The sequence below is a fragment of the Aplidium turbinatum genome, chromosome 3, assembly GCF_918807975.1.
Source record: "Aplidium turbinatum chromosome 3, kaAplTurb1.1, whole genome shotgun sequence".
Lineage (NCBI taxonomy): Eukaryota > Metazoa > Chordata > Ascidiacea > Aplousobranchia > Polyclinidae > Aplidium > Aplidium turbinatum.
Window position 1 is genome coordinate 9483709 of NC_137474.1, and position 288358 is coordinate 9772066.

Sequence of the window (288358 nt, forward strand, 5' to 3'; positions counted from 1 at the left end):
TGTAATCTTTTTTTATTAGAAAGATATTTTCATACTCTTGTTAAGCATGTAATAACTTGGTGGTATTGTTGTGTGTATTAAAATTACAATAGATGATTTTGTGAGTGCTGTTTTAATTCCAAAATGTGTCTGAACACCACTGTGATTCTGGAAGAATAATTCGGCATGATTGGAAATGTACTGCTGGGAGCAATGCAATCACAACGAAAGGAGACCGCAAAACTATGTATGTGTGACACAATTGCCAGGGGGTAAAGCATTCTTAAAAATCCCTTTCAATTCCATTGCAAGACAAGAGAGTGTGCTTTACGCTTACGGTGTTGCACAGATTACATATACATAGATTACAGACTTCTAGCGAAACAAGAGTGGTTGATGCCAGAGAAAGCTTACGAGAGCTACATCTACCATCTGTGCTTGCTAACATTACTTACACATACAACTATTCCATTCAAATCAGTAATTTGCTACAAGTGACTCTGCACCAAACAATTTATGAAAAAAACATTGACTGAACCATACTTCTAACAACACTAAGTGAAAACAATATTAGTGAAAATTGAGAACAAAGAACATGTATTATATGCTATAACTAATTACAACAAACGAAACAAATACTAGTACTACAGAAAAACCTACTAAGAAAATTGAAAGTAAAAACATGCATGCTAAAACCTAAAACTAACTACCAATATTGTACCAAACCACCAACATTGAATGAAGAGCTGAAAGACAATTGACTGGAAAAACATTGAATAACAACCACACTCCTAAATGAAAAGCATACCGGTACTAAAGAATAGCCTACCAGAGAAAACTAAAAAATATATATTCTAAAACTAACTACCGGTAGGCTACTATAGAACTAACATTGTACCAAACCACAAACATTAAATGAAGAGCTAAAAGACCATTGACTGACAACCACATCCACACTCCTAACATCACCGATCGAAAAAAATCCTTGATAAAACTGAGAGCGAAGAACATCATACTAAAACTAACTATGATAGGAATCTAATCTTTTTAAGGGAAAAATTTTGAAATGTTTGCAGCAACCCCACTCAGCGACTTCGGCTTTGTTGTATTTTTTTCTTGATCTTTTCAGGAGACGAAATAGGTTGCACCCCTAACACTGCGTTATCTGTGCCAATTGCTAACATTACCAACACATGACCGCTCCATTTAAATCAGTAGCCTACCGTAGTTTACTACAAGTGACTCTGTACCAAGCAATTTATGAAAAAACATTGACCAACCACACTCCTATCAGAATGAAAGTTGAAAACAGTATGTACGGTAAACATGTTGCTACCGAATCATAATTAAATATGTTATCGGTGGTCCTCCTGAGATAATGGGCCCAGGCCAGGGAGATTCCTTTGGCTTCCCTCCTCCCTTGACACAACACTGGCTGTATGGTACTGTACTCTAGGTGTCATGTAAATTAAACATTTATAAAAATCCTTTCAAAACATCATCCACTTTTTTTAATAAATTACTATTTTTGTCAACAACTGTTTTTACATGTTTGAGCAAATCCTCACTGGGGGAAAAAACTGTCATTGAGACTATAAACAGAACGTACCGGTAAGCCATAGCATAAATAGAAGAACTGAACTGACAAGGGTTTGTAGCCTACAGTACTAAATTTCAGTAGAAAATCAACTTGAGTTATCTTATCTCTGTGGGTTGTCTGTGTCCCTCTGTTTATCCTCTCTGTGTCCCTTGTTTTAAATACAATGACAATCTATGACTCATAAATTGTGTCATAAATTATGAAATAAATTTCGTTTTAGAAACAGCTAGATTATACGGGCAGGGAAACTCTTATTTCATTTTCATCTCTCAAAGGAACTCAAATCCTTTACTATTTTTCAGTTTTTGACAATCATCTTTAGCGCCCTCAAGGAACTGGTTAAGTCGCCTTTTTATGCAGAATAGGGTTCACACAGTAATGCAAAATCAATGCCTCATTTCACCCGAAGCAAGATGGAGCTGAGTCACGCTACTGCATCAAAAGTAGCCAGCTGCTGATAAAAGTATTTACGAATTGCGATCCAATAACGCTTTAATAGTAATTCAGTATTTTTGCCGATGATTCTCCAGCTGAGTGGTTTATTTTACTATTCTGTCTGATGCCTTTTCAAGATGTCAGACCTTTACTTTTGTCCTATATTTTTCAAAACTTTATTTTTACGTAAAAGTCACTTAAAAAAATTTGTTATGAAAGCTGACAAAAGTGGCAAAACATCCCAATCCAGGAAAAATTTAATTTGGTTTTTCTAAATTGTCAGCAATCAGCATGAACAACTGGTGCGAAGAGAACAAAGGTTTTCTGATCAACGAAGCATAGCAACAATTTGTCATACTGCACTGCAAGGCTTGCTGACGTGCTAGCTTTGGCTAGTTACCGTAACATACTAGGAGTAGGAAACTAGACATCAGAAAACTGGTCAGGTTAGAAATTAGTAGGCTGTAATACAGTAATCCAAGTCTAACATGGGAACACTGCTGGTACAGTAGCAAAAACAGTCAGACAAAAAAGTAGCCTGAATTTTTGGGATAGGTTGTTGAATCCACACACCCAGGGCTGTGGAGTCGGGTGAAAAATATACGACTCTAACTACAGACATGCCAAAATCCCTCTGACTTCGCAGTCATGCACATTGCACACAGCATGATCATGTCAACCGTCTTGGTACGTCAGAAACAGACTGCAGACCACATCATTAACGATTGTGCCATCTTCAACCCACTTTACTGAGTAAAAGATCTGTTCGTCTTGGATGATGAAACCAAGGACTGGATGCTCCAGTATCCTTTAAGTGTAGTCCAGGAACATCGTGAATCTGAGGTGGTAAAAGAATAGATTCTCTGCCCATGAGGCTCACACAACAAAGTAGAGATGTACCGGTACCGATACGGTACCAATATTTTGGCCGATACCGATATCACTTTTTTAGGCTGATACTGATACCGATATTTTGGCCGATGCTTTGGTGTTACAAAAAGAAGCAATTTTGGTATTTGCAAGGAATTATATCAAATGCTAAGTTTTACCTTATTTGCATAACAACTATTAAAAAAAGATTTTAATTGGCATAATTTATTAAAGATTCAAGAATCTAATCTCAACCGCATTGTTGTGTCATAATAGTACCATAGGTTTCAGTAATGAAAGCCCACCGTAATTGAGGATTGGGGTTTAAGGGAAGAAACATTACATCATAATTGGGGTTTCTGAAAAATTAATAAAGTGTTTGCGCAAACTCTCCAAATAGGCTATCATAATTAATAATAAGATGTAAAATGTAAACCAAGTGATTTGTGTAGTCGTACAAAAACTATTCGACAAGTAATGTGCAACTTAAGGGCGCTTGTCGTTTGGTTGAAAAGCTTTTGCCAGGCCAAGACTACCCAGGTAGGCTCAAAATGAAAGCAATGAGACTACGAATCCTCACTAAACTAATCAATAAATGGTCTTGTTGCGCCTAAGATGACAACCTCATTGTGAAGAAAGGTATGTCCTTCCCGGCTATCAGCACAAGGCTGAGCACTCACTAGTACAACGAGCTGTTGCGATTTTCTAACCATAACGGTGTAGCTTCCACGCTAGCCATTTAGACCATCCAATCCACTATAATTATGTTTCTCGGCAGCCGTTTTGTAGCAAGAATTGACATCGACAAGAATTGAAAGGTAAAAACGATGCAAAATTATACATTTTTGCTACCTGGGTAGTGGGTAGTCTTGGTCTGGTTTTATCTTCTGCTGAGAGTAAAAAAGAAACACAAATGATAAATATTGGAGAAATTGAGCCTCCTTCACAACTTAAGAATCGAACAACGCAAAACTGCTGAAACAAAACGTTTTGTTTGAGTGAAAGAATCACTGTAAGCAAACAATGTCAAAAGGTGCGTGCATGAAGTCATGGGAGTGTGAGGTATCAAAAATTTGAACAGGTTGTTATTTTTCTACTTCAATGTGATGTTAGTTACTACTTTAAAAAATTTATATCTTTGCTTCTGCAGAAAATCCGCAGCAAACGCCTTTTTTTACATGTTTAGTATCGGCCAAATTTTGCCGATACTCAAAAAATGGCCGATATCACCGATACCGATATACCAGTACATCTCTAAGTAGAAGCATGTCTTCAGTTTACTTTTCAGTCTGACAACGCTGGTTCAGGCCTTTTCAACCTTTACTGACTCCGTACAATGACTGAAAATATTATTTAAAGGTTATTTGAGACAGCCTCATTAGCATGGCCTTCAATTGCAAGTAGGTTTGCCAGTAATGCAGTTGGGCGACAGGCCCAGTAGCTCACTACAACAAAAGACAAAAATAGTGAATGAAGCTAACAGTAGCCTACAGATTTTGCCATGTTCCTTATCCCATTAATTATAATATATCAAAACAGTGTGAGAAAGAAATACTGTAATCAGCCTCGTTCATGCATTTAGAAATAGTTAAAACATCATAAAATTTACTGTGGTTTATACAAAGCTTAAAAATGACTAGCGATTTTGGAAATCCGCTAAGAAAATTCAAACTTGTATTTCTAGGAGAGCAAAGTGGTGAGTTGAGATTTACCCATCCAGCAAAATTTGTCTTCACATCTTAATGTTGCAAGACAATATAACAAAAATCACAACTTTTAGTGTTCTGGGTGCATTATTTGTAGTTATTCTGATGTGCGCGCCATACCTGGAATAGATTTAACTTCTCAAAATTGACTTGTAGTCATGAAGTTATGAACCAGCATATTTATACTTTTGATGTTAAAGATTGTAGCATTTAGTTATATTGTTTCATTATTTATTTTGATTGCTGTGTTAACTTGTTTCTTTTTACAGTTGGAAAGACATCCCTAATCACAAGATTTATGTATGACAGCTTTGACAATACATATCAGGTGTGTTCAGATTTGTAAGGGGTTCATCTTCATTTAAACTATTGTTATGCAAAATAATTTGAATAGGTAATCTTCTATTTAATTATGCTGAATTGTAAATGCAGTTATATATAAGCTTTTTACAATATTTCTAGATTGGGTTGTACACTGTAGTGTTTAATTCCTTGTTTAAGGAGTACAGTAGTAAAAGTTACTATAGCTGAACTACATTTGTGTGTCTTTATTTGTTTTAAATAAAATAACCAATTGTAAATTTTGGCACAGAACTGTGTTATCGTCAGGACAAATATTGACCCTCATGTGAAGAATGTCACACCTTTGTTACAAAGGCACAATACAGTGCCAAAAACATTAATGTAAATTTTTTATACCAGTGCAGAAAATGTTTTTATTTTACGCAAAAAGTATCTTTTCAGTTTTCATGCAAAATCTAATTGCTATTTTGAACTGAGTAGTTGTGAATTTTCTTTTTGTTTGTCCATCGAATCACTACTGTATATATTTCTTAAAAATGGTTATTACTTTAACAGTCTATGTGGCCTTGTGCTCAAAACTGCCAGTAAAGTTATAACTTGGCAGCAATACTCCAGATACAAATAAATTTATAAACAAGACACTGATTTTATTTTTCTGCTTCATTTGGGTTTCCTTACTGCTCAGTCCAAGGTACAATGTTTTATGTGAAGTTGTTTTTGTTTGTGATGTGCCAGTTTGTGAATGTGGTGAATTTCGTGTTGCACTGTGTATTCTCAATTGAATTTTACAGCAGTTTTGAGCATTTGATCACATTGCAAAGTCAAAAATTGCTTCATAGACATAAGGTTTCCCAAGCATTTTTTTAAATTATCAGGCAATTTTTGTACCATTGCTGCTGTTACAATATCCAATTTAACTTAGTTATGGAAACACTTTTGGCAGAACTAACTTAATAACTTATTGAAATACTGTTGCCTTTCACTTGAAGTCATTCCAAATTGAGATTTCTTGGCAAGTTTTTGTAGCGTTTCGTACTTGACAACTGAACTTTAAATAATCTCCTTGTCATATTACTTTCATATTGTGTTCACAAAATATTTTTATACTCAATTTTATTCTCAACTTCTTTTTATTTTTAGGCAACTATTGGAATAGATTTTTTGTCAAAAACCATGTATTTGGAAGACAGAACGGTAAGTATGCACTATGCAAGCTATTTCTTCTTCTTTCATTGTCGTACTTGATTTCAAACATTGACTGCCTCTTGTATGAAAGTTTCCAAGATTCTTGGTTTTTTGCTGTGTGTATTAGGTGATGATGGTTTTTTCAGTTTATTGGTTTAGGCTAGGGCTAAGTAAGTTAATCTTTGTCTGCCTTGGCCATGTTTCCCTCCAATTTTTTTGTGAGAGAGAGATGTTCTAATTTTCATTTTTGCAGCACGTATCCTAGAAACTGGAATTATTTTTCCTTGATATTTTTCAGTAGACTCTTTGTTTGATTAACTTGAATTAAAACACTTTGGTTGTTTTTTTTGACAGTTTTGGAAATCCTCTGCATTTTTGCCCACATTTTAAACTCGTTAGTCATTCTTTTGTTGATTGTCCAGGTTTTAGAATTATTATTTATTTAAAAATTGGATACATGTAACACTTTAATACTACGTATCCAGTTGAGAAAGATATGTAAAATTGTAATGTTATAAAATTGTAATTGTATTCCGCATAATATTGGTTTTATTTACTGAAAAGTGCCTTTTGCTTGAGCAGAATGTATACCGGTATTAAACTCCTTATCATCTTTTGCATCCCAGTTTGTCGTTGTCCCAAGATATCGAAAACTTTTTACTTGTTTTATAATTATTCCATTCATTGTAAAAATTTACAGCTATTCACAACAATGCAAACAATTATCTTATTAAACTAATTATAAAAAGTGGTTATTTCAAATCCACACTGAGAACAAACGAAACTTGTGCATTTTATGAGCCTGAGCCGCCAGTAACTTCACCTTGGTTTGGATCTTTGCTTTGTGGTTTGATTTCTTATGGTTTCTACAATTCAAGCTGATGTTATAGATTTATTTTCATATTTGATTAATGTTATTGATTTTTTAAAAGGTTGGACGGAGTTTTCCTTATCCTTCGTGATCAAACAAAAACCTATTTTTATGGACTTTAATAAAGTAACTGCTATCGTATTTCATAGGCTAGAGTTTTTATTGGCTGCAAAGAGAAACAAGATATGTTTTGCGATAACGCTTCAGCGTTTGGCAGTATTTTTTGTGGTTAAAGTCGTAAAAATTGATAAAGCGCAAAATCACAAGAAAGGGGGTGTCATTACAAGATCTCCCATGTCGTGTGCAGTCTGGATTCATGCGACATCACTTGCCGATACGTTTTTATAATTTTCCTCGTTGATTTAAGGTACGCTTGCAACTATGGGACACGGCTGGCCAAGAAAGATTTCGAAGTTTAATTCCTAGCTACATCCGGGACTCTACAGTTGCGGTCGTGGTCTACGACATCACAAGTAATGTTGAAAGCCTTGTGTGACAATGCTCTGTTCAACTGTTAGGATGTTTCCTTTAACACCAACGTTTTGTCGATGTTTGTCCATGATGTTTGATAGCCTTCAATGGGACAACTTTGGTAATTTAGGATGATCTCCGAATTCTTGCTGGCAAGTAGAATGTCTCAGCCCGCAAACATTTTCGTTTTTACATCGTTTTAACGTTGCCGGAAGTGTGTAACCGTATAAAAAAAACTTTTTTCTGGCTGAGGTGTGTCACTACTTCGCCTTATTTTGTTTCGTGTGACTTATATTTAAAAGCAGCGTTGAAAGAAGTCATGTTTCACGAATTTGCGAAATACTGTGTTTGAATCTTGTTGGTCACGTGCTGTTAGTTGCAGTGTAAGAATGTGTGAAACACTTTCTTCGCAAGGAACAAGTTTGGTCTTGGCTTTATTTCGTCAAGAGATGTTGTCATAGCGGTTTTCAATGGTGATTCAGTTACAAAATACAGAACTTTTTGCTCAGTTTGGAAGAACTTGTGATATGTTGTTTTTGTGTAGCAGCAACTTTGCTGCCCCAGTTTACAAAGACATCTGGCGACGTTGCAACGATGTAAAAAAATTGAACCAATAATAAGGTGCCTTTAAGTTAAAACACAAGATACGTTTCAAAATATTGATTTTTCGCCTGCTTTCAAATCACTCGTCGTAAATGCAGTCATGGCAATGCGTATAATTTTCAAACGTGCTTACGTCTTGCGGCACGCAGACGTCAATTCATTTCAGCAAACGTCAAAGTGGATCGACGACGTGAGAACGGAACGTGGCAGTGACGTCATCATCATGCTCGTCGGCAACAAGACGGATTTGTCAGATAAAAGGTACGTGGGAATATGTAATTATTTTGCTCGTCGTTTGACAACTGCAATTGTTTGACACACTCAACTGAGCTGGGTTCAACGAAAAAATGTCTTAGTCTTTTTTCGATTTTGTCAATAAGTGAAAGTCTTACAGCCTTCATTCAAAATTACAAATCGGCATAAAATGTTGTTGTTTTTTATTTAACGTGAGAAATTTTTTGACCATTCAAAGCTTGTTTCTAATCCATCTACCTGTGCGCGGTAGTACCTTACACCAGTGCTACTCAAACTTTTTTATGCCGTGTACCGGCTGAGCACCTTCCATCACTTGGCGTCCCGGTCAATTTGCGAAAAAAATACAAGTGCAAAGTCTTTATTACTTTTATAACAAATAAACCTAAAAAAAAACAAGTAAAAACACTTTTATTAATGGTCTTTCGAATTTTGATGCGAAGTGTGCGCTTGCTTATTTGCAACCAGCTTATCCAATTGCGATTCAATGGAAGACAATGCTACTCGAAGAGGAGCATGGATATCCAACGCGTTTCTGTGTTTTTCCTTTAAACAGCTCATGATAGAAAAGCCGACTTCACATAGATATGTAGAAGGGAATGGAAGCAGTGTTTTAATAGCCATGGTACACAGTCTCGGATATTCTGCTTTTATTTTGACCCAGAAGCTTGCAAGGGAGTTTGATTCAAAAGATTTTCGCAAACCTTCATCAGCAGATAGATCCAATAATTTATCTTTTAAATCGACACTTATATTTAACTTTTCTACGTTTACAGTTGGTGCAAATGGGTTTCGAATGGATCCATTCATTTCCTCTTCGTGGATCTTATTGTTCCGGAAAATAATGTTGAATACGTTCCACCAAATTTGGCTAATGTTCTGTGGCAGTATCTTGAACACATTTTGCGTCCAAATTGTCTCCAGCATCGTCAATAACAGTAGCTTACTTAGGAAACATGTCGTAACAATTGTTCGAGACTCGAATCTTCCATGCTTTCAGCTTTCGTTGCATGCCGTCAATTTTATCTGCTGTTGCAAAAAGTGAAGCATTTTTTCCTTGCATTGAAGCGTTAAGGCCATTCATAATAACGAAAATGTCAGTTATGTAAGCTAGCAAAGCAAGCCATTGTTCATCTAGAAATAGCTTCGCCCAATCTGGCTTTCTGTCACGCAAAAATACTGCCAGTTTGTTTGGGAGATCATATACGCGTGATAAAACTTTTCCCCTCGACAGCCAACGCACACTAGAATGAAATAATAATTGCCTGTGATCTGCTTGCATATCGTCGCATAAAAGGGCAAATTGTCTTGAATTAACTGCACTTCCTAACTGACCGCGTACCAGCAGCCAAGTGCTCGCGTACCGGTACCGGTACGCGTACCGGCGTTTGAGTAGCACTGCCTTACACAACTGTATCGGATGCATTGACATAGTATTTCCGGTGCTTAATTTAAAAAGCCGTTGTATTCCCTATTGAAACTCACAACAGACGACCATGTTACCATTTAATTCTTCATTCTCCTCTGCTGGTTCACATTAATGTGACATTTAAGTGCAGAATTCTCAGCAACAATCTTTGATCTCTTCTTGACAAGAGTTCATGTCTTACTGGGCTGTGATTTTGTTATTCCCCCGTTAGTTTTGGGCGTTGTTCATCATAGTAGCCTAAGAAAGTGGCTGACGATGAAAAGTGTTCATGTTCAGGCAAGTATCAATCGAGGAAGGCGAAAGAAAAGCCAAGGAATTGAACGTGATGTTTATCGAAACGAGTGCCAAAACCGGATATAATGTTAAACAGGTGTGTCTATACGTCTTTCTACGTACTCGTAGTTGACTGGGCCTGTACAATGTACAGTAGGCTATTCCTTATTGCGTATGGAATTGTTGTTATGTTGTTTTCTACAAATTAACTTTTTGACCAAGTTTATTGACCTCGAGATTCGACTGCGTAGTCGAGGGATAAAAGCTCTGGCTCCATGCTCGAAAGGGTGCTGGTTCGACACCGCTCAAGAGCATGGAACTGTTTTTGTTTGAACACTGTGAATGGCATACCTGAAGGTGGATACGAAGATTGGCTTCCTTGCCGTGCACAGTGCACTTAGTTTTAATTTTTGACCGTTGGGTGTGAACCAAGATATGACTAAAAACGACAAGGAGACATTTTAGATTGAAAAGTTTACTTTAAATGTTCTGTATGTACAGGAAATATAGACTAATTAAGTCTATTCTCAACACAAAATTGGTATTATTTATGAGCGAAAACTCTACTACACGTCGCTTGATTTATGATGAGCTTAATGATTTTACATTGTAGAGTTGCATTGGCATGATTGTATGTAATGTAATATTATATTTTATTCCAGTTGTTCCGTAGAGTGGCGGCGGCTCTACCTGGGATGGAAAACTCTCCTGACAAAGACAAGAATGTCAGTATCCTTCAAACATGTTTTGATATAAAAAGAAGGTTTTTGACCCTGATTTGTGATATATTGAAGATGAACTTTTAAGAGTACCTGGTGTAGCTTATTTTTGATTATCAATGTTTGTGGCATGTTAGTCGCTTTCATACTTGATATTTACTCAAGTTTTTCCAGTTATCATGTCCGTAGTGTTCTTTCTAGCAATGCATGGTCTTCAGGACAGTATTTTAATAATAAGTAAAGTCTAGAACACTGTGTTTGTTTACCCTGGATAAAGCTTTCTATTTCAACTTGTCTTAACGTAAAAAAGAACCCGATACCATACAATGATCGTCAGTAGAGTCACTTTTGCTAGCTCACCTCAATCATTGAACTTCTTCGTGTGAAATTTCTTCGCCACTCCTGGGGATCTGCCTTTTACCACCCTTGGGCAGCGGCGGCGACTCGGTCTTGCTAGACGCACACTGCGCTCATCATTTGGCGTAACATGGTAAATGGCGCAGTTGCAGATGGTGTGGTCTGCGGTTTGTTCCTCCTTGCCACATTCACAGATCGCGGATGGAGCCATTTTCCATTTGTACATGTTGGACCGGAATAGTCCGACCCCAGTACGCAGGCGGTTGAGCCGTATCCAGGCCTTCCTTGGCAAAAGCATTTCGGTTGGATGGGGGCTGGTGTAGGAGATGAAACTTTGGAGTCTTAAGGAGCTCATCTTCCATTCCGAGCTCCATTGTTGGTCCGCCCAGGTAGCCGCACTGATGGATTGGTCTTCAGCGGTTTTGATCAAGAGTTATGCGGCCTGTACAAATTGGTGTCTCGATTTCAGTCGCGGGGTTGCTCGCATACAGACTCGTATAGACTGGAATGGAGCAAGTGGTTGGGGTTCATAGCGCGGCGAGAAAGAGGCAGGATGGCTTCTTCGCGACAAAGCTCAGCTGGTTGGATGCCTGCACGGACAGGGAGATTGTCCGATGGTGTATGTCGCAGGCATCCAGTCACAATGCGTAAGACGTCATTTATGACAGTGGACACAGTAGACTCTAGACAGGTGCACAGTATTTTGCTGGAGCGTAAACTAGCGCAATGGTGACAATGCGCAAACTGATTTGATTGAATGAAAAACTCAAAGAAGCATGTGTGCGATGCTAGATGAAGACTTTCTTTATCAATTTCGAGGTTTTGTGGAATTTCAGCTTCAGCTTTCCTATTCCCTGTTAAGTATTCTTTCTTTGTAAGATCTAAAGTTATTGTACTACTGTAGATATATATTAAGATGTGAAACCTTTGTAGCTTAGATTTACGTTTGCTTTGGTTTCTCAGGTTTTTTTTACTTAGTTTATATGCTACAAATATACCTCATACGTTTAGCTCTCTACTGTATATACCTAAAAATGCCTACACTACGAATTCGAGACTTTTCTTAACTAGCAATATCATCAACACCAGTGGATGAAGTGATACTCGAACGAAAACCAGCTGCTGAGCAAGCTAATTCATCGGAGAGCATGTGCGGCTGCTGAGACTTGTTTCTGAGCGTTTGTTATCGAAGAGTCCCATACTGATTTTCTGTAACAACCTAGCTAAGAAACACGGCAGACTTAAGCAGCAGTTGGTTCAGTAAATCTCGAACCAACAGGCTGTTTTTTTTCTTCTGAAGTTTGCTTGATTTTTAAGACATTTGGAATTATTTAAGAATGTTTGAAAAATTTTTATTTGAAGAAATCATTTCTTCTGTGTGGAATGTTGAGTATCTGCAGTGCTACCCCTGATTCGGTACAACACATCGTGTTTAGACTTTTGCTGTTTGGCTCACCGAACGGGCAATGCCATTCTAATACAGGGGTGTGCAAATGTTTATCGAGGCTGGCCACTGTAGAAAGTTTTAACGATATGGCGGACGTGAAAATCCAATGTCGTGCAATTGAATTCAATAATACAGTACTGACTCACGGAAAAGCTCTGACAAATTAGACGCAAATGCGTTTTTGCTCCGTGTTTTGCTTATCCTTGTTCACATGATGTCACTAAAGTCTTTTGCAAAAGATAACTCTTAAGTATATCTGGATCGTTTTTCAAATAACCACTCAACTAATTTGCAACCTATTGCTAAAAAACAAACCTATGCCCTTCTAATTTGCTGTCGAGTTATCTTTTGCTGCATTGCTCTGCATACTCAAGTGATATCTGTCATTCCTAAACACCCTGTAGTAATGTGTATTGCGTTTTAACGTCTTAAGACGAAGAAGCAGATAAATGTATAAAACCATTTTCTTCCCAGGCAACAAAATCCACTAACGACTGCAGATGTTGAAACAATGTAAAAAACGGATTTTGCTGTCTGGGTTGTGTGCCATGTGAAAATAGCAGAAATTTTATTTTCACCATAAGTACGACATCTAAGAAAAGCACGTCATATTTTGCTTAATTTTGTGATCAGACTCTGCTATGTAAAGTGATTTGACGGACATTTTCACTTTTTGCATTTATTGACTGTATTTCAACATACTACACAGTAACTTGTACATGCATGAACTTATCTTTGTGAAAAGTGTTCATTGTTGATAGATTAACGTCACAGATATCTGTCTGTTGGGTTGAACATGTCTTTGCTTCAATAGCACTCCACTATTTCTGTCTTGCATCGCAAAGCGAACGTGATTTGCAACGCAAGACGGTTGGAGACGATATCGTTGTATACACGATAGAGCATTAAATCGTCACCTGCCGCTTGCTTCTGCAGTTTTGAGTTTTCTTCGTTCAAAAAAAAATTGTTTCTACCATAGGCTGCATCATCGCCTCTGTATCTTGAATTGAAAAGCAAAGCTTTGACGACATTTCTGTAAATTGTTGACACGATAAATTTATGTTGCTGTTTACACCATATTGTTTCTGTCAAAACCGTTGTATATTTTGTCAACAATTTTGTAAAAATTACACCAAAATATGGCTTCAACCGTACTGTCTTGACTCACAACCTGGGAGTTATTGTAGACAGGAGTTATTGTAGACTCAGACTCCCTTTAAAAAACGCTAAAGAAACTATGGCATAAGGAAATGCGCATGAACCAAACCTGCCTGTGAAAGATGCCTCGTGGTCTTGTTGTCACGCAATTATGTAGTGTTCTTTGTGCCGTGGATTAGTTTCGTCTGACTTCTTAGTTGTAAGTGACATATACCTGATATTGTGGCAATGAGTTGTTAAAGAGGACACTATATGTTTTGGTGCTGTCATATATTTTGGTGTTCGCTAATTGTGAACTTTTTATGATTTTTCTTTTACAGTTTTCCGTTGTTTTTATTTTGGCGCGTTTATCACCAAACTGCAGCAGGACTAATCCACCAAAGAACGAAAAAATTGACAAAAACTTCAAAGTTGCGTTTTTCATGTTGGGAATGACCTTCTGCTGCGAAGAGAATCTTGTGTAATTGTTTTATTTTGAAGAAGGGCTTACTTTGAGATTGTGGTTTTACCCTCCGTTGTATTGTGTGTAGACACTTTTTTATGCTTTTGATCTCAGGAAAAGGATAACGAAGCAAAATTAAAAGAAACTGTAAATATGGAAAGTCACGATAAAGTAACATGGGGCCGTTGAAAAGGAACAAGTCTTGTTCGTTCCACCAGACTCATTAAACATGGAAATCGGTATCTCATTTAATGGTTTGTGCATTTTTTACAGCCCTTTTTTAAGGTTACTTATTTTGTAAATACTGCACACTGAGTTTCAGATGCAATTGTGAAAATGTGTTGATTTTTTTTTTTGCTGTTTTGCTGTCTCGAACCTAGTACCTAAAACCCGCCTTTTTTACATAGCTTCAACGTCTGCAGACGTTAAATCATTGTAAAAAGGGTGGACTTCACAAGTTGGGAACCCTTCGCTTTCTTGAGCTACATGCCAACACAGTATTTGTAACGATGAAGTCATTTTACTACAGTGTGACAACAGAAATTTGCCTGAACTTATCCCGACGTGGCAGGTCCTTTACGCGTTTCGATCATATTGCTTTGAATAATTCAAGAACTTCTTGCGGCCCAGGAGCTACTTTAAACACAGTTTTTTTTTCTTTTTTTTTTTCTCTAGACTTGTTCTCTCAGACCATAAATTATTCAACCTCTGGCTAGAGGAATTGATCGTAGATCCATGCTTGAATTATTTTCTCGATTACATCATCTCGGAAAATAGACCTTTACGACAATAGCAATTATAATTAGAGGCCTCAGTTAAACAAATATATGGCCTTAGTCAAAACGCAAGATTTACTGCTAAAGTTTTGCAAAGTTGAAGCGATGCAAAAGAGCAGCTTTGTCATTGGGACTTTCTTGTCCTGCTCAAACCATGTCGAGGTTTGGGCGAATGTAGTCTATGAACGGGTTTATCTCAGCCACCAATCAGTCCTGTTTACATTGCTTCAACGTCCACAAACATTGACTGAAGTCAATCATAAAAAAGTTGATTTGCTGGTTGGAATCAAAATCCTAATTAGATTCGAAGGGAGTCACTGTATAAGTGCATGTTATAGAAGTCAAATTAACTCGGTTTATTAATTTTTGAAAGTTATTCTGCATGTCTTCTTTTGTGTTCAGCAAAGCTCACATTTGTCAATTTTCACTGTCTGGTGTTAAATTGAGCTGAGGTAGAGATTTAAAGTACAGCGACTTGGATCAAGATTACCTTCAACTCTGTTTCGTACTTTGCGTTGTTTCATTGCTAGCTATCGTAGAATTGATAAAAATATGATTTTATCTGCTTGCTAGGTACGTACAGTAAGTGTAAAAGAAATTGTAATAAATCTTATATCTCATAAGCGTTTATGGCTCATGGAAGCTTCTCATTGTTGCTGTTTTTGTGAGTATTGAAAAGAATACACGACATAAAGCGTAAAAGTCCAACCTGAAAATCAGTGTTATGTCTGCATTGATGTAAGTGGTAAGTTTCTGTGACCGTAGAATTGAAATCTAAAGCAGGATGGATGGACTTCTATTGATTTGCAGGTCGGCCATGCCCACCACAGCAGTGGGGATCAAACCGAAATTAAAAGACGACCATACAAGCTGATTGCGCACGCCGCTTCTTAGCCAATTGCGAATACCGATAGGCAGGTTACAAGCACTTAGAAATGTTGTATGAATACTTTGTTAACTTGACTCGACACAGAAGTGTAGTCATCTGAATATTGTTTCTCGGAATGTGAACAGCTGGCTTTTTAGCACGATGGCAGTAACCCACTTATCCGAGGTCAAAAATTGGACAACGTCATCTATCGGGATTTGACCAGAGAAGTTGTTGACACACAACAACACTCAAAGACAGTGTTGTTCAAGCCCACACGCAAAGTTCAACCATCGTAATGCCAATATGCTTGTTTATTAGGGTGTCCTACTTTTAGGCGACTTTTCAGGAAAATTAGGTTCGGGTCAAATTCTGACTGGATTTTAGTAACTGATTTCAAAAATAACGTTTTTTTTTCATTAAGACGTCATCTTGATGTGCCAGCCAGCGGATTTTTACTTTTTTGGCCTTACCACGAATAGCCTATGGAAAGAGCTAGAGCAGGGCTACTCAACTGGCGGTCCGAATCCGGACATTCTGTGTGTTGAAGGCAGTGTTGGGCGCGATAACTCATTTTTTAGTTAATCGATAAACGAAAAATGCCTAAAGCGATAACGATAAATCAAAAAAAAGTTAAACGATAAAATTATCGCCGATAACGATAATTTTTTTTTCTTGATTAGCGCTGCCCCATCCCATGCAGCACGAACTGTTTTCATCAACATGACGAAAAATTGAACACAATATAGGCTATTGTAAAGGGACAAAACTTTTTGTAAGTTATGCATGAATAGAATCGCAACAGCGGCAGTGGGTATCGAATCTTCAACCTTTTGATCCAGAATCAAACCAATGAGGTAGGCGCCGTGCTTATAATTATACTTTTAGATAGGCTACCTACCAGTTGGATGCTTTTATCAATTGAATTACACTGCCGCTTACGTGCAGTAGGCAAAATAATTAAATCAAATGAAAATACCTTAAAAAAATTCCAAACTTTGTATTTTGCTTTCTGCTTCAAGGGCTGTTTAGTCAGCAATAATTGAAAAAAATCCAAAAAACGCAAAATCAAACGAAATTTATATCGGAACAACAATATCGGATTTTTTAATGTTAAAATTAGCCATTTAATGCCAAAAACTCCCTGAGCTTCCGATCCTCGGATTCCACTGAGTGATAGTTTGCAGCGCTTCTCCAGTTCTCTGGCTAAATTTTAAATGATTTTTCATTCAAATTCACTAGGCCATTAATTATTTGTTACGTTTTTTGTCTCTGAGGCCTCTCCTTATAAACCGATTTCTAATTTTGTTGATTAGTTATTTGTTAACTTTGATTTGCAAAATTACCATTCCGCATTCATAATATTGTTGCCCCACGAAAACTTATGGCGTTTATTATGTGACCGGCTTTTTTATGACTTGTTCATTAGGTTAACATTTTGGTGCTCTCTCACTTTGGGCAGGTGCCCCCTTCCCTACTTTTTTCGCTCCGGCGAGAGCACTAAACTATAGGCCTACTGTAGCCTATTGTTTTTGCATCTTTTCTCGACGGTCATATATAGCCCAGCCTATCTACTTCATGCTTACTGCATGGCTAATTTTCTTTAACTTTAAACAGGAACAACTTTTAACTTGCTACGCCCCTAATCTAAGCCTATGCAATAAAATCCTACTCTCCAGAGTCTTGATCTTGAAAAGTGCGGTAAAATGCACGATGCTGCAATCAGAGTTGCGCTTACATTTTAATTGTAAAATTCACTCACGATTGCCGATTGCAGCAAAACAACAAGAGAATTGTTGCATGCATTTCATTGCATTGCAATTCGCAACTCTAAAAATTATTGTGTTGTCAAGGCCGTTGCTGCAGGGGGGGCGTGCCCCCTCCCCTGACAACGACCTGTGCACACACACTTCAGGCACTGAAGAAGAACTGGTTTCAATTTTTGTTTCATTAACTAGGTGGGTAGTAAAAATATTAGCCTACTTTTCATGGTTTGTCCACTTGTGTGTTGATCCGAAATAAAATTTATCGGCGATAATCAAATAGTGCCTTTAGCGATAACGATAAACGATAACTGAAAAAATAATTTAACGATAAGCGATAAAAATTTATCGCCGATAATGCCCATCACTGGTTGAAGGTGGACCTCGGGCTTCTGGAAGAATAACTTTATTGCCACATTTTAGGGCCTCTTTAAACAGATTTCCAATAGGGAAAAGCAATTTTTTGTGATTATCCAAGAAGCTGAAGGCTTCGCCCGGGGATATAAAGTGAGTTCGCCCCCAGACCCCTTAACGCTTTGCTGTCTTCTCTGATGTGCGATCTACAACACAGCTACACTACAAAGAAACACAATAGGCTACATTTTTTGTTTCTTTGTGTCAGACAAAAATCCAAGTCGTGTTACATAGGCTACTACCTGAAAAGTGTTTCGGTTCGGTGCTCGTAGGCTACCGTAGCCTACTGGTTGTTTAATTTTCGTGGTTGCATAATTATGAAATATTCAACTTGTAAAAATGGACCTTTGCTAACGATTAGCCCTGAGCTAGAGAGTTGGTACTTGCGCCAAAATACACCATGAATAAAGTTACTTTTTTGTGTTTTATGGGATGGGGTGATCGCCCCATTCGCTCTCCCCCTTAAATCCGGTACTGGTTCTAGAGAGAAATATGTAGGCTGCTAAATAGGATAGCTCAACTGGTTACCGCGTGACTTTCACTTTGTGAACGAAGAAGCGATCACACACCGCTGTTTCGATTCTCGGGGTGTGTTTTTGAGCAATGCACAATTAAGGACTGCTTTCTATTCAGCGCCACTTAACGGAATAATTCTCCTCAACAACACTTTAACAACCAGAAACTTCATTCTGTCAATCTCGGTAACTGGTCCTGCTTCAAATTAAAGCTTCTACAAGTAGGCCTATGCGAAACTACCAGGAATAACCTATCAAGGAGCGAGAAAGAGACAAACCTTATATTTCATCTGTGGTGAGTGAGAATAGTAGGCCTATAGCCTACAGTAGGCTACAAATATAAGACATCAGTCCGAAGATAAATTCAAAACCAACCAAGGATTTTGGCACGGTGGCAACACCTTGTGAGAGGTCAGTAGTAACTGCAAACAAAAATCAGTTCATATTTCATACTTTTGTTTCATAAGCAAATGCATACTTGAAATTTCACCATTTGGATGTTTTAGGTTTAATGATTAGCTTGCTTTTTTTACATAAATCTTCTCTGAGATGACATCGAAAGTAGTTGAACTTGTGCGCCGTAATAAATAGAGACAATTTGCTGAGGTGACTTTGCTACAGAAGTGTTAAGCTACCTATAATCTTCCACTAATCGATGCAAGATGCCTATTTATTGACTGGGAACTGTGTTTCACCAACAGTTATACTTTTGGGCACAGCTGTTCGCTTGTCGATATTTTGATATGGTTTGGTTGATTTCCTTGTGTACAGTGCCATTCATTTTGCAAAAGCAGAGGTTTCATCAGAACCTTTTGCTGAGTAGTGAGCACTGAGCAGTGAGCACTCGTCGCCATTAAATACAGTGACGTTGTTCCGCCGGCTAAGATATGTTGATTGAGAACACGTAATTTATGAATCGCCATTGCGTACGTGATCACGGACGGCTGGCTGGCTCTGGCTGCATTGTTCCAGCCAAAAGACAGCATTCATGGAAAAGACGCGACTGACCTTGGAAGGCGGCATGGTGTCGGCGAAAGTCATTGAGTGAATTATTCTTAGAGGGCAGCTAGATGATGCTAGAGTTGCAGACTAGATTTGACAACCAAAAGGTGCACGATGGAAACTTGCCGTAGACTGTCTACTTCTAAAAGGCTGTAACTTTTAATCACTAAATTTTTCTAATGACATGAATTTCACAACTCCAAGGCCATCTGCTCGATTTTCACTATGTATTGTCGTTATATCTTGAGAAAAAATAAACCAGTGATTTGATGTTGCTGAAAGGTATTTTAGGCCTGCATTGACTCGCTGAATTGTCTGCAAATTACTGTATTACTGCAAACTTGTCTTGGGTTGAGGTAAAATTATTTGTTTTGTACAAATTCAAGGACAGTAATGTACCACAAAAAGTTATAGCCTATTAGTCAATCTGATTTCATAACTTTTTAGGTCTAAACTCTTGTGTTGGCTTGTGAAAGAAGACATAGCAACATCTAGAAATCTTGGTTTAACTGTTTGTTCAGGTCAGCAGCACACTTCTTGGACAGCTTTCCACTCAAAAGGACTTACGTCAAATAGTTTTCAGGCTACCATACCCTAACCTATGTTATTTTAACTAACTTGAAACATAAGTAATATTATTGAAACATAAGTTTTGAATTGCCCTCTGTAGTAACCAGACTGCCAACAACTCAAAATTACAAGTGTTGACTAATAGCCTAGATTCTTTCCAAACTTACCAATGATTGTACGGTATCTTAAATTCTGTATTTGTTCTACTGTTTTCAGATTATACAACTTTGGAATAGTCAAATATTGGAAATTAATTGTTTTTATCATCTTTTGATATAATACAACCTACAATGCCTGGCTCTATTCTTAAAATTCATGCTCGGCAAATTTATGACAGCAGAGGAAATCCTACTGTAGAAGTGGACCTCACAACTAAAAACGGACTGTTTCGCGCAGCTGTTCCAAGTGGCGCTTCAACTGGTATTTATGAAGCTCTTGAATTAAGAGATAAAGATCCTAAAGCATTTTTAGGGAAAGGTAATTTACTTTGTTATTTACATTAGATTCAACCTATTTCGTCCCCCGAAATAGGTTGAATCCTTATTAAGGGTTCAGGTTATAAATAGAAACATTTCTAACCCTAACCAATAGGTTGAATCCTTATTAAGGTTATAGAAACATTTCTAATCCTAACCCTTAATAAGGATGCAACCTATTTCGTCCCCTGAAAAGATTGAGAGAAATTTTGAAATGTTTGCGGCAACTCGGATCAGCGACTTGGGCTTTGTTGTATTTTTTTCTCGATCTTTTCAGGGAACGAAATCAGGGATGAAGTGGTCAGGGGACAAAATAGATTGCACCCATTTACATCAGGCTCAGGCATGAAGCAAGTGGTTTCATGTGAAAGTCTCTGCAATATTTGTGTGTAAACTTAAGTTGAACTAATTTTGGATCTTTTTTTAAATCAGAAAAAAATCATGAAATGTTGTGGCTATATAATACAATACATAATATGCGTATGCATTTTTTTAGGTGTTTCAAAGGCCATTGCAAATGTTAACAGCAAGATTGCTCCTGCTTTAGTTGGAAAAGACCTTGACTTAACAAATCAAGCTGCAGTTGATAAAATTATGATTGATTTGGATAACACAGATAACAAAGGTAAGTGGTATGATTAAAAGTTGGTAGGCTAATAGTTATAATTCATTTAATTAAATAAGTAGCCTATAATACAGTGTTATTTCCAAGGTCAATCAAAGCCATTTGCTAGTCTTGACAAAGTCGTAATGACAGGTGCAATCATTATGAAGCTTGAAATTGTGCCTTCACACTCTTGCTACTTTACTTACAACTATTTAAACACTAGGCTAGTTATGCTTAGGTGGTTTATTTATTTGCTGATGCATTAACAGTGTGTCACAGCCAAGTGATTTTTTTCTTTGTTGGAAGCTTCACCATTGGTGAACCACCAATGTTCTGGTAATTTTTTAAGTAAAAACATTGCTGAAAGTTTAAGCTCATTTCACAAAGCCTACATTTTTTCTTTCACTCACAGCTTCCCTTGGTGCAAATGCCATACTTGGAGTTTCGCTTGCTGTAGCCAAAGCAGCAGCAGCACAAAAGGGTGTTCCTCTGTACCGTCACTTGGCTGACCTTGCTGGGAATAAAGAAGTTCTTCTGCCAGTTCCTGTATGTTCAAATTAAGATACTATTTGTATTGATAGTTGAAACAATTCTAAAGTATAATGTAAAGTTAATGAGACAATTTTGTTTAATTTTCTTAGTACGGTACATTTATGCAAAGATAACCAACTTTGCAATTTTTTAATGAATTTTAGCAATGGTAAAATTTCCCGATTTTAACTCCACAGCCTGGTGATTAGCAGAACTGAACTAATTATTTCATTCTTTTGTTTTAATTCAATTGTGTGATATGCTTTTTATATTAAACACTGCCTAAACTTGTGGGTTTTATACCAGGGAGCATGTCTGGAGGCCTTCAGTAACTTCAACAACAGGTGCCAATAACAAGATGCTTATCCTCCTTTGATCAAGTGATACTGTCTCCTGAAATCCAGTGGAAAAATAAAATTAGAGAAAGATTCTACAAAACATCGTTTTTGTTTCAGTCATTTAATGTGATAAATGGCGGAAGCCACGCTGGGAACAAACTGGCCATGCAGGAGTTCATGATCTTCCCATCTGGAGCTTCCTCCTTCAGTGAAGCAATGAGGATGGGTTCCGAAACTTACCAAAATTTGAAGTCGGTCATCAAGAAGAAGTATGGTCAAGATGCCACCAACGTTGGAGATGAAGGAGGATTTGCTCCTAACATTATGAGCAACAAGGAGGCATTGGAATTGATCAAGGTTTGCTTTATTTGTGCTATCTTTGGAATTACTATTACTTTGATGCTTTCATGATTGATAAAGACTAGAACCAGAATAGAGTGGGATGCTTTTCGAGATCACTAAATCTATGTAATCTAGAGTACCTGGTTTTAATGGTTCCAGTAATCTCTAAAAATCTATGTACATAAGTACGTTACCACGTGTTACAGCTTTTGACTTGAATTTAAACTCATGTTTGCTTCTGGTTATTTTTAATGGTAAATCCCCGATCATTCTTTCACCAAAGGTATGTGTTTTTATTGATTTGTCAAACAGGAGGCAATTGAAAAAGCAGGATACACTGGAAAGATTAACATATGCATGGACACTGCCGCTTCGGAGTTTTGGGATTCAAAATTGGGAAAATATGACTTGGATTTCAAGAATACCCAAAAAGGCGACCCTGCAGACAAAGAAAGATTTGTACGTGTTTGAAAGTCATGTGAATCAAACACAAGTTAACATGAATCAAACACAAGTTAACATCCAGTACGAACGATAGGTCCATCAGGAGTTTTTAACATGTTATTCTGCCTTAGAAAACTCCCGCCGAGCTTGGAGATGTGTATCGGAGCTTCATGAAGGAGTATCCCATTGTCTCCATGGAGGATCCATTTGATCAAGACGATTGGGAAGGTTACACCGCTTTCACTGCTTCGGTGAAAGAGCAAGTGGTTGGGTACGTCACCGGGTTGATTTTCTAGTTTCTAGTGTACTTCTATATCTTTTGTTCCTTGTTTGAAATTGTAGTTGATCCACACAGGCAAAAAGTCAACACAAAATTGAAACTTTAATTGAAGAACTACTTTAAATCACAATTTGAAAATGTTTAGTTTCATAATCAAAACGTCTTCCCGTGTGCAAGTTTAATTTAAAGACGGATTGATTTTGTCCACCTAACCAGCTCAATACCCGGTTTGCTATAGCTTTTGCAAAACTTTAACCTCCTGTTTATCACTGATGAACATGATGATTAAATCATCAGTCTTGCATTGCAAAAAAGTGGATTTAGTAGTAATTAGTATGTTAAATATTTGATAAAGATGCGGCAGCTAAGCAATGTAAGCATTTTAACGTTTTGTTACGTCGAACTTATTTGTCTGTGATTCCTGTGTTACAGTGACGATCTCTTGGTGACCAACCCCACAAGAATTCGAACTGCCCTGGAAAAGAAAGCCTGCAATGCTCTTCTGCTCAAAGTCAACCAAATCGGCTCTCTGACTGAGGCAATCAATGCGTGAGTTCTTTGAGAGATTGAACACAATTACAAAATTAAACGTTCCCCTAAAAGTGTGTGACGTCACAGTAGCCACGTGGAACATTGGAGCTTTATTGTTTTGCTTAAAAGAACCTAAAATCACAATTTAGGTTAAGACTATGCTGTACTTTCCCTGACATTTTTACGTATTCTCAAAATTCCAATACTTTCAGGTGCAAACTCGCTCAAGAAAACAAATGGGGCGTGATGGTGTCTCACAGATCCGGAGAGACGGAGGACAGCTTCATTGCGGATCTTGTCGTCGGCCTTTGCACTGGCCAGATAAAAACCGGCGCTCCTTGCAGGTCGGAACGTCTTGCCAAGTACAATCAACTTCTCAGGTAACTTTTTATATTGTTTATCTGCAGTTTACTTACGGTAACGTTAACTTACCGATTTATATGCATCGAAGCGTTCGTGTTTTGTCGCGCTGCTGAAATCACCAAAGCAACATCACATAAGAGCGCAACGCTAAGCACACCACCGCGGGAAGCGATTTTTGCTAATCATGCTTGTACTGACTACTGAGTACTGTGCAAGAGTTGTAGCGTATCATTTTGCATGCATTTATTTTCCAGAATCGAGGAAGAGCTTGGCGCCGGGGCCAAATTCGCTGGAGCAAAATGGCGCACTCCACTTTGTTAGAATTTTCACAGCAGTTTCAAATCAACACTGTCTTTAATAATTATAGTTATGCTTAAATTAACTCTGAAGTTGTTGTCACAGTTGCATGTTGTAGCTAGACCAGAATGTCGTTTCTTGATCTATATTTTCGCTTGGAAAGCGATTCGTGTTCTGCATTCGCGTGATATTATACAGGATTTGTTGCCAATTGTATTCTATATCCCACCCAATCTTTATCAATAAAGCTTGTTGCACAATAAATGCTTCATGAACTATTTATTAGACGGTTGCTTTGTAGCTAGGAATAGTCAGCTTACCCGTCCAATTAGGTCAGGGTAATTTCTTTCGAAGCTTGACTAAAATACAATTTTGGTAGAGAGGTGACTTTCTTTGACCATATACAGATAAAACCAAGCAACCACACGGCATTTAACATCATACAATTAGAGTGAACATAAAACTATTAAACTACGAACGTTTTCGGCCATACTCAAGTTAGCCCTTCTCAAGCAACGGAAATAACTGATTTTACAATAACATCTACATTGACCACCGTCTCCTCTGCTTTGCAGTTTCATTCTTGTGCGTTTCTTTTTTCAATGCATTGTGTAGATCAGTTATTTTCAATGTAGGTGTTAGGCTACTGTAAAATCAGTTATTTCCGTTACGGTACTTGAGAAGGGCTAACCTGAGTATGGCCGAAAACGTTTATAGTTTTATGTTCACTCTAATTGTATAATGTTAAATGCCGTGTGGTTGCTTGGTTTTATCTGTCTATGACTACTAAAAAGCATATAAAAAAGTCGTGAAATAATGCAACACTTTCGGCTTTCATAAATTTATGTTCAGCAATCAAAATACCGCACGCTGATGACCAGGGCTGTGGAGCAGACGTAAATGTTAAGTTGTTCCAGCTCTGGAGCTCTCTTATCATAAATTAGCTCCTGCTAGGCTGCTCCGGACCTTATTGATACCAGGCTCCGAAAAGTGCTTTCATTAAAATAATGACGACACATCATATTAATTTCTAAAGCTTAAACTTGCCTGCAGTCAACATGCGGAACTGCGTTTTAAAACATATTCGTTGATTCGACGTCCGATTACACAAATAATTTCTTAATTTTGTGAAGAGTTGCTGTTAAATTATGTGAATTCAGCCAATAGTAGTAGCATCTTATGAAATGCATCGGAGCCGGAGCTATTTTTCAAACAACTGGCTCCAGCTCAACTTGAATTTCGCATAGAGCTACAGCTCCTGCTCCGTTGAAAATGCACGGCCCCTGGGCTCTGGCTCCAAAGCCTTGCTGATGACAACCAAGAAGTTTTTTGTTTACGCAAGAAAAAAAACAGGGGAAGTGCGTGACCAATCCGACAAAATGTAATTTACTTCATTTTTTCGCAAAATCTTTCCGCTCTGCGGAATTGGGGCTTTCTTTCGCTGAAAAATTTATCGCTTGGGAATGCTGCGCTATTTGCATTGAATTTCACTGGTTTGCGCTAGCAGCAAAAATAAAATTGAATTTGATTTAGTTAGTAACGACTTTCATGAGATAATACCAGAGCCACTATATACATATATATAGTGGCTCTGATAATACAGTGCTGTTTTTACTTGAAAATATATGGCAACACTAAGAATGTTTTTGAATTGATTGAATTGAATGATGATTGATTGATTGATGATGATTGATTGAATCTTTATCCTCGGACTGGGAAAGCTTCTTGAAGAGCTTAATCCTGGTAGTTTCGCATAGCCTACTTGTAGAGGCTTTGAATCACTGACACAGGCCCGGTCACCGAGATTGACAGAGTGAAGTTTCCGATTGTTGAAGTCTTTGTTTGCCATGGAACTATTCCATCCATTAGATGCCGCTGAATGGAGAGCAGTCCTTAACCTGCGTTGCTCAAGCGCACACCCCGAGAGTCGAACTAGCACCGCTTGATCTTGAAGCTTCTTCGTTCCAGAAGTCATGCGCTATCGTTAACCAACTGAGATCAGGATGCTGACGCTGTAATAGACTATAGGACCACCGTCATTCTGGCAGAATAATTCTGCGCGATCCGCCTAAAAAAATGATCCGTAAAAATTTGCGCGATAAACAATGCGATGAAAGTAGCAACACTCGGAAGCTGATAAAATCACTTCTCGTTACCACATCAAAGCAAATCTTATATTTTTTCCATAGCCAAATGAACAGTGAACACAGAAATTTAAATAAAAAACTCGACTTGTCAAAGATAAAGCAACTGCAATTGCGAAAAGTTAGACAAAAAATCGTATCTATTAAGACTGCTATATGTGATATGGCAAGAAAAGTAAGCATCACAAAAACGACTATAAAAATACTTTCCCGATATATTTTTCGGAATTTTATTTTTGAATCGTGTTCAGAATTAAATTTCCTTTCCAGGGATGGCAAGCTCGTGGTGGGGCAGACGAAGGAAACGCGAGCAGAATGGTTTAAAAATGGAAAAAATGTCTTGCGTATTTAAAAACAAATAGAGATTTTAACGTTGATAAACGCCTTCAATTAAGCGTCTATAAAAATATTTTCCCGATATATTTTTCCGAATTTTATTTTTGAATCGTGTTCAGAATTAAATTTCCTTTCCAGGGGTGGCAAGCTCGTGGTGGGGCAGACGAAGGAAACGCGAGCAGAATGGTTTAAAAATGGGGGAAATGTCTTACGTATTTAAAAATAGAGATTTTAACGTTTATAGACGCCTTCAATCAAGCGCCTATAAAAATATTTTCCCGAAATATTTTTCGGAATTTTATTTTTGAATCGTGTTCAGAATTAAATTTCCTTTCCAGGGGTGGCAAGCTCGTGGTGGGGCAGACGAAGGAAACGCGAGCAGAATGGTTTAAAAATGGGGGAAATGTCTTATGTATTTAAAAATAAATAGAGTTTTTAACGTATATAGACGCCTTCAATTAGGCGCCTATAAAAATATTTTCCCGAAATATTTTTCGGAATTTTATTTTTGAATCGTGTTCAGAATTAAATTTCCTTTCCAGGGGTGGCAAGCTCGTGGTGGGGCAGACAAAGGAAACGCGAGCAGAATGGTTTAAAAATGGGGGAAATGTCTTACGTATTTAAAAATAAATAGAGATTTTAACGTTTATAGACGCCTTCAATCAAGCGCCTATAAAAATATTTTCCCGAAATATTTTTCGGAATTTTATTTTTGAATCGTGTTCAGAATTAAATTTCCTTTCCAGGGATGGCAAGCTCGTGGTAGGGCAGACGAAGGAAACGCGAGCAGAATGGTTTAAAAATGGGGGAAATGTCTTACGTATTTAAAAATAAATAGAGATTTTTACGTTTATAGACGCCTTCAATTAGGCGCCTATAAAAATATTTTCCCGAAATATTTTTCGGAATTTTATTTTTGAATCGTGTTCAGAATTAAATTTCCTTTTCAGGGGTGGCAAGCTCGTGGTGGGGCAAACAAAGGAAACGCGAGCAGAATGGTTTAAAAATGGGGGAAATGTCTTACGTATTTAAAAATAAATAGAGATTTTAACGTTTATAGACGCCTTCAATCAAGCGCCTATAAAAATATTTTCCCGAAATATTTTTCGGAATTTTATTTTTGAATCGTGTTCAGAATTAAATTTCCTTTCCAGGGATGGCAAGCTCGTGGTGGGGCAGACGAAGGAAACGCGAGCAGAATGGTTTAAAAATGGGGGAAATGTCTTACGTATTTAAAAATAAATAGAGTTTTTAACGTATATGCACGCCTTCAATTAAGCGTCTATAAAAATATTTTCCCGATATATTTTTCCGAATTTTATTTTTGAATCGTGTTCAGAATTAAATTTCCTTTCCAGGGGTGGCAAGCTCGTGGTGGGGCAGACGAAGGAAACGCGAGCAGAATGGTTTAAAAATGGGGGAAATGTCTTACGTATTTAAAAATAGAGATTTTAACGTTTATAGACGCCTTCAATCAAGCGCCTATAAAAATATTTTCCCGAAATATTTTTCGGAATTTTATTTTTGAATCGTGTTCAGAATTAAATTTCCTTTCCAGGGGTGGCAAGCTCGTGGTGGGGCAGACGAAGGAAACGCGAGCAGAATGGTTTAAAAATGGGGGAAATGTCTTACGTATTTAAAAATAAATAGAGTTTTTAACGTATATGCACGCCTTCAATTAAGCGTCTATAAAAATATTTTCCCGATATATTTTTCGAAATTTTATTTTTGACTCGTGTTCAGAATTAAATTTCCTTTCCAGGGGTGGCAAGCTCGTGGTGGGGCAGACGAAGGAAACGCGAGCAGAATGGTTTAAAAATGGGGGAAATGTCTTACGAATTTAAAAATAAATAGAGATTTTAACGTATATAGACGCCTTCAATTGACCGTCTATAAAAATATTTTCCCGAAATATTTTTCGGAATTTTATTTTTGAATCGTGTTCAGAATTAAATTTGCTTTCCAGGGATGGCAAGCTCGTGGTGGGGCAGACGAAGGAAACGCAAGCAGAATGGTTTAAAAATGGGGGAAATGTCTTACGTATTTAAAAATAAATAGAGATTTTAACGTTGATAAACGCCTTCAATTAGGCGCCTATAAAAATATTTTCCCGAAATATTTTTCGGAATTTTATTTTTGAATCGTGTTCAGAATTAAATTTCCTTTCCAGGGGTGGCAAGCTCGTGGTGGGGCAGACGAAGGAAACGCGAGCAGAATGGTTTAAAAATGGGAGAAATGTCTTACGTATTTAAGAATAGAGATTTTAACGTTTATAGACGCCTTCAATCAAGCGCCTATAAAAATCTTTTCCCGATATATTTTTCGGAATTTTATTTTTGAATCGTGTTCAGAATTAAATTTCCTTTCCAGGGGTGGCAAGCTCGTGGTGGGGCAGACGAAGGAAACGCGAGCAGAATGGTTTAAAAATGGGGGAAATGTCTTACGTATTTAAAAATAAATAGAGTTTTTAACGTATATGCACGCCTTCAATTAAGCGTCTATAAAAATATTTTCCCGATATATTTTTCGGAATTTTATTTTTGAATCGTGTTTAGAATTAAATTTCCTTTCCAGGGGTGGCAAGCTCGTGGTGGGGCAGACGAAGGAAACGCAAGCAGAATGGTTTAAAAATGGAAGAAATGTCTTACGTATTTAATAATAAATAGAGATTTTAACGTTTATAGACGCCTTCAATTGACCGTCTATAAAAATATTTTCCCGAAATATTTTTCGGAATTTTATTTTTGAATCGTGTTTAGAATTAAATTTCCTTTCCAGGGGTGGCAAGCTCGTGGTGGGGCAGACGAAGGAAACGCGAGCAGAATAGTTTAAAAATGGAAGAAATGTCTTGCGTATTTAAAAATAAATAGAGATTTTAACGTTTATAGACGCCTTCAATTGACCGTCTATAAAAATATTTTCCCGAAATATTTTTCGGAATTTTATTTTTGAATCGTGTTCAGAATTAAATTTCCTTTCCAGGGGTGGCAAGCTCGTGGTGGGGCAGACGAAGGAAACGCGAGCAGAATGATTTAAAATTGGTGGAAATATTATGCGTATTTAAAATTAAATAAGGATTTTGACGTTTTGGCAAGCCTTCAATTGAGCGTTTATAAAAGATAGTTGAAAAATTGGAAATTACAGAAAATAATGGAAAAGACCTGTACAAAAATAAATTCCTTGTGTTACATTTGTTCATTAAGTTCTGTATTGTTGTAAGGTTTTCCCACCGCACCTTTGAGGCAACCTTATACGGTCGTTAGGCTTTTTGTTAACGCAGGACCTGTCGCCAGTAGCCATATTACACCTGCTTATACAGCACATCTTGAGTAGTGCAAAAAAATTGTACAGAATAGGTAATGCTTTATCAATATTGAACTTTTCAGAATTTGACAAAATGATGTGTAAATTGAAGAGATCCTAATTTGAAAACTTAAATTTCTCTAGAAAGCGATTATAGGCTATACATTTCGAATGGGTATTTTTTTAAGTTTTAATAGATTACAGCATCTACAATGATTTGATTTAGAAATCACTAGGTTTGTTTGTCGTATCCAGACTTACACCTGGTGGTTGAAGATTTGGATTAAGTGGACACGAAAGCAATGAAGCCAATCTTCGTGTCCACTTTCAGGCATGCCTTTAAGTGTCCTGCCAAAGACACACCCGCATGCTCTTGAACGGTGTCGAACCCGGTGCTCTTTCGATTGCCTTTCCAAGTTCTCACCACTCGGCTATGCAGCCGACCTCACCACTCGGCTATGTAGTAGGTATCAGTTAATGAAGAATAATTTGTATTCTCTGAGCACAACATAAACTTCTAAACATTTGTTCAGCAAATCGAGTAGGATGCTGCGGATTCTTTTGCTGTATTCAGTCTTTAGCTTTTACGTAGAAAAACAAGTATCCGCGATCCTGTATTACCTTTGTCATTTCGCAGAACGAAATACATCGAACTTTTTTGTCATTAAATTCCCAAACTACATTGGCTCCTTCTAGACAATAACAAATGTAATGGCCGTTTTCCTTCCCTTCACCAAAATGTGCAATGGCACTTACGAATTTGTAATTACATTCAACGCCATTTGCATCCTCAAGAGTAAAAGTTTCATCTGCTGTGACACATCTTTTGGATTTGATTACACCAGTATTTCTACCTAAAGACAGAACCAAAATTTTGGGGAAACTAAATATTTGTTTACTCGTAGTGCAGTTCACACTTGTACATTTACAACATGGTGACATTTCGTTGTCAACGAGCAAGTTCTTTAGATATAAGGATAAAAGATTATTTTCCGAAATCCAGTGGTACATTGGTAGAAATAATACTTTTTCGTTATTTCTATGAAGCTCACTTTTTGAACCGCATTCAATAGGCTACACTGGTGATACGTGACGTATTCCAGTGCCAATGTTATATCAGACCGCTCTAATAACAATGGCAATGACGATTCGCTAAAAAATTCGGCAGGGTCATGTTGCAAATCCAGTGGAAATTTACTTCTTATATCATTCAACGTGTTTTTAAGTAGTTTTTCTTCTACGTTTCTGTTAACAATAAGATTATGCATTATAAGAAATAAATTTCTGTCTAGTTTTGCAATACCTTTGTCGTTTTCCAGCCACGATATTGGCACATCACATGTTATAATTACAAATTTAAGCGCTTGCAATGCAACGTTCAACCAACAGGAGTTACCTACATTTACTAAGCCAGGAGGAAGATTGCTATTAGGAGTTCCAGATAGAATCATTAAATCAGGATGAGCTTTGATAGCGTTTGTAACGATGTAATATATCATCCAATGTCGATAGGTTGTGAAAAAATCAACATCCAAATTTCTTTGGTTAAGCTTTTCATTGCTGTTGTTGCAAAGAATATCCGCTGTCATGCAAACGGCCACTCCACAAGTATTGTTGTCTGGTTGCATCAAGATGTGTTTAGTGTCTACGGCACAATCGTCCTTACATAGCCCGTAATCAACCAAGACATTTAATAAACAATCTACGCCGTCACGAAAGAACTTTGAAACATCACTGGACATGCCATTGTTTAATGAATCATAGCAATGTAACAACTCCTTTTGGATGGAAAAATGTAACAAACGAAAATGACCATTGCACAAGAAAGGCAGAAGAACGACGGGTCGCAGTTTGTCCTCGTTTTCTATCATGGCCGTTTTGAAAAATTTTATTGACTTTACGGGTGTTCCTTGAAGAAGCTTGCTTGTGGAATCGCAGTCTAAAGCTCCTATGGCGTTAATGTTGCTCGGTTCATTGACTTTTAGCAAAATGTAAGCGTCTACCAGACGTTTGCTTAGCCAACCAACGGCCGTTGGATTTGTATAGTGCTTTTCCAATTCGCTCTTGATTTTCCTACAGGGGTTATTACACGCCGTAAGTAAATCTAGCCAAGACACTTCGTGGTTTTTGTCTATTACGAGAGCGGCATCAGATAAACAGTTACGATTTATTGCCAAACCGTGCCACACCTTTGTTGAAAATTCTTTCATGTACTCGAAATCTTTTTTTACAGCAGTCCAAAAGTCATTTATCCGTTTGTCATCACACATAGAGGTTGCAAAAGCAGTGTTTTTATAAACAGCCGATGTGGACATGGAGTCACTTATGACATTGCCGTATCGAATATGCTTTTTTGATTCATTGTTAGTGTAAAACCCAGATGAACGACGTTTTTTTGGTTTTCTAAATTTAGAAACTACCAGACTAGTGCAATGGTTTGACTGATCTTTTAATGTTTGGTCGCTTTTGTTTTTGGAAGAAATGTGAGGTTTTCTGTAACCTTGGTGTATATAATGTGCAGAGTATATTTTTTCACTAGTTCTGATTTCATTTTCATATTGTTCCACAAAATTATCGATACTTGCAACTCGCTTTCCTTTTAAATAAATTTGTTTCAAATCCCAAAAATGCTGCTCAATGATTCCTTGAGTTAAGTTATCCTGAGAAATATTTCTTAATTCGGAAGAAATAACATTTTTAAACCAAGAGGAATACCGAAAGTAGAGTTGATCATTTGGGCATTGATGATGAGACGAATGCCGGGATAAGTCTCCCAGAATTAGCTGCGAAGTTGTACTAATTCGACTTAAAACAATTCGAATGAGTTGGGAACAAAAGGTTTTGTCCATATAAACATTTTCGTGCTTTAGCTTTGAATTGCAATGGTTAAGGTGATACGAAAAGTTATTAGAATCTAAAAAAGCGACAAGTCGGTTATGGTAGCGTAAGTAAAATGGAGATTTCAATTCTTGTTTTTGATCCTCACGCATGCTGGTATGAAAATTGTCAGTCAGGTCGTTTACATCGGTTTCTTCAATTTCATTTGTTACTTTTGATTTAGTTTCGTAAGGTTTAACGCCTTGATGCAGTCTGTTAAAATGATAGTCCACTTGAAAAGACGTTCGTTCGCAATTGGTTACCCAAATAATGCTTTCCATTATTTCGTCCAGTTCACGCAGGGTTGTACATGCAAATAACAACGAAATCCAATGCATTGCAGTCAATCTGTGTTGTTTATGTTTGTAATGTTTTTTTGCCATAACTTTAGCTGCACGCATGGCATGACTCAAGCAATTGTGAACGAACGTTTTTTCTAAGTCGTACGTTATTGCCTCGCCTGTAACTACTCTCCAGCATCTGTTGTAATAATCTAACCTTGTCTCATTGCACATAGCACTTAATACAGCATTCCACATAGCCATGGAACCGTCAATCATCATCAATGCCGGCTTTTTTACTTTCCCGCAAATTTTTACAGTGTCCATTAAAAATTTTCCCAGAAAACTCCGTATACTCTCAGAATTATGAGTTGTTGCGATGTTTGTTGCCACCGGGAGCGCTGGACCCCCGGCGTATGGGCTTCTCACTAAAAGCGAATAAATTTGAAAGTCTTTTTCACCTTCTTGTTTTCTGACTATACTTCCAGTTGCGTCGAAATAAACTACATCAATGGGGCATAAATCCCGATAAAGTTTCACTTGTGCATTTGAATACATTATAACGCCTGGTGGATGTGTAGTTATTTGTCTTATAAAGGTTCGATTTTTCTTTTCAAACTCGTATCTCAGGCGATTGATGTTATACATCCAATTTTTTGAGTATCTATTGCAAAGCTTACCTTCACTTTTTATATTTCTCAAAACAGACGAGGCAGGAGCAAAGTTATACACTCCGTAAAATAGTTCATCTTCAGTTAAGTCATCTACCAACTTTCGGCCAACTTCGCTAGGATGTTTACATTGTAATTGTTCCATAAGTAATTTACGTTGTTCTCCTGCGACCGGCCTTCGTTTAACGCAATGCGATTCATGGCTACGCTTCCCCTTCACACTTGCGACTATTTCAACTTTATCAACGTACGAAAATATACGAATGGTCCCCTTTACTGAGCATTCACAACAACGCGAGTACTTGCAATACATGTTAGCATGGCCATTGTAAAATTTTGTATCGCCGCTACTTAGAGATTCAACTGCTGCTGGTTCTACCAAATAATGATTTCTGAAACAAAAAACACATCTGTCATAAATTTTTCTAACTTTTTTGCATATAATATCGCGATATAAACCAGATGAAAATCTATGCGCAGTGCGACTGGGAGTCATTTCTTTCCATTCATCTAACGTGAGGAATAACGACTTACTATCTATGTTAACCAATTCACAACGTCGTTCACGCTTTTGCGATACTGGCTCTTTAAAATCCCCTAACTCCTTCAATGTTTCATCAGAAATCCAAGGTTTCTGATTTTGGGAGTATCCAAAAATGCTACCTTCATTATCATTTACTCCGTTTGGGTCATTATTTTTGTTTTTTACATCAGTAAATATTTTTTGGCGATCAACTTTTAGGCCTACATCATCTTCAGCTTTGCCATCAGGTTTTAGATTATCTATTTCATTTAAGGTTTCATCAACTTTGACTTTTACATCAATAAATTTTTTTTTATTATTATTAACTTTTGCTTTTAGATCATCAATTTCGATTATTTTGTCAGTTTCGGTTTTTAGGTGATTAGTTTCGGTCTTTACGAAATTGTTGTCGCAGTTAGATAGAAGTAAGTTTGATCTATTATCAGACAATTGTAAATCATCAGAATTAGTTGGAGAGGCAGATTTACTAACGTTACAAAGCAAATCAGATTTCTGCTGGAAAACTGGAGGTAAGACATTTAAATGTTGAATGGGTTTGTTGCTTACACCAACAAGTTTATGACAAAACACGGAATTTGAAGAATGCAACACTATCTGTTCACCTTCGCATACAAGATGACTATTAGCACAATTCCATTGTTTTTCTGTTATAGCTAATGCCGGACTATTTGGTGAGAATATGCAGCGAGGGTGAAACCATTTCAAGCAAGTTCCGCAGCACACATATAGGGATCCGTCATTAGGCTTGTTACATATGCAGTAGAGAGGATTGTCTTCATGATTTTGTAAAGAAATGTCACTTCGATAGGCAACAGAAACAATTGTTTCGTTTTGATCTGGGTTATTCTGTTGACCAACATCGCAAAACTTTTGCGCACCTAGCGTTGAGGAGATATGTTGAGATGTCACGCCTTTCGCTATATCTTTTTGTTTAGAAGAAACATATAGTAGTTTTACCGATTCCCTAAAAGAAGAATCACGACGCCATCTAGATTTAATTGTTCTCACTTCAGAGCGAAAAAAGGAAGCAGGCCAATGATTTTCCTTTAGCATTGCTGCGACACATGAACCAGGAAGGTAGTCATCGCGAGGGAAGTCGTCCATATGCTTGCTGATGGAATTTGCTAATTCAATATCTAACTGAGAGGGCACAGTTTGTGATACCGAAGCGGAATTTGTTTTGAAATGATCTATTAAGTTTTTATTTTTTCGACAAAACGTCAACAAATATTTCTCTCGTTTAGAAGCAGCACACTTTGCACGAAAACTCGAAGACGTTAAAAACTCTACACGGTTTGATTTGTTGCTCAGGGAATGCAAATTATTTTTCGCTAAATACCTACCAATTTCATTTGCTGTTTGACTTACTAAGTCATCAGAAGCACCTCCAAAGTTCATTGTCAACACTTTGCTGTTACGTTTCGGAAAGGTGCTCTCTTGGCAAAGTTCATCAAAATGAAATAACGTTTCAAGTGGAGAAAACCGATTTTGCGAAACAAAGCTTCGAGTAGGATTACAACTGGCATCACGCGTCCCTGTAGCAGACCTCACACCAAGACCGGCACTATTCATGCTTTTAGCAGACCTCACAACAACAGGACCAGCACCACTCGTACGTGTGTCAGACTTCAAAACAGCACCAGAATAGGCACCACTCGTACCGGAAGCTGACATCACAGCACCAGGACCGACATCACTCGTCTTGGTAGCAGACCTCACACCAACAGGACCGGCACCACTCGAGCCTGTATTAGACTTAATAGCACCAGAGCAGGCACCACTCGTACCGGAAGCAGACATCACAGCACCAGAACAGGCACTACTCGACCCTGTACCAGTACTCACAACAACAGGACCAGCACCACTCGAGCCTGTATTAGACTTCATAACACCAGAGCAGGCACCACTCGTACCGGAAGCAGACATCACAGCACCAGAACAGGCACCACTCAATCCTGTACCAGACCTCACAACAACAGGACCGGCACTACTCGTCCTTTTAGCAGACCTCACAACAACAGGACCGGCACCACTCGTACATGTGTCAGATTTCATACCACCAGAACAGGCACCACTCATCCTTGTACCAGACCTCACAACAACAGGACCGGCACTACTCGTCCTTTTAGCAGACCTCACAACAACAGGACCAGCATCACTCGTACATGTGTCAGATTTCATACCACCAGAACAGGCACCACTTGTCCCTGTACCAGACCTCACAACAACAGGACCGGCACTACTCGTCCTTTTAGCAGAACTCACAACAACAGGACCAGCACCACTCGTACATGTGTCAGATTTCATACCACCAGAACAGGCACCACTTGTCCCTGTACCAGACCTCACAACAACAGAACCGGCACTACTCGTCCTTTTAGCAGACCTCACAACAACAGGACCAGCACCACTCGACCCTGTATTAGACTTCATACCACCAGAACAGGCACCACTCGTACCGGAAGCAGACATCACAGCACCAGAACAGGCACCACTCGACCCTGTACCAGACCTCACAACAACAGGACCGGCACTACTCGTCCTTTTAGCAGACCTCACAACAACAGGACCAGCACCACTCGTACATGTGTCAGATTTCATAGCACCAGAACAGGCACCACTCGTTCCTGTACCAGACCTCACAGCACCAGTCCTGACACTGGTCACGCGCTGACCGCAAAGTGCACTACTGACCGAGCCCCATACAAGATAAGAAAGCTTTCTTTTACCAACATGTTTGTTTCCACGTTGATGACTCTCCGCAGTGGGCACGTTGCTGACTTGTCGCGGTGGTGTAAGTACAATCGCACCTTCGGTAACCACATCTGCATACGTTCTTCCTTGTAGTGAAGGTCTCGGTGAGCCTGCATTTCGCTCGTGTTGATAAAAGATCAAATTTTTTGCTCACTTTAAATGTGGAGTGCTCTTTTCGTGGAAGAATAAAGAGATAGATAGCTCCGTGTTCTGCGACCCCAAAAACCCCTTATTCGACATAGGCCTATTATATGATCACATTACGCTAGTTTAAGGCTGTAGATTTTCATGATAGTTTTGAAGAGTCTATTCGAAATCAAACTCATTTAAGCACAGTTTTTGCGGGAAAATTCTGAAACTCTACAAAAATACTTTTTAGTAAAAGTGGAAACCCGTAATACATAACCGCACTAATTTCTAAAAACTTTTTGAAAAATGGTACACCCTAATGGATAGGCGTAGGCTTTCAATCGCAAGGTGTTACTTACGGGGATTTCCAAGAGTTGGAAATAGAGACGCTGTCAATGTTGGTCCCTCCAAGAATGTTCTCACGCCATCTTCCAAACGGCACATGTACTGCGCAAGACCAACATCCGACAAATGGATATCGTCATGCCAACAGGCATCGTCATCATCGATTTCCATTGATAGGTAATGAGAACGAGATAAATTGCGAGATACATGATCTAAGATGGAGTTGGCAATGGGAACTCGCAAAGAAGAGTCACCCCACTGCGGTAAAATGCTGCAAACTATCACCTGCAGTAACAAGTTTGGATTTAATTTGCTAAGTAATCGTTCAGTTCAGTTGTTTTTATTTCTGATCATCATATCAAAACAATACACGTCAACATAGCAAAGGTAGAGAATTGGGTAGAAGCGACAAAGCGCGAACGTTAAAACGTGCTTGTGACCAAAGTAAGTTATTGAGTAGAAAGAAATTTGGCACGGTTGAACACCTTTGAGCTACACTCTAAATGTTAAAATCTCTATTTTTAAATACGTAAGACATTTCTTCCATTTTTAAACCATTCTGCTCGCGTTTCCTTCGTCTGCCCCACCACGAGCTTGCCACCCCTGGAAAGGAAATTTAATTCTGAACACGATTCAAAAATAAAATTCCGAAAAATATTTCGGGAAAGTATTTTTATAGACGCCTAATTGAAGGCGTCTTTTAACGTTGAAATCTCTATTTATTTTTAAATACGCAAGACATTTCTTCCATTTTTAAACCATTCTGCTCGCGTTTCCTTCGTCTGCCCCACCACAAGCTTGCCACCCCTGGAAAGGAAATTTAATTCTGAACACGATTCAAAAATAAAATTCGGAAAAATATATCGGGAAAATATTTTTATAGGCGCCTAATTGAAGGCGTTTATCAACGTTAAAATCTCTATTTATTTTTAAATACGTAAGACATTTCCCCCATTTTTAAACCATTCTGCTTGCGTTTCCTTCGTCTGCCCCACCACGAGCTTGCCATCCCTGGAAAGGAAATTTAATTCTGAACACGATTCAAAAATAAAATTCCGAAAAATATTTCGGGAAAATATTTTTATAGACGGTCAATTGAAGGCGTCTATAAACGTTAAAATCTCTATTTATTTTTAAATACGTAAGACAATTCTTCCATTTTTAAACCATTCTGCTCGCGTTTCCTTCGTCTGCCCCACCACGAGCTTGCCACCCCTGGAAAGGAAATTTAATTCTGAACACGATTCAAAAATAAAATTCCGAAAAATATTTCGGGAAAATATTTTTATAGACGGTCAATTGAAGGCGTCTATAAACGTTAAAATCTCTATTTATTTTTAAATACGTAAGACATTTCTTCCATTTTTAAACCATTCTGCTCGCGTTTCCTTCGTCTGCCCCACCACGAGCTTGCCACCCCTGGAAAGGAAATTTAATTCTGAACACGATTCAAAAATAAAATTCGGAAAAATATATCGGGAAAATATTTTTATAGACGCTTAATTGAAGGCGTGCATATACGTTAAAAACTCTATTTATTTTTAAATACGTAAAACATTTCTTCCATTTTTAAACCATTCTGCTCGCGTTTCCTTCGTCTGCCCCACCACGAGCTTGCCACCCCTGGAAAGCAAATTTAATTCTGAACACGATTCAAAAATAAAATTCCGAAAAATATTTCGGGAAAATATTTTTATAGGCGCCTAATTGAAGGCGTTTATCAACGTTAAAATCTCTATTTATTTTTAAATACGTAAGACATTTCTTCCATTTTTAAACCATTCTGCTCGTGTTTCCTTCGTCTGCCCCACCACGAGCTTGCCATCCCTGGAAAGGAAATTTAATTCTGAACACGATTCAAAAATAAAATTCCGAAAAATATTTCGGGAAAATATTTTTATAGACGGTCAATTGAAGGCGTCTATAAACGTTAAAATCTCTATTTATTTTTAAATACGTAAGACATTTCCCCCATTTTTAAACCATTCTGCTCGCGTTTCCTTCGTCTGCCCCACCACGAGCTTGCCATCCCTGGAAAGGAAATTTAATTCTGAACACGATTCAAAAATAAAATTCGGAAAAATATTTCGGGAAAATATTTTTATAGACGGTCAATTGAAGGCGTCTATAAACGTTAAAATCTCTATTTATTTTTAAATACGTAAGACATTTCTTCCATTTTTAAACCATTCTGCTCGCGTTTCCTTCGTCTGCCCCACCACGAGCTTGCCACCCCTGGAAAGGAAATTTAATTTTGAACACGATTCAAAAATAAAATTCCGAAAAATATTTTTATAGGCGCCTAATTGAAGGCGTCTATAAACGTTAAAATCTCTATTTATTTTTAAATACGTAAGACATTTCCCCCATTTTTAAACCATTCTGCTCGCGTTTCCTTCGTCTGCCCCACCACGAGCTTGCCACCCCTGGAAAGGAAATTTAATTCTGAACACGATTCAAAAATAAAATTTCGAAAAATATATCGGGAAAATATTTTTATAGGCGCCTAATTGAAGGCGTCTATATACGTTAAAAACTCTATTTACTTTTAAATACATAAGACATTTACCCCATTTTTAAACCATTCTGCTCGCGTTTCCTTCGTCTGCCCCACCACGAGCTTGCCATCCCTGGAAAGGAAATTTAATTCTAAACACGATTCAAAAATAAAATTCCGAAAAATATTTCGGGAAAATATTTTTATAGATGCCTAATTGAAGGCGTCTTTTAACGTTGAAATCTCTATTTGTTTTTAAATACGTAAGACATTTACCACATTTTTAAACCATTCTGCTCGCGTTTCCTTCGTCTGCCCCACCACGAGCTTGCCACCCCTGGAAAGGAAATTTAATTCTGAACACGATTCAAAAATAAAATTTCGAAAAATATATCGGAAAAATATTTTTATAGACGCCTAATTGAAGGCGTTTATCAACGTTAAAATCTCTATTTGTTTTTAAATACGCAAGACATTTTTTCCATTTTTAAACCATTCTGCTCGCGTTTCCTTCGTCTGCCCCACTACGAGCTTGCCATCCCTGGAAAGCAAATTTAATTCTGAACACGATTCAAAAATAAAATTCCGAAAAATATTTCGGGAAAATATTTTTATAGACGGTCAATTGAAGGCGTCTATAAACGTTAAAATCTCTGTTTATTTTTAAATACGTAAGACATTTCTTCCATTTTTAAACCATTCTGCTCGCGTTTCCTTCGTCTGCCCCACCACGAGCTTGCCACCCCTGGAAAGGAAATTTAATTCTGAACACGATTCAAAAATAAAATTCCGAAAAATATATCGGGAAAATATTTTTATAGACGCTTAATTGAAGGCGTGCATATACGTTAAAAACTCTATTTATTTTTAAATACGTAAGACATTTCCCCCATTTTTAAACCATTCTGCTCGCGTTTCCTTCGTCTGCCCCACCACGAGCTTGCCACCCCTGGAAAGGAAATTTAATTCTGAACACGATTCAAAAATAAAATTCGGAAAAATATATCGGGAAAATATTTTTATAGACGCTTAATTGAAGGCGTGCATATACGTTAAAAATTCTATTTATTTTTAAATACGTAAGACATTTCCCCCATTTTTAAACCATTCTGCTCGCGTTTCCTTCGTCTGCCCCACCACAAGTTTGCCATCCCTGGAAAGCAAATTTAATTCTGAACACGATTCAAAAATAAAATTCCGAAAAATATTTCGGGAAAATATTTTTATAGGCGCTTGATTGAAGGCGTCTATAAACGTTAAAATCTCTATTTATTTTTAAATACGTAAGACATTTCCCCCATTTTTAAACCATTCTGCTTGCGTTTCCTTCGTCTGCCCCACCACGAGCTTGCCATCCCTGGAAAGGAAATTTAATTCTGAACACGATTCAAAAATAAAATTCCGAAAAATATTTCGGGAAAATATTTTTATAGGCGCCTAATTGAAGGCGTCTATAAACGTTAAAATCTCTATTTATTTTTAAATACATAAGACATTTCCCCCATTTTTAAACCATTCTGCTCGCGTTTCCTTCGTCTGCCCCACCACGAGCTTGCCACCCCTGGAAAGGAAATTTAATTCTGAACACGATTCAAAAATAAAATTTCGAAAAATATATCGGGAAAATATTTTTATAGGCGCCTAATTGAAGGCGTCTATATACGTTAAAAACTCTATTTATTTTTAAATATATAAGACATTTACCCCATTTTTAAACCATTCTGCTCGCGTTTCCTTCGTCTGCCCCACCACGAGCTTGCCATCCCTGGAAAGGAAATTTAATTCTGAACACGATTCAAAAATAAAATTCCGAAAAATATTTCGGAAAAGTATTTTTATAGATGCCTAATTGAAGGCGTCTTTTAACGTTGAAATCTCTATTTGTTTTTAAATACGTAAGACATTTACCACATTTTTAAACCATTCTGCTCGCGTTTCCTTCGTCTGCCCCACCACGAGCTTGCCATCCCTGGAAAGGAAATTTAATTCTGAACACGATTCAAAAATAAAATTCCGAAAAATATATCGGGAAAATATTTTTATAGACGCCTAATTGAAGGCGTTTATCAACGTTAAAATCTCTATTTGTTTTTAAATACGCAAGACATTTTTTCCATTTTTAAACCATTCTGCTTGCGTTTCCTTCGTCTGCCCCACCACGAGCTTGCCATCCCTGGAAAGGAAATTTAATTCTGAACACGATTCAAAAATAAAATTCCGAAAAATATTTCGGGAAAGTATTTTTATAGTCGTTTTTGTGATGCTTACTTTTCTTGCCATATCACATATAGCAGTCTTAATAGATACGATTTTTTGTCTAACTTTTCGCAATTGCAGTTGCTTTATCTTTGACAAGTCGAGTTTTTTATTTAAATTTCTGTGTTCACTGTTCATTTGGCTATGGAAAAAATATAAGATTTGCTTTGATGTGGTAACGAGAAGTGATTTTATAAGCTTCCGAGTGTTGCTACTTTCATCGCATTGTTTATCGCGCAAATTTTTACGGATCATTTTTTTAGGCGGATCGCGCAGAATTATTCTGGCAGAATGACGGTGGTGACTATAGGGTGGTCTGCAGTTTAGTTTTTTCGAAGTGGCTATTTTTACCCACTTGTTGCCATGGTTACAATCAGGTGTTGCCAGAGGTAGGATTAAAGTTAGTAAGGGCTAACGTTAGAAATAAGGTTAGGGTTTTGATCTTTGCTCAGGACTAAAAAAAATTTCCAAAATACATAGGCTACCGGTACCTACCGTACAAGTTTTGTTTTCAACAGCTTTATACTTTTCTCCACCCCAATGACAGGCCCGTAATTATACATTTTAGCTTGGGGGGGGCTCAAAAGCTGTTGCGAAGTAAAAGGCTATGCACCAGTGGCGGCTCGTGACTTTTGGCCGTGGGGGTGCTGTAAATGGTGATGTTAAATATGACGTCATAAAGTGGCAGGAACGGACGAGCGCCGAAGGCGCTAGCCTCCTAGGGGGGTCTGGGGGCATGCCCCCCCAGAAAATTTTGCACTTTTATATGCTCTAAAATGCCATTCCTGGTGTTTTCAGAACAAAAAATAAAAATTTTAAGCAGTTGAAAATGTGGAATTTTAGAACTTTGAAACAAAGAGCACGAGGGATCAGTATCGAGCACGAGGGATCAGAAAGAGAAAGCGAAAAATTAATGAATGTCATCACGGAGGTTGAAAATACTTTATTTCAAGAGCTCTGTGCCCCTGAAAAGAGCGATGTTGGTGCAGTGGACCTCACTAAAAGATTTAGGCTATGCTAAACCATCACAGCACGCTTAGAATAGTGATACCTTTCAGAGTAAACGTTTTCAAGGCATGTTTTTGAAGGTGGCCGGTCGATTGGTCGAAAGACATTTGGTCGACAGTCAATTGGTCGACAGACATTTGGTCGACAGGACGTTTGGTCGACAGACAATTGGTCGACAGACATTTGGTCGACAGGACATTTGGTCGACAAGACATTTGGTCGACAAGACATTTGGTCGACAGACATTTGGTCGACAAGACATTTGGTCGACAGACATTTGGTCGACAAGACATTTGGTCGACAAGACATTTGGTCGACAGGACATTTGGGTTAGGGTTAGGGTTAAGGTTAGGTTAGGGTATTAGTTAACCCTAAAATGAATCGTTCTTTCAACCAAATGTCCTGTCGACCAAATGTCTTGTCGACCAAATGTCTTGTCGACCAAATGTCTTGTCGACCAAATGTCTGTCGACCAAACGTTCTGTCGACCAAATGTCTGTCGACCAAATGTCCTGTCGACCAAATGTCTGTCGACCAAATGTCCTGTCGACCAAATGTCTTGTCGACCAATTGTCTGTCGACCAAACGTCCTGTCGACCAAATGTCTGTCGACCAAATGACTGTCGACCAAATGTCTTTCGACCAATTGACCGGGTACCGTTTTTGAAATACAATTACACACCAATACCATCTAGCGCGGCTGTGGAACGCATGTTTTCGCTTGGAAAGGACATTGTGCGTCCCAAACGCAGCAGATTGTCAGACAAACGTTTTAAAATGCTTATGTTTCTACAAGGAAATAACTAAAAGCTTTGAGCTTGGGGGGGCATTGCCCCCCCAAGCCCCCCCGGCAATTACGGGCCTGCCCAATGACTCAGTTGGTTAGCGCCAGTGGTGCCACTCCTAGTGTTTTTCCACTAGATCTAGTGTTTTTGGGTTGTATCTAGTGTTCTAGTGTTTTTTTTTTGCTATCTAGTGTTTTTATAGCGATTTTGCGCTATGTTGGTGTGCATAAGTTTGGACAATGTTCAAAGTAGCCCCACCTATTTTTTGTTTAGCTGCATCAATGTGTTTGTAGTGCTTTTCAAAGTGGACAGCGAGTTTTTTGTCTAGTTACACCCAATGATGACCAAATTTGAGATATTTATACACACAAATTTAAAATACACACAAATGAATGTGAAAAGTCTTCAAAGTATCTAGACTAAAGTAGGTAGCGTAGCCTACCATATGGTACTGGAGGCTTACATTTCGTCGCTTACATTTGATGAGTGTGGAGTTCTTAGACTACACTACCTCAGAGATGATTGTGAGTTATATTGCGTTTTTGACAATATGTTTGCAAAGGCTAAATTTGGGAAAAATTTTGTTCGCCCCCAAAACGTTTTACTCTCCTACGCCTATGACTTCAGGGCTCTCACTTTCAAGGAAATTCAGTTCTACTTTGAAATTTTAAGGACTTTTAACACTAACGCCATTGGCTGTCATTTTTGTACATTATGCATGTAAATGACCGTGTATTTATGATGCTAGTGTTTTTTTGTGAATCTAGTGTTTTTTTTAGTCAAATCTTGTACTTTTCCATGACAAGAGAGTGGCAACAGTGGTTAGCGCGTGACTTCTGGAACAAAGAAGCTTCAAGATCAAGCGGCACTGGTTTGACTCTCAGGGTGTGCATTTGAGCAACGGAAGGACTGCTCTCCATTCAGCGACATCTAATGAATGGAATAATTCCCCGGCAACAAGGCTTCAACAATCGGAAATTTCACTCTGTCAATCTCGGTGGTCGGCCTGCGTCAGTGATTCAAAGCCTCTACAAGTATGGGAAACTGCCAGGATTGAGCTCTACAAGAAGCTTTCCCATTCCGAGGATAAAGATTTAATCAGTCAATCAATTAGGGCAGAATTCTTTATCTGGCAACGCAGATTTTCTCAAGATTTTACAATAATACACCACTGCAGTACCAGTATTTTACTGTTTTTACCGTACATGCTGTGCATCAGTGATGCCACGGCTTGTGTTTTAGCACAAGATCTTGTGTTTTTACTTTTGATCTTGTGCTCTTGTGCTTTTTGATCGATTTTTGACTAAATCTTGTGTTTTTTAATCAAAGTCAAATTAACCGTTGCTACCATGGTTTGAGTTTGGTAGAGAATTAAGGACTGGCACAAAAAGGTTTTAGTAACTAGGTTTCTAGTACCGTACTTAGGCATATTGACCAATTTTACACATTAAGTTATCAAGCCTGACAAGATGAGCTAAAAATTTGATCTGAAGAGAGTACGATATGTGCTCGTCGCCAGACTCAGAGATTGTGTTGCTAGATAACAAGAGCAAAGAGTAGGCTACATCAGCATTCAGCATCAAATAATGACAATCATTCACTAAGTCCCAAAACAAAAAAGTGGTATAAACAGCCTTTTATTCGTCAATGGTTGAATGATCCTGATTTTAAAAGTTAGATACAAGAAGACAAAACTGATCGATATGTAGCCTTTTGTAAGATTTATGATATTAAATTAAAGACCATGAATGGAAATCTTGAGACAGACAGACAGTGATTAAGTAAGCATGTATCTTCTCTAAACTGTTGATTTCAGAGTCATGTTATTCTTCAAAACGGGTCGCGAATGTTCAATTTCGCAATCTTGTGCTTTTGTATCCAAATCTTGTGCTTTTTTTCTTAAATCTTGTGCTTTTTCCAAATTTGCTGTGGCAGCATTGCTGAGCATGAGAGGGGAAGGAAGCAAAAGAACTGACCGAGACAGCTTCCGCTCCATAATAAGTACGATTCAGATGTTATCATATCAATTGCAATAAAATCACATTCAACAGAAATGATAACTAGTTAAAGTAGGTCTGATATTGTTTTTTGAAAAAAAACAAGGAAACAACACTTGTCAAGTAAAACTAAACCACGCTGCAATGGCGCTGGGAGTTTTTATGTTGACAGAGATAGAAGATTATGATACATTAATATTCATTGTTTTTTAGGCATGATACTTCTGCCTTACGGTATTTATATGTTACCTCAACCCATGGTACACAGCAGAAAATACTTAGCCTTTGTATTTAAGCCCTTTTAAGCTAGTATATATATGGTACATCAGCTAAACATTAATCGTAAAAATTGGATATGGAGGGAAATTCAAGAGGACCAACAATAAAGAAATCATCTCCAACATACATAATTGTTTGTTTGTACTTTTTATTAAGTGGTGTGGAATATGGTAAGATATATTTATATAAGTGCTATTGTTTTCATAACCTCCTGATTGTAGACTACAATGATAGTTTTTACTATTCCTTGTTAGGACTTTATATGGCATTTGAACAGCTTTTTATTGAACATATTGGTTGTAAAAATACAGAAATATGTTAATGATAGATAAGACCAGAAACAGCCTCTACAAGTACGGTACATGCCAAACTACCAGGAATAACCTATCAAGGCTTTGTCAGTCCGAGGATAAAGATTCAAAACCAGCAACATAGGTTGAACTTTGGGCTAAACGGAAAGTGCAGTTGAAACAAGACCACTGGTCAATGGTCATATTCACAATGTAATTTCGTATTTTAATAATGCTATAGTAAATATCGTATATACAACTATGTATCTAATTTGCATATTTTGTCAAGAAGACTGTTTCTCAGCTATACTTTTAAATTAAGCCTGTGGCTATATTTACATTATATAGTGTAATAATAACCTCAATAGTGTTGCCAGATAAGGAATTCTGCCCTAATTTGAGAAAAGTTTGAAGCTGTTGAAACAAAAACTTGTATTTTGGAATTTTTTTTTAGTCTCAGGTAGGGATGCACAATACAGAATATCGAATCTTAGAGATTCGAATCTCAATGTATTCAAATCGCATTTGCAGTTTTTTTTCGGATATCAGGATTCGAAAATAAATCTGTTAAATGAACAGTGTGCAACGTTGAACAAATGTAAAGTTGATATTTTCCGTCTTGCGCGCCAACTTTTTTCTTCATGGAGTGTTTGTTCCAAGCGCCTTTTTTCTTCCTTCATAGGGTTCACACAGTTATCAGAATTGCAGACATGCATTGCGTTCCCGTAGGAGTGAATAATTTGTGTGTGCGGCCACACGTGTGCTGTACAGTGCATTCGCGCGCGCATTGATTCACTCACCACGCGCTTGAGATTCGTGAAAATGAAAAAAGAAAATGTTCACTGTAAACTATTTTGCTAATAGTGATAGTGAACATGTTCATTATTCTGCTATTCTTAACAATTCTGTCAATATATTTAAGCCAAATTTATTTTGGATTAACCACATATTTCATACACTTCTGCTGCTTAGAGACTAAAAGCACATGAGTCTGGTGCTTTGGGGAAAAACCCTTACTATGCTACCCCAGTGTAATTTCGCCAAAGCCAGGCTTGGCCAGCACGATTTATGATTAATATTAGATTTATGATTTAAGAAATCTGATGAGCTATATTACTATGTAATTTGATTCAATAGAGCAGCAACACTTGTATCCAGTTGGGATTAGTTAGTATGAATGGATTGTTTATCAGAGTTGTATTTGCAAACTTTTCTTGCCATTTTAGCATCAGTAGGTTTATATTGTGTGTACTGCAATCTTTTTACTATGACTGTGGGATGTTTATTTTACTATAGGCCTAAGCAGTATGATGACCAAGTTTTCGTAGTAGTTAGAGGGTGCGGTCACTCGCTTTCAAAATGTTCACTATTTTGAGAAAAAAATCTGGCAACCCTCATCGTATGATGCTTGATTTATCATATGTTGTACTCTGTTTGACATGTGATACCAATACAATTCAAAATAATGTACCTACAAATATTTTTGCTTTTTGTTCGATATCATTTGGAAAAAATTGGCGCGTAATTTCAGAATAGATTCGAAATTCTGGATTCGAAATTAAGTATTCTAGAATAGCCAGGTATTCTGTATTGTGCATCCCTAGTCTCAGGCCAAGAGCAAAACCCTAATCTTATTCCTAACTCTAACTCTTACCTAGAGCTCGACCGATATCACTGTTTCAGGCCGATACCAATATTTATAAAAATTTTAGGCCGATACTGATATATATCGGCCGATATATATGCTACGAAAAATTTGTTACCAACAAAGTTATTAAGCAACAAACCAGTTCAAGAAAGTTTATGCATTAGTTGCTGTAATGGAAAAATCATTCTTAACACTAATCACAAAAAAACACCAAACAAAGGAAATAACCCAGGCCTCAAAATTCGTTTTTGCTGACGGCGGACAAACGTTTCTGGTCTGAATTCTTCGTCATTTAAGAGCTATGGCTACGGTTTGGAAGGCTTTTATCAGACGTGTAGTTGCAAAACGCTGCATAACTGATTAACTTCCACCGAACGAGGTCGTGTGGCTTCTTGCGTCACAATGCTCTGGGCACGGGCCGGAAAACTTCTACAATGACGCTACTATTTTCTTCTGTGCAAAGTTTCACTAGACTTTTTTTTTGGGGTTTATTTTTGTATGTTATGTGAGCGCAGGGTTGATCGGTTTAAACCGCCCGGTAAAAACCGGTTAAAACCTGGTTTAAACCGGGCAGTTTTGACCACCTATTGCTGGTCAAAACTGGTCAAAACCCCTTTAGTGTATGAATCAAGTTGCTTTTCAATTGAATTAAAAGTATTACCCTCCATGTTATTAGTAATGATGTTCAACTATATATGATATATTTTGTTTTGATCAACATAACCTAAATGTTGGGTTTGGAACAAAAAGTATTCAACTTCTCTGTTTGCTTTTGATATTTCAAATCAGTTGGTTATTTTAATTACTGAGAAAATTCAAATTCTAAAAATAAGTTTCTGATGAACCAAAAAATGCTTGGTAGAACGATGAACAATTTGCACAGCCAACTGAAGTACAAGAATTTATTCCAACAATTTTTTTTTATGAAAAACATTTGCAATCAAATTTTATCCAGTTAAAATAAAACAATGCGAATGCATATTTTAAGATGCTTTAAAAATTAAAGACCGGATAGTTTATGATTCGTTTTTTGAAGCAAAGTACACGTCAAGCCAAGAAAGGATTATCGGAAAAGGAACAAGTTGTGATGCCTTATGTCTATCTACTTTATGTAGAACACCTCAATTGAACAATTGGAATTAACAAGTCTCTCCAGTATATTCAAATGCTTCATTCACCAGTCAATTTCATCTTTTCTTTCTTCCTCACCTTCTCCCTAATCCCTCACCTTCTACCATCTCCCTCACATTTTCAGTGATTTTCTGGCGAACACGATCAAGCAACTCATTACAGGGTTTCGACCAGTCAGGTCAGGGTTTTGACCGGTTTAAACCTAGTTTTGACCGGTTAAAACCAGGTTTAAACCGCTTAGTGGTCAAAACCCAGTTTTGACCACTTAGAGATCAACCCTGTGTAAGCGAAACTTAATTTTCCCTGGGCCTTTTCTTTCTTACTGTAATACCAAAACTTGACAAATTTTGCTGCATCTTGCTGTGATAGCCTACTCGTATAATCTAATTTTGTAACGAATCTTGCCTTATCAATATCACTCGGAGATCAAAGCCAGACATTGTGACGTAAGACTAGAAATAAGTTGCACGTGGTTAGTGTAGAAGTACACCGGTACTCTCATCGATTCTTAGCAAAAAATTCACCTTTGTTACACTGATTCAATGTCATCAATCGTTGAACCAACGTAAAACTCGAAAGTTTTCCTGCATGAATGGAAGCTAAAGGAGACAGTATTAACATTTTCTAGATGCGCGCACTAGAATGGGCGGGAAATTATATTCTCGCAACAATTGTTTCTGCTATAGAAGCACGTTTGAGCAACTTGTGTTTCTTGTAAAGGCATGTATGGCTGGTTTTGAGTGTGTTTTGCTGGCCGATGTTTATCGGCAAAAAATAGCCGATACAATATATCGGCTACACCTGATATCGGCCGATACATATCGGTTGACCGATATATCGGTCGAGCTCTACCCTTACCTTAACCCTTCCTAACTTTAATCCTAACTCTGGCAACACCTGATTGTAACCATGGCATTATGTGTGGAAAAATAGCCACTTCCTTAAATTAAACCGCATGAAAACTGTTATTTTGTACTTTTAACTCCTGTGTACTAAAACAGAAAGTTGGGAATCAGAGGTAACTCTAACTTCGAATACAGTATATGCGTCACAACATTTGGTGTCATTATTCTTTCAATTTAAGTTTTACTCCTATACAAACCTAAGTTACTTTTATTGTGTTTTAAATTCTACTTGCATTTGTTATGCCAATTTTTTGAAAAAATGCAACAATATTTTTTTTGCATTTTTAGCTGTAATTTTGCCCACATTGAACATGTTCCTTCTCAGTCTGAATGCGCAAACATACTTCATTGGGTTGGTGATGTCATCATTCAGCTTAACCGGCCTGCTGTCTGCTCCAATCTATGGCCGTGTAACAGATCTAACTGGATCAACTAAAGCTGCCCTGGTGTTTAGTAATGTTTTTGAAATTGGAGGTATGACTTTTCGTTGGATTTTCATAGTTTGTAGTAGTTGATATGATATACAACACTAGCACTAGGCTACTTATTTTTTTTTAAATTTGTGGAAATTATATTAGGCTATAGTTTTGTATTGAAGCGTGAAGTTTTTTCATTGTATTTATATTTTTAGTTTGCTTCTAGCCTACTTGTTGAAGATTTAAAACCATTGGTAAAAGCTTCATGTACAAATTGAAGTGTCTATACGGTTTACACTACTTTGTTAATTATATCGAATGGACAGCTGTCTTTTTAGTCCACCGCTCAACTCCATGATCATATTTCTTTGTTTGCAAAGTCAAATTTTATAAGTTTGGTTTTCATTCAAGATTTACTATCCACTCAAACATGTCTATTCCAGGAAACTTCATGTATTTCTCTGCATTCAATCCTTATATGGTATTGGGAAGTAGATTACTTGCTGGTCTTGGATCAGGATCGGGATCATCAATTTTTGGAATGATCAGTCGCAGCACAAGTAAAGAAGAAAGGACAGCTGCCTTTTCCCACTTGATGGCATTGCGACAAATTGGCCTTATCATTGGCCCTGCATTCAATTTGTTTTTGCAAAAACTCCACTTTGATATTGGCCCATTTTCAGTAAACTCTTTTACAGCACCAGGTTTATTTATGGCACTACTTTGGGCTATTCACACTTTACTGGTTGTATCCCTTTACAAAGAGCTTATCCCAAGAGACAGAGCTAAAACTTTAAGTAGCGAATCTATTTGTGCAGAACAAGACAGTGTTTGTGAAGTTGTGGGTGTTCCTGTTAAAGATGTTTCGGAAATTTCAGAATTTCCTCGATATTGTCCGTCACCAAAACCAAACCAAAAAGACATAACCTCAATGGGATTTTTCTCCTATGTATATAATGGTATGTCCAAGCTTTAGCTTCATAACAGAAAAAAGATCATATTTCAGAAGTCTTGACTGATGGGTATTTAGTATGGTATGTGTAGTATATCCATTATCCTTCCATATGTTACACTTTGGTACAGTATATACATACTATTTATTAGTGGTTTTGGAAATAAAATGCACATTATAAAAAAATAACGTAAAATTAAACAGTTTTGGAAGTACGGTACCGTAACTTTAAAGCCGTGAATGTTAGTACAGTAATTTTCTCTTTAACTAAAAAACATATTATTGAGCTTTTTATCGTACTGTACCAATTTCGGGAACCACAACAGTTTTGTTGCAATTAATCTGATTTTTTGTAGACTTACTTCGAGAAGAGGTCGTTGTATGCCTTGCTGTTACCTTTACCTTAATGTTTGTGCAAACCGGGATGGAAACCATGCTTACACCTCTAACTTTGGAATTATTTCATTGGGGCGAATTCCTAAACAGTATCTTTTTCTTTGCAGCTGGAATTTTTGTGAGTAATGACAAAAATATATGGACTTGATACTGTGTTGCTTAGCTTTACCTGTTCAATTACGCTGCTAGTAGTCACATAATTACAGAAAAACATTGTTTCATTTTTTTCCATATCTTTTCCTTGTTTGGCCCATTTATTAGAACAAATTGTAAGATCGTATAGCGGTGCGGGTTGTCTGATGTTAAACACCCGATCTACACTGAGATGATTCCACTTGAATTGTCTGCTCACATATCACCACTAAGCTAAATGAGTTGTTCTATGTTGAAAAAACGCGCAATTGTCTCGGCGAAGCACTTAATATTGTCTCTCAAGTCGCGTTTTTTTTTCTGTGGAAAATAATCAGGACTTTATGAATAGGAAAACATAAATTAAAACAGTTACACTAAAGTGTAGACATCATAGTATCATACATCACGGTAAGCTGTACTAAATTTTACGTGAAATGCACGGCTGGTTAACAAATTAGACAAGCTATGATTAAAAATGAAAATCATATTTACCGGTTGTTGACAACCCTCTTTTCCAGAATTCATTTGCAAGGTGGTATGCCTATAAGCAATATATCACGATTAAATAGAAAGAATTATAATTAATAAATAATCCAAAAAGATCTTACATAACCTTTCTTAAATCACAGTACGATCAAAAGTCCTTTGGAGAGCTCATTTAACAAATGCGAAGTTTGTGAACGGCTAAGCAATTCTATCCATTAACGCGTAAAGCTGACGCAAAGAAACGTTTGCACATAGTTGAGCTATTCATGCAGAATTAACATTAATAATGCGATGTTCCACTATTTAAAGTTAGAAATAAGAAAACGGTCTATTCCTGATACTGAAATAAAATGTTAAAGTTACATCAGTAAGTCGTTCGTTGACGTAGATGCAAAGTAATCCATAGCGCAACAAATCTGGCACAAAAAGTACATTCACAAGCAAGCAAAACCCATTTAGCATCAAAACAACGTTATGCCAATGTGTACATGGCATTTGTAATCCATCAATTTGAAAGAAATCGATAATTCAGGTTATTTTTGATGCCTTGGAAGTTAAAAATAGTACAATTCTACGAATACTGACACCTTCTTGCTACTTTTGACTGCCGAAAAACGCATGTTAATAGACTTGTTTTTTTCCTGGCATTGCAGACAAATAAAAAATACATTATAAATGATTTTTTGGGATGCAACAGACCACCAAACTTCCAAATCGAAAAGTTTTGGTTTCACTTGCTCAATTTTATATTCACAAAGCGATATTTTCTGTAGAGTTAAGTGATAAGGGGATGCTGAAAAAGTCTCAAACCTCATTGCTGAGATGGAGTTCTTTTCTTGAGTTAAGTAGTTTCGCCTTTTTCTTTTAAACACAAAAGTTTTAGTAGTTTAAATAGTTTTAAATTATTTTCAAGTAACAATGGTTCACAATGATCATTATGAAGAAATGTAAAAACGAAAGCAAAACTGAAAGACGATGGCTTCTGATTAGCCTGTTATAAATTAGATTAGTTTCATTTTCGTTTCGTGAATCATATTATTTTTTATTTTTTAATACAGCTTCGGTAGAGAGTTTGTCTCAAGTGTTGAACCATAGGCATACGAAGCCGAGCAGCGTTATCAAGTTTAACATATTTAAAGATTATTATATTTACAAATTAACACAAAACTACGCAACAATTAAATATCGAACGTTTTCGACATCACAAGATGTCCTGTTCAGGAATAATATACTGTACATACAACTTAACTACATCTGAATAAAATACAATGGTTAACTAAATCTATAAACACTAAACAGGAAAAAACAAAAACTGCACAGTACTTCTGACTAGCTCAAACTCAACGATAGGCTCCACGAGAATCAAAGTTAACTGCATCAAAAGGTGTTAAAGTGATTTCATCTAAATTCTAAAGTGATTTTTTAATAAAAAAAGACGACTCAAATCTCTGACCATACCTGCTTGTTTTTTAGATTGTAATCAGCTTCGTTGTACTGGGTGCACTAAGCAAGAAATTTCCCGACCGTATTTTGTTGTTGGTTGGATTAATTGTCATGTGGGCTGCTTATATTCTCTTTGTTTCAGTCATAACTCCTGCTTTGAACGCTCCAGTTGGTGAGTGATCAATATTGACAGGCACTCCTTGCTTCAGACCATGCCTAATAAGGATTTCAAGAACTTACAGTATTTAAACACTGAGATAACACATGAAAACACATACATTTATGATTGTATCCGATTCGTCCATATAGATTTTCAGGCAATGTTTAGGCCACCTTTTTGTGTTATACTGAATGTTCTCTAGCATTTCGTATCTAGTATTAAACAAGATTCTTTTACAGGTTTAATAAGGGCTAGAGCTAGATGCATAGTTGAAAACATTTGATTTTTTTGTTTTTAACAAGTTAAATTCCATGTTGTTGCTAAATTTTCTCTGTTTAAGATTGTTAGTTGGAGAAGATTTTTGTTCTGAAAAAAGAATAAAAATAGCTTGAATTATGAAAATTTTACGTTGACAAACTTTAAGTGCCTGATGCTCAGTCTCCGTCTTATAAGTTTTTTTAATCCTTTAACTATCAACCTTTCAGGTACAACATGGGTGGTGGTTGTGTTTTGCATGTATAGTGCCATTTTGGTGCTCGCTATTCCCTTTGCTTGGGTTCCTCAGGCTTCTCTGTTCTCTAAAACAACAAGCGAGAAAACTCAAGGTTTGTTTATGAAAAAAGAGTTATGTGCAGAATGTTCGAGACAAGACCGCTTGCTAGATTGTTGCAATGCCAAAAGAAATTGTGCTGTAATTAAGTTTTCAATAAAAACTAACTATTTTGATTCACATACAGGCTTCAATCAGGGAGTACGATTGCTCGTTATGGGAATAGCTCAGATATTGGGTCCTTTGTGGGCAGGGTTTTTGCTCAATCGCTTGGTCATCATAGGAGCAGTTAATGTGGCCCTTATTGCTTTGGTTTTGGTAAGAACGTTTGCTTTTTTTATCACCAAGTACTTTTATCGTTTTGCAAATACAGTAGTTCCCGCTTATTAAGCCCATGATGAACAGGCCCACGCTCTTATTAAGCCCGATTTGGTCCGGTCCTAAATCACTCCCGTCTCCCATGCATAGAAATGGCAGGGATTCGTTCCGCTTAACAGGCCCACCCCCTTAATAAGCCCAAAATAATAAGCCGGTCCCGAGGTGGGTTAGGGTTAGCGGACACTACTGTAACATGATTTTGTAGTGGCCTTAAGTTTTAAAAAGCTACCGTATCTCTTTAACCTCAAACAATGTAACGGAGAAAGCAATTTTCGAGTGGTTTGGACGTCATTGCCCAAACCATTGTGACCAAGGCAAGATGAATAAATATTAAATTAATTTTCTCCCAGGCACACATGAGGAAACAGCAAAAATTCAATGTCGATAAAACTAATCTTGGTGGCCAGTGACTTGTCAAATTGGTATGACAGCAATTAGAAATGAAATTTCAATACAAATTAACTAACCCAACCTTTGATAGTCACATGACATTTTGTTGATCAACACTAAAGTTGGAAAGCATGCTACAATTTTATCACATTTTTTTCTTGTTTAGGTGATGGTAATAGCTTCGTATAAGCGTTTGTATGTGCCTGAGGACTCGTCGTCCTTAGAGCCTAGTTCAACCGATGCAGGGCCGTCAGAAAGGACACCATTGTTGTCTGGCGGAGAGCATGCATTGCGAGCTTGATGCCGTATGTTTGTAGTCTAATTTTCATGATAGCATGTTTTGTTTCTGAAGTCGTACAATGTTTCAAAAACAACTCTTAATTATTTTCTGCTGAAGAGTAAAGCACTTCGTATATGTCGTTGCATTATATTGTTTAGCACTTACACCTTAAATCCGCCATTAATATTACATATGCGTGCGACGTGCCGGATAGGCCACAAGATCAATACAGTGTGATTGAGCAAACGAGAAGATTTTGCAAAATCCGAAAAACATTTTATGTTTTTCTTGGTTTTGGGGAGGAAAGATGCGTGACCAAATGCCCCCTCTTGGATTCGTTATACTAACAATAACAAAATCTGTGTAAATGTCAACGAACTTCTCTTGTAGCAGTCGATTTTTTAACTTGAGAATATAAATTGTTGACTTGTTTTCAAGTTCAATGTCTATTTTTAATGTTCACTGTGACATCAGATTCGCTATATACACTAGATGAATTTTTGTATGGGCAATGTTTTGCATTGCTTTGCAGACACCATTTTTCTTGCATACCTGCTGCATACGTTGGGGAAATTTTCGTTGTTTATAAACTGCATTAATGTTTCTTCTTCTCATTAGGTGTCTACGTTGCATTTGCATGAACTTTTTTTAAGAGTAGGTTGGACAGGCGTATTTAAATTTATGTTATTTTTTTACAAAGTCCACAATTTATCTTTCTGTCTTACCTGTTTGGATGGTCGTCGTTGTATTGCTACGGTACCAGAGACAGCCTTATCTTTAAAGTATTTAACTCGTTTGTTTAGTCATTGACCTCAGCTTCCTGTTTATGTTCGGTAAGCTACTGTGTTCTGAGGGAAAAAGAAAAACTTTTGCAGCTACCGTTTGACAGCGGTGATAGCAGGGGCGGATCCAGGGGGGCGATCGCTCCCCTAAAACACAGAAAAATAACTTTATTTACTGTGTATTTGCAAGGTCAGATTATTATAAATCTACACATCATTGTGTTTTGTTGGAATTGCCCCCACCTAAGGTTACTTACTGGATCCGCCCCTGGTTGATAGGCTAAAAAAAAATTATAACATCGTGACGTGGGAGTGAGTGGTGAAACGATAAAACCTCGGTTCCTGAGGCTTAATCGGACGACTGCCACAACAACTTCGAGACATTTGTTTAGCAATTATTGCAAAGTTAGCACAGATTGAAAGTACACATTTTTGCAAGGCACTAAACAAGTAGTGTTTTGCTCGTTATTAAGCAGAAACATTGTTCTTTTCCATATCACCTACAATCGTTCACCTGTATATTGCATTTATCTGTAACTGCCAGTATTGCTTTGCACAATGTTATTTTATGAATGCACGCGAAACACGACACAATTGAACCACATCTGTGCCTTGATTTGTACTGTACAAGATGATGTGTTCCGTACAGGTTTATGCAGAATTGTATCAAAAAAAATTAATGAAGAAATGCTAAAATCATACAAATTAGAACGCTGTTCTACGACGTAAATTTGGCAGACAACTATATTTCAGACAATAGCCTACGGTAACTACACAGTAGAATTCGCCTTCATCGACACTTCAAGGTGATGGAGAAAAAGTGTCAGAAAGAGACATAGGCGAAGTGTCAAAACAGACGAATCATTATAATTTGTTCCCAATTCCATCTTCCTAAAGATGAGATAGTGACTCCAGGCTAACTGTAAACAAAATTTCGCTTTAAAAATACAAAATAATGATCCGAAGTTACGGATAAACCTAGCTACTAACTTAGTTGCTGCTGGTGAATCTTAAGTTAGCTGCATCAGGGTTTCAAAAATGGTTTTTGGTTAGTGGCATACGCAGAGGGGGGTATAAACTCCATAGCCCTTTGCATTGTTATGGAGTCCCAACAGATTGTGGAGTCAGTTTAATGTTTTTGATCGGAATTCACAACGTATGGTTTGAAAAACATTTTAGGTAGCCTACCTTTTCTAAAAAGTAGAGGCCCACTAGTGAATTTTGTAAATGGGGGAGGGCGAAATGGTGCTCACATGGCCCTGTAGGGTAGGCCTTCTTTTCGTCTATGTATGTCCAGAGAGCGATATTTTTTGTTTAGTTTCGTAATAAATTGCATTCGATATTTAAACATTCATAGAGAGGTTCGATTCATGCTTCAATCTGAAACCATTGTCTGTTAATCGAACTAATTTATTACTGTTTTTACTGATCCGTTTTAGGCTTACTAACATGCATTGCTTTTTATATTTAGGCTTAATAAAAAAAAATGTCAAATTACATCGAACGCTCCCCTTCTCCAGAAAGAAAATCCTGCGTTTGCCACTGAACGTAGGCTACCCTATGTTGTGCAGCCATTAAACTTGAACTACTATAGGTCACCGGCAAGATTGACAGAGTAAAGTTTTCGTTTGTTTTTTATAAACTAATTCTCAATCCACGTTGTGCCAGTCCAGCTGAATAGGAAGCTTTCCTTTTCATACGTTGCTCAAACGCACATCTCGATTGTAGCTGTGCTGGAGTGGAGAAAAACATTTCTTGCTCTTGCCCTTTCTTCGTTCACAAAGTCTGAGCTTACAATATCCAGTTAGTGGGCGACATGTATCTGGAAGGTAACATGACTTGTCTGAGAGCTCATTAAATTTTCGATAAAAACGCAACCGCGTTTCCTTTTTCAATATCTTTGTTTTGAATAATGGACAGCCTGTATCTAAAGTCAGGCCTTCCCAAACTTTTTTCTTTTTACAACCCATTTTAATCTTTTAAAAGTTTCCCGCCACCCCTCGGCCCTCACGGTTTAAATCATAAGAGTGCGAAATATAGGCTATAGATTTTCAATTTCGCTTAAAGGCCTTTATTTAAACAAAAAGTAAAAACAAGCTACCGGTAGCCTACTAGTTCACACCAGTAGCGTAGCCAGGAATTTTGAAAGGGGGGGGTTTTGACCACCCAGCGGCGGGGGGTCTGGGGGACCTCCCCCAGACAAATTTTGAAAAATTACTTTGAATTTGGTGCATTCTGAGAGCATTTTCAACAAAAATGTGGGTACAAATATTCCTGTAAAATGGTGCTGTCCGGTAGCATAGCAAAAGGATAAGATCAAGTTTTCTTCGGCATTTTTCGGAAATAAAGCTTAGTCTCTGTGTTTTCTTGTTGCTAATTCCTGGCTGAGATGTTTGGTATTGGCAAAACTCGCTTTTTTAATGCAATTTTGTTTAAAATTAGGCAATTTTTTTTAGACTGAAAGCATTATTCTCAATATCGTGACGTCATACGCATGCCAAAGGGGGGGTTGAAACCCCCCCTCTTGGCTACGCCACTGGTTCACACGTAACATAGCCTACTGGAAACAAAACAAAAATTCAAACACTTGATGGGTGCGAATGCTTTCTGCCACAAAGCAAATCTAGCCGAGGCTCAATGTTTGTTTATGTTGGTCTCAAGGCGGTTTCAATGTTGCTTAGGTTGGAACGGTATTTTGTTTGATTGCCGTCAACGCTGAAAGCACTGACTCGCAGAGATACTTGGAGAGTATGGAGACAATGGCAGGAGTGCAGTTATTGCTGAGTCAGATGATGGTGAATATTCCACTTTAACATTGAACAAAAAAGTGTGAAGCTTTTTTGCAAAAAATTCAAGCCGCACCTTCGAGTCAAAAAATAGATCAGCAAGTTCTTGCTGAAATTTGAGAGAGAGGTGCTTGGTAGGCCTATACCCCACTATGTTTTTGCAATGCAAATAGGCTAGGTTATGGTTTTGTATATAAACTAATTTGGTATTGTCCAATTTTGGAAGAAAATGCTTTTAAAACTGTTTCAACAGATTCGACAAATGGTCGATAACCAGAGACCTAATAACGTTTGACTTCACATCATTGTTAACCAAAAACTTTTCTGAAAATAAGGACATTTCAAATAAATTAGTTTCAACCTTTTAATTTTTTGATGAATGCTTCAATCTTAGATTTCAAAGTAAAAAAATTGGTGTTTTCTCGTGATAAGGATAAATTAAGTTTGTTTAGTTTTTCAAGCAAATCTGACAAATACCATAATTTCAAAAGCGAGATTGTCATTGCAAAAATGGTTGACTAAGTCTGAAATTTTTTTCGATTAAAAAATCACTTTATTTTTCAACATTAATAGCCTATTAAAGTTTTGGCTTTTGAAAGCCACCTTACTTCGCAATTCAGTAAAAGAGTTTTGAACTCCGATTCCATTTCACCCCAAAAATTTGGAAAATTACGGGTGTTGACTCTTGTTGAATGCACGACTCTTGAGACTCTCACTCTCAAACACTTTTTTGCAAATCAAACGAGTGTATGGCAATCATTGTTTTCCGATGTGAAAGTGAAACTTTCAACATCAAGCAAACAAAAAACTTTCGTTATAGGCTACGTCCTCTTTTTGGTATGACCAGCCTCGTTTTGCTCATTGTAATGCTGCTGCCAGGCGCGGATTTCGGGGGGGGCCCAGGGGGCCCGGGCCCCCCCCGAAATTTTGTGAAAAATTGTATGTTTCCGCATCAAATGGTTTGATATGCTTCTAAACAGCTGATATTAGTCCCTCGGCATCACAATTGATGAAAATGGTTGTTTTAATGTCTATTTTCTAGCATATCGTATATGTCGTAGTATCATTGTTCATATCTGTTTAGCTTTTTCTTTCTTTTTAATTGATTTTCAAATTTTCTGGCCCCCCCCGAAAAAAACTCTTAGATTCGCGCCTGGCTGCTGCAATATCATTTGCAGTAGACATAGTTTTTACCGTTGTTGTTAGATTTTTTTAACCAGACGTCATCAAACCGGAGTGACGAAACAAAAAGTTTCGCATCCAGCTGTGCCAAGTGATTCGAATTTACCCACTATTCGAAGTCCCACTCTGAAGGCTAGGCCATAGACTGCTTCATAGAGACTGAAGCAGTCTATGGCCAGGCCTACTTGTGTAGAATCTATAGCTCAGTTAAGAATAATGTTTTGCACAATTGCACCAGTTTTAACAACTGCGTTTTGAATTAAATGTCTGAAAAGTGCAACAGTATAATAATAATGTAGTAAAAAAGGTAAAGGTGGTCCCATACTTGATTCAAGTGTCGGTATGCGAAGATAAGGTTTTTATTGTACTAAGCCTTCGGCACTAAGGAGATAGGGTGGCCAGTTCCTTTCTCTCGGCTGTCTTTCCTATAGCAATTATGCCCACCCAATTTATTACACCCTAGGTAGAGGTGAGCGGTGTTAACAACCAGCTTGAGCCGGGAGTCGATTAAGGTTTGCATAATTGGAAATCCAACGCCTTATCCGTTGCGCCATCCCACCGCAAAATGCAGTAGCCTACTTTGTGTAAAATTGGTAGGCTCTCTGCGACCCCTGAAGTTTGATACGCTACTCCAAGTTTAGGAAGCCCTGTCTTTAAGCAACCTGACGCAAGGCAGATAGTTTTACCCCCGCTTTTTGCTTCTGAAATTTTTGGTTTTTGTTTCCGTTTCGATTGAAGGACAAATATTTTCTATTTGAGTAAGATACTGAAGAAGCCGCCTTTGCGGTGGCGAAAGCTTTATTAATGAATTATATAAGCTTTCGAACCTGGCTGATTTTATTTGCTTAAAATGTTTTTTTTAATTCTGAAAGAAACTCGTCACTAAGAAGTTTTATTCCCATTGCGGACTATGTAGGTAATTTACAACGACATGACGTATTTGGGCAATAAATGTTATGTAGAGCGAAAGCAGAGAGAATTGGAATGTGATAGCAGCAGCAAGCGTTCCTCAAACGAGCTGTTTGTTTAGAATCCCAGCAGCAGTTGAGTAGCGTAGCCGCTTTAGGCCATTCATTTAAGTTCTATTGTTCCATCACTTAGCGCTTAGAAACCGAGATCTGAGAAGTAGTAAATGTGTTGTCGCCTGTAGCCGCAATTTACTGGTGCTACCATTGATTTACCTTGTTTTATTTTAAGCTTTAACAATTTCTAGGCGTCAGGTTTAGCTAACACTTTTGTAAATCATTTTTAGCTTATAAATGGTCTTAAAGCTTTGATGCACTACTTCAGTTCTAAGAAGAAAGATGGCGATTTGATAGCTTGCTAATGATTTAAGTTAGCCTAATCTATAAAATGTGCTTGTGGATATTTTTGCCTGCAATAGGAGAGGGTCCGGGAAGTCCAGACCAGGACAGACTGCCTCCACCGTTTACATTCAACTCTGCCTATCCAAGGACATATTCAGCAATTTTAAAAGTCGTCCAAACAGTGAGTTACCCAACCCGTAAATCAGTCATTTTTACGTTGATTTTTTGTTTGCAGACAGTAAATCTATGTAGAAATGGCTGATTTGCTGCCTGAAAAGTTGCTTTCCATCCGCCAGCAAAAACTGCTCAACGTCGCATACCGTTGAAACAATGTAAAAACGAGAACTATTGCTGACTGGCTGGGGCGCTTCCATTTTTACTTTTAATTACCGCACTCTGCAAGTTGAGTAATGGGTAAAATTTCCCCCAGTAAATATCCCAGCGGAAACATCCACCTTAATGTCCATCCGAAGAATTGCAGATATACTAATGCAATTTTCACTGTGCAATAGATTAATGACATCATATGTAATTTTTGTTGAGCTGTGCACGTTGTGATGATGGTTACCATATTCATCACGAAAACAAGTAAATGTTTTGCCTGTGCAATAAAAACGCTTCTGCATCTTTCAGTCAACTGATACACGAGTAGCGTAGATTAAACCAGTTAGCAATATTTTTTACATCGATTCAACACCTATAGACCTTGATTCAATGAAAAAAGGTCTGATTTGCTGGCTGGGTAATGACTTGCCAGCTCATAGCCAGAATGTCTGATAAATAAACTTCAGATAAACAGGCCTACTTGATAGGAGCCAGTTCAAGTTTGATCTCTATTAACTTTGGTCACGTTTACGTTTAGCGATATCCGACATAAGTAATCTGACGACTCTTATAGCTTTATGAGTGATCCGGTTTTAAAGCACCAAAGATTGTAAAATGGAGAGAGCGCGGTCAAATTTTTACCACAGCACATGTTGCCCAGTAACAACTGAATATAACACATGGAAAATGACATGCTTTACAACAGAGTAGGAGTTAGAGCATCATGTCAAACCATTTTACTACGTAAATACTTGGAGCGGACGAAAATCCACTTGTTTGTCTTTTATGAGCCGAACAGCCGTTTGATCCACTCTTGGCATAAAACCCTTCCGATTACATTCAACTCAAACATCGCTAAACAAATCAAGCGTGACGAGACATGATGACGAATGGCAAACAAACAGGTTATTCAAAACAGTCGTTTTCACGTAAAGGTTTGTTGATTAATTGTAGCCTGTGGTAAGCTTAAATTTCAATCTACCAATTGATGAACGGCAACCGTTGACTGATAGCATTCCAATAAGTGTCTTTTTGGTTCAGTTATCTGGGAAAGCGATTTATTGATGGCACAAAAGAACGTGACGTTTTTATTCTCACTTTCAACGCTTGATTTGAAACAGAGACGTAGATCAAAGGAAAAGAAAATTTTAAGGAGCAAAAGTAACTATTGGGGAGGCAAAAATTTTATTATTTGAAATAAAGACTTTGTTTAAAAATATAGCCACTGAATGCAGCCAAACATTTATGAAACGTCATTCAACATGTAATATAATATCCTTAAAACGTTGCAGATGCATCAAAAACCCAGTTTTATGGAAAACAATGTAAAATTTTCGAAGGCAATTGTTCCCACAAGTCTCCCTCTTCCGTGGGTACGTCCTTGCTTTGAAACAGGTTGTTCTTTTGATACCGAATGATGGTTGACAAAGGTCAATGTTGTTGCATGAAACTCTGATGCAGAAAATGAAATTTTGTGTTAATGCATTAGTTTTACGTCACTTGCATTTGACAAGGTTTTTCAAAGCTTGTGAATGTCTCGCAGGACTGAAATGACACACTAAAAAAAGCATCGATATCACTGTACTCCACAATCTACTGTACATTTTAGACATGTTTGCAAGTTTCAATTTTAGATTTCGACCAAATTTCACATACAGTAGGCCTATATTCCTCACAGTTGACTAACTTCGCAATATTTTCAGTCCAATTTATTATTCGCATGTTTCACTTGCTATTTTTTCGGGAGTGCATTGCATATCTTTGTCAGGCTATCGCTTTGTAATTATTATCATTGTTTATTTGGGTCAGACAAAGCTGTCCATATCCAAAACATCGAAATAATACACAAACTGCAAAAGCATTCTGATCACAAGAACCACTTTTGATGTCGTCAGTTTGAGAGCTCACTGAACATCTAAGTTACTGTTAAAAATTCAAATACAGTACAATGAGCGTTGGTAGTAAGTACTCAGAAGAATAAAAACAAGCGGATGACATCGGGTCTTCTATAAAGCAATCTGAATTTATGAAGATAAATTGCTGCTTTGCAGCCTTAATAGCCACAGCTCGTAATTACTGTACATCGCTTTTTTTATGACGGACTAGGGTTCTTTACGATATAGAAGGTTGTTTTTCATGCAAATTACAGTAATTTTCATCACTCAACAATGCAGTATAATAGAATTACATCATAATCAAAAGGGTTGTTTTTGAAAGGGTGATGGTGGACACTGGACAGTGGTGATGTAAAAGTGAACATGTTTCAAGGATATTTTGACAAGGCCCGGGCTACTAATCTGAGTGATCTCACAGCTGAGTGATCTTGCCGCCATTCGTTTTGTTTTGTTTAAAATAGCCTTTCGTTAATAAGGTGTTGCAACTTGCAACCGTGCCATATTTTAAACTGATTGTCCTGCTTTGGTATCATGCACATTAGAACGTCCCGTTTTGTCGCTTCTACCTTTTTCTAGAGCTCTGTTATGTTTGGCATATATGTATATTCTACTATATTGTTATTCGTTGTGATGGTCAGAAATAAAAACAAACTGAAACTGAACCCGCCCTGCCAGAAGTAACACAAAAATCAGTTTTCAAACTATCTGTCAATGTCAAAATTATTAACGTCTCTGATTTCAAACTGAGTCTTGTTAAAATTTTGTATTGTCCGTATATTTTTTTGCTTAAGTAATAAAAAAGGAAAAAAATATGCTAAATATATTGACGTAATACAGTTACAATATTTTGAAAAAAGATTACAAACAAAAAAACGCGTGTTGCTTCTTGTTTGTATCAAGCCGGTGTAACGGTCCAGAAGTTATTGCGTTCGAGACGCTATGGCTATCGTAACCTTCAGACCGCGTATATGCAGTCCAGAAGTTACTGTCAGACCAGAATTATCTTGTTGCTCTCAAACTAATGCATATTTTTTTAGTTTAATTTAATCAATGCTTAAAATTGGCCATTTTTTTCAACGACTTCAACTCTGGACACGCGAAAATCCCTCCAACTCCAGACTCCACAGTCCTGGTTAAAATCACGTATAAGGTTGTACTTGTATGTATTGCGCAGTAGTAGTAGCGTTTACAGGAAGGTTCAGGTGGTAGCCTACGTTTAGACCAGGGCCCGGGATGATTTTAGGGACCGTAACTATTCCAAGGGGCCTGGGAATTGAACAAACCACCCTGCATTCGTTGGATATGGTGCGTTTTTTTTAGGAGTGTCTTGGTTTGAGGTCGGATGATCTTATTGGTACCGAGTCCAAACTATCTTCTCAACGGCTGTGTAATGCTATGAGTTGCTTCTGTATCCATTGCTCATGGCATGAAATTTCAGAAAAAGCTTAAAAACGGAAAATAGCTTAGCCTGCAACGTAGGTTCAAAGACTTGAAGTATTGACCGTTCCGGAAAAGAAGTTTGCTAAAAATAGTTTCTACTGCTACGTACCTACAGAAGGCGTGCTGATAACAGAGTTACTTGTATACTATAGGCTACTCTTCTCTCGGTAAACAACAGAAGCTGTGCTTTTTGCGAGTTGTTTGACGAGATACTAAAACGTTAGCCTGTTTTTTGTTTCAGATTTTTTGCTTGGTGGCGTTTATATGCGCGGTATCAGCCCCTTGGTGGACGGCAAATTCTTTTCATGGATATCAGTTTTTTACAGCGATTTCTCAGTTGTGCATGTGGACAGTTGTGATTTTGTATCTTCTAATTATCCTAAACGTACATCACTACTGCAGGAGATGGGCATTGGGGGTAAGCATAATCTGCTAACACGCTGCACCTTTATTAAAACAGCCACTATCTTTTCTATTGACCAATGAATAAGCACTCTGCCATTTATCATACTAATTATGACATGTGCACCCTAAAAGCATTCTTTTCTAGTTTGTCAATGAATTGCAATACCTGCAGTTTTCAGGCTGCAGTGGATACAATATTATTATGAAACCTTTCCAAAACCTAGAACCTAATTGGGATGTTTTTCTTCGCAGTAAGTAAGACCATGTGAAATCGAGATTCAAATAAATTGCTTTTGTTGTTCGATTGTCAAGGGTAGCCTTGAAAATTTCTCTATGTATGAGCAGAAATTATTTTGTAATAGGCCTACTGTAGGCTACTTTCTTTTATACTGAGAAGTAACAAAGTTATTTATAACAAGTCTTTCAAAACTAAATGTACTGCAGTAGGCTAATTGTTAGGTATTTCACTTTGGAAACTATCCTCACCAGAAACTGAAAAACTAATTCTGAGATATTGGAAGGCGTATAATTGTTTACAAATGGTCAAACCTGTATTTTATCTAATGGTGTTTTTAAGGAGTTTATCTTCTACGCCCTAGCAACATTTCTCCTTTTGGTAGCGTCCATCACTGCTGCTGCTCTGGCAATGAATCCACCTATGATAGCTTCTGGGGTAAATATACAAACATTTTTTTCAAAATTATATTAGCCTATCTCATGATTTGGTAGGCTTTAATTAATCTTTGGTGTGTCATGGTCATATTTACGATAAAATGCGGTGTTTCATATAAAAGAACCAACACTTACCTATTTGTGCAAAGGAAGCTGAAATTGTAACTCTTTCGCGATCACGGACGTGTGTATACGCTTTTCGATTTTTGCAATAACAACCAAGAGCGTGCCCAATGCCCATACGTTCAAGGTAAAACGGTATTTCAAGCAAAAGTTTTCAGTCACCATTCACATTTTTGACCGTATTGTCTTGAACGTATCGGCACGCCCTTGGCCGTCAATGTAAACATCCGAAGACATCTACCATGTCCGATTGTCCGTGGTCGTGAGAGTTTAAAACTTGCCTGAATACATTCTATTTTTGTGAAGATTATGACTGAAAGTAGGCTACCATATTGTTTTATCACCATCGTCAAATAGGCTACATCGCCTAGAAGCATAGTGTTTCCTGTTGGTGTGGTGCTATATAAATGTTGTTATTATTATTAACTTACAGTACAAACAGCGCTTTTCATGACCACTTTATTTCGTGTTGGTCTGTAATCAAGGTTGCCATTTCGTGTTTTTATCATTTCAGCGCAAAAAAGATATATGTTTGACATACATCCTTTTTGCGCTGAAATGATAAAAAAATTGTCTGACATGTATCCTTACTGCAAGCAACAGATTACAACAATTGAACATATAACCTGCAAACCCTAGCTTATTCAAGCAAAGCATTCTCGAAATGATTTGTTTTTTATTGGAAACACTATCTCGTGCTTAATGAAGTGTTGCAAGCAGCTCATCTTTCAGCAATCCGGAATCGTTTTTATAAGTTTTGACCTACAAGCAATGCCTCTCCCAAAAATATCTACATCTGTTGCATTTTATTTGAGACAACTTTGGATGTATAACTTTGGAGTTTATTTGATCCGAAAAAATGATGATTCGAGTAATGTGGAAGAAAACGGATTCATGCACTCTTGGGTAGAGAAGAAGGAGGCAGAGGGTCGAACGAGATCATCTCATCTCTCTATGCTTTTATGTTAGAAGCTGAGGTACACGGTGACACGCTAATAGCGTGGTCGGATTCCTGTGGAAGTCAGAACAAATAACGAGGAGATTCGAAAAAGTTTTTCATAAACTTCCGGTTGTTGGGCATAGCTATATGGACTGCGACAAAGACTTTGGTCTCATTGAGAAGCAGCTAAGAAAATATCAGCACATGTACTTGCCAGAGCATTATAGAACTGCCATACGGGACACAAAACATCAAAACAAATTCCGTGTCTATGACATGGCAAACAGTTTTTATGACTTTAAACTGCTGCCTGAACAACTGGGACTACTTAAAAGGAGCAAGAATACCTGTAAGGAAGAATTCTCCATTCAAAAATTTAATGTGATGTTTATCAAGGAATTCGGCACAACTTACTATAAAAACGATTTTGAGGATGAAGAATGGAAAGCTTTGGATATTAAGCATAAAAAAAATTGTTGATTTCAACATTGATTCCCTTAGGTTGCACCAAAACTATTCACGTGGAACTTCCAGCAAAAAATTTGCAGATATCCAGAAGCAAATGCCTTTTGTTCCTCACCAATATCACTGGTTTTACCAGCGTCTCGTACAACGTGATGCAGAAAAACTTGAAGAATAGGATGGCCGTACAAGATCCAAACAACTTAAACAAACTTTTTTAAAACAGCTTAAGCAAGAAATAAATTGTCTCTTTGCTTTGTTCTTGAAATCCTGATCTTGAGTGTGACATATCTCCTTTCATTTGAATAAATTGTTGTGCAAAAAGGTGGTATGTCATTTCTTGCGCAAAGTAAAGACACGCAGCTTATTTTCAAACAACAAAGAACTGTACTGGCACCCTTCAACAACCATTAGGAACTGACACATAACCGTGAAATTTGGTATAATGCCAAGAAAAGAGCAGGGTACAACGATATACTTTAACCTTCATTTTCTCAAAAGTGCGATTTTTGACATATCTCGTTTTTGCTCTAAGTAAGCCCTTCAACTATTCTTGAAGTGCCTGTTTATCACATTGAAATTCTCTGTACTGCTGGCGCAATTATTAGCCTGCCCGGCTAACAAAAGCTGTCCTTTTAACATTGATTCAACGTCTGTAAAATGTAAGGATGGATTTTCTATCTGAAAACGGAGGACGCATGACAATATGATGAAGACAGATTGAGTCTTGCAAAATGCAAACCCACAAAGATTTGCATGAACGCATGGGACAAAGAATTGTACATTCATATCACGCTGCAGTACGATTGACAAATTTATGTGTTGGTCTCAAATAGTTGTTCCCAAATTTTTTCTGCCGTGTCTCAAATATTTTTTAAAAATTGTTTGTGACTCATTCAGTAATGCGAATTTTTACTAATCTTTTATATTCACTATATCTTTAAGGGTGGCAAGGCTTCTCCACTTTTTGAAAAATAACAAGATGAAACAATTTAGGCTACATAGACTACGTAGGCTAGTTAAAATTCATTCATTCTTTTGACACTGTGAATTCGGTGGCGTGGTCATTACGAAGTAAAATTGAAACATTTCCTGACAACTTTGGTAAAGTCTTTTTTTTTAGTGTTCCCATTGTGTGTCTCTCGATCAGTTCAGTGGAGCTATTCACTAGTTCTGTTTTTAGTCATGGCTTTCAGTTTTTAGCCACGTGTTTTTGTAAACTCGCCTCTGCTAAAGAATGGTAAAATATTGCATTTTCCCATCCGGCAACATCTGCCTCTTTTAGATCGTTTAAACTTTTCAGGTGCTTAGGTAAGATCTCAACCAGCAGATGGCAACTCTGTATATGGCAAATTTTCCTTGGCGTCCACTTGCACATTGACATGCAAGCTAATATCTGCTGCATTTACATTAGCTTAACTGTGTTTTCCTATGTTTAGGTATTTGGATTTTTGACTTTTATCTCGTTTGCTGTTGGTGTATACGTTAGCTACAAAGAATGGAAAACTCCATCTTCTTCTGCATTACAAGGAAGCGTTTAAACGTGAGATGACAATGCAAATCAAGCTACGAGCTCAATGTGAAGCATTCCAAAAGATATTTAAGCTATACGTTTGCAAAATTGTGCCGTTCAAAAGCCCCAGTTTTGTGATATCCTTTCCTAGCATGCCATCTCACTATTTGAAAAAGCATTGTGTTTCAACTTGCAACACTACAACAATATTTGCAAAGTATTAAATACAGTACCGTATATTAAGGCATCAAGGTAGCTACGAAGGTGTTTAGAAAGTGTTTAACCTACTATCCTACTCTTTACTATTGCAACTGATGTACGCTATGGTTATTGGTTAAGTGTAACATAGCCTAAATAATGTATCATCTCTTATCTTTTTGTTGATTGTCGGACATTTGTAGTGGTTTTCTGAAAAAATGACAATGTCTGGACTGTTTTAAGAATTATTGTATACGAAATTACAATTGTTTTGAAAATCATATTGTTGTTATCATGTGTTTTCGTTCACATGAACACAATCAACTTGAAGCAATTAATCGCAGTTACATAGTTCAAGTCATTCTCTCCAAGAAAAAAAAAAATGTATGTGGTGGTAACTTATCTAACAAACTTTTCGGATATGGTGTTGTTCGGTTGTTTTACAAAATTTTGATTTTTTTTTCTTTATATAGCCTACAGAAATAGTTTGTAATCATTTTATTGTGATTAAACTCAAGACATCAAAACCGTGAAAAGTTGTGTTTCTCACTCAGTTTTAAATTGTCTTGTTGCTTGGCGTAGCTTGGTCTACTTTTTAAAGAACGATTTAGATAGAAAATGCTTGGGCTACGGGTGCAATAATCGCTAACAACTGTGTAGATAAGGTCTTATAACCATCAACTGAGCGGTGTACAGTGTACACTCAGAGGTGGGCACCCGCTACTTTTGAAGTAGCGCGCTACCGCTGCCAATTTACAAAAGTAGCGCGCTACCCGCTACCGCTACTCGGACCAAAGTATCGCGCGCTACCGCTACTTCTTCCGCTACTTTTGTCTAAAATGACACTAGGAAGCACTCTTCAAGTCCCTAGTGACGCAAAAATGACCTTGAAAGCGAATGTTATCATTTGTTTACACTGTCATTTTAACGTCGTTATAGAAAACACATTCCAAGGGAAATTTATTGTTACGTATCTTTCAAAAAACGAGCATTTCAAAACGTGAGTCACCAAGTCCTGCCCGCTTTGGCTTAAGCACATCTTTTCCAACAGAGAAAAGTCTCTCCACCGCAGCGCTGGAATGGAAGGAATTGGGGTGTTACATTTAATGAACAGATGTTTTAACTCGGTATTTCGGTACCACACCAACAAAAAAAAAACTCAAGGACTTGCTCTTGTCCAAAAAGGCGTCCACAACTGTTGTTTCCTTCTACACCGACGTTTCACGGGATGGCGCCAATCACCAAAACATTCATCGGCGGAGTCGTGACTGGTGTTGGTGTCAGTCTTCACTCTTCTCGGTATCAACCTGGCATTCATACCTTGATCGCAAGATCGCAGCTTCACACCAGAAAACGAGATTCCCAAAAACCCTACGTCTTTGCAACCAAACCGATTATATAGCTGCTTGACCACGCCAATGTTGCCAAAAAAAACGAGTATTTTTTCACTTTAAATTATAAAGTAGCGGGAGTGCGACTGCAAAAAAGTAGCGTCTCTCCCGCTACCGCTACTTTGGAAAAAAATAGCGCCGCTTCTGCAGCCGCTACTTCAACTAAAAAGTAGCGCCGCTACCACTACTTTTACCAAAAAAGTAGCGCCGCTACAAAAGTAGCGCGCTACTGCCCACCTCTGTGTACACTGTACATAAAACAACACACATTTAGGCTAACTGATAGTGACAGTAATCATGGCACAGATCTATCATTTCACAGCTATAGGCTACCTTTGCTCGGAATGAAAGTCTAAAGCAGTCGGCTACGATGAGCATGTTGTTAAGTGCGAAAGTATATTATCTGTGAGCTCCATGAGACGGGGGCTCATTGACACGGCACTACACTTAGGCCTATGATATGACAGACTGGCAGCGCAAGGCAATGTTTTTCAAGGGTCTTTGACGAAACACCAGTTTTTCGCAGAAGACCCTAACGTGCTCCCCAAAGATTTCTAATTCTACCACTGCTATTACGCTTAGCGTCCAGCATTTAACAACGGTAGACCTATCAAAAAATACACACCAGACACCACACCATGTTTACTGGTTCAATCTCAATGTCTTATAGGTGTAGCCAACGCTATGAGGACTAATGTGCCCACGATCTTGCCAAATTATCCACTTGTAACATGTAGGCCTACCATGTTTTTAACCAACAAATTCATATTTTAAGAACATTTAACCGGATCTTATCAGAATTGCAAAATGCATTTCAACGTTGCAAATTCAAAACCTAAATTCCGCTCTCACGGAATCTAGGTCACTCGTCCCTACACATGCCACTCTCACGATAGGCTATTACGTCGTCCGGTAATAATAATAATAATCATGTTCTTATTTGCGCCCATTGCGATTACAGATGCGATACAACAGACGACAGGAAGCAGCGAAGTGACATAGTCTTCGAGTCAGCTGCTTCCCTTATTTTGGCTTGCATTTAAGTGTCTTTCGCCGTACCGGTACTCATAAAAAGGCATAATTATAAAATAAGCGGGGAAATGAAAAATGCACACACTCTGGAGAATGTCGCTCTTCTGACACCGGTCGATGAAACTAAATTGGTTAGAGACAGAATAAGTAAGTTTCTTTTCAATTTCCCGAATAGCAAATTTGTAACTTTGATGAATAATAAATATATTTAATAGCTTATTAGTTATTACATTTAACTTGTTTAATTTTTGTAGGTAGCCTAGACAGACTAAATTATCCTTATAATAACAAAAGACAGCTTCAGATAGCCAAAACCCAACACACTCATGTTAGGCCGTTCGGCAGGACAGCTACACCCAGGGGCGCCGGAACGATTTTTGATTGGGGGGGGCAAGATTTCGAAAAAAGGGCACTTTTGTTTACTAAAGGGCCATTTTTTTTCAAGTTTTAAGATAATCCATAGCGACAATGCTAATCTATTAGCTCACTATGTATTGAGTAATGATAGCCTACAAGTGTCCGGTATACAAAGAAGGGCATCATGCTATGTTATAATGATGTAACCTACTGTCAAGCAAAAACAGAGAGAGACTGTTCACCAGGCATTTTATAATAAAAGTAATTTGCGTTCTTCTGGTGACTATTTACTAGGTTACCTCCTGATGTTAAAGATGATAACTAGCTTTTGTATTTCCGACGTTTCGTCAGTCAGCACGACTGACTTTATCAAGGTGGCTAAAACAGGTTAACACAACCTGTTCAGCAACGATGGCACAACACAAAAGCGTTTTTGTGTTGTGCCATCGTTGCTGAACAGGTTGTGTTAACCTGTTTTAGCCACCTTGATAAAGTCAGTCGTGCTGACTGACGAAACGTCGGAAATACAAAAGCTAGTTATCATCTTTAACATCAGGAGGTAACCTAGTAAATAGTCACCAGAAGAACGCAAATTACTTTTACTACTGTCAAGCCTTAAAGCAGCTTGCGGCCATGGCCGCTAAGTAGTGCTTGAATGACCGCCGGTGTTACCTCCTCAACCGGCCAAGTTAGGCCGCCGGTTTCTTCTAGCTAATTATTTAATTTCGCAATAGAATGATCGTGGATTAACTGTCGAAAATATGTAATATCAAAGAGTGACGCAAAATTAGGTCAGCGCGTCATAATCGCCACTGTTGCATTGTGCAGGAATATTTGTTATTGATAGAATATATCCATCTGCGATCACCAGAGCTGTAAGTCTTGTTTGTAATTCCCGATGTTTATTTTAACAAAATCTTAATCCGAAGTGCTAATTTACATCGGCTGGCAATATTGTCGTTTTTATGTGGATTCGATGTTGTCGGACATTGAATCGTTGTTAAAAAGGAGAATTAGATTAGTTGACATCTAAGGGGAAAACATTTTTTGATCATATTTTGCAAAAATTATGCTTCTTTTAGTAATGTCCTTCACATCATTGAAATAAACTTACTTATTTTTTTATCTTGCCGTCATCGTCAACACATGTCGAACGTTATTTTTCGTTGCTAAACAGTATTGTAGAGGAGTGGCGAACTTCTATAAAATCAGCCACATTGGAGACACTCGTGCGAGTGTCGTTAGATAGTCCCGCAGTATTGGATTACTATCCCGATAAAGCAGTTATTGCGTGGTGCAACGATTTTATTGTAGGACGTCGCCCAGGCCCAGACCTCAACAACGCTAAGTGATCATTTTAGCATTATTGCAAGTTTAATTCTATTTACTTGTGCTATCGTTTTTATTTTGTATTTTGGCCTCGGTGGGACAGCGCAGCGGGTAAGGCGCTCGCTTTCCAATTATGCAATCCTGGTTCGACTCCCGGCTTATGTTGGTTGTTGACAAACACCGCTCACCTCTACCTAGGGTGTAATAAATTGGTTGGGCGTAGTTGCCGAAGTAAAGGCGGCCGAGAGAAAGGAACTGGCCACCCTACCCTCGTTAGTGCCGATGGCTTAGTATAACGAGAACCTTATCTTCTCATCCCCCCATGCTTGGATTCAAGTATGAGACTTAACTTACCTTATTTTGGCCACCAAGCACGCAGATTTGGCCGCCGAGAAGAAGCTCTCGGTAGGCCACGATGGCTGCCCCCCCCAAAAAATAGAGTTTTAAGGCCTGTACTGTGTTGCAAAATTTTGTTCCGTATAGGCTATATTATATCGAGGCAAAAATGAAAGCCTATAATTAGGCTAAAAGCGAATAGCAGAAATTGCTACATTGCAAAATGTGCAGTAGCTTACATGACTTTAAAAGGGCACCATTGCCCCCTCTGCCCCACCATCTGCAGAAAAATTGAGGGCAGGGGGGCATCCGCCCCCCCTGCCCCCCCGCTTCCGGCGCCCCTGACTACACCCCTGAATTGGTGTGGCGAGAGCCGGTTGATCAGAGCACGGCGCTTTATTGCGATCTTGGACAACGACTGCAGCAATATATAGCCTACAGTTATGAACTCGATAACAGTTTGCACCCAAAAACCCCCATCCAGCAGAGAATTATTTTCGACGATGAAATTTAAATCGTCTCATTTATTCTTGACAAAGAAAAACACTGCCAAAATTGGTAACAGAAAACATTACCGCCAGTGGCGTAGCTAGGGAATGTGCCGCCCGGGGTGGATTCAGATTTTGCCGCCCCTTCAAGAAAAAGCATGTGAGAATGAAATTTTTTTAATTGACTTAAAGTGGGATTATTGTCAGTTTTGAACCAGTAGCGTAGCCAGTAATTTTGAAAGGGGGGGTTTTAAGGGCCGGCGGACGAAGCCCGACGGCGCTCTCGCCAAAGACGACACCCAGCGGCGGGGGTCTGGGGGGCCTCCCCCAGAAAATTTTGAAAAATTACTTTGGATTTGGTGCATTCTGAGAGCATTTTCAACAAAAATGTGGGTATAAATCCCCTAGTATAAATATTCCTGTAAAATGGTGCTGTCCGGTGGCATAGCAAAAGGATAAGATCAAGTCAAGTCAATTTATTTTGTTTTAACAGCGCCATATATTAACATATAATCAGAGTAAAATGTAATTGTCAAAACAATGCATTGTACAACTGTTGGTTAGATTATGGCGCAATCAGGATGGTAGCGAAAGACCATAAGCAGTCATCTAGTCAGCCACCACCCCATCACAGTAAATCTAACTACACATTCATACACACTAGTGTGCAGAGGCAGGCACACTACTTCATTGAATAAAAAGGGTTCGCCACTGAGATTGAAAAACAACTACTGTTGGTTTGAAACTGCATTCTCAGACTGAGTAAGCCGAGGATGAAGATTCAAACCAACGACCAAGAATTGACCAACCACCAATAATTAGTGATTGTGTGCTATAATAGGCTACAGCACTTGCGAAAGTTTTCCTGAAATAACGAGGAAAAACGTGGATACCACCACCGAATTGCAACAATTTTTATGTGAAGCATACAAAAACAGTGATCATGTTTTCTTGGGAATTTTTCGGTAACTTAATAAAGCTAAGTTTCTATGTTTTCTTGTTGTTAATTCCTGGCTGAGATATTTGAATGTTTGGTATTGGCAAAACTCGCTCTTTTAATGGAGTTTCGTTTAAAATTAGGCAAACTTTGTTTTAGAGACATAGAAACTGAAAGCATCATTCTCAATATCGTGACGTCACATGCGTGCCAAAGGGGGGTTGTAACCCCCAAACCTCTCCTCCCCCTTGGCTACGCCACTGTTTTGAACGTTGCCATTCTGTTTGCTTTTATTTTCCGTGTACTTTTGCATTATCAACAAAAAAACAAAACGTCCCGTCTGAAAGTGCCGCCCCCCAGACGTGCCGCCCGGGGCGGTCCGCCCCCTCCGCCCCCCCTAGCTACGCCACTGGTAATTTGATATACGATAGCAATCGGACCTCATCAGGGAGGCAACAATAGAGTTAGATGACTATAATGTCGTAAATAAATCTCATTCTTAAAATAAACGTAATTTATGGACCGCAAAAATTGTTTTAACAATTTTGAATTGTCAAAATGCGTGCTCGATATTAATTGGTATTGGTTGCAAATTATTGGGCTTGTTTATGTGTTGATTTGCCTGTTGCGTTTTTTCAGATTTATTTATACTTTTCAAAAAATAACTTGGCCTCACTGGGGTCAGGTAATCAGCTGTGCAAGGTGCATGTATCTGCATTTGCCATTTACTGCAAGGCTCTTTGTCACAGCATCAGCGATCTTGGCAGTGTATAGGTCTCGGTCTCGCCATGCTATCTGTTTTAAAGAAGGTCTTGGGCTGGGGCATCGGTGCAGTTGCAAATAATCTTGACAGGCCTAAAGACGGGACATCTTTTCAAGGTACGAACTGTTCATGGTACGAATTAGGTTGCAAAAGACAGAAATTTAGCTTGGTAACAAGAACGCAGGAGGATTCTGGCATGTAACAGAACTAGTACGGTAGTAACCCAGTTGTTTTGAACTAGTGAGTAATTTGGGTTTGGAGTGTACCATGTAGATTGTAGATAGCTTTTATGCTACACCAGCATTGCTTCATACTACAGCTTTTGATGACCATTTATAAGAAACCCCTACGGTAGTTCATACATGCATCAATTTGGCTAGTTGCTGTGTATGGTAGCTATAGTCTTCGAGACTATGGTTCCCTCATCATTTCAGCATAAAGCTTGCCTTTTTCTTCAACAAAAAAAAAAAATTAATTAGCATATAATTCTTCACTTTCTCTGCTGAGTTACGGTATATGGTGCACAACTGCACATGTAGGCCTAGTGCTTGTGTGAAGATTTATGAGATGTTGGGCCTCTACAAGTATGCGAAACTGCCAGAAATAACTTATCAAGGCTTTGTCAGGTCGACGATAATGATTTAAAACCAACTAGCTTGAAAGTATTTTTTTGGCAAACTTCATTCAAATTCAAAGTACCGTACCGGTAATTCAATCAAGGCTAAGTTAATTCATTTGGTAATTATGTTTTTGGGCTGTGGCTATATTTACACTATATAGTGTAATAATAGCCTCAATAGTGTTGCCAGATAAGGAATTCTGCCCTAATTTGAGAAAAGTTTAAAGCTGTTGAAAACAAAAACTAGTATTTTGGAAATTTTTTTTTAGTCCTGGGAAGATTAAAACCCTAATCTTATTCCTAACTCTAACCCTTACCTTAACCCTTCCTAACTTTAATCCTAACTCTGGCAACACCTGATTGTGGAAAAATAGCCACTTCCTTGTTTTTGCTGCTTTTAGCCAACTTTTGCTTGAATTTCACATTGGGTAATGCAAGCCTTAAAGCAGCCGGCGGCCATGGCCGCTAATAGTGCTTGAATGACCGCCTGTGCTACCTCCTCCGTCGGCCAAGTTTGGCCGCTGGTTTCTTCTAGCCAATTATTTAATTTCGCATTAGAATGATCGTGGATTTAATGTCGAAAATATGTACTGTAGTATCAAAGAGTGACGCAGAATTAGGTCAGCGCATCATAGTCACTACTGTTGTATTGAATATATCCAGCTGCGATCACCAGCGCTGTAAGTCTTGTTTGCAATTCCCGATGTTTATTTTAACGAAGTGTTAATCCGAAGTGCTAATTTACATCGGCTGGCAATATTGTCGTTTTTATATCGATTCAATGTTGTCGGACATTCAATGTTGTCGGACATTCATTCTATCGATTCAATGTCGTTAAAAAGGAGAACTAGGTTAGTTGACATCCGTGGGTAAAACACGTGTCTTCATAGTTGAGAACGCTGTGGGTTAGTGACTTCACACCCTCAATGGTGACATCATAACGGCATAAATGGTCAGGTTTTATGAAAGGCGGTATGCAGTTGAAACAATTAACTGAGCTGCGAGCAGTGAAAACAATTTAGGGTCGTTAGATGGTCCCGCAATACCGGATTACAATCCCGATAAAGCATTTAATGCGTGGTACAACGATTCTATTGCAAGATGTCGCCCAGACTTCAACAACGCTTAGTGATCATTTTAACATTGTTGCAAGTTTAATGCTATTTACTTGTGCTATCGTTATTGTATTTTGGCCTCCAAGCACGCAGATTTGGCCGCCGAGAAGGAGCTTTCGGTAGGCCACGATGGCTGCTGGAAAAAAAAACACGAGTTTTAAGGCCTGTAATGGGTACCAACTAAAAGTATTATTGTTTTAGACTGGCTAGGTTTACAAAACTAGTTTGATTTGATTGATTGATTGATTTTATTTTGTTGTAGGTAAATATAATACAATAAATACAGCAATAAAAAAGGAATTTCCAGCAACGGGAATCTGCGAAGAGACCATGGGTCTTCGAGTCAAACAGATACCCCAGATTCTAATAGAAGTTCTAAAATTACGATAAGAATAGTTCAAAAGAGGAAAGTGTTGCAAAAGAGGAAAGGGCCACATTTGGCAAACGAAATTGCATACCGTACCATCTTTACCAGATAGTTGACTAGTGGTTTGCTACAGTTCATATAATTTTGTTTGGCTGTGGCTATATTTACACTATATATATAGTGTAATAATAGCCTTAATAGTGTTGAGAAAAGTTTAAAGCTGTTAAAAATAGGGATGTGCCAATTACGAAATTTTTGCCGATTCTTCAATATTTGCCGATTCCGATGCCGATTCTTTGGTTAAATGATTAAAGCTGCTTTTAGTTGGCGCTCTACAAGTGGTTGCGATTTTGTTACAAGTTGCTGCCTTTGAAATGTATAAAAGCGTTCACTTTGTCGCCTGCTCTAGACAGCGTGATTTTTTACGGTAATTTTTACGGTAAACACGCGTATTATTTGTCGCGGAAATCAGTTAAAAGCAAGGATGGATCCAGCCTCTAATTTTTGGGGGGGTGCTGCTGAAATCTATTTTCATTCAAGGAGGTCCATCAGTGTGGCACTGTCAAAATGTGTCTCTGCTGTATTTGGCATACTGATAAGCATTCATGTTGTTAATACAGATGTTTTTGTTTAATATTAATAAAGACCTGAAAACGGAGAAAGTGTGTATGAAAAATCAAGTCTTAAAAACAAGCATAAATAAAAAACACTTATGGTATAACAAAATTCAAGAACGTGATGAAGTTTTGAGAAATATTCTAAAGTTTAAAAACATGAGCAGTACAAAACACATGATTATTTCCATTGGTACACATTCCATAATCTACACAGCATCAATTCGTTACATGCTGATATAAAATGCTATGATCTATCAAAATATAAAGTAATACTAGTAGACTGGGTTGATCTCTAAGTGGTCAAAAAAGCGGTTTAAACCTGGTATTAACCGGTGAAAACTAGGTTTAAACCGGTCAAAACCCAGAAAAATATTTTTATGTAGTGAATGGTCGGCTACCTGGGCTATTTAGGAAATCTAAAAGCAGTTGTGAGTTGTGACCATTTTGATATGCAGGCCTCGAAAAACTATCCTGTCTTTAAATTTTAAGGCATCTTAGAATATGCATTCGCATTGTTTTATTTTAACTGGATAAAATTTGATGGCAAATGTTTTTTATAAAAAAAAAAATTGTTGGAATAAATTCTTGTATATAATTATATAGCCTACTTCCGTTGGCTGTGCAAATTGTTCATCATTCTACCAAGCATTTTTTGGTTCATCAGAAACTGATTTTTTGAATTTTCTGAATAATTGAAATAACCAACTGATTGAAATATCAAAAATAAACAGAGAAATTGAATATTTTTTGTTCTAAATCCAGCATTTAGGTTATTGTTGATCAAAACAAAATATAGTGGAACATCATTACTAAACATAGAGGGTAATATTTTTAATTCAATTGAAAAGCAACTTGAAATGATTCATACACTAAAGGGGTTTTGACCAGTAATAGGTGGTCAAAACTGCCTGGTTTAAACCAGGTTTTAAATGGTTTTAACCGGGCGGTTTAAACTGCCCCGGTTTAAACCGATCAACCCTGCTAGTAGATCTTAATACCATTAGTTTATTAAAATAAAAGCAGTTTGTAAAAAAAACTGAATATTAGTTGAAGGGGCCAAAAAAGATCAACATGGCATTAAGTGCAGATTTCAAGTTGATGCTTTGATGAAATGTGTCACTTAATATTTCTGAGTTTTATGTTGACATTTTGAAATTTTTTGGGGGGGGTGCGCACCCCCCCGCACCCCCCCTGGATCCATCCTTGGTTAAAAGGGAAAAATCGCCAGAGTGCAAAATCAATATAGCTTAATGCAGTATGCAAAATATTATCTTGTGCGGTTTGCAGTATTTTTCTCGCAGAATTCAAGAAGGTGCCAGAAACAAGAAGAGAAAAAGACTAGAGTGTAAAAGAAAATGAACGCAGCGGTATTGAATATACAAAAACCTTTAAAAAAGTAACACACCAGCCTTGCATTCAAAGTGCATCAATAGGCGAAAAAAGAAAACATCTTGTGAAGAAATTAGTATTGTTTTTGAAGGCAGAGTTGCAGCCAATCTTGTTGCTTAGTAAACACGTGAAAAAAGATGACTGGGTAGCTGGTTTGATTACGTTTGCGCAATCACACGATTGTTTGTTGAACGCATTAAGTGTAATAGGCCTATACTTGGAATTTACTTCTCTCTGCTTAGTAAATTAACATTAAGCAACTTTCAGTGACTACAAATTTTACAACGATTAAACAAAAATTACAAAGAACATTTCCGCTTTTTAATATTCAAAATTAAAGGCACGTAAATTAAAATGCAATAACATCAACTTTTCTCCAGTTGCTGGAGTAAGTCTGTTCTGTTGAGGCGTAAAAATATTGCCACCTATGCTAAAAATTCGTTCGCTTTCGATCGAAGATGGTGGTGACGTCATAATTTAGACTACCGCTCTCCGAATGCTCGTTGACGCTGATGCAGTTGTTCAAAGAAGCCGTTCTTTAATCGGTATTTCCACGCGCTCGCGCTACTTTTGATTAGGAAACTTTGATAAAGAATCGGCAATTTCTTTCGATGCCGATTCCGATGCCAATTCTCCAAAAATTACCGATGCCGATTCCGATTAATCGGCACATCCTTAGTTAAAAACAAAAACTTGTATTTTGAAATTTTTTTTTAGCCCTGGGCAAAGATAAAAACCCTAATCTTATTTCTAACTCTAACTCTTACCTTAACCTTTCCTAACTTTAATCCTAACTCTGGCAACACCTGATTGTAGCCATGGCATTAAGTGTGGAAAAATAGCCACTTCCATTTTGTTTGAATGTATTTCTTTGCCACAGTAGTCTAGTTTGGGGCGAATTATTACACACACTGCATTTTCACTGTTGATGATTAGGCTGGTCATTACAAATTTACGATACTGATTTCTAAAAGAAAGCATTTTATTAACCTACAAATGATGTGATTTTGAACTACTCGTTTTTATTACGATGTTCTGCCAGATATGGTGCCAATGCCAAGTTTGTTTATAGTGCCTGGTGCGAACTTACATAATGCACAAACATACAGTACACTTGATCGCATAACATCATGCTAATGTGGTGTTTACCAGCAAAAATAGCTTCAGAGACTATGGTTATCATTTATGTTAACTATAGCTTTTGCCTAATTTTAAAACCATATAATACATTTTATACTCTTTATACTCCCAAATAAAATAAAAAAATACTTTCAAAAAGTTTTGCTTGCCGATAGGTCAAGGTTTAAAAGCAAAGTTAACAAAGCAAGCTTTTTTCTCTTTATAATGTTCTATTGTCCTCAATAAATTCTCACACTCCAGTAATCACTTCTTGCACCCACATAGTGGTGCAGACTACTCAGCCATGAAGCTCTGAAGCAATATCAGCTATTTGTAATTGATATGATAACAATACTCTGCACATTGGCAGAATTGCAATGTTCTTCAGTTGGTCTTTTCATTAGTTTTTCCTAGGAAAACTGGGTGCTGATCAGAATCTGGCTAAGTTATATGTATTATATCTAAATGAAAATATGGCAGTTTTATTGTTAACATTTCAATATTTTTTGCTGTACAAGTATTGCCATATTAATTGTATAAGCTATTTTAGAAATTTATTTGGAAAAGCTTAAGCTTCAGTTTAGTGTAACCATGTCAGGTTTTCATGAAAAATCTAAAGAAGCCGAAAGACTGCAAACTATTTCCAGACACTTGCTGCGTTTGGGTGAGTAGTTTCATTTTAGGTTTCATTCTATGCTTTGACAACTTTATATATATAAATATTTTTACCAAGAGTGCACTGTGTTATGCTGACTATGAAAGGCTCACGTTTGAATGTGTTCAAGTGGAAAATACAGTTATACTTTAGTTTGAATGCTGGCGTTTGAAACAATATGTAACTTGTAATTGTTTAGCATATAAATTATAGCAACTTAAATTTTTATGAAACTTTTGTGAATCTGAAAGAAATGTAAAATGTGGCATTGCACCACTTAACGCTTTTAAATTTGTTTAATGAATGGTTATGCTATCATGCATTTTTGTAAACTGTCAATGTGTTATTTTCACAGATAATACAAACCTTGTTTCTTCACCTTGCTCTGGTGAATCCAGTGGCGCTTCAATAAAAGCAGGAACTCGAAGCATACCAAGAAAGAGAGAAGAAATCTTAAAAGCTAATGGTTGGGGTTACAGTGATTCAAGATTTTTAATTAAGGAGAATGGCATGGTAAGAAAAGTTGGAACTGTTCTTCTTGCTTGAAAACTTTCAACAGATAAACTGGAATTAAGCCGCCACAAATGTCTAATAAGGTCATTGCTATAGCTTACATCTGCCCTTTATCTACATAAAATTCATTGCTTAATTGCAGGTAACATTTACTGGATCACGTTACAAAATAAGTGGCACTACAATGCCCCAGTTACGGTCCTGGATGGAAGCCACCTTGGGGGCACAAATTGATGAGAAATGTGAAGCAGTCTCAAAACTTGACTTATCAAAAGTACCAAAACCAATCTTAAACGACGACTTTGTTCAAGCTGTACATCATATTGGCATGGAACTGTCATCGGATTCAATGGATCGGTTGGTATTTATTTTCAGCTTAGAGTCAAAACAAGTCAAAATTTGCAGTGTTGTATGGTTTGCATAGCTTGTGGCGAGGTTCATTGTTACAGTGAGACATGCAATGCTTGTTGTGTTTTAGTAACTTAGCCTTGTGCCGACAGCTGATAAGAAACATTGCACATTATGTTTGCTTTCGCTACAACAACTGGTTGACTTTTCTTGCAGTTACAACAGTGCTTGCGTGCCTGGAGATTAGCAGGGGTTTCCAACCTTTTTACGATCTCATACCACTTGGACGCTCTGTACTGCCAAGCATACCACTTCTTGCAGAACAACTAATTTGATCGAATCATATTTTATTCAGAAGAATAATATTGCCTACTAACATAACACTAAAGCACCACAGTCCACAACTAAATTTAATGAGATTTTTGTTTACTGTCCACCAATTGGTCGATGCGAGGTGCAAATTTGCTAACAGCGCATCGAAAGTCATTTCCGGGCGCACCTAGTGGGTTTCGATTTTTTAACTTGATGTTCATCATGACTGAAAATCTCTGCTCGCATTCCCACGTGGAAGGGAAAATCAGTAGCTGTGGAACAGCATAGGAAGCTAGCGTTGAATATCAAGAGGCCATACTGAGCCAGACTTTTATTGGAGAACATTCCTTGTAACTGTTATTGAACATTTTATTCCGATCTATTTTTAGCTTACAACTAGCATTATTCAACGAAAACGCCCACTGTCCAGCAGCGTTGTACAGCTTTTCAAAGCAACTGTGCTCCTTGTTGACAATTGACATGACCTGTATTTTGAAGATCGTGATGATACGAAACAATAGGAATAGTTACGTAACAATAAGAATATGCTTCGAAAAGGTTTTTTTGTAAACAAAACCAGATAAACAAAATATAACGTTGTGAAAAAAACGGAAGCTACCCGCGTACCACCTGAAAAACCTTCGCGTACCACTAGTGGTACGCGTACCACAGGTTGGGAACCCCTGCTTTAAAGCATAAAGAGGAAAGAATTTGCTAAAAAGATGATTGTCGACAAAACGTGGCCAGGATAAGGGTGTTGCTTGATGATTCTGATGAGGCCCAGAGATAGAAACTTTGTTGTCTGTAGCTTTCTTTTCCCCGTGGTCGACTTCTGATATGGAAATGAATCTATTTTGTTTTAGTTTTTTACTTGTTTCATTTGTCTAAAGTTTTCTATTTCTCATGTGATTAAAATATGTTTGACTTTGTAAATTTTATCCAACATAAACAGACATAACTCAGCAACAACACTACATTTAACATTATAAAAACAAAAAACAAAAAGCGAACGTTTTCGGCTAGTCATATAGCCCTTTTCAAGCCTATAAGAAATACATTATTAAAAGAAATGCTAAAGAATCATATAGTATCACAGCAAAAATATGGTCAAAGCTAAACATTTGAGAAACTGCCTCGCTCACACAAAATGATAACTGAAAATTACACAGCACAACGGGTCAAGTATTTCAGAGCAATTATTTGCTTGCGGAGCTTCTTACCTTTTAGCAGTTTTTTGATTGAATTATCACGTCTTGTGTTTCTCGCATTCACTTTGTTTTTTGCCACTATCTCTTGTGCTTCTGTCTTTCTTGCGTAATCTGCCTGAGTCCTTGTCTGAACAATCAATTAATTTTACCTCTGAAATACTTGACCCGTTGTGCTGTGTAATTTTCAGTTATCATTTTGTGTGAGCGAGGCAGTTTCTCAAATGTTTAGCTTTGACCATATTTTTGCTGTGATACTATATGATTCTTTAGCATTTCTTTTATTTAATGTATTTCTTATAGGCTTGAAAAGGGCTATATGACTAGCCGAAAACGTTCGCTTTTTTTTTTGTTTTTATAATGTTAAATGTAGTGTTGTTGCTGAGTTATGTCTGTTTATGGTTTAAAAGAGTTACCTCTCTACCCAAATTGTATTTATCCAACATGTAAAACTGAGTTGTTCACAAGCTTGTCGTATTGACATAAATATCCTGGGAACTAATATCCTATTTTCTTGTTTGTTTTAGTGTAATGCGTTCACATGGTCACACGTTGGAGGAATTATTTTTATTACGAAGTGGAGAGTTCAATCCAAGGATCCCGGATGTTGTAGTTTTTCCACGAAATCATGATGACGTTGTTAAACTAGTGGCTGCTGCAGTTCGCTTCAATGTCTGTCTTATACCTATGGGTGGAGGTATGTTGAAATAGGTAAACTTTAATAAAGCATTTTTTTGTCTCAAAAAAGTTGTAAATGACAATTTTGGCATTACTGTGGAATTTTTTGAATGACTTTTTAAAATGCTAGCTTCGCTTTACAACAAAGTTATTCATAGAATATTTCATAACTTCTATAAACAATAAACATGGCCTTTATTACTCTAACTTGGGCAGGTACCACAGTGACATTAGCTTTAGCCTGTCCTGAAGACGAGGCTAGATGCATTGCCTTAGTTGACATGACCCAAATGAATCAAATCCTATGGGTGGACGAAAAGAATTTGCTTGCAAGAATCGGTAAGTTTTCTTTGCGTATTGCCTGTAAGTGAAATTACAAACATGCAATTGTCTGTTGTCCATTTTTATCTTTTCTCTTCTCAGAATCGGGGATAATAGGCCAAGATTTGGAAAGAGACCTTGCTGCAGTTGGTCTTTGTACTGGACACGAGCCAGATTCAATGGAATTTAGTTCTTTAGGAGGCTGGGTAGCCACTCGGGCTTCTGGGATGAAAAAGAATGTCTACGGTAAGGAATTTAAGGTTTGCACGTAACTGTCATGTTGAATTATATGTCGGTGTGATTTTTACATTAAACTTTCACGCTCACTTTATTCCAGTGACAATTTAGCGTAGTCTGCGATTTAAATTTTGATGTTGCATGGTTTAATCAGTATCAATTATCGAAAATACAATTAACTTACAACTATGTTTTAGAAACGTGCTTCCATGCTTATCTTCAGTTGTTTTTTTACTCTCGTGCTGTTTAAAGCTTAAGCAAATGTTCTGCATATCGTGTTTAATATGAGTGAGTTTTTTAGAAGAAAGGTTGCCACGTTTGTATAGCGTCAATTGTTCGATAAGTAAAGATTCGTTCTAGAATTTCGTGTGTTCGGTTACAGCAGTGCCCTTTAAATTCCCATATGTTTTTTATTTATTGAAATGTATCATGTGCCATAAAATTCAGTATATCTACGAACGTAACTGTAATAAGTATTACCGTGTAACCTAACCCAGATCCAAAACTTTGTTAACTCCTCTAACGTTGTAAATTAGCGTGTAGTAGCTCCGCCGATCCCGCTATCGCCTTCATTTTGCTGAATAATGTATGGCAACCCCTTTAATTGAATGTTTAGGAAGCTTTTTTAACTTTTAACGCATTCTTGACGAACTACCTGTGCTAAGGCCATGGGTTGTGTGCTGTGTCTCCATAAAATATTTGTACACGTAATATCATTTATTCCTTAAAAATTACTTTGTTGATTTTAAAATTGAAGAATCTGTTTTTTTTCATCTATCAACGTTTGGAGTTCAATGACCACTGCACCCTTTGGACCCTCTTATTTTAGCAAGCAATGTCATTATTTACTTACTTTTGCCATGTCAGCACATTTATGGACAGGTGAAGTTTAATATCAATAAAAAAGACACCATTTCGTAACTTCTGTCCACACAACAGTGTTCCCAGTGGCTTAGTTTTGATGTAATTTCACAAACATCTCATATTACATCCACCGGAAAGAGTAGCTCTTGGACAACTATGAATGTACAACAGTCTTTGCAGCTACAATACAGTATACGTTGCATTGCCATAAAAAACGTAGTTTTTGTATAGGTATATTGGTATTGCACACTTGTTTAAAAACTTTGGCGGTGGGTACTTTATGGTGAAAGAAAACTTTATTTTGTAGTTCAGTAATTATTTTATCAAGCCTGCACCTCGCCCCGCTTCGATCGAAAATTGAAACCTGTTCACAAAGGTAGGGTAGAGATTGTGCTAGGGAGTTACTTTAGAAGATATAGGAAGCTTACATCTTCTTGAAATAGTTTTATTGGTTTACGACCTGCGTGAGAAGCGTCATTAACTTAACGTCTCATAACATTAAAACAAACATAATTTGTCTTCGCTACAAATCTGCTTTGTCTTTTAGGAAACATTGAAGATCTTGTTGTCCACGTACGCATGGTAACTCCAAGAGGAGTGCTGGAGAAGAACTGCATGGTTCCGCGCATGTCAGCTGGACCTGATCTTCATCAATTTATCTTAGGATCCGAAGGTATTCAACGTCGTTCAGTCAAGATATTCAACGTCTTACAATCAATTGACTTGTTTTGCTAGTCAAACAGCAACATGGTTGGATTTTTACTTACAATAGTTAGACTATCGAATTTTCCAACGAAGCCAGTTTTTTTAACATGCATGTAGATTAAAGTGAAAAAGATAAAATTTGCTGAAAGTTTCACCAGAGTGTGCCGACTTTAATGGAAACTTTAAGATAATCCTTGAATGCGATCGCAAATCTGGAATCTATGTTGCCAGTTCAGTTCCAAAAATTGTCTTTAATTCATGAAGCCACCTTAGAAACGATCAAAGTCAACTGCTTACTGTTTGTTTTTATTTATTCAATCATTCTTTAATTTTTATTTCAGGCACTCTTGGAATTATCACAGAAGTAACTCTCCGTGTTCGACCTCTGCCTGAGTGCCAAAAGTGAGCACCCCATAAAATGATCCAATTTGTAACACTTATGAATATGATGCAAACACTACAGGTTTTGAAACGTTTGTTGAATATGAGTTTAGTTCTACACATTTTAGGCCCTTTAATTTTTACTCAACTTGACATCATCGCAGAATGTACCAGGTTTTTAGCAAAAGTGTTTACTTTTCAATTATATGATTGTATGTCAGTTTGGCTTCATGTGGCTTTCATTCCACACTGGAATGTAAGCGGCTCATAGTGTGTCAGTGCAGAGGGTCACTGGTTTGTTTGCTTTCAAATAAATTGAAAACCAAAAGTATACAACACTCTGTTTCATCACACAACAAGAAATTTACGACGACAACTGATGCCGGTTTGTTCAGCGCTGTCTTGCTTACAAAACGCAAGGAAACTTCATCAAACCAGTTACCGCTTGCTTGTACAGGTACGGTTCTATTATCTTTCCCGACTTTGTTCACGGCATTGATTGCTTGAGGGAAATAGCTTTGAAGCGATGTGCCCCTGCCTCTATAAGATTAATGGACAACGAACAATTTCGATTCGGCCAGGCTCTCAAGCCAGAGGTAAGATAGTAAAATCAGACTCACAGGCCTCGAAATTCGTTTTTGTTGACGGCGGACAAACGTGTCCGGTCTGAGCAGCTATCTCGGCGGACAAATTAAGTCTTACGGCGGACACACCAGTTTTAACGTCGATCGTCATACTTAATCCCTTTATCTTGATAAGTCTTCGCCATTTGAGAACCATAGCTACGGTTTAGGCTTTTGAAATTTCAGCGAAGTCACTCTGAAAGGCTTTCATCAGACCAACGACGTGCGCTTGACGCCGTGTAGCTACTAAATATGATGATGATGATAATATGATGATTGTTAAAAATTTAAATTCTATGGACTTTTTGTGTCTGATGCAAATAAATAATAAAAAAATAATCCGCCGTATAACTGATTAACTTCCACCGAACGAGGTCGTGTGGCTTCTTGCGTCACAATGCTCTGGGCACGAGTCGGAAAACTTCTACACTAACGCGTAACGCTACTATTTTCTGATGTGCAAAGTTTCACTAGGCTTTTTTCTTTAGGTTTATTTTTGCGTGTCATGTGAGCGAAAGTGACGAAAAGAATAAACAAAACATTAGAAAAAGCACAATTATTTTTCCCCTCTCCGTGATGCGGTCGCCTCTCCAAAATAGTATCAGTATTCCACGAGACCACGGCAGCCTCGGAGTTATAATCAGCGCAGTCAAGGCCATTCAAACATATGCGCAATTGCGCATGATTAGAGCTTCAATAACATCGATCTTCAAAGACGTGCGCCAATCTCCACGAGATCACTGCTTGTCGTTAAGATACGTGATACCGAGATCTATTCCGTGTCTTTTCTCCAGACCGGCTAGTTGAGGGAAAAGCGTAAATGCGAGCTCTTCTTTAGCGATAAAATATGCGATTTCAAACAACCTCTTAATTTTGATTTTTTTTTTGTCACTCATATTGTCGATGGCCTTGATGACCGGAAATTGATGGCTTGGGGTAAACGATGTGTTGTGATCTTTGACAGAGCTAATCCTTACATTCGTTGTTCCTTTAATATATGCGTCTATCACCACTAAAATTCCTAGTAGTAGGTTCATCGCCCTCATTCTCACTTTCAGAAATTTCCCTGGGCCTCTTCTTTCTTACTGTAATACCAAAACTTAAGTTTTGCGGCATCTTGCTGTAGTAGCCTATACTCCTATAATCTAACTTTGTAACCAACCTTGCATTATCAATATTACTCGGAGATCAAAGCCAGACATTGTGACATAAGACTTGAACTAAGTTGCGCGTGATTAGTGTAGAAGTACCGGTACTCCCATCAATTCTTAGCTAAAAATTCACCTCTGTTACGCTGATTCAATGTCATCAATCGTTGAAGCAACGTAAAATTCGAAAGTTTTTCTGCTTGAATGGAAGGTAAGAGATACAGTATTAACTTTTTCTAGATGCGCGCTTGGAATGCGATAATTTCGCATTCCCAGCGCAAATTATATTCTTGCAACAGTTGTTCGTGCTATGCAATGACGATTTGTATCGCCAGTTTCTGCGATATTTCTCGGCGGACAAATATGACCGATCTAGAGGGTACTTCCCGCGGACATCACATGCTGTGACGGCGGACATGTCCGCCGTGTCCGCCGTGAATTTCGAGGCCTGGACTCACTTATTTGAAATAAATATTTAATTTCTTTAAAGGGGTCAGTTTGGCGTAAATTAACGTGGAAAAGACCGCTAATTTTTCAGAAGCAATTGAGTTGTTTAAGAATAATAACTGCAGATGTAGCTTCTGTTTCGGTATTCTAGGTCTCATAAGTGCAGTGATGTGTTGACTACGCCAATTGAGTTGTTTTTTTTTCAAAGCTTTGTGAAAACGCATCGTTGTGTGAAATAGGCGAATTATTCAGATAAAATCTCTTCTGCAGGCGGAAAGCATCTTCTCGTCTTTCATTGACGGAATGAAGAAATTCTATGTCACTAAGGTCAAAGGTTACGAACCCACCCGGATGTGTGTCGCTACCTTGCTTTTTGAAGGTATAATACCATTTTTCTTGCTGTAACGCCTTTCCTTTGCTTCAAACTGCAAATGTAATATAAATATTAATGCTAAGCATCGGCCGAAGGTGCTACTACATTATTTTGACGTTTACAACGATTTAATTTGCGTAAAAATCACGTACCAGGTGCCACGGAAATCGTCACTCAACAGGAGAAAATGGTGTACGAAATAGCATCTCGACATCAGGGGATGCCGGCTGGCGAGGATAACGGACAGAGGGGGTACATGCTCACTTTTGCCATCGCTTATCTAAGGTGAGTGTCCTTTTCTCGAAAGTTAACCTGATTTGTGTCATAAGAGGGGTTGCTGAAAGTCCTGCATTTGTTTTTCAGGTATGGTATTTTTCTTTTACGTTTAGCTACTTCTCGAAGGTACAAACGTTCTCTCAACTGTTTGAATTCGGTTTTTGTGGGGTTTTTTACTTGTGTGTGAACCGCAAACTTTAAGTTCACCATAGATTTCTTTGTAAATGTCTTTGTGTTTCAGTGTAACTTTGGGAGAAAGGTAATTTTTTTTACTACTTATCTTACTATTTTATTCTCTGTATTTGCATCTTGTGAATCATCTTAAAATTCACTTTTTCAGTCCCCCCATTTTCAAACACTGAATTGTTTTTGTCAAGTCATAGCTTTCGCTTTCATGCATGCAAGTTTAGTCATCATCAGAAATTTGAAAGCATTCACGCATTTGCAGAGACATAGGGTTCGACTATGAGCTGGTGAGCGAATCTTTTGAGACCTCTGTTCCCTGGGACCGCGTCAACGACTTGTGCAGGAATGTCAAAGACAGGATACGTCACGAATGCAAGAAACAAGGAGTGAGTTTGTGTTTCTGGTATCGAAGCTGTTGCTTTCGCCCGTTGGTTGAAGATTTCGATCATATCAAAGAAAAAATAATAAAGTCAAGTTAAGTTCGCTTTTAAACCTGTCTTTAAGTGTCTCAACGGTCGAGTATGAAAGTGTCTTAAAGTGTCTCAACAAGGCACGGTCGGGAACTCGCGCTAAGTGTCGAACTGGCGTTCTGTCGGAAAACGGTCTCTGCAGTTGGCCACGTAGCCGCATTTCACAATCACAACAAAGCACAAGTTTGAAGGAGATTTTCGAACGTTTTGCAATCTATTGCGTAGATTGTGAGTAGATGCAGAGCATTTTTTTGTAAATAGTGCATGCAAACATGAAACATTCATGTGCCAGCCATGTCATGCTGGATTTGGGTCTTGTCCCTCTGGTACTCACAATCTAACTGTCTGAAAAATTGCAATTTGAAGATACTTTTTGATGTTTTGTTATCAGTTTAGGTGTCTTTCTAGATTACGTTTTCTTTGTATTTTTCTACAGAACGTCACTTTTTTTTTATGTATTCTGAGAATTTTGCTCATCTATCCAAATACTGTACATGAGTGTGAATTAGAAGTTATATTTCTTAAATTATTTCATCATCATCATCCAAATTCCGTTGTGTCCCCAATAGTGAAGGTGGCCGATTCTTTTATTATTAGATTATTTAAAAACAGCAGTTATTTTTCACCAATTAACATTTTTAGTGTTTTATAGAATTTTTGAAATTTTATCTAAAAGTTTTTTTAGTAAAAACTGACGAGTTGTCTTTCTTCTTTTCACACAGGTTCGCTATCCTATCTTCGGAACTTGTCGCGTTACGCAGACTTACGACGCCGGTGCTTGTGTATATTTCTATCTCGGTTTCAAAGTAAGCCTACTTTATTAGATTATTTTCTGAAGTAAATTTCCCAGTTTTGATTGACAGTAAGAAAAAATGGGTCAATTTTGCAGCTATAACGTACATTTAATGCACATTAGCTACAAAATAACGTCTTTTAAACATATTTTCTTCAGTATCGAGGACTTGCAAATCCTGTCGGTGCTTACCTTGCAGTGGAAAACGCAGCACGTGACGAGATCTTAGCCAATGGCGGGAGCGTATCCCATCACCATGGTATCGGCAAGTTACGTAAGCAATACATGTCACGTACTGTCACGGAGGCTGGCCTTGGCACTGTCAAGTCTGTAAAGGAATATCTCGACCCAAGAAATATCTTTGGTTCCGGAAATCTTGTTTGAAGAAGCAGTTACCATTCGTTTTGTACGGAGCTTAATTGCATCGGCTTGCATTCTTTTAAATGACTTTTTTTGGCAAGGGAATGATTGTAGAACGCATTGACCCATTTTCACGCCAATTTGCCGCGAAATTGATTTATTAAAACGCTTTTGAAATGCTGATGCAGTCGTAATGATGATTTTTAGAATCATTGTGTAATTGCACGTTGTAGTAATCAAGTTCGTTCATCATGAAGCAATGTTAAAGCGATAATATCGAACTTTGTTTAGCAAAAAGGTGATGAGAAAAGTACTTAAGGAATTCCAACTTTACGTAAATATTTTGTGCAATATGTTTGCCAAGAGTTGAAACTATTCTGTTTCTGAAGATTCACACAAGAGCCATTCCAAATCGATGGTGGGCTGCAGTACATCTTTTCGAAAATGACAGGTTCAAATATATTTTGTTACTTCGACATTATCTTCCCGTAAAGAGCTGTTCAGCGTTCATCTGTCATAAGACTCCATTTTTTCTCCATATGACGTTAAATATAACGTTTGCCGTCAACCTGTTCGACGTAGTATGACGGTTTAGAAAACTCCCCCTTTAAGAGCATCATTTGACACTGGAACACCTTTGAAAATTAGTTCATGTTTACTGCGTAACTTTTGTTGTGTTCATTTGCGCCCAACTCATAGATACGACCCTTTTCACGACGCTCTGTTTCGCATTGACGTCAGGACTTGAAATGAACCTGAAGTGCCAAGACTTATAATTTGTTGATCGTTGCAATTTCAACAAATCAAGTTCGAATTCATGTATAAAAAAGTTTTTAAAATGAAGACAACCTTGCATTTTATATGAAATCACATCTTTTCACCAATTATCGCATTTAGGTTGAAAGACTACTTTTTAAAACAGTGTAGAGTTTTATGTTTCGAAAAGACAACTCCAAAGATCTGAAACCTTCTGAAAACAGGGACAAAAATAAGCTCTGCTTTCATCATGCATGATATCTTCACAGCAATACAAGTATATAGTCTGAAGTCCAAACTTTTCCCACTTTAGGTGCCAAAAATAAACAAAAGCATCCTGGAAGATTTAAAAAATCATTGGTTTTTGGTGTTGCCAATTGATAAATTTTAGTTTGGAAACTCTGAAACTCGTTAAAACGTTGCATCATCCAATGTAATCATGGTGCTGGTTCCGTTGTTTTCGTATCATTTCTCTTGGATGCTGAGGTTCCGGGAACTGGAAAATAATATGGACTGGTACTCTTTGCTGTCCGGTCCGTATGTGTCTACTGTTTAGGAATATTTTGAGTTGCCTTTGACATCAGGATAGCCTTTCTTTAACAGCAAGCACTAAAGTGCAAAACTTATGAGCTCTGTGACAAAATCGATTCAGCATTGCAGTTTGCGTGACAAAATAATTTACTTTGTATACAAAGTTTTGTTGCTAATAGTTTTAGCTCCTCGTCGTAGCAGCAAGTAGCGGCTATCTGCAATATTTTAATGCTAAACACGTTGAACTATTGGGGTGCATGGCCATCTGTATCACTGTTTGTAATGTGCATTTTGTAGTGTAGCAACAAGTTTCTTTGAAACTGCTTGTCTTCCAAATATTGCTTAAAAGATTTTACCGTGGTAGGACTAATAATTTCTGCATTGACAAGCGTTTAATTCTACGTTAAATAAATGTTTATTGGCATAGCAACAACTCAAATAGTTGACCCATTTTTATTATCTCCTGATACCCAGACAGCACATCGGTCGTTTTTCACATTGATTCAACGTCTTTGAACGTTGAATCAATGTAATAAATGACTGATTCGCTGTCTGGGATACTTCATTGAATGACGTATCCATGGAATGGTACTTATGATTTCTTGCTTCGTATGAAGTAGATTTGAATTCAAGCTTTGCCGATGGTTGGACCTCGGGCTTTTCCAATTTCCAGCCTCAAATGTATTGTTTTTTTACGTTGAATGAACGCAACATGGGTTCTAAAGATGTTAATTATATGCGGAATAAAAGTTAAAACTCAATTTTTTAACAGGCACGATTGGTTTGGATTCATGTTAGAATATTTCTCATGGTTACTGCAATTTTAGGTTATCCCTTTATCCTTATCGTTGGAATGCTTTGCTTCATCAAACTCTTGACTTCTGTTACTTATCCTTTCATAAAAACTTGAGTTCTGTTACGTTTTTCTATTCATAATAGCTTGTTGATTAGTCTTCATGACGTCATCCAGATTTCAATTTAAAACTATACCGCATCAGGGATTCCTTACATTTACAGCAATGAAGACAGTATAGTTTTCGAAACGTTTATTTGCTGAACATTAGTTTAGCATCTACATTTTGGGCTCTTTATTTTTAGATTAGATTAACCAGGCGTTCCAACCATTTTGCTCCTAAGGTTGTTGTTGTAACATTTTGGTTTGCATCCATGGCCATCTAAAGAAGGGGATACGAAGACTTTTATTGCGTCAGACAATAGAAGGGCTTCTGTTTATCATAAATAATCGCTGTCATAAAATGACAATTGGCACTTATGCACAGGGGCGCCGGAAGCGGGGGGGGGGCAGGGGGGCGGATGCCCCCCCTGCCCTCAATTTTTCTGCAGATGGAGGGGCAGGGGGGCAATGGTGCCCTTTTAAAGTCATGTAAGCTACTGCACATTTTGCAATATAACAATTTCTGCTATTTGCTTTTAGCCTAATTATAATCTTTCATTTTTGCCTCAAAATAATATTTACGGTAAAAAATTTTGCCACACAGTACAGGCCTGAAAACTCGTTTTTTTTTCCGGCAGCCATCGTGGAGCTCCTTCTCGGCGGCCAAATCTGCGTGCTTGGAGGCCAAAACACAAAATAAGATTAACGATAGCACAAGTAAATAGAATTAAACTTGCAACAATGCTAAAATGATCACTTAGCGTTGTTGAAGGCTGGGCCTGGGCGACGTCCTACAATAGAATTGTTGCACCACGCAATAACTGCTTTATCGGGATTGTAATGCGGGACCATCTATAACGACACTTGCACGAGTGTCTCCAATGTGGCTGATTTTAAAGAAGTTCGCCACTCCCCTAGAATTCTGTTTAGCAACGAAAAATAACGTTCGACATGTGTTGACGATGACGGCAAGGTAATAAAATAAGTATTTCAATGATGTGAAGGACATTACTAAAAGAAGCATAGGCCTACTTTTTGCAAAATATGATCAAAAAATGTTTTCCCCTCAGATGTCAACTAACCTAGTTCTCCTTTTTAACAACGATTCAATGTCCGACAACATCGAATCGACATAAAATCGACAATATTGCCAGCCGATGTAAATTAGCACTTCGGATTAAGGCTTTGTTAAAATAAACGTCGGGAATTACAAACAAGACTTACAGCTCTGGTGATCGCAGATAGGTATATTCCATCAATTACAAATATTCCCGCACAATGCAACAGTGGCGATTATGACGCGCCGACCTAATTTTGCGTCACTCTTTGATACTACATATTTTCGACAGTTAATCCACGATCATTCTATTGCGAAATTAAATAATTGGCCAGAAGAGACCGGCGGCCAAACTTGGCCGATTGAGGAGGTAGCACCGGCGGTCATTCAAGCACTACTCAGCGACCATTGGCGGAAGGCTGCTTTAAGGCTTGACAGTAGTATAACGTAGCATGATGCCCTTCTTTGTATAACGGACACTAGTAGGCTATCATTACTCAATACATAGTGAGCTGATAAATTAGCATTGTCGCTATATCTTATTTTAATACTTGAAAAAAATTGGCCTTTTAGTAAACAAAAGTGCCCTTTTTTCGTAATCTTGCCCTCCCCCGTCAAAAATCGTTCCGGTGCCCCTGCTTATGCAGTCCTCGAAATTAGCGGCGGCACACGGCAATTGCCGTTGTAAATGCTGCCGCAAACGTCATAATGGCCATTCTGCCACGGCAATAAAAATACCGTCGCAAAATGAGCACTTAATTAGTACGGTATAGAAATTGTTTCACATTTCTTTCTGTGTTATTCACTCGCAGCAGGATTTTATTCAGCAGAAACATCGCACCAATATATCAGCTCGGACTATTTTACTTGGTGTGAACAGTGTTTTTTTAAGGTGTTTTGGGGGACCGATACGGTCCCCCAAATTTCTCCAGCGGTTTCCCAAAATGTGGACTTGCAACTACAGTAGCCTAATAAATAATTCGTTTAAGCAAATATGGCTATTTTTTGGTATTTAAATGAAACACTTGCGGTCTCTTAAAACTACTTAGCGGTCACCCAAACCAAACCTTAAAAAAAAACTGGGTGTGAACACTCACCACACAAACCCCAGATAAGTAACTTCTTCATTTTCATGTTAAATCAACGTATGACAATGTTGAATCGATTGACTGAATTGACGTTTGCGCGGCTAACGTTTATAAACTGACGCATATCCCAGCCATTTCTTATTGAATGCTATAGTAATTTAATCAAGCTTGTTATGATAACCTGCATTACGCTTTTATTATCAAGCCTAAATATTCCCCGCATGCTCAAAGTTACCTGTTAATTCAACTACCTGTATGCTTGCTTTACACCTAATCTACTGCAAAGGATTTGATTCACTAAAAACAATGCTTTTTTTTGAACGATTTCAACACATTGATAAGGTTTATGCTTTTACACAAACAAATAATAAAAATCCATACCGTACCCAAACGATAAAAGCATACAGTTTATACCAGTATTGCTATTAAATCTACTGTCAACAGCAATATCAACGTCTCATATACAACTACATAAAAAATTTCCAGGAAAGTTATTAGGAGCACAGACATCTACATTAGACAATCCAGTAGGTTTGTCAAGCTCTCTATATCGTCCAGACAACCAAGCACAAATTTGGCTATCTAAACCATAGCCGTACGCAGAGATGGGCAAGATCACCAGTATTGGTGATCTTGAAGATCAAGATCACCAGGAATAGGTGATCTTGAAGATCAAGATCAAGATCACCAAACTATGTGATCTTGAAGATCAAGATCAAGATCGTGATCTTGAAGATCAAGATCACTTTCAAGATCACTTTTTTTTGTACTTGAAAAAAAAAATGAAGTTTTGATCAATGATGTTGCAAAAAATAGTTACTATGAGCAACCTGGGTAAAGGTATATAGTTGGTATTGCTAACTTTTACTTTTAACTACTCGATCGCTGGCCTAAGAATTGTGATAAGTTAGTGACTGTTGCTATTAGGCCTTTCAACTGTTGACGTAGTTTGCGTAGAATCGCAACGTCACACCCAAGGCCGAGGGTTAATTACAGTAATTCTGAAAAAGTCGCAAAATTTGCCATTAGTTTTATACTTTTTATTTATAATAAATAAATAAAAATAAACTTTGAACTGCATCATTTTTTACCAAATTTTTGTCTGGTTCATGTGGGAGTTTTTATTCGTGTTACTACGTAGTTTTAACTTTCACTGTAATATGTCAATGTTTACTGCACCATTTACCCATCTGGCAACCTTGATACTGTTGTCTGCTATCAAAACAGTTCAGAGGTTTGCGCTCAGACAAACCGTTCCATACTCAGACCCAAAACAAGTCTTGTTGATTTGCTGCAATAAACCACTTTACAAGACCAAAGTCGGCTAGAGTCCAGATTTTGTAAGACCGCCATTCTAGACTTTTGAAACATCTAAAATTGGGTCAAAGAAAGCAAATATTTCTTTAATATTCTTATACGTCAACATAAAGTACAAGGAAGTTGACTTCTTTATTATGACCAACACAGAAAACTTTTTCAATTTTGAAATGGTAACACTGACCAGATTAGATGGAGACTTTAAATCGTCGTTTGTTGGACATATATCATATTAACAGTGGCTTTATGTTAGTAGTTGCTACTAATTACTTTTTACAGTACGAGTTCTAAAAAAATGCCTCTATCTACTAAGTAAACTTCAATTTTAAAGTGATCTTGATCTTATTATTCTTCAAGATCAAGATCACACAAAAAAAAGTGATCTTAGATCAAGATCAAGATCACCAAAAAAAAAGTGATCTTGAAGATCAAGATCACGCCCATCTCTGGCCGTACGAGACCAAACAATTTTTTTTGGGGGGGGGGGGCAGAACGTAAATTTGCCCAAATCTGCACGCTTTTATAGAAATTGCCCAAATATAATGTATGCGGTGCATGACAACAGTGAAAAACTAACATAACAAGATCACCAGCTAGCTAGAATTTTTTACCAAAGTAATCAAGATAGAACAACTGAATTCATCTTTGAAGATACGCATGCAGCTTGCCAACATTTTTTGCAACCAGAAAAAGCAGGTCAAGTTAATGCAAAACAACTGGATCTGTCTCCACAGAACAGAAGTCAAGATATTAATGAAAAAAAGTGGAGCTGCCATCTTTCACACAAGATCTTGCAAAGCAAATATTTTGCCAGCTTGCATGGCAAGTTTTGAGTTTGGAAAGCTTTGAAATAAATGAATATATTATGATTGGTTTGAGATTATATATTTCAGCAGTAGCATTTTAAATGTTGGTGAAATTAACATGACACAGTTGCATAAACAAACTAAATATATTTTTTTTTATTTTGGGGCGCAACTGCATCATTTTAATTTGGGTAGTTTTATAAAAGTAACCAAACAAAGCTAAGCAACACCACAACATTAACATTACGTTTAACAGGTATAACATTTTTTTGTTAAATGTTGTGGTATTGCTTATAGCTATATGCCCGTTTATGGTTAAAAAAGTAGTGTAACCTCTCCACCCGAATTGTTTTATAAAAGTATTCACCAGATTTATATAAATTCATATTTTGTAGTCGCCCAAATCAAGATGATGCATTTATGGATATTATAAAAAAAATTAAAGACTTTGTAAATTTTGATGCCGAGGCAACTGCATCATGCCAATTTGGGCAGTTTTATAAATAGACTATGATCAGATAATTTCTTTTTTTTTTTGCCCAAATCAACACGATGCATTTGTGAAAATTAATAAAATTAGCTAACTTATATAGCAAATTTTGCGTTTTGATTTGGGCAGTTTCACAAAAGTATTAGAGGCAAATAAGAGGCTGTACTTAGTTTGATAGGTAAAAGATATTAATTTATAGTTTTTCTTAATTCATGCAATTTTGTAGCTTTTCATACAGCAATTTTTGCCTTAATAATTGCAAGATTTTGCCCGAATTCGCGATGTTTTGAAACAACAGGGGTGCAGCTGCCCCCCCTGGCTCGTACGGCTATGATCTAAACAACATGCAAATCTACCTCACAGGTTCGATAGACTATCATGTTAAATTGAGAACATAGCTTAATTGCGTAGTTTTATTTTTTAACAATCCCAAGCGTTTTCTTTGCTTCTTGCATCAAGAACCTCCGCAGCAAGAACTGGCTTGGTTCTCTGCAGCTGGTGCTCCCCCGGTCAGTTGAATGGCAAGCTAAAATACATATTTTGTAAGAAAATAGGCCTAACTTAATTATTTTTGTTGTAGGCCAACACCAAGCTCCCCACTGGCTGCTCAGATGTACGGTTGTGTTGTGAAAAATGTGACTTATCGTCATGGGCTCTATCCAAGGGGGGTGAGGGGGATAATCACCCCCCCCCCACTAATTGGAATGGGGGGTGATCAATGCAAAATCATCCCCCCATTCATTTGGCTTTGAAAAGGTTTTGTGATATTTTATTGATTAAATTTTGAAAAATATATTTTCGCTTAGCACATTTTGAATATTTTATCAATATGAATATATATTTCATTTCAATGTGATTTTTTGGTTCGGCAACCCTGAACTACGAGCCAGGCGTTTACACTGTGTTTTAACTTAGTTTGCTTGGTAGCCACTTTAACAAGAAAAATTTCTGCCATTGCAAATTACTAGAATGACACCGCCAACCAATCAGAACATGTTATAAGAGGCTACCGTCTAATTGTGACCTTTCTCGTACTTAGCCAGAGAGTTAATCATTGTTTTGAACTTTATTTGGTAATTACAGAAGAAAAAAGAGCAATAGCAGTTGTGAGAATCGAACCCACGTCAATGAAATGACTACTTTCTAACCCTAACCCCTAAAAAGCCAACCAGTTGCCAACTTAGTCGGCAGCAGTGGCCGAGTGGTTAGCGCGTTGGGCTCGCAGTCGAGAGCCTGCATGTTCGACTCCACCCCCCGCACTTGCTGTTGTTTCTCTGGGAAAGAAACTTCACTATAAGTATAATTGCCTCTACCCAGTGATCGATTTCGAGTAATGGGTAGTACCAAATTTAAGTCATAAGTAGAGTAGACAACCGGAAACAGACATTGCAGTCGGCTGCAGCGTGGGTCAGGTGTACGTCGGAAGGGGTACACCGATGCATGGCGCTCAAGTCCGCTTTCTCGCAATGCAGGGTAAAAATATTAAAAACAAATAAACAAACAAACAGCTGATAGAAAATCCAGCTCTTGATTTGCTTTGTATCATCTTCTTTTCGCTCTTTTTCAAGTCACGGAAAACGTAGTTTATGATTGGTTCGAGTTTTCATTTGCAGTGCCAGAATTATTTCTTGTTAAGTGACTACAAGTTTGCTTACCCAAAAATGCCTTTTCCGAAACATACTTTGCGAAACGACTTGGAAACCCTATGCTTCGATCAGAAAGAAGCTGATGCTGCAATGGGGGGTCTGGGGGACGCAGCCCCCCAGAAGTTGAAATGACTATGACGATTTGAGCCCACTGTCCAAACATCACCCTCCCGAATTCTAAAAGTGGATAGAGCCCCTGCTTATCGTAGTTTTGATTGATAAAAATAATTTAAAGTTGAATTTTTACTTTGTTTTGTAAGACTAATTATGAGTTACCACATCATAAATTGGCAATTGCGTAGGTGATAGGTGGAAAAGAAATACCCCCGTTGTCGTTGATATAACCACTAGCGTTGACAGGGAGTACTTTTGGACCCAAAATGATTTTAGGGATCCTTAATGTAGCCTACAGACAGAGTTGGCTATATTCCAACACATGCTCCTGTAATAGGCTATCATCAAGACAATCATGAAAAGTTTTATCATTAAAGGCTTAATTGCAAAGTGTCTCTTGAAATTTGAACACTACCACAATATGCCTAACCTGTTTCTTTTCGTCTTCTTCAGCTTTCAACAACATTTTGGCAAGTTCAAATACACACTCGTTGATGTTTGTGCCTAATTTCGCACTTGTTTCCATAAACTTAGATTTTGTCTCCTGCAAAACATAAATACCTTAATGATTGAAAAATTCCTGGTTTTACCACAAACAACCTCAGAACCGTACATCAAAGAAGAAGCAGTTTTGGCCAAGCAAATATTGTTCATGTGAGATGAAGTCATGGTGTATGATTTTCGAAATGTATTTCACCTATCCGCTGCAAGACCTGAGTGCATAAATACCTGGTCTTGCGAAGCACAGGTCATGCAACTCTCCTCCACAAGACGGTGCGCTAAAGCAATACACTTCAAGTTGAACTTTTCATTTCGTGGCACCTCACTAGTGGACTTAACAATCGGAAACTTTACCCTGTCAACCTCTGTGACTGGGTTCTCGGCAGTGGTTCAGAGCAACTACAAGCGCACTACGCTACCTATTTAAATGGCTATTTCGATATGTATATTAGGGCAATTTCAATGAAATCACGCAGATTTGAGCAAATTTTTGTTCTGGCCCTCTAAAATAGGCTACAACTTTGTAGCCTACGTGAAAACTGTAACTGCGTAGTGTACCGTTAACTTTTGTTATCAAACTTAGTCAAACCTTAAAACTTAAACTTGAAGTCAAGGAAACTTGATCAAGTAAATCTAGGTCTTTATAAGTTATTATTACCGCGGCAAGCTTTTTGCCTTGTTCCGTGGTAACACATTTTTTTCCATACTTTGCGCTGGTTTCGCGCATGTCAAGCTTGTTCGCGCAGAGCATTATAGGCAAATTTCTTCCAGCACCGTCCTAAATAAAATAAAACGTATTATAATAGCAGTTTAAGGTGATTGAAAACGCATGTATGGTTGCGCAAAATAGCATGAAAGCAAAATGCAACACCCTGCTAATAGTGGTTATGTAGATTTGACGTTGCGTTGCATGCATCCAACGAGGTTTATTGCTGTCATTTTTGCAGTGACAACTTTGGTTTGACCCGTTTAACTACAGCCATTGTACCGCATTGTTTTCCAGAATGTAGCCAGAAAAAGTTCATGGTTTTGCACAGTTGTAAAAAGGCGACACCACGAGCTAGGATAGTTTATTTGATTTCTCAATTTTTGTTTTTCTGAGGTTTTTGCTGAATAATGTCACAGTTTTAGCAGAAATGCTTTAAATTGAGACCCACCACCAATTAAAGCCAGGTAGATGGTAAGCGACTAGTATGATTATCAATTCATAATGAAAGAGATACGAAGGCTAAATGCTGGTTTACTGTAGTCGCTGTTTTGTTAGAAATTGATATATTCAGCAAACTAGTTACATTATAGCAATTTTTATCTGTAGTATAATCGGTTTTTTTTGCAAGTTGTTCAATTTTTCTACTCCAAAAGTTAAGCTATTAACAAAACTGAACAGTGAGCCGTAGGCATTCAATCTAAAATAGATGCTACCAGTCCAGATGCAGAAGTCAGTGCGTCCTACCTCAACGGCAGACATCCACTCTCTCACGTTCACAAAAGAATTTTCGTACGTGCAGTCATATAGAAGCAACACACCGTCTGCCCTCCTGCAAAATTAAATTATACGAAACATTTTCAACTAACATACATGCGAAGTGCCCTTCGGTACAGTGCCACAAAATACTTTCTCTTTCACAGAGATGGGCAAGATCACCAGTATTGGTGATCTTGATCTTCAAGATCACCAAGAATAGGTGATCTTGAAGATCAAGATCACCAAACTATGTGAACTTGAAGATCAAGATCAAGGTCGTGATCTTGAAGATCAAGATCACTTTCAAGATCACTTTTTGTGTACCGGTACTTGAAAAAAAATGAAGTTTTTGATCAATGATGTTGCAAAAAATAATTACTATAAGCAACCTGGGTAAAGGCATATAGTTGGTATTGCTAACTTTTACTTTTAACTACTCGATCACTGGCCTAAGAATTGTAATAAGTTAGTGACTGTTGCTATTATGCCTATCAATTGCTGACGTAGTTTGGGTAGAACCGCAACATCACACCCAAGGCCGAGGTTAATTACAATAGTACGGTACTGAAAAAGTCGCAAAATTTGCGATTAGTTTTATACTTTTTATTTATAATAAATAAAAATAAACTTTGAACTGCATCATTTTTTACCAAAATTTTGTCTGGTTCATGTGGGAGTTTTTATTCGTGTTACTAAGTAGTTTTAAGTTTCACTGCATTATGTCGATGTTTATTGCACTATTAACCCATCTGGCAACCTTGATAGTGTTGTCTGTTTTCAAAAACGTTCAGAGGTTTGCGGTCAGACAAACCACTCCATACTCAGACCTTAAACATGTCTTGGTCTGGTTGATTTGGTGCAATAAACCACTTTACATGACCAAAGTCGGCTAGAGTCCAGATTTTTTAACACCGCCATTCTAGACTTTTGAAACATCTAAAATTGAGTCAAAGAAAGCAAACATTTCTTTAAAATCCACACATGGAACTTGTGAACAAAGTTAAATCATTTTTTATTATACGTCAACATAAAGTACAGTACACGGAAGTTGACTTCTTTATTATGACCAACACAGAAAAATGTTTCAATTTTGAAATGGCAACGCTGACCAGATAAGATGGTGACTTTAAATCGTTTTTTGTGGGACACATATTATATTAACAGTGGCTTAATGTTAGTAGTTGCCACTAACTACTTTGTACAGTAGGAGTTCTAAAAAAATGCCTCTATCTAGTAAGTAAACTTCAATTTTAAAGTGATCTTGATCTTATTGTTTTTCAAGACCAAAATCACACAAAAAAAAGTGATCTTAGATCAAGATCAAGATCACCAAAAAAAAAGTGATCTTCAAGATCAACATCACGATCTTGATCTTCAAGATCACTTGTGATCTTCAAGATTAAGATCACGCCCATCTCTGCTCTTTCATCATTTTCATAAACGACGCCTTGCGTATCGTGACAGGATGCCTGCGACCTACTCCATCGGAAAATCTCCCTGTCCTTGCAGGCATCCAACCAGCTGAACTTCGTCGCGAAGAAGCCATCCTGTCTCTTTCTCGTCGCGCTACGAACCCCAACCACTTGCTCTATTCAAGTCTCTATGAGTCTGTGAACGAGAAACCTCGGCGACTGAAATCGAGACACCCATTTGTACGTGCCGCACAACTCCTGATGAAAACTGTTGAAGACCAATCCATCAGTGCGGCTACCTGGGCGGACCACCAATGGAGCTCGGAGTGGAAGAAGAACTCCTCAAGACTCCAAAGTTTCATCTCCGACACCAGCCACCACCCAACCGGAATGCATTTGCTAAGGAAGGCCTGGGTGCGGCTCAACCGCTTGCGTACTGGCGTTGGACTATTCCGCTTTAACATGCACAAATGGGGGATGGCTCCATCCGCGATCTGTGAGTGTGGCATGGAGGAACAAACCGTAGACCACACCATCTGTAACTGCGCCATCTACCATGCGCCAAATGGTGTGCGTGGTCTTCGCGAATTGGAAGACGAATTAATTCAATGGCTGCTCGACACCTGCCCAAACATCTAGACCGAGTTGCCGCCACTGCTCAAGGGTGGTAAAAGGCAGAGCCCCTCGACCCCTGGAGTGGCGAAGAAGGTTCCAACGAAGAAGAAGATGAACGTTGCAACTACTGCTAGAAACGATAATTTTCCTGATGAACGTCCAAGCTTTTCAGTATTCACACATAGGAAATATAGCAAATATTTGCAGCAATTTTATTTCTTTAGCCACGTGTTTAGCAGTAAGCTTAGGCTACATTTAAGCCTAAGTAAATTAAATTTTTTATAGATCTATGTTTATACCAAATATTATTAACGATATAGAAAGAGCGCTCAATAGCAAGAAAAAATCCGCGTGTTCAAGCATATGTACAGTAGGTTTGCCACTCTACTAATATCTTCATCTTGTTTCACCCTTTACCAGACCCTCAGAATATTTTTAGGCAAATACAATATCCTTCTGTTTGAATAAGAACCTTTTGAGAACCCACCAACAAAAAGACAGGTTCTTAAGTTTTTTAGGAAAGCAACAATTAGGCTACACTTGCCTTAAATTGAAATATGTATAGATTATATATTGCTTTGAATACGGTACAGCAGTTATCAGTTATATTTACTAAAAACTTTACTAGACTGTTTCACACTTATATTGGGAATTGGGATCAACAGAAGATTCTTATTCAAATAGATTCAAATTCTACTTGAAGAAGTAGTAACTGTACTAGATGTAATTCACTTTCCTTTCTTTTTTTGCTTGGCATTGAGCACTTTTTTGTACGTGGTAATCTACTGGTATTAACAATATTTACTGCATTCAATATTATAAACTTTGAATATAAGAACCTGAAATAAGAGCGGGCTATACTTCGGAATCTTTCCTGTCCAGCTGTGTCCCATATCTGTAGTGTCACTGGTTTTTCGTTTATGGTTACTGTCTTGGTATGAGAATCTACACCTATAATTGAACAATATTTAAAACTAAGTTTTTTCTCTTTTGTATCAAAAATTTGATTAGTCTGCACGCTCTAGGCCTGCGCAGTGAAACACACAATCTTCAAACTGTTGGCTGTTAGGCCTACATGAGTTTGTAAGTTAAATATTGTCTAACAACTTCAAGTCTTCTGAATCTATAGTAGAAACTGTAAATTCAAAAAGTGTCACACAATCCAGGATGTTGACTTTGCATCTCAAGATGAATCTGGTGAGTTGGTGTGTCCATAGGCCTACTTTAATAACTTGACCGTTAAGACCGTTAAAAAATGACAAGGCGTCAGCCTGAAACAAAGTGACATCCAAAGCACATCGTCCAATTACAGTAAAGTGTGCAATGCAAAATAGTTTTAAAATGAAAATGGTCATATCAACATATTTATAATCCAAAACTTCAATAATAGGAAAATAGCATAGGCTAGGTAATCTATGCTCAGTGTCGAATTATGGGTATTGGGTGCCTAAACCTTTAATCACTTATGGGCGCATTTTTACGTGCGAAAAAATATCACCTTTAATGCCAACCACTGAATATTTTATTGAGTTGAAAATGAATTTGAGTTAAAAATACATAGTGATGTAATCTGACGTCCCATGGCGTCATGCCTAAAAGGGCCAAAAAGTCAAAGATTAAAAAACTTCAAATAACAAGTCACTTACAAGACTATGAGACTTTTGCCACCTTTCTTGCTTTTGCATTTGCAAAGTCATGAATAATATTGACCAATAGGCTACTTAACCTTTTCCATGAGTAACTTTCCTATTTATGGAGGGCCGTTTTTTCGTGAGCCTAAAGCTCCAGCTTGTTCAGCTTTATGGATAATCTGGTAGCCTACTGCCTATGCCTGCCGCTACAGGCCGGGTGGTAAAAATAATGTAGGTTAACCAGGAGTCGTTAATGTTTTTTGCACTGCGGGCTGGTTTGCATTGCAGTAGACTTTATATCCATCATAGCCTATTTTATCAAAGTGTCCCAAATTATTAAAGCAAAACATAAAGTAACTAACTTTAATTATACACCTCTTTAATGCAACTTTGTGCAGAATTACTGTAAAGGGGTAATTCATTATTCTTTGGTACCCAAATATCAAATGTCTTGCAGACCTGTGCCGGGAGTCGCCGACCCTTGAAGTCAGCTTTAAGGGCCGTGTCCATACCTAATAAATATGATCACTAAACGTAAACTAGCTGGGATTTTCTTTCCGAAATAAAAGCAAGTTCTCTGCGGGATAAAGCTATAATATCATGATCACTGGAGAAATACCTACACCGTAAAAAGATGTTCATTCGAGCGTTGTAAAAATTACGCCTTTCATAATGGACGATTAGGGCCTACCTCAAGCGTTGAGTAAGCAAACTTTTCGTATGAGTCGATGTGAGTCTTACCTAAGGTGGCGGTCATACTGGACTTGAATTCGTTTTTGCACAATCTCATCAGCAAACTTGTCTTTCCAACTCCAGAGTCTCCAACCAGTATAACTTTGTATAAAAGGTCTATTCCGTTTTCTTCCATTTTATAGTTTTTTTATGATTATTATAACCTTTCATTCATGACGACTCGGTTGCTGTAAATTGTGACTTATAAAATACAAACAGTTAGGCTAATAAGACTACCGCAATGTAGAATCTGAACTAAACAACAAAAGATTAAAAAAAAAAGATTAACAAACAGGGTAGGCTACTTGTGACAGCATTCAACTTAAATTCAATTGCCTTGCGTTAAATAAAAATAATAGAATAGTGGCCTACTGCATTTGCACGATTTGTTTGACATGAGTGATGTGCGTATTTTTCATGAAGATAGATATAGCCTAACGTGTAAATTGAGTAACTTCAATACTGTGGGGTTCATTCCCTATACTAAACAGAGTAGGCTACATCTTCTTTTTGAATAGTTTGAGTGAAAAATGCTAAATTGTCTTCAAAAAATGCAACCATTTGGCTCCTTTCAATAAGCTATCTTTTGTCTAGTCAAGCGCAGGCTATGTAGTAGCTTACTTATGCCTTGCACCTTTGCATGTTTTAATGCAAAGAAAGAAAATTAAAGTCGTCTTAAATTTGTTAGCGGTATTCTTTATCACATCTTTGTCTTGAAACCGGCTCAAAAGGTTAGCACGAGAGCAATTTTGGAAAAAAGCTTTTCAAAATTGTACGCAATAGTTCATCGTTTACCCGTAGCGTGGTACTTAGCACTTGAAAAAGACAAATTCACAGTAAGAAAATCTTTTCCAATTGCGGCTTGCGCATCAGAAATTTCCTATAGTTTGTTCCGGTCCCTTAAATTCTCATCACAGCGAATCCAACTTTAACTGCCTGAAACTCAAGGAATGTAGGCTACTGATTTCAGTCAAATATAACACAATTTTGTTCACGTACGGCAAACACCTGTTATTATTGAACCACACGCCAAGATTCAATAATATTGTAATTTTAAAACAAACATCATCGAACGGTTTGGATTAGCTTGAAGCAAACGTCATCAGGAATCCCAACAGCCAAGCAGATAAATTACATTATAAATACAATACCAGCAATAAATGGCTTTTAACCAAGTCTCCTCGAAGTCGAGTTGCAATCGATTTGTAAAGTATGTGAAAAATGAAAGTGTGTTTGTTTGTTTGTTTTATTATCTTTATCCTGCATTGCGGGAAAGCGGACTTGAGCGCTATGCATCGGTGTACGCCTTCCGACGTACACCTGACCCACGCTGCAGCCGACTGCAATGTCTGTTTCTGGTTGTCTATTCTACTTATGACTTAAATTTGGTACTACCCATTACTCGAAATCGATCACTGGGTAGAGGCAATTATACTTATAGTGAAGTTTCTTGCCCAGAGAAACAACAGCAAGTGCGGGTGGCTGGAGTCGAACATGCAGGCTCTCGACAGCGAGAGCAAAAGTTAAAGTGAAGTTTTAGTAACGAAAATTAAGAGAAAAAAATATGGTGTCTCAAAGTCCGAGTCCCAAATGCATCACAGATTCACAGGGATTTCTCATTTTTGAGCACAATGGGATTCACATTTACTGACTCGTCTTTTGAAGACACATGTGAGTGAGTTTTGTTAAAGTGAAATTGAAAATGCAATATGAAAAGATAAATGTACATACTCGAACTTGGTAAACTACCAGTAAACTGCTCTCCATTCAGCGGCACCTAGTGGATGGATTAGCTCACAGATAGCAACACTGCAACAACAAGAAGAAAATGTCACCCTGCCAATCTCGGTAACCAGCCCAGCGTCAATGGTTAAAACCCGCTACAAGTGCGCGAATCTTTCATGAATAACCTATCACAGTTTTTGCCAGAATAAAGATTTAAACCAACCAACTACCACATTGAAGCTGGTGACGCAAATTAGTCTTCATCCGCTTTTTTAACGGTTGACTGTGAGCTTAGTGTCCATCCGCATGATCCACGGTATGGAGCTTGAGACAGCTTGTTTTGAACTGCACTTGTTTGACCTTTTACTTTTACTCACCATGGGCCAGGTGCTAATCTGGAATTTGTTTGTTCCGGCCTGCGCAGTTCCAGACTCTAGCTTAGAGACAATTAAAGCACGGAAACATTCTTACCACATTGTAACAGCAGTCTAACTAAGATAGGGCACTCCAACTAGCCTACCACGTTTCTGCTTAAGAAACATGATTCACTAAACATTCTTGGTGGTAACCATTGGCAATGTTCTTGAATTACCGCTGCCTATTCTTTCCATGAATGTTTTTGGCAAAAACTCACGGAAATACAGTTAAAATATAAACGCGTTTCACAAGTAAAGTGAAACGAATAACCAAGCTGAGAAACTTCAGCCATTGTTATTAGCCTATAGTCTTGTGACTCTTGTCGTTGCCTCGCATTTTCCGAACTAGCAAAATTTCAGTGCTCTGCATAGCATGCTTGTGTGAAAAGCAATGAAGCGAATAACTGGATGGCTTTACGGGGATTCAACTTTCTATGTCTAAAAGACTAAAAGTTGATCCTCTTTACAAGATCAAGCGTTAACTATACGGTCCTCTAACAGTCCTACTATTGAAGAAACCGGCTGAGAAAAGTTTTGAAGGTTGTAAAGTATATTTTGAACGTTATCGAGCGTTAAAAGAAAGTAAAAATAGGCTTTGGAGTTTGGTGTGTTATCAAGTTTAGTTATTTAACGACTTACAGCAAGTTGTGTTAGAAAAACAAAAGAAATTTCCCTGTACAAACAAATTCGACGGTGACGAGAAACTTTTTGTCTATCACTTTCTTGAAATGTAAAGGCATGCATGTAGTTAAATAACATGATATGCGTTCTTCTGGTGCAAACTAAGCTGAACTATCACAAGATGTATATGTATAAGGTGATAATCTGCTTTTATTCCGACGTTTCGAACGTCGGATTAAAACTACAGCAAAACAAAATTTTTAACTTTTTTTTCCTCATGCAATCAATAACAACATTTTTTTTTGCTTTTTCTAAAGTACTTTTTACTGTCAAGATTCTTGCACTTTTATTAGATCAATTGAAATCGACTCAATCATCCGTCAATCCTTCTTCTGCCTTCAGTTTTAAATGAGCAAAGCACATAATCATATAACTGAAGCACATAGATTGATATTTTTCTACTACTGTTCAACCACTTCAACAGACAAGTGGACAACTTTGTCCTACCCGTGCTATGTTCTTTCAAACTGATGACAATGTCAACAAATGACTATGATACCCGGACATAAAGTTACTCACTTAGAAAATCTGTAAGCAGACAAAAAATCAACCTTATTCGACGTTTCTTGAATGCAAGAGCGAAAGGTGTTTTTGAAGTTAATTCGGGTTGAACTGAAATCTTTATGAATGTAATTTGTACCTTTCCTTGCTGTTGTCACTAAATCGAAAAAAAACATAAGCCTGATTGGTAGCCTATGTAGTACGGTAGGCTACTTTATGTTGAAAATGTATAGGCTATCCGCTCAATCTTTCTTCCAATGATAACAATCCATGGCGGATTGGCGGCACAATTTTCTGATGGTGTGCGACGTGCGTTATGTTAACAAAGGCCCTTGTAAGCAAAACAGTGGAACATATGCACATTGCACACTCAGGCTTCATGCGTATGTGTGCGGCACTGTGTAAGTATTGTTTATTTATATACTTAGGCATGGGCTCCGTTAGAGGGGGGGCCGCGGGGGTAATTACCCCCCCACCAATTGGAGTGGGGGGTAACTAATACAAAATTACCCCCCCACTAATGTAGAGATAAAAAGTTAATTTTTATATTTTTTCTACTTCTGTGTTTTATTTTCATTTTATGTTGTTGCACAACTTTTTAGTTGTTTGCTTGGAAACTCCGACTCGCAAGACAACGCAAATATGCAATAGAGACTTGCATAATGCTATGGGAATTGTTCAGGAGCTAAGTAGTTTGCAAAATCAGTCTGGCAAGTTCAAAATCTCCCTGCAGGAGGAATCCCACCATGGCTTGCACACTTTGTGCCAAACAAGATGGCTGACGATGTACCGGCTATGTACGATGTACCGGCAGTGTTGTCAAACTACGAAGCCTTGCTAAACACACTTCAAAATTTCAACAATGCGAAATCATTAGGCCTTTATTCCCAATTATTGCAAGGCAACACATAGGCTACTTTGCATTGCAGTTTTGCCAAGTTTTATTCAAGCCACTTGAAAAGATAACTGGCCTGTTGCAGATCAAGTCTTAGCCTATAGCTACCATCAGCGACATGATGGAGCTGGTTGAAAACTCAAAAGTTAATTACCAGAGTCTTAGAAATGAAGAACAATTTATGCAGTTATACAAGGAATTTCAGCAGCAAGTAGATAGCTTAGGCTTAGCTAAAGTCCAAATTTCAAGAAAGCGCTGTGAGCAAAGTGCTTCCCATGACCTCGCTTCTCATTACAGAAGGCAGTTCTGTGCATCTATTGACAGCATAGTGCAAGGCCTCACCAAATGCTTGAAGTTTTAGTATCTGGCACAGTCAACGACAGTGTTGTTACAGCGTTGGAACGATATGGCTTCGATGTGAAAATTTTGGGCCAAGATTTAAGCCACTTCCATCAGAAATTTGGGCCGATCAAGTATGTGTGCGATGTTCGAAACAAGTTAATGGGACTTAGGCCTATTATTGTCAAAGAGTTTTATGCCAGTGTGGAAAAACTTGTAAAATTGCTATTGGTCAATGGCCCTTCTTCTGCAGAAGCTGAAAGATCGTTTAGCTCGCTACGCCGCTTAAAACATGGCTCCGAAGCACAATGACTGCTTCAAGACTCAATTTCATTGCCATTGTAACGTCCGCTTTGTCTATTTGATTGCTACGTTACAGTGACGTATTTTGTTTGTCGTTGACCTTTGCTCTATTGAACTGCCTGGTCAGTTTCTTCTGTCTAGATTGCTTCCAACAACACGACACATGAATTTGAATTGGTTTTCACGTGTTCTTTTAATGTGCATTTTTAGACAATCTTTTAAACACAGGTAACTTTGAGATTTCTTAATTTGCGACCGTCCAGAGAAAAGCAATTTTGTATAATGAAACAAATCGATTTACAGTACAATTTACGAATTCCCTTTCTCAAGGATTGACAATTATTGAAAAACGAATAGGTCATAATGGTTGTATAATTCAATGAAAACTGACGTTGTATCGTCGACTAATAAGTTACTGATTTAACGAAAACAGACCACAGGTGCCAAACGCATATGCGAAAGAGGCCAAACAATATAAAAGAGAAACAAAAACAGGTGGCTTTTTTAGTACAGTGGTCGGCAAAAGAGAAAAAATCCAAATATTAACAAACGAGTCACAAATGAACGCAGAGGGCTTAACTTAAGAAAATTGGCAGTAACATTCCCTCCCCTTTAAGGCCTCGTACATTTGTTCAAATACACAGGTATAAACAACATGAGAAAACAAAATCAGCACAAATTTACATTGGTTTTGCAGGAACGATCAAGCATAACTTTTGAATTGGTCTGACAATCAAGGACTGTTTAGTTTGAACGCTAACGCTACGGACAATGCCATTTTTGTCGGGAAACGTTTGAATTACGCGACCCATGAGCCAATTGTTTCGGGGTGTGTTATCTGCGATTAAAACTATGTCCCCCACAGTCAGATTAGGAGATTTTTTGGTCCACCTTTGTTTTTGCTGGAGCAAAGGTAAGTACTCTTTTACCCACCGTGTCCAAAAGACGTCGGCCATGTATTGGACTTGTCTCCAGCGTTTTCGAGAGTAAAGCTCTTTTTTGTTTGTGAATGAGCCTGGAGGAAGGTTTATTTGCTGTTTTAGAAGAAGCAAATGGTTCGGTGTGAGAGCCTCCATGTCATTAGGATCGTCTGACGATTTTGTAAGTGGACGACTGTTAATAATGTTTTCTACTTCACACATGAAGGTAGTCAGCGTTTCATCTGTTAAAGTTTGGCCTTTACAGATAGCTGATAAGATTTTCCTAATGGATCTGATTTGTCTTTCCCACACACCTCCATGATGGGATGCACTTGGAGAGTTAAAGATCCACTTGATGCTTTTCTGTGTTAAAGCATCTTCGATTTGACTGTTGTTCCATGATTTGATGGCTTCTCTCATTTCTCGTTCACCACCAACAAAGTTTGAACCATTGTCAGATCTAATTTCTTCTACTTGCCCTCTTCTTGCGATGAATCGTCGTAGAGCGAGTATAAAAGATGAAGTGTCAAGAGAGTTTGCGATTTCAATGTGTACGGCTCTTATTACAAGGCAAGTAAAAATGACACCGTATCTTTTATGTTCTGTTCTACCCTTTTTAATAATAAATGGGCCAAAATAGTCTACACCAACATAGGTGAATGGAGGTTTGTCTGGTGTCAATCTGTTTTTAGGAAGATCAGCCATTTTTTGTGTGCTGAGTTTTCCGCTTCTTTTGCGGCAATCAACACATTTGGATAAAACCTTGCGGACTGCTGAATTGGCTTTTATAATCCATAGATTTTCGCGCAGGGCAGACAGGACGTGTTCCCTGCCACTGTGACCAAATGTGTCGTGCATTTCTTGAATGATGAGAGGAACTATTTGGGAGCGATTTGGAAGGATAATTTGATGTTTTGCATCGTGTTTGAGAGGTGCAGCTTTGATGCGGCCACCAATTCTTAGTAAATTGTTTTCTAAGAAAGGGTCGAATTTTATTAAGCTACTGCAGTTGTTTAATGGCTTTTGTGCTTTCAGTTGGCTGATTTCGTTGGCAAAGTGTTTTGACTGAACAAAGGTAAAAATAAAGTCTTGTGCCTTTGTGAGCTCATCTGGAGACAAGCAAAGATTGTGTGCTGGGGCATTTTGTTTATTTGCAAGGTTAGTGAGTCTTAAAGTCAGAAATTTATGCTTACAACGGAAAAGCCAAGCAACGATTCTTTTCAGCTTGTACCAAGAAGAATACTTACCCAAAAGATCTTCCAGAAAGTGGGATTCGCTTTGGATTGCAAAACACGTTTGCTTTGGTTGTTTAATTTCTGGGTCATTGTCCACGACTTCGAGAAATTCTGGTTGCTTAGGCCATTGAGGATTGTGGTTTCCATAGAAATTCAGGGCCGTTTTTCCATGTATTCCAGGGACATCAGTAACGTTTTCGGCGTATTGATTCATGATCATGTCATCAACAGATCTTTTATAGTCCATGTAAAAATTAGCGTCCCTTTTAAACTTTCGTTTCAAGCAATTAATTCTTTGGAGAGCTTGAGATTTGTTAAAGGGTAATTTTAGGTCCGGATTTCGAACGGGCAAGTCGATTTGGTAGTGCGAGTCTTCCAAAAGTTTGATACTAGAGTTAACAGATTTCATGAATTGAGCTTGTTGGACAGATAATTCGGGTTTACAGTTAACAATTGAGTCAACAGCGTCAAAGCACATGTCGCACATTGGATGGGTAGAAGTTTTGGTAAAGAAATTTTTAGTTTTGCTTTGATCCTGTTTGTTGTTAGGACAATTCACTAGCCAACCAACGGCCGTTTTGATGGCATAATAGCCACCTTTTGCTTGTATTACTTCTTGCGGTTGGAGAACGTACGGATTGTCATTGCCGATAAGAAGTCCTACCTCTGCGTCAACATCGGGAATCGAGATGTTTGCAAATTCTGGAAAGTGTTTAGTGTCTTCTAGGGTAGGAATATCTGTATTTGAAACAGGAATTTGAAAAGTGGAGTAAAGAGAGCTTAGAGAAATGTATTTGTTTTCGTCAAAATCTGACATTTCGACATTTGTGACCACCTTTACCTTGTTACGTTTGCCAGTGTTGTTTAGCGTGATGGTACAAATATTAGTTTCTTGACAGTCGGCAATTTGCAACTTTTCTATCAAATCATTTGTTATGAAAGATGTTGTACTTCCACTGTCCAAAAACGCTTGTGTAGTGATAGTTTGATTACTTCCTTGCAGGCGAACCTTTACTGGGATTATGGGAAGCAGACTGCGAGAATTTGTTCGTGTGTTGACAAACCCATTGCGTATTGCTTGTGTAGGTTGATTGATATTAATTTTTTGAGTTGTGTCTTTAGGTGTGATATTTGTGGTGATTTGTGTTGCATCTGGGGGATGCAAGAGAGTAGTGTGGCGTTCAGTGCATCCTAGTTTTATGCAAGGGTCCTTCCTTTTACATTGATATGCCCAGTGACCAGCATTTAAACAGCACTTGCAGAGTTTGTTGTCGATTACAAATTTAAGCCTTTGGTCAATATTCATCATTCGAAATTGTTTGCATTGATTGAGAAAATGTTTATCTCTGCACAGATGGCATGTCCTTTCATGGTTCGACGATTTTATTTGCGTTGCAAAGGTTACGCTGCTCCTACGTTTGGAGTTGGAATCATCGAATTGTTTTTTAGTAGATTTTAGAATATCGCATGCCAAATTGGTCGTTTCTCTCGTTTTGCGCGAGACGTACCGTGAGAGATCTGAAAGGCTTATTTCTTGATTTCTTTCATGCAAAATTACGTCAACTTCGCGTAACCAGCTAGAATACCAGCCACTTGGCAAGCGTCTTATTATTTTTGTTATGGTATCCATGTTGTCCATTTTCTGTAAGTAATTCATGCCAGACAAAGTACATATGCAGGAAGTTAGTTCCGAAGAGAACTTGATTAGAGAATCCTTGTTAGAATTTTGAAGAGATGGGCCGTTTATGACGGAATCAACACATGCGCGAGCTATTTGAAATTTTTGACCGAAGGTTTGTTGTAGCAAAGCTCTTGCTTTTGTGTAACCTTCGTGGGGAAGCATGTATTGACACCCTTTTACCAAAGTGTGCGCAGAGCCTTTGGTGTATTGCAACAGATAAAAAAGTTTACGTTTAGGCTCTGTGAAATTACAATCAATTAACGTATCAAATGCGTCTATAAAACCACAGTATTCAGCAGAATTTCCATCAAAGATTGGGGGTTCTACAGACAACAGTGGGGACGGGTTGATAGTAATATTTGGAATTTGTTTCGAGTTTACTGATTGATTATTGTTTATTTGATTTAGTACAGGGGTCTGGGCATACGACGTACTCGGCTCATGTCTCACAAACGATTTATTTGTTACTGTTTGTGAAGGATTAATTTTGTTTGAAACGACAATAGATTCGTGAATGTTAGACCTGGCTTCTACGCCACTCAACGTTAATTGGGATAACATAGGATACACAGAATTATTGTTTACATTAGTTGCTAAATTCGATTGAAATTGTCCGTTTATATCAACATTGTCTTTAGACATTTTATAGCGCTCACCAGCATCTTCTTCCGATTCTTCCGAAAGTTGGGCAATTGTCTCTTGGAGCTCTGCCTTTAGTTTAGCTTCCTGGACTTGTTGCAGGAATTTTCTTTCTTGTTCTTCATGTAGCTGACTTTGTTTTAGGACCATTGTTTCAAATTCTGCCCTTGCTTTCGCTTGCTCTTGTTCCAACTCGCAGATCCTTTTTTGTGATTCCAATCGAGCTAATATTACCGCCTTCTTAATTTTAGCGCTCATTGTAGAGGAGCGGCTTTTGCTGGAAACTTTGCTGGTGCTGTCGCTTGGGTGCAGACTGCCATTTTCTGCTTGGTAGAGCATTTTTGATTGTGATCTTGTTGTCACCTTTGATGTTTGGGGTTCTGGATTTGTTGATTCTTCGGCATTTGATTTATCTGCCACGTCTGTCTCCTTTACAGAATTTGTTGCCATTTTCTTGACATTCAACTTCGCTCACTGTCAACAACGACGACTTTCTTGATTGAAATGTCTAAAAACTGAATGTAACGTCCGCTTTGTCTATTTGATTGCTACGTTACAGTGACGTATTTTGTTTGTCGTTGACCTTTGCTCTATTGAACTGCCTGGTCAGTTTCTTCTGTCTAGATTGCTTCCAACAACACGACACATGAATTTGAATTGGTTTTCACGTGTTCTTTTAATGTGCATTTTTAGACAATCTTTTAAACACAGGTAACTTTGAGATTTCTTAATTTGCGACCGTCCAGAGAAAAGCAATTTTGTATAATGAAACAAATCGATTTACAGTACAATTTACGAATTCCCTTTCTCAAGGATTGACAATTATTGAAAAACGAATAGGTCATAATGGTTGTATAATTCAATGAAAACTGACGTTGTATCGTCGACTAATAAGTTACTGATTTAACGAAAACAGACCACAGGTGCCAAACGCATATGCGAAAGAGGCCAAACAATATAAAAGAGAAACAAAAACAGGTGGCTTTTTTAGTACAGTGGTCGGCAAAAGAGAAAAAATCCAAATATTAACAAACGAGTCACAAATGAACGCAGAGGGCTTAACTTAAGAAAATTGGCAGTAACAGCCATGTAGGCCTACCATGCCCATTAAGTGTATTTGGATGAACTAAGTGCAGATGAAATCTGCAAAGAATTTTTTTTCAACAATGCAAAGATTTAAAGTCTTTGACGACTTCTGACTGTTCTGCTTAGAATGGAAGCAAAGTGCACACAGTGTGTTGGTTAAGTTGAGGTGTTCATTTATAATGTTATTTCTTTGTAGTTTTTGTGAGATTTTGCCACAAGGCATTACCTGGGTGTTATGACATTTTTGTTTAGTGTTATTTCTTATACGGCGCAGATGGTAGGCCTTCCTGTAGTATCGATCAAGATGTCTCCTTATTTTCAGTTCTTGTAAAAGTTAATGTATTTTAGCTTTTTTTTTTCTGAGTTGAATGTAGGCCTATAACCCTAGATGCTGAAACGTTTCATTTCAATGTGAATGTTATGGCACAGGTTGTCGTGCTGTAGTTTTATAGATTATAGCTTTGACCTTAACGCTTTTGGCCTTTTAAATCTAACCTTTTAGCGTCTGAAGTGCAAAATTTGGAGGACTTGAGTCAAGGAAGAATACAGAGAGGGATTTTGCGTACGTCCCCTCTTCCAGTCAAAATTGTCTCAAAACTTCAAAAAAATGTGACAAATGTTAAAAAGCTTTTGCTCGTGATTTCAGCTTCGTTGAAAGAATTTTTCGATTTTAAATTGTGCTGAAAGACAAAAATTTTGCGCCTTCGACGCGAAACATGCAGCCTAAGACGCTGTATAAGAAACTGAAGCTTTCAGTAATGCGAACGGGGTCTGGCGAGCGACTGTCCAGAAGTATATGTGATGCGATAATCCAATAAGCCCCGGTCGATGTCAAAACATCGTTCCCGCCCTTGCTTAAATTACCCCCCCACTCTCAGGAAGTGTTCGGAGCCCCTGTACTTAGGAGTAGGTCACTGCTACATTTAATCATTCATCATTGGTTTCTCTATTGGTCTGTGATTGGTTTCTAAACAAGTTGGCTATTTGTTGAAAGTTAGCTTCATACAAACTTATACTGCTGCTGTCGAGAAAGTATGCTACGGCAAACTACGACAAATCATCTGGTTTGATTGTAAAACAGTTAGATATTCGTAAGCAAAGTATCAAAAAACTGTCCAATAGAAATGTGAAATTTGAAGTAGGCTAAGCAGCTTGCAAATTAGCATCCCAAATAGCAAAATCCGTCATTTTTGCATTGATTGAACGTCTGCAGACATTGAATCAATATTAAAATGACAGATTTTGCTGTCTGAAAATGCTAGAAGTATCAAAGGACTGTCACTGGAACGATAAATTGCTAGAAAAACATCCCCGCTGGGTGGTATAAAAGATTTGCTCGAAAAGGATTTGAGTTGTAGTGTTAAAGATTTGAGTGGAGTTGTAAAAGATTTAATTCGAAAAAGTGCATCGGACTGAGAAAGTTTCTTGCAGAGCTTAATACTGGCAGTTTCGCATACTTGTAGACTGAGGCTTTGAATCACTGACGCAGGCCCGGTCACTGAGTTTGACAGAGTGAAGTTTCCGATTGTTGAAGTTTTGTCTGTAAATTTTATTCCATCCACTAGCTTCCTCTGAAAGGAGAGCTGTGCTTGAAATGCGTTGCTCAAGCGCACACTCGAGAATCGAACCAGTGCCGCTTGATCTTGAAGTTTCTTTGTAAAGATATTTTCCAGATATAAAATAAATATCATCAACACACAAATTTTTTGAACCTGTAATGGTTTTGTTTTCTCTTCGACAAAAATGAAAGAGGTCCCCTTTTACATTTTCCACTAGCTTATGGTTGAGACGACTTTCAGAATTATGAAACAAAATTATCAATAAAAAATACTGTTTTTAATTCATTGCACCTTTAAAACTATTAGTCAAGCTAATATTTGAATGCATACTTTTATGCTGCTACAAAGCATGGTTGCCAGGTGACCTAAAATTCGTACAAAAAAATGATAAATTGACCTAATTTTATATAGCCAACAGTGTCGGAGAACTATCAAGCATTCGGACATCTCTTTGTGTAAACGTTTGATTTTCTGTGATACCAGTGAAGTACTGGACCATAAATAAAATAGTTTGCATTATTTATCCTGAAATATTCGAATTTCAAACTAATACTGTCCTAATTTTCTCCAAGACTACCTGGCTACTGTGCTACAAAGTAAGGGATTTCTAAATTTAAAATTGTAACCTGGTGAATTTTGGCTGGAAGCAGAATTTTTTTAATTTAAACAAAGATGAGCTGTTTACGAAATATATCGGATGAATCGTAACCATGGTTTTTAATTCCAAAATAATATCTACTACGCTATTACATACCACGTCTACGGCAAAGCTCGGTTTCTTTACTTCCCAGTCCACTCAATCTACATCTTCAACTACAGCGATTGGACGTAAGTTTGGACACGACAAAACGCAGGCGGATATCTAAGGTCATTTTTAGCCAGGTACATTAACAATATGCATAAACAGAAGCGTTGACAGTGGAGGGTCCTGGGGGTAATTTTGTACCCGAGCCTAAGATATTATTAAAAACTTTCAACTTTTCTAGAGGATCTGAAAACTTAAAGTAATCAACGCATGTTTTTTAGAAGTAGGTTAGGGCGTTTTTCTTAGAAGTAGCCTATCCTGATTTAAGACCCGAAGATCTCATTGGTACAGGGCCCAAATTATCTTCTCTACGGCCCTGTGCAGAAATGTCATACTGTCAGTTTTGGTGACTGTGTCTACAAGCCCGTAGGTAGAAGAATGCAGGCTTAATCCAGCCAAACTGACAATCCAGTTTCGAGAAGAGATATTTCGAAGACCTTTTGTCGACGTCAGCAACCACCACCTACCACTTGCGTCAGTAGTTTAAGCCAAACAAGAACAAGCACTGAAGATACGTTGATATTGTTTCTTTTATTCGTATGTTTTATGACGGTTGAAAACGATGTTTGTTGGTGGAAATAATGCTTCAGTTTTGACAAAATATAAGGCTAAATAAATTTGAAAAAAGCTCTGTGTAAGGATTTGTAGCGCCGGAGCACTCTCTCTGACGTCACACACGCTGAAATCCATTTGATTTCTACAAATACCACGGGCTTTTAGCGCAATCCTGCGTCTCGCTTAGAAATCTAGGAAATTGTAAGCAATGAATTTTTGGAAGAATGCCTAATTGCATTCTGACTAGTGTTTCATCGACATTGGACACGTAGATTTGCCGTTATGTTACATTGTATGGTTGTGTACTGTACAGCGTTTGCAGTGCTCACAGTAGCGCTTTCCCAATCAAGACTAGGATCCTTCTTAAGCAACTATACCATGATTCCTGACTCACTTTTGTTACTTAGTCTGACTTAGCGGTAGGCCTATTCAGTTTTATTCAGAAGAATTCTTAATTTCTGAATTCAAGCTAACCATGTAGGACGACAGCGCATTGTACTGAGTTCTGGTGGTGGAATCGTTAGTTGTTCTGGTGTTTTCATTTCGTGTTCTTGTTGGATTCTGTAGTTCAGCGCTATTCATCAGGAATGAGGGCGGATGATGAGAGACGATGAGGACACACGTACGTGTCGAAAACGTTTGAGTTTATTTAATTTAATTATGTTATATTTTGTGTGAAATAAAGTATGCTAAACCCGCTAAAGTTACTATGTTTTATTTCTCTATGGTTCAACAAAGCAAACTCTCTACCAAAGCTTTATCAGTTAAAATAAGTCAATAAACGAATCGGGCGGGCATGCTAATCAGCAGCGTCCGCTACAGATTAAATAAGATTTCGTTTTAAAAACTTGTAAAAAAGTTTTGTTTTGAAAACTTGTTAGCTCAAGTAGCTACGTAATTGGGTGGTAAACTTGTCAAAATAATTTGACCTAAGTCAATAATGTGCTTTTGGGGTTTTTACATCTTTGTACGTTTAGTTTTCGCTTCGAAATGACAAACAAAGCGATTGGGTAAGCAACCTAACGAAATCAAGACAACAAATTTTGTACAAAACAAAGTAGACAGTATCACACTAAACCAGAAAAATCAGTTTTAATATTAATTTAAATCATAATAACGAAGTTTTGTTTTAAAATTTTGTGCTGAAACAAAATAAAATACACTTTAAAACTTCATTTGTGTTTCTAACAATCTTGGTAAATTGTTAAAATTCACTGTCGCAATGCACTTTTAAAAACATTCAAATTTACTGGATAAAATTTTGTTTGACAAGTTTGTTGCTAGTAGCCTGAGCCAGGAAAATACATAAACGGATAACCGAAATTTGTTGGCGTTTTTATTGCGCTTAAAGCAAAATAATAGAATGAAACAACCATTAGAACTGAAAAGAAATGATGATATTCATTTAGTAGAATAACATTCCGTGATTTAATGTGTTTTTATAAATCAACAGAAGATTGACCTCATAACATCCGAAATGTAATGAATGGAATTCAGAATCTTTGAAGGTACCGGTGTGGAGAAAAAGACAAATCGGTCTTGTTAGGTCTCAAGATATCATACAAAGACAGTTTCATACAAAATTTCATTTTGTATGAAAGAAAGGAGCTGTGACGTTTCAAAGACATTTCTCAACGTCTAAAACATCTCAATGTTTCCACTTTGAAACAGGACTGTTTTTTTTTGAAGTTTAAAGCCAACTATTGTGAGCACCAGCTAGAAAAGGTTCCACAGAAATAATAAACTGTGATTGATCACTGGACAAAAGCGATTTGCCAATAGATCCTAAAAAAACTTTTCATATCTTTATGACTGACTGTTTCTATTTTGTCTGCAGGTTTTTTATTATCTTTATTTATCCTATGCCGGCCTATTACATGATGTGTACCAATTAGGCTAACTAATCTAGGCCGTTCCACACCAGTTGTTCAAACTGTAACTATCTTTTTGTTGAATTTTAGAAACATAAATTTTTATTAGTTCTTTCACTCTAGGTAAAATGCATCAAATACTTTATTTTGAGACTGAGTTAGTAGAAGTAGACTAAACCCATCGAAAACTAATTGCGATTGAATAAGTGAGAAAGCAAGGTAAAAGCATAGTTGTCATATGATAAAACGCTTAAACAACAATCAGAGATACCGGACTTGTTTAGATATCCCTGTCAACAATTTAAGTTTCTTCAGTCTAAACAGTTTCATTTAAACGGAAAAGCAAACACAAAGTATAGTACTTCAACTAAATAGTTTTTGTTCATTTGATGCAGAAGACAAAAGTTGAACTAAGACACACTCCAATACGAATTGTTTCCACTTGTGTCATTGTTTAGGATTATGATAACAAATTTCTACGTCATTAAATTTGTTTGAACTATTGTTAACATTAAACGTGTAATCACAATGAGACGGGCCAGGGGCGGAATAACTTATCAGGAAGTGGAGAACTTTCCCGGTCGGTCACTTGACTATGGGCCGGTCAAGCAACAGCTGTTCGATATTGTAGCATATAAGTAGTAAAGGTATTGCTTTTTTGGAGGTATTTTATTTTTTAATATTCCGGTTGATTTTCATTGATAATACTCCCCTGGAACCGTCTACTCCAACATTTAGACTTAACAAAAGCTTGGTTAAGATACACCTTTTCTATTTCTTTGCAGTCAAAGTCACATTTCACAACCAAAAGTATATGAAAGAACGGCAAGATAAAGAATATACGTTGCTCAACAATAATAAATTACATTACCGATTGCATCGTAATAAACTACTTAGTGCACAAAAAAATCGTGCAATATTTTCAGAAAAGCTATTTATTACTTTTTTGTTGATTCAGCTTTGCGAAATTTTAACCACACTTTGTGGTGTGACGTATATATGTCAATAAATCATCTACTTTGTAATGATTCTAATGTAATGATTCCAATGTAGTCTGTGTCGCCAAAAGTACAGGCATGACTGCGTCAACGATGAAAATATCTAAGTCTAATTCAGCCGAACAACACATCAAGTATTATCGTTTAAAGATAAGATAGATCTACTGTACTTCAAACGCTAAGAATTAATAAACTGATAAGCTACAAGCTTCCGCTTGCAAAAGTTGCCCCTTTTCCTTTTGTTTCAACGACTTATGCATGGTCTCATTATGTAAAAGTTAAAACTTTTGCCAGCTGAATAGGGGAAGTTAGTGGCTGTCAACAGCACCTTCCAACTGATTAATTGCCAGAAGAAAGCAGGAAATTCAGTTTAAAAGTGTTCCTTGTAATTGGTTCAATACGTTTCAAATGTATCAAGCAAAAATTCCAGTGTGATTAAAGCAAATTTAAAGTAGCCCATTTTGTTTTTTGAAATTAGAAAACAAACTCAGAAAGTGCTAAAAATGTACAGTAGTTTTCTTAGGGTCGAATGCAGAAAGGTAGCTCAAAACTAGTTTTAAGCAAGCCGGGCTTAAATAGTGGCTTGAGCCGAGTTTTGCGCTGCAGAAACTATTCTTACTTTAAGCTTAGCTTAAAACTCGTTTCATTTCAGGTTTTGAGCCACCAATTTAAGTCGCCAAAAATGGCGACTTAACAGCGGCAGATCTTGACTTAAGCATTTTTGCAAACTGGATTTCAAAGGATTCCGGTGAAGTTGTGTGTTCGGTGGAAGTTCCTGGCCATGATGCGAAAATATTTGTAATGCGTAATTCTGCATCAACAATGCACTGGGTATTTATTGAGAAATAGCCTTTCCTGTTCCAGAAAATTCCAGCGTTTTCACCAATTGCATCTATCACACAAGGAAAATAGGCAATACCATAAGGGAACGTTCAAATATTACGTAACGCCTTCGAGGGGGAGGGGGGGGTTTATGCAAAGCGTTACGTTAGCGTCACATCGGGGGGGAGGGGGTTCAAGCAAAACGTTACGTAACGCTTTCGAGTACGGAATGGTAGTTTTTTGTGCTGAATTCGTAGTGAAAAAGCGTTACATGGGGGAGGGGGGAGATTGAAAAAAGCGTTACGTTGGCGTTACATGGGGGAGGGGGGGGGGGTCAAAAATTCGGAAAAAAAGCGTTACGTAATATTTGAACGTTCCCTAAAACTTCTGTTTGGTATTTAGAATTTCTGCTGGCGATGATGGAAACTTTATGTATGTGTTTTTCCTTGCAACAATATACGCTGAAACTTTTTGTACTGTACGCAGGGCCGTAGCCAGACTGCAGAGCAAGGGGGGCCCAAATTTTTTTAGGGGGGGGGGGGGCGAAAAAATTTAAATGGGCAAAGTCATTATATCTGTAGCTGTTGCTCGAGAATGTTTGGATTTTGCCAGGGGGGCAAGGCCCTCCTGGCCCCCGGCTGGCTACGGGCCTGACTGTACGGCATACAGTCGTTTGGTGACATTGAATCAAGTCACCATCACTCAGTTTAAAATGTCCAGTTGCATAGAATCTTAAGGTAACAAGCAACTGTAGCATTGGTGAGAGGGATTGACTTCGCTCTGTGAAACTATCGGATAGTTGCTGGCACAGTTCTACTACAACAGCTTTGCTAAATCTGTAGCGTGCATGAAGCTGGTCATCATCGTAATAATCAAATCGATTTTGTGCATCCCTAATCATCCTGCGTGATAAGTTAACCGTTGGTTCTTCATCTTCAATGAATCTTTCAAGCAAGTCTAATGTATCCATAAAGTACCGTATGTTATTGCTAAAAAGTAAACCGTTTTCTGGTAAAAAGTAAACAAACGTTTGTTATCCTCCTCTTGCTAGCAAACAAAATATTGGATGCATGATTAACCAATGCTTATCACTTCGGCAATTTTATGTTTTTGTTGTAAAAACTATTTCCGAAGTATACCTGCAGAGGCTGTAGTAGCCTACAGCATGCAGGTAAGCTATTTTATGGCTATACATTCAGTAAGATGAGGCTCTGCCTTTCTACAACCATTTTTTATCAACGAAGTTCTGTAGATATAAAAGAAAAAACTCTACAGTACTTGTACAAGTTGCTGTTTGTTCATACTTGCTAGTTGATTTTTTGGCTCTCATAAAGAATCATCTCTCTCTCGCCATTTTGTAGACTTCAATAATACTTTTAATTTTTATTAATAGCCTACCCCTCCCTATTTAGCCCCTTGACAAACCTCCAGATAGTTTTGGTTCACTGCTATTTTTCAGTTACAATGTTGTTAAAAAACAACTGCTACTTGTAGCCTACAAATTGTTGTCTACCACTACATGCTTGCTAGTTGCTGTCAACATGCTTTGTCAAAAATCACCATGGCAAGTCGAGTGACGTCACACTTTGCGTCAAAAACGTGGCTTAAAACCAGTTTTATTATGAAGCGCAGCTCAAAGAGTGGCTTGGCCAAGCGACCTTGCAAATTAGTTTCTGCATCGCGCTCAAGTTTTAAACCGAGCTTGACTAAAACTCCGCTTGCCTGAGAAGAGCTTGGCGTTAAGCTAGGCTTATTTTGAGCTACCTTTCTGCATTCGACCCTTAGAAAAAGCTTCCAATGGGCTGTCAGACACCGGGAAAGATATTCGCATGAAAATCTACCACGCTATATAGCGTTTTGAAAGCTGAGATTATTCAGTATATGTTTTAGATTTGCAATATCTTTGAGAGAAGGTAATATAACGCTTCAAAAGTATTGTTACGTTATCGCTACTTTTTGTATAAGGTGCTGATGAAATTTTTAAAGCTGCTGCAGCAAAAATCAACAGAATGAGGCAGCCAATTGCTGTCATTTTGTGCTACCGTGATGTTTTGCTCATTTAAAATTTATTTTAAAGTTGTGTCGCATGCTGTCACAGACTGCAAGATTTTTTCAACGTTTTTATCTTACAAAGAAAACAGGATTGTTTTGGCATATTCTACTGCAAAGTTACAGTTTCACTTTAGTTGATGAATTCAGAAAGATAGCCTGGAACTCAAGCTATTGCAAACTGCACTTGTTATGCATTTTGAAAAAAGATTTCATCTTATGACCTTTGGTCAGTACAAAATAGTTATAGTACAAAAAAGAAATTAACTGCCAGACACAGAAATCTTTGAAAATTAGTTTCCTTTACTTGCCTTTAGGCATCCTACTTCAGTGTTTCACCAAAAAGGTTTCCACATGCATGAGCTCAATCGCTCCTAAGTCCCAACTGTCATTGGACATCCCTTGTCATCGAACTTTGCCATTTTCTTTGTAAATCACAACTATTGCGGTTTCTTGAGCGCCTGGCTCTGGAGAAGGGGGAGGGGTCTTGTTTCGCACAACTTGCTCCGCATCTCTGCCTGTTTGTACGTCCATGAGCCACACGATAATTCTCTTTCGACAAAAATCTTCGTCACAAAGGTCATCGTCGTTTTCGTAGACACTGCTGATGTCAACGATATCATCGTGATCACTGGAGCATCCGCAAGCGTCAAAATATTTCTTTGTACGATCTGCATCGTCCTCAGGCATTCCGGAGAGAAAATGACGGTTTTCTTCATTTTTTGAAATTTCTTGACAGTGCTGCAGTTGACTTGTAATTTTTTTTGTCTCACCGACTTCAGGAACGTGGAAAAAAGAACGCGAAGATAACTTTTTAGTATCAGCTACCATAGAAGTGTCAGCACCAACTTTAAGTTGGTTGCAGTGTTCAACTTTAATCTCTTTGTCAGGCTGGGTTGGATTAATTTCAGGATTATTTGAATCTATTGCTTTGTTGTCTTGTTTTACTGGATCAGGTGGTAATTCTACATTATTATTTGCATCTTTTTCAAGAGTTTCAGTTTCGTCTGCGGCGCAGTCTTTTACTTTTTGTTTGACTCCATTTAGTAAAGTGGGTTTCTCGTTGATCAATGTGGAATCAAACTTTGAAGACAGGTTAAAACTATTTTCAGGAGTTACTTCTTCAATTCTCTGTAGTAAATCGCGTCGATTAGGCACGTCTTTACCCAAACCAGTGGATGTTGCAGACTTATCTATTGAAGGTTGAACTTCAGAATTGTTTCTAAAAATATAATGATGGTCAAATAGAATGCTAAAACTAGTTAAACAAAACGCTTTTCTACTTTATAACGTTATTTCCGATCAATTTAGCTTCGATTCACAATTCGATCTATTTAGGAGCCACTGAGCAGTGAGCAACTCCCAAGTTGCATATTAATTCGAATGCAGGGGTTCCCAAACTTTTTACGATCTCGTACCACTTGGACGCTCTGTACTGCCAAGCGTACCACTTCTTGCAGAACAACTAATTTGATCGAATCATATTTTATTCAGAAGAATAATATTGGCTTACTAAAATAACACTAAAGCACCACAACTGAACTTAATGAGATTTTTGTTTACTGTCCACCAATTGGTCGATGCGAGGTGTAAATTTGCTAACAGCGCATCGAAAGTCATTTCTGGGCGCGCCCAGTCGGTTTCGATTTTTTGACTTGATGTTCATCATAACTGAAATTCCCTGCTCGCATTCCCACGAGGAAGGGAAAATCAGTAGCTGTAGAACAGCATGGGAAGCTAGCGTTGAATATGAAAAGGCCATACTGAGCCAGAAGTTTATTGGAGAACATTCCTTGTAACCGACTAACCGTTATTGAACATTTTATTCCGATCTATTTTTAGCTTACAACTAGCATTGTTTAACGTTATTTGTAGCTTAAGCTATAAAACAGTAGATGATATCTATCAAAATCAATCATTTGACATAATTAACGTCCACTATCCGCAGCGTTGTACGGCTTTTCAATGCAACTGTGCTCCTTATTGACAATTGACATGACCTGTATTGTGAAGATCGTAATGATACGAAACAATAGGAATAGTTGTAACGTAACAATAAGAATATGCTTCGGAAAGTTTTTTTTGTAAACAAAACCAGATAAACAAAATATAACGTTGTGAAAAAAACGGAAGCTACCCGCGTACCACCTGAAAAACCTTCGTGTACCACTAGTGGTACGCGTACCACAGGTTGGGAACCCCTGGAATATAGAAATGATACTCAAGTATTAGCTAAATTTTCAATTACATGAATCCAGGATAAACCATAAAAGGTATTCAGAGTGGCTCACATTTTTTTACTGAAAGTAGAAATCAAACTTCGTTATGACAATGCAAGTGATGTTTGTGTCGATATAATATGGTTGGCCTAAACTAAATTATAAGAATCAAGAAAGATCTGGACAATGTGTTGAATTGTAATTATCGCATGTTAGATTGTTGATAATTTTCCAAGCTTCTATCAGTGGCGTAGCCAGAAAAAAAATTTAAGGGGGGGCCAAATATTTGATGAATTGAAGTGTTTGATTTAAGACATCACCACCTGATGTGCAGTGACGTATTCTGGTGGTTAAGCAAGGGAAGCAATTAAGCTGGTGGAGGGGTTAGAGCGTGCTGAAGGCACGCGTATTCTAGGGGGTTCGGGGGCATGCTCCCCCGGAAAATTTTTGCAAAATTACACTCAAATAATGGATTATAGCGCTTTCTGGAAACACTTTCAGGGTAATATTTGTATGAAATTTATTAGCAGATAAACAGCTATTAACTTATTAAAGGTAGCTGTTACACACGAACGGGCAAAAACAGCGGCTAAAATTAGAGAACAGAAAAAACTCAGCTACACAAAAACCCAACAGAGTAAGCGATTCTGAAACTGCTTCCACAGATTAGTTAAAAGAAGCGTAAATCGCGTAAACTTTGCGCGATTTACGATTTGTAAAATTTATTGGTGTCTTTCTGTGTGTCTAAAACAAGTCCTGGGGGGTGTTAATAGCCAGATGTCTTGGAAAACGATATAAATTTATAAAAATTATATTATATTTTCAACAAAGGGTTCAACTTCGGAATCCAAACTTTGAAAATTTGGGGGGGCCATGGCCCCTTTCGCCTCCCCCCTGGCTACGCCTATGACTTCTATGCGCTATATCTAAGAATTTAAATGGCGGCCTGCTGTAAGTAGGTCATATTGGATGCTAGCATAAGCAACTAGTCTATTTAACAGCATAGGCCTACAAGTCTGCTAAAAATACACTACATGTTAAAACGTCATTACCTTGTTTCATTTTGCGAAATTGCGTCTTGTGTAAGTTCAGAAACGGCTTTAAAAAATTCAGGGCTTCTGTTTAAATCGGCTGTTGATGAATTACCAAGCATCCCAGTGTTAGGAAGAGAAGCCCGGCGTTGCGATCGTGAAAAATTTAACCGAGCGGAAAGCTTTTCAGTACTTCCAACACTTGACGGAGAATAAACGCTGTGAGTTCTTTTTTCGTGCACAAGTCTCCGGCTTGAACCACGAGAGACGATACTTCTTTCGGTTGGAGGACCATGAAAGTCATTTCCCCACTCGCTGATGGGTTTAGATCGAGAAGACGAAATCACGGCATATTGTTGTCTTGCGGTTTGAATGTTGTTAAAGCTGTTTCTGTTTGCTGTGATTGGTCTGTTGGTGGGAACGTTTTTTAAACTGTTTGAATTAGAATTTGATTGTTTTCCAACCGATTCGTTTCGCAAAGAATGAATCCCTGAACTCAGTGAACTTCGTCTGTCGACTTTTTGAAACTTGTGAAGCGGATTAGAAGCTTTGGAATTGATATACTCTGCGCTAGCAGAGCGTCGGGTTTGGTTCTCATTTTTTGAGAATGAAAGTTTAACACCTGTCCTCGAGTCTGTGGATTGGGTTTTGACATCATCAGAATCCTGTCCGCTTAGAGGTCTCCTCTGTACACTCCTGGATGGTATAACAACATTTTCAACTTGTAAAGAAGGAATTTGAAACGAGTTAACCAATGGAGGAAGCAGAGGGTCTCGACTTCCTGATTCTCTTCTTCCACCTTTATAAACCTGCAGAAATATCAAAAAGTCAATGAAATAAAATATCTGTAAGTTATGTGAGCAGGGCCGTTGAGAGAATAATTTGGCCAGGTACCAATTAGATCATTGGGCCCCAAATCAAGGCACTTTAAAGAATAAAACAGTATATCCAAAGAATGCGAGGCGCTTTTTTAAGTTATCTACTCCCTTGGAAAGGTTACGGCCCCGGGCCCCTAAATTGTTTTAATGCCAGAGTACAAAGGTACCCCTTGACCCCTCTATTAAAGTTTCTGCGTGTGAGCATGAGCCTTGACACGTGTTTCAAAATACAGTTGAGTTTCTGTTAATTTAAAGTAAAAACTTCAAGAGGGATGATAAACATTTCGAGATAAACTTATTGCTATATCATGTAGGCCTAACATTACAATTAGCCTACCGCCAGGATACATGAAGCACGACTGCGCAGGTAGACTGCCCATCTGCTGAAAGTAGCGATGATACACGAACAACAAATATCATAGCTCAAGAAGTGGAAGACAAAATACCGTTCAAAATAAAGATGTTTGAGCCATGTTTAGCCTACAGTTTACACCTAGGTTTGAGTACAATGCGATCCTCCATCGAGTCAAAGGCTCTGCTAGCTATGGTTGTTGTAGGTCTACATTGCACCAGGTGGAGGGACATTCCAAGGTTATAAAGTGACTACTGATATCTATCAATCAAGATAACTATTTGGTGGTCTTCTGCTTCATGTAGCTGTTATCTTCCCTCCCCCCCCCCCCTTTAAAAAAAAGTTTATGATTGAGACAGCTCACCTTAGCTTGTTGACGTCTGGAGTCATATGAAGAATCAACCGATTTTCGTCTAGTGTTGAACTGTTGCTTTTTTAGAGTCCCTCGCTGAGCAAAGATAGCACCGTTTTGGCTGAAGGACAAGCCATACGGTCCCAAACTGTTTTCGGATTTTCTTCTAACCATTCCGTTAGTACTTTGCCTTAAGCTGGCAGATGACGTATCGGGTCCAGAGTCTTCATTTCTTTCGGTTGCCTGTAAATGCTCCATCATTCCAAATTTGGATGACTTTTTGGTATAAGTTTGACGATAATCATTTCCAGTCTTGTCGCAAAGTTTTTTTCGTATTACGTCACCGTTTGATTGTGTCATATCCACAAACTGTCGGCATTCAGTTGCAATCATAAAAATGGCACCATCATTCGCTGTGGGTTCTTCGGTTTCTAAACGCATAAAAAAACTATGATATAAATTTTATGTGCAAAAATTAAGCATTAAATACTTCTCCCCGCACAGGTGAATGAGATTATAGGATTGCTATTGAGTATTGTCATTCAGACTTGCGACAAAAGTCTTCATTTTTTTTTTAAAGAAAGGCCGGAGTCAAGAAGCAATAAACAACTAGTTGTTTTATCTTCGATCGGTATTTTAGATTAAATCACTGATTTTTCCAAATAAAGGAAAAAATTTAAACAAAAAAAGATTTCGTTGGTAGAACTGTTCCGTGATGCAATGGGAGGAAAGAAAGAAATGCCTAAAAAGGTGGGAAAACTGCATAAGACAGAATGCTGAAGCGAATGGAAAGAAAAGAATACACGTTATTAATGAAGCATTGTTGAATCTTAAAATCCGCCCCAGCAATCCCACGTCGTGGGATTACAGACGGAAGAGTAAGGATTTTGTTTTTGCTGAATTTCGAATTGTTGTCACACTGCAAGACAAAGCATTACAGTACATTTGAAATTAGCTGCTTGGCGTGATCTGTGTGGTGGGTTCTAATCGTGTACTTCAAATATTTGTGAATTGTGACCAACTTGTTCAGCATTGTTTTGTTTTATTCTGCTGTATGACTAAGCTTAACGTCAAAATTAGCAAAGCAGCTTTGAAAAAATTAGGTAATTTGGTCAATATCATTAATTTAAAAACTTCGGTAGCCTACTCTTTATAAAAAAATTCTTGCAAAGCTAAAGATAGTGTTTTATAATACTGTTTTGAGTTACGCCAAAGGTATTACAGTAGGACTGTGTATCTCATCAAGTCTCTTGAATTAACATGTGAGTGTAAAAACTATATTTAGAAAATGAATGTAGGCTACACATAGCGAAGCGTGTTTTCTAACCTCTATCCGCTTTTTTGAGTAATAACAACTAAAGGGCCTTGTGTTTTCAAGTGTTCCGGTAGCCTGTGATGTGTTAAGCCGCTTTGTTAACCCCCTTATGCTTTGAAAGATTTCTAGATGGGTTGTGTATGTTAACGTAAGGGGCGTGAGAAACTAGTTTCAAGTGCTTGTAATGCCACGCTGGCACTTGTGCTAATGTAATGAAAGGATTTGGTTTACATTAAAGTTGTCATATTATTTTACCTTGAATTTATCAAACACGTGTTTTGGAAACTGAAAACTATAGTCGTTTTGAGACGGTGTTATTTGAAATTATTGCTAACGTTTGGCAAGTTATAAGGTAGTTACACTAAAGTAGGCCATATCTTGTTATCTTCAATTCTTTTAAGCTCAACTGCGTCTATGCAATTGTTGGTTATGACATCACCAGACGACACACTGACACACACTTCACACTGAAAGAGCGAGCAAGTTTAGTTTTCCCAGCTGACATAAAGCTTGTTTACTCAAACAGCCGGCGGCACTTTACAAGCAAAAAAGAGAGGCTAGAGTGGCAATGTTGGAAAATATTATAATTTTAAACGCAATGTCTCCACTCATGGCAAAGTTTAATAAGTTTCGGATCACACCATGTACGTGACATTCAAAACGTTTGGATAGTCAGTTTCAACATCATAAAAAATGTTAACACAGGCTTGCTAGGATAAGTATAAAAATGTTCAAGTAGGCAACCTATTCTTAGCTACCGGTCGGCCTACGAGCCACCGTTCAGCGTTAACGGTAGCTGATTCTGAGTTCTCAGATTTCCATAAAAAAAATTTTCCTCGTATGGTTTCTGAACGTGACATTTACTTGTTAAATTTGCAACAATAGCGTAGCCCCTCAACTATGAACTGCTGCTTTAACAAGCAGTTTGCAATTCCATCTGATTGTTTTAAGATCTAGTTTCCGTGAGTTAGTGTGTCGGTTGGATGCCATCGTTATTTCCATTGCTTTGTATGACACATTAAAAGTTTGGGTAAACCTAGCTACACGAATTTTCATTAAACTACACTATAATTATAGAAAGTTTACTTTCAAAACTATATATCAGTTTCAAGTAAGCCATGACTCTTAGCCTGCAGTTTAACGGATAAAAAGTTGGAATCGTCAATTTAAGGTATAATTTTAGAGTTTTAAATCAATAGGTTTGAAGTCTTATTAAGGAAAGAGTTTGGTTTCGCTCAACATAAAGAAGAACAACTTTCTATACAAACAGATTTTATTGTTTAAAAATACTTTCAAGCTGCTCATTGTGTGAAGTCCCAAAACCAGCTGTTTGACAAAGCCTGATCAAATTAACAATGTACATTGTACAACAATATGTAGTTTCAGGATCAAAGCACGGTAAGTTTACTCGTCCGTGCAATCGTACGTCAGTGTTTGAAGGCCTTCTTTCGGAATGCCTTACTTCGGTGATCTTTAATTTTTTTAACATCTATAATGTTATTTTTATATCTGCTATAGTTTGCGGTTAGTGTGGCCAACATTTCAAAATATTGTTTTTTTTTAGAACGTTGTTGCCAAACGGTTATTTTGCGTAATTTTGTTTTAAAGCAAAACCCCATTTTATTGGAATACAACACTTTTCAAGCCTGGCAACCGAGCATTTGTTTAGTGAATTTTATTGAGGATCGTTGTGGCGTTTCCAAAATAGATTTATTATTCGATTGTGATTTTAGATTAAGGATCAGCTTAAAGAAAATAACTTGGCCAAAGGTTTTAAAATCCTTCACAAAAGCACGATTAATGTGACAAAATCTTTGTAATAACGTTCATCCTTCGTTTGTTTAATGATGTTCATAATCTCAGAAATGCCAAAGTTATCAAATGTTTGTCTATTTTATAAGATTATCGTGTAATGATTCCCCTAAGAGACATGTGAGATACAAAGTCAAAATTTTGATAATACAACAGAGCTTCAAACAGATTTAAGATTTTGAAGGTTACAACTTGTAACTTTTTTGCAGCTTCTTGGCATAAAGGCGTTGCTAAACTGTACGTGTTTTATTTGGAAATTATTATTATTGATGTTTTTGTAAAATACGATATTTGCAACAAATATGTGGCGACTGGCCAATGAATCGCCAAACAACGCTCCCTGACGCCAATCTCTAGCCTACTGGTTATCAACGATTTTTAGTTCCACTGACTATTGTTATGTAGAACAAACTGAATTTCAAAAAATAACGCACTTGTATGCAGCCTACTGCTATAGATTGCACAATGTAAACTTTTACTTAATCTGCAAGAGTGTTTAGTTTTTAAATTAATTGTTTTTATTTCAATGACTTTATGTGAATCACTGCAGTTTGAAATTGATGATAATAATCCGTTGGATTCTTCATGGATCTTGTTGGTTAAGAAAACCGCGGTGTGTGTTTCTTTAATGATAATGATTGCACATTATGTGAATTCATCTCGCCTATTCGTCACTTCAAGGTTCAATATAAAAGCACTTTTTAAATTTTATTTCTAACCTTTTATCAAAATTTAAGTCGTTGAAGTGATCTCTTTTGTGTTCATCTGTCTTTGAAAGCAGCTACAATAATTCTGTGTTCAGGTTACTTTATGTTGTCAATGCAACAAAAATGAAAATATTGACAAAAGAGCCCACTCAAATAGTTTAGTCTTTTGATTTCGAAATCTTTTTGTTTAATTCGAAAAGAGCAAACGGGTTTAAAATTATACTTTGTATGAAATAACTGAGCCAAACTTTACAATAAAGGAATTCTTCGTCGTGTCAATCTTCTGGATTGGAAGTTTTTGTTTAACTTTTGCTATCGAAAAGGGTTTGATGAACAATTGACTTTAATTGATGGAAGAAGCTAGTAAAAGGACAATAGTCAAACAAGAACAACAAAACATCCAGCATGTTTGGCGATGCTATTTCAAGCGCTGAGTTTGAAGAATGTCTCACTGATTTTTACCTTCCCTACATATTTTTGTTGCTTGCTCTAACTTTTCCTAAAAAATAGTTTTATCTAGCTGTACATGATTGTTTGCGCATGAAGCATGCATTTATATTTGTATGATGTGTAGGCCTACTTGTGTACAATGTGCAGTTTGTGCAGTGCAGTGTAAAATGTGCAATGTGATGTGTACAATGCGCACCACAATAATTTCATATTCTGATTATATTATTGCTAACAGAGATTTTTTAACAGTTAACAAGAAATTTGTTGAATGCGTTAGTTACTAATAGTTCTAATTTACGTGTAAACTATCCAAATTAGGTCCCACTTTCGCAAAGGCATCTAAAAACTTACAGAAAAAAACAAGCAAAAACAAATAAAGAATAAAATGAAGCCTACATCACAAAAAAACAGTCTTTTTTGTTGTTTAGGCTTTATGACATAAAAAGAGACCATGTTTGATAGGTAATCGAGCCTTTGATGCATTAGGCCTACATATTTTGCCAGTTGTAAATGATCTTTAGACATCTACTAGCGTAGGTTATAAATTGTCGTAGATCATATCCAAACGAAATATGACGACAATCCGTCACAACAAAGGACAGTTAGACATGTATAGGCTACTGTATTTATAAAGGGAGTCATTGTCTTCAATAGCTTGAAGTTACATATTCCCCTTTTCGGCTCGGGCCTCTGGTTACTATACAGTATAATACTATACAGTGTAATCAATGATTAGATCCCATGCATGGCCACCTGGAATCTCTAGGTAGCCATGATCCCATGCTATACGGTACTGACCAGTAGCGCACTCAGAAAAAAATTTAGGGGGGGGCTAATTCAGAAATGTCGGCTGAGTGATTTGCGACAATAGTGACAGTGACAATAGGCCAATGCTCATCCCTTTGATTAATATTTAAAGGCACTTACAACCCACCGGTTGCCGATACATCAGGATTTGTTCTCTCAATCAACTTAGAAGTTGGCTTAGTGAACCCCATGCTACTAGCACCATCAGCATCCTCATCCAGTGGCGTAGCCAGGAATTTTGAACGGCGTGTTTACCTAAGACGAAATCCAGCAGCGGGGGGTCTGGGGGCCACCCCCAGAAAAATTTGAAAAATTACTTTGAATTTGGTGCATTCTGAGAGCATTTTCAACAAAAATGTGGGTATGAATATTCCTATAAAATGGTGCTTTCCGGTGGCATAGCAAAAGGATAAGATCATGTCTTCTTCGGCATTTTTCGGAAATAAAGCTGAGTCTCTATCTTTTCTTGCTGCTAATTTCTGGCTGAGATATTTGAATGTTTGATATTGGCAAAACTCGCTTTTTTAATGCAGTTTCGTTTAAAATCAGGCAAACTTTGTTTTAAAGACATAAAGAGTCTGAAAGCATTATTCTCAATATGGTGACGTCACACGTGTGCCAAAGAGGGTGTTGAAACCCCCTAAAAAAAAACCTTGGCGACGCCACTGCCTCATCCCTACGTCCACTCTTGCAATCTTCTATAAATTTCGACTTTTTCGTCATGTATGACAAAATAGAATTAGCTTTCCGTTTGCCAACACAAATAAGTGCGAAAACAACAACTAGCACGAAAACAGTTTCAAACAAAACATTAATTTTGTAGCCTAAACAATAAATTTGATGTGGACGTTTTTCCTACTTACAAAACATTCAAATTCAGTTCGTATGTTCAACTAAAGCCCCAGACGCCTTCGTCTCTCTGCTCAAATGTCTTATACAGTTTTACATGTCCGTGTGATTCGGCATTGACGTACATCGGTATGTCCACAGACATTTGACCACGAGAGTAGGCTACAGGAGCATCTGAACTTTAGGGAGTTAAAGAAAAGTGCCATCAAAGACCATATCATGGAATATTCTTTTTGCTTTGATCGAAAATTCTCTGCCGACTCATTTAAAATTTTGCGCAATAAAAATCTCAATTTGACACCAAAATCTAGAAAGCGCTTTTAATCAAACGCTACAACCCAAATTTAAACAAACAATTATTTGCTGGAGGCGTGTCCATTCTCTTCAACATTTACTTGATGTATCACGTTCCCTGTGGTGCAAATTTTTTTGTAGTTATTTATGTAGTTGCCTTTTCCTAATGTTATTTTACCTTCAAGAAGTTGAAATTTATTGCATTTTTATAAATATTTTCGGATTCCTGAGGAGGGCTTAAGTTAAACCGAAAGCGTTCAACTGTTAAAACTATTTGTAAATATGTAAAATAGCCTATATTGTTATAATGCTCAGCCCTGTTGTGTCTTATTCATACCTAACCTGTAAGCAAAATATATAAATTGAGAACATGCAAAAACTTCATTTTTAGTGGCGAGTTTGGGGGGGGCTTGAGCCCCCTTAGCCCCATGCTGGGTGCGCTACAGGTACTGACATTGTTTTAGCAACTTCATTAATATCTACAAAAGCGTTCTTTATGCTATTGTCAAAGAACATGAAGTGAATTTTGACTCCCAACAAAGAATATTGTTAGAGTATTTAAATACATCAAACTTTTAAGTTAGGAAATAAACTGACCTGAATCCGGTGAAGATGCGGTAAGTGTACCAACAGATGTTTCAATCATTCTATTGAAAGCTTATAAAGAACATTCAATCAACTATTTGAAGAAGATTGCATTTTCACACAAAAAGATGCCATGTGATTGTAAGGTCGTCAAAGTCCTTTAATGCTTGTTTACAGTAAAAAATAGGTCTATGGAAAATAAAAGCGTTAATTTAAACAACCTGGAATAAACAATTGCGCTGTCAGTCATTTATATAACATAAATATATTGCGCTATTCTTCGATGCGCATAAAACATCGGTATATTCTGGAGTCAACTGAAAATATGTAAGCTATTGTGAAAATAAAAAATATGTCTTATTACTCCATGAATGTCTAATACCTATACTGTAGCTGCTGATACTAACACACAACTGCCTGATCTTTGTGCCTATAATCTTTAAAGACTGTGTCATTGTAGGCTACCGCTGTAGCAGAGGTTGTAATCTAATTAGACCTATTATATTGGTAGTACAGAAAACCCATTGAGAGAGTTTCATCAGCAAACAAATTATATTTTAAGTTGATTTTGAAATGCCGGTTGAGTCTGGAGTCTTTCTGTTTTAAATGTAAATGACTAAAATCTATATGCGAAATTTAACACGAAAGTGATTTACGAATATATCAATAGGCTACTTTTTTATTGTTATTTTGTTACTATATGTAACACTTAATTGCTGATAATACAAGCTTCACCTTAGTCAAATAAAAGGCATTTTAAAGCCACGCCTAGCTCATGACCTCACCTAGTAAGTACAAACAGAGAAACGTGATTATCTTTAATCAAACAATTTGTCTCAATCAAACGTGCACTAATCTCTCCCAGTTGGGGAATAGGCTACAAAAGCTAGTAATCCAAGTAAGCATTGCAAAAAGAAGCAAACAAAGCAAAGAAATAGCTTAGATTTGTTTAAGGTTCAGTCTGGATAAAAGATTCTCGTAAAATACAGTTATTGAGTTCCATAAACGATAGGGGATCTCCTGACTAAGAAGCAGCAGGCCAGCGATTCTCCATCAAGTTCTCATAAAATAAAAACAGAGAGAGACTGTTCACCAGGCATTTTATAATAAAAGTAATTTGCGTTCTTCTGGTGACTATTTACTAGGTTAGTTAACATCAGGAGGTAACCTAGTAAATAGTCACCAGAAGAACGCAAATTACTTTCTCATAAAATATTGAAAACTTTTCTGTGTTTTTTCAGTTTTTCTCAAGTTTACAGTGCAACTTGCTGAAAATTTTGTCAATTCTGGACAGGGCGAGTAACCAAGTGCACCATAGATACGCTGAAAATTTTTGCAGAAGGTTTGGCATAGCCTAAATTTGTTTGTAAATTTTTTACAAAATTGTAAGAAAAAATGTCAAAAAAAGTTCCACACAAAATGCCTTAAAACTGTTATAATCTTATAGTTGTTATCCATCATGTGTCCAAAATAAAAACCTTTGCAACCGATGTGCAATAGCTTCTTTCATTGTCGTACTTGATTCCAAGCATTGACTGCCTCTTGTATGAAAAGTTTTCAAGATTCTCGGTCTTTTGCTATGTGTATTAGGTGTATGTTGGTGTTGTTTTTGTTCGTTTGTTTAAGTAGGGTAATCTTTGTCTGTTAATCTTTAGCTTAAGACACAAATTAAGTAGGTAAAGCTGTTGCAATGGCAATGAAAATTTTAATAATTATGCTCTACTGGTTTTTATATTTGGAAAGTTTTCAACGTCGTTTTAACTAAAGCTTTGGTGGAGAGTTTGCATTGTTATAGGCTACCACAGACATACAAAACAAAGTAACTTCAATGGGTTTAACATTTCGTTATCACACAAAAAATATTGCCTATAACATAATTCAACTAAAATTTCAAAAGTTTTCAACACAACATTAAGCCCTGATCATAAATCGTTTAATTTACATCTGCAATACCAAAAAGGGGTGAAAACAAAAGTCCGGTGCATTAACTACAAGCAAACGATAGTTGTAAATCTGTTTTTCGTGTGTCTTCAGGCTAGCTATAAGTATGAAGTATAACAAATTTTTAACTTTTGATGTGGCCTATTTTTCATCGGTTAAAAGCAGATTGGTCAACAATCTTCAAAATCACTGATGGAACCACGTAAACTTTTTGCAAATTAGTAAACTATTTTAGCTTATTGACGTAATATATAAACAAAGTAGCTTATTCTATTTGTTTTGTCAAGTATAAATAGCTTTAGTCAAAATACATCAAAGTTTTTCTTGACTAGTCTTTCAAAGTTCCTGGAAAATATAATTAAAGCAGTGTCTGTCTAATCATATACTTACAAGGCACTACGTTGTAAATGAAAGAAGAACTTGTTATTCAGTTATGTTTAACATGATAACTTGTGCTATGCATAGGCAGGATAAACCGTTTTAATATTGAAGTATTCATAAAATCATCTAGAGTTAAAACGCACTAGATACGAGGCAGGGGGTGCTGAAATCTCCAAAAAAAAAATGTCATTTATATCAGGGACGTAGCCATGGATAGCTTGGGGGTATTGCCTCCCAAAATTTATTTTGTCTCCCCCAAAAAATATGTTTTAATATTATTACAACGTTTTGGTACCATTGTAATTCATGTTGAATGACGTTTTTCCGCAAAAGTGAGTTTTTCCTCTAAAATTTTCTTTCTAGGTACGTCAGTGATTTAAAGTACTGAAATTCAAAATGAATTTAACCGGTAAAGCATCGTGAAAAAAGGAATTCAAGCATTACGAGTAAAGTCACTACCCAAACTGAAAGTCATGATAGAAAAGTTACGAAAACCGTACTTGGTCAATATAACATAAAAAAATTGACAGTCAAATTGCAAGTCTCAATTCTTCTGATTTACGTTGGATCATCATCCAACAATGTCACACAGACCATCACACAGCTGTGTGTGAATAGAGCAACCGGCCATGTTTGATCAACGCCACGCTTTCATTTAAAGTTGTCCCTGAATGTTAAAATACCCAAAAGCATTGTCACGATTGTAATGTCAACAGGCTTTTCTTTTCATTTCGGCTTCATTGTTCTTACACAATTAAACCAGGTCACGTGCTGCATGAAAATAGCCTTAACTGCAAGGCAAGCTGACTCTCAGTAGGCTACTGTCACTGTAATTATTCCTCTGGGCTGTGTTTTTTTTTTTTTTTTTTTTTGATTCGCCGCATTACAGTGTATCAACTTAACCTGCGATATACTAACGATAATAAATTAACAAGTAGCCTATCTCTTTTAAAAACAGTGTAGCCTACAGCTAATCTGCATTTTGTCACACTGGTCCAAAGTAGCCTACTGGCTTTTACAATAAAATTAATCTCTTAACCATATTCTCAACTAATTTATAGAATAAGAATCAATTTTGCAAAAGTAATAGCGTATTCAGCTTATTCGAATAAAATATTGTAGTTATTTTTTCAAGATAGTTTCACTTGATTCCCTTGAAAAATTGAAACGATACATAATTCATCAGATATTGAACTACACATCCTTGTCTGACAGAAATAGAAAACCGCGATACTGAGAACAAACACATAACTCGGTATCTTAAATAACATTTATTAAAGACATGTAAGAGATATTTACACTTTACTGTCCGCTTCGACCTAATACTGCGCTACATGCGCGCTACATGCGCGCTACAAGAAAAAACACTATTCTTCTTATTTACTAAAGCAGAATACGATGTTAACTTTTTTCTTTGAACATTATCCTGTGTTGTTTGGTTTGCTTAAATTGACCAGGCATATAAGCAAACTTGTAATATATAGTCACGTGATGTTAGTAGAGCCTTTGTTTTGTCATTGGCAAAGTGAATCGACTTGTACTTTCAATATTAAAACATGTTTTAACTAGCTTGTGTAATGAAAACACGGTATGTAGTGTGAGTGTCAAGCAGCCAGGGCCTTTAAAACGATAATTCCGGCCCGGCACAATGAACGGCAAGAGGCCTCCGAACAATATCTCTAAAAATATTATCGCAAAAAGCGGAAATTACTGAAATAAATTCGCTAAGAAAAAGGGTAATTTTTCAATAAGAATTAGTGGTCTCTGAAAAAATGGTATCTGTAGTGGATGCAAACGCATTAACTCATAATAGAGCCCCAAAGAATATAGTTTTTTTTTTCTTTCAGGTTCAGGACCCCCTGGAAAGATGTTGTGCCCATAAAATCATTTGGAGTCTGGATTCAGCAGCGGATTCAGGGAGAGCATTTTAACGCATGTCTTCCAAAATCGATAAAACGTGTAAATTTTCTCTTCTATTGCAAATATTCTCAGTAACGCTAGTGTTGGTTAAGTCACTCCACAATACGCCACAATAGAATTATCAAAAGTTAGGCTATTGCAGAGTTAGATAAAAGAAAATGGAAAGTAGCCTACTCAAAGCCTAATTTTACATTAAGTACAATAATGTTTCAAATATTTTAGTTAAGACATGGGCTTAAAATCTTAGAACTAAGTTTAAAGCGCTTAGCTTACGCTTCGCAAGATCTACTGATTTCAATTAATCTTAACAACAACACGAATTTAGTTAAACATTTTCTCAACACTTGTAGGCCTACTCTGTTATTTCTGACTAACTTCGTCTGAGCTGCACACTGCAATTTTAAGTACACAAAACCATCACGTGATAAACGACCCCTACTTTTTCAATAGTTAACTGTTTTGCTGAACAAAGGTAAGAGCACTTACACCGATTGAACAGCCAAGTTCGATTTTGGGGTAGCGAGCTACAGTCGTGCTCACTTCAAGTTTGAAGAGTGGTAGCATAAAGGGCTCAATTTTCATTAAAACAGTTTTCTTTCTCTCTTTTTTCAATAAATGTAGCTTTTGTGCACATAATCTAGCTTTGACCTAAACCCATTATTCCCGGTTTCTCTTGAAATAATTTTTTCTTTTACCTTTATAAAAATCACTTCACCGCTATCGTGGCAAGCTCGTCGTGAAGACTATCTTGTTACAATTAAGACTTCAGCAGATTCGTTCAAAACACGCCCCTGGTAACATATTTGCACAGCTTTAACAACAGCTACTTAGAGCTTTTGCAATAATAAGTCTCAAGCACGGCTTAGTTGAGTTGATGATACTGCAGGGCTATAAACAGTCTGCTTCTCAACTATAGAACGGTGCTCAATTTCTCAATGTGTAGGCCAGGCTAACATCCGGGACATTAATCAAATCGATCCTTCTTATTTCAGCCGAATGATATCTGCAAATAACAAATAGTCCCTTCTCAAAATAGGCTATTACAAACTTATCTCAAATCTCAGATGCAAACGCAATCTTACTGAAACTGCTGGGCTCTTTTTTCGAAAATGCCAAATCCAAAAACTCACGGATTCAAAACCATAAGTTCCATTCATCAAAATTAAAAGTACCGGATTTACTGGCACACGCAATGCTGGAGTTTTGAGGGTCAAACTCCACCATTGAGTTTGATATTGTAATTTTTTTTAATGTTTGGTTACACAAAATGATTAGTCCACTGTAAATTTCAACCATGTATTTAGTTTTAATCGTTGAATGTTTCGAGTTCAGTCCACATTTGAATGTGTTAGTCTACTATTTGCAGTGATGCTAATTCGCACAAAATGGTTTGGCAAAGTTGATAATGCGCCTGTTGACAAATTAAATGATTTGAAGTAGGATCTTATTTATTTTCCAATTGCATTAGTTGAAATTTTAATGACATAATTTTGTTTAATTTTTTAAACTTGCACATATTAATGTATACAAACAGGCTATCACTTCTTCTGCGCAGTGTGAATATGTAGCCTAGGCAACAAATTTTTTTTTCACAATTTAAGCTGTATTGCAAATGTTCACAATGCTAAAAAATTTGAATCTTTTCCATAACCCCTCCATAAAAATTTCTGTTCTGACTAACCTCGCTTTGACTGAAACTAGCTTGAGCTCTGGTGGCAGAATGAAAAGAGATCGACAAAAGCTGCATTTTGACAATCCAAAACAGGGAGCTCTAGCATGACAAGAATAACATAATAAATTTTTCTCTTTCGAAAAGTAGTTCTATATCAGTTTTTATATGCTCATGTTTGTTAGTTTATTAATTTTCGGCTGGTAATTTAAACCTTAACTAGCATTTTAGTTTCGCCGATCGGATAACAAACCTATAAACAGGCTAAACGAAGTGCGTGCCAGGACAGAGCGCTCGTGAAGCTCAAAGCAGATTCTATTTCTGTTTTGATCTGCCGTCAATCAAACATTCTTTTGTATTCCTACTCCATTGTCGATTGTGTTACTTGCCCTTTGTTAGTTTAAATCTGTCTTCATACAAACACAATTTCGCCGCTTTTAAAGTTCCTTCTTTTGACTTTATGTAATCGCTTGTGATTTCAACGCAGCCCCCACAGCTGGAAGTGGCTAAATTCGGCAATGATCTTGGACACGAGCACCTTATTGTCATTTGTACAGACAAAGTAAAGAAAATTTCACTTTAATAAACCTCACTAGCGTAATTTTAGAACATAAACTCCTAACCAGGTCAGCCAAATTTGCAAAATTGGACTTCGGTACTGTTTTATTATTTTGGCGTAGAATTTATGAATTTTTCCATTAGGTTTCTGTTAAAACAATTATTTCGAAAAAAAAATGGCTAGAAAATAAATGAAAATTAGGTTATGTCCAAAAATATCTCTCAGAACCCTAGTAAGCCAATAAAAGAACGTACTACATTAATACTAATAGGCCTACAACTAAATTATCACGTGATGCGGCTTCGTTTGTTTTGCTATTGTAGGCTTGGCGGCCTGCACAACATAGTAGGCTACAGCACGCGGGTCATGCGGCCAACAAAATCTTTTCATGCGACTCGGGAAATGATTCAATACATTTTAGAAGTGCATTCTGTAATAACAATTTTGTCTTATTAATTTGATTTTAAATAAATACGGATTAAATTTTTTAAATACAACAATGAGATAGCCTAATGTAGCAGCCAACGCTCCTTCTCGGTCACCTTAAGAACGATTGGTTTCGTTTTGTCTCATCTGAATGATATCTGTAATCTCACAGTCGCTTTGTAGAAACGTTGGCAACAATTTTTGCATGCGGCCGCAAAATATCGTTTTTCTCTTTGCACACTTGAACTATTTTGAATTGTGTAGACCTTATCTTGCAATTTTTATTCTAGTGCAGGATGGGCAAAGCATGGCCCACACGGGCAAACCACACTCTTGGGCAAACTCCGGCCTTAAGCAGTGCATGGTCAGTGTCTGATAATATTGCGACAACATAGCTTACAGTAGGCCTACGCCTACACTGTCTGCCCCGATAGCTCAGTGGTTAAGCGCTCAACTTAGATCGTGGGGCGGCTTTCAGGGGGCATATTCTATGGGCGCTTGAGCAACGCATTTCAAGACTGCTCTCCAATCAGCGGCACCTGATGGATGGAATAATTCTCTGGCAACAACACTTCAACAATCGGAAACTTCACTCTGTCAATCTCCGTAACCGGCCCTGCGTCAAGAGCCTCCACAAGTATGCGAAACTACCAGGAATAACCTATCAAGGCTTTGTCAGTCCGGGGATAAAGATTCAAAACCAACTAGCCAACCATTGTATTTTAAAGTTAGTCAGTTTCAACTTGTAGGACCTACAGAACTACGGTAGCGTAGGCCAAGGCCTATGAGAGGGGGTACGGAGAGTATTGCGTACCCTTGAGGGTCCAGGCCTGTGTTTGTTGGGGGGCCCGAAATTGTGGTGTTATAGTTTACGCGGAAAAATGTTTGGTTAAAACCATCCTAAACGACTGATTTTAAGCATAAAAGTTGTTATTCTTTAGTCCTGGGGGCCCCGTAATCTAGCAAAAGGGCCCAGAAAGGGAATCGAATGCTTTGCGAGCAAATTAGGAGCCCAAAGTGGTAATTTAATGCTTTACGTGCAAAAATGCTCTGTTAAAAGCACCCTAAATTAAATCATAAAAGTTAGTTATTCTCCTGTCCTGGGGGGGGGGGGCATAGTGTAGCAAAAGCAGGTTTGAGAAAAACCCGGGCAAAAAGCTCGGGTGTTTTTTTTTTTTTTGTATTTTTTAAAAACTATTTGGCAAAGGTAATTTCACGCTTATTTCACTTCAAAATAAATTTCGGAGTTAGAGTAGGAGCCGGAGAATACTTTCGGAGCAGAACCGGGGCCGGAGTAAAAAGAAGTGACTTCTCGCTTTCACCTCTGCTAGTGCTAGACATGTGGTGAATGCAAAAGTTAATGAAGAAAGGTTAGGATTGGTCAGATGATTAACTTGATTATGTTTTAACAAGATGTTATGTTTGAGCCTTGGTAGAGAGCTTGGCTTGTACCAGATACATATTGCCTAACACTCAGTAACGTTAACGGATTTAACATTAAACACACAAAAAAACATGAAAAAACTACTAAATCCAACGTTTTCGACACCACATAGTGTCCTCTTCAGAAATATTTATAAGCTACATCTAAGAGAAATAAAAAAAATAAATAAAAAAATTTTACATTAAAAATGTAGCCTACAATAAGCGATACTTCTCAACAGCACCATCAACAACTGACACACGAATTCAATGCAGGATACACAAATTGGCGAGGGACAGATCACATGATATGCACATTGCACAACACAAAACACTAAATAATAGTTTTATTGCAGCCTGATACTATTATTGCGCAAAAATGTCTAATTCTGCAGTAAAATGTTGTGTGGTGTGCAATAGGCTACCCCTAAGCAAACATCACACTTTTTGCCCAAGACAAAGGGGGCCCGGAGTGAGAGGGGGGCCCAGAATGACTCTTCGTACACCTAGTGAAAATTTCTCTTAGAGGCCCTAGCGTAGGCTATAGGCCTAGGTTATTTTTGATTTGATAATTAGCTCATGGTTAAATACAAACTGTGCGTCTAAAACAAGATCATTGGGAAACAAAATTAGCAAAAAGAGGCTAATAAAAAATAGCCCATTTTTTTTTGGGAAAGCCCTTCAGTCTCAAATCTTTGCTTTATCAAACCTTTACTTTTCGTTTTTTTTTTATTGGCGTAGTTCCGACATCTTCAGGTTGTTGATTTGGTGTGCATCAGAGTCTGACGAAATAATGAATCGCTACATGAGCAATTGCACAGTCTTCGATTCAATTGCATTTCAATTACACCTTCAAAATTTTAAATTTTATTATAATTTGGCTGTATTCTTCTTTTTCTTCTATAGAGTCTTCTAAATTTGGTTGATACACCACAGATCGATACATTCTTGTGCGACAGTTGTATATTTTATTGAAAGGTCCCACTAGCTGCACAGGGTGGTAAGCTGGGGGCACATAAGAAGATGATCCGGTGTTTGAGGCTTGGTGCCACAAATAAGCTACACGTGACTTATCCCGTGTTGTAGCCTTTAATTACATTGTTCTAATATTTTAAAATTAGGCTACTTCCAAATGTTATCAATTACACATTTCAATTACAACAACTAAATGTTTGAATATCTGTTCATCAATGATTCTTTGCAGTTTGATTTTATTCAAAACAAGTAAAATTGCATTTGATAAAGATTAAGATATCATGCGTGAAATTTACCCTATGTAATTGTAATTTGGACTATATTTTTTTTGATTGATAGTAGTTAATTGATTATATTCAACTTTGGCTAGCATTTCATACAAACAATGCGGTTAGTTTTTCATAGAAACCACATTGAGCCCAATACACTATAGGACAGGTTACCATACCGTGAAACAGCTGGATTTAAGCAAATGCCTCACGAAGATTTTTCCGCCTGACTCCAGTTCTGGATTTTCAGGCTTTGAACTTTTTTTGATGTGTGAGTATGTAATGTACCAATGTATTTGTCGTGATAATTTGAGAAAAAAATAAACCAGTGATTGATTGATTGATTCTATAAATTTGTAAATATCTTGCAATTGAAAATAATTAGGCAGAAAAAACTTAACCGTTTATTTATCAATAATGTTATCACAACTTATGTAAGTTATATCTTTTTATGCTAACTATGTGACTTGTTTTTTGGTTTTCAAAGAATGTTTTTCAGAAAATCTGTGTTTTACAAAAACATAAATAAAAAGGAAGTGGCTATTTTTCCACACTTAATGCCATGGTTACAATCAGGTGTTGCTAGAGTTAAGATTAAAGTTAGGAAGGTAAAGGTAAGGCGTAGAGTTAGGAATAAGATTAGAGTTTTGATCTTGGCCTAGGACAAAAAGAATTCAAAAATACAAGTTTTTGCTTTCAACAGCTTTAAACGTTTCTCAAATTAGGGCAGAAATCCTTTTCTGGCAACACTATTGAGGCTATTATTACACTATATAGTGTAAATATAGCCACAGCCAAATAAAAAATGGCATCCTGACTTTTAAGTGGCATAAAAATAAATATGTCAATGAAAGGTGCATTTATCAGAGTTTGCATGTTGTTGCTGTCACTGGCATTATTTACTACACGTTGTTTTACAGATTGTTATTAGGCGTATCGTGTGGAATTATTCCGTCAGAATGACAGTGGTGTTTGGACTCATTTTGAAATTGAAACAGCAATCACAAAGTGCACTATTGTAATTTTAATATACACAACAATACTACCAATTTATTACACACTTAAAAGTATGAAAACATCATTCTAATAAAAAAAGAAACTGTTTAAGTTAACAAATACAATTTTCAGAAGTGCTTGAAAAAAGTGATCACAAGGACTATATAATATAAACTTTTATGACCAAGAAAAGCACAAAGATCTTGTCTTCACATCTGGCAAATAGTTTCTTCAGACATAGCGTTGCAGTTAATAATAATATAATCATAATAATAAATTTGATGTTGTATGCACTGAGCTGTTTTTTCAACATTCTATTGGACATAATACAGTTGCTGTTAAGTCAGGTTAACACTCTGCGTACATTTTTATAACTAATAATGGCTAAGATGATGAATTGCTAATAACAATAACTATTAATAATATCTAATAACATATGGCAGATAAGCCCTTAGAAGAGATAATGAGAACACTGTAACAGCATAAAAAATACAGATACTTGAAACAGTTTTTGATTGACCAACTTGTGAATAGCACCTAAAAACATTCATGTACTATCGGTACCCAAATTGATTCTAATATTTCTACAATGGCAAAAAATATAATTAGATATTTTAATAAAATCATCACAATTTTCACCTTCAATATTTTATTGACTTGATTTGCTGATTTTTTGTACACTGAAAATGTAGTAGCTTGTAGAATGTAGACAAAGAAGTAGTAAGATAACCTGACTATATATAGTAATTTAAATTTTGTGATGTTGAGGAACAGATTTAAAAACGTTAGTAAAGTATATTCTTATGTTTGGAATGGCTACAAGCTGTATAATTGGCAATCAGCCTAGTTCAAAAAGCAGTATCAAATTGTAAGTTTGTAACCTTAATATTGATGTGCCAGGTAGGCCTACCTACAAAGTTTTTGAGGTTATTAATCTGCACCGCTTACTGATCTCAAAGCAATAACAACAAATTTTTTGTATTGACGCAAAGTTTTTTTGCTTTTGATTTAGTTTAATTACTTATGAAGAATTTTATTTCCACTTGCTTTTCATCAGTAAAAGTTTCTTTTTGTTCACATAAAATTAATTTTACTAGCTTATTGTAGTATCACAGACAAACTTGTCAACATTTTTTTTTTAAATAAAACATACCGGTATGTTGTTCCATTGAATTGTTTTTCTTATTGTACGCTTGTGGGCTTTGCCTAAATACATAAAAACAATTTTTGTATCTATTAGTCTGAACATGAAACATTGAAACAGTGACTGCAACTACATGGTGTTGTTAGAATTTAGATGTTTATTAGAAGACACATCTTAAATTTGGTTTATCAGAGATGTTAATAATTTAAAGATTGTTAAAAATAATTGTTATGCTCAGCTTACCTTGATCATCAGCCATGTGAATACACTTGAGCATACACTCATGTGAAGGCTTGATCTGATTGTGGTTGTTTTTATATTAAATTTTAATTACATATGTTGGTTTCACAGAAAGTGAAGTTCTTATAACCATACAATAGGCTAAGTTGCTTAAGTGTAAAGTCTGCACTATGACTGAAGAAGCCAAACTGATTGTTGAGCTTTTGAACAAGGAACCATTTAAACGAAGCTTAAATTTGATTTCATTTCACTCCTTTGGGCCAGAACAACTACTTCAGTTGTTGAATGATGTTTTTGCAGAGATTGACCCGAGGCATAAAGGAGATATTAGGTAAGTGTAAATGATTGTTTAGTACTGTACTGAACATTGTAAAATTTATTTAATAAATTGTGATTTATGACAGAAGAATTCCATTGAACTGCATTTCATGACGATCAAGATTATTACATCAAAGTTGCTTGAGTTTGTCAGATACATTTTTCAGTTATTTGTAACAATTATGTGATGTTGATATTTTACAGAGATGAGGCTTCTGATACAAGAGCTCACCGAACTTTGATGCTTCTGAAAACCTTAAAGTATCATCCACCTGGGGGTGTTGATGTGTCAGATTTCCGACAAGGAATAGTATTAGGGGAGAAAGCAGTGATTCATCCAATTCTGTTTTATATTCTCACCAATATAAAGTCTTTGAAAACACGAGCTTATCTTGCACGATTTTTGGTCAAGTTATCGGTAAGATTGATATTTTAGTGCATATATAATATATGGTAATTGTTTTACTTTTATATTGTGGTATTTACGTCAATATGCTGTAATATATCTCTCTTTGCTGTAATACTGCTCTCTTTTTATTTGAATAGCTAAAGTATGACAAGTCATTTTATAGAAAACAGATGTTTCTCACCATCGAACTTTATCAAGAAATTTTATATCTTGGAGAGGCAATATAATAATTGATTTTCTAAGCACTTCAATAGATGTTAACAATAAATAACCTTGAATGTACTTCATCTGGAAACTGCATCTAAATGTGCTTTAATTTGTGCTGTGATATGAAGTATTTCCTTACATATGTTAGATTCCGGATGAGTTGCTGCATGATGCATCTGATAAAGACATGCAAGAGGCATATGCCAAGGTATCAGTTTGTTAATTATTTTTACCATAATACCTGTAATGCTTTTATGCTGGTTGAACAGCCTACATCATGTCTTTGGGTTTTTCGTTTTTGGAGTTTTTCTTGATTGCCATGACTTGTGACTGTGCAGATTGATTGTAGACAAATTGAAATTTATTATCGAAACGTTTTCTTTCAAAATTTAACAGTTTGGATCAATGAAATGGCAATGCATACCAAGTAAACAGATCGGCTTACAAGGCACTGCAATTGGTCAAACCCGCAGTGTCTTTTACTGACTGTACTATCAATTTTTTGCCGTGTATTTGATACATTGTGGTTTTACTATATTGATGCAAGAGAAATATGCTTTTCACTGCATTGTTTTTTGTTTCCACTACCTGCCCTGAAGTTTAACTCAAGAACAAAATCAATTTAGCATAATTCAATATATATATCACTAAGTTGCATTTATGACTTTCTAAGTAGACTACTTAATGTCTAAAATGCTGGCATTTACACAACGGTCTTATCTGATCGTTTACCACGGCACTTGTTTTCGTCGTAATAATTAATCATTCAACGCAACTAATGATTATAATTATGAACAGTGCACTGAGCTGCAAGCTCATTTTTCTGGAATTCACAAGGAGCTGACGGAGCTCCAGAAGCAGAGCCATGGAACTAGTGAAGTGAAGACTGATATTAAAACGATGGAGGATGAGAAAGAAAATTTAACGAGGGTAAGGTTGTCTGAATATGTGTCTCTTCGAGGAGTATACAGTAGACAGATGTTCTGCTGTATTGTTTCAATGAGATACTTTAATTCACGCACAATGACACAACACTTGCATTTTTTGGCATCCCTGCAGTTTGTTTCTACTTTGTGACTAGACCAAATTATTTGGTTTTATATTTTAGTGACTGTACAAAAACTTCTTTTTTTGTATACCATGCTGTTCCAAGCTTAGGCGTTCGTGCATACCGTTATTTTTTTTTATTTATTTATTTTTTTTTATCCTCTGACTGACATATTTCTGGTAGTTTCGCATTCTTGTAGAGGTTTTTGACGCAGGGCCGATTACCGAGGTTGACAGAGTGAGGTTTTCCGACTGTTGAAGTCTTGTATCCGGGGAATTATTCCATTCATTAGGTGCTGCTGAATGGAAAGCAGTTCTTAACGTGTGTTGCTTAAGCACACACCCCGAGAGTCGAACCGGCGCCGCTTGATCTTGAAGCTTCTTCGTTCACAAAGTCACGCGCTAACCAACTGAGCTATCGGGGCGGACGAGGTTCTTTCCATTTATCCCGGTATTTGACTGTATTAAAAAAAAAATGTGGTTGTAACGTGAAGATGATCCTTGAGGTTATTGAGGAAAGTGAGACGTTGTTTCCTTTGATCTCACGAAAACTTACATCAAGATAAAACACTGGTTTTTAGTTAGGTGAAGCAAAAACCTTGGTCCAGTGTTTTGTACGATAGCACATGCTTTTAACGTTATGTTAACTTTGTGTATTTTTTCTTTCTGCTATCGATTTAAAGTTGTGAAAGTGATTTAAAGAATCGATCTGAACTGTTGACATTTCTTAGAAAGTAGAAAGAGCACGGAAGAAAGCAGAAGGGACTCCGGACTTCTCTGATGTCCTTCAGGTGGCTCAGAGGATGAGGAAAGAAAAGGAAAGAGGTGAAGAAATTCAACAGAAAATTCAGCAACAAAGAAGATTGATGCAATCAGCTGAACAAAGGCTTCAAAGATTGAAGTAAGAAACTTTAGACAAACCAAGTGACTTCAATTTTTCTTCACGATTTTCATTGATGCAAAGGTGGTTCTGGTTTAGGCAAGTTTTCACATGCGTCTTCCACAATAATTTCATCAATTAGAAGTTTTCCTATCGGCAGAATAGCGATTTGACTGATTTCTGTCACCTTTGCTCTATATTGTTTGTCGCTATTACGTAGACCAATTGAAAGAAGTTCTTGAAAGCAATGACAAGATTTTGCATTATTGGTAAAATCCAGTCATACACGCCATATCAACCACTTTGATGGTCATGATCATGCAACATTTGATATCGGTATTCGGTAGATATCACGTTGTTTCACTCCAAATTTATTCCCTTTGTTCGAAAAACTAAGTAATGTTGGAAGAGCAACGGAACATCAACCGTTTTGGAATGACGTAAACCAACCACGTGACCATTGTACAGGCAACAAGTTTATGAAATGAAGCAAACGGGAACTGACACTTCGCCTGCCGCTCTCGTTGAGAGAATGGAGGAAGATAACCGATTGAACACTTATCTGGTTCAAGAGAAATTACCAAAGGTATGGATGTTTAAAATTTTAATTTTGTTTCATGCTTGAAACTCATGTGCAATTGCGTATGTGCAGTACTAGTTTCGTCACGCCTCTTCAAAAAAAAAAAAAAAAATTCAATTTTTTGGGAAAAGTAACAAAACAATTTTGTGAAGAAAGGGGCGTTCTTCCCGGCTATCAGCACAAGGCTGAGCACTCACTAGTACAGTGAGCAGCTGCGATTCGCCAACCATAACGGTGTAGCTTCCACGCTAGCCATTCAGACCATCCAATCAACAATATGTTTCTCGGCAGCCGATTTGTAGCAATGTCAATTCTTGCTCCAAATCGGCTGCCGAGAAACAAAACAATTTTGGTTCATACCACAGGCTCCTCAAGCTAAACTTGAGCCCATTTCAGGCTAACCATGTTGCTCGTGTATTTTTTTTTATTAGATGGCTAATGGCTTGTTTGAAACTAAGCTGTTATGCCATCTTTTAAATATTTTTTAGACTCGAACTGCTTTGGTATTTTTATGAATATAATACGTTCTTTCATGATTGTTTAAAAGTTAAAACAATTCTTAATATTAAAAAAAAATTGCTTTTTTGGGTTAAAAGCTTGTCTTTTTCATCTTTTTTTTTCCAGGAAATAGAAACGAAGAAAAAAACTTTGAAAAACCTACAACGCATCGGAATGGAGCCGATGTCTCAACGAGATCTATTGGATCTGGAGGAGAAGATTAATGATGCGGTTGGAAGAGTAAATCGACTCGTTGAAAAGAAGATGATGCAGAGTAACCCTGCCAAGGACAAGCTGGCTCTATTTAGACAACAAGTAACTCATTACTCTCCACTAATTTCCAGTCAGCTAGTCCGCCCTCTTTTTACATTGATTCAACGTCTTCAGTCGGTTCCAATGTTATGTGATTCTTACGAAACTGTAATATTCAAAGTTTTGCAGGTTGATTGTTGATTCATACACAGCTCTTGATACAAATTAATGTAAGGCACAAAATGTTTGAATTTCTTGTGGCAGTGTTGCCACGTGGCGTTAGCTAGTATCTAAGGTAAGGTAAAGGCAAGTCCCTGACTTGATCCAAGATAAGAAGATAAGATTCTCAGTATACTAAGCTATCGGCACTATCGAGAGTAGGGTGGCCACTGGCTAGTTCTTTTTTCTCGGCTGCCTTTCCTTCAGCAACCAATTTATTACACCCTGGGTAGAGGTGAGCGGTGCTTTTCAACAACCAGCTTGAGCCGGCAGTAGAACCAGGCTTGTATGATTAGAAAGCGAGCGCCTTATCCGCTGCGCCATCCCACCGCTGGCATCTAAGATCCAGATATTGTTGTCCCTTGCTAATCCACCTCCTTTCATTAATTTTTGCTGTTTTTTGTAACTATTTTCTGCAGGCTTCGATTTTATCTCACAAGAAAGAGACTTTGGCAGGGACTGTCCAGACGAAAAGAGAGGAGCTTTCTACTCTTGAAAAAGAGCTGATGGAGAAGAGAAAAGCTCTTAATGAGCTTGGGGGCCATGTTCTCAAGGGTGATGACGTAAGAAATGTGAAAAAATTTATCTTCGTTTTCTAATTTTTTAGAATTCTTCTATTTTTGTTTGTCGTATCCTGGCTTACGCCTGGTGGTTTAAATTAAATGGACGGGAAGGCAAGGAAGCCAATCTTCGTGTCCACCTTTAGGCATGCCTTTAAGTGTCATGCCGAAGACACAGTCACATGTTCTCGAGTGGTGTCGAACCAGCGCCCTTTCGATTGCTGTTCCAGGCTTTCATCACTCGGCTATGCACATGCAGCCGACATTCTTTTAAAAATTTAAAGTGTTGCGACCGTGCCAAATTTTAAAGTTTTCGATATCAAACACGTTATAACATTCGCGCTTTGTTGCTTCTATCTTTTTCTAGACTTCTGCTATGTTTGTCAAGCATTATTTTCGTTGTGATGGTCAGAAGTAGAAACAAACTGAACTGGTTTTTCTGCAGTACAAAGCTTACGTCGGCAAACTGCGTTCGAAAAATCTTCAATACAAGAAGCACAGGGCAGAGTTGGCTGAGATTCGATCCGAGCACGGCGTTCTGAGCCGCACGGAGGCCATCCTACAGAAGATGCATGACCAAACTAACCGGCGGGTGGTGGCCATGGAAAACAAAAAGGGAGCAGCAGGTAAGAGTTTAGCTTGACATCTGTGAACATATAGGTTCGTTATTGCTAGTTACAGTAGCTTGGGTTATTTAGTTTAGTCGCATTAAGTGTTGTGCTTAGTGTTTGAAGATTTAGAATAAGTGGAAGGCAAAAATGACCAAACTAACCGGCGGGTGGTGGCCATGGAAAACAAAAAGGGAGCAGCAGGTAAGAGTAGCGTCCACCTTCCAGCATGTCTTCCAGAAAACAGTCGCGTGTTCAATGTGAGTGTCGAACCGGTGTCCTTTAGAACGTCGCACGAACGCTCTCACCACTTGGCCACACAGCCGACCTAATTGTAGTAAAGGTCATGCAGTTTAGCTTTACATGGGCCACTAATACTGAACGAACTGTATTCTACCCCACCTTATTGTTCCAGCAATTTGATGTAGACTGTACGGAAGCCGATAGCGTTTGATTTATTTCTTTGTATTTTTATGTTAAATTAACATTATGCTATGCCTGGTGAAGTTTACTCGGCTTTATAGGCATGTGGCATAAGGTGAACTATAAACAAAAAATATATATATCAATTTTAAAGTAATTGTTGTTTTTTTTTTATCACAATGATGTTTTTTTTAATTGATTAGTTTTAAGTAATTTAGTTTCAGTTAGGCTGCTCAGTGCTCATATCTTGTAGGTAGGTCTGCTATTGAAAATAAAAAGGACAGATCCAAAACTTTAAAATTATTTTACAACTTGGTGTCTCAAAGGATTCCGAGATACTCAAGATGAACTTGAAAAAGTATCTGCGATGAAAAGCGGGATTGATGAGATGAAGCATAGGACGCTGGATGACATGTCGGACACAGTTCAACAGCTCCACAATTTAATTGTTGAGAAGAAGACTCTTTTGGCTCCGGTTATCAAAGAACTGCGTCCTTTACGTCAGAAACGCCAGGTCGGTAAAACCTGCGCTCTTTTTACGTTTATTTGAAGTTGAATTATGTGGTAGCAGTGATAAACTCAATTGGCAGGCAACCAACTGAAGACTAGTGAACCCTGGCAGTGGTGTGGTGATACTGTGACAATATTGTTACTTTTTTGTCTGGCGTCCCATCAACATATAATTTCTAGTTTTCTTCTGGAAGCGTAGGTTTGTTAACAAATTCCAACATCTCACCAGGAAATTTCACAAGAATACGAAGAAAGGAAAGCCCAGTACGAGAGCGCGGCCGCAGGTCTGGAGTCGAACCGCTCCCAACTGGAGCATTCGGTCGGTGCTCTCAGGGAGGAGTGCGCCAACCACGACAGCCGGTACCACTACATGGAGGCCATGTGTACGGTGCGTGGAGTTAGATTTGCTATTATTGTTACGGATTTTTACGTGCAGTACGGCAAGTACTAGCTCTTGCTAAAGACACTTTGTACGGTAAAAATAATGATCATTTTTTTTGGATAGTTACAATGATGGGCCGTTTAAGTATATTATGATGTCATTTTCTTGCTTTTCTCCATCCCCAATATGACATATTTTGCCAACGTGTAACACAACATGACGGTTTTGAAATCTCTCCCCCAAGGACATTTTATGATATTTAAAAATGTACGTTGTCTATCACGACACGCCCATCCAAGAAAGCGGCTACTCACTGTGGGTCAATGTTCTCATGGCTTTCTTTCTGAAGAGGTGTCTTAATGCAACTTGTTATTGAGTTATGTTGTTCATAAGGTATTTGCCTTGTTGCACAGGATTAAAACTTTGGATTGTGTTTAGAAAGAATCGTTCTATTCATAACAATAAATACAGAGTAAGAAATTAATCTAATGTTATAGTTGTGGAATAGTTATAGCCTGTGCAAAAGGGTTCATGTTTTAATGTTGATTTTCAGTTGGTTCATAAGCCTACGATTATGATGTATATTCATATTATTCAATGATGACAATAAATATTATCGTTGTTTCTGATTGTTTTCTGTCCTTTCACAGATTCTCCACAGCCAGCTTGATCGAGCTAACAACGAAATGAAATTATACACAAGTGGAGACAAGAAGAAATCCTACAGAGAACTATACAACAAAAAGATACAGGAGCAAGAAAATTTATCAAAGGTGGTCGATTTATGGTGTTTTATATCCTTTAGCTTTATCTGGCTTTTTCGCAATTAGATTTTTAAATTGACAACTTGTGAGAATGCTTGATCAATGCTAACGTTGCATAAAGTGTTTTATTAATTCGGCTGTTGATCCTAAGTTTCTCAGGATTCTTTCTGTTTATCTTTCAATTTTATATCATTCCAAGTGATTGCTGATGACCATGAGTTTGTTAGGATGCCCAATTGCCCATGCTGATATACCGACTTTAATGCAGAGCTTGCGTGACCAGCAGAAGAACGTTCGAGAAAACCACGAAGGCAACACCAAACAAATCGCCATGTGGAAGGATCTGGATGCTCTGCTAGACGTAAGTGATGTAGAAACAATGTTATTGAAAACTCTATTCTTTGGTAAGAATGAAATGTACTGACGAAGCTGCACTTGTGTGGCGTTTAAGATAAATTTGAACATGTCAATTCAGTAACACTCTGTGTTTCTTACCTAGTTTATTCGTTGAAACTTAGCTTGAAGGCTTTTTTATGCACAACGCAAAACCAACGTAACAAGTGGTTAACCTTTAACTTGGCACAGTGCAAGTTGAGGGTGCTGGAACAGCGGAGGGAGGATATGATCCAGCATCGCAACGTTGTGGCTGGAGGGATGGCAATGAACAGAGAAGGAAGCCAGGACAGAATGGTGTTGTGAGAAGCGAATTAGTCGTTTTTTTTACGTTGATTCAGCGTCTGCAGACGTTGAATCTATGTAAAAAACGACTGATTGGCTGCCTGGGGTGTTGTGAGGAGCAATGTCTTTGCTACTAAGGACTGTGATCATTGAAAGAAGTGTTGTTGTTCGAACGGGTTACCTTTTTAAAGTTTCTATCAAATTAACTCATTTAAACTGTACCCTAGTCAGTAAAGTTTGCTATTTATCCTTTCAAGAGACTGATGCGATGTAAAAAAAGGTAACTTTTGCAGACTGAGTTGCAGTGTTGTATTTGGCAGTGAACCGTAGGCTATCGTTAAATGCAATACAAAAATTTGAATAAAAATTATATTTTGTATTTGTGGTTTACAGTCAACAACTCAACATGTCATTTTTAAAACGTTATTTTCCATAATTCATAGCTTTTTCTGAATGATTAGTTTTCTTTCATGTGTGTGGCCATTGGTAGTCCACCCCGTTTACCGTATATCAATTTATAGGTTATCACTTAAAAACCAAAGTGTGTTCACTTTCTTTTTCTGCATAGGTAGTTTTAAATGTAATGAATGTTCTATGTCCAACTCAGTTATTCAACTGTTACATTTTGACATTTTTTGGACAGGACACACTTTGGTATTCTGACATCTGATTGATGTTTTCATGATACGAAAATAGGTCGTATTGTACATACCCTTTATTTTTAGTCCAAGTTAGCGCGGGCCGAGTTTCTTACATGAAACACATAATTCTTTTCTGGCCTACTCTACGTTTGTTCGACTACAGTCGGCCCTTAAGGCTTGCAGTGATTGTATTTGCCACACTTCGAATCTGACAGTCGAAAGACTTAGTTGTTATTGTTTGTTGAAATGCTACTGTGACGTCACCGTAAGTACAACTGCTTCTGTTCGTTTTTGGCTTGCATCTGACGTAAATAAAACTGTTCCTGGTTGTTGACCTATTTGCGATCTGATAACATTTCCAAGTCGCCTGAAATATGACCAAATTTTTTACACTGTTTCAACGTCTGCAGACGTTAAATCAATGTAAAAATTGTTCAATTTGCTGTCAGGGTACGGCGACGACACATGACGTTGAACACTTGGTTTGCCAATTGCCATGCTGATGTTGCAGTTTCATTGTTTTGTCCAAATGCAACAGAATTTTCTAATTACAGTACTTTACTGACCTTCTCCCAACCTTTGAAAGTTTAACGGAAATGCAAGAGCGTGCATGGTGCTCTGGACAATCGTCTTGTGATAACATGCTGAGAAGCAACAATTAAAGTCCACTTCACACGTCAATTGTGCCAAATGCCAGCAAGTAAAATGCACCTTTAAAATTGACTTTCTGTTAACAGCCCAGATAGAAAAATCCGTCATATTTACATTGATTTACAAAGTTAAGCGAAACACAATCCGTCGTAGAATATACTAGAATATTGCCTCGTAAGCAATTTCCACTGTCGTGTGCGACATGTGTTCGCTAACTTCGCTTTGTGCTGTATCCACTACAAAAACAAAACTCGAAAAATGCTTTGCAAAGATTTACTTTTGTTTATTAAAACTGCGTTGCATACCAGAAACCTATTATTTAACAGAGCGCCAATAAAACGCCGAACGCATTGAAATGAAAACACTTCCCAGACGGCAAAATCCGTCATTTTTACATTGATTTAACGTTAAAATGACGGATTTTGTTATCTAGGTTGGTTTTAAATCAGTGAGAATAGAATCAGTGAGAATTTCACCAAAGATACATATACAATAATACATGGCTAGAATGAATAGAAATGCTTCGGCTATGAAAGAATACTGGCTGCTGTCAACAACGGACTTACCCTGTCACGTTGAGCTGCTTCATAATGTTAAACATCTGGTGACGTTTAATCAATGAACAAAGGTAGTTTTTCAGCACGGATATGCCAGTCAAAGGCACACAAAAGACGACATGGCTTCAAAGAGACAATCGTTGCTTTACGGCGTATAGGAAATGTCAATTGAATTGGAATAGTGAAGCCGCATACTCTCCATCGTTTCATGATGGATGTAATTTTTCTGACTGACAACATAAACAAATGCTGCACAACACTTGGCACAGTTTAATATAAGGTCACAATACATCACTCAGCTTACGTTGAAAAACTCATGACTTACCAAAAAAGCCTATGTTGGATTGTTGGTAAGTACACGAAGATGATGGGAAAAAGAAAAATTTAAGGTTTTCATGCAAAGCAAACACCGCTTGGACTTGCTTTTAACGTACAGAACCAGATTAAGCTTGAAAAAAAAATTATATCAAACTTACTACACAGTCATCAGAAAATGAATAAAAATGCTCGTCACGGCAGGTAACTGTGATGCATATTAAATGACTCGGTTTTCATAAATATTCCAGTCACCGAGACAGTGATAAGCGGTCATAAAGTGATCAGCTACAAAATCGCTGTTTTGTGGTTGTTTTAACGTGATTAGACGCTCATTTTATGCAATACATTAACAAAACAATTTGTCACAAGTTTTCGCATGAGTCATGGAGTGTGCTTCTGGCATGGTCTAAGCTAACTCACCGAAACCACAACGAAAACTAGCTCCCGGAACGCTTGGCCATAAATCGCAACATTGCACTTACACATAGTTAGCAATAGGTTGAAGAAAATAAAAAGATTTGAGAAATCATTATTAACTTGCGCGTTTTAACGTGGATTAAAGGTTTCGAATTAATACAATAACAGTCCAAGTCAGAGAGTCGGTCCTTTTTTACGCTGATTCAACGTCTGCAGGCGTTGAACCAATGTGAGAAAGGACCAATTTGCTGACTGGGTTTCCCCTCCAAGATTACAGTGTAGGGGGAGGAGGCGGTAAATCTAGAAAATTGTCAGTTTGGTCTCTTTTTAGGGAACCCATATTTTTCATTGTGTCATACAACAACACATCTGGGGGAGGTGGGGCTGGAAATGCCACTGAATTTCGGACAACAGATTCTTGATAAACGTCTTTAGTGGTCAAAGCTTGGGGAGTATAGAGAGGCAAAGGTGGGGGAACAACGGGAAGTTCTTCCTCAGGAGAACTGTCCTGCATCCCAAGACTTAAACCGGTCTTGGGCTGGTGTTTGACCAGGGGAAGAGACATGTGACGGTGCATGTCAGCACGGGGGGGTGCAGGTGATAATGAATTGCACGGGGTGGACAATTTACGAGGTTGCTGAATACTTTCAGAAGAGCTACTTAGCTTTGTAGTTGGGGCTCGGCGAGGCGGGGGAGGGGGCATGGTGTCGGAGTGCTTTGGTTTTGTATTTTTCTTCTGTGATAAGGGAGGTGGCATGGTGGAGTAAGGATTGCTCCCGGATGGGGTCTGGACTCCGTCGGCGAAATTTCTCTTCGCTGAATTGGATGAAGGCGACACAATCGGATGATGCTGCGGACGAGTACATTCTCTTCCAAAGTTGGTACTGCACTCCTCTTGCTCACCGCTCCAGCTGTGTCTGCAAACCCAGGTAAAGTAGAAAATAATAACTTTCCACTGCAAGAGGAATTTCCCCATGTTTCAACCTACAACCAAGTTGTTAATGAACCAATCAGCATAAGTAGCTTTTTTACATAATAAAATGTTGAAACAGCATAAAACTGAAGTTTTGCTACTTGGTGATGAGCTCTATTCGTTGAATTAAACCCCTATTTATATTTGTAGTATATCGCGCTGTGTAAAATTGCACGTTTAATTACCATTAGTTGAACTGCTTGTCTGGTCGATTAATGCCAGGAGACAGAAGCACATGTTGAAATTGTTCGGATTTGTAACTTTATGGTGAGGCGATAATAAAAAGGAAATTAAAAAAAAGTGTAGAAACATATTCATCGGCTTGTACATGGATAAAATTTGTAACTGAGTCTCAACTTCTGAAACAAGGCTTTCAAAAACGTTGAGACAAGAAGCAATAGCGCTTCTACCTTGCTCAAATGCTGCAGAAATGTTGTAAGTCAACAAAGTCTATCTTGCATCAAAGTCAGTTGCTGACTGAATTGTCACCGGATAACGATACCCGTGCTGCTTTTTATACTGATCACTTAAACAAAGTTGAAAGTGCGTATTTTGTTGATTGGTTTGTGTCACATTATGAGAACGAAGTTTAATATTTTTGACCAGACCATCGACTCCTTTTTACATTGATTCAACGTCTGCATACGTTGAACAAAAATAAGAAGGGCTCTGGTGCTCTAAAAACCTACAAAACATCTTTCAACAGATAGCCAGCCTGAAGAAGTCGTTTAATTAAAATCTTAAAATGCTTCACAGCAATCAATATTTGCGTTATAAATCAAATTGCTACAAGGATTCGTTGGCGAGAAACATAAATGCAAATAGTGCTTGAGCTTAGGTCTGCTGCTGCCCGCGCCAAGAAAAATGAAAGCTAACACTAAAACAGGCTGTGACTCTGTCATGGGGAATGGACAGGGTCCAAGAATGAATCACGAATTTTGTTATCACTTTTATATGCTTTGAAGTTGTCTTCAACTATCATTAGGTAGGCGGGAGGCTTTCATGTCTTCCCAACGATTGATTGAACGTTTGGTAATAAAAAATCAACATGAAAATATCCGGATTCAATTGAGTGATCGTTCAATATGACCCTGTGCAAATAATATTTCACTCAACGGAACCAGGATAGTAAACAAGTTACTCATTTTTGCTGTAAAATTCGCTCCAGAGCCCTTCTTACTTTAGTTCAACGTATGCAGACGTTAAATCAATGTAAAAAGGAGTCCAGGGTCTAGTCAAAAATATTAAATCTCGTTCTTATAATGTGACAGAAAGTTGACCAATGAAACACGGTGCTGTTAGGAAACAGACAAGTTCAATGAGACAACTAGAGAGTATAAAAGCTCCGTGCGGCGACGTTGAAACGATGCAAAAAGGTTGCGTTTGCTTGCTCGGAAGTGGTTTGAATGCCTTTGTAACATGTACCATGTTTTAAATAACAAATTTATATTTTAACATTTAACCGAAATTTATCAGTATTGCAAAATGCATTTCAATGCTGCAAATTCAAAACCTATCGTTCTCACAGAACATAAGTCAAGCTTCCTGTTGACAAACGCCACTCACACAGAATCTAGCTCAACACATCTGTATTTCTAATGCGACATAACTATGAAACCGGTATAGCATTTCCCTTGATTCTTACGATAGCTATTATTGATGAAAAGGCTCTACCGGGATATTATGATATAAGCGGGGAATTGAAAAATGAAAACACTCAGACATTGATTCGGAATTTGACTAGCAAAACGAACGGACTGAATTTTAGAACGAGAAGGTTAAATTCACGCCGGGAGAATGTCACTCACCCGACACCCGTCTCAATAAATTAAATTAGTTAGGTATTTTCTCAACTCCCCGAATACTAAAACTTGTAACATTGATAAACAATAAAATGTATGATTCTATTTAATTCGTTTGCCTTGTGTAGGAAGTCATACCCCTAGACTAGACAGCCAGAAGCCTAAATTATCCTTCTAAAGTATACTTTTAAATTAGAGACTTAGAGTCTCAATATTCTTTTAAATTATCCTTTTATTTTATAACCAAATTACGACAGTAAGTTAGGCAAAACCCTACACTGGGGGCTCGTCCGGGATGGCGAAGTGTAGGCCTAACAGGTTTTAAAAGATTGGTGAGTTCGTGCATTTTTAAGTTAGAAATAGAAATTATGGCAGAGCTTACATGCCAAATCTTTCATGGCTGATCTTTCTGCTTTTTCTCCAAATCTTTCTGCTTTGGGAAGAATTTTTCTTGTAAGTAAGTACCGGTAACTAATTGTGTATGAAACAAAGAGGAACCAAAAGAACGGTAATGTATTAATATTTATATTTAGGCTATTTTATCCAATGTCCAAATTTTTAAAAGCGACTGGCAAATTTTTTCCATTCGTCCGCCAAAGAACGAGACACCAGTCTGACCCAGTGACGGTAGTAGAAAACACATCAATTTTACCTCGAACGCCTGAAAATTCGACATCTTTTTCCTCAGAAAGCGCAACTACATCTTTTTTAAATTCACCTACTAATTTGCCTACGACCGCTGTTGTACTAAGCGCCCAACCGCGTAACTCGGCCGCAAACACGGATATGAACAACGAAAACGCGACAACCAGCTCACCGGAATCAGGCCGGGAAAATCACGATCCGCCACCGATGTCGCAGACCGCGATTCAACCCCCAAACGCCACGCTTAACAACGCATTTTTTAATACAGAAAACGAAACATTTGCTACTTCTAGAAATGACCCGTCGCTGTATTTGGCTAATGCAAGACAAAAAATAACTCTCCCAAAATTTTACACTAATCAACCGGAACTGTGGTTCAAAATGCTGGAGGCAAAAGCGGCAGCGAACCATATAACTAATGAAGAACATCTGTTCACTAACTCCTTAGAATTTCTTGACGAGGAGCAGGTTGCGTTGGTGCACCACATCTTTGACGACGTAGATGCACATCCCTATACGAAACTAAAAAAAACACTGATTAAACACTACGAACAGACTACAGCGTCAAAGCTGCAGCTGCTGCTGACCGACCTGAAATTAGAAAAAAAAAAACCTTCCACCCTCCTAGGCGAGATGAAAACGCTCGTTAGGCAGATTGGATACTTCGGTAGGGATTGCGAAAATTTACTTTTAAATCTTTTCATTCAAAAAATGCCTAGTCACGTACGCGTCGCCTTGGCAGGGCATTTACAAGAAAAAACAGTCGATCAACTGGCGGAAATCGCAGATAGTATATTTCTAATTAAACAAAACAACGACGCCTGTGGTCAAGACAACCTGTCGAACGCGGAAAACCTTCGCCAAGGTCTGATAAATGATCATCTCCAGCAAGAACTTTCAACTTTGACAAAAAAATTGGAGACAATGGTAAATTTTCAAGAGAGCACAACTCATACGCCTCCGTACCACAACGTTGCAAGCAATAACCCGCGCGCTTCTTTCTCACATTGGTCTCCGAGACAACCGTTCCAACCCCCCTACCGAAATACGCCTTCCCAACCTAAACCTAGGGTTTGGAATCGACATTTTTCGCAACAGAACGGGAATCGATCTAACTTTTCGCCAAATCAAAGCGGTTTTAGGGCGCAGTTTAATCCGAGACAACCGTGTTTTTACCACGCTCGCTTCGGTTACAGAGCACGAAAATGCGAAGGCAACTGTTCCTTTCCAAAAAACGCGCAATTTACCCAACAATAAGTAGGGTTGTTGGGAAGGAAAATTGTGAAAACCACACAAACCTACTCCATGTTATCGACAAAAATACAGGGTCTACGTTTCTAATCGACACCGGTTCGGAAGTGTCAATTCTGCCAGTCAACAGCCGTCAAACTAAGCGTAAACCAATCATGCACTTTAGCGACGTAACTGGTAGACCAAGCATCAAATGCTATGGATTGATTCAAGCAAAAATAGATATCGGACTGCAGAAAACTTTCAACCAAACCTTCTACTTGTGCAATATCAATAAAGGAATTTTAGGCTGCGACTTTCTAAAGGCGAACGAAATAACCGTTGACATCGCTAACAAAAAATTGGCACGTAACTCTATCAAAACTTTTTCAGTAAATCACGTTTCACGCAACGCAAACCCTTCACACGCAGATACTTACAACACCCTATTGGCAGAATTTCCTGCGCTAACAGCCGAATTCGATTGTACGAAAGCAGTAAAGCATCGACACAGATTGCATATTATTACGAATGACTCGCAACCAATTTTTAGCAAGCCACGCAGACTTCACCCAGAAATGCTCGAAAAGGTTCGAGCAGAATTAATTCGCCTCCAAGAGAAAGGAGTCATTTTTCCAATCTCTGGGTCTAGTTGGGCTTCTCCAATTCATGTGGTCACAAAAGCAAATGGAAAAATACGTATATGTTCAGATGTCCGAAGAATAAATAATATTACAAAACCAGACAGATACCCCTTGAGAAACTTGCAAGACTTTCGCAACAATTTACGTGATTGCACAGTTTTTTCTAAAATTGACTTAACAAACGCATTTTTTCAAATTCCAGTGGCCCCCGACTCTATTGAGAAAACAACAATATGCACGCCTTTAGGTTCTTTTGCTTACAACCGCGCCCCATTTGGCTTCAAAAATTGCCCTTCAGTGTTTCAAAGACTGATAAATGAGGTAACAGAAAAACTGCCATTTTGCTTTCCCTATATAGACGATATCTTAATCGCTTCCAAATCGCACGACGACCATTTTTGCCACTTAAAAAAATTGTTTGAGAGCCTAAATGAATATGGTCTAAACATAAATTCTGAGAAAAGCGTGTTTGGCGTACCAGAACTCGATTTTCTAGGCCATCACATTTCCAAAGAAGGCATTTCGCCTTTAAACGACAAGACAGCAGCAATCCGAAACACGCCTCTGCCGCAAACTATCACCGAGCTGCGCAAATTTCTAGGTTGTCTAAATTTTTACCGCAAGTTTATTCCTAACTGCTCCAGCACTCTTAGAGAGCTCAACAACTACCTGGGTAATCACCCAAAAAAGTGCAAAAAAGCTGTCCCTTGGACTAACCAAGGCAAGCGAGCGTTTGAAGACGTAAAAATAAAGCTTTCTAACGCTACGGCTCTATCCCATCCAATCCACGGCGCGGAACTACAACTAAACACCGACGCTTCTAACGTCGCCGTTGGCGCTGTATTACAGCAAGTAAATGAAGCCGGGGTATGCGAACCCCTCGGATATTTTAGCAAAAATCTATCTCCCGCACAAAAGCGCTACAGTACGTATGACCGCGAACTGTTGGCCATTTACCTCGCCGTTAAATATTTTCAAAATGATGTCGAGGGCAGATCAGTTACAATTTTTACTGATCACAAACCCCTAACGTTTGGATTCCACCGACCGCCAAACACAATGACCCCGAGACAAGTCCGCCATTATGATTTTATTTCCCAATTCGCTTCTGAGATTAAATATCTTCCAGGCGAAGACAATCACGTCGCTGACCTACTATCACGCATAGAGATTAACTCACTTCAATTACCAGAGGGAGAGCTTAACTATGTAGAAATGGCAAAGGACCAACTCACAGACCCCTCTATAAGTCAATTTCTCAACAAGTCGCATAACAACATGGTGATAGAAGACAGGGCGTTATCAGGCACCAATGTTGTACTAAAAGGTGACGTCAGTTTAGGAAACTTCCGCCCACTCGTACCAACGCCTCACCGACAGCTTGTTTTTGACATTTATCACAACTTGTCGCACCCAGGATTTCAAGCAACCAAAGACTTGATATCTCGTCGTTTTATATGGCCTGGACTGAGCAATTTCGTCAAGCTGCGATGTAACTCCTGCATCCCTTGTCAGCGCTCTAAAATAACGCGTCATAATGTAGCACCACTTCAAAGGTTTGAGCAGCCAAAAGAACGATTCCAGCACGTACATGTAGATATCGTCGGCCCTCTTCCCGAAAGCCATGGCTACCGCTATTTATTAACATGCATTTGCAGATTTTCCCGCTTTGTCGAAGCAATACCTCTAAGAGACATACAGGCCTCTACAGTTACTGATCATTTCCTCTTGGGCTGGGTCGCCCGTTATGGCTGCCCTGCCATTGTAACAACGGACCGAGGCGCACAATTCACATCTCACGTGTGGCAAGAAATGTGTAAAAAACTAGGAGCGAAAAATTCAACAACTTGCGCCTACCACCCAATTGCGAATGGCATGGTAGAAAGATTCCATAGGCAACTAAAAGCTTCCTTAAAAGCATGCTCAGACACCCCTAATTGGTTCCCCCATCTAGCCTTAAACCTGCTAGGCATCAGGTCTTCTGTGAAAGAGGACCTAAAATGTTCGTCAGCAGAAATGCTGTACGGCACTCAATTACGGCTGCCAGGTGAATTTTTTGACGAAATAGCGCCACCACACAAAGAATCAGATTATGCCGCTGAACTATCGCAAATTATGTCAAATTTAAGGTACACTGCAACACGCCACCACAACACGTCAAGGAAACCATACATCGACAATGCACTTTGGCAGTCCACGCACGTTTTTGTACGAACCGACCTGCAGGCAGGGACGTTAGTACCGCCGTATAGAGGACCCTATTTTGTATTAGAAAAAAAGTCAAAGTATTTCGTTTTAGCAATAAACGGTAAATCTGATTCGGTATCAATTGACCGATTAAAAGCAGCCAGACTCCCACAACATCTGTTGGAAGAAAACAGAAATGAGGAAACATCAGACGACAGTAATGAATTACTTGGGCTAGCAAACTTAATTACACTCGATTCCTTTGCAGAAAACTCCGCACGATCCAACTCGCTCACGCCAAACGTTGGAACAACGAAGACAAACGTCACGTCTTCATCCACGGAACGCAACGACAAACAACACTCTCCACGCCCATCGAAACTACCAGTACACGTCAGCCGCAGAGGAAGAGTCATTTACAGACCTGCAAAGTTAAGTGATTACGTTGCATGATGTATGTCTAATTGTCTATACATTACTGGGCCTCTGGTTTTTGGCGCTTGGCCAATCACAGGAAATAGAAATTCAATTGTGCAGACCTCAATTGACAGAAGCTGAATATTTTATAGAAAAACCGATACGATGCATCAAACATCAACATAATTCAGTACACAGCTGTATTGCTGAAGTATATAATCCGTCTGCAGCTTATGTCCCGCTAACTGTTCACTCGTGTCAAATCTTTGAAACAACATGGTCAACCACGCACTATTTTTTCGGAGCACAAACCCATCATCAGACAACAAAATCAGTAACACCGCCATCCAGTAGTAGCTGCTGGTATTGGACAAAAGCACATCACGCTACCAATATAGGCTCCCTAAAACAAATCTCTAAAAATATGTGGGGCACCCATAACCCAGTTAAATTAGAATACAAATGGCCTACCACTACCGAGGGGAAGACTTTAAATTCAGTAGTTACTCAAACCAAAGCCCGTTACGACCCATTAACAAACACCATATTTAATGCCTTAGCTACAATGTCTAAATGTAATATTAATCGGGGTTCTTGCACTGTCGGATCCAGACGATTCGTTTGGAGTGTCCCACCACGCATAAACTGTCCAAAAACAACACCAATGGGTAATCATACTCTATTAATGCATTTCCACTCCGAATCGCTACAACCATACCGTATAGAAGTTAAGGATCTGGGAATCAGTCTTCATCAACAGGCAAAGTGTCCAAAAAAAACCTCCTCTTGTTATGGAAAAAATGCGCTGTGTGACGTAGCTGGCTTAATATTAAAACCGCTAAATTGCACTAATATTTCTTCCATTGAATTTCATGACACTATGGGAAAAACAAAAAAATGCTAACCCCACAACTAGAAGAAAACTAGGCTTGGTCCCCACTCGCCTGCTACAGGAAGCGTCTGACACTATCACTGAATTTCTTCAAAAACAAACCAACGAGATTCACTTTCTAGAATGCCAAATTCAATCTCTTTTCACCACCTTGTATCATCTTATTTCAAAACAATATCCAGGTGAATCACTTTCTGCCCTGTTAGGTGGAACACATGCCGCTATTACCCATAGGGAGATTTAATTACAAAAATTTCGTGCATTAGAATAAACGGCACCATTCTTCCCAACTTGCGATATGGTAATTATTACTCTCAACGTCCGCTAATAGAATATTTAAACAATGGCTCCAAAGAGACCGGTCAAGTCATGAGAGACGGAAATGCTTACCCTGGAGTCCACCTTCTAGAAAAATACATGCCTGGAAAGATTCTTACGTTCCGCATCGGTGAGGCATTTTACCTTTACGAAAACTATTCACTAACACACATCCACAAAAGAATTAAGTTGCTTCAAGCCCACCTTGCACCGTTAACTCAGCCGGTTGACTCCCCAGATTTTCTTGAAATCGAATCCCTATACAACCAGTCAAATTACGGTTTCGAAGATTTGCAATCAATCCTGATCGCTATCAGTGCTTCTCAACTTGACAATGAACGCATGCACGATTTCTTACAGTCCAACATCAATGGCGACGATAGCGCAGATATGCAATTCGTGTCATCGACACTTAGCCAAGTGATGTCAAATGTTTTTTTTCAAATTCTTTCTTCTATTACAAGCCCATTTATTAATACATTGCTAGTCGTACTGCTGTTTTTATCCTTCTTTTGGAGTGCTGTTCTTACTATTGTAGCGCTAAAGTACTATCTTCCTGCCATCGCTAAAAGCCTGCGATCATCTGTTGGTAAAATACAACAGCGCAGACAATCCCAGCGTCAACCCACACAGGAAAACGGGGGAGAAACCCCACAAGCCCAACTTACACAAGGGTAGCTTTATTTCTCGCCTGTTCTCGCATTTTAATAGCTTCACACATAAGCTTGCATCTGCCGCCATGATTAAATCATGTCGCCTAGTGGTTTGAACAATTTTATGCTATATTTTGTTATTGTGTTATACTACCGTGTAGCCTACGTACCTTACTTGTTACATGTACCTTGCGAATGCTACTCTGTATCGCTTTTTGCAGAAGCGCCACCTCGCGACAAGGTTGCTGCTACGACGAGATGCGAGAGACATTGAGAGACCTCAAGAGACATTGAGAGACTGACAGCACTACGACGGATGACACGACAGAGTTCTCTATCGCCACCACACGGTGACTCTCATCAACTTACCTCCATGCGAGATGCCTCTATTCAGAGATGCCTTTACTTAAAGAAGCCCTGCGCAGACGACGTCAACTCGGCTAACCTCATAGTCGCCAACATGCACCGAAGCTGCATCGTTACCTTTCAACATGGTCAATCCCATGTCCACTGCTGCATTGCGACACCACGCGTAGTTGCATTGTTACGCACCCAAGCCTTCTTCACACAAGAAGCACTGCTGCTTGCGACACATCGACGTGCACCACAGTTGCACTGTCTATCCAGCATCCAGCTGCCCAAAACGTCTGCTTTACAGCTTGCGACCTTACAAGCTGGCCACTCCCATGTCGTGCTCATCATCTGTCAACAGACATAGACTGAACTGCTCATCAGCACTGCTTGTCATAGTCTCGAACTCAACATGCTTGAACTGCATAGCATATCTGGTCCTCAAAGACATTACTCTCATGAACGCCATGTCAGTCTCGCACAACCTTCGCGCACGCGTAGCTTACCGCTATTCTATTATTATTATGGTTGCTTCTATGAGTGTCAAGCCTATCTCCTCGGACGCGGAGCATGAACAGTCAAGGACACTCACCTGCCATATAGCCTAGCCTACCGTATTTGTGTATTTTATCTTGCAAGTGCAATTTGTGTATATCATCCTAAGCCAAAATGGCTCCCAGGGAACTTAAGACATCGCCTTATCTCTTATGATAACCGACTGTTACCCCTGTAACCGCAACTACCGTAGCCTATTACAGTCCCGCAATTATTGTAGCCTATATCGTAGCCTACCAAGCCAAATGGCTCCCAGGGAACTTAAGACATCGCCTTATCTCTTATGATAAACGACTGTTACCCCTGTAACCGCAACTACTGTAGCCTATTACAGTCCTGCAATTATTGTATATCGTAACCTACTAAGCCAAAATGGCTCCCAGGGAACTTAAGACATCGCCTTATCTTTCATGATAAACGACTGTTATCCCTGCAATCACGTTATCGACTACTTGTTAACTTATGTGTGCGTCCAATCTCCTCATCCCACGAAAGGAGGGGGGTCATGTGTCTTCCCCTAGCAATTGTTAGCCTACAATTGTCAATTTTGTTGTAAAGTATCTTATAACCACACATCTGTACAATTGTACATAGTTTGCATCTTGTATAACCGCTTATTGTGATATGAATTACCTGTTATTTTGCCGTAAGGAGGGAAGTGTGTAACATGTACCATGTTTTAAATAACAAATTTATATTTTAACATTTAACCGAAATTTATCAGTATTGCAAAATGCATTTCAATGCTGCAAATTCAAAACCTATCGTTCTCACAGAACATAAGTCAAGCTTCCTGTTGACAAACGCCACTCACACAGAATCTAGCTCAACACATCTGTATTTCTAATGCGACATAACTATGAAACCGGTATAGCATTTCCCTTGATTCTTACGATAGCTATTATTGATGAAAAGGCTCTACCGGGATATTATGATATAAGCGGGGAATTGAAAAATGAAAACACTCAGACATTGATTCGGAATTTGACTAGCAAAACGAACGGACTGAATTTTAGAACGAGAAGGTTAAATTCACGCCGGGAGAATGTCACTCACCCGACACCCGTCTCAATAAATTAAATTAGTTAGGTATTTTCTCAACTCCCCGAATACTAAAACTTGTAACATTGATAAACAATAAAATGTATGATTCTATTTAATTCGTTTGCCTTGTGTAGGAAGTCATACCCCTAGACTAGACAGCCAGAAGCCTAAATTATCCTTCTAAAGTATACTTTTAAATTAGAGACTTAGAGTCTCAATATTCTTTTAAATTATCCTTTTATTTTATAACCAAATTACGACAGTAAGTTAGGCAAAACCCTACACCTTTATCATGCACAAGTTTCACTACTACCTTTTCCACACGATTTTCAAACAAAAAACTAAACTAAAGATAATAAGATGAACTAAACATCAAATTAACGTTTATCGTGATCGGTTGAATACAAAGCTGAGTAGAAGCTACACACATCGTTCTCAACATTAGTATATCCGTTTTGTAATTGACTTTTTCATGCAACTTTTACACGGCCACAAAAACCGTCTGTTAGAAGTGGTGAAAAGGTCACATATCCGTTGACAGAGCTACAAAAGAAACCACAGAGTTGTAAAAGGAAGGTTATGATGACGTTTCTAACCTGTTTTGAGTGCCCGACAGCTCCTGGTTGTTTATGTTCTGCATTCTGGCGTCTCTCAACACATCTCCTCTGTTAGAAAGGAGGGTGCCGTACCTGTAATAACAATCGGAGTTACATTGCGGCATTGTGTATGCTGCCACCATAGATTGCAAAGTGGATTCGTCATTGGAAAGGATTTTGCTTGTGTTGTGATAACGCATTTTAACGTTAAGAAGATGTCGATGTCTTTACCGCTTTTTCTCTCAATATGTTTCCATAACACAAGCACTGTTGTGCTTTGTTTAGCAAATGCATGGTGGCGTGCACTGCTTTCCCACGGCAAGTGTGGTAACGTATAGAGTTTGTTTAAAAAATCCAATCACAGCCATCAAAGTGATACCGCTGGAAGACATTCTGTTCTTTTTACATTGATTTAACATCTTCAGGCAAGACATCGATGTTACATTGTGAAGAAAGTCAATATGATTTCAATTTCATCACATCATCGTACTTGTGGTCCCTTGTGGTACTGCCGCGGGACCTGATTTGGGCGTCTGGACCATCCGGGATCAAGTAGGGATTTTGTAGATGTCCAACTCCTGGGGCAACTAGGGTAAAAGATTGAATTTTAAATTTGGTATGGAAAACTTAAATGAAATGTTAAACTGCATCAATGAAAAAATAAATGAAACAAAAGTGCGCAAGACAAATCGAAAGAAAATTAGCAACTGTTCAGTGGACATAGCTTCACAATCAGCGGGGGGGAAAAAACAGTGAATTTACATTACTTTTACATTTATTAAAGCTTTGGTGGAGAATTTGCTTTGTTGAACCATAGACAGACAAAACAAGTGCAATTAAAGAGCACGTCGCCTCTTGTGTAACGTGCACTGACAATGTCTCGATCGACCAATTTAAAATTAAGGCAGATCTGAACTTCAGACCAAGATCATGGAAGCCTTAAGAATCAAACGTAACAATCCATCTCTCAACAGGCAGTTACTCGCCTGTGGCTCATCGTTCCTTTTGTGTGTGTTCTACTTGTTTGTCACATGTCTGTACTGTAGTTTACACCTTATGTGATCTGTTTCCCACCGTATATTTTACTTGTAATCATTCTTGTATCACTTGTTCAGTTTGTGTTTTTGAGTCCGGAGTGTCGTTACAGATATAGTGCCTAGTCAGATTTATCTTCTTTAAGTAATTCCTGATGAGGATACACGTACGTGTCGAAAACGTTTGAGTTGATTTTTTAATTATATCTCTTTGTAAAAAAAAATGTAAACCCGCTAAAGTTACTTTGTTTTGTTTGTTTACATTAATTTTGAACAAAACCTTCAAACCTTAAACGATTTGATAAACTAACTAACATTTTCCAGTGAAAACATTCAAATCAAACGTTAAAATGAGACGCCACTGCATTTCAATCGACTTTGCGCAGCCGACAAACTTGCATCAATAAAAGTTTCAGAAACCCCGAAAGAAAATTTAAGCCAAAAGAGAGCCATCCTCAGACAAAGTAACTGTTTTTTAACGTTGTTTCAACGTCTACAGACGACTACTCACTACCTGGCCTCATTATTTTAGTTCCATTTGGTGGGTGTGTTCCGTTCTTCTTTTGCTTCCTTACCGGGATGGCAGCTGTGTTTATGAGGCTGGCGACGGTGGGGGTCAGCGGGGGCATGCGGTAAGTGGGTGGAGCATGGGGTCTTTGTACGGACAGTAACATGTTGCGAGGCAGCGTAGCTGCGTGTGATGGGGGTTGAAGTTCTGGGTTTTCTGAAAGCAACAGAAGACAGTGACGTAGATCATCAGACGGAGCCGAGCACACAAAATTGACCTTTCAACATCAAACGCACCACAAGGGTTGAAGTCAGGAAAAGAGGCAAGCTTTGTGTGCTGGGATATAGCAAAACTTGTTTGGAAACAACAATATATGCCAAATCATTGACATCAGTAAATTTTTAAGTCAAACTAACAGCAATAAACCAACTGTCTATTAAACAAACAAACATGATTGCAGTAGTCGTTATTAAAAGCGAGAAATAAACAACAGTGTAAATAAAGATTTAAAATTTAACACGCATTGCACTTGCCTTACTTGTTATATTCAGCAAGGTATAAAACAAGTTATATTGCATTTCGAAAACTAACCTGCTATAATTAGACTTTCTTTAACCGTTTTGGTGAGCTGAAGATAGTCCTTATGGGTAGACCCCACGGAAACACCACTGTCTGTGGACCCTGAGCCAGTTTCTTTCAAAGGTTTTCGTTGGCCACCCTTGGGCATCGTGTTCCATGAGAAGTCTTTCTCTGGGTAGTGGGGCACTACATCCGGTGGCATCGAGTGCTGGTAGGGGTTGTGCATGGTGCTCTGGGGCAACCAAATTTCAGTGTCGTCAGGTGCATGAGGCATCTGCGAGTGTGGAACAGTTTTTTCGTACATAAAAGTGTTTGAAAGAAACTCTATGCTGGAAAAGACAACAAAATTCATTCAAGGCTAATGAAAATACGAGGCTGATGATTTTTAGTGCTTAAAAGTGTTCAGGCTGAAAATAACAGATATTGACCGACATGCACACATGGGGTTCCTGTGAAAAACATTCAAGACAATCTACAGAGTGACAAAAACAATATCTTGTAGTAGTTCAAATGTAACCGGATTTGCGCTAACGGGTAATTGGAGCTGAATTGGAAGCACTGGGAAAATACTGACCCAGTTTCAACATTGTGCTCGGGTGGCAGGCGTAACCATAAGTGGTCCCCGTTTCATGTACATAAAAATATTCAGTCCTTCGCTAACGTAAGTTGCCTTTTAACATAGTTTCAATGTCACCATACAATACGTTTTATTATAATCTACAAAGAGTAAATTTTATTAGCAGGACTATGCCCTTCTCGGCATCTGTGTTAATTTCACCCTAAGCACTACTTTCTCAAGATTATAAATGCAAAATAAATGTGATATGTCGTTTGCTGCAACGCAGGGAGTTTTTATCAAAGGTTTTACATGAAGCTGGTTATCATTTCAAGATCTTGTGGCTGCCTAGCCTGCAGTTACAAGGAAGAACGCTTAGAAATATTTCATATTTAAAAAATTACGCCTCTATAAAACTAGTATTAAAAAAAGTCTTCATCAGCAGCATTAGGTCTGCAACAAGTACCGAAACATCAGTTTCGAAAAAGTTCTCGCAAAACTAAGGACGGAAAAACCACGTAAAATTAAGAAAACTTTATTTTCAAGTATTTGAAATGTAAGTGAAAGTTTGCAACGCAACAAGTTTTCAGCAATCTATCACACCCTGTCAAGCTATGGGAAAAGTCAAAATTTACATAGTTAGAAGTAAGTTCGATCTAAATTTATTTTCAAAACTGTCCTCACTCGCGTGTGTGGTCGATGGTATGCCAAGCAGTCTGGGGACGTTGAAACGATGTAAAAAGGGCATATTTTGCTAGCTGGGTTGTCATTTATGGGGTGTTACAAAAACTGGTCATTAGCACGTTGCAATGAAAAGTTTAAACTGTGATTTATCTTAATTCATCTTTGCTAACCAGTCAAATTGTTAAGCTAACATCACAGTTTCGGCTAAGTAAACGGCGTGATTCTCATAGCTACTTGGTTGAGTCTTGACTGTTGTCCCATAAATGCAAAGAAGCATACAGTAGTTGTTAAGGCAATTGGTCAAAGACAAATTTTGACAAGCAATAGTAAAGCCATTCGTCAAAGGTATAATTCCCATTTGTACGTTTCCTTTTTCTACCTCAGTCTCACGAAATTCTGGTAAACAACAAGTTACCTTGCAAATAGAAATGTTACCCGACATCGATGCAATGTTCAAAAATGTTGAATTTGTGAGAAAATGATCAGTGCATCCACTACAACCATATAAGCACCTAAGCTAATTACGGGTTCAAATCAAACGACAGCTTGTCAAATATGGCGAGATATTTCAGATAAGCCTCGCTCACAGACACTTTAGGAAATACACGGTAAAAAATTTACCAGACATATTGATATTATTATTCATTGATAACCGCCGGCCCAGGCGTACACCGCTGTTATTAATACATGTTAATAACTATAATCTGGCGAAGTATGAAAGTTTTGCTGCAATTAATTTCTATTGTACTATTTTTGGCAAAAAAACATGTGACGGTGAACATTTTAGTTCAGCAGCAAATAGTCCTTTTACATGATGTAACGTGCAACAAGATATTATATAAACAATTTTAACATCATTTACGCTTACGGTGAAAAAAAAGACATAAAATGACCGGTTGCATTCGAAATACAAACAACAACAAAAAATCAGTCATTTCTATTTCTTGTAAACAAGCTTAGCATACTTTGGTAAACAATCGCCATCGTAACCTTGTCGGAAATGAGTTAACATGAGCACAAATATACAGCTCATCCTTTCGTGGACTGCAAAATCCGTCATTTTTACATTGATTCGACGTCTGCAGACGTTGAATCAATGTAAAAATGACGGATTTTGCTGTTTGTGTTGCAGCAAGTTACTCAGTTCTTCACTGCATTGATTCAATTTAATATTAAATGATGATCGATTTGAATGACTCAGTGACCAGTTACAAAACGTGAATACGAGTTTCTTGGTCGGTAGATGTGAGTTAGATACCAGGTTGGGTCACACTGAAGACCTTGTAAAAATGGCACTGAATTTCGTGCGTGCGTTGAGATGAATTTAGGGCACGGTGCCGTGACAATGTATTCGGAAGCGCTGGTGAACATCTGGGCTAACTCACATTCTTGTCACATTTTAGCAACGTTAAATTGAAGGTAATTACATTAATTAATTATGAAACAAAGCAGCAAAACAGTCAACATTTAGCGCTATGGCTTAATAGTCTAATTGGAATAATATCGTAGCACACGACATACAATTTCTGCATAACCTTCTCAGACTCTCACTACCAATAGACCGAATTTAATATTAGATTTGAATAAATTTACCAGTTATCGACAAAATCGGGCAATTAGTAATCGATTCACCGACATCACATGCTGTGAAACGCTTTAATCATATTTGCCATGATATTAGCAGCCGCAACATCACACTGCTGATAAGTTAAAACTCTTGTTGATGCTGAGACATATTGGTTTCAAAATAGAAAAGGTTGCTAGAGCAATATGTTAATCTATAGTGTGTATTGTCTTCATCAGCAGGCCAAAGTGGCGTATCATATTCAACAAAGCACTTTTATATAAACATACAACAAGAACGACTGTACAGAGCCTTCTACAGTACAAACATGTAAAAATGTTTGCAAAGACATTTTTGAATCCTACCTTACCTCACAGTACGGTATTAACCACTGATATTCATTACTTTGCTTCTGCGCTTTTCACACTATGGATACTAGATATTGTCAATTTCATGTGAACATGCCAAAGCAGACATGCTTTGAATCAAATTCTTTCGAACTAATTTACGCCGTAGTTTGTCCTGTCTAGCTGTCTCCGCTAAATGTTGCTTTCAATAACTTAAGTACGTCATGCATGCGCAAATGCTACCTCACTGTTCTCACGGTGCTAAAAAAACACACTCAAAATGCAGTGGCGCATGGCAGAAAACAATGGTTATTTACACATTCACTACCTGACCTTTTCCTATTCACTGAAACCAACTTGTGGGATATAAACGAGAACCACTTAAGCTCTGCTCAAGCTCCAAGATAATAAATCAAAAACCTTGTACATTGAAATAACGTTTCACAATGTCCCACAAAATTATACTAAATTTCCACTCAATCAACTACAAAACGCATGCCATCTGTGCAGTTCTAAAACCAATCTTCTTGTAGGATACAATCTGCAACAACGGCGTTGAGATATTGGTTTTTATCCCCAGAGCGGACAACATTATGCTGACGGTTATTTCGCTGTGGTTAATCCCGTTTCCAGTTTTCAAACCGTGCTGTAATGAATGTACACCTCGTCGCGGGACAATGTCTAGACATCTATTACTGTTGTGCTGTATACTGATTTAGCAAAACCACAAATAACAAATGAAATTCTCAGCAAAATTCATCACAAGCATTAATCGTGGTGATGAAGCGTGACTGACATCTCTGCCTGGTGAGTTACCGCATCGAAGAAAAAAAGTACTGTGGTGCCATTTCAAAGTGTAATCAATCTGCGATTAATCGAGATATGGCAATAGAATAAATGCCCAAAAGCGCTTGCAAATTATTGTCTACGTGGGCAATTTGGAAAGTCTCAACGCTGTTAAAGGCTAGAGAATGGATTATTTCCGGACTCACGTAGCAAAACAAGCTAAAACACACATCAAAAAGGATTTCAGATCTCAACTGGAAAAACTAGGAGTTTTGTACTGATTTTATGTCGTACACGATTAAATTAATGTAAAAATTACTCACTTCACCAGCTGAAATACAAGCATGCACTGATAAAGTTGTTTGCTCTGGGGAGCCGAACGAACAATTCACTTTCGTTCATATAAAGTTTCTCTGCGTCTTAGCAACGTAAACCATGCCTTATCTACAATATCAACTTAAATTACAACTATCAGAAGCAAAACGCTTCTTGTACCAAGGTAGCAAATCTGTCGTTTTTGCATTGATTCAACGTCTACAGACGATTGACTGACTGGTTATGAACAACAAAAGTAACAACTATTTCACATTCAACAAGATGTTCCCGTTTTCAAATTCAAGCATTTCATAGAAAGCACTCAACGTAAAACAACGTAATATGCGCGCATCAAAACAGCACATATGTGCTTTTTTCAACGCCGCGTTCCAACATCTAAAGTTACCAATCGCAGCCGGCAGTCACAGAATAGGCGGGGGTGAGACGCCATTGTGATTCAAGTTGAAACAATTCGCGTCGGTCCCTTGCGCCATATGTGAATGAATTGAAGAATTTTTCCGTATATAATTGGCGGGGAATTTGGTAGAACGTTATTTCTTTTAAGATTTCAAAATTTTGCTGTCTCGGCTGGGAAGAAGTAAGGAGAATAGCATTGACCATAAAAACAAACAAGGAGCATGAAAGTTTGACTAATCTGCTTTTCTCCCGGCCAAAACAACCACATGTTGACCCCAATCCAGCACTTGTTGACGTTGAATCATTGTTGAATAAGTTGGCGTAAAAAAAGTGCGACTTGGAAAACAAAACCCGTCGTTTTGCAATGATTTTATTCAACTGTGCCAAATACTTTCAAAGCTTAACTTTCCGTATCAAATCCAGATTCAAAACCAAAACAGTAACGTTTTCCACAAAATCCAAACAATGTCAAATGTTGCACAATGAAACACGGTGTCTATCGCAGCTGTCAATTCTTGCAACAATCGGCTGCCGACCGCCGACTGCCGACGTCGAACGCCGAACTGCCGACGTCGAACTTGAATCAATGTAAAAATGACGGATTTTGCTGTCTGGGAAGAAACATGATCAACAAAGTTAAGTTTTGAAGCAACCACATAGGGGCACTTGCACTCAATGTTATCTATCACTGATTGTCTTGCAACCAGTGCAAGCTTGCAGAAACTGCTTTTTCACACTATATGTTAAATGAAAGATTTGTGATGACAACACTTTAAAAGAATAACGTTAATTTAAAATCATGACAGGTCATAGCATGACAAGAAAGAAATGGCAAACAGGCTTTTTTGCATAGTACAAATGGTGAGCTACAACGCAATGCAAATTGGTCACGTATGAGAATCGAAATAGCGATTGTATATAATTTAGAGGCCTGTTTTTGTTTGGTGATTTATTGCTCCAACACGAAATGTGCTGAAGTTTGGCAATTAGATAAAGACTTAAGAAGATAAAAACACGCATGCGCAGTCACAACATAAACCAGTTGGAGAAACACTTTTTCCCACAGGATGACGTCAGATCAATGCAAAAGCGCATCACTCTTCAAATTTTGAAAGTTACATGCAAAAGAGGCTGCGTAGTGCGTATTGCTGTTGTTTTGAATTATTTTGTGCAATGCTCAGTCTCCACAAGCCCCTAAATCGTGACGAGTGGAGACTGAATAGATGCCTTGCCAGACCCTGTCCTACCCCGACATCCGGGAAATAAGACGTAAAATAGGAAAAAAAATCCTTTCCACCCAAAAAAAGGTACGCAGCTCACAATCCGGAAACGTTTCGCTCCCTTTAAAATCGACATGACACTTATATTTAAAAAATTGCCCAGTTGACGTGAGGTTAGACTTTTCAGAAAGGGTGGACAGAGTGCAGTCCGATTGACTTAGCAATAAATATACCGCAGTGAATTTTTTGGCACCACTACCTACCCGTTAAATAGTAAAGTGTTCGAACCACTGAACTGTTGAAAAGTCGTTCCGACCTGTCAAGACCTGACGCCTGACTTCGATACATTAATGTATCAAAAAGCTAATTTACTGCCTCGTCCTGCCTCAAAGAAAATTTAAGAGTTTTATCAACAGGAAGGCCCGACTGTCAACAACTAATCTGCTGTAAGACAATACGTTAATTGATTAGACTCATCACAGATTCATAGCGATTAACTAAAAACATAGCACACAACTACACACAAACTTTCCTTAGCAGTTTTACATTATTTCAATGCTTTCAGACCTTAATTCCACATGAAACAAAAACAAATGCTGTTTTGGAAGGTGCTGAACGTTTCTCAAAACGCATTTTCAGGACTTTCTTGACACACATAATCGACCTTATCTCGCTACAACTGAGCTAGGTTTCCTTTTGACTGTCGAGCTCGCACATTGTCTGAGGGGAGAAAAAAGTCGCTATTGAATTTGAAATGATTGCTCATCGATCATCGGCTGATGGATTGCCTGGCAAGTTCAACTGCATGGAAGGCGCGCAGCAATTGTTCTACAATAATTCAAATTAACGCATAAAATATTCATGACTGACGAAAGTAATGCAAAAAATAAGCAGCAATTTTTGCACCGCTAACCAATCACATGACACAAATGCTTGCATTGGCAACATGAAGGGACCTCACATTAACTGATTGTCCGTCATGTCAAATTAAGCTTTTAACGTTAATTTGGAGAAAACCAATCTGTAACGGGTGTTGGCAAGACTGTGATGATATTTTAGTATTGTGACAATGCACGACTGAGGCGCATGACGGATGGAATTTGAGATGACAGTCTAAAACACACTTGAGCACAATATTAATTTGATTGTCACCGCACTTTCATGCAACGTCTCTTTACGCAAGTTTTGCTGATGAAACCTGCAACGCTGGCTTTTGTATTGGAGCCAATTATAGCGCGTGCTTTCATAATAACCAGCGGTGGTGAAATCTTGGCAAGCCAGAACATTATCTCATTAAGTAAATGAATAAACTTTAATCAGAGAACACATCCTGTGAAGACTGGATTCAGGTGACTAAGTTAACTTAGTTTGATCAGCATCACATTTCTAACGCTTGATATTTTTAAGTAATTAACCTTTTCAAAAGGAAGACTTCTGAAGCTAAGTCACTTTCACCATGCCACTACAAAGGGCCAATATCAAACGAACGTCTCATGGCAAAAAAATAAAAAACGTAGAATCCAGAAAAAACCTAAAGGCGAGTTAGATGCTAGCAACTTTTGCATAAAACAGAACCTTTAAAGCCATGTTTCGCACAAGGCAGTTATTATATTTTGTAAGGCGCGTAAAGATGTATGCACCATTAGAGCTCAAAAACCTCGCAAAACTTCCCAGTATTAAAAAGATTGAGTGTGAATAAACGTGTACACTGGCCCGTACAATAAGCTCTTTGCATTGGGCACGCCTGGGTTGCAGACAACGCTCCAACTCAGACAGCAAATCAGTCATTTTTTAGATTGATTCAATGTCTGCAGTAAAAAAATGTGAAAAAAAACGACTGATTTTCTGTCTGAGAAATTGCACAACAACAACAACGTATGAGCTCACAACAATGCAATTTATGAAAACATTGCAAAGTTTGATACGAACAGCAATAGGCAGTACAGCTCAGGGAGAATGAGAAGCTTACAAAAATCATTGTTTTTGCATCATATCAACGTACAGAGACGTGACTGCAATGCAAATAGAGTTATTTTGGGTGGTTGGACACATTTTCCAATTCTTAGCCAGCAGACGGAACGTAATAGCGCCTGCACCAACCATCAGAAAAAAAACACTATTATATTAAGATAATTGAAAATCACTTCAAGCAGTGTGGCTTAAATAAAGGAATGACGTAAGGTTCGTGACGAAAATTTGAATTGAACGATCACGTATTAACATTCGACTTACCTCCAAACCTATGCGGCAAATGAAGACAAAAATTTATGTCAAGTACTTCCCAGTCAGAAAATCAGTCGCTTTTTACTTTGATTCAACGTCTACAGACGTTGAATCAATGTAAAAAGCGACTGATTTGCTGTCGGGGTTTCTAACACACTTCAGCATCACAATTGTTGTCATCTAAAACATCATAAATAGTTGCATTCCATCGTTTCAAGAATGACTATGTTATTCTGTGCCCAACATTCATGTGGGAATATTTTTTGACTATTTGCACTTTTTTTTCATAAATCAAAAAGTGTTACTTTTTATTCGATTGTGATAGTACACAAGATAGTGTCATTTCAAGTACAATCCCATGTAGTATAATCGGTTCTTTTTCTTTTTAGACCTTAGTAAAAAAGGGCCATTTGCTGGCTGGGATGAATTTATCGGTGCAGAAGTCGGTTTAGATACGACCAGCAGATAACCCTCAATACCACTCTCTTTTCCGTTTAACTCAGGGGTCACCAAACTTTTTTCTCTGAGAGCCGGATTGCTGCGAGATTAACAGCTGCGGGCCGGATACAAATGGCGAAAAGATATAGGCTACAACTATTTAGAATGTTCATTGACTTGAATTGAGCACAATACATAACAAAGTCAGCGGTGGAATAGCAAAGTTGTGATGAAAATCGAAAGGTTGTTGGAAAAGTTGAAAAATCATTAGCAGGTTGCGTGTAGCTCAACAGCAACGTCAGTCCTTTACAAAAGGTTTGGTTACTTTTTTCCTTAACAGTTGTAGGCTAGTACAGCTGTTATTTCCGCAGCACGTGGCGGGCCGGATGAAATCAGTTCGCGGGCCGGTTGCAGCCCGCGGGCCGTAGTTTGATGACCCCTGGTTTAACTGAATGCCTTGTAACATGCAAATAAACACCATAGTGAGAGAGCACTGGTACAGCACTCGCAAGGGCGCCGGTTCGACACCCCATGCGGCTGTGTCTTTAGCAGAACACTTAAGGGCATGCTTGAAGGTAGACACAAAGATTGGCTTCCTTGCCTTCCCGTCCACTTAATCTAAATCTTCAACCACCAGGTGTAAGTCTGGATACAACAAAAAAAACTCACTAATAATGTGCCAGTGGAAAGCGGCCGGTGGGTGGCGCTGTCGCGGACTGAACGTCGCACGTCATTGCTCCAGCTGTTTCTCTGAAGGCTCTTGCGCGACCTTTGGCGATCACTTTCGCGAGCTATATCTTCGGCATTTTGAAAAACCATCTGAAGAAGTAACAAGATCGTAATATCGTTTCAATGTGCAAACTACATTTATAAATAAACCAAAGTTCAACAAAAACAGTAAAAACCAAAACTACTGTAGTTTGAAAAGATTTACAAAATTCAACATTCAGGGCTCAGACATTCTTGTTGATTGTTGAAGAAGGTGATGAGGAATCGAAAGCTGTGAAGGGAAAAGGTTTATAGGGTGACCGAGAGACGAAACCGACTGAACAGATGATGATGACGATGATTTTTGTTTATGAAATTTACTGCAGTAATGCTGAACTTCGTGATGAAAAAAAATTGCGTCATAGTAGTCATTAAATTTCAGGTGCATCATGCATGACGCGCTGGTGATGCTTCACGAAACCCTTCTTCAAGTTTTACCTCGTCATAAAAAGAGCTGCCATAGTCATCGATAGTCTGAAGAGCGAATGCCAATGGAGACGAGAGGGGGCGAGAGACCAAATACCGACGAAACGCTGAAATTTACAGAAAGTTTGACACATTGATTTTGTTAGTAATGCTGCTGAGAAAGGACTATCATGGTATGGAAGCAAAAACATAAGATTGATTTTTACGGCAAAGAAACTAAGTAGTTTTAACGGCAAGCAACACAGAAAATCCGAGTTTTTAGAAGAAAAATTAGCATTAGGTTATTTGAAAACCTGATGTAGAATACTCAAAACAACAACTTGACGAACAGACAGACTTGAGAAAACGTAATGCATTGCAAAAACAACAAAATGCTTAACAAACTCTCTTTCTCTCTTAACAAACAAAAGTTAAAAATAAAAGCATTGAAAAGACAATGAAAAAATTTGGCATATCATTTAGTTTGATTTTAGAATAGACCGTTTTAAAGGAATTAATCCAGCACAATGGTTAAAAATAATCTCAGCATTAAATAGAGTTGAAAGAAACAACAGGAGTGGGTTACCTCTTTGTATTGTTATTACAGCGTTGAGGTACCTTTCCTCATGCATCTGATTAGTCTTGAAGAAAAAAAGAAAAGTAAAACAAAACAAAATAATAAGCTGCAAACAGCAAAGCAAGCCATGCATAAACAATAGAGACACATAAAAAATAAAACATAACGACTAAGGCAAGCAAACTAATTTAAGATTTTTTTTGCTATAGTTCATAAAATCTCAACAAGGTACACTTCGGACTGATAGGAGAAGAGGTTTTAAAGGTATGAAGTGAAAAAAGTTATAATTACATGTTGGTTTTAAATTTTTTTACACGTTTTTTTTTTGATAGTTTATTAAAATTGCAGCAGATATTCATTTGATTGTTGCACTTACGTTCCAGCTATGACTTAATTAACCACTCACTTATTGTCATTTATAGAGAGAGATGATCTCATATTGCCTACAACAGCATGATTGGATATATTTAAAGGTCTATGCGGTGACGAGCTTTGGACACATGGCAACCTAAATACACAGGCCATGCCAACGTGTAAGCTTTAAATTTGACTAAAGGCCTGACAGCAATCAGAATCGCTGGTACAAGCAATTAGTCTGAGTAGCAGTTGATAAATGTACTTTGTGTGTTTTATTTTAGGCTACCTCGTCCTGTTGTTACCGCACAAATAATAGAATAGACTTTGACACCTGTGATCTTGTTCAACAGGCAGTTAGTATTTAAAATCGACTACCATTTGGGTGAACCATGCTGGAAAGTGGTCACTGTGGTGCACAATTCAAACTTTCATCTGCATGTTACACGGTCACTCACAGACAGTCGATAATGTTTGCTTGTTAAAAGGCAACGAAAAATCAGAAAAGATAAATGTTTTTGAAACATAAGAAAGCAGGATTTTTATCAAACTGTGCATTCGGCTACTGTATTATTATTATTGATTAAATCAACAAGAACAAACATCACATTTACGTTACTGCAGTTAGTGACGATAGGCGGATATGAAACTACTTTTAACTAAACACAGTTTATGTGCGGATTGTTTGACGCACCGAGTACGTCAGCAAGGTTTGAGATCCGACTACGATGATGTAACCGATTACTATGGCGTAGAATAACGTCATATTAATCGGTACTGAAGCTTTGTTGGATTACGTGGCGCAAAATTCAGCAATAAACTAGGTTTGGATAAAACACTTTTTGCGTACTATCCTCAAAAAGTTAAGCCGTTATAGTGCTTGGTTATTGAATCACTTTCAGGGCAAACAAGCACACCGTACATTACTGAGCAAAATTTAGTTGCATATTTTTACGTAATTGCCGGAAAGCCAGTTAAAATACATCGAGAATTGTCTTTAGGTGTAAAATGACCTATCAATAATATTTCTTTTTTACATTAGGAAACTAACACTTAAAAAATGAATAGAGCGCTAATTTTATTAGTGAAAATCTACGTTAAAGTTATCCATTGCCGTTTAAAATAAACCAGTATTGTTGGAATAAATCCCGACATATTTTTAATACAAAATGTATAACGTTAGACTCAGAGTTATAAATGCAAAGTAAAGCGAACACCCAGCTCTGTGCAAATATTCCAAATCTCAGCTTTCACATCTGTTCTACGTCACACCGTCACACGACGCAAAAACGATGTCAAAGTGACGAAATTTGGGAGCAGGATAAGACTTTGAAAAATTTGATGCAACTCACTTTTGTCGAATCCGAGAGGACAGAGAATTTCTTCGTGGATGCAAGAGGAGAGTGGATTTGTGGAGGTTCATCCCTAGGAGGAACCGGAGGAGGCATCATCTGATGCCACATGGGAATGGATGAGGCACTGAAACACATAATCATCATTCGATGGAAATTTCGGTTCTGGAAAAAACTTTAAAACATCATTAAAATGACCGAATGAATGAAACGCATTGCTCCCAATCATGTGACTCTGGTTCGATACTCTGGTAAAACTGAAACATGAGCAAGATGTCAAGAAAAGGTCTGGCGAAGTCCATGATGATACAGGCGAAACCCATTTTCGTTTTGATTACCTGTTAAATTAAAGCCACATAGCTAAGTTTTTATCATTAAACTACCTGGCTTGCGAGCTTGGAGGGTAGAACAGCATTTCTGCCTTTAATTCTTGCTTCATCTCTTCTCCAAGTTGTGATAGAATTTCTTTCTCCTTTGCAATATCCCTCTTGCTTATTTTGGTTGAGGTTCTAGAAAAAAAAATCAAAGAATAAAAAAAATGATAACGAACTATCGGGCTACTTTTGGACCGCGGTTTAATAAAATGTACGCATTTGGAGAAGCAAGCTCACAGTTCGTATTAAATGTTTTTAGTGCCTAAGAAACTCCGTCATTTTTTGTGTATTCAACACAATTTAATATTATTTCTTGTTCATTTGAACTGCTTGCAAATTTTGGCTAGACGCAACTCTTCGTAAGCTTTTAAAGGACGTCATCAACAATAAAGTTTAAGAACAACTGTCTCAAACAATACATCGGGTGATGAAAATGCAGGTGAATCTGCACTCTGACAAGACGAAGGATAGAAGCGGCACAGTGATCGTATATCAGCTTCCACAGGATTTTGGAAAAAGAAGTATCTTATGATGTGCAGTGCCGCCGTTGATGCGAGGCGGTTTAGAGTGCACACATTGAAATAAAATAATAAAACTATAATAAATAATGAAATATAAAAATAATAAACTGTTTAAAACAAAAAATAAATTCAGAACCACTGACGATGAGCCTGGATAACAACGTTCGTTGACTAAATGAAAAAAGAGGTTGTACGAATGTCGTACTTACATTATTCTGCTATTTATTCTGGTACCTTCTTCCTCTTCATCGCAGTGATCGAGAAGACTGGCTGAGAAGCGTTTCGGTTTGGAAGGAGTTTTTTGCTTGCTCAGGTCTGCCAGATTGAAACAAAGTTAATAAAAAAAAATAACGCCAACGTAAACCCAATGTCTTGTCATAACCAATTGATGAATATAAATATTTTATGAAAAACAAAACAAACGGTTTGACTTGATGCTGCAAAAGTGCACATACGCTAATAACTTTAAAAATCATTTCAATTCAAATCTTAGTACTTTAACTGCAAATTCAACTATGCAACACCACAGCCAGCAAAAGTCACCGTTTTCACATCGCTCAACGTCTAGCGACTTATACGCGGTGTAAAAAGGGCAACTTTATTTTGACTAGGAGGAAATGACCTAAAAATGTATCCTCAGCATTCAAAAGCATCGTCGCTATCTCTGAATCTTTGGCGAGCTCACGAGGCGTGAACCCGTTGATGTTGCGGGCGTGTGGATTGGCGTAGTGAGAAAGCAGCAAGCGAACCATCTTTGTCTACAAAAAAGATAAATGAAAAATACGATAATTCGCCATCTGTATTCCATGTAAACTGCCGACATCAAAGTGACGTAGAGTTTCGTTTTTTTCTTAAGTATATAAATGAAGATTATCGTCGAAATGATCTCATTACATCAGCAACAAGATATCAAGCTCGAACAAACACAGTATGATTCATGGAGCCGGCAGACAACAGGTTGGCAAGCACGACAGTGGAAATTGAATTGCTACTAAAATAAGAAGCAGCTGACTACATAATAAATATGATATTTTGTCTGTCTGTCGTTGGACTAAGAAAATTTCAAGAGATTTGTGACGTCACCATAAGTGATTTTGCGTAAGTTTGAAACAAAAACAGGGAATGGATTTTTGATTGCGTGTTTTTTAATCTTTAAAAAATTTGACACAAGTTGAAACCGAAGTTGCAAATATTTTATCGAGATATAGGATTGAACTTAACATATGACTATTAAAGTATCCAATGACCAACATGAAACAAACGAATTCTGTGATTACAGGATGACTTCAGACACCGCGTCCCGCTCACCTGTCCAAATTTAGCAGCACAATGCAAAGGAGTCCACAACTGAAGGTCGGCAGAATTAACATTGGCGCTGTTCTCCATCAGCATCCGAGCGGCAGATATATAACCGTTCGTGACTGCTATATGGAGCTGTTGATGAAAACGCATTTTCGGTAAATTTCCAGACGGCAAATCAGTCGTAGTAACGTCTGCAGACGTTGAATCAATGTGAAAAACGACTGATTTGCTCGCTGGGTTAGTTAGACTAATGAACGTAACGGTAATGTGACTTTTATGTTGTTTTACCACTCAAGACTACGTAAATCGATCATGTATTTACTCTTAGCTTTTTTCGTATACCACGGACAATTTCACAAGATTTTTAAACAGAAAATGTATAATTTGGTTGACATTATTCTGAGTTGTAAAATTCAGATATCACGATATGAAAAAAAAACGTTTGTTGAATAAAGCTCACAACATACATAGATGGGGTGAAAAGGAAATAAAGCGAGTTACATATCTAACCTTTTTTGCACAAGTTTAATAATATTTGACGCTGGTTCAATGCAAGAGCTACAGACGCTTAATAATTGATCAAATTTGTTTGCACTGGTGACAGAAAGAGATAGGGGGTGTGTGTGAAAAGCTTTGCGGAGTCTCGGGACAATAGCATTTTTTTTTTCGTGAATTAATTATTAATCGGCCGGAAAAATGCCGTGCACATTTTCACATGAGCAGTTTTAATGAAAAGAAATATCACATGAATTACACAGCTACTGGACTAGTTTTGCTTTTACGAGTGCGAAATTCACCTATTGAAACCACAGTTTTATATCTTGTGCATTGGAGCTTGAAATTATTTTATTAGCTCATTCGGTGACACGTAATCAGACATCAAAATAACCGGATAAAACGGAAACTTCTAATTGAAGAATTTTCCATCATAAACAGTAGGGTGCGGCTGATGCCCCGACATAAAGCAAAACACCCTAACTTTTTTTTATAGGTGACACTGGGTACAAAAACAATATTTATGAAGTTTAAGATCAATCTATTAATGTTTAGGGGGTCCAGATTTGAATTGAAAATTAAGAAATTTAGTGCTTAATCGCCATAATCGGGTAGTTTTACAGTGCTACATAGTCCTTCATTTATCATGGCAAATTCTGTGTTTAAGGTCATCTAGGCTCCACAGTTGCAATGTTTGACACAGTATTACTATGTTCCATACTATTTTTTAACAAGTGGGATTTTGCAAGCAGACAACCAAACACTATTTTGAGAAGTAATGTAACCTATTGCAAAATATACTTGATGTAATTGCTGGAAAATGCTAGTATTTAGCAGTAGAACATAGTCTGTGTATTAACCAGTACAACACACAACTTTTATTAAATGTGAGTGACTGAAATCTTCCTGGTCACTACTTGTCAGCTTTACCTTGTGAATCGCTAAAAGTGAAAACATGCCTCCGTGATGTCATAATACCTTCAAAATGACTTACCACTATTTAGCTCAGTCAAATACCTCCAGTTTCAGTCTCGTAAGTGCAGATCATTTCTAAGGCATTATTCCCAGGTTCAGAATAAGGGTAAATATAAGGAGTCGTTACAGACCACTTCTCCTATATCAAGACAAGGCTCCTAACCATTTTAATTGTGACAACTTAAGAATGGTGAATTACCTTAGACATTTAGTATGCTATGTGGTGAAACACCCATAGAATCGTATTGATCAATTACAAATTAGAATCAATACGTGTAGTTTGTATTCAGTTGGTAGGCTATTTAATTGAAAAATAGTTTGCTAGGCTATGTCGTCTCATGCACAACATGACCCTCGGTATGTTCTACTCACTACGGTTCCCACAAAAGCAGATCAAGATATAAAACGTAGCAAGTTACCAACATACAAGCAAGTGATTTTCAAATTAATTCAAACAAGGTTATCAGGAAGGCAGATAATTAGTAATTACAGTACAGTTGAGCAAGTTTTTACATTTTACTTGTGAGCTAACATTTCTTCAGTAGCAAAGCAAAAAATGTCAGAAAAAATAATTTCTTTTTACAAGCAAGAATTTCAAATGAAGATCAAGAGAGACAAAGGCAAACCACTAAAAATATACAGGAATTTCAGAAAAAGCTTAGCGAAACCTTTCTTTTCTGGCCACGCAATGTCATGGTAAAAAATAGCAATGAAGAAGACATGCTATTCCTTATCAGTATATAAGCAACCAGGAAACAAGTATGGCTGGAAATAATAGTGTTAGAAGCAAAAGTTAAAAAGATCAGTACCAGGCGATAACAGCAAGATAGACGAGTAGCAAAGGAGGAGGCCCGAGTGAATGATATAAATAATGCTATTGATTTGGAAGCTGAGGATGATGGACAACGAGCGTCATCGAGCCATGCACATCTTCAATGTGGACAACGAGCCATGCACATCTTCAATGATTTGTGAGATAGAGGAAAAACGTTCTCATGAAAGAAGATCAAATACAGGAACAGCCATCTTCATTCCTCATGACATAATGAAATTTTCAGGATTAGTCTCTGCAGCAATCAGAAACAGCATTACACCAACTGCCTTATCTGTTACTCTCCATTCTGTGGTTCAAGCCTGTTCTGGAGATGCTTCAAAGCTGAATCTTCACCTATCTCAGTCACACAGATCGTCAGATACAGAGTTGAAACAGCACAACATATTTCAGAAAAAATTCTCTCCATGTGGTCACCACCTGCTGTTGGTGCTTTACATTGGGATGGAAAACTTCTGGAGACTTTAACAAGCAAGATGAAAGGATCCGAGTTTTGATATCTGGCATCGGTGGCATTAAATTGTTGGGTGTTCCAATAATCCCAACCCATTCAACAGAAACAGCTGGAGCACTTGTGTCCAAAGTTACTATGCAGTTGCTTAAAGATTGGCATTGCAAAGATTTTGTTACATCTCTTGTTTTTGACACAACAAGCTGTAATACAGGGCATAAAACTGGTGCTTGTATACAACTTCAAGAAGACATAGGTCGCCCTTACTTTAGGCTGCGTGTAGGCACCATGTGGGTGAAGCAATTCTTTTTAAGGTGAAAACCTGTGGTGAAATGATATGTAATTACCGTATGTATCATAGAGTAGCCTACTAAAACAAAAATGTTAGAATGTCACTTCGTAATATCTAAATTTTATCTATTATGGCTAAAGCCTACACAGCGCTGTGGTAAATGGCATTAAAAGTATAAAACACTGATTTTCTAGTGTCAGTTATGGTTTGTTCTGAACAGGGTATTCCTTCAAAGAATTTGCAATCCGAAGACACCATTTTTGAAATTTGTTTGTTTGCCCTAATTCTGCAAAAATTTCAGAAATTCCGTTGCAAAAAGTATGCAAAATTACCCCTAAATTGACACACTGGTTCTAAGTGAAACCTAAGTTGCTGTTCACAGCATAAAAACTATAACTTGCAATGATTTACAAAAATTAGCTGGTATCACATGAACATATAAAAATCACTCAAATTTTTTTAAGCTTAAATCACTCAGTTTAATGTCAAAATTGAAATTTGTGAAGATCGATAATCCTATAAAAGTTGGATTGCAATCTGGACCCCCTAGACCTTATTCAATTTTGCTGAAACTTCATATTTAAGCTTTGTACACCAAGCCTCACTTCCAAAAAAAAGTTAGGGTTGCTACGATCAAGTTTTAAATTTTACGGGGCGTCAGCCGCACCCTAATAAACAGTGAAAGCAGTCTTTGCCAAAAAACCTACCAGAGAAACACCGGCCGTGCTCAACATGTCAACAGAGCTACCATCTTCCAAAAGTTGCCGGATGTCTTGCAGCATCTTCTTCTGGGTCTTATTTCTCAATGGTTGAAGTTGGTCTGAGAATAAACGCTTTACAACAAGGAGATTTACTGCATAACTAATTTGGTTAAATCACATCAATGGTTGGTTTGGTTTTGAATCTTTATCCTCGGACTGACAAAGCTTTGATAGGTATTCTGGTAGTTTCGAATTCTTGTAGAGGCTCTTGACGCAGGGCCGGTTACCTAGATTGGCAGAGTGAATTTTTCCGTTGTTGCCGGGGAAATATTCCATGCAGAGCAGCTGCTGAATGGAGAGCAGACCTGAAATGCGTTGCTCAAGCGCACACCCCGAGAGTTGAACCAGCGCCGCGTGATCTTAAGCCAGGCGCGTAACCACTGAGCTAACGGGGCGGATATTGTCGCGTGTATGCTCATATGTTTGGTAGCTGAAAATTTAAAAGTAGTAAACGGGAAGGCAAGGAAGCCAAACTTTGTGTCCACTGTCAAACAGGTGTCTCCCCCAAGACACAGTCACGTAATACTTTGCACATAACTGTAAGAAAAATGGACATAAATTTCTTACTTTCGTCAATTTTTAACTTTTGCTGCATATGTTTTTTCATCATCGCTTTCAAATGGCTGTTTTCAGGGGCAAGATCTACGGCGAAGTTGCCGTCTATGTCCAATACATCCGTACTTGCGTTGTTCTACAAAGATTTTTAAATCTGAAGGTTGTTTTTGTATCAACTCAATCTCCGCTGACTTTTACTGGAATATGAGGTTTTGCCTCGTGATAAAGTACAACTATGGTCGCAGAAACACATTTATTCAACCACAGTACCATCCGCGAAGCAGTTTTTTTATGTACATAAAATAAAACGCATTACGAAAGCGAATTTTGGCTAATTTCATACATCAGCAAATTTTAAATGAACAATACTGGGCCAAAATCGCAAAAACTAAACTCAAGCTTTGCAAAGATATTGAGGGGCAAACTTTTGTATCTAATTGAATGATGAGATCAATCCAGAAAAAACCTTTCGATTTTACCACTGAAGGTAAAAACAAGATAAAGAAAAAAGTAAAGTTTTGCGTTTAGGTCCCAGTAATGATATTACGGCGAATTTTGTTTCACGAATCAAATTTCTGATGTTTTACAAGTACAATCACAGTTGATTTATTTTATTCATATTTCGTAGACAAGTTATGATACCAAAAACTAGCAGAAATCAAACAGGATTTATTAAAGCAAAGTGTAGTTGGAAATTATGCATTAGACTAGTCTAGTCAATAACTTTTCGCATCTCATTTACAAAGTACATATCAATTGTCAATACAAGGCGTATTCACACGAACCGGAGATCCCAATAACATCTGTATTGACCCAGTCAAGGTTAGAAAGGTGACGTTGCATGACAGCCTCCCTGTTTAATCAGTAACTATTCAATGTCGTTGTAATATACGTGTACAGTACAGTTCCTGATATAGGGTAATTTAATTGAACACTCTTTACGCTTGTTTAATGAAACTCTACAAGATACATTTGAAAAATTCGAACCAGACTTCAAAACTTGGATTTTTCACGCAAGAACCCTAGAGTTGGTGTTTTTACATCGCTTCAAGACGTTGCAACGATATAAAAAAGACAACATCTGTTGACTGAAAATATCAAACGGGTTTTAGAGTTAGACATTGGAAAAAATCGTTGGAACAATTCGTTAATTTGAATTGAAGGGACAGAAGCCAAAATGCATAAAATAAACTCGTAAACATAAACTAAACAAGTAGCAAACGTTAGTTTAGCAAACGTTTCGTGAACTAAAAAGTTTTCATCCTTATTGCTAGTTCAATATTGAGCACTTATACACCTTTTCTAGTAAAACTACAGCGTACAGCGTGTTACACTGTAAAGTTTCAACTGTTCTCCGCAGGCAGGACAAAGTTATAAACAAAACAAGAAAACACCTCTTCAACATTAATCCTTTGCCAAAGGAAGAACTTTCAAGAAAGCTTTTCATAAAATAAACAACGTTTAGAGAAAATTGATAGGACGATACGTCCAAAACGGCATGTTTTCAAAATGCAAGCAATTAAGATATGCAAGCTAATAATGCAAAGTCTTATCGTTCATCAAGGCGAGATTTGAAGGATTAATCAGGATAAGATGAAATTAAATGCTTTGAAACAAGATTTTTCTTAGCTGTTTGTCTTTTAGTTACACAATGAACTCACAGACAGAAGAAATTGGGCACACTTTAATGAATCCCACAAGCAGCAAATATGGATGGGGGTGCAACCGTAATCATCTCGTACGTTTATGGACGCCCCTGAAAATAAAAAATTAAAATAACGCGTTTCTATCGGTTGTTTTAATATATTTGTTCAATCCTCATAGAAGTTACTTGTTAACTTCATGCCAATGGAATATGTTTCTATGATGCTGTTTACATGAAAACACACATAACCATTGGGATTTAAACGTACTGTCTAGCGTAGTTGCCAAAATGAGCTATGCAAATATTTGAGTTTGCTGGTTCAAGGTGTTTAAATTGGCACCACAGAACCTTTTGTTTTATCTCGTTTTTTCGCCACTGAAAAAAAAGAAGAAAACTTGCGCGACGCATAACCTACGTCATTTTTAAGTTTATAGGAAAAGTTGGCAAATAAGCGTCAATCCTGAGGTGCAAAAGTGTTGCGTAAGCGTTAGCTTTTAAAAACAACAAAAGATAGAATTTTTTATTCCATATATAAATATTCAAGAAACAGGATATTATGGAGGACACACAAGGGCATGGCAGTTAACGTTGAAAAGCACTTATTTACGTATAATACAAGACTTTTAACTCTTCAGTCATTGCATAATGAAGACATCTTGAGCCATTAAATCCCCGCAGTTCGATTTAAAAGTACCGGTAGTATGTAAAGAAACTACATATAAAACGAAATGACCAATGCACGGTAGAAAGACATAAATATTCCAAACCTCTCTTTATCAATGCTTGCGCCATTATGTAGTCGTCATATAAACAAGCTTGGTGCAGGAGGGACATACCCTCGCCTTGGACATCGTTGAAATTGACTGGCACGCCATTAGAGAGCAGATCCAACACTGTCAAGGAAAAGTTTTTCAATGTTGCGTGAAACTGGCATGCTTAAAGTTGTACTAGTAAAACACAGTTCAGTAGAAGAAACAAGGGATTACAAAGGTTACATGCTAAATATAAAGCAATGGTGCAAGTCACCTTTTACCGAAAAGATTCTGTTGTTTTCATGGATTCAGCATTACCTAATGTTGTTTTCATGCATTCTTGATCGAAAAAATTCACTTTGTTTTTAATGTTGCCAGAAAATCTGTTATTTTTGCATGATTCATATTGATTCAATGCCTACAGACGTTGAATCCAGGTAAAAATTTCCCAGACTGGATAAAGTGAAGAAAATAGATTGATTTAAAAAAAAGGCAGTGAGAACCACTCTGCTTGCTGAAACAGAAGAGAGGCACTTATATCAAGTGCTAAATACTTCAATTTGTACAGTTTGATCAGTTCATGTTGTTATAGAAATTCTTTCTGTTCAGTAGAGAAAAACAAAGCTTTACCAGCTTTAAGATCAGACTTGCATTATGAACAACTAAACTTGAATATTTTTCTGTTTTATCAAAATGCTCCGAACCGCAAGGAGTCCACAAAGGAAAAAACTGGTCTTTGAAAAAATGACTTTTTTTACAAAATGGACATAATCTTTGATACCAGGTGTGTACAAAACAATGACATTTCAAAGTATTACAGCAACTATTTTATACAACATGTGGAAATATGAAAGTGACGTTTATGTTTCAATAAATGTACAAAACACACTTTCAAAAATAGCAGAGGTTTCCCAGAAACCTACACAAACTCACTAATGAGCAATCGAGCATTGAAGGATGAAACAGTTTATCAGCCTTCATACAAAAAGAAAAAATTCAAATATTGTGACATTTTTCCAACTGTTGTATGAATTATGAACTAATCTTTCAAAATCAATTTGTTGTATTATCATGACGCCGACCTTTGGACTCCCTTAACCACTTGCCTAATTAAAATAACACTCAAGTCTGTTACCTGTCTGATCATCTATGCACCTATTGATTTTAGTATATGATACTCTACAGGTGTATAGATTATAGAATGTGTTGTTCCAAACCACCTACATTTAAAGTCAACATTTGAATCTGGCTATAAATATTGATGTTCTGGCATACATCAAAAACTATCCTTGCTTTATGATAGCTAAGCATTACCTGTGCATTTTTAACGTATGCCAGTCAATCTTCTTTCAGAAATAGGCCTAGTCAACTTAGTGGTATAATTTGTCCTGTGTTGAAAGTCTTACTAGCAATGCTTGAATTGCTGATTTTGATTCTGGGCAAGATTCTTGAGAAATTACGAGAATGAGTTTCCCTCCTATAACATGAGCAAATGAGCAATGATCAATAAACTCATGTGTTGACATTCTCTCTTTTGAGTTTGCAGTGTTTAAATTTTATGCTACTACTGTATTGACAAATTGTTAAATGAAAAATTTCAATAATTCAACATATTCTCTAGTTCCTAAAAAGTTTTGGTACAAGTGCAGATTTGCAAACGCACTTATTTTGAACAAAAAAGTTCAATGTGGTATAAAAACACAAGTGTTTTTAAAAATTACAAAACATAAACTTGCTAAGAGACATAGTTTCTTAGCAAGTTTAACTCTTCAATTCTAATTGTGAATAAGAAATGTTTGTAAAAACATATGTTTCAGTCCAACCTTCAAACTTGTTTCCGTCTTTAATAGCATCTTGCACTAAACTTGATGGTGAAAAAATAACATTTCTAGTTGCATCAGGGTGCCTAGGGGTCCGGGATATGGTTAGGTTAAAGCCACTCTGTAATCTTTCTTGATAGTTTTTCACCTATACAACAATTAAACAAATGGATATTAAAGTATGCCAAATGCATCATGAGTAAAAGTGCTATTTGGGCAAAGAATAAAATACACTACAATCGCACTGATTTATAAATAGTTTAATGCAAAGTTCAGCTGAACAATTTCCATATCAACTGTGACAAACTTGTTGCAGGCGCAAGACTTTTGCTTTGTCTTTTCTGGACTTGTCGAAAAAGTTCTTCAGTAAAAGATCTTCCTTTACTTGATACACCTCTTCCTTTGCACTGGAGAGTTCTTGCATAATGACTCCACTTTAAAAGAGCATAAGTACAAAATTTAGAAAAAAAAGTTAATTGCCTGTTCTAAATAAAAACATTGTGAGACAATAAACTTAACAAAATGAGATGGTGTGAAGAAGGGAGTGTTCTTCCTGGCTATCAGCGCAGGGTCTGCTACTATTCGGTGAGTTCCTAACCTCTAACCCTAAAACGGCAATGCTAATTAGGCTACGGTACCCAATAATTAAAAAAAAAAAATTGAAAAAAATCCCCGTTAAGGGATGGACTCACCGAATCGGACTCACCGAAACAGGACATTCCGATCAGCCCAAGGCCGAGTACTCACTAGTACAGCAAGCAATTGCGATCCACCAAGATAAGAGTTAAACTGATTAAGTAGTAAAGGCGATGATCGATAGTCTGTGGCAGAATTAGTGGTACAATACTGACTAGTTCAGCTTCATGGGCGAAACACAACATCTATCGCTGTCGATTTTTGCTTCAATCGACTGCCAAGCAACAAAATGAGGTGGATCACCCAACAATTTTGCTTAAGTTAACTATAGAATATTGGGAAAACTCAACTCCTTTTATGTATTGTCAACCTGTAATGAGCAGTTAACGTGTTACCTATGTTTCTATCGTTAATGCTAATTCATTTTGTTTTTATGCGTTGTTGTTTTTGTGTTTTTTTATTATTTTTTTTCTAAGGCCTATTGAAGATGGTGGGTAACTTGATAGCCATTTGTGCACTTTCCAATCAGCAGCAATTTTTAGTTTTTAATTTCACCGTGGTTTATGTTTTTGTTGTGGCTGCTGGATGAAGAATAAACTTAATTGATTCATCGTTACTGTTGAAATAATTAACCATGTAAGAATTTCAAATTCTACAGAAAATTTTAGTAGAACTATTTAAGTGACATAACACAATTATATGACTAACATAAATAAACAACTGTCATAACTTTGTCATGTCACTTGACACAATAGACTACAATCACGAAAAAGGTGGATCTAAAGTTAAATTATACCTAGGTTATGTCACAAATGATTTTGATAATAAGTTAATGCTCAATATTAGTTCATGATTGCAGATAAACACTGATGTGTTATCTTTTTTAAAATAAAAATTAAAAAAAAAATTGTGGTATTTAGTAGGCCTACCGTAATGCTCACAAGGCCCACTTGATTTCTTAATGTATTATATTATACGGTATGTATTGTGTATATCAGTATCATCAATCCCCTGCTACGAGTAATAAAACTTTCTATTATAATACTATATATATACTTCTTGCTAAGACATTATTCTGGCATTAAATCAGAAAGATCAAGAATTGTAAGAAAATAAAGCAAATTTTAAAGTGAACAAGATTTAAGCTACCTGCTTGATGAGATAAATAACACAATCTCTTTTATATCTTTTTTTGCTCGCTACCTTGAACTCCCCAGCATAAAAGTAAGAAAATCTAGAGATCCTAGCCAAAAATTAAATAATGAAGCATGATGATAGAGAACTACTGGCATTCAAAATCTGTTTTTACTGGGCCAATACCACTGTTGAAAAGGAGCGATCTTCCTGGCGTTAGCACTACCTGACTACTCACTATAGAACAGCGAGCATTGTGTTTTGCTAACCATACCGGTGTAGCCGTTTGGCAAATAAAGTTAAATCAAGAATATTTCCATACTTTCTTATGCTTAAATCCAATACTTTATGCATATTCATAGGTGGTGACCGTGGTGTAAACCACAAACAAAACGGCATAAATCTTTAGAATAAATAGGCTCCCAAAACAGGCTACATAAAACAGATGCTGGGTATGAGAATGAGTAACATGCTAGTTTTTGTTAAAAGAAAGGTAGCGAAGTCACACAGTCTGCTTGAAGCAAGGTTGTCAGACAGCTTTTGAGAAAAAGAGCCAAACAATGTCGAAAAAAGGGCCAAACTGGGTAAAAAAGAGCCAAATTGTTCAATAATGTTAATAACGTTGCTAATAAAACATAATAATTAACGTTAACAACGTCAATAACGTTACAACATTACAACAACACAGTCTACTCTACAAGAACAATTCCAAATCTTCATCTTCTACAGTGTTTCCACTCGAATCTTTGGCATAATAAACATTGTCAGCTAAACACTGTCTAAAAAATCGTAATAACACTTCTCAGTCTCATTTTCCGAAAGACATTTATTTAAATAGCTAGTTTAATAGTATGCATCAACTGCTTCCAAAAATAGCCAAATATTGAAAACAAAGGGCCAAGGGGCCAAACAATTTTTTTTGGGGCCAACTACCTCTAAAAAGGGCCAAATTTCACAAATTTGGCTCCAACAGGGCCAATCTGGCAAGCCTGGCTTGAAGTTGAAATGTAAGCAATAAGCATATTTATTGTGAACCCAATACGCATCGAACCATGACAATTTAATGTTTTTCTTCAACGAGGGCTTTGATTGATTAAATGTGAAAATTTTTATCTTTAAAAAAAAAAAATTCTTCTGAAGCTAGAGTTAAAAAGTTTTGCATAAATGTAATACTCTTTTTAGGGTTTTGAACCAAAGATGTAAGACCAATCACGTTGACAAAGTAAAACTTTCGCAGTGAAAAAGACGAGATGCCTGAGGAGTGGGTTTCTTTTATGTCCGGTTTTCTTTCTCAATCCGATTATTATGATGACTGCTCGTCCACATCGATATTGGAATTGGCAAATTCAATCCACGACACTTTTTATTAAGCTGTCATTCATTACTACGTCTGTGCTTCTCTTTGTTTTTGTTTTACTGTGGTAGCTTAGTCTTTAATTGAATTGCTGCCTTTTTCGCTAACTTATATTTTTCTTCAGCTGCAAACTCATCAACTTGTTACAACTTACATGTGAAACATAACAAACACTGGCAGTCAAGAAGTTGTAGGCTACAAAGTATCGCTTTGCGAAAAATGAATATTGATGAAATGATTACAGAATTACGTTGTTGCATAATCCCACTGAGACCAAAATTGAAACATATCAGATTAATCGACTGCCAGCAGATTATTTCCAAACTTCGTTCTAAAGGTTAACCCTCTTGTTATAAGAATTGACAACAATTATTATCAGTTTGGATTAGAGTATACTGAATGGTTATCTGACTTAAAAAATGACCACATGTTCCCGGTGCATATAGGCAGTGACATACGCAGGGCAGGGGGAACAGCTATTGCCACACTGCAATAGCAACACAAATGTAACAGAATTACATAGTGAATTTGTGCCCGAAATTTCTTTCTAACGTAAGCGCGAACCCGACGCTAAAAGGCCCGTCTGACTTGCAACTTTATCTCAGATAATACGCCGCAAATTCTACGCTGTCGACTTTTTGTTTACGCTAACGGCCACATTTCTTTTGGATAGTTGTCGCTTGAGGCTACGCCGTAAAGTTTTTGCAGTTTTTAGCGTATAGCGTAAACTTTTTAATATCTTAGCTGTCGTTTGAGAATGTAAAAAGACTGTTTTCAATGGGCAAAGACATATTGAAACCAAAACGCAGAAAAATGTCAGATAAACACTTTCAGATGCTTGTGTTTCTTCGTGGAAATTCAAAATAAAACTTGCTTGTTTCGAGTGGTTTATACCGTGTGAATGTTTGGCACCTAGCAAACAAAATGAGCTTACGCTAGTGTATTCGCTGACGCCGCCAACTTTTTTTTACAAGTTACGTTGACGCATACGACGTATGGTTTTTCGAACGTTTGCGTTTACGCTGACGGCGTCAATATTTTTTGTATAGGCGTACATCACTGGAAATACAACACCCCGTTTATCGTTCTTCCATTCACATTCCGCAATGCTGACCCTCTTCTCGTTACATATCTTTGCCAAGACAAGCACCGGGCGCGGTCACCTGCGCATCGCTGTGATGATTTTTGCTTAACCATGCACAAATGGGAAAAAGCCTATTATGGGGCAAGTCTTTCATTGCGAGGTTGAGTTTCTGCAATAAACCGCTAATCGCGTCACCTACGCCACGGTATCAAACGGAAAATAATGTCTTGAATAACCAAACTAAAGAATACATGCTTTCCAATGATCCTCGCACAAAGACTTGATCAACGACATTAAAGAAAGCCTCCACTTTTTTCGTGAAAGCTACTTTTGCATGGCTTTTGATAACAATCCACTAACACATTATTTTGCTAATTGATTAGCGATTAGTATTTCAAAATCACAATGATCAAAAGCCATTGAAAGTGTCCACTTTGAAAGAAATAGGCTACACCAGATTTAAAAAAATTATTTATAATTTCGAGAAACTATACGTCACATAAACATGAAAGTCTATCTATACACGAGATACAAGATAAACAATAGGCCGAAAATGTAGAGTAAACCAAAGGTACGATTTAAACCACCCTAGATGTCAATCACCCTTGCTTGTCGAATAAGTAACGCACACTGTAAAAAGTCATGTTTTTACGTCCAGGTGACGTTTAACAAGTTACGTCAGCGTAAAACTGTTCACAGAAGGTTAATTTATGGCACAAATTTTAACAAGAAAACATAATCGCAAAGCGACCGTCCATCCAAGTCCGTGCTATTACTGCAAAGAAGCAGATAAATTCATGATAATAATGGTTATCTTCAGCTTATTTATGAATGAATGATACAGTTGAAAACAACAAGAAAACATAGCCTACATCGATATTTTGCGATAACTGGGAGTCTTGAAACAAGTTATTATTTATATCATAAAACCTTCGTAATGCGTATTCACGTGTCTGTTTTTTTCTTTTCACCGTCTCAACCAACAAAATTTGGCTCTTTCCTATCACTTCAACGTCACCAGACGTTTGAACGATGCAAAAGCGGCAACTGTTGCTGATTGGAGCGCTCGATGCTTGAAAATGTAGGTTGGTATGGACAATGTAGTTTCTGATACTTCAAGTTTTAAATATTTCAAGCTACTGAAAATGTGTAAAAGTTGTCAAGTTTTACATTTTGTAAAATTATAAATAAATAAAAACGTCAAAAAAGCATTTAAAAAATTACAAGAAAAAACCGCATCTTCAAGTTACAAGCAGAATGGAATAGTTTGTGTTTTTGGGAATTTCGATTTTATTGACCGCAAAAAATTAGGAGCCTGTATGTAGAATATTTTAGTGAAAAAGCAAAAAAGGGTTTGTTGATTGTGATTGACGCAAAGTTTGAAGATTAATACAGACTTGGTGTTTGCAAATGATCACATGACCAAGAATCAAGATCCCAATAACCAGGAGTCAAAGTGGTGAAAATGATGAAGGTTGTGGCAATTTTTTGCAAAACGCACAATTAGCACTTTAAACGCACTTTTGTCCAAAAATGTCTCGCAGCACCCGTTGTGAGAATGAAAAAATTAAAACAAAATATTTTATAGTCTGCAGAAGCCATTAATTAACAAAACGTTAAAACTGTAAGGGAACACGTCTAACACTGTTACCAGAAACAGCAACACGCTTAACGATAGGTTACTATTATCCTCTTGTGTTGAAGTCAATCATTTTGAAATGTAGTCAAACCGTGGCTTTCGAAAATAGATGGCTTAATCACTGCGCACAAGCCTTCAGAACTTAGGGCTGGAGACGAATGTATAAAAACAAACATGTACCGTACCTGGGTCCCATATTTGACTAAAATGTATTTTCAAGTGCTTTTATTCAAATGTTTCAATTTTTTTATAATGAGCAGCTTCAATATAAAAAAAGAAGAATTATCGAGCAATATGTAAACACCACTCGTTAGTTTCAACAATGAACGGAATTCTCTATATTATGTAGATTCAATGGTTTTCATTGACGGTTATTAGTTACTTTATCATTAGCAAGATAAAGAAAGCACAGAAACAATTAACACTAAAAACATGTTAAGCAAATGTAGAATCTAAGCACACTTTTATCTGCAATCGACTTCAGTCTTCAGTTCTGAAGGCTTGTGCATAGTGTCCAGGCTATCTATTTTCGTAGGCCACGAGTCAAACTAAAAAACCTAGACTTGTTTAACAAAGTTGTCGGCGTCAGAGTTATGCAAAAGCTGATGTTGTAAGGTTAATGCTGTTGAAGAATCAACGCGTTAATGTTATATTGGCGAAATATGGCGCTGCAACCACGTAGCGTAAATCTACGCTTTGAGATAACTTTACGTGCGGATACGCCGGCGTCAAAACGTAACATAGCGGTCGCAAATAAAATAATTTTAAACAACTGATTAACGTGAAACAAAAAAAAAACACTATGGCAAGCAGCAGCAGCGGCATAGAAAGACATTTCCACTTAAAAGAAGCTGTTTTCGTCGTTTTACAGTCAAGCAACATTGTAACGATGAAACATAGTTTCTTGGCGTCGCAAATTTGATGCACGACGTCTTTTGAGACAGCAAGCAAATGAAAAGCTTGCAAAAACGTGATGTCGAACCTATGTATTGCAAAGGTCAAAGCAGCAAAAATTCATTAGATGGGACAATTTATGAAAAAAAATTTTACTCACTTTTGATTTTTAAGAAAATTTAAGATTTTGCAAATGCAGTCATTCACGCTAGCATATGATATACAACATTTTTTGATTCTACAACACGCCACGAAAATATGGCGTCAGAAGCAGCTAATGTTGTTTGCACTGAAGTGGCCTACGACAATTGCAACTGGAAATTTAGCATGGCTTCATATGACAATAAAGGAATAACCAAATTTTTAAAAACATTTGCGGCTTGTCACAGCCATGAAGACATTGCACCAATGCACCAACTGAATTTGTTTCATTCACTGTTGCGTAATAACGAACGTCAAAAACTCTTCTGATTTTCGCGAAAACATTGAGCATTTCTGTGAGTGCGAAATCAATTTTGCGACCTGTCTTGGGTTTGAAAACTTTGGTTGGTAAGTTGCTCCTTGATGGCCATATGCAGAAATAGACCAGATGTGTTGAGGCATAAAGTGCGTTTTTCGGCCGGTAGCGCATGGATATCACAGAAAGCCAGCTTAATGGGCACGGGCCCAAAGCGGAAGATGCACCATCATGAGTTTCATCACCAGAGTCACAAGCGAACTGCCAATCTGAGTCGACTTATGGAATTAGTTTCCTTGATTGCATCACTGCCACGTCAGTTGATGATGAATCAACGGATAAACAAGCGCAACTTTACGATTTGAAAAATAGCTTTGGAAAGCAAAAAGTAAGCAACTGCTACGACTGCGGAGGCTTTTGTTCGGCTGCAACAACTTCATTGCTACTTTGAGAAGGGCCTGAATGAACAGGTGTGGCGTTGGTGGTTTGAACAGCAGTCAATTGCTGGTGCTGATCAGGTAACGTATTTGGCACAGCACCATGCAAAGAGGAATGAGGAGGGTTTTGATTCGTCGGCGCAGACGGTTGCGGCTGGTGACGTGGCAGGACGGTGGCGCTCTGACTGCTCTGTACCGACGTTCGAGCCGAGTTTTGCTGCTGCGATGCCTGGAATTGGTTTTGCGCTTGCGATATTGGGGTTGTCGCTTGCGGTAAAGGATTGGTTTGAAATAAGTTGGACTGCTGCAGAGGCACTTGTGGTTGATACGATTGATACGGGGCTTGTTGCAACGGGGCTTGCTGGCCGTGAGACTGGATTCCAGATTGTTGCATGACTAGGGGCGATGGCTGGAAACCTTGAGAGATTTGACTCGGTTGTGGGGAAATTTGACCGCTGACCTGTTGATAAGCGACGTGCAACAAAGCTTGCATCTGTTGTGGGGTTAAAGGGACAGACTGGGATGATTGCTGCTGGGAGTTATTGCCTAGAAACTGCTGCTGGTGTTGCGGAGGAACTGGCTGGATGGTCGGCGGAAAGATTTGCTGGTTCTGCTGGTAGTTGGCAGGCCTCGTTAGCTGGGAAAGAACTTGCTGCTGTGTTTGTAGAAGCTGCTGTTGGCCAGGCAGTGGTTGCTGAGGATGCCCAATGGCAGACGGAAGGCCTCCAGCCTGGTTCTACATGAACAAAACATAAAGTTACATCTTTTGCAAAGGACTGCGAGAACTATACTAAATTCAATGCACGTTTAGTACAGCGTGTAATTCTGTCGTGTCGGGGCTGATATACAGTAGCTGAAGATTTAGATCCAATAAACGGGAAGACGCATTCGGCAACGTGCGCACAAGTTCAACAAACACATTTTAAAATCATTATTCTTTGACATGTTTGTCTGTTGACACGACTATCTGACATGCTTGCAGATGAAAGGTGATCATTGTGATCAAGGAGAAAACACATTGATTTCTTAAAATTTCTAACTGAATGAAGGTGGATTGAAGATTCCCATATGTGGTAGACAAGAAATGATGTTGAAACAATCTCGCCTTCAAGTATTGAAATTGTAAACTTACCTGCAGAACAGGTATGGTTTGATTTTGCTGAGGCTGTCCAGTCTGACCTCGCTGTAGCGAACCCGGTTGATTTGGTACAGAAAACCCAGCAGGATCTGAATTCATTAACATTTGGTTGTTAATATCCACAACAGTCATTTATCTAGTTCAAAAATAAATCGAACAAAGGTTACAATCTACAAACCTCATCAAAACCTATTTTAATGTCATCGGTGCGGCTGGCGATGGCCATTCCAGTCAGAAAATCAGCATTTTTTACAATGATACAATATAAAAAAGAACTGATTTGCTGGCAAGGACGGAATATGTGAAATACATACATTAGCAGCACAGCGTTGGGATGCTTTGACGTCACAGTTTAACCAGTTTAAACCAGATAATTTAGAATGAACTTGGGGTATAAAGTAAAAAGCAGGCGCCCACAGACACTAAGAGTATGTTAAGAATACAAAAAATATTGAGCTAAGAGAAAAAACTGCTATATGGTACGAACAAGATAATTTTCTGTGCCATCTTCATAAGTATTTTGCAATACCTCCTCGATAATATAACACGTATTGATAAGAATACTTACTTAAAGAATGGGGGGGTTTCTGACCCAAGACCTGGTTGCCAGTAGATGCAAGGCTGAGAGGAGGGGGATTTGCAAGATCCACTGTTGCTATAGGTGACGTAATACCAGCAGGCGGCTGAAAAGAAATGTCACGTGAACAGGGAGTTACAACTTATGTTCCTACTTCCTGTACTTCAGTTGTTTGGAATTAGACAGAACCACAATATTGGGGACGCTGCTTTTATTTGGCAGCATCTCAAACTTGATTTCTTTACCTTCACACAAAAATACTTCGTTTTAATGTGAAGTCTTGAACACCAGTTGGAAAAAGAAACACGTGTCGACCTACATTCCTACAATAACCCTGTGGCGTACGGTCAACCAGCTCGGATGGTCTCTTGGCAATAAACAACTTTGATACAGGTCCGTTTGCCCAACATATGCAGACGTTGAATCTATGTGATGTGATTTTGATAGCTGGGTAAGCATTCCGAGCTGCTGTACTGATGATATAAGTTTTAACAAATAAGCGAGGATTCTTTGTAATCACCAGCGTACCTGACCATTATCACATTTTTCTCATTGTTTCGTCAATTTACTTTTGCTTTTGTGTAAGAACCGTGGCTACGGACACACGATAGACGTAATTGCACATAGTGCTGCAAGTTATATTCAACTCAACCTGATTGAAAGCGGCCATTTTATTGACAAAATTTAACTTTCACATTTCAGGTTTGATGATATAGATTTTGATACAAGCGACTTCTCAAGATTTTGAATTGACTACAAGGAAAGTTTTGAGAAACTCTAGACGGTTAATAACATACGAAACTGTCAAGATGATAACACGTAAAAAGCAACAAAATAAACTTCAGCGCAACATGGGATGTACAGATTGGTAGTAAATGCTATAACAATGATGCACATTTCAATAAATAATAACACTTTGGTGATAGTGTCAGATACCGGGCTTTTCACAAGTTTTTTTTGACAAAGTTCACATTTCTTCTGTTTGTGATAGCGGTTTTTAACATTTTTCAGTTGCAAACAGCCGAACAACGTTCCAAAATTTATCAAGCCTGCGAACAACTAAACTTCTAAGGGCGATTTTGAGTGAAAACTTTTTAAAAATTAATCACAATAAATGGACTCTCTTAAAAAAATTTTTGACAGACCCATAAAAAGGGCCCCGGTTGAGAATCACTGACCTAAGGCTTTCCTGTAACACTTATAAAAGTAACCGACTTCACATGTGTACCAACTTCGCTTTTGTTATGTAATTATGATCAAAAATGCTGATATATCAAGTCAATTGATTCATGTACCACACCATCATCCGTCTAAGAAAAGAGCAGCAATATTTTGGTGTTCTAACATATGTGATAAGAACTTGTACTCACACGTACTTGGTTAATATTAACCCACCATACAATAACTTAAAGTGTGTGTTAATATCTGTCATGCATCTTGACTCATCTATTTGCTTGGAAGTCTGTAAGTCACTGACGCTAGGTACTGGAGTCATATCCGAGCGCTTGTTACACTAAATGCACGTTTAGCGAGAGGAACCAAAACAACGCTTTCATAACGTTCTATCTGAAAAGCCCTTTGCGCCAGATCCGTTTAAGAGTTAAGTCATGCTCATATGATGCTGTACCGTGTCATGTAGGTCAGGTCTTCACATGGCTACGTAAGTCATCTCATACTTGACGGAAAGTGTAAAACTTAGTTACAGGATCTGCCATGTGTTTTTACGCATTTCAAAACATCGAACTGGCTGTTACAAAATACATCAAAGTGTTAAAGTGCTAGTTGTCTTGAGTAACGTAATATGAAAATAGTGGTCCATAAAATTATCAGAAGTGGCACAATTAGGATAAATAAAATGACATTCCAGTGACTGAAAACGTCTCACCTGTTGATACAGAGGCACTTGTTGGCTTTGTGAAGCAGCTTTCACTTGAAATGGCAACGACTGTCCCTGGAAGCATATTCCGACATGAATATGACATCAAATCAACGCATTCTAATAAAATTTCTATTAAATTTATCCATTAAAACAAAATGAACGGTATCTCTTTGTGGTGCATTGCCATCCAAAAAAATGCTTATGCATGTTTCAGACCTTGCAAGGTTCTGTTATCTTTCCTCGTCCATAGGTGTGTTGATACATCAAATGTTGGGACAGGTAGGCAGTAAATCAGTCGTTTTTTTACATTGATTTAACTCCTGCAGACGTTGAATCAATGTAAAAAAGACTGATTTGCCGTCTGGGTTGTTTCCTTACGTTTAAAATAATGAGGAATGTTTTCAAAAATAACAACAAGGTTGGAACAACAACGAAAGTAAAAAAACAGCACGGTTGGTAAAGATTAGAAAGTTGTAAATCTTTCTTCACATACACTTGTAAGAAATGTCTGCTGTGGCTGCAGAGCCGCAATCTGTTCAGGATGAAGGATCCCAAGAAGGGCCTCGTTCTGTGCGGTTAATTCGACTATTTTCTCTTTCAATTCGCCGACTTCGTCACGCACTGCCGACATTAGATGCATCTTGACCAGATCCTGAAATATAAAAATGATCACCATTCATTTAGACACGCTAACACAATCCTTCCAAACGTCTCTCGACCTGATAGTTCACATTTCTGCTTTCCAGCGTCCTGTTCTGCATGCATTAGGATTAGATAACGAAATTAATAAAACTACTCAGCTACAAGTATGACATCATCTTTGAACGTAGCAAAAGTATTAAACTTAGAAGTAAAAATGTAGACTTTTAATCCTTAAATAATCAAATTATGTTTGACTTTAGCCAGTTCTACAGCAAGTCTTGTAGTGGTTAACGAGACATTTGTGCTTGCTTTAAACATTCCAAGACGAGTTCCATTTCGTCAGTGTTTTGACGTTAAAAATACCGATTTTATACCAGCGTACCCAATACGTACAAAAACCATTGGCAATGATTTAGTTTTTCCATCAGTGCACATCAATAAACAAAGATAGCCGATGCTTCATTCACACATACACGCTTGTTTGAAAAACCACATTGAGCTATGTGAAGGGCAAAACGGTTTGTAGATTTAAGACGGCAGTCGTCTATTCAATCATATGCCAGTGGTATGCAAGCATTCTAAAAGTGCCCAGATAGCTGATGAAAAAAACTTATGCCTGGAGTCGCGTAGGGCTTACAAGGTGTGTATTAGGACGTTTTACTCTGCATAACAGATTCGACAATTGAAGCAGAAAGAAATCGCATACCATAGCAAAGTTGTGCAAAAGTATCCTTCATTATGTCATTTTCCTTGTTTTCAAGTGCCTAACGGTTGCAGCCAATTTTTGCTTTGTTTGTAGCAAACGCATCAATAGAAGCTCATAAAATATCCCCAAACTAACCCAAGCATATTTTCTCTTCTAAGTTGAGCTATAGTAGGCTAACACAATTTAAACTGAGTAGAATTAGATACAAGGAAATTTAAAATACTGACCATCGCTGTTCCAATTTTATTGTCTATTCTTCCCGTCGATTTAGTGTCTTTTCCTCTAAACACAAACATAGTACATTAACCAAGAACAAGCCAGCTGCTTAAACGGCACTCTAATGTAAGCCAGACGTTACCTACAAGAATTAGCATGTGTAAGCGATTTTCAACGCCTGTAAATGATAGCTGGTGACGTAAATACAAAAGGCCTTGCTAATCGTATGTAGACATGCAATCACGACCCAGAAATTCAATTATCATTGAATTTGAAATCAAAGCCGAAGAAAACGATTCGGGGGATTGCAGACAAAGCCTTTCAGTTTAATATAACGCTTTCAGGCAACGGTTTCAGAGGCAAAGCCATAAACTGTTTTTACGTCATAACAAATAACAATCTTTAAACTCAATATAGATGCAGAAAATGAAATACACTATTTTTGATCACTGGCTCAAGATAGCAAGCCACCAAACCAAACAGAATTTAAATCATGGTGAAGGAAGACTAACTTAAGAAAATAAACTAAACCTTCAGGGAAGGCAGATTAATGACGTTTTAATGAGAGAGTTGTGTACCACTGTAAGCAATAGAGAAATCAATGAATGAAAAACGGGTCAAAGATTAACTTAATCTAAATAATCTTTCCTGTTTGGTCATAATTAACCCTGTCACGTTAGTATCTACACCACGCAATCAACACAAAGCAAAACTGGTCCATTTAATATTTCCTCATAGCCAAACCAAGGAAATGATTGAAAAGGAAACTTGTTTTTTACCACGGTTTGAGTGGGGGATTATGGCCTCCAGAGGTAAATTTACTCTCAGCAAAACTAACAGGTGGAAAAACCAAAACTGAAACCTTTCTTAAACTTAAGTTTGTTGAAACAAAAACTTTATTAATCCCATTAAGAGTTCGAGTTCTTTTTTCCAAAGAACCAAGACAACAAATTTGTGCTTAAGCAAAGGACAATCTTCAACGACCTAGATTAGGTAAAGAGACACTATGTTAGCGGGGCACTTAGCGTTGGGCATGAAAAGATGAGATTCTTATTGGATTAAAGATTGACTAGGTAAGTAAACGACACAAATGAGAGTCGTGTGGTCAGTTCTCTTATCTCGCCAGCCCTTTTTTCCAGCAATTGCGCCACCCAATGTATGACTCTTGGGTAGAGGTAAGCAGTGCTTTTAAAACCTAAATTAGTTGGGCGTCGAACTCGTACCACGTGTTGAGACCAAGCACCCTCTATTCAGGCAACCAGGTAAACGAAGTAACCTGAAACATTGACAAGTGAAAATCGTATCCGCTTGCGATAACATGCCATTAAAAAGTCACGAATATCGTCAGCCCAGACAAAGATTGATTCTTCACCTGTCGTCGTCCTGCTCTGGGTTGGCAGCCAGTTCGCCTGAAGATTGCATAACATTCTTTAAAAGCTCCTGTTCTGCTGTGCTCGTCCCGGATAATCTGTGGCGGAATAAACACCAAAGAGGGTGGAAAACATGTCACAAAATGTCACGCCTAGGTGATGCATCACACGGTATCCATGAACTCTTTATATCAGCTTTAAACACGAGTGTGACATACAAGAAAATGCTACAGACTTACAGTATTAAGCAAGTGACCTAAATAACCTTAAAAATTAAAGCATACCGCAAAGTTGTAAAACGTTTGTAAACCAAAACTTCAAAATTTACTATAGTTCTTAAGCTTGATCAATATGGAGTATCTTGGAGTGAAAGCTGTTCTTCAAATCACTCAAGCGTTTCAGCTCTTAAGGAAAAATCGCACACTTGTTGGAAAAAAATATCATCAGACACCATACGTGCCTCAATGCCTCATGCAGTCAAGTGCACAACAGACTAAGGCGTTTGGTGAAGGCAAAGGGAGGATATATTGAAAAATAAGAGTACATTTTGTTTGTTTAGACTTTTCTTTGTATTTTTCTTTATATGTGCAATTTTTTTCCTGCTTGGATGTACTGTTATTTCAATAAATATTTGTCTACACTTGGCTTGATCACGCTGTATAAAGTGTATATATACAGTATACAGTTATACACCGGAATGGCCCGTTTCGGCGAGTCCGATTCGGCAAGTCCGATTCGACTAGTCCGATTCGGCGAGTTCCGTATTCGGCGAGAGCCTTTTTCGGCGAGTGCCCTATTCGGCGAGTTTTTGAAATTTTTAAAATGAAATTATCGGGTACCGTAGCCTAATTACAATTGCCGTTTTTACATCGTTTTAACGTCGCTAAACGTTGAAATCGTGTGAAAAAGAGAACTTTGCTGACTAGGATACGTTGAAACTGAAAAACATTCACAGAAGCCCTACGATACGTTGCATTTTTAAGATAATGTATTCAGACGTTGAATCAATGTACAAATGAAATGTTATGCTAAATGGGTTCTTGGAACAATTCGAAAGGCTTCTGTGATTTTTATTTTTGACCATCATATCAAAAACAATACAGTCAACATAGCAAAAGTCGAGAAAAAGGTAGAAGCGACAAAACGCGAAGTTAAAACGTGCTTGTGACCGAAGTAAGTTATTGAGTTGAAAGAAATTTGGCACGGTCGCAACACCTTCAGAAAAATTTAAGATATGAAGGAAAAATAAAACAAAGACAATGTTACAAAAAAAATCATGTTTATGTCTATAAGTTAGTACTTTTGAATAGTTAAAATGATTAGTTTGGATCAACAAATGTGTGACCTACAGCTTAGATTGAAAGGAAATTATCGGGTACCGTAGCCTAGTTATCCCGACCAGCAAAAATTTGTTCCAAGAACCCAGTTAGCCTAACAGTTCATTTTTACATTGTAGTAACAGAATAAAAAGGCTAACCAAATGTGTGGCCTATCGTTTTAACGTCGCTAAACGTTGAAATCGTGTAGAAAAGAGAACTTTGCTGACTAAGATACGTTGAAACTGAAAAACATTCACAGAAGCCCTACGATACGTTGCATTTTTAAGATAATGTATTCAGACGTTGAATCAATGTACAAATGAAATGTTATGCTAAATGGGTTCTTGGAACAATTCGAAAGGCTTCTGTGAATGTTTCTCAGCTTCAACGTATCCTAGTCAGCAAAGTTCTCTTTTCTACACGATTTCAACATTTAGCGACGTTAAAACGATGTAAAAACGGCAATTTTTGCTGGTTGGGATAACTGGGCTACGGCACCCGATAATTTCCTTTCAATCCAAGCTGTAGGCGGCCTACAGTAGGCCACACATTTGGTTAGCCTTTTTATTCTGTTACTACAATGTAAAAATGAACTGTTAGGCTAACTGGGTTCTTGGAACAATCGAAAGGCTTCTGTGAATGTTTCTCAGTTTCAAAGTATCCTAGTCAGCAAAAGCTCCCTTTTCTACACGATTTCAACGTTTAGCGACGTTAACACGATAGGCCACACATTTGGTTAGCCTTTTCATTCTGTTACTACAATGTAAAAATGAACTGTGTTCTTGGAACAAATTTTTGCTGGTCGGGATAACTAGGCTACGGTACCCGATAATTTCCTTCAATCCAAGCTGTAGGCCACACATTTGTTGATCCAAACTAATCATTTTAACTATTTAAAAGTACTAACTTATAGACATAAACAAAATTTATTTTATTTTGTAACATTTTCTTTATTTTATTTTCCCTTCATATCTTAAATTTTTCTGAAGGTGTTGCGACCGTGCCAAATTTCTTTCCACAGGCGCCGACTTTTCAAAAAACCTTGGGGGGCGAGAAAGGTGATGACATCATAACCATAACGCTATTTTACTCAATTAAAATAGTCTTTGATTAAGCTTAGTGTCTTGTTTATATTAACAAATATGATAGGTCGCAAACCGAATTTATTAGAAGCGCTGCTTGAAAGGATTAGTTTTACGCATGCAGTACGCCTAGTCGTAAAAATTTTAATATTGTTAGCTCATAATTGGAACTGTTGGAAAACAAGCCGATTCATTTCCTTTTCGTGCGAGTGAATAACAACGATCAAGACAGTGAAGTTATCGAAATAAAACGCAAAAAATCATGACCTCAAGCAGAGTGAAAACCCGCTATCAGTTTTATTAACCTCGTTTCGCTAATTACTTTCAAAGCGTTGACAACGGCGAAGTGTTTTCTCTTCTGTTTTTTATCGAAAGTCTTTATAGTCTTTTATTGAATACAGTAGGCTATACTCGAGTAAAGGTCGAGATGTTCGCAAGTGATTTTCACCTCAAAAAGACAAGTTCAACTAACACGGGACAAGCTGTTGTCTCCAGCTCGGCAATTTTCAAAATGAACGCACTAAAAATCATTGTCGACGTAGATTACGGAGTGTGAAATCGCGTCGGCCTAAGTAAAACTTTTGAATACGTTTATTTGCAGTGATTCAAACTTAATTTTCAAATTCAATGATTTCTTGTCAATTCTAAACTTTATGCACTTGTTGAGCAATATGCAAAGCTCACGAAACAAAACAGAAAGAGGAGATCATTTTTTTATTTTTGCTTGTAGGATATAATCGTTCTTATTATAACGTAACATTCCATGATCGTTGAAGTCGATGTCAAACCTTAGCGGTCGCATAAAACAATGATGTCAGGTTAGCTAGGTGATAATGGCGGTAAGAGACGTCGTTAATGCAGGCAATATCTGCGACCAAGACCATTAAACACCTTTTCTTTTATCGGTTTTCGATTTAATTCTCACACATTGCGAAGAAAACAATGCGTTCTGTTGAATCATAATTGTCTCACAGCGGGAAGACCTCGTTGAAAATAGCGCGTCTAATTTAGCTGGTTTACTTAATATTGCAGTGAATAGTTACGTGACTATTCCAGCAGTGCAAGTTACTCTACCATCTACTTTGAAACTTCCATACCGTATGAGAAAGCCATGCGATCAGCTGCTGTTTTGCGGGCAAGAGCAACGTAGGCTTTTCTTGCTTTCGGCATTCTTTAAGTCCGTTTAAATTATCTAAATCTCTTTCACGAAGTGTTTTATCTTTGAAACACCACTTGTCATCACCATTTTTGTTGCCCTTCAACCATAAATTTACGGGGGGCGCAGCCCCCCGGAAGTCGGCGCGTATGTTTCTTTCAACTCAATAACTTACTTTGGTCACAAGCACGTTTCAACGTTCGTGTTTTGTCGCTTCTACCTTTTTCTACACCTTTGCTATGTTGACGTGTATTGTTTTTCATATGATGGTCAGAAATAAAAACAACTGAACTGACATGACGAATTGTAATTTAATAGTTTAAACATTTTATTTTTATTCCTTTCTGCACGATTTCAACGTTTAGCGACGTTAAAACGATGTAAAAACGGCAATTGTAATTAGGCTACGGTATCCAATAATTTCCTTTCACAAATTTCAAAAACTCGCCGAATAGGGCACTCGCCGAAAAAGGCTCTCGCCGAATAGGGAACTCGCCGAATCGGACTAGTCGAATCGGACTCGCCGAATCGGACTCGCCGAATAGTAGCAGACCCGTTATACACATACCAATACATTCAAATTTTAAGGCAAAGCTTCAAATATAACTGACGATTACCTGCTATCAGCATTAAAGATTTCACTGACGGCACCTTTCATTGAACGAAGTAATTTTCTAGCCTCAAGATCAGGATTTACAGACGATGTGCTTGCTGAATGCTGAACTGCAGAATTGAGGCCGATTGACATCCCATGAGGATACCCATCCCTATGAACAGAGGATGTACTGTCCGAATGCTGTAAGCTATAGCTACTAGAACTCGATGGAACAGATGTTGTGGACATAGATGAAGCAAGTTGATTGGCAGGTTGAAGATGCAGTTGGTCTTGAAAGCTAAGTCTCGAGTCACTGGCTGATTGAGCTACAAAACCAAGGTTGGGTGTTTGTCCATCGCCATAGTCATAACAGTGCCACCTGGCCACATCTCTTCCGACAGGTGGTCCTGTGTCTCTTTTGACAACTTTATATACTCTGGATCCACCTTTCGGGAGTGTCGAGTTGGATGATGTACCTTTTGCAGATGTACTACTGCTCGATACAGATGGTGCACTGCTAACGGTGGAAACACTGATGGAAGATGGAGAAATATTACTCGCTTTGCTGTTGTTAGCTGTGGGCTTGGGATGTGGAGTTTGTTGACTCTCTTGAGCATGTGATGATTGGGATGAGGAGATTCCTGCAACTGTTCCAACACCAGTTCCTTGAGCTGGCACAACGTTGGTCACCTTAGAGTAAAAAAAGTAGCAAATAAAAAATGGCAAGTGAAATAAACGTATCGCACATGTTGCAAACCTGCAACTGCTTCAAAAATGAATGAATGTATAAAATAAAAAGCCTCAACTTTCATTACAATTTCACTACCACTAATATTTATGGCTGAATTGGTAAGACGGTAATATAAATAATTAGTAGCCTATCTGTTTAGCTAAATTTACACACGCTTAGGAAGAAATAGAACAGAAAAAAGTTGACCTAAACGTATATTATCAATAACACTGGTCTACAAGAATTTTTACATGACAAACTATCATTTTTAAGTAAATTTGCTACGCTGAGCTCGAATCTGAAATCAGAATTTAGCTATCACGTCAGGATTTTATAATAATCCCCTTTTTGTTCTTTTTCCAGCAAATAACAAATATTTTATAGAGTTCATTGTCTCCAACACTGTATTTATGATGTAACAATTGTGTTAGCATTACGCTGTAAGAGTAATTGTTTGAGACAATGCATTGGATGTTTCGATTTTGTGACATCACAACATGTCATAATTGACTGTTAGTTATATAACGTCCCTTTCAGGGTGTTTTATCATCTGAGGACTATGTCATTGTTTTTGAAATTGTTGCTATGCTTATGCTGTAGTTATACGTAGCCAGTGCTGTGTTTTGTTAAAATTAGTATTGTTTTTGGAAGCTTAAGTTGTACATGGTAGCTTTCTAGTTGCTGTATGTATGTTAAAAAAGCATAGCTCGCAAGAACTATTGCAGCAAGTATGGGCACCAGACCAAGTAGCTCCAGACGAGGTTGATTGAACATCCAACCAAATTTTTGCTTCATATGCGGAAAGTAGAGCTACATTTTACCTTCTGATTCTGTGAAGCTGTCCACCAGGCACAAGCCTGCCTGCAGGCAATACTTTGATATAAAGTTGGGGATCAAAACAAAAGCGACACTTTACATATTGCAATAGATGTAGTAACACAGAGCTTCTGTTGTGGCTTGACGGTAAAAGGAAAGCAATGCCTTCTGTTCTGTCAATGGTATGGATGGCATATGAGTAAACTACTATCGCTATAAGAATATATAGTTGGTTTTGTATGACAAAAATATATAAATTTTAAGCGGAAGGAAATCTAAAGTTTAATGTTCACTATCCAGCTTGCCTTTTAACTCTTTATCTCCTACTATGGTTCTGAGATAGCTATTGAGCTTCCTCCATCTAGAAATGAAGAGTTCTTAATGATTGATAAACCTGCAAGTTTCTTACAATGTTGCAAACGTTTGGTCCAATCGGAAGGAAGCGTACATGTCCAATTTAGTCTACCAGAAATAGTACACCTGCTTTCCATTTGCATTGAGGTTGGCTATTGAGTTTGGCCATTTCAGATGGAAATGAGTTTGTTTATTTGAAAGAAAACCTTACTGCTAACAAAATTGATACCAAACTGTTTTTTGAATTTATTGGACCATAAATCAGACACCCTTTGCTTGACGATGGCTTCAAAGAAACGTTAAGCCTCCAATCCTAAAGGAATGGGCTGGAATAAAAGCAAAAGTTCACAATTTGTTTTTTAATTCAAGCATGAGTAGTTTAGTCACAATATTGAAAACATATAGAAAGCATTCATTGTTTTGGTTGTTAGCATTTTTGTTGACTTTTTATCATTGTTTTTAGCCTTTGAATTTTTGTTGTATGCTGAAAATAACTAAATAATTATGGTGCTTACTGATATCTTGAAAACTTGACGTGATAGAGAAAATCTGACTTCAAATTTGAGTTCAGCGGCCGAAATTCAACTAAAATCACTTATTTACATGATCTGTATAAAAAAAAAATTTTTTTTTAAAAACCAGTGTAATAGCAGCAGTAGAAACTTTTAATAGGTATCTAAATCTAGGTATTAAAATGACACAAGTGTACAGTACACTGTGCAGTGCACAATAGTATACAAGTGTACGATCACCCAAAAACTTTTCAAGAATATATTCAACCTGTGATTGTTTAGTATCAGGAGAAGCATCATTGGACGAATCCTGTGACATGTCAAGGCTGGTGCTTCTGCTTTGTGTCCTTTCAGATTTCGGTCGGTATGTAGAAGCATTTGCAGTGACCTAACATAGTTTTAGGAGAGTTAATTTTGACAGTGTCATACATATTTGCCAAAGGTACTAACTCCGAATCCTTGTGAATAGAATGTCAATCTCATGTACTGAACAGATCTGATGCATGCTAAGTTATCAAAAAAATTTTGAAATCAGCGTTGAAGATTGTTTCTGCTTAGAATTCGACATTGAGTGAGCGGATTTGGAGTATTCGATTGTAGACACTCACCAAAGATAGTTTTTGATGTTGCATAAGTCAAGAGATGAGCAGTAGAATGCTACTTCTGTAGCGCCGCTACGTTTTTCCAATGTAGTGATAGCGGAGAGACCTTACATTTCTTTCAGTCGCACTCCTGTTGCTTTCCAATTTAAAGTTTAAAAAAAAATTGCTTGTTTTTGGAAATTTTTATTGCAATAACGCATGAAAAAACAAGGTAAAAATTATTCAACTTTTCAGTGGAACATCAAGCCATGTTGATACCGACAAGAGGGACACCAATACCAGTCAGTAGTGACGACTCCAGCCTCCAGGGATTATTATTTTGTTGGTGCCATCGCATAAAACATTGGTACGAAAAAAATTGTCAATTCTGGAGGCCTTTTATCAAACAGAAGCAAGTCCTTGAGCTTTCCCAGTACCGATTTAAAACGTCTGTTCATTGAATACAACACACCCATGACATACTAAAGCCAAATCAATCAGGACTCAGGACTTTAAAAGACGAGTTACAATAAATTTCACCTACAACATGTTTTCAATAACGACGTTGAAATGGCAGGGCAAACGATTATGGTCATTTTGACGTCACAAAGTACTGTGTCCGTTTAAGAGAAAAGTAGCCGGAAAAATAGCAAACGTTACTGTAGCCTGAGCTGGTTTTTTTTCGCTGAGACTTTTCGGTCATTTGTCCAAAATGACTTGAAAAATTTCGATCATTTTTTATTTATTTCGGTCATTTTTAGTCGTTTTTGGTCATATATAGTCACTTGACTATATATTTTTTCGGACATTTTGACCGAATTGACTATACTTTTTTCGGACATTTTGCTAAAAAATCGGTCAATGACCGATAAATGACCGAAAAAAAAAACCCCAGAGCCTGAGTAGCGGTAGTGCACTACTTTTAAAGTAGCTGATGCCCACTTGTCCATAAGCCTTCTATAACTTATATTTTTTTACTTTTACTGTGCTTTTGCAATGTAAAATATCAGTAATAAATAAGTACTTTAATGATATATCAATGACATACCTTAAACCAGTCTAAACAAAATCTTGTCTTATTTAGATATATTAAAACTACTACCATAGGTAAAAACTATCATTACAGAGGTATAATATATCATATCTTCAAAACTAGATTTGATGGGTAACAATTGATTACCTTTTTGATATCAAATATACTCTTGAAGAGTTTAAAATGTCAGGCCAAAATTTTGTGTTGGCGAGTATTATTATAATGTGAAACAAAAACAGGCCAATAACATCACAGAATAGAAGCTGGGCTATTAATATTTCATTGCACAAATGCTAATTATAGGATTATACTGTATGATGATTACTTACATGGGAAGCTGGGAGATGTTGCTTTGCCTGATCATTTGAAGCTGTCGCTTGGCCAATATTATGAGAACTATTTGCAGCATGGTTTTGATTTAGGTCGGCAGGTGGTTGACCTGCGTCTTGAACAGTTAAATTAAGGGTATCTTCTGATGCAGTGCTCTCTTGATCATGATCAATGTCAGTAGCTCTCGAGTAAGAAACATCAGAATAGGAAGCGTGCGATTCATCAAGATCGTCTGCACTTTCATCCCCATCGACATTATCCTTCACACTTGTGATAACAAACCCACCTTTCTTCTTTGGATGAGCTTGACTAGAATTAACAACATGATCATGTACAAAAAGTAAAACAAATTGTCATATTGAACCATAGGCATACGAAGCCGAGCAACGTGATCAAGTTTAACATATTAAAGAATATTATATTTACAAAAAACACAAAACTACGCAACAATTAAATATCGAACGTTTTCGACATCACAAGATGTCCTCTTCAGGAATAATATACATACAATAGGAATAATGTCATATAATGCACTACATTTTCTAACATAAAACATTCTGGTTGGCATTTACTTTTCATTATCTTTGTATGGCATGTAAACTAATTGGCTTCTATTCAAGAGTGATTTTTATTTTTTTTATACAGAAAAATTTGTTTCGCTTCATATCGTTTAATTACACAACTCGTCTTATTATCTAAAGAATTTAGATCTAAAACAAAAACAAATCATTTTTTAAGATGATAGTTCAGTATTATCAGTTTGTTGCAGCATAGCCTAATTCATGCAAATCAATAGACAGAATGGTACTACAGTAACTACAGTATAACTAACATGTTCAGCGTAGAGGAAACGAATTGTAGCAAATGTTTTGATGTGAATTATTTGTCTCAGAGTTGAATAAATCGGAAACAAAATCTTGCTTTGCATGCAAGTCGCAAGTATCTCAAAAATAACTGCTCAGCTGTGTTAAATTTGTGTCACTCTTGCATCTCAATTCTCAGTACAAAACTATTTGATGCAAGTGCATCACAACATTGTGACAACTTTCCGAGTTGCGAGACGACATTGAACTACATAATAGTCGGATTCATCTTTGCTTTTAGTAATGGTTGGAGTTGCGAGGGCTGCTGCTGCTTGACTCGGAATGCAATTCCTGTCCGCCTCACGCGCAACTGTACAAAAATTGAAAGTACTCGCTCCTGCTCTTCGAGTTCTTTTCTGCCAATCGAGCACTTTGAAAGGGAAGTGCCTTTTGGGAGATACTCCTGTATTGTCGTCATCCAAGATATTTTTTGTGTTCTTTCCGCTTGTTTTCTCGCTTCTTTCTCATTTGCTCCTTTTCTCATTTGAAAGCAGTTGCTTCTTCCGCTCGTTCTTTTCTCAAATTTTACCGCCTCCCAATCGACGTTTCCAATGAAACCAATGCGTGCTCTGCATTGGTCCTTAACGAAATCCACCTCATGTGAATGCAGCAATTTATCGTCAACGACGTCGAAAAGAGTGTCGAGGCAAAAACTGGCCTTCATTGAAGTTTTCCATTCGCATGCATTGGTCAATGCACAAAACAAAATTTAAGAAGATTGAACATGTGAACAAAGAGTGTCATACATGCATTTTGTAACTAAATATATGAATATATATATAACTTTTTTTTATTAGTGCTTTTACACATTCTTTATTAGTGCTGTAGCATTTCACAACTAGTAGTTTGTAAAGCACACTCAGTCACTCATGCTGATTAACACAAGAGTTGTCAGTTTTCAATTTTTGTGGCTGGGCTGGTCTTGTTTAGGAGTTGTGAAAACAAGTAAATGTGAGTTGCGATTTTTAGCTGCGTTAGATTTTACTTGATTCGCAATTAGTTTTTAAAAATCTACAAATATCGATACTTTGATGGGTTGAAAGATGGTTCAATTTTGTGATTTTTCAAGTTTTAAATTGATCTTCAACACTTGAAAAATATCTGACAGCATCGGATTGGCCAGAATAGCATGCAACATATGAAGTAAAAAAACATCAATTAAGATGACTTTTGTGTAGAGTGGTTCTTAAAACACCATCTACATTCCAGGAGTGATAAAATAGTTTTATTGGTTTTAGTACATTCCACGTACTAATTTAACTTCAAGCAAAGCCTAGTTGGTTATACTCAGCAAGCAAGTAATGATCCAAACACGAAAAATTACCGATACCAAAACATGTAAAATATCATTATTAAGCTTTGGTAGAAAGTTTGCTTTAATTTCAACCACAGACAGACAAAACAAAGTAACTTAGTACCAGACTAAGATCTAAGAAAGCCCTAAGAATCAAGCATGGTCTGTTTCTCAACAGGCAATTATTTTCCTTTGGCTCGTCTTTCCTTTGTGTGTGTTCTAATTGACATAATTGTTGTCACATGCTTGTATTTTACACAATTTTTGATCTGTTTCCCACCGTGTTGTTTACTCATAATCATTCTTGTATCACTTATTAAGTTTATGCTTTTCAGTCCAAAGTGTCGTTACAGTTATAGTGCGAAGTCAGATTTATCTTATACAGTAGAATTCGCCTATAACGGCTTCGTTTATAACGTCAATTCGCCTATTACGTCACATTTCGCTCGGTCTCGGCAGAATTCCTACCTTTTACGTACATTGTAGTTTGGCTACAACAGCATCGCCTATAACGTCAATTCGCATGTAACAGCACCCTTTATTGGTCTCCAGACGTCTTTTGTTTGTTTATAATGTCACCTTCACCACAAACGGTCAGTCTTTTAATCCAGTTAGTGCTGCTGCTTGCAAAATGTCTTCCCTTAATTTTGCTACGTCGTTCGCAGCAGGGACTTTAATTAACTGAATTAACTTTTTTCCCGCGTGAAAAACTATCACGTGTAAAAACTTCTCTACTGTTAGCCTATGTAACGAGCTGTATTGCGCAAATTTGTTTATTGTATTTTCTGCGTGAATTTTTTCAGTTTGGTGGTACACAGTAAACCTGACTGGATTATACACCTCTTTCTTTAATCAAAAGACAGTTTTGGAATAGTTTGCGGTAGTTCGTCTAATAACGTCAGTTTTTGCAATCCCCTAGAGGTGCCGTTATAGGAGAATTCTAATATATATAATTATGTGTGTTCTAATTGTTTGTCAAATGCCTGTAGTTTACACCTCATGTGATCTGTTTTCCACCGTATAATTTACTTGTAATTATTCCTGTGTCACTCGTTCAGTTGTGCTTTTCAGTCTGGAGTGTCGTTAGTATACAGTTACAGTTATTAAAATTTACTTTACAATTTTCATTTTATGTATATTGCAGATACCGTAGCCTATACCGTATTTGTATATTGCAGATACCGTGTATAAGTCGCAAAATTTTGCACCAAATCTTGCCCAAAAAGGTTGGGGTGCGACTTATACACAAAGTTCTGAACTTCTGACAAACATATGCTACAGATCGCGCGTTAGCGCTGCTGTTAAACGTTATTATTTTGCGTTCGAGGATTGCGAGCATCGCATTAACATGCTCACTGCACAGCATGCATGTGAATTTTAACGCGAACGTCTTGCATGTGCGTGTGCGGCACGCTTGATTGCAATGAGAAAAATACATGTCTCCCCAAGCAAACACGTGGCGACATGAAAGTACGGCATTTTTTTTTATTTCAAAACAATTGTTTTTGCGAATCGATGATTGTTGCTTTTCAATAAAATTTGCTAAAAAAATTTTGCACCAATATTTGAGCCAAATTTTGGGGTGTGGCTTATACACGAATGCAACTTATACACAGATAAACATGGCATGTAATTCCTGATGAGGACACATGTACGTGTCGAAAACGTTAAGAGTTTATTTTTAATTATGTTATATTTGTGTAATGTGTACCGTAATTCATCATGTTAAACCCGCTGAAGTTACTTTGTTTCATTTCTCTATATCAGAGGTGGGCAAACTACGGCCCGCGGGCTGCATGCGGCCGTGACTACTTTCTGTGCGGCTCGCGAAAGCCTGAAGCAAATATATAATAAAATAATTCTAAAATTGCTTGAAAACTTTAATTACTACAATGACTTAATTAAACTTTTACTTCGTATATTTCATCTTGATAAAGATAAATTATGGTCTTTTTGTCGCATTGTAGTAGTTTGTTTTCCCAGCCACATTGTGATCTTGCATGAATGAATGGCTAATATCAATGTCAAAAAACAGCCGGTTACGTCACAATCGAAATTTCTGACTTCGGCCTGTCGCATCATGAAACTTTCTTTTTCGTTTTAGTTTTTTTGATTATGTTGACTCGCTCACAGATGTATTCTGTTTAATTCGCTCAAGGTGCGTCTGGCAAAGTGTTATCTTGATGTGGGTTGTATTCAAACAAATAATTGAAACAAACCTTTTTTATACCTTTTATGTAATTCATGTACTGTATTGTATATAAAATCTCCGTTTCTTTCGTCATATTAAAAAGAAATACTGTAATAAGCTTGTGTTTTGACTGTTTTAGATTTGACGTTTTGGCTTATAATCTTAATTACACTATACTGCGGCCCTCAAACAAATTCAGATTCTGATTGCGGCCTTTGAGATAAAAAGTTTGCCCACCCCTGCTCTATATAATTCTCCATTTAAATCAAATATATTATAGTTATTACTATCAAAACCAGGGGTGACAAACCTTTTTGCGGTCACAGGCCACTTTGTCAATTACATATGAGTTATCGGGCCACACAACTTTTTAATCGTAACCTACTATAAAATCTTTTAGAAGCGTACTATTTATGTACATTGCAGATTTAAAGTAATTTCTGATGACACAAATACGTGTCGAAAGCGTTTGAGTATATTTTAATTATTTTATACTGTATTTCTTGGTGTAATAAAATATGTTAAACCCGTTGAAGTTGCTTTGTTATATCAATATTACATTATTAAAACAGTAAAAAAGAATTAAAAAAGCATTGACATACAGTAGAATATTTACCTTGAGGCTATATCTGACGAGTCTTTGATATGCTCTCTTTTTGGTGTAGCAACAGAAGTATTATTTTTGGAAGAATTTAAAATTCCAGGCAAATGTGATGATTCCGCAATATGAGCTTGTGATGACTGATGGTTTTGAACCAACTTATCCAACTCTGCAGATAACCTTTTTTTCTGTTTATCCATGCTAACTTATCTCGCCTTCAAATTCTCTACCAGGTTTCAGTAGGAACTCAGACACAGTCCAGAAATTGTTGTCTTCCACCTGTCAACCCACCTTCAGTTTAAAACTGAGCTACGCATTCACAATTTAAATCAAAATTATGCCATTATTTCAACTATTACCTGAGCATCAAACAAAATGAAATATAGTTACTGATGCAGGCCTCAAAGCTCCCAGCGACTATGGCCATGGAGAAGACGTTAATTAGCCTTTAAAACTATCGGGCAGGTAGACCATGTTTGGTTATAAGCTTCAACAAACCAACATTTCTCCACTCTGTTAGTAGTTGCATGTTTTCCCTACTAATCTTCGTATTTCATTTTTATCCCTTCATAAACTTTTAGTATATATTAGGGTGGCTCTTAAAATTGAGTTTTTGAATTTTGCTTGGGACACCCTTTCAAGTGGTGAGGTTGTCAGAAAAAATAACTCTTGCAAATTTTTTTTAAATTTGAAGTTGATTTAGAGGTGGCCCTCCCCCCCTAAAGTTCTGTGCCCTCCCTCAAAATACCAAATCTGCATATCTCGAAAACCACTTCAGCTAGAGATACAGTTTTTGTGTTAAAAGATGCAGAAAACATGGTTTTCTATCTGCTTTCTGAACATTGAATGCATCTACCTTGAGTAGAAAAGCAGTTATTTAGAAAAAACGCATTTGACCAAATCTTGATTTTACAACCTTTTTTGTGACCACGAAACCGTCTACAAAATTTCGTTTTTTTGTCTTAATTTTTGCACCTTAGAGGGAACACTGGTAACAATATTCATTTCAAAATGTAATTCTGGTCAGTACTGGAAGAAGCGATATTATCGACAATATTTTACATATTGCCTTGCGTATCGTGACAGGATGTCTGCGACCTACACCATCGGACAATTTCCCTGTCCTTGCAGGCAACCAACCAACTGAGTTTCGTCGCGAAGAAGCCATCCTGTCTCTTTCTCGCCGCACTACGAACCCCAACCACTTGCTCCACTCAAGTCTCTATGAGTCTATGAGCGAGCAATCGAGCATCCTCGTCAACTGAAATCGAGACACCCATTTGTATGTGATGCACAACTCCTGATGAAAACCGCTGAAGACCAATCCATCAGCGTGACTACCTGGGAGGACAACAAATGGAGCTCAGAGTGGAAGAAGAACTCCTCAAGACTCTAAAGTTGTATCTCCGACACCAGCCCCCATCCAACCGGAATGCATAATTTGCCAAGGAAGGCCTGGGTGCGGCTCAACCGCCTGCGTACTGGGCTAGCCTACAGGAGTCAGACTATTCCGCTCCAACATGCACAAATGGGGGATGGCTCCATCCGCAATCTGTGAGTGTGGCAAAGAGGAACAAACCACAGACCACACCATCTGTAACTGCGCCAAATGGGGTGCGTGGTCTGCTTGAACTGGATGACGAATCAATGGATAAATGGACGAATCAAAGGATTGCTGCTCGACACTTGCTCAAGCATCTAAACCGCATCGCCACTGCCCAAGAGTGGTAAAAGACAGAGCCCTTGAGCCCTGGAGTAACAAAGAAGGTTTAAACGAAGAAGAATCGACAATATTGTTCTTGTTGGAATTTGGAAACAGTTTCCTGTGTTCAGTAACAACTTGCAAAAGAAACTGAAGTTGTGGCTCATCTTCAGTTAAGATTTTGTTAAAATCCTGGATTAGACTTAGAGCAACTCCTCTCTCTGCTCTGTCATTCACTACTGAAAGTCCCTTCGCCATGTGTAAAGCTTGAATAAATGCACCATCTTCAGTCCAATGAGCAAGATCCTTTGAAAGTATAATTATTGCTTCATCTTCACCCAACAGCTGAAGAAGCCATTTTGAATTAGAGGTGTAATACTGTTCTAGACCCTTATTGCTAAGAAACGCATCTACTTTGATGCTTGGTCTCCTTGGTGGACGTTCTCCTGTTTCATCTAACATGGTTGCCACCATTAGCTTTTTACTTTCCACAGACAATCAAGAGTCAAACAAGGCTAGTCCAACCATTTCTTCGGACAGATACCATGAATGCAAATCAAGCTTTTTGCATAAATCGCCTTCGCCATCCAACAAGTGCGATGCATAGCACCTGAAGCTGGAAAGCGGATTCCACGCTCAGGAGTTTCTCCAAGGAATATGATAAAAAACGGTTATTTTAGCTATGCATGAATGCATAAAAGTTAAAGAATACTTATTTCGTTTATTGCTTTACCAGTTTTACAGGTTAGTTTATGAACTTTGTTAATTGAATAGGTTGGGCCACAATACTTGTTTAGCACTGTTTTGTGCTAGAATACCGAAAACAGGTTTTTTCTAAATAACTGCTTTTCTACTCAAGATAGACGCAATCACTGTTCAGAAAGCAGATAGGAAATCATGCTTTCTGCATCTTTTGACACAAAAACCGTATCTCTAGCTCAAGCAGTTTTTGAGATATGCAGGTTTTGTATTTTGGAGGAGGGCGCAAAACTTTAGGGGGGGAGGGCCACCTCTAAATCAATTTGAAATTCAAAAATTTTTTACAGGTGTTATTTTTTCTTACAACCTCACCTTTTAAAAGGGTGTCCCACACAAAATTCAATTTTTTTTCATTTTTTGCCAAATAAGAGCCACCCTAGTATATATATATATATATGCTTATAATGCGGAATGGCCGGTTTCGGTAAGTCTGATTCGGTGAATTCCCTATTCGGTGAGAGCCCTATTCGGTGATTTTTTTTTTTAATTATTGGGTACCCTAGCCTAATTAACATTGCCGTTATAGGGTTAGGGGTTAAGGGGTAGAGGTTAGAAGGTAAGGGTTAGTGGTTAGGGTTAGGGGTTATGGTTTAGGGTTACGGTCTTATTTCAACGTTTAGCGACGTTAAAACGATGTAAAAGCAGCAATGATAATTAGGCTACGGTACCCGATAATTTTCAAAAAAAAATTCAAAAAAATCACCGAATAGGGCTCTCACCGAAAAAGGCTCTCAATGAAAAGGCTCTCATCGAATCGGACTCACCGAATCGGACTCACCGAATAGTAGAAGACCCACTATAATGAGGGTCAACTTATAAAAACTTGTGGACTGACTCTTGAAAAGCAGTGCATTTTACAACTGAAAATATTTTTCAAGGCCTTGGGTTACATTGCTCTGGGTGCAACCTAGTTCGGAATGGCCCGTTTCGGCGAGTCCGATTCGGCGAGTCCGATTCGACTAGTCCGATTCGGCGAGTTCCCTATTCGGCGAGAGCCTTTTTCGGCGAGTGCCCTATTCGGCGAGTTTTTGAAATTTGTGAAAGGAAATTATCGGATACCGTAGCGTAATTACAATTTCCGTTTTTACATCGTTTTAACGTCGCTAAACGTTGAAATCGTGCAGAAAGGAATAAAAATAAAATGTTTGAACTATTAAATTAAAATTCGTCATATCAGTTCAGTTAGTTTTATTTCTGACCATCATATCAAAAACAATACACGTCAACATAGCAAAGGTCGAGAAAAATGTAGAAGCGACAAAACGCGAAGTTAAAACGTGCTTGTGACCGAAGTAAGTTATTGAGTTGAAAGAAATTTGGCACGGTCGCAACACCTTCAGAAAAATTTAAGATATGAAGGGAAAATAAAACAAAGACAATGTTACAAAAAAATCATGTTTATGTCTATAAGTTAGTACTTTTGACTAGTTAAAATGATTAGTTTGGATCAACAAATGTGTGACCTACAGCTTAGATTGAAAGGAAATTATCGGGTACCGTAGCCTAGTTATCCCGACCAGCAAAAGTTTGTTCCAAGAACCCAGTTAGCCTAACAGTTCATTTTTACATTGTAGTAACAGAATAAAAAGGCTAACCAAATGTGTGGCCTATCGTTTTAACGTCGCTAAACGTTGAAATCGTGTAGAAAAGGGTGCTTTTGCTGACTAGGATACGTTGAAACTGAAAAACATTCACAGAAGCCCTACGATACGTTGCATTTTTAAGATAATGTATTCAGACGTTGAATCAATGTACAAATGAAATGTTATGCTAAATGGGTTCTTGGAACAATTCGAAAGGCTTCTGTGAATGTTTCTCAGCTTCAACGTATCCTAGTCAGCAAAAGCTCCCTTTTCTACTCGATTTCAACGTTTAGCGACGTTAACACGATAGGCCACACATTTGGTTAGCCTTTTCATTCTGTTACTACAATGTAAAAATGAACTGTGTTCTTGGAACAAATTTTTGCTGGTCGGGATAACTAGGCTACGGTACCCGATAATTTCCTTTCAATCCAAGCTGTAGGCCACACATTTGTTGATCCAAACTAATCATTTTAACTATTCAAAAGTACTAACTTATAGACATAAACAAAATTTATTTTATTTTTTTTGTAACATTTTCTTTATTTTATTTTCCCTTCATATATATCTTAAATTTTTCTGAAGGTGTTGCGACCGTGCCAAATTTCTTTCCATAGGCGCCGACTTTTCAAAAAACCTTGGGGGACGAGAAAGGTGATGACGTCATAACCATAACGCTATTTTACTCAATTAAAATAGTCTTTGATTAAGCTTAGTGTCTTGTTTATATTAACAAATAGGTCCCAAACTGAATTTATTAGAAGCGCTGCTTGAAAGGATTAGTTTTACGCATGCAGTACGCCTAGTCGTAAAAATTTTGATATTGTTAGCTCATAATTGGAACTGTTGGAAAACAAGCCGATTCATTTCCTTTTCGTGCGAGTGAATAACAACGATCAAGACAGTGAAGTTATCGAAATAAAACGCAAAAAATCATGATCTCAAGCAGAGTGAAAACCCGCTATCAGTTTTATTAACCTCGTTTCGCTAATTACTTTCAAAGCGTTAACAACTGCGAAGTGTTTTCTCTTCTGTTTTTTATCGAAAGTCTTTATAGTCTTTTATTGAATACAGTAGGCTATACTAGAGTAAAGGTCGAGATGTTCGCAAGTGATTTTCACCTCAAAAAGACAAGTTCAACTAACACGCGACAAGCTGTTGTCTCCAGCTCGGCAATTTTCAAAATGAACGCACTAAAAATCATTGTCGACGTAGATTACGTAAGTGTGAAATCGCGTCGGCCTAAGTAAAACTTTTGAATACGTTTATTTGCAGTGATTCAAACTTAATTTTCAAATTTAATGATTTCTTGTCAATTCCAAACTTTATGCACTTGTTGAGCAATATGCAAAGCTCACGAGACAAAACAGAAAGAGGAGATCATTTTTTTATTTTTGCGTGTAGGATATAATCGTTCTTATTATAACGTAACATTCCATGATCGTTGAAGTCGATGTCAAACCTTAGCGGCCGCATAAAACAATGATGTCAGGTTAGCTAGGTGATAATAGCGGTAAGAGACGTCGTTAATGCAGGCAATATCTGCGACCAAGACCATTAAACACCTTTTCTTTTATCGGTTTTCGATTTAATTCTCACACATTGCGAAGAAAACAATGCGTTCTGTTGAATCATAACTGTCTCACAGCGGGAAGGCCTCGTTGAAAATAGCGCGTCTAATTTAGCTGGTTTACTTAATATTGCAGTGAATAGTTACGTGACTATTCCAGCAGTGCAAGTTACTCTACCATCTACTTTGAAACTTCCATACCGTATGAGAAAGCCATGCGATCAGCTGCTGTTTTGCGGGCAAGAGCAACGTAGGCTTTTCTTGCTTTCGGCATTCTTTAAGACCGTTTAAATTATCTAAATCTCTTTCACGAAGTGTTTTATCTTTGAAACACCACTTGTCATCACCATTTTTGTTGCCCATCAACCATAAATTTACGGGGGGCGCCGCCCCCCGGAAGTCGGCGCGTATGTTTCTTTCAACTCAATAACTTACTTCGGTCACAAGCACGTTTCAACGTTCGTGTTTTGTCGCTTCTACATTTTTCTACGCCTTTGCTATGTTGACGTGTATTGTTTTTCATATGATGGCCAGAAATATAAACAACTGAACTGACATGACGAATTGTAATTTAATAGTTTAAAGTCCAGTGGTTCCCAACCTTTTTTGGTGTCAGGGCCGAATTTCAAACTTCAGAGTACGTCTGGAGCCGCAAGAAAACACTCAAGTTATTATAACAAAAATTTTAAAGCATGAAAGTATGTACCAACGAATAGCAACACAAACAGCGGCAATAACTTAGCCTACTGCTTTTCTCAGTCTGTTTTATAGGACCTACCAGAAATTTTACACGTTTTGAGGTGTGTTGAGCATCACACCATATCAACCTAATTATTTTACTAAATGGTTTATGATTCACAATAAGTAGACAATGGGCCATTCACAACAGTAGGCCTATAAAGTAGGCTACAAGGTGTAAGATGTAAAATGAAAAGTTCACTGACAGTGCAACCTCTACGACACAACGACAATGCAGTTTGTAAACAATTTTGAATTCCTAAACAATTTTGACAAGTCAAAAAACAATCGTCCTAATTATTATAAATAGATTTTTTATATTTTTTGTGGGATTTTCAGGGGTCAATGAGAGCCACAAGAAGGCTAGCTTGGAGCCGCATGCGGCTCTAAGAGCCGCGGTTGGGAATCACTGGTTTAAACATTTAATTTTTATTCCTTTCTGCACGATTTCAACGTTTAGCGACGTTAAAACGATGTAAAAACGGAAATTGTAATTACGCTACGGTATCCGATAATTTCCTTTCACAAATTTCAAAAACTCGCCGAATAGGGCACTCGCCGAAAAAGGCTCTCGCCGAATAGGGAACTCGCCGAATCGGACTAGTCGAATCGGATTCGCCGAATCGGACTCGCCGAATAGTAGCAGACCCAACCTAGTTTGTACCCTGAACAGTTCGTACCCTCAGTTCGTACCCTGAAAAGATCAAGAGAAAAAATTCAAAAAAGCCGAAGTCGCTGTTCGGAGTTTCCACAAACAAACAAACTGAAAAGATCGATAGAAAAAACTAGAACAAAGCCGAAGTCGCTGACCGCAGTTTCCGTTTTTCCGCAGTTTCTGCAAACATTTTAAAGTTTCCAGTAATGATCCTAAGAGTTTGCCGAAGTCGCTGATTGCAGTTTCCGCAAACATTTTAAATAGGTTAGGGTTAGGAAAAGATTGAGAGAAAAAATTAAAAAAAGTCGAAGTTGCTGATTGCAGTTTCCACAAACAAACAAACTGAAAAGATCCAGAGAAAAAAATAGAACAAAGCTTAAGTCGCTGATCGCAGTTTCCGCAAACATTTTAAAAGGGTTAGCAGGGGTCGATCTTAACTTTTTTTATCACTAGCCCACCGGACTAGTTGCTTCTCGTTTTCACTAGCCTGCAGGATTTTTCACTAGTCCGACCAGTTTACTGACTTTTCACTTGTCTGATGATGTATTAAGATAAGTGTTTTGGCTTAACTGAAACTAACTAAAGTAAAGGCTTTCAGATTTCAGTACGCACAAGAGAGCAACAATACGAACAAAAACACCTTCTCGTACTACAGACGCAAACAATGCAATTTTAAAACATAAATGTGGCATGGGTGTGTGCTTAATATTTATTTATCTTGTATTACATTGTGTGCATCTGTAGTACGAGATGACACGCCACTCGCCAGGGTGGTACAAAACATAATATTCGTTCACTGTCAAAAGAAGTGGACTATTAGATTGCGTTTAGTTAGGCCTCTACCGTCAGACCTGTCTCGCTTGTTGGGTCAGCATAACTCTTTAGGTCACAGAGGCACACAAGCTCTTCAACTACGACAAAGTAGCAATCCAAAGAAAAAGGAAAAAAACAAAATAAAAGTCAAATAAAATGTTGTTTGTAAAAATGTTCAAGCTTGGGGACGTATTAATATTACACAGTGACAACAAGCTCTTTCTCGCCGGCGAATATTTTCACTAGCCAATCGGACTAGTACTGCAACATGTCTATTAGTCTGCGCAAATTTTCACTAGCCATTGGCTAGCGGATTAGCGTTAAGATCAAACCCTGGTTAGGGTTGAGATCGGACTTTCCGCAAACATTTTATAATTTCCGGTAATGATACTGAGAGTTTTTGTTTGTTTGCGGAAACTGTGATCAGCGACTTTGGCTTTGTGCTAATTTTTCTCTCAATCTTTTCAGAGGGAAAATTTTACAATGTTTGCAGGAACTGCGATCAGCGACTTCGGCTTTTTTTATTTTTTCTCTTGATCTTTTCAGGGTACGAACTGTTCAGGGTACGAACTAGGTTGCATCCCAAAACACATTAACTGATTTTAAAAAATGCAATTTGTAACATTTTGGTTCTGGGCACCAGAAGTATGCCATGCTTGGCTGCCGTAAAAATAAAGGAACTTAGAGGCCTGCTGATAAATTATACCACGGTACAGAACAACCTTTTCAAACTTTACAATGTAGATATTAACGACCTGACCCAATCTTACATCACCAACAACTCAATTATGCCATGATTCTACCAGCTGATCAAGGGTGGCGACGATGTTGTCCCCTCATACATCGAGACGCTCAATCATTTACGCTGGCAGAAAAATTTCATCTGCAGCGGGCAATTGGATTTCATGTTGAGCGTCAATGCCTGTGTTGTCCCGGTGAGTGATTATGAATAACGTTGCCAAATAGACTTCATATGCGGCAGGCATTTCAGCCCAAGCGTCTATGCTCTTTGCTCATGTCATTCCCAGTGAGTGATTATGAATAACGCTGCCAAAAAGACTGGATATTCGCTTGGAATACGCTTTTTTGCTGAAGCATAGGCCACACAAGCAGAATTGCAAAAGTAGGCTTCGGGCTAATTTTACAGCATGCTGTTTTATGCTGTTTACATAAGAGCATGCCATCTACCGTAATTTCTCTTGGCTGTGGCTGTAACTAAATCAAGGAGTAGGTAGAACCTGAAATGGGACACCCTTCATGCTTTACTGCACGTAAGGTTGTTTGCAGTCAAGCCTCAACTTGATCTGATAATCTCTAATACACAAGCTCAAGTTTTACATTGATGAAAATTGCATTTGGATACCGTACGTTGCTTTTTTTTATATACCTTACCGAATTTATTTTTCATTTGTTTGGTCAGCATAATATCTCTTTGTAAACTTGACTCATTATCGGCTGCGTAGCCAAGTGGTGAGAACTTTTGTGCAAAGTTTGAAAAGACATGGGTTCGACACTGCTCCAGAGCACGCGGCTATGTCTTGGCAAAAACATTTAATGGCAAGCCAAGATAAGGGGAGTAGCTAACTCGAAGATCACTTTTCACTTCGCCGCTTCCTGTCATCTGTTGTATTGCATCTGTAATCGCAGTGTACTAGTGTATGTTATCACAATTGGTTATCGCTTATAAAAACACAATTATTAGCCAATTAAATGACATAAAAAAATGACAAAAAAGTGGGCCACACATCGAAAAATGTACGGTAGCAAAACACTAGCCTAGATTATTCTGGCAAAAAAATCTGCACAATTGGCTTATGGATTCACCTTTTTATGCTAGAATATAGTTGATAAAGTAGGCTAAATCGCAGTTTTCCCAGTAAAAGTGTCACTTCAGTCAGTGACTTCACCCTCACTTCAAGACGTGTACGGAAAAAGCGTTTGAGAGGAAAATAGATGTTGGAAACATTTAATTTTAGGATAGCCCATTGGAGAAATATCCGCTATTCGGTACGAAGCAGAAACGGCATGAAAGATGAAACACATTGTCAAAAAACTTTTTTTGACGATTTTGCTTTAAGTTTTAATAATTTTTTAACTGCCAATAATTTTTGAAAACATTATTTGTAGTCAGGGATATCTATAACTACGGGATTGGAAACTCTGTGGATCAGAAAACCATTTTATACACCAGTAGGGTCACTTTTCTTTGTGCGCTACTGTGATAAATAATCACATAAATTGACCTCAAAGGGCAGTAAGTAGTAGCTAAACGAACAATCAAAAGTGTAACAATCAATTTACCTGCTGTAAATTGTAAAGTCTACGCTTGCCTGGTTTGTTTATTTGTTTGTATTCCATTAGTGCAGTCATGTTGTATTTTGTTTGCTGCTTAAAAAATTTCCAGAATGAATATTGGTTTTAGTTCTGATGACATCGTAAACGGATTGATTTCGTATTGGATTGGTCTGTGAACAAGTTGATGATACACAGGGTTGGGACTATCGATTACCAATCGATATTCGATAGCGTTATTCTTTACTTTGTCACTATCGAATCCGTGTTTTCTTTTCTTTTTCAAATAAGTATCGATTAGCTGCTATTCTTTACTTTTTTGTGTGTTGAATCCGATATTCGGTAGTTTTCTGTAAAGTTTACAAATAAACAACGTAAAATATTAACCGAATTCCACAATTTTATTAGGCAGAGTTTGAAATTCTATTGAAAGGAAAAGCAAATTTTTTTTTGCGGGGAAACCCTGGTTGATCGCTGGTTGGTCGGGTAGCCACTTTAACAAGTCGAAATTCTGCCACTGAAATTGACTAGAATGCAACCGCCAACCAATCACAAGCTACGGTTAAAGTGACGTAAAAATTGGCAAAAAGAAGATCATAGAAAGCAAATTAAGTGATGGATTTTTTGTCAGCTGGTTGGCTTAGGGGTTAGGGCTAGAAAGTAGTCATTTCATTGACGCGTGTTCGATTCTCACCACTGCTATTGCTCTTTTTTTTTCTGTAATTACCAAATAAAGTTCAAAACAAGCATTAGCCTAACTCTCTGGATGAATGCTAGAAGCGTCACAATTGGACGGTAGCCTCTTATAACACGTTCTGATTGGTTGGCGGTTGCATTGTAGTCAATTTCAGTGGCAGAGTTTCGACTTGTTAAAGTGGCTACCGGTTGGTCGATTTAAACTGTGTTTGTGACTCTTCTCAGAAGGATTATTATTGCATGACTGCATCTAAAATTATGTTTTGTTACTCCTAGTCCTTTGAGTGGGAAGTATTATTTACTTCTTTGAATTTTTTTCAATTTGTTACTTCCTTGAGCATTCAGAAAAAGCGGTGGAATAATTGTTTTTTTCACAATATCGATTACTATATTCTTTACTTTATTTTCTAGTATCGAAATCGGTTAATTCTTTACTTTTTTTGGCACTATCGAATATCGGAATATTCTTTACTTTTTCACTATCGACTCCCATCCCTGATGATACAACAGCATATTTCACTGATTGCTGAATACTCCTCATTTACTTCTGATCGAATTTGCAGTAGCCTACGCAAAATGCTAAAGAAGAACAATAGGCGGTTTTTGGACTTGTTGCATTCATTGATTTTTGGATTCATCGTTTTTTTTCTAGCAGCGTAGATGTGCTTTTATAATCAATTAAGTTTTAAGGTGAGTTTACATTTTGTATTATTATTGTAAAATCGAATTTTGTGTGTCTTTTAGTCGATATTTTATTTTGTTAATCTTTCTGTAGTTGTAGCAGGTCGTAGTAATGTGATGACCCTACTGATGTATAGCACTGGATGGAGTTTCCAATCCCGTAGTTATAGATATCCCTGTTTGCAGTACATACCTTAGGCCTTTGATTTAGTGCACGCCGTCACATTCTATTCTTGTGGCTTCTAGGCTCCTGCTATGTTGTAGCATCTCTGCATTATCGCTTTATCGGCGTAACTTGATTGATTGATAGAATCTTTATCCTCGGACTGGAAAAACTTCTTGTAGAGCTTAATCCTAGCAGTTTCGCATATTTGTAGAGGCTTTGAATCACTGACGCAGGCCCGGTCACCGAGATTGACAGAGTGAAGTTTCCAATTGTTGAAGTCTTGTTGCCGGAAATTATTCCATCCATTAGATGCCGCTGAATGGAGAGCAGTCCTTAACGTGCGTTGCTCAAGCGCACGCCCCGAGAGTCGAACCAGCGCCGCTTGATCTTCCACCAGGACAAGAAACAATAACTTACACTGGATATCAAACCTCAATCGTCTTAGGCTACTGTGTGATGTGCAGTCTAACCATAGAAAGAGCTCAACACCTGCTCTCCTGGGCCACATTGAAACGGGCTTTTGCCTGAGGATGGGTTTCTTTTATGTCCGGTTTTCTTTCTCCATCCTATTATTATTGTTGTGTGCGACGCGAACACAACAGGTGCGGTAGTTAATTGCGCCGGTGACGTCACGATTTTCCTAATCCACCCGGCAGGACTGAGCAACTGTTAAAGCACGCCAACTTGAAGAAATCACTCGTTTCCAATGACTGCTTCGCAGCAATGAAGTTTATACGGTTTTTCTGTCAAGAAATAACACAACATAAGACACTAGTCACAATTCAGCAAGCACAACAGTCGAACTGATAAACGTACCAAATTTGTTGACAAACAGTTCTCAATCCACTGTACGGTACACAAGTTCCACAGGTTGGCCAATGACGCACTGAATAAATAAATTCGCGATGTTACCTTACACAATTATTACGTAGGCTACCGTACAACCATAACGCTAGGTCAATAATCATTAAAAAACAAAGAAACGTGGCAATTCACTTGGCCTAGTTAAGATCGGTTTACGAGAATTAATTTCCATTAGGCTGACAAATTATTGGTCAATAATTCAGTAGTAAACATAAATCCACAATTCACGACACAAATCAATCAATCATACAATTCAGAATAATGAACGTACCGGTAGTATGACCGGATCAGTAATGCCAAATGATGCACTTGTACGCGAAGGATTCTATAGTGATTGACTCTGCAATATTTAAGTTTGAAGTATTAGCCTAACAACAATTTACGCACATCAGAGATACGTTACGTTTGTTTACGGTAGACAGTCAACATTCAGCTACAAAAAACATTATTACATCACAAGTACGCTCACCAGTAAGTTGAACTTTGAGATAGCAAGCTGCAAATATGGAATTCAGCTTACACGCAAATAAGTATTACCATAGCAGTTGTCAAACTTAAGTCCTGTAGAAGTACATAACAGAGAAGCAGCTAACAAAGCATAAACATCAATCAATCAACTTTCAGTCACAAACTACAGTAACTAACAAGTTCGGCTAGCTGGCAAACTAGCAGCAAAAACGAAAACGTCTCGAAAGTTCCATAGACAATCTCGTGGTGAGTGTTGCCATTTGCAAAGAGCGATAACATAACAATGAAGGGGAAACGACGCTAGGTGGCGAATACACAAATTAACGGGAGTAATGCGGTAAAACGAAAGGCAGGCTTTTCAAAGACCTGTTCAAAATCTAACACTCCCGGGCCAAAGAAGGGCCAAACTGGGTCATTCTTTTCATGAATAAAAGTTTTTCAACAGTCTATTGTCATGTAACAGTTCAGTCCTTTGTCTCTTCCTCATCGCTCTGATCTTCCAGCAAAATCTCAACGGTGTCTATTGGTGTCTCATCTTCATCTGGATCATCTTCTTCCATTTGAACAATTACACAAAGTTTGGATATTGGTCTCTTCAGAGATCCGGTTGCAGTCTTCACTTCTACGGAACGAACAACGCCGTGACGATCAGGAAATGTTTCAATTACTCTGCCTAGTGGCCATCGTTGTCTGGGAGCAGAGTCATCAATCAAAAGGACGACATCTCCTCTTCGGATATTCTCCTTTCTGTGAAGCCACTTTGCTCTTGACATAACAGATCGTGGGTATTCCTTAACCCACTGCTTCCAAAAGGTGTCTGCCAGAAACTGCACATGGCGGTATCGATCACGTGGTCGGTAGCCATCTCTGTCGCAGCTTAACATTGGCGGTAAATTCGCTGAAGAATTCAACTTCAACAAGTGGTTAGGTGTCAGGGGTAAGTCGCCATCAACTTCCAGTTTCACATCGGTGAGTGGTCTTGAATTGACGATGTCTTCTACTTCAAGAAGTAATGTGTGCAATGTGTCATCATCGAGTGGTTGTTTTGGTAAGATGTTCATAAGAATTTGACGTACTGTGCGAATCATTCTCTCCCAGGCTCCGCCCATATGGCTGGCTGTTGGGGGGTTGAATGACCATTCTATTCCTTGTTGTCGAAGGCTCTGGTGGATCTGGTTCTGATTCCACTCATCGATGGCTTGCTTCAAGATTCTTTCACAACCCACAAAGTTGGTTCCATTGTCAGAGAAGATTTTCTTGATGGGGCCTCTGCGAGCTATGAAACGCCGTAGGGCATTTATGAATGCGCCAGTTGTCAGGTCTGGTGCCACTTCCAAGTGAATGGCTCTAGTTGTGAGACATGTGAAAAGGCAGCCGTATCTCTTAATGTCACTTCGTCTGTTTCGGACATTCAGCGGCCCAAAAAAGTCAACGCCAGTCTGTGAGAATGGTGGCTGTGACATTTGTAACCTTGCTTCTGGCAGTTCTGCCATGAGCTGTTGTCTAGGTTTTGCGGTCCTTCGTCGGCAAGGCAGGCATCTTGCAAGTACCTTTTTAACCGCAACTTTGGCATTAACTATCCAGTATTTTTGGTTAATATTGTTCAGTGTATGGCTTTCACCCATGTGCTTCGATTCGTTAGTATGACAATGTTCAATTATCAAGTCCGTTAAGTGGCGCTCTGGAGCTATGATAGCAGGATGTCGCGTTTCGAACGGTAAGTCGGCTCTGTCGATTCTTCCGCCAACACGTAGAACATCTTTCATTAGGACAGGGCTGAGTTTTTCGAGTGGGATCCTCTTGGATTTGGGCATGTTTGGATGTTTTCCTTTGGATAGAGATTTGATCCAGGCAGGAAAACTCTGACGCTGCTCGTATTTGATTAACTCAATTTCTGCCTCATCAAGTTCTGGCACACTGATTGGTCCTTTCAGTGTAATCTGGGTTTCGTTCTTCATGCGCATCAGTAAGTACGATTTGAATCTCAGGAACCAGGCTACTGATAGTTTCAGTCGGCGCAGAGATGAGAAGTAGGAGATTAGCCTGTTTGTTCCTTGGCTTTCAGTTGTAGAAATGGTAAAGGTTTCGATTTTCCTCTTTGGTTTGTAAGCAGCAAAGATATCTTCAAATTGTGGTTTCTGAGCAGTTTGATTGGGCCATTCTTCTGGAGGTTTCCTCAGAAAATCTGGACCATTGAGCCACATCCCAGAATTCAACAAGGCTTTGGCCGTCATGCCCCTTGAAGCTTGGTCAGCAGGGTTCTGCTTCGTGTCACGGACAAGAAAATTTGAAATGTCGGATTCAGCATCGAAATTATCTAAGCCTGTCTCCTTTGGTCGAGTACCTCTAAGCAACCAGCCTAAGGGTGTCCTGACTGCATCAGGTCCTTGCTTCGGGTTAGGTGCAAAGCGGCTTTCAATGCATCGGTGGGCGACAGCATGATCATTTCCGATCAACAGTGTAACTGTACCGTGGTCCAGTTGCTTCAAGTCAATGCCTTGGAGGTGCTTGTGCGTTTGCAGATACTCCGGAGAAGGCGCTGGAGTTGGCTTGGTAGGTATCTTGTCAACGACGATCACATCTGTCAGTTCTTGCACTTCGCCGCCAACTACTGGTAGAACTTTCAACGATACAGTTGAAGAATTAAAGGAATATGGTCCACTCGAAGACAGTGTTTGCACCTGGAAGTCACCAGATGGCTCAGGTTTCAGTTCAAGCATCTCTACAAGTTTTTGTTCACAAAAGGTGCGGTTTGAACCAGAATCTAGGAGAGCATAAGTATGTATTACCTTTCCTTCTCCTGTCACACGTACGGGAACGATGTCCAAGTAAGTTGCCGAGTTGCTGGTTCTGGAATGGAAGGTTTCTACAACTTCATTTGTGTTCCTTTCTGATGGTCTTCTTACGGGATCATCTGGCTGGCTATCATTTCTTCTATTAGCAATGGGATTAGGGTGTCGTCTCTGGATTTGTTCTCCAGTTGTGACCAGATACCGATGTAAAAGAGAATGATGTGATGAGCTTCCGCATTCAGTTAAAGAATTAGATCTATCTAGTAGTGGATAAGAGAAACGGTTGCACGAAGCAGCTAAAGAGCACAATCCCAAAGCGGATTTAACTGCTTCGTGCCACAAAACCATACACAAAAACGTGAAGATGGCCCAATTAATTCTCTGAGTAAGAAAGTAAAGACATTGAAACGTTGCAGAAAAACAATTAAAAACGTAAAGAGTAAGGCCGCAGCCGATCTAGAAAGGGGAACTTGATCACGTTCCTCCCAAAAAATCGAGAAGCATGTCATTTATCCAAATAAAAAGCCCAAAATGTTAAACATAAACTCATGTTCAGCAAAAGTTTCGAAAACTCTAGGCCTACTGTTATGCTTTCTTTTTGTCGGAATAAAACAAATGATGAAGTTACAAATAGTGTACGGAAACAAAACCAATAAAAGGAAAAGGTGGCAAAATCAAAGAAGTTTAAATCGTGCAAACGATGCAGGTGTAAAGATTACACAGATGAAAGCAAAGTAAGCACGATCACCAAACTTAACAGTTTAAAATAAAATACTGTCTTCACCTTAAATGAGATAAACAATTTTTGATTAAATTAACCAGGCGTTCCAACCACTTGGCTCCCACGTCATTTATCTTTTAACATTTTTTTGCTCGCTTCACTCATTCCCGCTTTGTTAACCCAACCGGCGGTATTGAGTACGCAGGCGTCATCAATCGACTTGAGGTGTTTTTTCACGTGCCTCTCAAAAGCTACTAAAATTGCCTCTCAAAATTAGAACCAGAAAATGACGCAATACTCCAAAGCAACTTGTAACTTACACTTCCAATTTTCATTTGATAAACAATTGGATGTAGAATGCGTTGTAAGAAAGGCAGGCCTACAAAAAGAAGTTGCAATAGTAAAAAGGAGAAAACTAAAAGACGTGGAACGAAACAGTGACAGACGAAATGATAAGGTGAGGTTTAACTGTTGATAGTGCGAATAACAGCAAGAAATAAAGGCTTCACTGCAGAAAAGCTAGACAAGCCTGATGATGTCCTAACCTTTACTGGCAATAATATGGATGATGATGAATTTGGTCAAACACAAAGTATGCGCTGCGATAAAAAAAAAACACACATTTGGGCTTACAAATGCACAAAATTGACCAAACTAAATTTTAGGTTACTGTACAAATTTGGCTTAGTAGAAACTACTTTGGTGGTCACAAATTTTGTATTTTCTATATCCGCTGCCGGGTTTTCGTTTGGACAGAGGCGTAAAAACATACCTTGTAACCTTTCAATGGTCGTTTACTGAGCAGTTTCTAACACATGTTCAGAATGACAAGGCAAAATCAGCTAAATATTAGGCCTACATTAGGTTTTTCAAAATGTTTGTTAACTTTTTGCCAGAAGCCTAAATCAATACGCCCCTATTTGGTCTTCCTAATTTAAGTTATTGCTAATTACTTTCGATAAAGTTGGTCTTATTAATGCTTAATCAATAAACATTAAAAATAATGTTTATCTGCAAATTTATTAAAACAAAATAAGATGATCAGTTGCTTGGTTAAATAAACCAATCAAACATAAACTGGGAACAGATCTCATTTTTAGACTGTCTGTCGGTCTACCTGGATTGAATGTAATTTTTCTATAATAAAGCATCGAATAAAAAATAGCCAAACAAGCACAAAAACATGAAGAAAATGTAGTAATGATACCAACTATGTTAGACTATCAAGCCAAGACAGATTTTTTTTATAAAAACAAACAGCACAGTATTAAATGTATAAAATCATTCCCTTTCATATTTATAAAAAATAGATACAAAACCACGGTCAGCAATATTTATTGACATGGACTGACGAGGCTGAAACGGTCTGGCACTATCAGGAGACAGCCTTTTTTTTGGAGACCACCGATTTTGTAATTTTTTGAAAATCCAGGACGGCTTCTGTTTATTCAGAGAATTTGTGGGGATCATTTAGGGGAAAGTGGTGTAAATTGGACTAGAGATATACATACAGAGATAGGCATAGTGGCCAATTCGTAAATCGACGTGAACATACAGAGATTGGCCATCCTTGTTTTGGAAAAAACCATAACAAAATCCGTGGTTTTATATCCCTACTGCATGTTCTTGGATTATGACTTAAAAGCAGAGCTGTGGAGTCGTTACCAAAAAGTTGTTTATTTTGTCACTCTTAATTGTGGATGTCAGATGCGCAAAATAGAATCTGCGTACGCTTTAATCCATGGGTGGGAAACGTGCGGGCCGCATGCGGCCCTTTGCCACTTTTTGTGTGGCCCTTCCTCTCCTTCCACTTATTTTCCAAGCTAACTCATATAACTGACATTCACCTACTGGATAGCTTGCGCCTATGCACATCAAGAATAGAACCATAACATTGACCAATTAGTTCAAAATATCCAACATCAACCTTCCCACTAACTACTATTCACATGTGTGCATATATTTCATACTTGCATGTACTTGCTCTGATTTTTTAATTGAAAGCTAAAAATAGGAACCAGTGTGGCCCCCAGTAAACATTACATTTTTCCAAATGGCCCTTGTGTTAAAAAGGTTGCCCACTCCTGCTTTAAACAGGTTTAGGTTAACAGCAAGTAGGTTTAGCAAGAGTTTCAGTTTTAGTGTTGAGGTTTAGCAAGAGTTTCAGTTTTAGTGTTGAGGTTTAGCAAGAGTTTAGCGATTAGGTTTAGCAAGAGTTACTTAGTGTTGAGGACGATTCCTATCATTTTATATTTTGCCCATTTTCTATTTACAATTAATTTTACCCTAACCGATGTGACAGTTATGCGCACCACTTCGTGGTTAGTGTCTCGTTCTTGCTTTTAGTGTGGTGTCCGGTCGCGCGGTGGTGGTAAGTAAACTTTAGTTTAAATTGCTTCCTATTGGTCAGTTACTGTTAAAATTATGCTGTTTGCCACTTGTTAACTACCACCGAAAACTAGACATAAAGTATTATCGCTTCTACATTATTAACAGTCTTGAGTCGGAAATCATAGCTGCTGCACCAAAATCATAGCATACAGAATCTGAATATAATATTAAACTGAAGCAAACGTTATATTAGCGGCAGCAGAAGTAGGCTAAAAGCAGTAGCGACAATAAAACTGATACATTGATATCTGACATCTAGTATACTGACATACTGAAACTGGTTTTTGCCACTGATTTTTTGCGACTGGTTTTTAACACTAATTTTTGCTACTGGTTTTTGATACTGATTTTAAAATCATGATTTAAGCTTCTTTAAGAAAGGTTCTAGTTTGGACCAGCGAATTTTACATACGATCATACAACGCAACACGACTGCAAATCTACATAACGATGAACCATGGTTGGAACTCGGCATAGCGCCTTACAAAAGGTTGATTACTGAATTGAATTCCTGAGACGTGCAAGGCAGTTCGCGGTATGTGCTTTCTGGGCCAGAACTTCTGGAACAATTCTAATGACGTGAAACGTGACGTCAGAGACAGAGCTCTCTGGCGCTACGGATAAGTTGTTTGTGTAACCCAGTTGTGAAGTTAACTCATTTTGTGTTGATATTGTAACTTGCTTAGTGTTGGGTTAACTCTTGTGTTGTGTTAATTATCTTAGATTTGTTAAAGTTGTGAAGACTTTGTTTAATAGTAAGCTCATAGTTAGTGCTTATCTTGTGTTTGCTAGTGGTGTAGCCTAATTCAGCGAACTTGGTTGAATGCACCAAAGTCAGCATAACTATAATCTTAGATCTCGTGTTACCTATCAGTGTAAGAACATGTCGGAGCAATCTGACACGAGCAACAATGTGGTTGTTGAAAGTGACAATGGGGCTGTACTCGGTGTGAGTTCTGTGGCCAGCCATTCAAGTATCAGTGAGCAAAGTGGTTCTGGGGTGGTAAATGTGAATAAACAAGTGTCTTCATCCAAGGAATTGTCCTTGCTGATGAAAGGATTTTTAGGTGTGGAGAAAAAAATGTGTGAATTTAAGCATGAGATGTGGAATGCAATTAACCAACCAGATGCCGATGAGTTGGTTGACGAGTTAATCCTTGCTAAATGATAGAAAAGTATTGAGAGGTATATTTTAGCCTTCACATTTAACTTTTTGTTGACATAGGCTATACTGATAAGTATGCCTATTAACTTTAGCAGTGAATATTCTGCTATTTGTAACACAGTTAATCAAACAGTCAAATTGTCATTTCGTGATCCTTCTGATCTTGAACTTGGTACAAACATGACCTCAAGAACTGAGCGTAAAAGCAAAGGAGTGTATGGAAAGTGGGATGAAGAAGCGATGCGACATGCAATAGAGGCTGTAAGAAATGGTATAACGGGTACAAAAAAAAGCAGCCAAACAGTTTGATGCCCCCAAAACGACTCCTCTTATAAGACTGAAAAACATGAACAAGATTGCTCTTGGCGGCTGCGAGATATTAAGAAGATCTCCTGACTTACCGAAAGAGATTAAAAACCAAATCGGCCAAGCATATTGAAGATATGGAGTCCAGATTTTATGTCTTGACATTGATGGACCTTCAAAAGCTTGCATTCCGAATTACAGAAGCAAATAACATTTCTACTAGATTCAACAAAGAAAAGAAAATTGCTGGCTATGAATGGGAGAAAGAATTTCTAAAAAGGCATCAAAAAATATCTCTTCGATCCCCTGAGGCAACGTCACTAGCGAAAGCATCCGGATTTAACAAACCACCGATAGCTAATTTTTTGAACTCATACATGAAATTCATGAAAAAAACACCTTAAGTGCTGCTAGAATTTATAATATGGACGAATCTGGCATAAACGTTGTTCAGAAATTGTCAAAAGTTTTGGCTAAGAAGGGAAAACATCAAGTTGGCTCGATAACTAGTCAAGAGCGAGAACAGAATGTGACATTTATTTGCTGCATGAGTGCAGCAGGACATTTGTCTTACCAGGTTTCATCTTTCCACGAGTGGGTATGAAGGATGAGTTGCAGGATGGAGCTCTACCAGGAAGCATGTTCACTTGTCAAGTGAGTTATGTTTAAGTGTTTAGCAATCCTACCAGGCAAAACCCATCTTTTCCATGTTGATGCTATGTGTGCCGACATTGAATCTATGTAGCCTATAAAACTGGTGGTTATTCCCACTGAGATGCTGAAGATGTCAAATTTTATATACTATTTAGGTTTGCTAGTGTTTTTAAATGTTTCAACCAATTATAAGCTATGCTTACTTGCTTATTGCTAATTGGTACTGACAATTATTTTTTTTCTTCTTTTTTTTTTTCGATTGAATAAAGTAGGTTGCTCTTTGCATCATGACTGAGGATGCATCTCGCAGAAATAGTAACTCTACAGACCACCAAGTCAGGGTCCCAGTGTCCACAGAGCAGGACGATGACTTTTTCAAGAATTTTCATTACGAGTTTTCAGAACAGAAAAGCTACACTCCTTCTGTTCGATCGGTTGCGTCAACAACAGCTTCCGAAAGGGTACGTCGTCAAGCTAAATTAGATAGAGAGCTTGTGCTGGCTAATCTATTGTCAATAGATAGTCAAAATAAATTTGACCTCAAAGTGTCCCAAAAGAAAACCCAATTGCGACAAGAGAAAGCCGCATTGGAAAAAAAGCAACATTTGCAGATGCAGCTTCTGGATAGTCAACAAAAGAGATTAGAAGCTTTATCTGCTCATCGAAAGGCAGAAGCAGCAGACAGAGTAACGGTCCTGACATTTTCCAGCCTGATTTGTTAAATGAACATGAGCCTGAAGTTAAATCGGGAAGAGAATTTCTATCCCCACCTATTCTCAGGGCATATGTTTCTTTATGTTCACGGTCGCCTGGTGAACCTGTTCCTTTCACTAGTCCTATGAACGTTGCGACCTCAGTTGGCAGCAATCTTAGCGTTTCCGACACGTTCTTGGCTACGCCGACATATCCTTCGTGTTGTTCAGGTAAACTTGCAAGGAAAGGGTCAAGTTATGTGTTGAAGTTGAAGCCCTTGTTGTTGAAGCCCCAGAAAGGAAAACTTTGCCATAAACTACGTTAATAGGTCTAATACCTTTCATGTGTCTGGTGAACCTTTTCAAGTTTCTCAGACATTTGTGACTTCAAACCAAGGACAAAGATTCTCTCCGCCATGGAGACAATTTGCCAGGTCAGAATGCGCCACCTTTCACAAGGACCCAAAATCACATTGTACCTTTGTGATTGTGAGGTTCTTTACTGAAAACGTAGACGGTAAAAACTACAGCTATCAGCAAAGGTTAGCTATGCTTCTACAACACACCGAGGGTGCGGCTAAAGAAGCAGTTGCGCACTGTAGTTCAATTTTGTCGTCCGAAAGGGGCTACCAAGAAGCGCGCAAAGTGTTGCACAAACGGTTTGGCAAACCGCTGAGGCATTTCAGTGTAGTCTAATGAAAGCGCTAAATATTAGGAAAGCGAGCAAATTAGACACTTCAAATTTCTCTAATCGGTTAAAAAGATGTCTAATGACGTTGGAAGAGGTAGGCGACTACACCGACCTTAGCAGCATCGATTGCTTGCAAAAATTGGCAGAAAAGTTACCCTCTTCGATGTTTGAACAGTGGAAGGTCAGATATGCAACAATTTACAATAACGAAGACTGAAGAGCGTAAACCAAACTTTAAAGATTTTGTTGTGTTTGTAGAGGAAAAATCTAAACTTCTTCAAGCTTACCCGGAAGAGTTTACCTTTTTAAATTCAGCTTCAAGCAAGGGACGGAGTGACAATGACTTCTCGAAACGAAAGCTATGTGCGACCGACGACTGTCTCTGTTAGTAACCCACATAGCAACAATGCAAAGCAGCAAGCTTATAGAAAACCCTCCATCAATGATTTCCCACGATGTTTACAATGCGAGTATTGCTCAAAAGGACACGCTACATACAATTGCAGAGATCTTGGCAAACTACCCATCCAAGAAAGAATGGAATTTTTCAAAAGAAAGAAGTTATGCTTTGTATGTCTCGGGCTCTCGGCCCTCACTTTAGCAGTAACTGCAAAAGTAACTATTTATGCACTGTAACAGACTGCGGCAAAACAGCCGTATTTTACACAGGTCTCAGCCCGTCAAGGAAGGCAATTTCAAAGAGGCCTCTTCAAAGAAGAAGGAGCAAGACACTACAAGTTTCTATTGTTCCAAACAAGTGTCATAAGGATTTCGAACCTGTGAAAGTTACAGCCGGAAAAAAGGTGATTGAGACTTATGTTTTCTTGGATAATGGGTCTGAAACGTTGTTTTGCGATGAGCAGCCAATATGCCAACTTGGCAAATGTGGCAAACCAGTAAAAGTCAGCGTTTTGACTTTAACAAAGGAACTATCTCCACTAAAACGGTTTCATGTAGACATGACCGTGGAAGGGATTGCAAGTGAAACGTCGAAGTTTCATTTAATTACATAATTTGTGTAAAACAATTGCCTATTCATTATTCAACCTTACAAAACATTAAGCAAAGCTGACTTGGAGAAACTGCCTCTGATCGAGGTTCGGGTTTCTATGCTAATCGGGCTTGACTGTTCAAACGTGCACAGGATTCTGGAAATGAAAGTAGGCGATGGAAAACAACCAAACGCCGTTCTCACACCTTTCGGTTGGTTTTTGCTGGGCCCCGCTTTAGAAAGCAATCGAAAGGATGGATTGCAGTACTATTTTATTCAAATGGACAATCACGTCGATGAAGAAATACAAAGGTCATTGTTTCGGGACTTCGAGCCGAATAATGTGCTGCGTCCCACGTCCAAAGAAGACAGGAATGTCTTCAAATTGCTTGAAGATCAAGTTACCCACACCCAAGGTCAGTACTATTCACCAATGTCTTGGAGAAAGGATGCCGTCTTGCCTGACGGAAGCCGACATATGGCTTCCAAACGATTGTGTTCTTTGAAAAGGCGCTTAAAAAGAAATGACGTACTTCGATCAAATTCAGTCTTAAGTAGATAAGGGATACGCCGAAGAAATGCCAGTCGACGCTATATGCCAAGGACCAGAGTGGTATCTTCCTCATCACCCTGTGCTTAACCCTTGGAAGCCCGATCAGGTGAGGTTTGTGTTTGACTGTGCTGCTAAGTGCTAAACACTATGGCACATGCTTAAATAATGCCTTAATGCAGGGTCCTGACTTGGTTAACCCATTGGTTGGTGTTTTATCGTGCTTCCGCCGGAAGCCTATTGCGCTGGTCGCTGACGTGCAAGTTATGTCTTGCTATTTTCATGTGTCTACGATATACTGGGTGGTAACGTTTGTACATTAAAGTTCTCATTTGTTTTATACTTCTCATGTATGGGTGTGAGTTCACGGGCGGAACTAGGAATTCATTTTCAACACAACAATGTGTGTTTCCTCACACCTATATAGTGAGAGAATTTGATATTATCAATAAACCCTGTCAAGGAACGAATGTTGACCCAGAAGTAATTTCAAAAGCTACACCTCTATTATCTTTCTCTTAAAAGAAGAGTTTCAGATGTTGATAGGAGGGAATATACCCTTAACAGGATAGACTTTGGCAGCCTGTTCCAAAGTGAAGCACTGCGTTTGTGCAACAGCAATCAACAGTTTGGAAATCAGGTCGATTGTGTGCAAGACATGTGCAAACAATTTCTTGTTGCTTTAATTGCTCAAGTAAAAGCAAGTTTACCAGACAACAAAGAAATTTTTAATGGCCTTGCCTTCTTGAAACCCTCCAAAATTTTATCCCATATAGAACGTCTTGCTTTCAATCAGTTCCAATTCCAACATCTGCTGTTTAATACAATTGCATTGGATGAACAAAACCGGAAAATTTTTCTTCAGTCTTGGCATGAAGAACCTACTTTCTAAGTAGGTTCTTCATGCCTAAGATAGTGTTATCTGGCACCCGGCCAGATAACACTATCGAGTTATGGGCAAAAATTCATGAATTTAAGGATGGACTGGTTCCTACCCTTATAAAAGTCTGGCTATATATACCTTGGCTTGCTTAAGTTCTCTAGTATCCAATGCATTTGTCGAACGCGAGTTCTCATATGTCAATGCTATCAAGACTGATAATCGAGATAATCGAAGTCCTATGGGAATCAAAGTGCTTCAAGCAGTAACATGAATTCGCAACTCTTTGATGATAAAGAACAAATGCTGTAAAGATCTGGTCATCACAAAAGAAATGTTGGCCAGGTTTTAAACAGACATGTAAGCTTATTGATTTCAATGGATTAATTCCGAGGGCGCTATTTCACCACCTGTGCATTGTATAGCATTTGATAGCAAGTACAGTATAAATACGTTGTGTTTTATTGCTGTCTGTTGGGACATAAATGTCCCAATCCCGACCCCGTGGGACTCAAATTGTGGATTTTTCTTCACTGTTATATGTACAAATTTCATTGTTATATTTAGATTTGCAGAGTTCGATCATAACGCTAGTCTGCTAGCCAATGGCTAGTGAAAATTTGCGCGAACTAGTAGAAATGTTGCAGTAGCCTACTAGTCCGATTGGCTAGTGAAAATATTCGCCGGTGAAAAGTTTTGGTTTACAAAATCGCGATTGGCGACGTCACTCTGAAATACTGCAAAACTTTGTTTGCCAGAGGCAAAATTGCACAAAGAAGGCTGCAAAGTCGGTCAACTGACCACGTGACTACTTTTTTCTCGCAACTTTGCTAGACACGACACGTGGTAGTAGTGAGCACGCCAGCACAGAAAAGCCAGCATCCCAGCAAGCAGCAGTTAGCGAAATTAACGTTTTTTGTTGATATATCGATATATTGTTGGCTTTGCAGCTGCTAGTTACAATCACTCAGAGAAAAGCTTCAATTTTATTAATCTTTAGTCCTTAGTTTGTTAGAATGTCAATGTGAAAATATTTGTCAGGAGGTTCGAATCCAAATGAAAAGAGGAAGAGAACAGATAATAAGGAGGAAACACGAAAAAGAGCAAGAGATCAAGTTTATGAAAACCAAAAACGGCTAAGGAATTTTAAAATGGCATGGAAATCTCGATTTCCATGGTTGAATTATGACAAAGAAAGCAACATGATGTTCTGTAGAATCTGTCAGAAGCATTCCGAATTTTCTGCGGCGGGATACAAGAATGCCTTTAAAGATGGGACTGACAATTTTAAATTAGAGTCAACCAAATCCCATCGGTAGACACTTTTACGTATTGCACTGCCCGAAAAGGTAACCGCAACCATGCGTGACATACGACATCGCTGACGTTGGTAGCGCTATCATGCGTGACATGACTCAACACGTGATTAACTGGTCGTCTTTATCGAAAGATTTTGATACAAAGAAATTTAACTGCATGCATCGCCACAACCAACATTGCCTAATAGTTAGGGCAGAGGAGTAATAATTTCGATTGCATGGGTTCGATTCCCACCCTCTGCTAATACTATTTTTTCTTCTTCAACTGAACTGAGTGCAAGAAGAATCGTAGTGACTGCAAACAATGGAGTTTATGAGAAAAGTTGTGACTAAAACACCAGTAATGTCATATACGATACGCATGGTTGCGGTTGCCTCTTCGGGCAGTGCAGTACGTAAAAGTGCCTACCAATCCCATCAGCAGAGTGAGTCACACAAGAAGGCTGCCGTCAGAGAAAATGTCCTAAATTTACCTCCACATGGAAATCTCGATTTCCATGGTTGAATTATGACGAAGAAAGCATCATGATGTCCTGTAGAATCTGTCAGAAGCATTCCGAATTTTCTGCGGCGGGATACAAGAATGCCTTTAAAGATGGGACTGACAATTTTAAATTAGAGTCAACCAAATCCCATCAGCAGAGTGAGTCATACAAGGCTGCCGTCAGAGAAAATGTCCTAAACTTACCTCCACGTGCCAGCCTGGGTGAAATCATGCTGGACAAGATTAACAAGCAAGAGGTGGATCGTTTGGATAAACTTTTTAGGCAAAAGTTTAGTGTCCATGAAATAATTGAGAATATATTGTTACATCGTGTTACTTCACTAAATGATTGATGTTCAATTGGGCTAACATGTAATGTTCCATTGACTGTATATTTTAAATCCTGCCACGCGATTGCAAGACATTATACCTTATGCCGACATTACGTGGATGTCCAATCTTGATGAAGCTAAAGGCATTGATGTTGGGTCCACATATCGGAATGACAAGCAGGCCGAGAAGTTCATTCATTTCATAGCTCAGGTGGAGCGGAATCTGCTCTCGAAAGAGATCAAAAGGGCCAAATTCTTGTCTGTTATATCTGATGGCACAACGGATGCTTCCATTCAGGAAGCAGAAATTGTGTACATCAGATTTGCACAGCAAGGAGTGATAACATGCCAGTTTGTGGCAATTGAAAATGTGGACAAAGCTGATGCCAAGTCGATCACTACAGTCATCATCAATTCAGTAACCCCTCTTGCTAGTGACGAAGGTGATGATAAATCATGACTGAAACAGCTGGTAGCTCTTGGTGCAGATGGGGCAGCCGTTATGTTAGGCAAAAAAACGGAGTTTCAGCCATCTTGCGCCATCAACTACCAGCACTGCAGTCCATACACTGCTTTGCCAACAGGCTAGAGTTGGCGTACAAGGATGCTCTCAAGTCTTGTCCACTGTACACTAGCTTGAGTGCTTTACTGTTGAGCCTCTATTTGTTTTATCACAATAGTGCTCTCAACAGGAGCAATCTGAAAAATACTTGTAAAGCACTGGGGCAAAGTGTAGTCGTACCAAGTTGTGTAGGAGGTACGAGGTGGATGGCTCACGTGGAGCGAGGAATGAAGAACATGATTTCTGGCTACCAGGCAATCACGACACACCTTCATACGTCATCCAGACATGTGAAAAGTCAGTAAACTGGTCGGACTAGTAAAAAATCGTGCGAGCTAGTGAAAACAGGGAGCAACTAGTCCGGTCGGCTAGTGAAAAAAAAAGTTAAGATTGACCCCTGATTTGGTATTGATCTGTCCTGATATTGGAAAAAAATTTATATGTTTTGCTTAAAGAAACCTGGCAACCCAGGTAGTGAAAGTTAGCCACCCATCTACTGCTCTAAAAGTAAGTTTATCAGTTTTTACTTTGATGACATAACTGTTCTACAACTATCAGTGTTTTGCTTGAACTGATTTCTATTGAAATATGTGTTCTCTTAGTCTTTTTTCATCAACAAATGTTTTACTGTTACACCGGTGTCACTCCGGCTTTCTTGCATTACATATTAGTAGATAAGCATGTGATAATTTAGACACAGTATTTTTAGTTAGTATTTATGATATAGTATATTTTGTACTGAAAATGTGATATGGTATTTCTACATGATGACATGGCTAACACGTGTGCTATAAGAAAGCTTTTTTGTTGTTAAATCACATAGGCCTACATGCTGTAAATTGTAAATTAGAACTAATTATTTAATTAGTTAAAATAGATTTTTGTTAAAAAAATTGATTGTAGGGCTAGTTTTGAGTTGTAATAATAGGCCAATTGAGTAAAAATGAAAATTGTTTTTCTATAGGAACATCCTAAAAGCATTTTCAATTTCCAATAGGCAACATTATGGCTTCTCGGAATCATGTGAGCATGGAGTATATATATATTGGAAATGATAAATGAAGATGAAAGTGAGGTTGAAGAATTTGCGGAAGATAGTGACTCAGATGACGCCTGTTGTCAAGATTCAATTTATCACAATGTGAAGAGATTTGATGAACTTGGAAATACTGCAGATCGACCTCGAAGTGGAAGATCACAAACTGCTAGGACTCCAAAGCTCGTGTTAGGCGTAACCCAAAGAGATCCAAGAGGAGAAGGCTCATGACATGGATGTGGGTGAAAAAAACATGAGAAGAATTGTTAAAACTGAGTTGAAGTTGTCGCCTTTCAAAATGCAAACCTGCCAGCACCTCACGGATCTCCAAAAAGAAAAATGATTGACTCGAGCAAAGATTCTCCTCAACAAACTGAAAGATGATATGGACACAGATGAAATCATTTTTTCTGATGAGAAATCGTTCACAGTTCACTGACCTGAACTGACACTAGTGATGATGATCATCCTCTGTCTCACTTGATTCCACAAACAGCAAGCAATTCATCCTACAGATCAAGTGCATCCTATCAGAGGAAAAAGAAAAATTTCGTTCCACTTAATACTACTTTTACAGGCCCTACGATCCAAACTCCTGATGATGAACTGTTAAAATCTCCATTTGAATGTTTTCAGCAATTTATAACTTCTGCTATGATTGAAAACTTGGTGGAGAGCACAAATTTGTACAGAGTACAAAAGTCTGGAAAAAATGTAAATACAAATACGAAAGAAATTGAACAAGTGATAGGTATGTATTTTCAAATGGGACTCGTCAGAATGGGAAATGTAAAGCAGTATTGGGAACATGATACTAACCATGAATCGGTATCCAGTGTGATGCCTCGTAATAGATTTCAGGAGCTATTGACTTTGCTTCACTTTTTGACAATACTGGGGTTTCAGATAATGATAAAAAAACAAGCATTGGAAATTAAGGCCATGGTTCACTGGCGTCAAGGAGCAATGTTTGAAAATTACACCTGAAGAACATTGCTCAATTGATGAAATGATGTGCCAATATAGGGAGCAGACCAGCCCTATCAAACCATGCATCAAGAGCAAACCTCACCCATGGGGATTCAAGGTAGGGGTAGAGCTGGTTTTAGCGGCATGTTGAATGATTTTGATGTAGGGTATACCAAGTGGATGATGGAACACGTAGCCAACTTGGTCAAGGTGGAGATGTTATCATAAAATTAAACTCGACATCAGAAAAAAGTTCCAACTATAAGGTGTTTGCAGACAATTTGTTTACCAGTTCCCTCTTCTGGAAAAGCTCAATGCATATGGATTTTATTCACTGGTACTGTTTGACAAAACCGACTGCCAAACTGCACCTCGGCAACTGAAAAATAACTTCAAAAACCAGGCCGAGGCTCATTAGGCCATCGAGTGGAAGTTAATCATAACATTACTGCTGTACGGTTGTATGACAAAAAAGGCCGTCACCCTACTTTCGACCCAAACCTGCATTGATCCACAGAAGAACAGCAACAAATTGGACAAAAAACAGCATGTCCAGGTGGCTATACCATCCATAAATATTTAATTACAACCAATACATGGGAGACATAGACATGTTGGATTCATTTCTTGCCAAATATCGCTTCAGAATACGATCTCGAAGATGGTAAATTTATTTAGTTTGGCACATCGTTTGTATTGGCCTTGTCAACAGTTGGCTGCTCTATAGAAGACACTACCGGTTGCTGGGACTACCAGAGAAAAGAATCCTGTCTCAACGTCACTTTCAGGGCCAAGTTGCATCAGCCTTAATCTTGGTAAATACCTCGAGGAAGTGTGGCCGTCCTTCTGCATCACCTCTTCCTCTGAGTAAACGCAAGGTTTCTAACCTTCGATGCGGAGATGTCAGAAAAGATAACATTTCGCACTGGCCAACAAAAGTTAATGAGAGGACAATGTAGATTATGTGAAAAAAATACAAACGTTTTTGCTCTAAATGTAATGTAAGATTGCGTTTTGTGGAAGAAATTGTTTTGTAGATTTTCTTGTCTGAAATGTATGCTGGCATTACTGAATAATGCAAGATTGTTTGATCAGTTTCAGTGTTCAAAATTGAGATCTGTGTGCAGCCAATTATACATTTGGTTTGCTTTTTTTGCTAAATTGTTCTTTCGAAAGGCCCATTATTACGTAAATCTCCCAGACAACAAAATCTGTCATTTTTACATTGACTCTACGTCTGCAGACGTGAAATCAATGTAAAAATGGCTGATTTGTTGGCTGGGGTCACGAAGTCAAAATGTACTGTAAATACCCAATGTGACGTATACGTCACAAGGAAAAAAATTCCCCACGAACGATCAAATGTCTTTTTTTGTGCTAACTATCTTATGTACAAGATATGATTCAAGTAAAGTTTTTCCAACTTGTTTATGTTGGTCTGGGTTCTGCGGGGTAAACAGTGGGTAGTAAATGGAACAATTGCTCCGCAAGAACATCACTTTGATTGCAAGTAAAGCAGCACACCATCAAACTCGGTAACCGGGACTGAGTTAGTTCTTGAGGGCTTTTAATTAAGAGCAGTAAGTTACGGAAAAGGTTTGCTCGACCATCACAACGATTACTGTAGTAATGGAAAGACCAAGTTTAACAAACAGTTCTTCTCATTGTTAGGAGATGACTTCTGAATGGCACCTGTTAATCATCCACAGTGATGGAAAGCAACTTGATATCTTCAAGAATTCGATTTATACTCGAGTCGGTGATTTCATCGTCTTCATTATCTGTATTCATTTCTCTTGCACATCTGTCCAAAGTTTTCAGCGCTTCTTTGTGAAACCAGCACTGTGAGAAAACAGCGAGAATGTAAGATAGCAAAATTTGACTAAGAAAGCGTGAAGTCGCAGATTTCGGCGCAAAAAACACAAATCACTGGAAAGGGAAAAAATAGAACTTTTTTAGCACAGGACTGGTTCATCTTTAAAAAAAACATAACGCAAGAAAAACAAATGAAACGAAAATACGTGCACTAACATCATGTGATGACAAATAGGCTACCCTACATTACATACTTGCGTGCTCAGCAGTGCTTCCATAGAAGGGTGAAAAAAGGATAATCTAGAATTGTAAAGTTCAGGAAGTTCTTTCATTAGAAGTGCATTTTTTTGCTCAAAATCTTCTTTCACGGGTTGTAGCTCTTTTCTGACCTGGAAGTGGAATAAGCATCATTGAAATGTGAGCATCACACAGACGTAGTCAACACTCATTAAAGTTGATTAAATCAAAATTTACTAACAAAACTACAAACCGCTTCTATCTTGACAGTATTAGCAGCAGTGTGTTCCTTTTCCTCATACTTTTCAAGTTTTGCCTGCACTTTGTTGTACTCTTGCAATGCCTTTTCTCGCGCTTTGATATGCATGGATGTATTAGGAAATATATTGTTGTACTGCTTCATGGGAGTTACGATCGAATGCTGGATCATATTGGCCTTTAAGAACAAGTGCTTGTGTGAACAATTTTCTTATAACTGTGTCATGTGATGATAACACTTCATTCATACGTTGATACAGTTAACATAAAACACCAGTTGAATAATCTGCATTCACAAGGTATGGTGCAACTTTGTACAGGAGAAAATCTACAACTTAAGTCAAGAAACGACTTCAATAAAAATAACAGTATTGTGCAATGTGCAATTGTGCATGCACTGTTATGAAATAAATTGATAAACTTGTGCGAACCTTGTCAGCTGCCAACATGGCTTGTTTGTTCATTGCAAGTTCAAATTCTTTTAAACATGGTGTTGCATTGTCTGCAAGGTCATTTGCCAAATCAAAGCCAACTTTTCCTGCTGCTCTGCTCTGAGCGTTAATTGCGGCAACTATTTTCTTGCTATCTTTGTTGATCTTTTTGCTTGATTCTTCTAAGCTGTGAGAATAGATATATATATATGTTTTGAGTGGTCCATATCGTATCAATTCTATAATTATACGGTACTACACTTAGGAGCAAAATGGTTGAAATGCCTGATCAAGCAAACCTTTCCAAAAGTAGACTTTCAGCACTGGATATCCCTTTCATTCAAAACCACTGAAAATAACAATTTAGTTTTCAAAACATTTGCTTATCATGGGTTTAACTTTACTACATCAATTACTTTGTTGAACATAACTTTATTAAGTGAAGTTGTTTCGCTTTTGTGAACGAATAGATACGGTAGAAGCAATACGGTATGTAATTACTTCATGCATTGAATTTGTTCCTTTACTTTCGCAATACTCTTACAATTAAACCACCAATTATGTCAGTGAACCAAAGGCATTATGGGTTACACATAGTTTCTCACCACTTTTTGTACAGCACACTGTTTGAATACACATTACACAAAAACCTCTAGTAAAGGGCCAAAGGGGTAGGTACACAATCTTTCACCATTGCCAGCTGCATCTTTTATTCCTCATTAATAGGGTGGAGTGAAAAATTTTTTTTTTTTCAAATCAAAAAATCAGATTAACCAAAAGTGGCGTATGGACCTAAAACCAACTTCTGAGAAGGTTTTGGGTTTGTGCCACCTACACCCAGGTGGCCCATAATTTTTAAAGGTCATCCGAGGGTCAAATTTCATGAAAATCCCATAACTTGGAAACCGGTTAAGCTAGAATGTTGGTTTTTGGCTTAAAATTTCCAGAAGGTCCATGTTTATATATGCTCTAATGCAACTTTTGTCTCTATTTTAACTACATAAGCTGATAATAATAAAAAATGACGTTTTAGTTTGAAAGCTATGTAACGTGAAGACGTGAAAATGCTATATTTGATCTATTTGCACCTATAGTTATGTGTTAAGGCATAATAGATACAAACTGACTAAGTACTGCTTAAAATACTTTCTAAGTAGTTAGTACAAAAGATATACAAGCAACAATCTTGGATATGTGACAAAAAAACTCAATGACAAAAATAATGTAGCAAAGACTCATATGCAATAATGTTACAATGTTATTTGACATTAAGTTTCAAAATTAACATCTTTGGTTTCCATAAAATTAATAAGAAATTATTTACAATCAGGGTCCATTATAAAAATTATCATGTGGTAAAAAAATATTGAAAACCTTCAACCTGAAAACATCAGGACTATCAAAGTCAGAAATAATATATTTCGACTCTGATCCATTGCAAATTTGGGCAAGGCTGACTGGGCTTTGGTAAAGACCGTTGCTAACCTTAATCCACCACTGTTTGCAATGAGTGTTACAGAAACTATGACATCAACTCATTTGTATTTACACGTATCCAATAGCAATACACAGCACAAGTTTATGAAATAACTAGCACGGCAAAATATATTAGTTTTGTTGATACTGGTTCCAACAATTTAAGCTTATTCTAAACATCACTCCTATGAAAATGCTTGCTTGATTGTTTATTAATTAAATACTAAATTAAGAATTTGGCTATGTAGCGAACTGTTGCTTTGTGTTGAATCTCTTCATGAGTTTTCGCGATCTTATTTTCTGACGTATATGACCGTCCCTTCTTTCAAATCCGGCGACAGCTGATGAAGCTTCGGTTACCAGCTTAATATGCCTTTCAACGGCTTGGCTGTGACATGGGTGCTCGAGTTTTAACTTGTTCTGTCTAAAATCTTCAATATCTTCATTCTTCAAATGTTGTAATGCAGGTGGCTTATACATGGCTTTCAGATATAATTTATAATATACTTTAGCAGTTGGATTAATTTTTGGAATTTGAAACTTTCGGACTTCTTGATATGAACTGTGACCAAACTCTTCAGTGGTTGTTAATTCTTGAAGGTTGCTGCCATCATCAACACAATCAAATGCCTCATTTTCAATGACATACTGTCCTGCTGCTCGTCGCATGCTAAGCACCTTATTAACCCCAAGCCGGCGAACGCTTTCATCGTCATCTGCCAGCATTGCCAACAAAACATTTTCATGGTGCGCAAAATATGCATTTCTTTGAAGAACTTTCAATGCAATATCTCGTACATTTTTCTTTGGAAACTTTACCACACGATCAACAATACTGTAGAAATTTATTGGTCCATCAGTAATCTTGCTCTTGAGCTTGATTTGGAACCAGCTAGGGAAATAGACTTTGAGTAAAAACTCCACCATAGTGCACAATGTTGGCGATGCATTTTCTTCAGACACATAAAAACGCAGTATACGACACCCAAGTGTTAACCAACGTGAGTGACATAATCCACCAACTTCTAGCAGCTCAAGGTTAGCATCTACACATCCCAACATGACAGCAAAGCTTATTCGATACGCATAATATTGATCACTGCTTAAATCATCAATTATGTCATTCGGGATGACAGGAAACTTTGGGTTAGGAATAGCCTTGAACTTCACCACGCTCCATTCAGAAACTGCACCATGTAACTTTTTACCCAGAGGTCCTGAGAATGAATCCGGACCTGCTGTAAGACCATCCAGTTCTTGGAAAATGTGCCTTAGTGGCAGCTCATTTAAATGGAGCAAGCATACAACCCATTGCAATGGCCGTCCCAGTAAAGCTTCTAAGGATGCAATACAGCCACTTTTGATACCTGTCATTGTAGCTGTTCCATCAGAACCAACAATCTTTAACACCTTTTCTAACGATGTGCCCTTAATGACATTGAATATAGTCTTGGCTATATTAACACCAGTTCCCTCTTCTGGAGCTACATGTGAAAGGTAAAAAGAACCGGGTTCACCTACGATCACATAATGCTCTTCAATATTTGTTTGGCGATAATATGTCCCGTGGGATTCGGCCATCATTAATGTTGCATCTTTTTTTCCGTCAATGAATATGGAATCCACATGACTGAAAAGCTCCTTCTCTGTTTGTCTTATTTCTGCTCGATATTTTTCTCGTTGTCTCCTCAATTTGCTTCTGTCAATAACATGTGTTTTATTGTCGTCAGTTATGATGCCAAATGCTTTCAGTGTTGCTGAAGCTACAGCTGCGCCAGCTCTGTCTGAAAGTTCATACCTCTCACAGACCAGGGCAATTTCTCTAAGCGATGCACGGTTCTGTTGCTGAACTTTTTTCTTTGGGCTAACATACTTATCACTTAGTGATGATACCTCTGAACATCCAGTATCACTAGTGTCAGTTTCTGAACTCAATATCGATGACACAGCATTAACAGAGGTTGTTGCAAGCATGTTGTCCTGAATTGTGTTTGAACATACTTTTTGTACAAAATTTAAATCTGAAGTGTCCAATGTTTCAATTGTGTCAAGGCATTTTCCGATTCTTGGACCCTTTTGATCTTGATAAAATGCAAAGTCTTTCTCATTCATCTTCAGCTTATGTAATTCTTCCAGTTTACGTCTTTGTTTTTGGTCATGACAAAATATATCAAACAAATCATCAATATCAAGCAAAAATTCTTTTGTCCTGAGTTCCAAATTTGCACTTTTTGTAGCTGCCCATTTTCCTTTTTTAGGCCGAGATTCCATGTATCTAAAATCTTTAACTACCTTTTGAAGTCTAAAAACTACACCATTTACAGTGATGCAATAAACATTGCAGTGAATCCAACGCTCAACAAGTTCGGAAGCGATGTTAACAATTGCTGCTTTTGTTCTCCAGTTCCGCTCATGCAACAATCTTTGTAGTACATCTCTTTTTGTGGGAAGAACACCCATAGGGAATGAACCAGTACTCCTAAACTTATACTCTCCTTGACGTTCACAAATCCTTGTCACAGCCTTTCTTGTAAGCATTTTAAACAACAGTTTAAGGTTATTTCAAAACTCAGTAATATAGTTTCACGGTCTGAATTTTACAAAATAAATGTGCAGCGTTCAAAATACACAGTTCACATTTTCAAAATACAATTGGGCAGGATAGTACAGTACAACCAAACTTCTGCACTGTCATAATTTTTCGAACATACATGCCCATTGACAGAAATACAGCATATGGGCCAGCAATATCAACATAACAATTCTAGGCTATTTCAAGTGCATTTCTATATGATCGGTTTATTAGCTGACAAACTGAAACTCACCAGTAACACCTACACTAGGTTACTGCAAATTGTACTGAGCCATGTGCACCTAGCCGAATGTCATGGATGAATAAGCACCAATGAACAGTGTAGTTCCATAGAAATCATGTGGTGCAACGGCAAAGAAAAGGGAGGGATGATCATTGATCATTGCTATTACAATATTCTATTGTTAAAGATTCCATTTGAAAATCGAACATGATGATGGATGCTATGTTTTTCATGAGAATTAGGCAAAAACTTTATTTTGGCAAATTCTGGCTTAGGTGGTAGAAATAGAGACAAAAGTTGCAATATAACAGATATAAACATGGACCTTCTGAAAATTTTAAGCCAAGAACCAACATTCTAGCTTAACCGGTTTCCAAGTTATGAGATTTTCATGAAATTTGACCCTCGGATGACCTTTAAAAATTATGGGCCACCTGGGTGTAGGTGGCACAAACCCAAAACCTTTTCAGAAGTTGGTTTTAGGTCCATACGCCACTTTTGGTTAATCTGATTTTTTGATTTGAAAAAAAAAATTTTTTTCACTCCACCCTACTCATTAATCAACTTTTTTATCACTGAAATTAGAAAGAATAGCTAAACCTTGCAAAAGCAGGACCCCCACACTATTCCTGGCTTTCGGTGCAATAAAGCAATTGATATGTTTATTGTTTAAGCATTATGCAATTACCCAATGTCATTTGTATTTTTAAATACGCAATATCTCAGGAAAAAAAAGTTATGGTAGATGTACCGTACCAATGTATAAAAAATGGTTTACATTAGTCAAAACAAGATTTTAAACTACGTACTGCTGCATTTTCGTACATTCCCGTTCAAAGTCTCTTTCCTCTGCCTTTGTGATGAGACTTCGTTTCGCTTGTCGATTAAATAAGTTCCTGTGAAACATTTAGTACAATTACTGCCACATTCGTTTCTTTTAATAAATAAACATTAAACAAGCATGTCAATGAAACAAACTTATATCAAAAGAGAAAACAACAGAATAGATACAAATCTAGTGACCGACTACGTTTGCACCAAAGGATAGGCTAAGTAACCTGAATAAAAGTTATCATTTTAAAGAAATGCTTTGATTTTAACAGAGAATTTTGATCAAGTAGGCTAGGCTAAATTTATTTTTTTAAAGTTGTATCTCTTTACAAGATAGTATTATTATTCTATTTACTTGCATCAGATAAAGCTGTCCATATGTAAAACAACAAAATAATACAAGCAAGAAATTGCAAATGCACAAAGAATCACTTTTGATGTCGTTTTAACTAAGTTGAATCTAGTTTAAACTAAGCTATACCAATATCATTTATTACTATTGCACAAAGACAATATAACAAATATTGCTGAGGCCACCCAAATTGATTTCTAACAGAATTTTATATTTTTGTTTCAATGGAATAGGCCTATACTAATATATACAATTTCCTTCTTGTCATCTGGTTTTTTTTTTCGCTGAGACTTTTCGGTTATTTGTCCGAAATCACTTGAAAAAATTCGATCATTTTTTATTTATTTTGGTCATTTTTGGTTATAGTCAATTGACTATTTTTTTTTGACCGAATTGACTATACATTTTTTTGGACATTTTGCTATAAAATCGGTCAATAACCGAAAAAAAAACCCAGTTTGTCATAACAATGAGCTAGGCTATATTCAACATAGCAGTTGACTTCTAAAATCAATATATATTTTACTGCTATTGCAACAAATGTAAATGCAATAAATAGCTGAAGGCAACGAAAAACCACAGTCATCCCTCAGCTGCTCCCATTTAGTAGGATTACCAGGATTCAACCTATTCTGTCCCCTGAATACTTTGTTCCCTGATTTCGTCCCTTGAAAAGATAGAGAAAAAAATAGATTAAAGCCGATGTCGCTGATCGGAGTTTCGGCAAACATTTTAAAATTCTCCCCTTGAATTAATCATTGCGTTTTTATGGGCCACCACAAAATAAGTATGACTAACCCTTAACACTAATCTTAATTCGATAACCATAACCGGAAAGTGAGGTTTGGTTTATCAACTATTATTTCAAGATACTTAGCGTGGTCAACTGTTTCGACAACTCTGATCAGCGACTTCAGCTCTGTTGAATCTTTTCAGGGGACAAAGTGTTCAGAGTATGGAATAGGTTGCACCTGGCTTACCATTTGTCTCATTTTAGGCGGGACAGTCCCACTTTTTAACATCTTGACCCGCACCCAAAGCAGTCAGCCAATTGTACCACTTTGCAAATACTAGTAGAAGAAAGCCATGTAATATGAATCCCGTGTTATTTTAGCAAAACAAAGAAAAATTTATTAGTCTTCTAACAGCTTTGGGGAAAATTTATCTACCGGTAATTGTGCTGTTGAGAGTTATGAGGGACAAGGGTATGAAAGTTTGAAGCTGGTTTGATGCTGCAGATAGAGAAATTTTTTTTTTTTTTATTAATAGATGAATGAACTTCTAAGTTTTGATTAATGTTTTGCTAAGTTTTGCAACAGATTTTTCTGCTGTTTTGTCTAGTGAGCTTTGCACATTGCTCAACAAGTGCATAAAGTTTAGAATTGACAAGAAATCATTAAATTTAAAAATTAAGTTTGAATCACTGCAAATAAACGTATTCAAAACTTTTACTTTGGCCGACACCATTTCACACTCCGTAATCTATGTCGGCAATGAATTTGCCGCAGCAAAATGTGTTAATTTTGAAAACTGCCGAGCTGGAGACAACAGCTGTTTGTCCAGTGTATAAGTTGAACCTGCCTTTTTGAGGTAAAAATCACTTGCGAACATCTCCACCTTTACCCGAGTATATACGATATTTGATAAAAGACCATAAAGACTTTCGATAAAAAACAGAAGAGAAAATACTTCGCCGTATTAACGCTGGGAAGGTAAGTAATTAGCAAAACAAGGTTAATAAAACTGATAACGGGTTTCCACTCTGCTTGAGATCATGATTTTTGCGTTTTATTTCGATAACTTCACTGTCTTGATCGTTGTTATTCACTCGCACGAAAAGAAAATGAATCGGCTTGTTTTCTAACTGTTCCAATTATGAGCTATCAATATCAAAATTTTTACGACTAGGGGTACTGCATGTGTAAAACTAATCGTTTCAAGCAACAGTTCTAATAAATTCGGTTTGTGACCTAAGTGTCAATATAAACAAGACACTAAGCTTAATCAACGACCATTTTCATTGAGTAAAATAGCGTTATGGTTATGACATCATCACCTTTCTCGCCCCCCCCCCCCAAGGTTTTTTGAAAAATTGGCGCTTACCATACCGTATGCTCTCGATCACATACAATACGGTCAATGATAATACCGGGATGGCTTTCAATGTAGGCATATATAATAATATCAATAATGGTATAATTCAATCAATATCGGAAAATGTAAAGTTTACAGCTAAGGAGTCTTGGTCTTTTAAGGCGTCCTGCTTTGAAGTCTCAAAAATATTGTAAGCCTATTGAGGGTATGTTATTTTTTGTCAGTTCTTAAGTCGATAACGAGGAGGCTCTCGACAAGTGGCTCCTCGTTTCTCATCCCGTGAAAAACATCTGCACCCAAGCTGAAATGAAACTGGTCAATAAAGAGCCTCTACCCGGACGGCACAACTGCAGAGGCCAATAGATAAGTTCATAACTAATATAACCTTATCACAAAACAAAGAGGTATACTATGAACAACAAATCTCAGTGTAAAACACAATTTTAGTTTAAAACAAACTCACCAGCTCATGATATAGATTGTTTTAAAATACGAAAAAGTCTTGTAAATTCAAATTTCAACAACTGTTGTGCTTGCTTCAGTAGGTCACAGTAAAATTAGGCTTTTATTTACCACCGTCATTCTGGCAGAATAGTTTTTCCGCTTTCCGCCTAAAAAAGTCATCCGTGAATAAGTGCGAGGCATAAAATGCGACCTGACATACCTTCGAAAAACCTTGAATAAAACAATAACCCGCAACACGTGCCACTTAAATTTTACATGCATCGGATTCAGTATTAAATTACCTTTCCAGGGATGTGCACCAATAGGTGAGCATTTGGAAGGAACTCCCAGCAGAACGCTTCAAAGATGCTGGAGGAAATATTTACGATAAACATTAAAATAATATGATTTTTGCATAATTGACACCTCTTCAAACATGTTGAAATAAAACTTTAATCCGCAACACGTGCCACTTAAATTTTGCATGCATCGGATTCAGTATTAAATTACCTTTCCAGGGATGTGCACCAATAGGTGGGCATTTGGAAGGAACTCCCAGCAGAACGGTTCAAAGATGGAGGATATATTTACGATAAACATTAAAATAATATGATTTTTGCATAATAGACACCACTTCAAACATGTTGAAATAAAACTTTAATCCGCAACACGTGCCACTTAAATTTTGCAAGCATTGGATTCAGTATTAAATTACCTTTCAAGGGATGTACACCAATAGGTGGGCATTTGGAAGGAACTCCCAGCAGAACGCTCCAAAATGGAGGATATATTTACGATAAACATTAAAACAATACGATTTTTGCATAATTGACACCTCTTCAAACATCTTGAAATAAAACTTTAATCCGCAACACGTGCCACGTAAATTTTGCAAGCATCGGATTCAGTATTAAATTACCTTTCAAGGGATGTGCACCAATAGGTGGGCATTTGAAAGAAACTCCCAGCAGAACGGTTCAAAGATGCTGGAGGAAATATTTACGATAAACATTAAAAAAATATGATTTTTGCATAATAGACACCACTTCAAACATCTTGAAATAAAACTTTAATCCGCAACACGTGCCACTTAAATTTTGCATGCATCGGATTCAGTATTAAATTACCTTTCAAGAGATGTGCACCAATAGGTGGGCATTTTGAAGGAACTCCCAGCAGAACGCTTCAAAGATGGAGGGTATATTTACGATAAACATTCAAATAATATGATTTTTGCATAATAGACACCACTTCAAACAACTTCGAATAAAACTTTAATCCGCAACACGTGCCACGTAAATTTTACTTGCATCGGATTCAGTATTAAATTACCTTTCCAGGGATGTGCACCAATACGTGGGCATTTGGAAGGAACTCCCAGCAGAACGCTTCAAAGATGCTGAAGAAAATATTTACGATAAACATTAAAATAATAAAATTTTTGCATAATAGACACCTCATCAAACATTATGAAATAAAACTTTAATCCGCAACACGTGCCACTTAAATTTTACAAGCATCGGATTCAGTATTAAATTACCTTTCCAGGGATGTGCACCAATAGGTGGGCATTTAGAAGGAACTCCCAGCAGAACGCTTCAAAGATGGAGGATACACTTACGATAAACATTAAAATAATATGATTTTTGCATAATAGACACAACTTCAAACATCTTCGAATAGAACTATAATCCGCAACACGTGCCACGTAAATTTTGCATGCATCGGATTTAGTATTAAATTACCTTTCAAGGGATGTGCACCAATAGGTGGGCATTTGAAAGGAACTCCCAGCAGAACGGTTCAAAGATGCTGGAGGAAATATTTACGATAAACATTAAAATAATACGATTTTTGCATAATAGACACCTCTTCAAACATGTTGAAATAAAACTTTAATCCGCAACACGTGCCACGTAAATTTTGCATGCATCGGATTTAGTATTAAATTACCTTTCAAGGGATGTGCACCAATAGGTGGGCATTTGGAAGAAACTCCCAGCAGAACGGTTCAAAGATGCTGGAGGAAATATTTACGATAAACATTAAAATAGTATGATTTTTGCATAATTGACACCTCTTCAAACATGTTGAAATAAAAGTTTAATCCGCAACACGTGCCACGTAAATTTTGCATGCATCGGATTTAGTATTAAGTTACCTTTCCAGGGATGTGCACCAATAGGTGGGCATTTGGAAGGAACTCCCAGCAGAACGGTTCAAAGATGGAGGATATATTTACGATAAACATTAAAATAATATGATTTTTGCATAATAGACACCACTTCAAACATGTTGAAATAAAACTTTAATCCGCAACACGTGCCACTTAAATTTTGCATGCATCGGATTTAGTATTAAATTACCTTTCAAGGGATGTGCACCAATAGGTGGGCATTTGGAAGGAACTCCCAGCAGAACGCTCCAAAGATGGAGGATATACTTACGATAAACATTAAAATAATACAATTTTTACATAATTGACACCACTTCAAACATCTTGAAATACAACTTTAATCCGCAACACGTCCCACTTAAATTTTGCATGCATCGGATTCAGTATTAAATTACCTTTCCAGGGATGTGCACCAATAGGTGGGCATTTGGAAGGAACTCCCAGAAGAACGCTCCAAAGATGGAGGATATATTTACGATAAACATTAAAATAATATGATTTTTGCATAATAGACACCACTTCAAACAACTTCGAATAAAACTTTAATCCGCAACACGTGCCACGTAAATTTTACTTGCATCGGATTCAGTATTAAATTACCTTTCCAGGGATGTGCACCAATACGTGGGCATTTTGAAGGAACTCCCAGCAGAACGCTTCAAAGATGCTGGAGAAAATATTTACGATAAACATTCAAATAATACAATTTTTGCATAATAGACACCTCATCAAACATTATGAAATAAAACTTTAATCCGCAACACGTGCCACTTAAATTTTACAAGCATCGGATTCAGTATTAAATTACCTTTCCAGGGATGTGCACCAATAGGTGGGCATTTGAAAGGAACTCCCAGCAGAACGCTCCAAAGATGGAGGATACACTTACGATAAACATTAAAATAATACGATTTTTGCATAATAGACACAACTTCAAACATCTTCGAATAGAACTATAATCCGCAACACGTGCCACGTAAATTTTGCATGCATCGGATTTAGTATTAAATTACCTTTCAAGGGATGTGCACCAATAGGTGGGCATTTGAAAGGAACTCCCAGCAGAACGGTTCAAAGATGCTGGAGGAAATATTTACGATAAACATTAAAATAATACGATTTTTGCATAATAGACACCTCTTCAAACATGTTGAAATAAAACTTTAATCCGCAACACGTGCCACGTAAATTTTGCATGCATCGGATTCAGTATTAAATTACCTTTCAAGGGATGTGCACCAATAGGTGGGCATTTGGAAGGAACTCCCAGCAGAACGATTCAAAGATGCTGGAGGAAATATTTACGATAAACATTAAAATAATATGATTTTTGCATAATTGACACCACTTCAAACATGTTGAAATAAAACTTTAATCCGCAACACGTGCCACTTAAATTTTGCATGCATCGGATTCAGTATTAAATTACCTTTCCAGGGATGTGCACCAATAGGTGGGCATTTGGAAGGAACTCCCAGCAAAACGGTTCAAAGATGGAGGATATATTTACGATAAACATTAAAATAATATGATTTTTGCATAATTGACACCACTTCAAACATCTTCAAATAAAACTTTAATCCGCAACACGTGCCACTTAAATTTTGCATGCATCGGATTCAGTATTAAATTACCTTTCCAGGGATGTGCACCAATAGGTGGGCATTTGGAAGAAACTCCCAGCAGAACGATTCAAAAATGGAGGATATATTTAAGATAAACATTAAAATAATACGACTTTTGCATAATAGACACCACTTCAAACATCTTGAAATAAAACGTTAATCCGCAACACGTGCCACTTAAATTTTACATGCATCGGATTTAGTATTAAATTACCTTTCCAGGGATGTGCACCAATAGGTGGGCATTTGGAAGGTACTCCCAGCAGAACGCTTCAAAAATGGAAGATATATTTACGATAAACATTAAAATAATACGATTTTTGCATAATAGACACTACTTCAAACATCTTCGAATAGAATTTTAATCCGCAACACGTGCCACGTAAATTTTGCATGCATCGGATTCAGTATTAAATTACCTTTCCAGGGATGTGCACCAATAGGTGGGCATTTGGAAGGAACTCCCAGCAGAACGCTTCAAAGATGGAGGAAATATTTAAGATAAACATTAAAATAATACGATTTTTGCATTTTATACAAGCGCGTTAGAGGAGCGTCGAACTAAGAACCTTCAGTGTGCTAGACCAGTTTGATTACCATTCCACTATCCGACCACTGACGCCAGAGTGGACAATATGGCGTATTGAAGCTAGTACCGGCGCAAAAATAACCTGCTAGTTAGATGATTGTCAGTAAAATAAGGAAATTACAGTAGGCTACTACTATACATACTTGTATTCTGTTACCAATTTGCTTGAAAGTCATGCATCGATACAATTTACCCCATGGAAGATCCTTTCATGGACAAAGGACAAAGCCACTTCGTTATACTTGCAGTGTCGGAGGCCGAAAATGTGCTACTCTCCACGCAAAGTCTTCAATTGGGAAACCTAACATGCTGCTGCTTGGGGATAGCAACGCCAGAAACATCGTGAAGCCGCAGGTTAAAACTTATTTTTTGGACAGACTGAAATCGCTTAGGCTAAAGGTTCAAGTGCGGAGATCATTTCGGTGACCATATTAAAGTTGCATCAAAGTTAGTTATTATTTATTAGATTTTGATTGATTGATGTGATCTTTATCCTCGAACTTGGAAAGCTTCTTGCTTAGCCTAATCCTGGCAGTTTCACATACTTGTAGAGGATTTGAATCACTGACGCAGGCCCGATCACGGAGATTGACCGAGTGAAGTTTCCGATTGTTGAAGTGTTGCCTGGGAATTATTCCATCCATTAGGTGCCGCTGAATGGACACCAGTCCTTAGAATGCGTTGCTCAAGCGCATATTCCAAGAGTCGAACCAGTGCCGTGTGTTCTTGAAGCTTCTTCGTTCACGAAGTCGTGCGCTAACCCACTGACCTATCGGAGCGGACATATTTTAATAGAAACGTTTTAGTTAAACTTCAAAAACATAAAGCATGTTTCTTAATCGCAGATTGTTCGTCCATCAGCATCGAGTCCGTTTTCGCTGTCAGCGGTATCTATGCCCGGTGGAAAACTGCGCGATGGCATACGACAGATTCTTGACGGAAGGGTGTTCCAGAACGTGTCTCTTGTATTATTGGCTTTGGGCACAAACGACATTCTTTCTTATAGGTTTGATGAGGAAACTTTTAAAAGAGATGCGATGGAGTTAGTGAAAACTGCTCAGACAAAGTATCCTTTAGCAAAGGTATGCATAACATTTTGAAGTATAGATATAAGTTATATTTTTTTTCAACCATACCAAATGTTTTAAACGGTGGCTCAGCCATGGATCAAGAGAGCGAGCACTTCCGTTCCCTAAGTTTTGTCAATTTTAATTTAACGTTTTTATATTTCTACGTACCGTATTTACGTTTTTTGTAAGTATTAATGTTTTTATATGAGCGAAGTAGCCTATATTGTCGTTGAGAAATTCAAAGCTTAATTGACTGCAAAGGTTTTGATGCTTGTGCTCTTTTAGTCACATGATGAATAATTGAGCATTAAATATGTCTTGCACATTTACCCGAAACACAAACTTCAGAAGAAAATATGCATGGCTTTTAATTACACTTAAAAAAAAGCACTTTCAAAAGAAAAAGTTCCTTGCTTTTAAATAGCGAATATGCCAAAATGTATTCTGCAGTAGAATTCGCCTGTAGTGACGACTTCGGCTATAGTGATATCATATTTCGCCTAAAATAACACTTGTTGCAAATTCCCATTTGCATACACTACAGCAGAGTGACCTGCAGTTCTTGCAGTTTCTGCTTCTGGTTGTCGTCATTAGCCTGGAAAAGTTTCCAGTTACCAGGATCCACCACGTGGAGGTAGGCGACATGAATCCCTGGCCGCTTCAATGCTTGCTCGACACGCTAGGGCAGTGTTTCTCAACCTTTTTTGGCCCAACGCCCCCTTCATGAGCTGGCAAAATTTTACCGCCCCCCCCCCCAACAATAACGATTAATTACGAAAAGCAAATATAAAACAATAAATACTATTAATACTACAAAAAGTGCTCAATGTCAAGCAAAAACCAAGCAGAACGAATTACATTAAATATAGGCTATTACCAGTCTTTAAAACCCTTACAGCCTGTTTTACCCTAAAAGGTGGATCATCAGAACGTCCTTATTCAAATAGAATTCTATTGGAATATAGGGACCTTCTGATGATCCCCCTGTTAGGGTAAAGGAGACTATAGTAACTATATTTGATGAAAAACAAATATATATTTGCGAGCATGAAAACAGTATAGGCCCTACTGATAGTCAATGTGAACCTTGGGCTTGGAGAGAAAGTGCCAGTTTCTTCACATCCGGTGTAAAGCCAGTGAGAAACATTCGAAGTTCACCTCTTATGTCAAGTGGGTTTCGCTGTTTGGTGTGGCAGAACAGCACAGCTGAATTCCTTTTCCACCAGCTATGAGGTAGGAAATGCTACCATGAAGATACGAGCTCTTTGACGAAATCGTTACGCTGGGCGATAGATGGGTTAAACCAGAATGGTCCCTAATAATCAAAACGCCCCCCTTAAGCCGAGGTAATCATACCGCCCCCCCTGAAAAATCAAAACGCCCCCTGGGGGCGGTACCGTCCCCGTTGAGAACCACTGCGCTAGGGCATAATGGACTCTGCTGCGTGTCAGTGCAATGCGACGGAGCAAACAGCCAACAACATCATCTTTGAATGTCCCGTCTATTCTCCTTCCAACGGAACAACAGGCCTCCGCACACTTGACGATCTGACCAAAAGTAGGCTTCAAGTCCTTCCTTTCGACTGACCTTCATACGAACGACGACAGTGTAGAGTGGAACTCGTGTACAGCAGTGGTTTCCAAACTGGTACGCGTACCACTAGCGGGACGCGAAGGTCTTTCAGGTGGTACGCGAGAAACTCACTGAAGTTGACACGTGGAAGTCCACAGTTGACAGTAGTTAAAATAAAATAATACAATTTGTGCAAACTTTCATATTTTAATCATTCTCAGATTCAAGCGTTTATGACGTCAGTGGTTTTTAAAATTTTTTCGTTGCGACGTTTTTGAAAAATTTTGTTGGACTTGCGACGCACTCAACGATAAGAATTTCAGTCATTTTTATTTATTGTGTCTGTAGCCTTTATTTGTTTCGCGACGAAACGAATCTAGATTTGCGCTATGTGCTTGTTAAACCATAAGCATTTGCTACAGTTTCGCAATGATGAGTTCTCATGATCATGTCAGGGTATAACAATATCTGTGAGCGCTTTATTATGCAATTGAGTTTAGATTCGAAGCGGAATCATTGTGTGGCGCCCTTGAAAAATCGAAACTACGCACCACGGGCGTGGCGACGCATAGTTTGAGAACCTCTGACCTTGACCTAGGTTGTTAACAGAAAAGCCAAAACTTTTCAGTTCAACTGAAAACTTCAGTTTTCAATGTTGTAGCAGCAACAGTGCACCCTATTTATTGGTCTTATACTAATCCAACAGATCAACAGCTTACTAAAGTTATATTTAGTCTAATAAAAATTTTTTGTTTTGATGCGCTGTACTGAAACTCGTTAAACTTTCTTGCCTTTTATTGTAAATTTTTGAGATTTTCTGATTGTAGAGTAGGTGGTACGCGAACACTGTATGAAACTGCTGAATGGTATGCGAACAGAAAAAGTTTGAGAATCACTGGTCTATACAGTAACACTTCGGTTATAGTGACACTTTTTTCGCGGTCCTTTCAAGTAGGTAGGCGAATTTCACTGTATTAACACATGATTATTTATCACATTGAGGTTAAACCTGTAGGCTTGTTTTATAGGTGATAGTTTGCAGCATTTTTCCGCAGTGGAGCACTTCTTCTCTTCGAGTTCCAATCGCTAACTCCATCTTGCGTTGTGTATCCCACGAGAAGCATGTCAATTTTCTTTCAATGGAAATCAATGACGACGATGCTTGTTGGCATGACAACGTTCACCTGTCTGATATTGGCCTCAAGCAATACATAGGACGTTTAGAGGAAGGCGTGAGAAAGATTTTTCACAGACCAGCATTGGAATCTTCTCAATTTCCTACTCTTGGAAATCCCTGTAAGTAGCCTAGCAGCTTTTAATTTATAATACATCGTGCCTTTTTATTTATATAAAAATGATCTCCAGCATCTTTGAACCGTTCTGCTGGGAGTTCCTTCCAAATGCCCACCTATTGGTGCACATCCCTGGAAAGGTAATTTAATACTAAATCCGATGCATGTAAAATTTACGTGGCACGTGTTGCGGATTAAAGTTTTATTCGAAGATGTTTGACGTTGTGTCTACTATGCAAAAATCATATTATTTTAATGTTTATCGTAAGAATATCCTCCATCTTTGAAGCGTTCTGCTGGGAGTTCCTTTTAAATGCCCACCTATTGGTGCACATCCCTGGAAAGGTAATTTAATACTGAATCCGATGCATGCAAAATTTACGTGGCACGTGTTGCGAATTAAAGTTTTATTTCAAGATGTTTGAAGTGGTGTCTATTATGCAAAAATCGTATTATTTTAATGTTTATCGTAAATATATCCTCCATTTTTGGAGCGTTCTGCTGGGAGTTCCTTCCAAATGCCCACCTATTGGTGCACATCCCTGGAAATTTAATTTAATACTGAATCCGATGCATGCAAAATTTAAGTGGCACGTGTTGCGGATTAAAGTTTTATTTCAACATGTTTGAAGAGGTGTCTATTATGCAAAAATCGTATTATTTTAATGTTTATCGTAAATATATCCTCCATCTTTGAAGCGTTCTGCTGGGAGTTCCTTCCAAATGCCCACCTATTGGTGCACATCCCTGGAAAGGTAATTTAATACTGAATCCGATGCATGCAAAATTTTCGTGGCACGTGTTGCGGATTAAAGTTCTATTCGAAGATGTTTGAAGTGGTGTCTATTATGCAAAAATCGTATTATTTTAATGTTTATCGTAAATGTATCCTTCATTTTTGAAGCGTTCTGCTGGGAGTTCCTTCCAAATGCCCACTTATTGGTGCACATCCCTGGAAAGGTAATTTAATACTGAATCCGATGCATGCAAAATTTACGTGGCACGTGTTGCGGATTAAAGTTTTATTTCAAGATGTTTGAAGTAGTGTCAATTATGCAAAAATCGTATTATTTTAATGTTTATCGTAAATGTGTCCTCTAGCATATTTGAACCGTTCTGCTGGGAGTTCCTTCCAAATGCCCACCTATTGGTGCACATCCCTGGAAAGGTAATTTAATACTGAATCCGATGCATGCAAAATTTAAGTGGCACGTGTTGCGGATTAAAGTTTTATTTCAACATGTTTGAAGTGGTGTCTATTATGCAAAAATCGTATTATTTTAATGTTTATCGTAAATATATCCTCCATCTTTGAACCGTTCTGCTGGGAGTTCCTTCCAAATACCCACCTATTGGTGCACATCCCTTGAAAGGTAATTTAATACTCAATCCGATGCAAGCAAAATTTAAGTGGCACGTGTTGCGGATCAAAGTTTTATTTCAACATGTTTAAAGTGGTGTCAATTATGCAAAAATCATATTATTTTAATGTTTATCGTAAATATTTCCTCCAGCATCTTTGAAGCGTTCTGCTGGGAGTTCCTTCCAAATGCTCACCTATTGGTGCACATCCCTTGAAAGGTAATTTAATACTGAATCCGATGCATGCAAAATTTAAGTGGCACGTGTTGCGGATTAAAGTTTAATTTCAGAATGTTTGAAGTGGTGTCTATTATGCAAAAATCGTATTATTTTAATGTTTATCGTAAATATATCCTCCATTTTTGAAGCGTTCTGCTGGGAGTTCCTTCCAAATGCCCACTTATTGGTGTACATCCTTGGAAAGGTAATTTAATATTGCATCTGATGCATGCAAAATTTAAGTGGCACGTGTTGCGGATTAAAGTTTTATTTCAAGATGTTTGAAGTGGTGTCAATTATGCAAAAATCATATTATTTTAATGTTTATCGTAAATATTTCCTCCAGCATCTTTGAACCGTTCTGCTGGGAGTTCCTTCCAAATGCCCACCTATTGGTGCACATCCCTTGAAAGGTAATTTAATACTGAATCCGATGCATGCAAAAATTAAGTGGCACGTGTTGCGGATTAAAGTTTTATTTCAACATGTTTGAAGTGGTGTCTATTATGCAAAAATCGTATTATTTTAATGTTTATCGTAAATATATCCTCCATCTTTGGAGCGTTCTGCTGGGAGTTCCTTCCAAATGCCCACCTATTGGTGCACATCCCTTGAAAGGTAATTTAATACTGAATCCGATGCATGCAAAATTTACGTGGCACGTGTTGCGGATTAAAGTTTTATTCGAAGATGTTTGAAGTGGTGTCTATTATGAAAAAATCATATTATTTTAATGTTTATCGTAAATATATCCTCCATCTTTGAACCGTTCTGCTGGGAGTTCCTTTCAAATGCCCACCTATTGGTGCACATCCCTGGAAAGGTAATTTAATACTGAATCCGATGCATGCAAAATTTACGTGGCACGTGTTGCGGATTAAAGTTTTATTCGAAGATGTTTGAAGTGGTGTCTATTATGAAAAAATCGTATTATTTTAATGTTTATCGTAAATATATCTTCCATCTTTGAACCGTTCTGCTGGGAGTTCCTTCCAAATGCCCACCTATTGGTGCACATCCCTTGAAAGGTAATTTAATACTGAATCCGATGCATGCAAAATTTACGTGGCACGTGTTGCGGATTAAAGTTTTATTCGAAGATGTTTGAAGTGGTGTCTATTATGAAAAAATCATATTATTTTAATGTTTATCGTAAATATTTCTTCCATCTTTGAACCGTTGTGCTGGGAGTTCCTTTTAAATGCCCACCTATTGGTGCACATCCCTGGAAAGGTAATTTAATACTGAATCCGATGCATGCAAAATTTAAGTGGCACGTGTTGCGGATTAAAGTTTTATTTCAACATGTTTGAAGTGGTGTCAATTATGCAAAAATCATATTATTTTAATGTTTATCGTAAATATTTCCTCCAGCATCTTTGAAGCGTTCTGCTGGGAGTTCCTTCCAAATGCCCACCTATTGGTGCACATCCCTTGAAAGGTAATTTAATACTGAATCCGATGCATGCAAAATTTAAGTGGCACGTGTTGCGGATTAAAGTTTTATTTCAAAATGTTTGAAGTGGTGTCTATTATGCAAAAATCGTATTATTTTAATGTTTATCGTAAATATATCCTCCATTTTTGAAGCGTTCTGCTGGGAGTTCCTTCCAAATGCCCACCTATTGGTGCACATCCTTGGAAAGGTAATTTAATACTGAATCCGATGCATGCAAAAATTAAGTGGCACGTGTTGCGGATTAAAGTTTTATTTCAACATGTTTGAAGTGGTGTCAATTATGCAAAAATCATATTATTTTAATGTTTATCGTAAATATTTCCTCCAGCATCTTTGAACCGTTCTGCTGGGAGTTCCTTCCAAATGCCCACCTATTGGTGCACATCCCTTGAAAGGTAATTTAATACTGAATCCGATGCATGCAAAAATTAAGTGGCACGTGTTGCGGATTAAAGTTTTATTTCAACATGTTTGAAGTGGTGTCAATTATGCAAAAATCGTATTATTTTAATGTTTATCGTAAATATGTTCTCTAGCATCTTTGAACCGTTCTGCTGGGAGTTCCTTCCAAATGCCCACCTATTGGTGCACATCCCTTGAAAGGTAATTTAATACTGAATCCGATGCATGCAAAATTTACGTGGCACGTGTTGCGGATTAAAGTTTTATTTCAACATGTTTGAAGAGGTGTCTATTATGCAAAAATCATATTATTTTAATGTTTATCGTAAATGTTTCCTCCAGCATCTTTGAACCGTTCTGCTGGGAGTTCCTTTCAAATGCTCACCTATTGGTGCACATCCCTTGAAAGGTAATTTAATACTGAATCCGATGCATGCAAAATTTACGTGGCACGTGTTGCGGATTAAAGTTTTATTCGAAGATGTTTGAAGTGGTGTCTATTATGAAAAAATCATATTATTTTAATGTTTATCGTAAATATTTCTTCCATCTTTGAACCGTTGTGCTGGGAGTTCCTTTTAAATGCCCACCTATTGGTGCACATCCCTGGAAAGATAATTTAATACTGAATCCGATGCATGCAAAATTTAAGTGGCACGTGTTGCGGATTAAAGTTTTATTTCAACATGTTTGAAGTGGTGTCAATTATGCAAAAATCATATTATTTTAATGTTTATCGTAAATATTTCCTCCAGCATCTTTGAAGCGTTCTGCTGGGAGTTCCTTCCAAATGCCCACCTATTGGTGCACATCCCTTGAAAGGTAATTTAATACTGAATCCGATGCATGCAAAATTTAAGTGGCACGTGTTGCGGATTAAAGTTTTATTTCAAAATGTTTGAAGTGGTGTCTATTATGCAAAAATCGTATTATTTTAATGTTTATCGTAAATATATCCTCCATTTTTGAAGCGTTCTGCTGGGAGTTCCTTCCAAATGCCCACCTATTGGTGCACATCCTTGGAAAGGTAATTTAATACTGAATCCGATGCATGCAAAAATTAAGTGGCACGTGTTGCGGATTAAAGTTTTATTTCAACATGTTTGAAGTGGTGTCAATTATGCAAAAATCATATTATTTTAATGTTTATCGTAAATATTTCCTCCAGCATCTTTGAACCGTTCTGCTGGGAGTTCCTTCCAAATGCCCACCTATTGGTGCACATCCCTTGAAAGGTAATTTAATACTGAATCCGATGCATGCAAAAATTAAGTGGCACGTGTTGCGGATTAAAGTTTTATTTCAAGATGTTTGAAGTGGTGTCTATTATGCAAAAATCGTATTATTTTAATGTTTATCGTAAATATATCCTCCATCTTTGGAGCGTTCTGCTGGGAGTTCCTTCCAAATGCCCACCTATTGGTGCACATCCCTTGAAAGGTAATTTAATACTGAATCCGATGCATGCAAAAATTAAGTGGCACGTGTTGCGGATTAAAGTTTTATTTCAAGATGTTTGAAGTGGTGTCTATTATGCAAAAATCGTATTACTTTAATGTTTATCGTAAATATATCCTCCATCTTTGGAGCGTTCTGCTGGGAGTTCCTTTCAAATGCCCACCTATTGGTGCACATCCCTTGAAAGGTAATTTAATACTGAATCCGATGCATGCAAAATTTACGTGGCACGTGTTGCGGATTAAAGTTTTATTTCAAGATGTTTGAAGTGGTGTCTATTATGCAAAAATCATATTATTTTAATGTTTATCGTAAATATTTCCTCCAGCATCTTTGAACCGTTCTGCTGGGAGTTCCTTTCAAATGCTCACTTATTGGTGCACATCCCTTGAAAGGTAATTTAATACTGAATCCGATGCATGCAAAATTTACGTGGCACGTGTTGCGGATTAAAGTTTTATTCGAAGATGTTTGAAGTGGTGTCTATTATGAAAAAATCATATTATTTTAATGTTTATCGTAAATATTTCCTCCATCTTTGAACCGTTCTGCTGGGAGTTCCTTTCAAATGCCCACCTATTGGTGCACATCCCTGGAAAGGTAATTTAATACTGAATCCGATGCATGCAAAATTTAAGTGGCACGTGTTGCGGATTAAAGTTTTATTTCAACATGTTTGAAGTGGTGTCTATTATGCAAAAATCGTATTATTTTAATGTTTATCGTAAATATATCCTCCATCTTTGAACCGTTCTGCTGGGAGTTCCTTCCAAATACCCACCTATTGGTGCACATCCCTTGAAAGGTAATTTAATACTCAATCCGATGCAAGCAAAATTTAAGTGGCACGTGTTGCGGATTAAAGTTTTATTTCAACATGTTTAAAGTGGTGTCAATTATGCAAAAATCATATTATTTTAATGTTTATCGTAAATATTTCCTCCAGCATCTTTGAAGCGTTCTGCTGGGAGTTCCTTCCAAATGCTCACCTATTGGTGCACATCCCTTGAAAGGTAATTTAATACTGAATCCGATGCATGCAAAATTTAAGTGGCACGTGTTGCGGATTAAAGTTTTATTTCAAAATGTTTGAAGTGGTGTCTATTATGCAAAAATCGTATTATTTTAATGTTTATCGTAAATATATCCTCCATTTTTGAAGCGTTCTGCTGGGAGTTCCTTCCAAATGCCCACCTATTGGTGTACATCCTTGGAAAGGTAATTTAATATTGCATCTAATGCATGCAAAATTTAAGTGGCACGTGTTGCGGATTAAAGTTTTATTTCAAGATGTTTGAAGTGGTGTCAATTATGCAAAAATCATATTATTTTAATGTTTATCGTAAATATTTCCTCCAGCATCTTTGAACCGTTCTGCTGGGAGTTCCTTCCAAATGCCCACCTATTGGTGCACATCCCTTGAAAGGTAATTTAATACTGAATCCGATGCATGCAAAAATTAAGTGGCACGTGTTGCGGATTAAAGTTTTATTTCAAGATGTTTGAAGTGGTGTCTATTATGCAAAAATCGTATTATTTTAATGTTTATCGTAAATATGTCCTCTAGCATTTTTGAACCGTTCTGCTGGGAGTTCCTTTCAAATGCCCACCTATTGGTGCACATCCCTTGAAAGGTAATTTAATACTGAATCCGATGCATGCAAAATTTACGTGGCACGTGTTGCGGATTAAAGTTTTATTTCAACATGTTTGAAGAGGTGTCTATTATGCAAAAATCATATTATTTTAATGTTTATCGTAAATATATCCTCCAGCATCTTTGAACCGTTCTGCTGGGAGTTCCTTCCAAATGCCCACCTATTGGTGCACATCCCTGGAATGGTAATTTAATACTGAATCCGATGCATGTAAAATTTACGTGGCACGTGTTGCGGATTAAAGTTTTATTCGAAGATGTTTGAAGTGGTGTCTATTATGCAAAAATCATATTATTTTAATGTTTATCGTAAATATATCCTCCATCTTTGAAGCGTTCTGCTGGGAGTTCCTTCCAAATGCTCACCTATTGATGCACATCCCTGGAAAGGTAATTTAATACTGAATCCGATGCATGTAAAATTTAAGCTGCACGTGTTGTGGGTTATTGTTTTATTCAAGGTTTTTCGAAGGTATGTCAGGTCGCATTTTATGCCTCGCACCTATTCACGGATGACTTTTTTAGGCGGAAAGCGGAAAAACTATTCTGCCAGAATGACGGTGGTTTTTATTTCCTTCTTCACCCTGGGCCTGTTCCCTGTTATTCCTTGCTAACTTCCTTCAAATTTTCGCTTTTCAGTTCTCTTTCTCTCACTCTCACTCTCGTCTCTCATTGCTAGTTTAGTGTTGCCATACTTGAAAAAAAAAGTGTTGCCATACAAGTGATGAAGCAAGCTCAAAATATGACAAATTTCTGGAAAAAGTTTGGTAAAAATGGAACAAAACCAAAGGAAAAAAGAAAAACGAAACTTCCAAAATTTCTCCGCAATTGCTAAAATTATTTCAAAATTCCAAAACAAAGCTAGCTCAATTCCGCAAGAAAAATCTCAGACCTGGTAACTTTAGTTAAGTTTTAACTTGCATAGCCCAGGTTGCCGTCGACACGAACCCTAAAATAAGGACAACCAAAATTAAATTTTCATACGAAACGAAACAAACGTTTTTGAACAAATCTTAGATTTATACGAAACATGACATATCACATGCCATATTTTTTACTAGAAATAATCTGTTTCAGGAACTTTTTGTTTGTACAAAATCTGAATAGTTATTGAGCAAAATGCAAGCCCACAGTGTCACTGTGTGTTTAAGGCCTGTTGGAAAAAAGTGAACTCCCAAAGAAATAGTCGCAGTATGCCATTACATACCAGCCCTGCAAATGTCACACTCTACCGGCGGTGACGAGGTATAGGCACAGACAGAATAAGAAAAGAAAGCTTTTGCATACAAGACAATTTCTTGCCAGAATTCAGTGTGTTTTCGGCTATTTGTGAAGTATTACTTTGCACAAACTCAATGTAGCGATTTAATTGCTTTCTTGTCGTTTCCTCTTTCATCAGCCTCTTATTACTTTTGCATTTATGTCGAGTGTACTTTGCCAAAAGGCGTATCATTTTCGAGGGAATGCATACTTCATCGTCTTCACTTAGAGACGATGCTGCAACGTCAATGCTGTCATTTTTCACTCGACTTCCGACATTGTTAAGCTCAGCTTCCAAATAATTAGATCTTTGAAGACATAAAAAAGAGTCTTGTGCAGTACCCAAAAACGGTTATGCACGCATTGACTGCGATTCCGTCAGTCTTATCCAAGACAGGAAAACATCCTCATTGTCATATTTCTACGTTTGTTGACGTTGAATCAATGTAAACTAACGGATTTTGTCGTCTGGGATGAGACAGTAAGATCCCAGATGGCAATATTTGTCCTTTTTACGTTGATTTAACGTCTACAAACGTTGAATTAGTATAATCAGAAAAAGCTATCTGGGATGTTTGCGACTATACCATGTGATAATAGGATTAGTGGCAATTCGTAACAGAACATTGTTTGTCACTTTAATTTTTTTTAGCTTGATTTTGCTTCTTGGTGAAAAAACAACTAACAAGTAAATAAAAATTCAAACGTTTATTTTTTAAACGAACTAGTTTCAAATATGATCTCACACAGGAGCTCTAAAATCGGTCATTATGCCATCCCTATAGCCAGGAAGAAACAACGGTAAAACACTTAACTCCACGAAACTTAAATTAAGTTAATATTACTGCAATTATTAGGAGTGCAAATATTTTAATGATTGAAATAAAAAGGTTGTGTGAAAGTATAGCTTCTGAATGCAGCTAAACTTTTGTAAAATGTCATTTAACATATAAGCTAACACAATGTTAATTAAAATGTTGCGACAGTATTCAATTTTTTTTGGCGGGAGAGCACAACACAATTTTCGGGGCGATTACTAAGCTTATGTTTTCTCTTCCCCGTACTCTTGCACTCTTTAATTAATCAATCAATCATTTTAATTTTTGTCATTAACGCGTCCGGGACGAAAAAGATACCAACTACAAAAATCGATATAAACCTACCAGCACGTTAACGAACGGGAAAAGGTGGCAAAACCTTGAAAGGATTAAAACGTGCCTGAATGAAAAATTATGTAGTAACTAGTAAGCTATATATCAGTATATATCAGTATATGTCGACAGCAGTGGCCGAGTCGGCAGCAGTGGCCGGAGTCGGCAGCAGTGGCCGAGTGGTTAGCGCGTTGGGCTCGCAGTCGAGAGCCTGCATGTTCGACTCCAGCCACCCGCACCTGCTGTTGTTTCTCTGGGCAAGAAACTTTACGATATTGCCCAGTGATCGATTTCGAGTAATGGGTAGTACCAAATTTAAGTCATAAGTAGAGTAGACAACCGGAAACAGACATTGCAGTCGGCTGCAGCGTGGGTCAGGTGTACGTCGGAAGGCGTACACCGATGCATAGCGCTCAAGTCCGCTTTCCCGCAATGCAGGATAAAGATAATAAAAAAACAAAACAAAACAAACAAACAGTAGTTAGCACGGCCACAAAACCCAAAACTTATTCTTGTCCTAATCCAATTGGGTGAGTTTAAATTTAATAAAGTGAACGGAAGCATTTTAATAAGATTGTTTGTCGACACAAAAGCCTTTGTATTAAATGGTCAACAGTTTCCTAAATGTCTCGACGTAAATATCGAGACATCATATGGCGATTGGCGAGACGAAGACGAGACTTTGAAGGTTCGAAACCGAGACCAATATGTTAAGAGACGTGTTCGAGACACTACATCACCATTAATTTGGGCACCAACAAAATATGAAATTACCTGAATCTGATTAATCTTTCTATGAAACAGTCCAAATAAACATGTTCATTTGTTTTTCATACCTTTATCTTGCATTGCGGGAAAGCGGACTTGAGCGCTATGCATCGGTGTACGCCTTCCGACGTACACCTGACCCACCCTGCAGCCGAAGGCAATGTCTGTTTCCGGTTGTCTACTCTACTTATGACTTAAATTTGGTACTACCCATTACTCGAAATCGATCACTGGGCAATATCGTAAAGTTTCTTGCCCAGAGAAACAACAGCAGGTGCGGGTGGCTGAAGTCGAACATGCAGGCTCTCGACTGCGAGCCCAACGCACTAACCACTCGGCCACTGCTGCCATTTAATTACTCATTATTTTAAGCTCAATACAGATAGCCTAGTTATTTCGATCTGTATTGCCTATTTGGACAATTTCAATAAAATCACTCAGATTTGGAAAACATTTTTGATCTGCCCCCCAAAAAAATTAAGTAGCCTACTGTAGGCTACGCTGTGTAGCAGGGTCTAATTAATGTGTGTTTGATGCTTCTCAAATGAATATCACTTTTTGATATAGGCTAGGCCTATTTCAAAAAAAGAAAGAAGTTTTGTAGCCTAATTGTTAAAAATAAAACAAAAAGTAAAACAAGAACATTTCTTAAAAATAAGTAAGTTTATATTAAATATTTCTAAGACGTTGGCATTGCCCTTCAAAGTTAGGACAAATCTTAGAAATAAGGAGGGTATGGTAACCATGTGTAACCTATATCCCATATTAGGCTGTGCTACATCTTGTGTATGTAACTGTGTGATATTATATCGTCATGCTTGAAATCGTCGCTTGGAAAGAACATTTTTTGTTTTCCAAAACTGAAAGAATCATTTGTCAAGGCAACAACTCTTTACAGTTTACGACTAGTGTATAGGATACGGTATCGTAAAAGACCACCGTCAGGACATCTGCTAGTGAATGCTAGTTACTACTGTTCTGTCATCTGTCAAAATTTAGAAATAAACAGCTTGTGAAAATCTGTGTGGTAAAATTTGTTGACATCGTTGCTGACGTAGCATACGGATAGGCTACGTGTCACCAACCCGACTATAAACTGTAGGCCTATTAGGCCTACAAATGCAAACCAGCACGTGACGATTCAAATACAGCACAAATTTCAGTGTTGTCGGTGACGGCGTCAACTTTTTGTTGACGCTGAGGCTAGCGCCGTCAGTTTATTTTTTAGTTGACGGAAGTGATAGCGCCGTCAACTATTCTGCCGATTTTAAGCGTCACGCGCTATGCGTCATTTTTCGTTTTCATGGAAAATCTCGTTTCATAAAGAGAGATAAATTTTGTTTGACTCTTTGACTTTCCGACTGATAGCAATGAAGGATCTTTTTCTGTGGCAGCTGTTCGTCTATCCAATTATGCAGTTTCAAGTTTGTTTATCGTATTCTGGGTTAATCTAAGTCGAGAAAAGACAAAATCGTTTTTCGCAGCTCGAAACAGTCTCAAAACCAAACTTGTTAGAAGTCGAATACTTCCGTTTTGTAAGACCCTTGCTAAAATAGCGCTGACGCTGACGCCGTCAATTTCTTTAAGAGCTTATGCATTAGCCTACTTTACGCCGTAAAGTTTTTAGGCAATTCGCGCTAACGCTGACGCCGTCAATTTATTTCATTGGCGTGTACAGCACTGACTAATTTACTGTCATCACCCGTCCAGCAGACGCCGCTACATAGAAGTTTCAACTAATTTGTCGTTGATCAAAAATTTAGTACTTAGCCTTTTTGTTGATCATGTCCGACGACCAGAGATGTACGTATACGCCGCAAATTCTACGCCGCACACATGCGGCGTAGACTTTTTGTTTGCGCTAACGCTTGCGGCCACATTTTTTTGGATAATTTGCGCTTGAGGCTACGCCGTAAAGTTTTCGCGGTTTTTTAGCGCATAGCATCAATGCATACTTTTTAATGTATTTTTTTCGCTACAACACGCCAATACCTTCCAGCGCTGCAGTTGAAAGAATGTTTTCAATGGACAAAGACATATTGGAACCAAAACACGGCAAAATGTCAGATGAACACTTTCAGATGCTTGTGTTTCTTCGTGGAAATTCAAAATAAATCTTGTTTGTTTCGAGTGGTTTATACCGTGTGAATGTTTGGCACCTAGCAAACAAGATTAGTTTACGCTAGTGTATGCGCTGACGTTGACGCCACCAACTGTCTTTACAAGTTGCGTTGACGCATACGGCGTATGTTTTTTCGAGCGTTTGCGTTTACGCTGACGGCGTCAATATTGTTTGTATGCGCGTACATCACTGCCGACGACCGAGGTAGGCTAACTTTTAATGCCAGCAATGTCCGTTCTTCTGTTAGTGCAAGGGTTAGACCGAAGCGCCAAGAAGCCACAGAGCACGTTTGGCTCGGCTGGAGGTAGAGTACACAGCCCAGAGATTGAAAAGATCCTCAATTGAAGGCTGAGCTTGAGATACGCGAAACTGAGCTCAAGCCGGAAGTAGCCAAAGTAAGATATCGTGCTTAGGAAGAAATGTTTAACGTAAGAGGTAGGCTACACCAGTAGAAATCTCGAAACATCCTCTTTATTTCCACCTGGAGGAATGTATGATGCACAAGTTCGTATGTCATCCCGCCCTCCTATTATTGTGTATCAACTTCAAGAGGAACGGGCGTAGGCTACCACCCGCAAGCAACCTACTTGCTTAGCTCCTCTTAGAAAAGAAATGTTTAGAGTCTATTACGCTCATTTAAATCAAGAAATTGCAGTCGTAGACAACATTGTGGGGCTTGGAAACTGCCACGAAAAATTTCATCTCCTTTGCAGACTTCAATTCAACGTGAAAGAAGTTTTCGCCGGGTTCATGACGCACGCATACTGCCTCGACGGAGATCCCTAAGTTTAAAAGCGATTCATTTGAGTGTTTCATGCGATCTTTTGAAACTCTTTCATGCGATCTTTGTTCGCCCCGATAGCTCAATTGGTTAGCGCGTCACTTCTGGAACGAAGAAGCTTCAAGATCAAGCGGCGCTGGTTCGACTCTCGGGGTGTGCGCTTGAGCAACGCACGTTAAGGGCTGCTCTCCATTCAGCGGCATCTAATGGATGGAATAGTTCCCCGGCAACAAGACTTCAACAATCGGAAACTTCACTCTGTCAATCTCGGTGACCGGGCCGCGAAATTTTTTTTCCCACGAGATTTCTGTCTCATTTACATATGTTGGTAAAAGTTTGGATTAAAACCGTGTGAATGCAACATTTTCTCGTTGGCACGGTTGGTTCAGTGGTTTCATCCTCGCCTAGTGATCGTGAGAACGAAGGTTCGACGCCCGACAAAGTCAAACTTTTTTTCTTCTTTAAATTAATTTTTGCGGTGCACAAGAGCTTTTCAAAAAAAGTAGGGTTAGGGTAAAAGTAGGTTTAGGGTAAGCTTATATTTTATTATCATTGCAGAATTTGATTGGTAAATAGTTATTTTGCAATCTGAAACAACCAATCTCTTAACACTTTCGGAAAATCTTACTTTTAGAGTGACTATAGAATCAATAATACATAAATCTCGTGGGAAAAAAAATTTCGCGACCGGGCCTGCGTCAGTGATTCAAAGCCTCTACAAGTATGCGAAACTGCCAGGATTAAGCTCTGCAAGAAGCTTTCCCAGTCCGAGGATAAAGATTCAATCAATCAATCATGTTGCATCAGCTGTAAGGATAGACGAGTTGCGTTTAGTTTATCTCCTGCAGCATCGTGAAAAACATATTTGAATAAGAACTG

At 37.8% G+C, this 288358-nt stretch overlaps 12 protein-coding genes and 1 pseudogene across 14 annotated transcripts; 7 read left to right on the forward strand and 6 right to left on the reverse strand.

The window, feature by feature from the left end:
- Window positions 1-4464: 4464 nt before the first annotated feature.
- LOC145766112 (ras-related protein Rab-6A-like) lies at window positions 4465-15575 on the forward strand. Its single transcript, XM_082577771.1, has 8 exons — window positions 4465-4580; window positions 4860-4918; window positions 6034-6087; window positions 7317-7422; window positions 8173-8284; window positions 9981-10074; window positions 10640-10706; window positions 12143-15575. The coding sequence occupies exons 1-8, from the start codon at window positions 4517-4519 to the stop codon at window positions 12214-12216; spliced, it is 630 nt and encodes a 209-aa protein (XP_082433897.1). The 5' UTR covers window positions 4465-4516; the 3' UTR covers window positions 12217-15575.
- A 4653-nt stretch (window positions 15576-20228) lies between these two features.
- Window positions 20229-24495, forward strand: LOC145765890 (alpha-enolase-like). Its single transcript, XM_082577556.1, has 9 exons — window positions 20229-20485; window positions 20981-21109; window positions 21504-21637; window positions 22078-22317; window positions 22615-22761; window positions 22878-23017; window positions 23459-23575; window positions 23770-23937; window positions 24175-24495. Exons 1-9 carry the CDS (start codon window positions 20299-20301, stop codon window positions 24239-24241), a joined length of 1329 nt encoding a protein of 442 aa, XP_082433682.1. The 5' UTR covers window positions 20229-20298; the 3' UTR covers window positions 24242-24495.
- Window positions 24496-46365: 21870 nt separating this feature from the next.
- On the forward strand, window positions 46366-57359 carry LOC145766342 (major facilitator superfamily domain-containing protein 8-like). 2 transcript variants are annotated; one of them, XM_082578034.1, is made up of 8 exons: window positions 46366-46593; window positions 50686-50871; window positions 51257-51772; window positions 52122-52279; window positions 54253-54394; window positions 54868-54987; window positions 55120-55250; window positions 55867-57359. In XM_082578034.1, exons 1-8 carry the CDS (start codon window positions 46500-46502, stop codon window positions 55999-56001), a joined length of 1482 nt encoding a protein of 493 aa, XP_082434160.1. In that variant the 5' UTR covers window positions 46366-46499; the 3' UTR covers window positions 56002-57359. The 2 variants fall into 2 exon arrangements, with proteins under 2 accessions (XP_082434160.1, XP_082434161.1); XM_082578035.1 differs by lacking the exon at window positions 46366-46593 and adding an exon at window positions 49718-50510.
- A 4604-nt stretch (window positions 57360-61963) lies between these two features.
- Window positions 61964-70539, forward strand: LOC145767361 (CKLF-like MARVEL transmembrane domain-containing protein 7). 2 transcript variants are annotated; one of them, XM_082579172.1, is made up of 5 exons: window positions 61964-62218; window positions 63654-63734; window positions 65938-66114; window positions 66679-66774; window positions 69738-70539. In XM_082579172.1, the coding sequence occupies exons 1-5, from the start codon at window positions 62084-62086 to the stop codon at window positions 69837-69839; spliced, it is 591 nt and encodes a 196-aa protein (XP_082435298.1). In that variant the 5' UTR covers window positions 61964-62083; the 3' UTR covers window positions 69840-70539. The 2 variants fall into 2 exon arrangements, with proteins under 2 accessions (XP_082435298.1, XP_082435299.1); XM_082579173.1 differs by lacking the exon at window positions 63654-63734.
- An 11756-nt stretch (window positions 70540-82295) lies between these two features.
- On the forward strand, window positions 82296-94976 carry LOC145767104 (alkyldihydroxyacetonephosphate synthase, peroxisomal-like). Its single transcript, XM_082578859.1, has 14 exons — window positions 82296-82532; window positions 82879-83036; window positions 83179-83393; window positions 85429-85598; window positions 85796-85918; window positions 86003-86146; window positions 87549-87674; window positions 88048-88108; window positions 88545-88683; window positions 90576-90684; window positions 90834-90963; window positions 91403-91526; window positions 92333-92416; window positions 92563-94976. The coding sequence occupies exons 1-14, from the start codon at window positions 82460-82462 to the stop codon at window positions 92785-92787; spliced, it is 1881 nt and encodes a 626-aa protein (XP_082434985.1). The 5' UTR covers window positions 82296-82459; the 3' UTR covers window positions 92788-94976.
- A 2421-nt stretch (window positions 94977-97397) lies between these two features.
- LOC145767042 (ras and EF-hand domain-containing protein-like) lies at window positions 97398-108068 on the reverse strand. Its single transcript, XM_082578777.1, has 6 exons — window positions 107829-108068; window positions 106296-106407; window positions 103418-103502; window positions 102623-102742; window positions 101894-102007; window positions 97398-100229 (listed from the first exon to the last, which is right to left on the reverse strand). The coding sequence occupies exons 1-6, from the start codon at window positions 107953-107955 to the stop codon at window positions 100158-100160; spliced, it is 630 nt and encodes a 209-aa protein (XP_082434903.1). The 5' UTR covers window positions 107956-108068; the 3' UTR covers window positions 97398-100157.
- Window positions 108069-113359: 5291 nt separating this feature from the next.
- Window positions 113360-117604, reverse strand: LOC145766524 (uncharacterized). Its single transcript, XM_082578250.1, has one exon. It carries the CDS (start codon window positions 117602-117604, stop codon window positions 113360-113362), a length of 4245 nt encoding a protein of 1414 aa, XP_082434376.1.
- A 9032-nt stretch (window positions 117605-126636) lies between these two features.
- LOC145766525 (uncharacterized) lies at window positions 126637-138611 on the reverse strand. The gene is made up of 4 exons (XM_082578251.1): window positions 138563-138611; window positions 131744-132162; window positions 130171-130958; window positions 126637-128121 (listed from the first exon to the last, which is right to left on the reverse strand). Exons 1-4 carry the CDS (start codon window positions 138609-138611, stop codon window positions 127305-127307), a joined length of 2073 nt encoding a protein of 690 aa, XP_082434377.1. The 3' UTR covers window positions 126637-127304.
- An 11996-nt stretch (window positions 138612-150607) lies between these two features.
- Window positions 150608-160034, forward strand: LOC145766931 (intraflagellar transport protein 81 homolog). The gene is made up of 14 exons (XM_082578639.1): window positions 150608-150823; window positions 151015-151228; window positions 151575-151634; window positions 152225-152356; window positions 153205-153374; window positions 153822-153939; window positions 154558-154746; window positions 155322-155465; window positions 155908-156088; window positions 156820-157007; window positions 157233-157391; window positions 158036-158158; window positions 158418-158510; window positions 158735-160034. Exons 1-14 carry the CDS (start codon window positions 150663-150665, stop codon window positions 158846-158848), a joined length of 2046 nt encoding a protein of 681 aa, XP_082434765.1. The 5' UTR covers window positions 150608-150662; the 3' UTR covers window positions 158849-160034.
- Window positions 160035-160384: 350 nt separating this feature from the next.
- On the reverse strand, window positions 160385-199101 carry LOC145766925 (uncharacterized). The gene is made up of 19 exons (XM_082578633.1): window positions 198928-199101; window positions 198624-198768; window positions 196816-196941; window positions 196065-196159; window positions 194416-194539; window positions 193795-193907; window positions 190049-190174; window positions 189363-189498; window positions 188950-189055; window positions 188229-188354; window positions 187846-187972; window positions 186149-186203; window positions 185596-185690; window positions 185059-185208; window positions 175852-176113; window positions 175267-175476; window positions 174209-174305; window positions 173719-173811; window positions 160385-162328 (listed from the first exon to the last, which is right to left on the reverse strand). Exons 1-19 carry the CDS (start codon window positions 199042-199044, stop codon window positions 161683-161685), a joined length of 2949 nt encoding a protein of 982 aa, XP_082434759.1. The 5' UTR covers window positions 199045-199101; the 3' UTR covers window positions 160385-161682.
- A 4105-nt stretch (window positions 199102-203206) lies between these two features.
- On the reverse strand, window positions 203207-226586 carry LOC145767474 (uncharacterized). The gene is made up of 11 exons (XM_082579301.1): window positions 226256-226586; window positions 221291-221600; window positions 219616-219735; window positions 216958-217625; window positions 212786-212881; window positions 211425-211479; window positions 210343-210501; window positions 209856-209921; window positions 207962-208076; window positions 207388-207482; window positions 203207-206991 (listed from the first exon to the last, which is right to left on the reverse strand). The coding sequence occupies exons 1-11, from the start codon at window positions 226438-226440 to the stop codon at window positions 206218-206220; spliced, it is 2643 nt and encodes an 880-aa protein (XP_082435427.1). The 5' UTR covers window positions 226441-226586; the 3' UTR covers window positions 203207-206217.
- Window positions 226587-246476: 19890 nt separating this feature from the next.
- LOC145766526 (uncharacterized) lies at window positions 246477-247206 on the forward strand (annotated as a pseudogene).
- Window positions 247207-257286: 10080 nt separating this feature from the next.
- Window positions 257287-266659, reverse strand: LOC145767427 (bridging integrator 3-like). Its single transcript, XM_082579245.1, has 6 exons — window positions 266536-266659; window positions 263605-263691; window positions 258504-258690; window positions 258068-258250; window positions 257832-257966; window positions 257287-257604 (listed from the first exon to the last, which is right to left on the reverse strand). The coding sequence occupies exons 1-6, from the start codon at window positions 266541-266543 to the stop codon at window positions 257458-257460; spliced, it is 747 nt and encodes a 248-aa protein (XP_082435371.1). The 5' UTR covers window positions 266544-266659; the 3' UTR covers window positions 257287-257457.
- Window positions 266660-288358: the final 21699 nt, after the last annotated feature.

Coding starts and splice junctions, on each gene's coding strand:
- LOC145766112 (XM_082577771.1), top strand. CDS start 4,517: ATGACTAGCGATTTTGGAAATCCGCTAAGAAAATTCAAACTTGTATTT. Junction 4,919..6,033: donor GCTTTGACAATACATATCAG/GTGTGTTCAGAT, acceptor TTTTATTTTTAG/GCAACTATTGGAATAGATTT. Junction 7,423..8,172: donor CGTGGTCTACGACATCACAA/GTAATGTTGAAA, acceptor TGCGGCACGCAG/ACGTCAATTCATTTCAGCAA.
- LOC145765890 (XM_082577556.1), top strand. CDS start 20,299: ATGCCTGGCTCTATTCTTAAAATTCATGCTCGGCAAATTTATGACAGC. Junction 22,762..22,877: donor CTGCAGACAAAGAAAGATTT/GTACGTGTTTGA, acceptor ATTCTGCCTTAG/AAAACTCCCGCCGAGCTTGG. Junction 23,018..23,458: donor GTGAAAGAGCAAGTGGTTGG/GTACGTCACCGG, acceptor CCTGTGTTACAG/TGACGATCTCTTGGTGACCA.
- LOC145766342 (XM_082578034.1), top strand. CDS start 46,500: ATGGAGGGAAATTCAAGAGGACCAACAATAAAGAAATCATCTCCAACA. Junction 52,280..54,252: donor TCTTTGCAGCTGGAATTTTT/GTGAGTAATGAC, acceptor CTTGTTTTTTAG/ATTGTAATCAGCTTCGTTGT. Junction 54,395..54,867: donor TGCTTTGAACGCTCCAGTTG/GTGAGTGATCAA, acceptor TCAACCTTTCAG/GTACAACATGGGTGGTGGTT.
- LOC145767361 (XM_082579172.1), top strand. CDS start 62,084: ATGTGCTTGTGGATATTTTTGCCTGCAATAGGAGAGGGTCCGGGAAGT. Junction 63,735..65,937: donor CAAGTCTCCCTCTTCCGTGG/GTACGTCCTTGC, acceptor TTTTTGTTTCAG/ATTTTTTGCTTGGTGGCGTT. Junction 66,115..66,678: donor GCAGGAGATGGGCATTGGGG/GTAAGCATAATC, acceptor GGTGTTTTTAAG/GAGTTTATCTTCTACGCCCT.
- LOC145767104 (XM_082578859.1), top strand. CDS start 82,460: ATGTCAGGTTTTCATGAAAAATCTAAAGAAGCCGAAAGACTGCAAACT. Junction 86,147..87,548: donor GATGAAAAAGAATGTCTACG/GTAAGGAATTTA, acceptor TTTGTCTTTTAG/GAAACATTGAAGATCTTGTT. Junction 90,964..91,402: donor TTTGCCATCGCTTATCTAAG/GTGAGTGTCCTT, acceptor ACGCATTTGCAG/AGACATAGGGTTCGACTATG.
- LOC145767042 (XM_082578777.1), bottom strand. CDS start 107,955: ATGGAAGAAAACGGAATAGACCTTTTATACAAAGTTATACTGGTTGGA. Junction 103,503..106,295: donor ATAGCCCGCTCTTATTTCAG/GTTCTTATATTC, acceptor TTAATTTTGCAG/GAGGGCAGACGGTGTGTTGC. Junction 102,008..102,622: donor AAGGCAAAAAGCTTGCCGCG/GTAATAATAACT, acceptor TATGTTTTGCAG/GAGACAAAATCTAAGTTTAT.
- LOC145766524 (XM_082578250.1), bottom strand. CDS start 117,604: ATGGCAACAAATTCTGTAAAGGAGACAGACGTGGCAGATAAATCAAAT.
- LOC145766525 (XM_082578251.1), bottom strand. CDS start 138,611: ATGATTGAAACATCTGTTGGTACACTTACCGCATCTTCACCGGATTCA. Junction 130,959..131,743: donor CCAGACGTCAACAAGCTAAG/GTGAGCTGTCTC, acceptor ATATTTCTGCAG/GTTTATAAAGGTGGAAGAAG. Junction 128,122..130,170: donor ATTTCGCAAAATGAAACAAG/GTAATGACGTTT, acceptor TTATATTTTTAG/AAACAATTCTGAAGTTCAAC.
- LOC145766931 (XM_082578639.1), top strand. CDS start 150,663: ATGACTGAAGAAGCCAAACTGATTGTTGAGCTTTTGAACAAGGAACCA. Junction 150,824..151,014: donor AGGCATAAAGGAGATATTAG/GTAAGTGTAAAT, acceptor GATATTTTACAG/AGATGAGGCTTCTGATACAA. Junction 151,229..151,574: donor GATTTTTGGTCAAGTTATCG/GTAAGATTGATA, acceptor TACATATGTTAG/ATTCCGGATGAGTTGCTGCA.
- LOC145766925 (XM_082578633.1), bottom strand. CDS start 199,044: ATGCAAGAACTCTCCAGTGCAAAGGAAGAGGTGTATCAAGTAAAGGAA. Junction 198,769..198,927: donor AAGTCTTGCGCCTGCAACAA/GTTTGTCACAGT, acceptor ATTGTTGTATAG/GTGAAAAACTATCAAGAAAG. Junction 189,499..190,048: donor GTGCTGCTAAATTTGGACAG/GTGAGCGGGACG, acceptor TCTTTTTTGTAG/ACAAAGATGGTTCGCTTGCT.
- LOC145767474 (XM_082579301.1), bottom strand. CDS start 226,440: ATGGATAAACAGAAAAAAAGGTTATCTGCAGAGTTGGATAAGTTGGTT. Junction 221,601..226,255: donor TCGTCAGATATAGCCTCAAG/GTAAATATTCTA, acceptor TGTTAATTCTAG/TCAAGCTCATCCAAAGAAGA. Junction 208,077..209,855: donor AAGTGCCTCTGTATCAACAG/GTGAGACGTTTT, acceptor ATTTCTTTTCAG/CCGCCTGCTGGTATTACGTC.
- LOC145767427 (XM_082579245.1), bottom strand. Junction 258,691..263,604: donor GAATGTACGAAAATGCAGCA/GTACGTAGTTTA, acceptor CTATTCTCACAG/CTTAGAAGAATCAAGCAAAA. Junction 257,605..257,831: donor AAGCACTGCTGAGCACGCAA/GTATGTAATGTA, acceptor GTTTTCTCACAG/TGCTGGTTTCACAAAGAAGC.